A 214,874-nucleotide genomic window follows, 5' to 3' on the forward strand; every position below is an offset into this window, starting at 1 on the left:
TATAAACCAAACTTTGTATAAAGATGTTTCTCAAAACGATAAATAAAAGAATTATTTGGTCTACCATTTTACTATACAAGTAGCCTAGGTAGTGCCATTCAATACAATGCATCTATTCACTGCATCTAAAATTGCATATTGTGTTCAGGAAAAATGTAATAAATGATGTGTAATAATCTAATATTTCATAAGAATATTAATATATGATTTCCCTATTCATTTGTTGTGTCTCCCAAAATGGCTGATAAACATGATTCAAGTCCTGACAGTGGTCAAAAGTCTATTCCTGGGTCCAAGAAGGTTATTACAACATGATATACTAGAATCACAAACTTAAAAATAAACCACTCTAGTACTTTTTGCCTAGTTAAAGACTGTTTGAAGAAAATTAACTTAAATGTCTGAATTTCATGATCAGCCACCTTTCACGCTTGCTGTTATTTATGAGAAAAAAGCAGAATGGTTGCCTTGGTAGTTTAACTAGAGGCCTATAATATAAACATTTAACTATATTACATGTACAGGTGTGCACAAGTTTGCTGATATGCAGGTATCATAGAAAGAGTCTTGAAATTATCCATTTCCTCTAATGTTCTTTGCACTTCACCAATGGTACAATGATATGAGCGGAGGCGAGAAATGGCAATGCAATCAAATGTTTATTTTATTTGTTTCTAATCTAAATTTAGTTTGACAGATTTTAGGCTAAACTTGTAAGTTGGTCCTGTTTGTGACATCCAATGGGAGGCTTGGGAGACCGGAGATCTTGCAGAAACTTTGCAGACACGTGTAGCGGACCTTGTAGTCCTGACAGTTCCATCCACTCACCGGCATATTCACACACTCAAAGCCCTGTAGTGGATCATATCTACAGAATCAAAGTATATGCCTATCAATCATTTCAAAATTACTATAATATATAATAATTATTTTATTATAAACTTGGTTAAACTTACATTTGAAAGTTGCTTCCAGGCAGTACAGGGGTCCCACTAACGGTTGTGACCTCAATGGCGATGGGCTGAGCGCAGGCCTGTAGTGGGTATGCTATCAGGGTTAATGACAGAGTCTCATAGTCTCCCACTCCTCCGGGATTATCTCGGTCAAACCAGGGTGTCCTACATTCTAATAGAGGATGACCAGTTGAGTGGATATCTTTCATGACCAACAAAAGATCAGTTCATTGAATTCTATTGTGTAAATGTAACTTACTTGAACACCATTCCTCTGGGCAGGTGAAGCGCACCTTATAATCAACACAAAGCCCTCCTCCTTGGTTTGCGTTTACACAAGAAAACCCAGTTATTGGATTAAATCTTCAGAAAATACAAAAGAGCTTTAGAACATGTGAAAAAACAATTTTTTAATACAGTTTCAGTTCAGATTCTTTGATAGACTCACACTTGAAAGACATTTCCTGTTTGAGATGCTGGCAGGCCAGAGATGGTTTGAGCCTCTATTCCGAGTGGTTTCGGACAAATGTACCCAGGATACAAACTGAGAATGTCAGTCAAGAGTTCAGAATCCCCTCCATTTGTATTAGGATTGTCAGAATCGAACCATCTGGTTACACACTCTGATGAACAGAGAGAATGGTTATGCAAAAAAAAAATAAAGCCTGTACAAATGTGTGTACTGATACACACACACACTACACCAAATCCAGAAGAGTTGGGACACTTTGCAAAAACAAACCAAAAATTAAAAAAAACTTTAACTGACAAATGTACCTGTTCTCTCTGAACAACTTAATGATATTCCATTTTACAAGATGTCCCAACTTTTCTGGATTTGTGTGTGTGTGTGTGTGTGTGTACAGAGAGGCCATATACGTTATAATACATACCGGAACACAAAAACTCATTGGACATGTGAAACGGACCCTGTAGTCTTGACACCCTCCAATCTTTTGTGCGTTCACACAAGCAAAGCCCTGTGTTGGATCATATCTGCAAAAAAAAAATGCATCGGTTAACATCATTGAAAGACTTGCTTCTAGGACGGTGTTTTTTCTGAAGCACTCACTCTTGCATGTACAATTTAACATGCAGTTTCTATAAATCAGGTTTTTAAGATACTTGGCAGTAGCTTCGTTTCCCTTTCCATCCATAGAAAAATTAGGCAATTGTATATGCAAGAGTTTCAGAAAATGCACAGTCCTACAAGCAAGTGCTACAACTGCGACCAAGTGTTAAATCTGTATTTCTCTGAATTTAAATGTGCATACAGGGCAATGAGCTTACATTCTCTAAAAATCTGCTCTAAAGACTACAAGCAGTTGGAGTGACAAGGACTAGACTGATCAAGAGAATTGCAATAGATATCCAGTACATAAGTAGTGCAAAAATATTTGGTGGGATAAGGCCATTGTGTCTACTGTAGAGCTCACATTAAAAATACATCCATGTCATTGTTCTAATCTCAAAGAATTTTAGCATAGAGTGTGACATTGTTGGTCGTACACTTGAAAACCATTTTCAGTTGGCAGTACAGGGGTCCCACTAACGGTTGTGACCTCAATGGCGATGGGCTGAGCGCAGGCCTGTAGTGGGTATGCTATCAGGGTTAATGACAGAGTCTCATAGTCTCCCACTCCTCCGGGATTATCTCGGTCAAACCAGGGTGTCCTACATTCTAATAGAGGATGACCAGTTGAGCAGATATCATTCATTCCCCAAAAAATATATCATTGAATTTGTAAAAAAAAAAAAAAAAAAAAAAAAAGACCCAGGTCAGCGGTCGTGTTTGTGTGTAAATGTCACTTACTTGAACACCATTCCTCTGGGCAGGTGAAGCGCACCTTGTAATCAGCACAAAGCCCTCCTCCTTGGTTTGCGTTTACACAAGAAAACCCAGTTGTTGGATTGTATCTTCAGAAAAACAGAATAAACCTTAACATGCATTGTAAAGCTGCAAATAAGATAATTTGTTTCTTGAATTAAACCTCACACTTGAAAGACGTTTCCTGTTTGAGATGCTGGTGTGCCGGAGATAGTCTGGGCCTCTATGCCGATTGGATTTGGGCATATTTCTCCAGGATACATATTGAGAAGGTCAACCAACAGCTCATAATCTCCATTTCCACTTGGGTTATCACGGTCAAACCACTTGCTTATACAACCTGATAAATACCAAACAAAAGAGATTGTTTTAATTTAAAAAAAAGGGCAAATTAAAGTAGACCATAGTGAGTGTAAGAGTCTTTTAGAATTTCAATATGCTGACAGACAGAGCATGCAAGATTTAGTCTTTTTTTTTAAATAGGAAAATGACACCTACTCTGATTGGAGAGTGTGATAATTGTACCTGTAAATAAGGAGAGAGATTATTATTATTATTTTCTTCTTCTTATAGCAGTAACACTTTTAATTGGTTTTACCAGTATTTTCCTTCATAAATCAAACGTACTTGTAGCCAGAAGCACCCAGGTTGCAAATACCTGGAAAATAAAAATATTATAATATTGAATGTATAATTTAATATATAATATTGAATGTATAATATATAACATAATTTAATATAAAAGCAAAAGGAGTGGCATACCTTGCTGCTCATTCTTCTGACCTTTCAGTAGGGAATCTAACAGCAAAACTTAAGAAAAAAATAAGGAAAGACAAATCATTACAGTGTCTGGAATTGTATTATAATGATAATGTTAGCAAGGTGCAGTCTAGACAGAAGACTATCAGGAATAAAGTTCAAATGTAGATATTAATACACATCCAACAGGTAATACATACACACAAACATTGAGTGAAGGTGAGGAACTAAAATATACAAGGTAATGAACTAAATGATGAACAGCTGTGATGATGATTAGTGTCCATAGAAACTGATGAATAGCGGGAAACTCAAACAAAGGAACACGTGTGTGACTCATGAAAATCAACAAAAGTCCATGAAAATGAATCTAAGAATAAACAACTGAATAAGTGTTACAAATGATCATAATATTTATAATGGCATTGCTAAAAGTCTAGATTTTAAAAAAGCTTAATAAATGATTTGACACCATTTCTATTTGAATTTCTTATTCAGTTAGCCTATTGAATACAACCACAAAAAAGGGAGATAATTAAAAAATATATACAGTATAAATAAACTTACCTAGTCTTACTTGATGATTGTGCTAGTGAGAATATCTCTTGTGATATGCCACAATATTTTATCATCTATCACTTCACGCAGGAGCAGTTAAGTATCTACACAACATTATCTGTGCTCTCCTTTTCTCTGATGAAATTCTTTCTCTTCATTCATCTCCAGCACTCCGCCCATCTCTGTCTAACCCATCTCATGTGGCAAATGCTGTTCACATACAAGAATTGTCCAATTGGTCCTGAACAGAGGTAATGTATAGTTTTGTATAAGATTTAATCTTTTGTTCCTCACTTTAAAACAGCTATGTAAGATTGTCAAAAGTGAAATTTCATCTTGCTACATGCATTAGAAAGAGACAATACAGCAATTGTAATCCTTTACAATATATTTTACACAATAAAACACATCAAAATGGGAAGCTTTAAGCTATTCATTTAAAGGGATAGTTCACCCAAAAATGAAAATACTGTCAGTATTTACTCACCCTCATGTTGTTCCAACCCCGTAAGACCTTCGTTCATCTTCGGAACACAAATTAAGATATTTTTGATGAAATCTGAGAGCTGGATCACTCCTTCATAGGCTCCTTAAGGGATTGACACTTGTTCCACGAAAAGTTCATCGTTAAAATAGTCCAAGTGACTGCAGTGGCTCAATCCTACGTTTATCAAATGTCTAAAATACTTTTTGTGCGCAAAGAACCCCCAAAATAACGACTTTATTTCAACTATTCATTTCCTTCTCTATGGGCCTCGAGTCAGTTCACTAGTATAATAGCGTAAGCTTCTGTTGTTGTACGTCACACGCATCACACACATGACCAGCGTCGGCCAATAGTGAGCCTACGAGTGATGTAGTACTACGCAATCACACAACTATGCTAACTGATTAGAGGCCCACAGAGAAGGAAATGAATAGTTGAAATAAAGTCGTTATTTTGGGGGTTCTTTGTGCACAAAAAGTATTCTCGTCGCTTGATAAACTTAAGATTGAGCCACTGTAGTAACTTGGACTATTTTAACAATGTCTTTAGTAACTTTTCCGGGGTGGCAAGTTTCAATCCCTGAAGAAGCCTATAAAGGAGTGATCCAACTCTCAGATTTAATCAAAAATATCTTAATTTGTGTTCCGAAGATGAACGAAGGTCTTACGGGGTTGGAACAACATGAGGGTGAGTAAATACTGACAGCATTTTCATTTTTGGGTGAACTATCCATTTAACCTCATTAAAAAAGCCAATCAATTCTGCACCTGAGTCCTCGCTCCTTTCACCACCCCCACACCTGACAGGGAGGTGTTGCTGAAATTTATATACAACCCCAAATCAGAAAAAGTTGGGACATTTTGTAAAATGCAATAAAATCAAGAAGCTATTATTTGTTCATTCTTTTTAACCTTTTTTTAACTGACAAAAGTACAAAGAAAGGTTTTCCAATGTTTTCACTGACCAATATAATTGTATTTTGTAAATATGAACAAATTTTGATTTTGATGGCTGCAACACACCCCAAAAAAGTTGGGACAGAGACATGTTTACCACTGTGTCACATCACCTTTCCTTTTAATTACACTTTTTAATCATTTGGGAGTTGAGGATACTAATTGTTGGAGTTTTGCTAGTGGAATATTTGCCCAATCTTGTCTGATACAAGACAGCTGCTCAACAGTCTGTGGTCATCGTTGCCTGATTCTCCTTTTCATGATGGGTCATACATATTCCATAAGAGACATATCTGGACTGTAGTAAGGCAGGCAGGCACATCCCTTCTATGGTGCAGAGTGTCTAGAAACCACTCAGTTGTAGCACGTGCAGAATGAGGCCTGGCATTGTCTTGCTTCCCAGGAAAGATGTCATCTTGATGGCAGTTTATGTCTCTGTACAATCCAAATATATGCCTCCATGTCAATGGTACCTTCACAATAATGCAAGTTACCCATACCGTTTGCAATGATGCACCTCAATACCAGCACAGATGTTTGCTTTTGCACCTGTCGCTGGTGAAAGTCTGGTTGGTCCCTTTCGTCTTTGGGACTGAGAACTTGATGTCCATTTTCTCCCAAAAACAAGCTGAAACATGGACTCATCTGATCACAGCACACATTTCCACTGTCTTCTAGACAATCTGAGATGAGCTCAGGCCCAGAGAACTCACCAGCATCTCCACATAGAACTGATGTAAAGCTTTCTCCTTGCATAACAGAGATTCAATTGGCATTTCTTGATGCAGCGTCAGACTGTGTTCAGTGAAAATGGTTTTCCAAATTACTCCTGAGCACACGTGTCTGTATTTAACAGAGTAGCACGTGCATTCAACAGAGGTCTACTGCCTTACCCAACACAGACTGAGATTTCTCTGGACTCCCTGAATCTTGTGAGAATATTTTGTATGGAAGATGATGAAAGGCATAAATGCTTTGCAATCTTGCATTGAGAAATGTGATTTAATTGTTTGACAATTCTCTCAAGATATTTGGCACGAAGTGATGAGCCATGACCCATCTTTGCTTAAAAAGACTGAGAAGCACTTTTACAACCAAACATGATACCCTCAACTATTACCAATTCACCAATTCTGCTCATTGTGGACTGTTTCAAAATAGTTGGATAATCTAATTTGGATAATCTTTTCACTTTTATTTGGTCTCTGTCCCAACTTTTTTGGGGTGTGTTGCAGCCATCAAAATCAAAATATGTTTATATTTACAAAATACAATTATGTTGGTCAGTGAAAACATTGGAAAAAGTTTCTTTGTACTTTTGTCAGCTAATAAAAGGTTAAATAGAATGAACAAATCACAGATTCTTGATTTTATTGCATTTTACAAAATGTCCCAACTTTTTCTGATTTGGGGTTGTATATCTTTAGTATTACAGGGAAGTCAAGTTTCAAATATAATTCAATAGTATAAGTGTTGGGGCTTAATGTAACACTATCTAGTAAATAATGATAAATTCCATTTGAAATTTGTGTTGGCTACTGTATACAGGCCATGAAAAGTCCTTGTTGAGGCCTGATTGCCTAATCCTAACCCCATAAGTAAAGATAATGCTGGGGGAAAATAATCTGACAGGGGTCAGAATTAACCACAACATCGAATATGATGCTTCTATGTCACGTCTATAGTTAAAGGGTATACTTTTTTATTACCAATTCTTTAATGTGTAATATAGGTGTTTGTGCAATCTGCAAAGTTACAAAGCACAAAGTCCACGTCAACATTAATTAAAAATATATTTTTTAATAGAATATTACAGTATTATTATAAATGATTTATCTGTGCACATAATTTTTAAGTCATGTGCCCACATTATATTTAATCAAAATAACGTCTTATCGACCTGCAGGTAATAAAGTAAGAAATAGTTTTCTTCGACGTTACTACATAACGTGGACAAAAGAAAGAATTACCACTATGAAACATCCTGAACAAGTCATGTTTGCGAAGTTGTTTTGGGTCGATCTGCTTGATCTTCTTTACTGTCATTATCAGACTCCAGCTCGAACTGATATAGTAGTTGACGTCATTACATTCTGTAACTACAGCAGTATTACAGTGCCTCAGGCAGGCAGCCTTCAGAGCTGATACTCACCGGTACTCATGCTGCACCTTGGTGTTGATGCTATGGAGAACGCCATCAGCATAAACGGTGTCTGAAGCACTTCTAAAGTATATTCATTGGCAGACGGCAGTCTGTGGCGTTACATGCAGAGCAAGCCCCTGTGAGTATAAAATGGTGCCCGCGTTACACATCATCAGCTTTATTGTCTTCAGGAGCCGCTTTGTCTGTGTGTGTGAAGATTTTGTTTGTCATTGCTTGCCAAAAAGGTGCAATGTCAGCTCTCACTTGACTCTTTTCTTGATGGAAGAAAGTCAAGCATCTGCACTTTGTGGTTCAAGCCCTGCATCTACTATGCTGATAGTAGAGGTAGATCATTTTGCTCAAGTCACATAGGATACGCCCTTGGGGTTGACTCTGGCCTAGTCATGGCATAGTTGGTGTTGTGTTCCCAGTGTTTGTGTTGTCAACACAAAGGCAGAGCGTCAAAGTTCCACTTAAAAAGGGAATGTCTCAGGTTGCAAATGCAAACTGGTTCCCTGAGAAGCTGAATGAGACACTGCATTTTGCATTCCCCTTAGCATCATCATCAAGAGGCAGCATCTCGGGTTGCATAAGCTACATGAGACATTATGTTAAAGTCCCCCTATAGTCAATAATTGTATTCCTTAAAACTCTTCTTTGATCACTAAAATGACAAATTAAAAGTTTTTTCTTGGGAAAAAAAATCATCATGCCTTGACGTAGCTTGAATGTAACTCTACACCCTTCTATAAATATGCAAATTACCCCGCCTCCACTCACTCAAGCTCATAGAACAACTCACAGTTGACGTGATTGGTTGCAAGGTAGTTTGTGATGTCAGAAACACCAGAGATGTATTTGACATCTCTCAAACCGTGTCTTTGGTTTACTGCAGTTAAGGAGAAAATACTCCGCAAAGGTGTTGACTTATGAATTTGCACATGGTTTGTCTTAAAGCATTTCAAAAACACCACATAGACATATAAAAAACATTAAAAGCTTGACTTTCACCACAGGGAGTCTTTAAGAGGTGTTACATTTCCAACACATGCTCTAAGCGGTAGACCAATCACAACGGACCGGGGCCGGCAGGCCAATCATGGGTATGGCAGACAGCACTTTTTGGAAGGCAGGTTTTAAAGAAACTAAAACGGAGCGTTCAGATTGAAAACAGGTTCCGCAACAATGTAATTGATAAGAAAAAAGTTTAAATCATGTAAAGCTATTCTAGTACAACCCCAGAAACCTGTGTAGAGTGAGTGCGCAGGTTTCGTTTAAAGGGGTGGTTGATTGCGATTTCACTTTTTTCATTTTAAATAGTGTGTAATGTTGCTGTTGGTGCATGAACTGTATCTGCAAAGTTGCTGCACTGAAAGTTCAACGTAAGCAGAGATTCGTCTTTTAAAAATCAGGAAGTTTAATGCCTACAAAAACGACTCGAATGGGAATACAACGAGATACTCCCGGGTTTTATACGTAACTAACCCATAATCAACCCTCCTTCCGGAATATGCAAAAAAGGGGGCATGGCCATATTTCTGCTGCTTTGTCGAAGAGGAAGAGTTATAGTGGAGAGCAGTAGCCATGATGTCGAAAGTGTGTTATTTTCACCCAGCTGTCAGGTCTTCTGTGTTCGGGCTTCCTACGTACGCTGTAGTTTGTCAACAATGGCTACAATTTATGTTTGATTATGTTCCTGAAAATTACAATCGTAATTTAGCTCTCTGTGCTGCGCATTTTACGGAAGACAGCTTCCAGAATCTCCACGAATTCAATGGCGAATTCAACTGTTACTAAAACATGAAGCAGTTCCAACTTTAAAACCAGAGGCAGCAGTTGATGGGCCACAACCTGTAAGTAAGTCTTAATAATTTTAAATGTATTTGCATGTATAATTTCAGACGTAATGTTTTAGTTTTATCAAGGACGTAAACAAATGGCAGCGCTGGCTTTAGTAGCCACTTGCGTGTACAAACATTTTGGACCTGAATTTGTAATTATGTACTAATTTTGTATATTTTCCATGTATACTTTATGACGTAATTTTTCGATTTGATCAAGAACGTAAACAAATGCCAACGCTGTTTGTTTATAGTAACCAGTTAGTTCGATGCTACTTTGTGTAAGACAAACGTGTACACCTAAAGCAAACGATACACTGAGTAAACTAAGTTTTGTGAATAGATAAACGGTTGTTCATTATATCGATAAAACAATAACTTTAAAAAACGGTATTACTCTGTGATTTATTCAGTTATATTAGATGTTTAATCAGGAGAAAACCATATCTCAAAAGCTATAAGCAGCAGTGACATTTTCAAGTAACAGCGTATCGAAATTTTTATATAATAATAGTAGAATAGAAAAGAATATAATAATAATAATAATAATAATAATAATAAAATGTACCATTCAGAAACGTTTTGTAACAGCCGTGTTTGGGGAGGTTCTGCTTGACTCTCTTCATTGCCTCTTTCTGGGTCTGATTCTGGCTCAAACTAATACGGCAGTAGGCTATTGACATTATTTACATTTGACGGAGCACATGCAGCTTTCGACTGTAAAGGTAATGGGGTTGAAGTTTCCGGACTACGTGCACAACGCAGTTTAGCCAATTACAACACACCGGCCCAACTGACCAATCTGAGCCCATTGCCTGTTTCTGAGGGAGTGGTTTCATAGAATCAGGAAGTCAACCGGTCGTTCAAATGACAGAGAAAGCGGCTTACAATAAAGGTGAAATTTATGAAAACTAAGGCTTTAAAAAAAAAAAAAACCCCACCCACTTAGACATGTTATATTGCACCCCATAAACGCAATCATGCAAAGAAAAAAAGCAGTAAACCACCCCTTTAATGCATTACCATGTTAGTAAGAACAGTGAGAACATCAGAGAGATGTTTGCATTAGAATTTTTACTTATCTTTCAAACAATTACTACAGTCATAAGAGTTGAATTGACATAAAAAAAATTAAAACATTTTTTTTTTAAAGAGGCTATTGGTTCCAGCCTGCCAAACACTAAACTCGCACAGTCACGTGTATTAGGGGCCGTTATTATATACCCCTTACCTCTGCAATCTTGCTTTCCTATCGGATTTCAATATCAAAATTCAAACACAAAAGCACAAATTTGAGTGGTGCAGTAGGCATTGCAAATTAGCAAAAGAAACACCACCAGCCTGTGTGATCATGCTTTAAAGCCATTTTAGGCTCAGAAATCAGTGATGACAAAAGACAGAATCAAATAATAATAATAAAAGTGAAGCAACTTTAATTAAGCAGTAATACTTTTTTTGTTTAAAGAAAATGAACAAACAAGCCATAATCATATAAAATGGTGAAAAAGACACACCTTTAGGTGACCTTTGACCCCTGTCTGGCCCATGTGGGCGAGCATGCTCATTAGAGCTCCAAGTCACAGCACTTATAAAAGAGGGGTTTCACTAGGCCGTATTTCATTTGAGACCTTTCATTCTGCTTCCTCTCTCTGTTCTCCATTTTAGACCTCCTCATTTTGCAATGCAATGAGAGCAGCCAGAAAAAAAATCACTTCCTGTACACTCTGATTGAGATAATGAACCTGAACTGTACCCCATAGATGTAGCAGTTCTCCATTAACCCTCCAGAGGATCTGGAAGATGACATACACATTTCCTTCTTTGATCAATGCACATTGTATAAGAATCATAAAGAATATGAATGTGATGGCAGAAGACTCCTAAATCGTTTTTACAAATCTATCATGAAAAATAATATGTCAGTGAGGTTGTTAACAGCAAAATTGTGAGAAATAGAAAAAACATTTAAACTGCTGCAAAGTGATTTTCTGTAACATTTGAGATCCACTACATGATTTGTAATCATTTTAGCCCTGCTATTATTATTTTTTTAAATCACTATTTAGAGATATCACATCCATTTTTTTATCTAGAATTTACCAAGATTAACTTCAGTCTCAATACTTTGGCTTGAGGGATTGTAATCAGTAAAAAGCATTTTATTTTATTTTAAAGCTGTGGCTTTTATTACTTACAACAAACAAGACCCATCCAGAGAAGTAAATATTACATGATACTAAAATGGTTATGTGCTTGTTTTGTTGCCTTTGTCTGAATTTAGCACCATATGTTTTTTCATTTATTACCAGACATAACAATGTTACCAAACATGGAAGGTATATCATGTGAAATATATACAGTCTACACCATATATATGATCTCCCAATTTGTATTTTTTTTAGCAACAATCTTCACCTGAGATGCATCATGATGTAATCTGTGCTGTAACCTCACAGAGACCCGTTCCTCATTGTATCTAACTAAGCATGCTCGCCCCCACCGGCTCTAATACAGAGTAAAAGAAGGCAACGGAGTCTTCAAGTATTAACACAGCTCGGGCACTAAACCTCAGACACGCAATATTAGAGCCTAGAATTCACTGCTAGGAAAACAAATGAGCAGGTTATTGTTAGCTTGCATTTCCCTCCACAAATATAATATATATATATAGATTAATATGCTTATAAATAAAAATTCAGTGCTGTAAAAACATCTCCGATTCCATAGGATCTGACCCACCATAGAAGGCTCATCATGTTTATTTTTTAAAACCTTTTGTCGTCTTTTTCTCATGGCTAAAAAGCTACTGTTCGGAGTATGTAAACTGAGCTTCTGTGTTAATAAGTCCTTCATTGAGCATAAAACACGGAAAAATTGAAGACTTGTTAATATCATACATTTTTCTTTCTCTCTTTTTTTGGTTTAAGAATCCTTTCATGTGTTTGTTTGTTTTTTTGGTTGCGGTGAAGCACCAAGAAACATGTATCAGTGTGTGTCTCTTAAAGTGTGACTAGTTTGTCCAGTAAGCATCTGAGAAATGCAAGTTTCTCAGTGTGAATGTGGATGAGGGTTGTTTTTCTGTAGTCTCTGGTTTTGTTTTAGTACTGCGTCTATGTTAGGCAGCGCTCCACGTTGATGCCCTCCTCTGCGTGGACCTGCAAGTCGATGGGTCGCGCTGGCTGTTCTCCCGGTCGAGCGTTCATGAGCGAGAGGTTCTTCACGCAGCCTGTGATACCCGAGGAATACTTCCCACCGGTCAATGCTTTCATGTCTGGAGCCCCACCTACAGTCCAAATGCAAACAATCTTACTTCAGATTCAAATGTTTATGAATTTCTTTTACAAGAAAAAGACATTTCTATATGTCATCTGTCGGGGGCATCAGAAAGTAAGCCATGTTTTCACATATTGGTGAGACATACTGTAAGAGCCAAGCTGCCCCAAAAGTATTATATGGTTGTTGTGTGAATAAATCTGGAAGTAAATATTCTATAAACTATATTATATTCTGTAATAGGTGAGAAACTTTGCAAATTCCGGTTCCTGTATGTTTAGCAGAAAGTCTCATATAAATACCTATTAAATAACATTTTTGGCAATATTTGTGTTTCCTTGTTGAAAAGGATGTTTAAGTAGAAAGCTAATTTGTGATTGAAAAATATAATTTTTGCCTGTGGTTTAGTGTATTGACTTAATTTTTGTAATAAATCCTAATGTCTTCTACAGAGAGCATAGTGGTACAACAATACCTGGTTTATATTTAAATGTGATGTATTCCTGTGATGTCAAAGCTGAATTTTCAGCATCATTACTCCAGTCTTAAGTGTCACATGATCCTTCAGAAATCATCCTCAAGGAACAATTCTTACTATTGAAAACAGTGTTTGCTGCTTAATATTTTTGTGGAAACAATGATTTTTTTCAGGATTCTTTGAAGAACAGGAAGCATTTATTTTGAAATGGAAATCTTTGGTATCATTATAAATATACTTGCAGCAACCTTGCTGAATAAAAATACTAATTTCTTTAAAAAAACTTTACAAATGGTAGTGTATTTATATAATTTCTTATATATATATATATATATATACACACACACATATATGTACCGGTACATATTTTACTACGTGTTTTTTTTTCTCCTTTTTTTTCAGAATTACATCTGTGTACTCTATAGACTACATGGCTGACATTGTGGAGCTTAATAGACACAAATAATTGCACACATTTTCATCACATTACTCTTCTCAGCAGGCTACAAGTAAACAAATATATTTGTTATATTATCCTTACCCAAGTATATGTTGCCTTTGGTGTTCACCATGATGCTTTTGCCTTGAGATTGTCCACTTTGGACAGATCCTCCATCGATTTGGAGGTAGCCATGCTTACCCGTTCTGTTCAAGACACGTAAAGAACACTCACAATTATCTTTCTTATAAACTTTTATAGTTTCTATTATGGTTTGGAGCGGTAAGGAGCATTACCGAACTGCAGTGATCATGTGCCAGTGTCCATCGTTGACAGGCTTTCTGGAGAGAATCTGAGCCTCTCCGCTGCCCAGCTGGTAACTATCCAAGAAACAAGGGCACATCATGACCAGCTAAAATGGACTGATCTAGATCAGTAAGCAACTGAAACTTAGTTGTAGTCGAAACCCATTAACAAAAGTCTTGAGATCTTGTGTTTTTGTTTTCTTTTTTATCAGATCAAACATCAGGTAATTATTCTGTCATCATATCATATTAGACTACACATTATCCCATGTGGTTTATTAGTGTGCAAATGTTCTCATTTACTTACCTAAACGCAAGATGTCCATTTTGTAAACCAATACTTATAAAGTCCTTCCCCTTTCCTTGATGTCCTAGCTCCTAGAAAGTATTTTCAGTGAAATATTCAAGTCAGTCTCTGAGTCACTGGGAAGGAATATATATGTAAACCACATACCAAAATGACACAATGTTGTGTGTTAGAAATAAATGGGTGTGGATCTCTGTTTCAGCAACTGAATTACTTCTATACTACAGCTACCAAGACATTTCATTTAAAAACATTAATCCCACTGTAATAATAATAAAACCGATATACACAACCGTTCAAAAGTTTGGGGTCAATACGATTTTTTTATGTTTTTGAAAGTCTTATGCTTACGCTCACCAAGGCTGCAATTATTTAATAAAAAATACAGTAAAATGGTAATATTGTGAAATATTATTATAATATAAATAACTATATTTTAAAATATACTATAAATCCTGTGATGTCAATGCTGAATTTTGGTGAATCACTACTCGTCTTCAGTGTCACATGATCCTTCAGAAATCATTCTAATATGCGGATTTAGTATAATATTAGAATTAATAGTATAATTAATATTAGTATAATTTGTGTATATTTTAAAAATTGTTATCAATGTTGAAAACTGTTAAAACTGCTAAATATTTTTGTGGCAACCATGATACATTTTGGAAAGATCAAAAGAACAGCATTTATTCGAAATAGAAATCTTTTGTAACATTATAAATCTGTGCCCAAACTTTTGAACGGTAGTGTATACTGATGAAAATGTCTCAACAAATAACATTTCTCTTATGTTTAATATTAGTGATTCATTACCAAAAAAATAAACACAGAGTACAACAAAAATTAATTCAGAACATCTTAATTTCCATAACAAGGTCTACAAGGTTTGGAAAATTATTAACTTTAAATGGTACTTTCACATATGGTACACTTTTGTGTCCAATGAGCTTTTAAAAGCACAAATTCAATGTTTGTTGTTATTGTTGTGAGAACTGTAAGACATTTAAGAAAGGTAAACTACTAGCTAATTTTAAACACATCAAATGTATAACAATTTGCTGAAATTCAATCCATTTCAGGAAAAGGTTAATTAATAACTAATCTTAATTAATCAAACATTTTATTAAATATAGCTAAAATATCAGTTTTGAGATTAACAGTCAAAAACTAGATCCTATTTTGTACCTTATTTGTTAAAAGTGCCAAATGAATGCGATAAACTGTTGCAGTAACAGTTGTGTTGACTGAGCAGGTGGAAAAGCAAGTGACAAACATAAGGCTAATTATGAGAATACAAATTTGAAATAACACATGCAGAAGTAAGATTTCATTTTTGACTCGTTCATAATGACTGAGTGTGTCATTTACAAATTAATTCACAGTTAACAGACAGTAATTAACCACGTTATGTAACAAATACTGAGATCTCTAGTATGATTGAGCTCTTGAGCAACTGTGCCAGCAAGTAGTGCACTGTGAGTGACTTAGAGAAAAAAAGCATCTGCTAAATCAAAGGTAAATATAACAAGGGATGTTGTCTAAATGTATAAATGTTGGTGTACAAGTGCTGTAAAGGTCAAAGCTATATTGCATTGCAGCTAAAATTATAATATTTTCTGAGATAATGATACGTCCATGCTAATGCAGACATACTTTTGTGTCTGACTGCTTGTGAAGAGTGGATACCTTTATACTAGCATGCTTCGTAGGGAGGCTTAGAGCGCCTGCAGGCTCCTGAGGAGGATGAAGGTGAGTTAGCCAGGCAAACATGCAGTGCAGCCATTAAAATGTGCTTTAGAGGTGAGGGACAAAAGCATATTCCAAACCAGCTCCAAGCAAACTCATTTTAGTCAAATGAGGCTGAATATGAAATTTAAATATTTAACATTTAGACCCTGCCTATGCATGGTCTAAAATTTTATGTAAAAATGGGAGCCTTTTTATCAAATTGAATATATATATATATATATATATATATATATATATATATATATATATATATATATATATATATATATATATATATATATAATGCTATTTCATGGCCACTAAAAAATATTTTTAGCCAGTAAATGTTATCCATTTTGGACCCTGAGTGCATGTGTCCTAAGATCCAGTAGGGGGCTCGTGTGTACAAACATACCACTCCCTGCCACAGGATGAGGCCGTCTTCAGACACAGTGTTGATCTCTAACTCAATGGTCTCAGGAGAGTCAGGAGCACTGAAACAAATCAAACAGTCAATAGTGCTGGACAGCATTATAAAAAAAACACCCCAAAAAAACAAATACTCATCTTTAGCAAAACAAAACTATCCTTTCAGGAATGTTCCGGGTTCAAAAGTTTTGGTCACACTTTAGTTTAGGGTCCAATTCTTACTATTAACTACGACTTTGGAAACGTTTAATTTTACAGTACGTTAACTTACGTGTACTTACGGTGTACTTAACTAAGAAAGTACTGGGTAATAACGCTTAATTTTACAGTTCGTTAAATTACGTGTACTTACCTAAGAAAGTACTGGGTAATATAAGGTAAGTACATAGGTTAAGGTTAAGTTTAGGGGTAGGTTCAGGGTTAGTACCTAGTTATTACCCAGTTATTGTAATTACTATAAGTACATAGTATGTACATGGGGAACAGGACTGTAAAATGAAGCATTACCCGACTTTTGCCTCAATAAACTCCTAATTACTGCTTATGAATAGTTAGTAAAGTCGTTTTTAAGTTAAGTATTGGGTAAGATTATAGGATGTAGAATATGGCCATGCAGAATAAGGCATTAATATGTGCTTTATAAGTACCAAACAGCCAATATCCTAGTAATATGCCTGCTAATAAGCAACTAGTCAGTAGTTAGAAATGGACACTAAACTAAAGTGTTACCAAAGTTTCCTATGGTAAAAACTGCTGAACTTGACAGCATTCATTTAAATGCCTAATTAAGTCAGTTAAAATGAACATTGAACACAGTTATTATTAGTTTCACATATGAAGTGCCCTCACCTTCGTGGGAACATGGGCTTTGGAAGGGCCAGATATCCATTACTATGGAAATATGCAGAATATTCTATGGGAGAGTCTGCAAAGGAGAAACCAAAAAATAAATCTCAAACTGCAAAGAGGTGCCAACACTCTGGATTATACTACCACCATGTGGGGCTTCACCAAATAGCAGAATAAGCAGACAATGAACAGAACTGACCCCTGACAAAATTAAAGGGTGTAGTAAGCGATTTCTGAGAAACACTGTCGATATTTGAAATCAACTCAAACAAACAAACCCCTCCTTTCATTGCTCACCCCCAAAATGCACGAACACGCAATGCAATAGTGGGTGAAAGCGGGGAGGGTTGACAAATGATTGTCAAGGAAGGACAAAAATGAGCATACAGTACACAAAAGTACATACAAGAAAAGGTTGTCTGTTAATTGCCAGCAGTACACCAGCTCCAGACTGTCCTGTTAATATAGCGAACATTACAACAGCATATCTCAGTTCTGTGAAACAAAGCAAAACCAATGTTACTCACTTACAGTATAGAGCAGAAACAAAGCAACCTTTGTATCCGTTTTCAGGCCTTCCCACGTAGGTCTCTCCAGCGCGGAAAGCTTTTCTAATATTAACGCTGGTCTTAAAGCTCTTGCCTGATCATAACCCTCCTTTTCCCAGTGATATTCCTCTGACCTTTTCTTTTTTGTAATGTCTCTCAGCCATCTTCAAAATCACTCTCTCTCCCCCCTATCATGAGTGGACACGCCCCCTACTGCGGATTAGCTACAAGTGTGTTGTGGTGCTTGGCCTGATCTCAGAAATCACTTACTGTACCTTTAAATCTGATGAATTAATATTTATCTTTATAAGTTATATATGCATGATCCCAAATAACAGGCTTGTTGCATTGTGAGAAAAATACAAATATGTGCATCAAGAGCAATTCATAAAAAAACCCAGATAAAATCCAACATACATTTAATTTATCTCCCTGAGATAAATAAAAATGAATGCAAATACACACTACTGTTGAAGTAACATTCACAGTTGAGAACAACACTGAGCATTCCTCAAAAAGCATTCTCTCGAACCACGTAATAACCCTCGAGCAGTTGAGTGCTCAATAAGTGCTTCATGCTCAATGTTTCTGGACGTATACTCACCTGTCTAGTTAGCTCAAGTGTTTAAAAGACTGATATTCAATGGTTAGTAACTAAAACATGTGTTTGTTCACAGTGTGAGGACATTTTGTTTACAGACACTGCCGTAGGTGAAAGTGCCAGTGCGGAAAAGATGTTGGTTGTTGTTTTTCAAAGAGAAACAAGGATTTAATGAGAAAGAGATGACAAATTGAAACTGCAGCGAGAGGCTGAGAGACTGACCAGACAAGACGCCTCAGGAGATGCTAAAGGGGAATTCTATGTATATGTTTGCTTTAAGAAAATGTTGCACCGTTGCAACCGTCACAATTGTAACATTACCCACAGCAACTGCACCAAAAAGTACCATAAGCATTTTACAACGAAGACACAGAATTCCCCCTCAACATTACATTTAAAACTTCACAGAGGACACAGTAACCAATTAACAGAGTAACCAAAAGTAGTAACAGAGTAACCAAAGTGCAGAGTGCAGATGAGACCATTCATTTTGATAGTACATTATTATTTCAGGGATCTATTTACAAGGCATCAGTATCAGTAAGCTTTCATACATTTTTCCTATTTTCTTGCTTTCGAGCACTAACAGAAAAGTCAAGCACCTATTAGATATTAATTACATCATTAAATCATTATACATACACTACTGTACAAATATTTGGGGTCAGTAAAATTGTATACTTTTCTGTTTTTGTAAGAATAATTTTTATGCTCATCAAGACCACATTTATTTGATCAGAAATAAAGTAAAATACAGTTTAAAATAACTATTAATTAATAAATAATTTTCAGCAGCCATTACCCCAGTCTTCAGTGTCACATAATCCTTCAGAAAACATTTTTTACCCATTGGCAAATACTTTAAAGAATACACCTCAGTTATTTTAGATATATGCTTAAAACGTGTAAAATAAACTTAATTCAAGATATCATTTGTAAAACCTTGTTTTAAGGTAGTTTTTAGTTACTTTTATCAGGATCATTTTAATAAGGATTTAAATCAACAACAATGAAGAATAAAAAAATACATTTAATCAAGATGAATACATTTATCCGAAAGGTGCTTGACTTTGCTTCTGATGGGCCTAATGAAAGCTCTGTAAACAGACCCCTAAAATGCTTCACTTCCTGTATTGCTTGTTTTTTCCCCCATTGTAGCCATTTGTTGTTGTTGTTTTATTGGTGGTGTTAGATGGGCTGAGGAGGCCCTGAAGAGGACGCTCTCCCCTGGTTAGTGACGAGCGTGTCAGGCAGATTGCAGTCATACTGTACCATTTCCCCCACTACCCTCCAAATTCCACAGCGCCTCGGTGAAGCTGGACTCCTGCCCTGTGTGTGTGGGATATAGCCATGAGAGTGCAAGGGTGAGATACATTCACACGTGGCCATTCACCGGCCAATACGCTACTGCTGGATGACGTACGGCAGCCTGACTGATGGCGATACGGTGCGTTACGGAGAACGGACAATTATTTCCCTATGGTGCCTTGATGAGTCACTCACAGCTGTGCTTCAGTCGAATGCTATGAAACTACAGAGAAATGTCTTTACTCCCACAGAGGAAATGAATTCTGGTAAATGACAAATGAGGCAGACGGGGTGTAAAGAGACCGAATAAGAATATCAGTAAGAATAATAAAGAAATTTAGAATCACATTGCACATATATTGGCGTTGGTTAGCTGCATGTTTATCTCATCTTAAACGAGAAAAACTTTAAAATGATTTCCATTAACTGAGAAAAGCTGAAATAAGATGTGTGAAATAAAATAAGTTTAAGCTGAAGTACTAAATTAACTAAAAGTAAAATAAATTGAAGTATTAAAAAACTAATAGAAATACAAAAGCACATAGAAAAATTGCTAAAACTCAAACAATACTATAATAGTATATAAATAATACTAAAATAACACTGGTACGGGAGACTTGGGTCCGAATATTTTTTGTGAATTCCCAAAACTAACATTTTGACATTATCATATTTTTGCTCATACAGCTATCTGTTCTATGAATCTTTTTTTCTTCATGGCAATAACAGTGGAAATGTGCATTAGCATTTATTGTGCCCAAGACTAAGATTTGTAAAATAAAAGCGTACATTGACAAATATAATAACTAGCACCAATCTCCTCATAATATGTTCTTAATTATAAAGTTTACTGCATAGAATGAGCTGACAATTATGTACAATATAATAGGAAAATAAAGGCAAATAGTGTACAATATACCTACATTTGCAGCAATGCAGTTGCTAATCGAAAGGCAAAGATCATATGCAAAATGATTTTGCAAAACAATGTGTTAAATATCTAGCAGTTTTGAACTGACCTTTCTCACAGTGTCGGCCTGTGTAGCCGGCCAGACACACACAGTGGTTATTCACACAGCTGCCACCATTATTGCACTGCAAAGAATCTCGACAGGTGTCCCTCACTATTTCACAACGGTCACCTGAAGAACACCAAAATATGGAGGAAAAAAAGGAATACAATCTGGATTAAATAATTCTTTGAAATAAAATTAATAATGAGGATTTTTAGAGCCTTAGCAAGCTTAATCATGCAGGATGTCTTTGAACCCATTAAAACATCCTGCAAGTTTCATAGCTTAAAATTGAATCAAGGTCCAAAAAAAAGCTAATTTTGATATTGGGTGACATGTGATGTGACACTGGCCCACTGGCATTCAGTTGCTTAATGGCTGACATTTGCCTATACTGGATGTGAGCATTGCATCACATCGTGTCAAAAGCAAATAAAAACCATTACAATCACTGAACGCAAAACGCATCCAGTTTAAATGGCTCGTTTTCTTCTCTGTACAAACTTCATAAGGATACCTGGATTTAACAGCGTCACGGATCACGCTGGAGGATTATATGTTTGTTCGGAGCATTTCGTTTTGTGAATGAGGCACAGTGTAATGGAGAGTTCGCAAAGAAACCTTTGTTTTTAGCAGCCAACTGTATTGCCGACTGTTTATTTACAGTACCAATTGTTTACATATACATTGCAATACCGTACTTTAACTGTAATGTGCAATTACTTTCCATTGCACTTTTACTCGGATAGCTTCTGTCCAACTTAATTTGCACTACTTTAAATCCATTGTTATAATGCTCATTTAGCCTTACTTATTACATATATCTATCTGAAAATCCTGTTTATAGTAATAACCATCTGTTTATTATGCTCACATTCTGTATATTATCACATTCTATATATATCACATTAGTATACTAAGCTCACATTCTGTTTATAGTAATAGCCATCTGTATATATATTCATAGTACACATTCACCTGTAAACTCTGTTTATAGTAATAATCATCTGTATATTATGTTCATTGTACATATCTGTACAAATTCTGTTTATAGTAATAGCCATCTGTATATAATATTCAGTACATATCTAGCTATATTTATTCAGTACATATCCATGTACTGCACTTACGGAACCATTGTATATCCTGCACTTGCTGCTATTGCTCTTCTGGTTAGACCCAAACTGCATTTCGTTGCCTTGTACCTGTACTTGTGTAATGACAATAAAGTTGAATCTAATCTAATCTAATCTAATCTAATTGGATATGACAGCAGTTACATCGCAAACCGTTAAGTAAATGATTTCATAATGCTTTGTCTGTAAAGGGTGGTTTTATATGGATTTCAATTTTTGAAAGAAGTCTCTTATACTCACCTCTTTTATTTGATTAAAAAATACAACAACAAAAAAACTGTAAAATTGTTGAAATATTATTAAAATTTAAAACAACTGTTTTCTATTTGAATATATTTTAAAATGTAATTTATTCCTATGTTGGAAAAGCTGAACTTACAGCATCATTATTACAGTGTCACATCACATTTCTTTGTGCGAAACAACTTTATTAATATTGTACGTAAATTTCAAGGAACATTTTAAAATAGTTTTTAAAAATCCATTTCTGATCCCTTTAAAATATATAAAAAAATACATTAAAATGTAAAAATAGGTACACAAACTATTATAATATTATATTATGTAAAGCCTCTCTACTAAGATCTCTACTTGAAAGTTGGTTGAGTAACTCACCCTCGTGTCCTTCAGGGCAGAGGCACTGGTACTCGTACTCAGCACTGGCCATACATGTGCCTCCGTGCAGACAAGGCCTGCGGTCACATGGGCTGCCATCTTCACACTGGCTGATGGCACTGCTCTCAGTGAAGCTGTATGAGAGATCCACCTTCTTTCCATTAATGAAGACCTGTAAAGAAAAACAAAGCCAAAAGAAACTATTTCACTTCCAAACATGAGTGTGGGCTGTAATGCAAACTACATTTCAATGCAATACATTCTCACCTCTCCTATGCATCCATCAAACAGCATGCTAACATTTGCAGGTTTGGGCAAGATGTCCATGCTGGGCACTCCTCCCAGATACATGGGTGTGTGGATATTAAGACCTTGGGCCTTCCCTGGAGAGGACCTCGTGATCTCTCGTGCATGGTCCACCTTCAAGGAGCCGTCTTTATTGAGCCGTTCGGCCACCACACGATGCCACTGACCCAGAGACACGGGGTCTTGACTGCGCAGAACAGCTTGACCTGAGAGCACGGAAATGAAAATGTATTTAGCTTGAACTGGAGGGTATCAAGGCATTACATGCAGCGTCTAGGTTTTGATATAGCCCAATTAATTTTTCCAAGGATTAAAGGCACAAACATTCTGGTGTTTCTTTTGTAACAACTTTACATTAGATTAACTATTATCTAACCTAAACCTAGCATGACAAGTAGGAAGTTTGAAATGCATCAAATAGCCTATCTGTATCCTCCTCTTAAAATGGTGATTTTGGCCTGTCCCTTATCAGAGGTCTTTGATCCTCTTGAATGTATCTAATATTTAACATATTAACAATTATCCTACCAATGACCTAATTGTGACAAATCGAATTAATAAATTCATATATAAATAATAAATGTATAGACAGACGGACGGACCGACCTATCCATCTATCTAGATAGATAGATAAAAGACAGACAGATAGATAAACGAAAATGTATTATTTATATAATATTTAGTTTGGCCTCTGGAGGGTGATGATCACCATTTTCCAAAAATCAAGCACATCCTGTAATTGACCATGACAAAGAAAGAAAAATCATTATTTTTTGCAACGAATATATCATGATTTGATTATCAGATCTCTCACCTGTACCAAGTTCATATCGGAACTCGACATGTCCATCAACCATAGATAACGTCACAAAGTCCTCCACTTTCACCTTTTTTCCTCCACTAAAGAACATCAACCCATCAAAATCCATGGGCTTAAACTCCATCTCGATGCGGAGGTCATTATGAATATTAGTGAGAGGAGGATATGCGATGTATGATACGTCTCCATCAAACAATGGTGTCGTTACCAGAGTACCTGCGATTGTCAAGAAGAGGGTAAGTGAGAACCACAGTTGACCTTAAAGTGCTCAGGGAACTTTAAATGTGAATGATATTGAGCTTTACCATCCATGCACTTTACTCCAGACTTGCCCAAGTGACAACGGCAGTCATAGCCCAAACCACTGGGTCGGTTAATGCAGGTGGCATCTGGTCCACAGGCCTCTGTTGCGGTTAACAGCAGTTTTATGCAAATTTTTGGATATCACATTAAAAATGGATGGAAACAACATTATGCACATAAATTCTTAAAATCTGCATTTTGAGGCAGACGATTTTAATCTGATAAGAAGACATTGCACCCCATGTCAAATGTTAATTTGTTTATTCTGAAATGCCCGAGTCAAAGTCTGTCTTCAAAATGGTTATATATAATCACTTCCCAGGACTGTCTCGCATGATGGCGTACCCAAACACCAGCACTCAGAACGCAGGATAACAGACAGCGTTTATTACATTTTGTCTGCGTACTCTGAGGCAAAGTCATTTATAGTGTATAAAGTGGCTTAGTTAGCAGCCTAATCAGTGGCTTCCACTGCGGATTGCAGCAACTTACAGATATTTTGTGCCAATTTCTCAGGAAGTGATGATTTTTGTTCTCTTGAACATGGGATGGAAACAGTGCTTTATTCGCAAATGTTTTATGTGATATTTAAATTTTGCCCACAAGTTAAATTCACAACTTTAGATAGAAACTTAACTTATGAAGCTAAGGAGGAGTGATGCTGATCCTGCTTTTAAAAACTCTGACCTGTGTGGCAGTGCGAGGAGGAATGATGCTGGCAGTTGCTCCCTGTGAATCCTCTCTGGCAACTGCATTTGTAGAGACTGGCTACAGAATCCGCACACACTCCACCATTCTGAAACACACATTATTTTAGGTAATCGGTTTTCACAGGCCATTTGACTTTATTCATTCACTTAAAATCACTGTGGTTTGTGCCTACCTAGAAAAGTGACATAAGTCCTAAGGACTAGCATCACATGATACTTGATATTTTGTTTCTTCAGCAATAAAATTCACATATTTTTGTGACTTACGCAAGTGTCCAAATACTGGGGTCACTGTGCATGCTGATTCAAAGAATAATTTTGTTTGTAGTGGATTACCTGACATGGGCGGTCCTTGCATGTGGGACAATTCGAAACTCCAGTGGAACTTTTATCAAGGTCCTTGAAAATGACCTCATCACCTTGGATTATCAGCTGCTTGATACAGCCTTTAAAGAAAGACAAAAACTCAGTGAAAGAAGGCTATTTATATGAAAGCTACTACTGATTCATTCCTATGAAATTCATATGGCACAGAACAACATAAGGGTTTTCTCACCAACAAACCCTGTCTTGAGGTCTGCAGTTTTAGCAAGCATGCTATAATTTGGATAACCGCCAACAAAAAGCTCCTCATTCAGATCCAGGCCCTTGAATTTACCCTGCTCGGACACACAACATGTTTCCCATTTGTGTAACTGCCATGATACAACCACAAAACAGCATATTAATTAGGGATATGGAGAGAGGAATATGCACCTGTGAGGTTCCATTTATAGGAGCTTCTCCATCCACAACAAGAGAGCCCTGAGTCTGATTCCTATAGAGCTGCACTGTGTGAAACTCGCCCAGTTTAATAGCAGTAGGGTAACGAATAGTTGCCATCCCAGAGCCCACATCAAACCTGTGGAAGAAAAACATGCACATTTGGAACATCAAATCAAAAAGCCAACGTTATATCCAGTTTTAGAAGCTACATTTTCTCTGAGATTGGTATGGTATTGAAAGGTAACGCACCTGAATTCAGGGCGGCCGCCCACCAACCCAAAAGATATGAAGTCAGCTCCTGTGGTCTTCTTTTGTCCATTATAAATGATCATACCTGGACATGAAAGGAAAAGATAAGTCCAATGCAGCATTCACCCTACCTAACCATGGAGCTTGTCAAATCACAGAGCCCTTTTTTAAGCTGAAAATAAAGCAGCATGCTGAGGGAAAAGCTGCTGCCATGTTCAGCATCTCACACTGCCAACGCAAGCCACATGCATGGGCACATGCCATGACTCTGCCCTGTCTCCGTCACATGGGGTAGTATAGACCAGTGGCTCTCAACTGATAAGTTGCAAACCAAAAATTGTTACTGTACTGTGCTGGATCACTGCTTGAGCTACAAAAGCAAAACCTTTTGAGAACCACTGGTATAGATCGAGGGCATTAGTCAGCATTCAAAAAGAACCATCGATGAGCTTGCCGAAACATAAGCTCCGGGTTTATTTCATGTAGGGTTGCACAATATATTGTTACCATATTAATTATCGGCAGATATTAGCAATTTTATATTTTTATTGATAGGGCAGCACAATTTGGGGGAAAACTAGAAGTCAAAATTTTGTGATTATATATATCAATATAGCTATAAAGAATTATTTATTATTATTATAGTGACCGAGGTGGCCGTGCCACCCCCATAATTAATTTGCAGCCTTTGTGTACCCCAGGAATTTGATAATCCCACTATGCGATTACAGTTGTATTTCTATTAATCGTTCAGCCCCTATTTATTGGTATCTGTCGATATTGTATATTTAATTGTACATGCTCAGTTTTGCATTAAGATTACCTTTTGCCATCATTTAATGCTCTCTTTAAACACATTAATAATTATTAATATAATAACACTGTTAAAAGTAATCTTTAACAAATCTCAAAATAAATGGTATTTTTTAAAACTGTACATTAGAATGTTGTGATGCCTAAATTCTCTTGTAGAATCCAAAATGATTTATTTTTCCGGGATTTTTAAACTTCAAAAACCCCAACTTTGCACACATGTTGTATACTGTAACTGTTACTAAAAGGTAAAACAGCTTCAGTCGGTCTAACGTTCCTGCATCATGCTGCAACCAACTCAATGAGAAGCAGAAGTGCCTTTATGGACATCATATCTATTGTCATGCCTGCATATGTTTATTAGGGGCATTCTAAGGGCTCAATGAGAGTATGCTGAGCTGCACTTCTGCATGGCATTATTAAATCTTGCAGCATGTGCACTTAGACACTCTCAAGCAAGCAGACTCACCGGCATACAAAATGAGCCCTTCATACCAAAGAGAGATGAAGGAGGGTAAAGAACAAAAAGAATATTTGAGTTTACATACAAGGACTGAACATTTTAGAAACAGTGTGCCCTTCATATAGTACATGTAACACTGCTCATAACCTTTAAAGAGAAAGTTATTTAAAAAAAAAAAAATTCTCATGATTTTCCAAATATGATTTCCTTTCTTCGGTGGAACAAACAATTAGACATTTTGAAGAATCTTTAAGCAGGTGATTTCCATACAAATGAAAAAGACCAGCTGGAAGAATCTTCAAAATATATATATTTTTCTGTCTCAAAGATGAAACAAAGTCATGGAACAAGTTTGGAACAACATGAAGGTGAATAAATAATATAATTTTATTCTGTTTTATTTCTATGTTCAACACTTCAACATAAAAAAACATTTTTTTTTTAAGTAATGACAGCAAAATTTAATCTGTGTATATTTAAAACAGCTTTGGTGCAGTAAAATAGTTTTGAGAGACCTTACCATCAACATTGTCCGGCCTGAAGGTAATTTTGATGCTGAATGCTTTGTAGGAGTTTTTGATGGTGGGCAGTGTGAGGTACGAGAGAGGCTCCTGGGTAAAGTAGGGCATTACTCTTTCTGGAAGACCACATGAACACAGACTGAATGTTAGAGAGACAAGCAGTAGAACATTTCAGAAAATCTTCAGTGGAATAACTCACTCATGAAAAACATGTCTTGGTTGTGAATTTTTCCAAATATTCAATCTACAAGACACTACAAGCATTCCGAAAGCAACATTTCGTAAGTCACTTTGGATAAAAAATATCTGCTAAACGACACTTACTCAGGTGTGCATTTCTGTGAAGATGTTTAAGCAAACCTATACTTTTCTATAATCCAACCATACAGGTGAAATCATTGCTGTCATCACAAAACTACAATTACAGACAATCAGTATTGCCACTTAAGACCTACACTGGGGGAAAAAAAGATATGTAACTGCAGATAGAACAGACTTATATTATATGTAACCAACCATGAACATTGAGTCTGGTGAAGGCCTCAACTTTCCCCTGCTTATTAGCAGCTGTACACACATACGTTCCTGCATCTGAGTGTGTGACACCAGGGACTGTCAGGACATGTCCATCCTGTCTGCACTTAGAGGGTAACTCATTCTCCACCTGTAAGATGAGGACAAAGAATCGCTTTCTGAAGTCAACAGAACCATATTTAGAACTTTAAACAGGACTGACTATTATGCTGCTGTGTGAACATATGAGTTTAGGGTCAAGAATTAGGTCGAGTTTAGCCATGAAACATAAGGGTTACCTTTGACCATATGATGGTTGGGACTGGGTATCCAGATGCGATGCAGGGCAAGACTGCATCAGAGCCAACTGTCACTTCCTTTGCCTCAGGCTGTGCAGCAATCTGAGGCAAGGCTACAAAAGTGCACGTTTCAGGAATCAGGGTTCAGTTACATCCAAAACATTGTGCACTGCAATATGAGACTCCATTTGTAGGTGACCCTGAGCTTGATGTCTTTTTTTAAGGTGTTACACAATACAAATGAAAACCAATGGCAAAAGAAACATCATAAATATCCTGGATATAATAATGTACTCACACTGGATATTAAGGACCACATGGGAATGCTCTGAGCCAACATTATTAGTGGCAGTGCAGCGGTACTGTCCTGAATCCGATTCGGTCACTTGATCAATCCTCAGGATGTTCCCCCTTACTTCCACGTGATCAGGAAGCGAGCCTCCCACTTTACTCCAGCGCACTGTGGGCTCGGGGTCACCGATCGCATGGCACTCAAACTCCACGGAGTTGCCCACCATCACCGTCTGTACTGACGTGCGCACGTTGATCTTCACTTTGGGTAGAGCTGTGAAGACAAAAAGCACAGTCAGTGGGTTTTTAAAGTCTAGTTAACCAAAGATTTGGAAACATATTGTATTTTGGGTGTCATAAGGGACCTTGAATGGTGAGTTTAGCACTGTCCTGAGCCTGTCCAAACAGACTTGTAGCTCTGCAGGTGTAGATTCCCTCATTGCTTTGCTCAAGGTTCTCGATTCTGCACACATAAAAACAAAGATTATGAATAAAGGATACACAGCATAATAATTTAAAGCATTAGGGGCACACATATGTATTTTATTGTGAGAACTATCCCATATCATATCTTCAAGTCTCATTTCAAAGATCTTGACTTTCTTCACTGTACCAACAATTAAATATAAAATTATTCAGCAATGTCATAATTTTAACATGATCAGTTGAACATATATATAATTGCTAAACAATTTCTTATAGTACACATTTTTAATTATAAATTTATTTTAATTATTAAAAAAGTCAACTTGTGCACAACCGTGTTACCACATAATTTTACCCAATAACAAGAATAGTATATGCTGTGTGGATAAAAGTAAATACTTTTTATTATTTTTTTACACAATTTGTAGTGTTAAATGTATTCATGTAAGAAAAAAAATATATATTTTATATAAAATATACAGAATTTTTGGGAAGTTATGGGAAATATAAAGTACAGTTCAAACGTTTGAGGGCAGTCATTTCAAAAGTGACAATAAAGACTGAATTTTTTTTTTAAATGCAGTTCTTTTGTTCTCTCTATTCATCAAAGTATCCTGATTTTTTTCTATCACAGTTTTCACAAACATACACAGCAGCACAACATTCATAACAATAAGATGTGTTTCTTGCACATAAAAACAGCATATTTATATAATTAAAATTATTTCTGAAGGGTCATGTGACACTGAAGAAGACTACTGAATCATATCCTATTTTACTTTACATCTGCACCCTTGTTTCCCATTCTGGTGGTTTTTCAATCTGAATTTTAATGTTAAAGGGTTAGTTTGCCCAAAAATGAATCCCATAATTTACTCACCCTCAGGTTATCCTAGGTGTATATGACTTTCAGCCAAACACAATCGGAGTACACCTAGAATAGCTTGAGGGTGAGAAAATTATGGGATAACTTTCCTTTTGGGGTGAACTATCCCTTTAAATGCTTGATAGTCAATGTTTATATCAGATAATGTCACCTCAGCACTCCATCTTTAATGTGATGATTTGGCGGAAGAACTCCTCCCTCCTTCAGCCACTCAATCTCAATCTGAGACCCTCCTTTAGCAGCACAGGTTAACTCCACAGCACTGCCCAGAGCCTTCACTTCCACCTGTGGGGACACTTTCACCGACAGGGGTGCTGCAGGACACAGGGGTCAGAGGTCAAGCTGAATGCCAGTGACAATTCATCTGATGACCACTTTGTGAGATTGAGAGAATGCATGATGCATGCATGTTACTGAAATGACAATACTCACATCGGACAGAGACTTTGGCCAGCACTTCACTCTTGCCAACCTTGTTGCTGGCCACACACTTGTATGTCCCAGCATCGTTCTCCTTGGCCAGGTTGATCTGGAGGTCTCCTCCTTGCAGCTGAGCAGTAGAAGGCAAGCTGCCGTTGACCTTAGTCCACTCATAACGCAGGGGTGGGGTGCCATGGGCCAGGCACTGCAGTCGGACTACTTCACCCACTCGCACTGACACGTCATCGGGCAAGGAGGTGGCATAGGGTGGGGCTGCTCCGACCAAAGAAATGTCAGTTAGAGAATGTTGGATAATTACAGCTGGCTCATGTTAGAGAGCTTTACAAGAACAGGAAAAACATGCTTCACACTTGTATGAGGAATTTGGACAGCAGCTAAAATGTAAGAAAAGAAAAAAAAGTGTTATGCATTCTAGTATAAATATCTAAACTAAAGCAAAATAAAGCAAAATAAATTAACTTGTGTAACTAAAAAAATTAATTACAAGTACTGTACTTTAAAGTAAAATGTGTAAAAAAAGTTTTTTTTTTGTTTTTTTTTGTTGAGGATTTTAGTGTATTTCCCCAACTGGGATCAAGTTTAAATCTCACATGAGGTAAGGTTTATGCTTAAAACAGTAAAAAAAAAGTTTGCCCATTAAAAATGATAATAAATTAATTCAAAATATATTATAATAAATGTATAAATATCTTAAGAAATGTTCAAATTATGTACATTTATCATGTTTAGATTTGTTTTTCTGGCAAACAAGACCAAAATAATGAATAAGAATATTATTTATTGTAATGTGCCACACAGCGATAGGTGCCCTGGTTTTTGGCCTGGGCATTGGTAATGACATGACAGAATTGTCGGGACCAATCTTTACATTATCTACAGGACAATCAAACAAACAAAAAAAGTGATGATGAATATCTAAATGTTTGACATGGTCTCCAAATTTGTTCATAAAGGATGCATGATATGTTTTTCAATATTTATTCTTTGAAGTCTAAATACAGTATGCGATTTTGCTTTAAGTACATGTATTTGGATTGAGGGATATTTTTATTTGAAAACAAAGCATGATATTATTAATATTAAGTGTAAAATAATAATGTTTGTATATGTGCATCAAGTGAACAAGGAATAAAAATGATCATCTCTATAAAATAATAAAGCTCACTGTCGACTTCCAGCATGATGGTGACTTCACTGGTGCCCATGTGGTTAGTGGCATTACAGACATATTGACCAGAGTCCTGACGGCCCACATTAGGTAAGACCAGGCTGTTGTCGACTATCTTGTGTCTCCAAGGCAGAGAAGACCGTACTTTAGACCATGTGATTGTTGGCTTTGGGAATCCTTTAGGTAAGATACAAGAGCTTTAAGGCACACTCTTTAATTTAGATATATGAATGGGTTTCAACCATCACAACTGTCAAATGCTGCCTACGGCTGCACCTACCATGGGCATCACAATGAAGTGTGGCTGTTGACCCTTCTACCACAACTGTCAAAGGCTCACGGACGCTGGCACGGGGAACGGTTGGCACCTGAGGTCCTCCTTCTACAAACACCTCTACACGAGTCTCAGTCGTGCCCTGGTTATTCTGTGCTGTGCACACATATGTGCCACTGTCTTCTGGCCGTGCAACTAAGACCTGAACATAGAATGAAACTCTCTGCTTAAAATACAGAGGCAAATGATTCTGTAAACAACAACGGCTTGACTACAAACAGCGCATAACCTGCATGACAGCACTGGTATCGGCAGGCACAGGGCTGCTCAGCATCGTCCTGCGGTTGTTGTCCAATCTGTGCCATCTCACAGAGGGTCTTGGCTCTCCAGCGGACTGGCATTCGAGATTGATGGAATCACCGACCCTCACTCGCACCGGTCCTGCAGGGGTCACTACAGCCTTAGGAGATTCTAAGAATGAAATCACACAAAAGTATAAGAGAATGGAGTACAAAAGTAAAAGTCATCCTTGCCCGATGACGTGTCAGTGCGAGTGGGTGAAGTAGTCCGACTGCAACAAAAGTATCTGAACAGAAATATTCAGAAAATGGTGCGCACCAAATTAAATAGCAATAATGCTTGTTTCCAAACTGGTTTTCCAAAAACCTCTAGTGACCTTCCAACCATCTTATCTTTTGAAAATTGCATTAAATGTTGGTATACCTCTGACAATGAGCGACACAATGCTGTGAGTCATTCCGAACAAGTTGCTGGCCACACAGCGATAGGTTCCCTGGTTTTTGGCCTGGGCATTGGTAATGGTCATGACAGAATTGTCGGGACCAACCTTCACGTTATCTAATGAAAAAAAAAAAAGCAAAATCATTAATATTCAGGTATCATCTTTTTAATTACACTGACATAACTGAATCGCAGCAGTGTACCTGACAGAGGCTGGTTGTTGGTGGGTTTCCACTCCAAGCGCACCGGCTGGGCTCCGCTGTGAACCCTGCACCTGAAGCTCGCTGACCCGCCCTGCTTCACTGCTGCGCTATGTGGCTCAATGGAGATAATGGGGCTCTGGAGGCCTAGTCCAAAATCACACCACAAAAAACAGTGAGCACATATTGCACACAGCATCGGGTCCAGGGTTAGAAATGAAACTGGACTTGGGTTAAAAATGTGGGGGGGGGACGACTGCCTGTTGTACGTTGTGCAGTCTTCTGATTTGTTTAGTTATGCTTTTAGTGCTTCAGTAGTGACCTCTTCCTGTCATATTAGTTCTGCATTCACTGTTGAATGTGTAGCAAATAAAGTCATATTTGATGAACACGAATCAGCCTTAAAAATACAGAATGTAAAGAAAGCACTCCCAACAATAACTATATCAATATACATACAGTAGCTGTATAATCTAAAATAGGCAACAGCCAATTACTTATAATTATTTATCTCTGATTGTGTATTGTGTTATGATATCTTATGCATTATATCAGATAATTATAAATTTGATGTTGATTTGGTTTTAAAAGTAACAGAACTTAAAAATTTAATTTAATTAAAAAATTGAGTTGATTGATTTGGCATAACATTCCCTCATAAATGTAAAACAAAAAACTGAAATTAATTTCTGACAGTCACTGGGACACATTAAGACAAGAAGGCTTGAAAAATAAGTTATCTTTTGACACAATTCACGGCAAACCAAAATACCGGGATAGGCAACACAGTTAAGGTGACATTATGAAACAGTCTCTGCCTAAATAATAGCGTTTGATTAATGCTGTTCTCGATGGACATTGACACACTCCTGTTTGTCATAAATGAAGAGGACTTACGGGAGGAGCTGGAGGTCACAGACACAGATACAGAAGCCTGGCGAGGGGATGGGCCGCCCTCCACCTGACAGATATATTCACCAGTGTCATCTGCAGAGGCCTGCAGGATCTGCAGCTGAGTCCCCAGCACCTTGCAAGCACACATATGGTTCATATATTAAGCATGTGGCTCAGAAATCTAATGACGCATATACTTATGAGATCACGTAAATCAAATATGCTTGATAATGGACGGAGATAAACCTGATGATTGGATGACAGCAGTCCACCGGCCCTTCTCCATTTGACAGATGCAGGAGAGGTTCCTAGAACGATGCAGTTGAGATCCAGAGTCTCTCCCTCCATTACTGAAGCAATAGAGGGTTGGATGGTGACTCCAGAGGGGATGATTTCACCTGATCAATGCGAGAGGACAATATTAAAATAATATCCTATAAAAAACGTTAGTGTAAAATTAGTTTGATGGTTTGCCTCACCTCTTTTAACAAAGACCTCAATAAAAGCTTCTGAGGAACCAACAGTGTTGGTTCCAACACAGAGATATGTGCCTGCATCAGATGACCTGACATTGGGTACGACGAGAGTGCCGATGTCAGTGCGCTCCATACGGGCCTGAGGAGGATATGCATATATGGATATTTCAGGACCATTTTAGAAATTATTACTGCAATGCAAATTTTTTTCTGTGTAAAGTTGCTTTGAAATAATGTACATTGTAAAAAGTGTTAAATATAAAAAATTGAGAAGATTTATTATGTGAACTTCAACAAAGCGTGATTGTAGTACAATAGTAGCGGAATAAACATCAAAATCAACAACAGAAGACAAGTTTTATATTCATTACTTACCTTGCTTTGGTAAGATTCACATTACACTAAATAATACAGTTTAAATACATTAATATATTTCCTGCAAATACACTTAAAAAATTGTTTTATTGTTTAGCATTTTAGTAATTTACATGATTTTTGTTATGAGGCTATCACCGTGTCCAGACCAAGACTAGCGGCAAACTGAACGTGCGAAAAAATTAAAAAGGGAACGTAGTCTGAACGTAGCCAATCAGAACAGTTCTCTCAGGTTCACGTAACGTGCTGCAGCTGAAAATAGCAAAACACAAACCTTGTACTTTCATGACTTCAGTGATAATTCACTATACAATATTTTTCATGGAATTGTTTTATTTTTAACAAATAGTTTTACCATTTACAGTGTATAGTATCCGATTCTTCCACAATCAGTCTCACATCCTCCATGTTTGATGATTAAAGTCACCATGAAATCAATTCTTTTTTTTTCATGGAAAATTGCAGTATTTATTAAAATTTAAATGATTTATACGTGCTCATCATTACTTTTCTTAAAATGCATGTACCCTCGTAAACTTTAATCAAAATAGCTGCCCCTCGCTCTTCACTGATCATGTGTTTTTCGGCACGAGTGTGGGACAAGCTCACATGAGATCACAGCAATAGCAAACCACAAAGATCAAATCAATTCCCGATGGACACAATCAAGTCCCGCCCTAAATTTTAACTTGGATATACTGTCATGCTGCGTCCCAATTCGCATACTATCTATCCTAAATAGTATTCGAAATTAGAATTAGTGTGTCCCAAATCTTAGTATTTTGAAATGAGCATTCCAAATATCCCCGGATGGTCAACTTTTTCCGTTTGGAATCCGAAGAGCAGATCCATGCCCACAACCCATTGCACGATGGACGAGGATTCGATCAGAACTACAAACACGAATAAAAAGTGTTAAAAAACTACAAACATGATGGATGTGCAAGTCCGGCGATTAAAAAGAGGTTTAGATAAAGGGGTTTGAGTAATTAATAATCAGTATCTAACCAGACGAAAAGATGTTATCCACATTATATTTTATCTGCAACAACATTGTGAACTTTTGAAAATAAATGTTTGGTCATTAACTTTTAAATGCATCATTATGCAGATCTGTCAGATCAACGTACTACTGGATTTCTCTCCGAAACGGTAGGATATTAAATTAAATTGAATGTGAAGGAAGTGACGAAGTAGTATGTTCCAAAGCTTACCTACTGTTCTGCTACACACTCACAAGTATGTACTTTTTCTTCACAAAAACAGTACATACTATTAGGGCACAGTATGAGTAGGCGAATTGGGATGCAGCAGTAGTCACAATAGGGAAAAGAGACTTCCATTGCATGTCGACTTTAATGTACAGGAGGAGAACTATTCTTATCCAAAGAGGTTCCATTGTGGGCAGGGCTACCCGGCATGACACCGCAGAAACAAGTCAAACGCCTGGAAAAATATAATGGTACTGTTTGCGGTGGCTTACAAAACATACAGGTAAACTCTTGGTTGAAGCTTGGCGCATCTGGCTAAGGCACGGTGTAATATTTCACGCCTCATAACATTGTTATTAATTATGGGTGTTACATTTATGGTGCTACAGGTCTATATTAGCAGATGATTGAACCGCCATTACCTGTAATTGATTAATGGCGTTGGTGAGGCTGATTATTTCACAAAACGAGACACATAGTAACAGTGGACAGTTAATGCAGCTAGTGGCTACACAACATCTACATACTTATCGAGAACTGCAAATCAATCTTAAAAAGTAAACATATTAACACTTTCTCAGTTTTATAAGGATGTATCCACCTTATTTTTAATGTAAGAGCGGGTGTGAAACATTTCGGCAGTCATCCGCTTCCAGCTTTACAAAAACAGTCTGTTATACTGTATAAAGAGCTCGCAAAATGAAAACGTGTGCTAGATACCAGAACCAGAAGATTGGGCTCTTATGCTTCTAGTTATCTCAGAAGTCTTGCATATTCAAAGAAAATAGCTTACTTTAGCATTGCAAAATAAAGGTGGATATATGATTCAGATTCATAAATGTGTATAGCTTACGGCAAAGAAACCCTAAAACTGTAAGTTACATCTGTAAACTACACGACTGTATTCATAGGGGAGGGGGTGATGTTTTTTATCCAGGAGCAAAGCCGCTTAACTCTGATCTAGTGAAGCATGGCAGCAGTAGAGCTGGGATGGGGCAGGCTTGGTTGAATGAGTGTCTGAAACCATTCACAAATTTTCAAAGCGGCCCACTTGCTAGAGCACACAGAATTTCTGCATGGCCGCACGGAAGACCTGAGCACACCCTGGGAAAAGCTGACACAATGCAGCAATGCTCTTAGGCAGAACAAACCAGCCCACAAAGACACAAGGTACGCAAGACACCAAAGCCCTCCAGCGGCATTGGACAGGTCTCATATCTCGAATAACCCAAATCTAACGGAGCAAAAGCATGTACAGTGAGGTTCAAAGGAATGGGTCCGATTGAGATATTGCTTCTGTGTGGATTTTTATTTCGCAATTTTTCCAATTTAAATACATTTTTATCAGGATAACAATTTGAGTGAAAAGTTTAATTGTAAAATTTAAATGATTGTCACTATTTGGTTTGTCCTGTCTTTGCTTTAATGACAGCACCACTTGTTTTCCTTCTACATCACAATGTGTTTATTTCCAGGTTCAGACTTTGAATTTTGAATCAATGTAGACTTTTGTACCACACTGCATATGCTGTACGCTTCGAGAACTATAACCGGCATATTCAGTTAACTGTAAGACTAAGACAAACTAAGATCTGTTTGTACTAACAGAAGTAATCTGTAATGATTATTTCTTTGCTAAAAATCTAATGGATGTCACATGAATAAATAAATGATCATGCAGTTAGTTCACAGATTTTGGTGAGGGTGAGTGAAGCGAGACAGGTGGGATGGGACGCGTGAGACAGACATCAGACAGATGGACAGACCTGTAGCTCCTCAATACGTCTCTGTAACACATCGAGACTGTTGCTTTTAAACTGATGGAAACCGTGAGAAGGAATTGCCTGAACAAACACCAAGACACAGGATGAAACAGAAAGAAAAACTCAAAGGAAGGAAAAAACAAGGCAAAATATGACCAATGTCACAACCCTAAAAATCGTAATTGAGTAATAGGATAAATGACAACAGGAGGAATCTGTTTCTCACCTGTGGCGACAGTGAACCACCTCTCTTCTTCCATGCGAGGGCAGGGGTGGGACTGCCAACGGCCCTGCAGTACAACCGTAAAGTCTCACCCTCGTGAATTTCCACCCGCGTGGGGCTCACTTGCACGTGGGGCAGACCGTGAGGTTGACTTGTACCTGAAACATAAGTTAAAAAGTAGAGAAGGACTCACTCACCATATTCGTGAACTTGTTACTCGGTAAATCTTGAAATATTCCTGTGTAGGACATTTACTTTGAACATGTAGAACTCCTCGGGCTGTGTGCTCGCCATGCGTGTTTAGGGCCTTGCAGATGTACTCGCCCTCATCCGAGCGATCCACAGATGGGATGGTCAGTAGCCCGTTACGAACGACAGCTTTTGAGCTGATTTGTTTCCCGGGACCTCCTGAAAAAAAAAGATATTATAAGACAGATTTCATCCATATATATATATATGGATAGAGAGAGAGAGAGAGAGAGAGAGAGAGAGAGAGAGAGAGAGAGAGAGAGAGAGTTATTTGAAGGAATAGTTGATGTGATGCGTGTATACAACAAACTATTTTAAAGAAGGACATATTCTTCAAATCAACATCCTTGCTGGACAACATTCTAAATGATCAATCTGATTTTAGGGATTAGGAAAAGAAAAACAAATTATTTAAGGCTTCTTCTCAAACATTCAGTCTCCTTGTGAAAAAGAAGTGTGCTTAATTGCATTGACTGTGTACTTAGTGTATTTTAAGTCTTAAAAGTATTTTTTTTCTTTTATTAAACTCCAGATAATATAATGAAATAAAAGGCCACTTAAGTGTACTGAAAGAGAGTACACTGTCATGGCTAACATTGTTTCTTAACACGTTGGTAGACTGATAGTTCACCCGAAAATGCAATTCTGTCAGTATTTACTCACCCTCATGTTGATGCAACCCCGTAAAACCTTCATCCATCTTCGGAACACGAATTAAGATATTTTTGATGAAATCTGAGAGCTGGATTACTCCTCCATACTAGTCCATAGACTTCTTGAGGGATTGAAACTTGCCAGCCCCGAAAAGTTATTAAAGACATCGTTAAAATAGTCCAAGTGACCACAGTGGCTCAATCTTAAGTTTATCAAGCGACGGGTATACTTTTTTTGCGCAAAAATAACGACTTTATTTCAACTATTCATTTCCTTCTCTGTGGGCCTCGAGTCAGTTAATGTAGTGTAATAGCGTAGTGCTTTTTGTTGTACGTCACACGTAGGCTCACTATTGGCCGACGCTGGTCATGTGTGTGACGTACAACACAGAAGCACTACGCTGTTAAACTACGTCAACTGACTCGAGGCCCACAGAGAAGGAAATGAATATTTGAAATAAAGTAATTATTTTTGTTGTTTTTTTGCACTCAAAAAGTATTTTCGTCGCTTGATAAACTTAAGATTGAGCCACTGTAGTCACTTGGACTATTTTAACGATGTCTTTAATAGCTTTTCGGGGCCGGCAAGTTTCAATCCCTTAGAAGCCTATGGAGGAGTGACCCAGCTCTCAGATTTCATCAAAAATATCTTAATTTGTGTTCCGAAGATGAACGAAGGGTTGTAACAACATGAGGTTGAGTAATTACTGATAGAATTTTCATTTTTGTACTTGGGAAGGTACAAAATGCAGCAACAACTTTTATGCAGCAACTACTCCAGCTTTTACCATTAGTCAACACATCAAAATAAGGGTAGTTTAAAGCATGACAAAAGATGGTAAACAAATGATTTTATTTTGATATTAGAAATTGTGCTTTTTAAAGGGATAGTTCACCATCCCTTTTAAAAGCACAATTTCTAATATAAAAATAAAATCATTTGTTTACCATCTTTTGTCATGCTTTAAACTACACTTATTTTGATGTGTTGACTAATACACTAAAAGGCATATGTAAAGTACCTGATTATAATTTTAACTGTTGTGTTAGTAAATATAATTAAAGTTAATGTTTAATTTGCAACTTCATCATAATGTGCAATTACACATTTATTTAAATAAATGTGTCCATATAAATTATAAAGGATATTTCAGTTACCATAAATGCTTGCAAGCAAATCCAGCAGTATATTTACACACAAAAGATGTACATGAGTGGGACAAAAGCACTTGTAAGTTTAACTAAACTATTTCCATTTAATTGCAAATAACATGCAATGTTATTGATGGCTGAGGACTGGGACAAAGTGTCCAGAAACATTGCATTCATTTCACACCTAAGTATAAAAAGTGTTTTAACTACATAATAAATTATCTTTGTTAAAGTTGATTTCTTTTTCACTTCTTTGGGATTTTGCAGGAATGTTGTTTCAGGACCAACATAAGATGTCAAGCATGTTCTACTTGACATAACCATGGTGACCACGTATTAATATATGCATTCGTGTTCTCAAAAGTAGATTGGCTCACCTATCCATTCCACAGCAGGGGTGGGGTTGCCGGTCACCGAGCAGCGGAACTCTGCCTGCTCGCCCTGTCGGACTGTCAGCACAGGTGGATTGACTGTGGCCACCGGCTTGGACCCTTCAGTTGCTACAGTGAGGTAGAAACCAGTTAATCATAGACAGGAGTACCATTCATTACCTGTTCAGAACAGACCTCACCCTCTCTCAATGTCGGAAGTGGTCAAGAACATTTTCAGTGGAATGGATTTTTCATTCATGGTCTAAATGGTTTGGAATGTCATGCTAATTAATTGATTTTTTATTTATTTTTGGTCTTTATTATGAGCACTAAAATACAAAAAAGCCAAATGGGTGAAATGTGAGAAAAGAGTTTACATTTACAGTAAGAAAGGTCTGTTTGTGAGAGTGTTCATGAAGTGATAGTGGTGTGACAGCGAATGCAGCATGTGTCTGGCTGCCAGAGCTGATGGTCAAGTCATGTCTGTTGGCAGCCAGCCTGAGGAGATGAGAAGTGGCAAACAGGGCTTGGCAGGGCGAGGCCCTCACTGCTGTCTGTGCCAACTTGGTTGGATGCCAAGCCCTCAAACTACATGGATTCCAGGGCAACAGAGCAAAAGAAAGCTTTCTTTCACCAACTAGGGCGGACTACTGGTCTGTGTAAGCTCTGTGTTAAACTCCGTCTGCTTCTCAGTGACTGAACAGTGCTCATTTAGCTGTCCTGGCATTTAGAGTGTTGGTTTTTTCCATGATGGGCTCCTGGATGGAGTTCCTATTTAAGTCCATAACTCAAAAGACTACTTTTAATTCTATGCATTTTGAGATCTACATACTCACCCATCTATACCGTATGTCTACATATTTATCCACCTACCAACCAACCATCTAGCGAGCTAGCTGTCTGTCTACTGCATCCATCTACCCAACCATCTGTCGGTCTACACATTTACCCATCCATCCATCTACCCAGCCATCTGTCTGCTCATCTATGTTTTGACCCAACCACATAGCGGTCTACCTACCCATCTACTCCTCTATCTAGCCAGCTGTCTACACATCTGCACAGTTATCTATCTACCCACTCAACTATCCCACAGAACTTTCATATCTACCAACCCAGCTATCTATTTTTCAACATCAGTCTGCACCATCCATCTACTTTATCCATCCATACATCTAGCCATCTTCCCACTTATCTATCAATCTACTCATCTATCTACCCACCTCTCAGTCCCCCCAAACATTATTTGTCCCCCCAAACATTTAGCTGTCTATCCACCTATCTGCTCACGTGTCTACCAACCCACATCTCGGTCTACACATCTAGCCATCTACTTATCTTCCCACTCATCTCATTTAGCTATCTTCCCTCCCAACTATATCAGTAACTGTATTTGTCTCTACATACCCCCCCCCCCCCCATCTATTTATATTTATATATACACAGACATCTTCAATATCCACCTACCTGTACCCCCTCAACCATCAACCATTTCTCTACCAATCCATCCATCCACCATCCACCCATGTGCTCATATATCCTGTCCATCATATCCATCTATTGATCTACCCACTCATCTACTCATTCATCTTCACTCTCAACTGTATCCGTCTATACATACCCCCATCTATTTATCCATTTACTCATTTATCTACAATATCCACCTATCTGTAACCCCTCAACCATTTCTCTACCAATCCATCTATCCACACGTGCTCATATATCCCGTTTACCATATCCATCCATTTATCTACCCACCCTCTAATCCATTACTTATCAAAAATTATGTAAATGCATACTACAGTGAACCCCTCTTTTAAAGAATGTCTATACAATTGCATAAATTGCTCTTAACACGACATTGAGAGAGCCAAGTTCAGTGCACTGGAAGTGTATGCACGGCTGATGATAATTATAAATGAGTCACAGTATGATCTTGAAGAACAATGGATGTTGTTTTATATCCGATAAACCTCAACATAGTCTTGCATATCAAAAGCATGATACTGGGCTGATGAAATGTGTTGGGAACCCCTCTCTGTTAGGCAACAAGTGTGATGTTTGGTGGTTTGGTCACATATAACATGCACTTTGAAGAACAACCTAACCAATCTGATACTGAACTGGTCTTGACTACCAAGACATCTCTGTGTTTGACTTTAATTACTAATAAAATAAGAATGATACAAGACACACTTCAGCAACAGAGAGAAGTCCCCATTTGTGAAAGCATGCAGCTTCTCTGTTTCAATGGACCCATACGGTCCATGAAAGCTTAGCCAGATCAAGTAATGCTCAAAGTACAACTCAACCTGTATATGGGGAAAATGTGTCCATGAACAGGATTAATATTTCAAATAACAAAAAATTGGTGGTTGCAAAGCTTTTTTTATGACATACTAGCACTGTGCTTGTAATTTGAAGGTTGTACCAGGGCACTTCTTGAGATGGTAAAAGCATGCAGGCTGTGAAGATTGCATGCGTAAAAAACGGGTCCCTCCAGGCCTGGAGGGAGAGAACCATGTGGACTTACGCGTTCTATGTCCTTCAAACATCTCATAGGCTGTGAAAAACATCTGTGACTGAGAAGCCTCTGTGAATGATGGACAGGTAGATACTGTCAAGTGAGACTCCAGAAGGTTTTGTGAGAGTGGCGCACTGGTGATCCCAAGCATTTCAATGTGATTTAAAGCATATGCCACTCAACTCAAAAACTTCTCAGAAGCTGCAAAACTTGTGTGCAACATTTCTTTTGTATTTTATTGTGTTGCACTGGTGCCGTGAAATTATACTTTAATGGGTGTGGTGACTATATTATTTCTGAACTGAGTCTCTAGATAAGCTTGTTGAAACTTACATATATTTCCATGGAAATAAAACAAGTTTTAACAGGCAGCTTTAACAATGCCTCTCAAAATACCTGAGGTTGATATCATTGATGCTAATTACACCAGTATTTGTTATATCTAAAAACATTTCAAAACAGAATAAAAATAATGTCTCAGATATGATAATAATTTTACCTTTTATATCTGGACTTTTGACTGATATATTCAGTACATAAAGCTTATTTGTAAAAGGAAGCTTCTCATTGGCTTTTTTAGTAATGCAAATTAAGTTATTTCCAAATAAACCATCATGCTCCAGTATCATAGGTTTACAGCACCTGTTACAGTAAGTGAGATTACAGTCAATGGTGGAAAAGTTGATAAATAATTGCTGTAAAATGCCAAACAATAGTTCACCCCATTAAGAATAATAGTTCACCCCATTAAGAATAAGTTCACCCCATTAAGAATGAATGAGGACACTGAGTTTTACTAATGAAAAATCAATGCACATTTAGAAGACATTTAGAAGACATTTTAAACTGAGTGTAAGGTAAGCACTCTCTGTATAATTAAAAGAATAGTAAAGGAAACAACATTTAGACAAAATCAAAGCATGCAGGTTAGTATTAGAACATATTACATGTAAAAGCTTTAGCTCGGCATAAACACTAACTTATATATTTTTTTTTTTTTTTTTTTAAATACAGCTTGTGATTGATAGAAGCCTACCTTAGGATTTTATTTTCAGTTTCATTCCATAAAGCGATTGTGTTTTACCTGTTATTCTTTTAATATGTTCACCATTTAGAGAATAATTTGTACATACATTTCACAGTTTAGACAAATAAAATACAATGGAATCATAATGTTAAAAAAAAAATAATCTTTTCTCAAGACACACTACCATTTCAAAAATTTACAAAATTAAATATTGCTTTAAGGAAATAATGCATATATATATATATATATATATATATATATATATATATATGCTTAATTAAATATATGCTATATGCTTAGTTAAAAAGAAATAAAGAAAAGTTTATTCTAGTGAAAAAGCACCATTCTAGTGTACAACATAGATAAGAACAAAAACAATGCAAAAACACAAAAGCATGAAACAAATGTTTGTAGTCTGTTATTTCATACACATACAACCTTGAAGTCAACATCAAACATCCTTTCAGCCATATCACTCGCTGTGTTTGTAAATGTAAGCCGTTATTTATTTTACAGTAGTTTGTCAAACCAGTCAAAATAAATATGTTCTAAACAATATCACTGTTGGCAACATTTGGAAGGCATTATCTATGCAATGTCTTTATTTTATACTACTACTAAATATAACTGAAGAGTTTAGAACAGTACAAAACCTGTCTGAATTTGTAATGCTGAAACATAATATAAAAAACACTGCCTAAACCACTGGCAGTTTCCAATTCATAAGAGAAAAAAAAAAGAAGAAGCAATTTGAGATGGAAAATATGACACTCATGGATAAAATCAACATTCAAACTACTGCACTATTAATAGCACCATTTTCAAATACAAATTTGAAAAACATTTCCATTACAAAATAGAGATGGAATCACATCTTGGAGTCGGGAACGGGATTGCACTTGCAGTCCTTTTGGCTGGGTCCCAGTTTCTACAATTATAACACCTCCCTACCTCATATACCACTATCCCCAAAAGACCACCTCAGGAGGGAAATGACAGTAAACATGCTCGGAAATTTAGACAAAAATCCTCCGCTAGTGAGAAGACTGACAAAGAACCACCACCATGACAACACACAATTACACCAGCAGCTGATTTCAATGACCACTACTAAGAACACTACGCATGAACAAGATGCATATGCTTGTCTAGGCTTTATTCATCAAACACAAGAAAAATGAATTTCTGTGCAAATTGTACATAAATCCATTTTAATGTATTTTAGTATTCAAATCAATGTGACAATGTGTGTAAAATATTTTACAAAAAAAGGATTTTACAAATTTGTTCTTATGTTTCATGAATAATAGCAATGTACAAATTAGCATTTCTATGTAAATCATTTTAACGTAAAATGTAGCAGTGAATTTCATACAACAATTTACATTTAAATAGATTAATGAATAATTAACAAAATTAGTTCTGCTCATCTTTTGTTTTACAATAGCACAATATTCTAAATTGAAAAAGTTTATATCAAACGTTTAATATGACTAAACTTGCCGTCAGTCTTCAGGGGAGTCACTACAGGTGATCTGTTTGCTTTAATATGTGCGTCACATAACAAAAAAAGCATTATGGGAATTTATGAGTTGTCCTAATTAAAAAAGAAAATAGGAGAGCAAAGTTTCCAATATTCATAAGTCAAAAAGGCTTAAAAATCTACATTTTGCTCAAGAAATTAGCTTGCAACAGCCATGATGGGGAAAAAAAGAAATGAATTTGTATTGAGAAAAAGAAATGATTTCAGGTGCTGGATTAGTCTTGATTGACAGTATTTTCTTTGAGTACAAAATTGTATATATCTGAGTTTAGCTATTCTTAACCATTCACAAGCTGTATCATTTTGTCTGGCGTAAAGATTTTACATTGGCCACAAGAAAAGCCATTAAAGTTGGTGTAAGTGGAAACAGAAATTTTTTGATTAACGCAATAATTTAAACACAAAAAAGGGTTAGCCATGCTGTTGTCCATAAGACGAAGCAGAATTTGGCACAAACAACACAATGGACAAAAAAATAGGGCAAAGAGATAAGCAAAGAGACATGCAACTTGAGAAACACTGAAAAACTAGAAGGCAGGGAGGTTTAGAGGATGATGTGCCAATCACAAACCTGGGACAAAGAGGCGAGCTGTGCCCTCATCCATGCCTAACATATTGGAGCCTGTGCAAACATAGTCGCCTGCGTCCTCAGGCTGCACGTTCTGAATGGTCAGGATTCCATTGAAATCCATGGCTCGGTTAGGCAGCTTGACGTTGCCTTTGCGGGTCCAAACCAGGGTGTACGCTGGCAGCTATGATAGAAGCACATGTCCGCAAATATTTTCACTTACAGTCATTCATACTTACAGCCAAATATTGCTCTCTCTCTCTCTCTCTCTCTCTCTCTCTCTCTCTCTCTCTCTCTCTGTCCATCTGTTTTAGAAGTCAGGAAGGGTGAGGTTATGTCTGTAATGGATGTGTGTGCAGAAGACATTCATACCTTGCTTTTAGCTGCGCAGATGAAGATCACTGTCGATCCCACCGTCACACTCTGTGCTTTGGGCTCCTCGATAAAGACTTCAATAGGTTTGGATGGTAAGGCTGGTGAGGGAAAAGGGGTTCGACAATCAAGAGATAAGATTGTTTTTTTTCTCTCTCTTTTTACCAATGGTGAACACAAAAAGCCAAAAATAAAAAATCTTTATAAATTCAAATTATTAAATAAGAAAATGTTTTGATTGGCTAAAACCATGGAGCCACAAACAGGGCCTAAAATGAACAATCGGTAAGTGCCAAATGTGCATAAAAATCAGCGCTGGCGAGTATATGAAACTGTGTCAATCGCTAGTTGGCCGCCGGTAACCTTTTTTATGAATTCTAACAATGCAAAACTGTTAGAACATGAACATGGACAGATGTGAATGACAGTTGGCGGGCCAGCTCTTCTTGTGTTTGAACAGACATACTCAAACAAAATTATGTCAATCTTGGCAAGTATCCTTAGTCAGCTGTCTTAACCTAAAGAGTTGAGAAATAAAACACGTGTAACAGTATACTGGATCAGTGCAATAGCTCTTAAAATGACAGCCTAATATTCCTGATGCTGTCTATTTTTAATGTTAATCACACAACAAAAGACAAAGAAAAATCACTCATTGGTCTTGACTGAGTAACTTAATTTATGCTACATGGCTGGTTGGACATTATTTTACAGTATGTGCACTTACGTGTTCTTAACTAAGAACGAACTGCAAATATAAGGTAATAACTATAATATGTACATAGTATGTAAATGGGGAACAGGACGGTAAAATGAACTGCTACCAAAATTATAATTTTTAATACAAAATATATATATATATATATTTTAATTAAATCACCGGCTATTGTTAGGTCTTAAAAATTTAGTTTTATGCCCTGGTTACAAATAATGCATACATACTTGGCAACTCACATTATCACAAATTACAAATTACAAAAATGTTCTTGGACAATCACAACTTGATTTTTGTTGTACCTAAATGCATCTTGAGAGTAAAACAAAAGCAACTTTTAAAAACCCAATTTCAAAATGTATTTTGTGCTGTCATGTGTTAAATCAGTTTAGAGTGAAAGACTTGTATAACTGACATAGAGTTGTGTTTTATGGTGATAAAAAACAACTTACTTGTAACAACAATCTCAGCTTTGCTCCTATTGGAGCTGCGCTGGTCTCGGCAGGAGCAGATGTAAACCGCAGCATCACTGGGCTGCACACTGGGGAAATGCAGCTCCTCTCCTGCAGGGTGGAATGAAAAGGTTTCCCATCATTATAAACTCGTACTATCAGTTGTGTTACATACACGCCAGTTCAACTATTTAGGTTAAAAATTAATACTTTTATTCAGCAAGTAAGTATTCAATTGATCAATAATAACAGTAAAGATTTTAACATTTTTGTATTTCAAATAAATGCTGTTCTTTTGAACTTTTCATTCATTAAATAATTCTGTTTTCAAAACGTATAATAGTAATGTATGTAATAGTATGTAATGTAATAGAAATGTTTCTTGTGTAGAAGATCAGTAGATTAGAATGATTTCTGAAGGATCATGTGACACTGAAGACTGGAGTAATGATGCTGAAAATTCAGCTTTGCCATCACAGGAATGAATTACATTTTAAAAACATATAAAAATAGAACAGAGTTATTTTAAATTGTAATAATATTTCATAATATTACTGTTTTTTTCCTGTATGTTTGATCATATAAATGCAGCATTAGTAAGCAAAATATTTTTTTCAAAAACAATCTTTACAACCCCAAACTTTCAAATGGTAACGCAAGCCTTAAAACACGGAAGTATTTATTAATCAATTATTTTCATTATATGTATTTTATAGTGAGATGGGTTGCAATTATGGCATTTCCTTTTCCACCAAGGATGTATACAATATGTAACAGAGCATTTGATCTTGTTTTTGGTGCTTGGTTGATCTAGGGCAGTGTTTCTCAACCCTGGTCCTGGAGGACCCCCAACACAGCACATTTTCAAAGTCTCCTCTTTCTGACACGACCATTTTAATTCCTGGAGTTTCTTCTGATGAGTCGACAAGTTGAATCAGGGGTCCTTCAGGAGCAGGGCTGAGAAATACTGCTCTAGGCTACTCATTTGTGACATCTGGAGATATATACTGATATACTAATGATTTGAACACGCTTCCTGCTTCGAGTAATCCGGGCAGTACCTTGTCTGCGTCTCTCCGCTGTGCTGGAGATTGGGCGTCCATCCTCACGGGACCAGTAGAAATAGTGTGGTGGATATCCAGACACCTGGCACCTGAGAGTGACTGGGATTCCCTGTGTCACCTGAACCCTTTCTGGATAAACCTTCACCACTAGAGATGCAGCAGCTGATAACAGACAAACACACTTTACTGGAATCTGTCCAACAGAAATGCAGTATCACAAATGCAGTGCGTCAACTGTTTGTGTAGAGACCCCATGAAATCAATCACGAGTGTTGTTATTTATGTGTTGACGTATTGCCAATTTAAACAGGAAGTTGGGAAAGACAGGGCTCATGCCTTTCCTTTAATTGCCAATTAGCCACAATTTGCTACTGGTTTCCAAAGTGTTTTTTGGGAGGGATTTTACTCAAATTTTATTAGTACACTGCCAATATAGATGACCTCAAACACTATCAACGGCAAAACACTATCAATGCCAAAATGAATCAGCAGAGGTCGGGTGGTACAGCAATCACATAGTATAAGTTGGAGTACTCGTAGAATTCGTAATTACAACTTCTAAACTTCGAATTTTCTAAGGATGTAAACTTTTTTTACAAGTCGGAATCACATAATTACGGTAATTCCAATATGGCTTGAATGCACCTTGAATGTCACAAACTTCCAATTTTGATTTCATAGGGTCGTAATTGTTACTGTGATAATAAATTAACAGATACCACTACGGCAGGGGATTCTTGCTTGTGGATTTCCAACATAACCAGGCGCACATCTATGAAGAAAACGAGTGTCACATCAAAAATTGTGATGACAATAATAGACATGCCTAATTGATTTGTTATACTACAGGGAGTGTGAGCATACCGTTCACAATACTGGCCATTGTAGCCGGGCTGACAGGCAGTGCACTGGTAGTCTCCGTTACCCAGACTCTCACAGGAGCGTGAGAACCTACACATAAAGTCACTATTAAAAGCCTTCCTGCAAATAAGGGTTAATATTGTGAAAAGAAGAGCTGGCAGAATCTGGTAAGGTTTCCAGGTGTATGTTAAGACTAACTGGTTGTCAGGGTCAGTGCCAGGGCAGGCACATGGTTGGCAGTCCTCAGGGGTTCTAGCAGTCGGATCTCCAAAGAAGCCGTCAGCACACTGTTCACAGAGCTCACCCTTGGTGTTGTGTTGACAGCTCTAAGAATCAAAAAGATAACACACAAGTGGTATATGGACTACTTTTATGAAGGTGAGAAAAAGATACATTTATTTATTTAGATTATTAAGTTTATATATATATATTTATATACATACACACTTTTTTGATAATGTTTTATATTTTTTGATCAATTGTAATTACATTATTTTCAAAAATATAATTAAATACATTAATAAATAGTATTTATTTATGAATTATTTATTTAAAGTATATTTATATTTTATTTCATTATATATATATATATATATATGATATTCAGAATAGAATATTTATATAAAGAAATGTATAGGCATAATGTACTATACGGTTCAAGGTGACTACAAAGGCTTCATTTATTTAGGATGCAATTTAATTATTTTGTTTAAATATGCATTTAATTGATGAGGGTGAGTAAATGCAATTTATATTTAATAGTTTAAATATGTATACAAAATAATATACACACACTTTTTAGATGATACTTTTGGATAAAAATAAAATTAATTTGTTTAAATAATATGTAATTATGTAATATGTATACACACACACACACATATACATAAACATATATATATATATATATATATATATATATATATATATATATATATATATATATATACATAAATATATATATATATCCTCTAGGTATGAGGTATACAAGCTAGGTATATATAAGCTCTAGGTATGGTGAAAGGTATGTGATGATGTGGGCTATTTTAATTCCAAAGGCCAAGGGAATTTTATCAGGATGATAATCCTGATATCCTGGATCCATGAAATAACTGGCCTTTAAAAATAAAAATCTGCCGCCTCTATGGGAATTTAACATAGGGGTGTCCTGACTTATGCCTCCAGTAATTTAAGGAATTTAACATTTATTTATTTACGATACATTATTAATTCACTGTACTATTCTAAAGTTGACTATAAAGGGAGAGCAACACTGGTTTGTATGCTTTTATGCATCCCTGAAATTATATGCATCCCTCTTCTAAAAAAGAACTGCATGCTGGTAAAGATTCATACCGTGCAGATGCCATTCTCTGGGTGACAGGATTCCGAATGGCCGTTACAGTCACACGGCTCACAGTGGCCAAGGTACAAACCCCCTCCTGTGCGAGTGTATCCAGGGGCGCAGTCCTACAGAACATGAAGACAATGGAACAGATGTCTAGATTGAGTAATACTGTCATCATCACAGTAGCATGGAAGCGAGCCTTTGCTACCATTCATCCGGTTGGACACAAAGCAAAGCTTTGATTGTTCATACCTGGCATGACAGACCACTGTAACCAGGAGAACACTGGCACTGCTCCACCTCCAAAGCCTGAGCCAGGCCAGTGTAGTCAGGCACAGCGATATCCATGCGGACCCCTGAGATACTGGATGAGCGCATCTCTGTGTGATACGAAGCACGGATCAGGATGTCATCGAGGTCCGCGAGCACCATCATCAGGTGTTCCCGGGTGGCCGGCATGCCATCGGGACGCTGCCAGTGTTCCTACAGAGAAGAAATCATCATGCTGAACCACATATCTTCCTTAAATTCAATACAAATGACAATATGATGAAAAATTTGGAAAAACAGAAATAAAATGGGTGAGAATGGGTTCTCACTTCTCTGAAAACTATCTCAAAGTCCTGTGACACTCTGGCACCTTGCCCCCTTCTCCATGTTTGCCGTGCCACCAGTGTGATATCATTACCCTGTGGAAATATTGAGGAACAACAGTGTTCAAACATTTCGTTTATGGAACGAATCGTTGGAATATGTCATACATGCAACGTCTGCTATAATACTCACAATAATCTGAACGTCAGCATCTTCTATTGGAGAACCTCGAGGTCCAGGCACATAGGAGATGGTATATTTCAGCTTTCCACCATATGCACCAACCTACATTAGAATAAAAAACATTCAATTAGAAAGTTTCCATAATGTTAATTATAATGAAAGTAACCATAATGTTATTGCAAAAAGCATAAAAAACTACAGTAGTAAACATGGGAATGTCACTGATGAATCATATCAAACATTTCAAAGGTAATCTTCAGATTGCTTTCCATTTTTTTTATAACTTTGTTGTTTTTTTTAGTGCTTTTATGTGGATGATCAAAAAACAAATATATTTTTTTACTTCCAAATACATTTTTTTTATTTATAAAAAATAAATGATTTTTTCCTGACCAGCAACAACTGCAACAAGTGACAGAAAAAGTGAAATGTAATTTTCCTGTGCATTACACAATATATTCTGAAAAGCAGAGACTGTGTTATGTCAAACAGCGGTTTCATTTTCAGTGTGGACAGGCAAAATGCTTTCTGCTGGAAACTTGTCACATCATGACACATTCAAAACCAATATCAATATTCACAAAGGTTTTTTTAATATTAAAAAAAAGGCTAGCAAAACAGCATTACACAAATTAGCATCTCAGATATGAACCTCTACCCTTAAATCCACAGCAGCACTTCTTTCTGTCAGCATGACAGTAACACTCTAGACATGACGTGATTATAGATACACCAGGTGGGTTGGTTTAGATTAAGTGATGTTTCGGCTTGCCCATCTATCCCACCTTTGGCTCAGGTAGTGATTCATTAATGTCTAAGGCAGATCAGACAACCTGGGGGATCAGTGGTGGGCGGGCCTGAACCCATCCATGCGTTTACCTTATCCCCTTTGAACTGGTCCGGGAGCTGCCAGAAGTGCACGTCATCTGGGTGCAAGCTGAACCGACTGTAGACCAAAACATACTGGAGCACAGGCGGAAGGAAATACATAATAGCGTGGACGAAGGAAAGACAGAAATGCAGCACATAAGCAAAGTACAGAGGAAAGCATGAGAGAAAAGAAATCTATTCCTGTCAGTCACTGACTAACTGCAACTACAACATCTTCATAAAAATGAATACTATATGGCGGATAGAATTCAGAGTTTGGTTTACCATTTTATACAGAAATATGTGTATTTTGTATAGTGTGCACTACAAGCTACATCTACAGGAAAAAGCCATCCTTTAAAGCCCCAAACCTTGACTAGCGTTTGCAACTGATAAGTAGATGGTGTAAAACATTTGGGGTCAGTAAGACTTTTTTTCATGTTTAAGAAAAGTCTCTTATTTTAACCAAGGCTGCATTTATTTAATCAAAATACAGTAAAAACAGTTATATTGTGAAATATTGCAATTTAAAATAACGGTTTTCTATTTTAACTTATTTTAAAATGTAATTTATTCCTGTGATAGCTAAACTGAATGATTACTTTCAGCATCATTACTCCAGGCTTCAGTGTCACAGAAATCATTATATTATGCTCAAGAAACATTTATTATAATTACCAATGTTGAAAACAGTTGCTGCATATTTTAATAGAAAGTTCAAAAGTTTATTGAAAAAAAATACATCTTTTATAGCATTAGAAAACTTTTCTTCAATTTAATGCATCCTTGCTCAACAAAAGTATTAATTTCCTTCAAAAATGTAATTTAAAAAAATTCTTACTGACCCCAAATGTTTGAATGGTAGTGTATACTGTATATTCAAATTGGCCTGGACTCAAGATTCCCCAAAAAACACACCACTTTCCCATGATTCCCAACCTTGTTAGAGGGGCCAGGTCGTGGACCTCTAGGGAGACCAACAGTGTTTTTTCCCAGTGCCACCTGCTGGGAAGGCAACATCCAGACCAAAAATCAAACAACAGAACTACAATAAAAGAAAGTGTTTTAGTAGTGTAAACTAGGAAAGTGATAAGCTACTAGAATGACAAGTTTACTTTTTTTATTTATTTTTATTTTAAAGGGATAGTTAACCCAAAATGAAACTTCTGTCACCCTTATATCATCCCAAACCTATGAGTTTTGTTTTTTGTCTATATAATGCAATTCAATGGGGTCCACTGTTGTTTTGGACCCTACTGACTTTCATTGAATGGACAAAATCAGTTGGAACATCCCTACAAATACTGTATATTTAACTTTTTTTTACTAATATTTTGTGTTCCAAAGTAGTCAGTCAGTCATACTGGTTTTGATCGACATGAGGGTGACATAATATTTATTTTTGGTTGAGCTAACCTTTAAGACCATGTGAAATGTTAAAAAGCAGCACATGTAAAGGCCAAATCTAAAACTAGTCACTATCCAATTAGTCTGACGTTGAATTAGTCAACTCACCCCTGAGTGAGAGCATACAGTACCTGAGTGGAGTCGGGGTGGGAGGAAGGGCCTGGGTCGTTTGAGTGAGAGTCAGAGGCCTTTAAAGAGGAAGTTAAGCCAGAATGGAAAGGAGGGTCACGCACACTTGAGCGAGATAGCAAACTCTGGCCCTCAAATGAAGAATGGGAAGTTTGAGAGGATGAAGAAAAAGGGAAGGGAGACTGCCCGTCTGAGAAATTAGTAATGATTGCCCAGATTTCATCATCAAGTTTGCGTACTTCATCAGCGGGGTGCTAGTGAGAATAAGGCAATGGATGGAACAGGAAATATAGTGACTTGAAGGGTTTGTACAGACAGACAGCAAATATTAGAATTAGTGTGTTTGCAACTCAATCCATTCAGTCAGAGAGAAAAAAAAAGAAAAAGAAAAAAAAAATAGACAAAAGTTAGAGCTACAGGTGTGCTCAAGTATTACCACTTGCGCTCACTTATTCCTCATAATGTGACCCTGGATCACAAAACCAGTCTTAAGTAGCACGAGTATATTTGTGGGAATAGCCAACAATACATAGTATGGGTCAAGATTATCAATTTTTCCTTTATGCCAAAAATCATTAGGATATTAAGTAAAGATCATGTTCCATGAAGATATTTTGTAAATTTCCTACCGTAAATGTATAAAACATTTATTTTTGTGGTTGAATGCAGCACAATTGTGAACATAAATGGACGACTTTAAAGGCGATTTTCTCAATGTTTCGATTTTTTTGCACCCTCAGATTCTCAAATAGTTGTATCTCGGCCAAATATTGTCCTATCCTAACAAACCATATATCAATGGAAAGCTTATTTATTCAGCTTTCATGTGATGTATTAATCTCAATTTCAAAAAAATGACCCATGTGACTGGTTTTGTCATCCAGGGTCACGCGAACAAGTCAGTTATTTTGGACAAAGTATGAAATGAATATGTAAAATGCAAAGTTGTTCTTTGAGAAAATATCTTGGGCGGATGCTAAAGTACATCATTATTATAGCAACCAATTAACACTACCATTCAAAAGTTTGGGGTCAGTAATTTTTTTTAATGTTTTTTGAAAGAAGTGTATTATGCTCTCCAAGACTACATTTATTTATTTCATGATGTAATTAATTCCTGTTTTTAATGCTGAATGTTCAGCAGTTATTACTCCAGTCTTCAGTATCACATGATCCTTTAGAAATCATTCTAATATGCGGATTTGGTGCTCAAGAAACATTTATTATTATTAACATCAATGCTGAAAACAGTTGTTCCGTCTCATTTTGTAGAAACAATCTATATATATTTTAATAATAATGACCTTTGAAGCAATATAATTGACTTAACTGTGAATTTAATGCATCTTTGTTGAATAAAAGATTAAATTCCTCAAAGAAATTAAAATTCTTACTGACCCCAATTTTTTTTTTTTTTTTTGAAAAAATGAATGAAAAAATTAACCAGATTGGGTGAATGTAAACGAAGCAAAGAGAGAGAGAGCGGAGAGACATATGTGCCAAAACTTTAATGAGTTGAGAGGAAAGAATGGGACATGCAGCCAAACAGATGATTAAATGCATGCAGGGAAATGCTCAGGATGTCAGTATAAGAATCAGGATACCACGTATGCTCTCACCTGAAGTGTTCATTCTGTTTGAGTGGTGTTACCCATAAACAGAAAAACATTTTCAAAATTAAATTTGATTAATGCCATCTTTTTTCCTCAAATTTCTTTCCATCACTTTACATCGTGTCAGATATCTACAGGTGGAGTTAATACATGGAGGCATTAGTTTACTGAAAGTGTCAAGGATGTTTCTGTTGACCTTTGTTGATTCTTCTGAAAGCTCAGCAAATCTGTCAGTTTTCCAACGTTAAACTTTCAGTTTATTAAATTATTAATTGAAGGATTAATAGGAGTTCACACTTTCAGATTAAATTTAGTACATGTTGCTAAATAAATATCCATAAGTTATGTGAAACGAGAGGGTGCAACACTGTTAAAGTGCCTATTGGATTCAGGTCAATGGTGAGATCTAACAATAAAAGTTGAATAATAGTTCTAATACCTCAACGTCTCTTTTGGACCTCGAGAGGTCTTTACCCATATCGTTCATTAGATGCCATACAGCGACGTCCTTTCTCAGCTGTTCCTTTATCCACGAGGAGTGTCTCTAGTTTTGTGAACAAATCAATCTCTGTAATCTCAATACAAAAGCTAAAATAGTAGCTAATAGCTAAAAACTACAAAGAACTAGTTGCTCTTCATCTAACATCTCTGTATGACTTGTATTTTAAAACAGCTAAAAGACTATACAACCAACAAAAAAACTAAACACCATTGACCACTTTCGTTTTTGAGTCATTTCTTTTTTAAGCTGTGGTCACATTAAACTGAGCATGCAACATTTCTTCAGACACCGCAATGAACAGGCTATGATGCCATATCTCTTCTTCATTCAGTGCTTTATAAATCCTCAAAAACTGTGAGTGCAGTAAAGTGTGTTACTAGGTGTAAATTGAGCTTAAGTATGACAAAAAATTAAGTCAAAATGTATCTACCATAAAATCCCATGCACTTCAAAACATGGTCAAGACAAAATAAATCATAACACGAGTACGTAAGTTAAATATTCTGAAAAGATCAATGCACAGATGACCCAATCAAGCATCATTCTAATTCTAGAAATATTTGCCAAATCAAAATATCAGACACACACACTCAATAAACATGGTCACACACTGAACCTGCAAGGATTACCTTCTGTGCTCGTCTAGTCCGAGCAGAGTTAGACTTCTAAAAAAGCAAGTAGGTTCAGAAACACTTAATTCGGTGCATTACATCCAAAATAAAAAAATAATCAAAAGGTAAAAGACACATGAGTCAGATTAAGCCTACCCAAACTCAATATGTTGATACTAGTACGTAATATAGCTCTAATGTACACTCCAACTTCTATAAAAGTGTTTATAAGCTGCAGAAGAGCTGCCCTTGGTACATTCAGGAAGAAAAGGTCTTTGCAGCGTGCATTTGCAGAATGAATTCAGTATTCAAAGTGGGAGAAGATACTTCAAGAGATCATGTAGGAAGACACAAAGACTTGTAAGAACGATAAAATACATATTGCTCCCAAACTCTACCTTGTCTCCTTGATAGGCTTTGGGTAACTGCCAGTAGTGGGGCTCCTGTCCAAGATAGTTAAAGTTAGTGTAGGAGAGTTGTGTTCCTTCTGTGGACAGCTCTACGGAGAAGCCACTGTCAATACGGTTGGTGTTCTGGCGGTTTACAAGAGCAAAACCTTGGTAGTTTCCAGGGGAAAATACAGTGGAAACCTTGAGAAAAAAGGCAGAAAATTAACATTTGCCCACACAAACTGATGAAAAGCACTGGTCTAACTCATCAGATCTCTTACCACATCTCTATAGTGATTGGAGCTGGAGCACTGCTGGGTGACGCCCATGCAAAAGCACGACAGACAGCCATCTTTGTTAGCAGGATTGAGGTGGAAGGTCCCTTGCTTGCAGGTGGAACATGTTGAACCCTCAACATTCATCTGAGTACAAACAAGTATGTTTTAAATTTGAGTTATCAATGTAATGCAAACATTAAAAAAAAAATCTTACCTTGCAGCGACAGATTCCCGTTGCACTACATCCTTCGCTACCACTTTTGTCACAGCGGTAACAATCTACAAACAGATTTTGTTCTAAATTCACATTTAATTTATAAAATTTGGTTACTATAATTTTTATTTAGGATTCATATTCAATTTATTATTTTAATTTTAAGAATAATTGTTACAGTTTATTATCTTTGCCAGACTTACCACCATCAGTGTTGCCTGGCGTACATCTTTGACCAAGTTGGGGATTGCCAGTATATCCAGGAGCACATCTGAGGAAAATCAGACAACACCTTGGAAAAGCGGTTCTGAATGTCATGCAGTAAAAATAAAACCACATTTAGAATTAAAGAGACATGACAGGACCTGCCATGAAAATTAAGAGCGATTTATGACCTGTGAGACACAGCTCTTTGAGAATATGATTAATGCATAGAGCTTCTTCAAACACTGTCTGGATATTTTTCAGACATACTAATAATCATGCTAACCTAAAGACGCTTTGATTTTGTATATAGATAATTGGTTCATGAGTAAAATAATTACCAAACAGGAAAATCCAGTTTAAAAACAAATTAAAATTAATGCTAATGATGAGTTAAAATGAACATTTCCTATTTCGTTGATGAAGTGTTACTGGAGCTTTACCAATGGGGCTGTTGGGGTACATAAGACAGAAAAAGGGTTGGAAAACAATGATTTAATCTACAAAAAAACATCAAGAAAAGAGTTTAGCAAACAACCAACGTAGATACTTAACACGACATGAAATATCTGTGCAAGTACAATCAGTTATTGATTGCTAGATTCACATTTGGCTCACCACAAGGACAACAAAAGAGCAAACCCCTGACATTAGTATCTTTTAATGGACACCACAAGAGACATATTAGATCACATAACATAGGATCCATTGCATAATACCCATAATTTCAAGTTTAAGAGGTAGATAAATTAAAGCCAAGAATGGGGTCAACATCCAACAGATGTTGAATCCTTCTCTCTTTGAAACAATACTTTGCTGAACAGAGAAGAGCTGAAGTAAATAAAGCCAAAGAAAATCAGAAGGATTGAATCAAAGTGTTGAAGCGAGTAAAACCACCTTATCCCCAAGCTTGTGAAAGCCGAGGAACTTGACAAAAAGTCTTACCTGATAACTCGAGGTTCCAAGGTTGTCCAGACTAATACACTTATACTTAAATACATCTTATAAATATATACTGCTGCATATACATCACTTTTGCCATATTTGAGATAATTGAGGTTCTATGTTAATGGAGTTGACAAACTTTACAAGACAAGATATGAGTAGGCAGCATGGATAAAAGAAGATGAATGCATATAAAATTGTATAAAATACTCAACATAATGGCTGAACACTAAGTACACAAAACAGTATAAACATAACAACCAAGATAGAACATCATAAATACTCTTTAATGTCTGAAGCCATTTGTCGGTTGATTGGCCTGAGATAACAGCACTGGCTCAAATTGTGAATTGGGAACAGGGCTAACAGTTTGGTTTGGCTGACCAATAGCAAAGGAGGGGAAACTTGGATGAAAACATTATTTCTACAATTCTACTGAAAAAAAAACACATCAGGAATGAGTCAGTTCATTAAACTAAAGTTCAACATACTTGGTGTACAAGAATTATGAGGATATGAGGCATTTCTGCATCACAATTTGTATTCAAAACTCAAGCCCCTTTACTTGAACAACAGCATTCAATAAGTTGTCAATACTCTAATGGGGGCTAAAAGAGAGGAAAAGGAAAAAAAACAGGATCAATATAATGTAAACTGGTGCAATGATCCATATAATATCTAGTAATCGGGAATGATTTTGACGGGAATTGCCAGCCTTCCAAGAACAATATGAAAGTTCCCGTCTTGTTTTAGCCAGGGTCTTCTTAATGTTTTTTGTTCCCTGTTGTTTTTCATGAAGATGTCCAAAATATTAATGGATTTAGACAAGTTCCTCTGAGTTGATCTTCTTGGAGTAGTCAGTTGTACTTTGGGTTTAGGGACATGTAATATCCTCTTGTCAGACGGTTGACTAGTAGTTGCTGCATAGGTAAACTCTTCAGGTTGGCTGGACCTTAAGTCTGATGCACCTTTTGCTTCATGAGAAGGAACATCTAACTGATTTTGCTTGGATGATCTAGTTTTGGAATGTCTTCTCTTTGTTTGGACATTGTGAGAAGGTTTCTTGATGTCTGATGCTTTTTTGGACTGAGTTACTACCAAATGATTTCTTTGCGTTTTTATAGATTTAGAAGATTTTTTTGAAGGAATATGGACCTCTTTTTGTGGTTTGCTTGAAGACTTCGCTGATTCTTTTAATTGAGGGATTTTTGTATGAGATGGAGGAGGAATCTGAAATATAGTTGCAGATCCTTTTTCTCCTTGTGCCCGTGTTGGTAAATGGGATAGTTGACTAGGTTTCCTTGTCAACACAGTTCTCTGAGGCTCTGTAGATTTAGCATTTACTTTTGAACCACTTTTGTGGTGTATTTGAGAAGTTCTATTTTGTCCATTGCTCCTTGCCTGTGAGATAAGAGAACCTTTATTTAGTGCCTTTCTTCTCTGTTGCCTTTCATTGGAGGTAACTAAGGTTGAAAGCCTTTCATTCCACGACGTAGTAACAGAACGGTTGGCTATACCTTTGGGAACTGTTGCTCTCCTAGAAGATTTGCAATTATTATTGTTGTCTGCCCTTGATGTGAAACTGGTTTCAATGTCTTTTCTTGTTGATATTGGTTGAATCCTTTTAGTTAAGTACTTTGCTTGCTTAGTTGAACTTTCATTGATCTGGGAAAGTCTATCTTGTACAAATGTAGTTGTTGAAATGGTACGAGGAGTTGGTATGGTTTTCTGAATTACTGTTCTCCTCTGAAATCTGCTAGTAGACATACTAGTTATCCAAGCTGTATTGTAGGCTGGAATCCGGGTGGTAGCAACCACAGCAGTTTCTCTACGATCCTGTGGTGGGCGTGCAACGTGGCGTGCTTGTTTCACATTGTCAAGCTCTTGTGCTAGGGCAGTGAAGCCATCAATCAGTATTTCAAATTTGTGCTCTAGTTTACTTAGTCTTTTTTCAATGTCTGTGTGTTTGTTGGACAGCTCATTGATTCTGTCTTTCCTGTCAGTCAGAGACAAAACTCTGGCTATCGTCTCCAGTTGAGAGCTAAAGTGACTATGTTGCTTCCTCATGTTCTCGAGGCTGTCTTTCATGTCCAGAGTGTTGCTTTCAAGCATACTCAAGCGCTGGTTGAAACGATTCGTATGCGTCCTCAACAGCAGCTGGAAACTCTTCTGTCGCGCCTCAGGACTTGCCATGTAACGCGGGGCCCCATAAGTCCTAGGGTGACTTAAACTATGTATGGTTGTTGACAGCAAAAATCTTGATGTACTTCCAAGCCCTGAAAAGTCATTATCTTCTCTATCAAGTTTTTTGTCAACATTATGGTCAGTTGTATCCAGAACTTGCTTTTTCCCAGGGTTGAGGTAGAAAGCATCATCACATGCAGTGGGGAAGAAATCTTTCGAACCTTCAAGGTAGAAGTCTCCGCAGTTGGAAATGCTGAGAGCCATGATGAGACAGGGTACGTTGGTACCAAATTTTTTGAAAAATGGAAGCCATTTGTTTTTTTATCCCAGACACCCAAAAGCTTTTGCACTCTGAGCAGGTGACAGGACTCCACAATTCATATCATCAACTTGTTTATGCTTCAGTACGGGAAGCATAAACCACCCTAGAGACCCACTAATATCTAGAAGAAGAGTTTGAAATAAGAAAAAGTTGCTCAAAATGTAGTGAGAGCTTTACAAAGAAGCACTGAAGCAAAAAAAGGATGCAACTCCTTTTTAAAGTGACATTTGCTACTAATTGCTTCAACACCTTACTCTCACAGGAAAGAAGTGACATTTTTATAACTTGAAAACGCTGCAGACTTCAGACAAACGTACATGGATTTTTCAAGCACCACAGCTTCAACTAATAAGCTCCCCCAAAAAATAGTCACTTCAGACTGACACATTGGTATGGGTGGCACTGATTCAAGGCTTGCTTCTCCCATACCAACGGACAAATGCCATTCAATCACAAATGGTTGAAGAGATAATGGAAAGCAACAAACACATGCTTTCTGGCAATAGATAAAGAGATACCGATCACCTCCATCACCAGTTTGGCCAGCCCAGCATTACTAGCATACTGAATGGGAGGTGTACCCTCTCATTGGACCAAAGAAACTTACCTTTCACACCGTCTTCCAGTATAACCAGCAGGACATTCACATATGGGCTGTCCATCTGAGTCCAAGTAACAAGATGAAGGCCTTCAGTAGAAGAAGAGTATTAGATTAAAATCATAATTATGAATTATGGGTTTTGTCTGAAGGGTGACCACTTTATATTAATATCGTTGATAAAGTTAATAGAAAAAGGCAAACTCACTGGTTACTGGAGTGTCCTAGACAAGGACAGGGTCTACATGCCTGTGGATCACCAGTCTTTGGATTTCCATAGAATCCAGGTTGGCAATTTTCACAATGGTGCCCAACTGTGTTATGCAGGCAATTCTAAAACAAAAAGGAAAAGGGTGATGAAACACTCCAGACTAAGCATGGGTCAACTAGTTAGGATGACTAGATTATATATATATATATATATATATATGCGTGTAATTTAGATTTGTTAGTCAATTAATAAGGAAGACTAATTTATGACTTTTTTTATGTACATTTTTGGGTTTTGATTTTATTCATTATAGTCGACTAGTAGATCGCTCATCCAATGACCAACTAATAAATTATTGAGTGACTAGTTTGTGGAGTTTTTTTTTTTAAACAATTTCGCTGTTTCGATTTTATTCATGATAGTCTAACAGTCATCCGACAACTAATTAATTACTGAGAATGACAAGATTTGAGTTTTAAATTTTTAAAAAAATCATTTTAGCTTTGATTTTATTTTTCCACAGTGGTCAACTAGTCAACCATTCATCCAATAACCAAATAGACTATTAGTAATGTTGACTGGTTTATGTAGATTTTTTTTTTTGTATTTTGATTTTATTTATGATAGTTAACTAGTTCGTTATTGAGTTTTACTAGTTTATGGAGTTAATTTTTCTTTTGTATACCATATTCTTAAGTCTGATGCACCTCTTGCTTCATGAGAAGGAACATCTAACAGATTTTTTCTTTGATAACATTTTTCACATTTGGTTGACTAGTTGACGTGTCATCCATTGACCAGTCCAACTGTGGTCGGGTGACCCCAAATCCAACCTAGTTTATAAGGCTTCTAGTTACAACTGATTAGTCAGCTAAAGCAAAAAAAAAACGAATTTAGTTTTTTTGCACAAATCTTCATACTTCATCCAGGAAAAGCATCATTGTTGCAAGGGAAAGGTTAACTCACCAGGCAATATCCAGTCTCTGAGTCACAGCCACTGGCATGCCCATTGCAGTCACACTTCTCACAGGTGCCAAGATAAAGCCCAGGTGTGCGGGTGTAGCCGGTATCACAGTCCTGCAAACAATGGGTGAGTCAGAGGTGAATGGGTTCAAAGGCGTCTATGCTGAAGCTATGAATCTATAGCACAGAGCTTTAGAGCTAAAATGTTCCATAAGTTGCTAAGAACTTCCCTTCAGGGATCAAGAGAAATAATAGAGGGATGTTATTACCTTGACAGGTAATATTTCCGAAATTATGCCGGGGGGGGGGGGGGGGGGGATGTTTGCATTAACTTAGGCAGGAACAAGTTCACACAGACTGAATGTTACTATTTAAAGTCATAATATACCTGGCAAGAAGGTCCTGCGTATCCTTGAGGGCAGGCACACTCCTCCACCTCCAGAGCCCTCTCGTTTCCTGTTGAGTGGGGCACTGCAATGTCCATTTGGATATTGGAGATACTAAAGAGAGGAGAAATGAAGATAATTTTACATTTTCCCGTTATATAACCTATATATTTTACCGTGCTATTTTACCTATATCCTGTTCACAAAATCAGTTAAGCGAATAAGCCTAATAAGATAACGTGATGCCATCCAGTATATAAAAAGGACAACAAAAGTCAATGTATAAGAAATGAGCAAATAAAAAGATAAAAATTACCTGCTCTCAGCCATATTGTCTGCATAAGTGGCTCTGATCATAAAGACGCTGATATCTGCCAGAGCCATCAGCAAGTGCTCTCTTGTACAAGGCTGTCCATCCGCCCGCCTCCATGCAGACTGTGATGATCAAAGGCAATTAGAATTCATATGGCAAATCAAGCTAGATCAAGTTTTACCTTATTCTATATTTGTACATTTTTTAATATTTAATATTATTCATTTAAAAAGCTAAAATTGTTTCAAATATAAATAAATGTATTAAGATTGGAGTTAATGATTAATTTATTTGAAATACAAAACATTTTTATAAATATAAAAAAAAAGAATTATTAGTATTATTTATAGTAGTATTATATTTTTTTTAAATATAGCTGCAAATGATCCAATTTGTATTTATAAAGTCATTAATATAAAAAATAATAATAAATTTGGCAAACACCCAATAAAGAGAAGAAAAAACATATATATACACATATATAACACACCTCTCTTAATGGCACAGTGATGGTGGCTGGTACTCTAGGAAGTGGTACGGTCTGAGAATAATGCTCCAGGAAGATACCGTTGCCTTGGAGAACTACATCTGGTTTTCCATTAATCACTAGCGAGCGAGCCTGCGGCTCATAACGCCGCCTATACTGTAGCTCTCCACCATATGCTGTGACCTTTGAACAGGAAAGAAAACATGTTTTGAAAAACAGCACATTGACGTGCTATTTTACTTGACAAAGGTCAAAGTGTAAACATGCCATTATATCGCATGGGATGTTCTCACCTTGTCCCCTCTGAAATTCTGAGGCAGGACCCAGTAATAGATTTCTTTAGGGATACTGGTGAAGGATCGGTAGACCACCTCTGCGCTGGCTCTCTGGGTGATACCCTCAGAGATGGTCTTAGTGTTGGCTGCATTGGAAAGGGTGAAGAGCTGGCCGTTGACACCACCTCGCACCTTCAGATAAACCAACAATAAATATAAATTATATATTAGTGGTGGGCCATTATCGGCGTTAACGTGCTGCGTTAACGTGAGACACTTATTGGGCGATGAAAAAAATTTTTTCATCGCCGTTAATCTAATCTCAAAGTTGGGTTGGGAGGTGAGTCTATACTACGCAAGCTATGATGACTTTCACCTTGATATTTTAGCGCAGATGTATACCTAGCCGAATTGCACTGTAGGGGGCATTTAATACCAATATTGAAACGTCTGTTTATCCATACTCCCTTAATAAAGGAGTCCAGACATTAGAAAAATATTACTCTATGCGTTTTATATTTAATATGAGTGAAATACACATCCGTAACAGACGTGACACAAAAAAACTTTAACTTTCAGGTGGCAAAAGTACAAAAAGCAATACCCACCGGATGAAGAAGGGTTGGCTCTCCACAGAACATAAAATATTCATTTTGTCTTATTTTTTGTGTACGCATTTATGAGGGAAAAACAATGTTACGTGACAGTTCCCTGTCACGGACATGACCGTTCTGAAAGCGGCACTGAAAGACTGCTTTAAAACGTTCACAGAGGCATCAAACATAAAGCACAAAATTTCGTTTTTGCTCGTCTTGGGAGTCATAAATGAACCGAAACAGCGTATAAGGAAGGCCTACTTGCCTCACGAGTACAGTGGGTGGCGTGAGGTGCGAATGTATAATGTAGAGAATAGTTACGAAAATGGAGAGAAAATATAATTCGGGCGCATTAAAAAGAAAAGAACGAGATAGTCTTTGTGTTTTATTTAACATAAGCTTACTTGGCTCAACAAGTGACACATTATTACATATGCATTCATCAGATATTTTATGTTTTTTTTTTTAACTGTTTTAATTTTAAAATGACTTGGTAGCAGAGGGCCCCATGATGAAGCTCCGCCCCACTGTACTGAGAGTCTAGCTCCACCCCTGCCCATCTCACAAACTACCTGCGAGGTTATTTATTTGGGTAGCACACATATTCTGAATGCCTTCGACAGAATTCAAATGAGCCATTTTAATCTAGATTAATTCCAAGATTACAGTGAGATTAATCTAGATTAAAAAAATGAATCTATGACCACCACTAATATATATATATATATATATATATATATATATATATATACACACACTGTATATATAAACCTTTAAATATCCAGTGTAAATCACTTACGAATATTTAACCATCACAAGATTAGAGGATGTGGTTACCTGATCTCTGGTCCAGGTTGAACTGGCACACTGTTTTGTCACTCCCATACAAAAACACTGCAAGCAACCTTCAGGATTATCGGCCGCCAAATGAAAAGTGCCAATCTTACACTCGTCGCAAAGAGCACCAACCACATTGGCCTGCAATACAGAAGATCAAGCAGTGTTTGAACATTCAGACATTTATATTCTACAAAATCACATGGTTATAAACTATCATTCCAAAGTTTGGGCCTGAGCAAGGCAGCATTAAATGGATCAAGAGTGATAGTAAAGACATTTATCATTTTAATTTAAGACTTCCATTTTAAATAAATGCTGTTCTTTTTAACTTTTATTCATCAAAGAATTCTGATTAAAATTATCAGGTTTCCAGATTAAGGAGCTGTTTTCAACATTGATAATAATAAGAAATGTTTCTTGAGCACCAAATCAGCATATTAGAATGATTTGTGAAGGACCGTGTGACACTGAAGACTAGTAATGATGCTGCAAATTCAGCTTTACCATCACAGGAGTAAATTTAATTTTAAAATATATTAAAATAGCAAAACAGTTGTTGTAAATTGTAATAATATTATATGCTTACTGTATTTTTGATCAAATAAATGCAGCCTTGGTGAGCATAAGAGACATTGCAAACTTCTGAACTATGGTGAATAAAAAGAAGAGATGAAAACTGTAATGCAATTTATTACCAATACCTTGCAATAGCATGGTTTGCTGATGGGATTGATAGTTCCTCTGTTATCGCACTTGGAAATCGCTGAACAGGGATAAGAACACCATATGGTTGACAATAACACCTGGAATGCTTTGAACATCCTGGTCACAAACAGCTGGCGTTCCAGCATTCAGTACACCGAGTGTTAATCATTATCTAAAGCTTTGCTTGACCTTCAGGGTAAAATGAGGCACAAATTCCAAGAAAAGAAATAGCTTAAGGCAAAAAAATGAAACCTTACCAATCTCATAAATAAATCATATTACAACCACAATTGTAAACAAAAATTAAGGGAAAATGCTTACGGCTAGCAGCAGGGACACATTTGCCGTTGGGCTGCAGAGGGTTGCCGGCGTATCCTGGAGCACATCTGTGGAGAGAGAAAAAAACACAGATGATGAAATATTATACATGCACCCAGCACCACAAAATGTAGTGTGAGGACAACATATACTGTATATGGAAAAGTACTGCTCCCTTACTTCTCACAACGTCGCCCTGTGTAACCGGGTCTGCAGGCGTCACATGTTGCCTGGTTGTCATGGTTCAGGAAGCAAGTATCAGAAAACCTTTGAACACATCAAGTTGTTTTGTCATAATAATAATAATAATAATTATTATTATTATTATTATTATTATTATTATTATTATATACTGAACAAAATAAACGCAACACTTTTGTTATTGCCCCCCATTTTTCATGAGCTGAACTCAAAGATCTAAGACTTTCTCTATGTACACAAAAGGCCTATTTCTCTCAAATATTGTTCGCAAATATGCCTATACCGGTGTTATTCAGCACGTCTCCTTTGCCGAGATAATCCATCCACCTCACAGGTGTGGCATATCAAGATGCTGATTAGACAGCATGATTATTGCATAGGTGTGCCTTAGGCTGGCCACAATAAAAGGCCACTCTAAAATGTGCTGTTTTACTGTTTTGAGGGGGGGGGGGGGGAATGTTGGTCCACTCCTCCTCTGGTTGTGCAAAGTTGCTGGATATTGGCTGGACCTGGAACACGCTGTCGTATATGCCGTTCCAGAGCACCCCAAACATGCTCAATGAGTGTGACATGTCAAGTGAGTATGCTGGCCATGCAAGAACTGGGATGTTTTCAGCTTCCAGGAATTTTGTACAGATCCTTGCAACATGAGGTGATGGTCGTGGATGAATGGCACAACAAGTGGCCTCAGGATCTCGTCACGGTATCTCTGTGCATTCAAAATTCCATCAATAAAATACACCTGTGTTCATTGGCCATAACATACGCCTGCCCATACCATAACCCCACCGCCACCATGTGCCACTCGATCCGCAACGTTGACATCAGCAAACCACTTACCCACACGACACCATACATGCCATTTGCCATCTGCCCTGTACAGTGAAAACCGGGATTCATCCATGAAAAGAACACCTCTCCAAAGTCCCATCAAATATGAACATTTGCCCACTCAAGTCGGTTACGACACCGAAATGCAGTCAGGTCGAGACCCTGATGAGGACCATGATCATGCAGATGAGCTTCCCTGAGAGTTTCTGAAGGTTTGTGCAGAAATTCTTTGGTTATGCAAACTGATTGTTGCAGCAGCTGTACGGGTGGCTGGTGTCAGACGATCTTGGAGGTGAAGATGCTGGATGTGGAGGTCCTCGGCTGGTGTGGTTACACGTGGTCTGTGGTGTGAGGCCGGTTGGATGTACTGCCAAATTCTCTGAAACGCCTTTGGAGACATCTTATAGTAGAGAAATGAACATTCAATTTACGGGCAACAGCTCTGGTGGACATCCCTGCAGTCAGCATGCCAATTGCACGCTCCCTCAAAACTTGCGACATCTGTGGCCATGCTGTGTGATAAAACTGCACATTTTAGAGTGGCCTTTTATTGTGGCGAGCCTAAGGCACACCTGTGCAATAATCATGCCGTCTAATCAGCATCTTGATATCCCACACCTGTGAGGTGGATGCACTATCTCGGCGACGGTTCAGTACTCACTAACACAGATTTAGACAGATTTGTGAACAATATTTGAGAGAAATAGGCCTTTTGTGTACATAGAAAAAGTTTTAGATCTTTGAATATATATATATATATATATATGCACACAAGTTTGATATCTTTACCGTCGAGATGTCTCTGTATATGGACAAGGGCAGGGTTTGCAGTCATCATATCGTCCTCGACTTGGGTCACCAAAGTAGCCTGGCTTGCATTTGTCACACTGAGGTCCTTCTGTGTTATGCTGACAACTCTATCACATGACATGTCCACTTTAGTGAGAGGCCCACATTAATATACTAATTCATGCATTAGTTATTTAAATATGTATCAATATTTATGAAAATAAACACCTATCCTTACCAGGCAGTGTCCACTAATAGGGTCACAGGCACCGGCATGCCCATTACAGTTACAGCCAGCACAGATGCCCAGGTAGGGTCCAGGGGCCCGCTCGAATCCAGGGGAGCAGGACTCACAAGATAGGCCTGAATACCCGGCAGGACATCTATGTGGGATCAATAATTTGGAAAAACTAACGCTTTCACACAGACTGGGCTCAACAATAAGGACTGCCCGATGGCCCGGGGCCAGCATGAAATATGCTCGGGACAACTGACGGAATTGTCACTTGCCCAATCAGGCAGTGCTTGATCGTCATGAAAATGTATCATTTGCATGTTCTGGTCAATTTAAATATTCAAGCGATTTTTAACCATTCTAATTCAAGCGCAAGACAATGCAAAAGAGAACTTAATTCAGAACTCGTGCACCGTTTTCTGTAAATTGACTTCTCTTTCTCGTCTTCTTGCGCTTGAACGGAAAAATACACACAACAAAGTATGTCAAAATGCCATCTTGGAGAGTATTCACATAAACACTGTCGGTTATTTCTTAACTGAACATAAACAGACGAGAAAGAAAACGCATGTGTAACAGTATATTGGATCCGTGCATTCGGTATTAAAGGGACAATATCCTAATATTTCTGATGTTGTCTGTGTCATTTGCGTTAATCAAAGACTATGAGAAAATCATTCACTGATCTTGACTGAATAACTTTTGTAGCTTTAACAAGGATTAATCTATATTTAATTTATACAGTGAAGACTATGCAGTGTTATGCAGTATAATTATTCATTTTCTGTGCCTTAATACTGTTAGACTTATCTGAAAACTGTAAAGCACTGTTTAATTTGTATCTTTGTTCAGTTGTATTTATTTGAGCTGTTGCTTGTTTATTTGTTCTCATTTAAATACTGAAGGCTCACTTGTATTCAGTAATGTTTTAACTTTATATTAGTTAGGCTAATAGTTTTTGTTGGGGTATTGAAATTTTAATCAATCAAGAATTGTGAAATTTCACCGGTATATAATATTTTGGTGGCTTATTTATTAGAATACAATGTTACAAGGGCCAAAACAACAAGAAAACTTAAGAACATTTCTCTAAAATAAGAACATTTGGGGCACTGAAACCCACCCTTAGTGCTGCGCATGGCAATAGCACTGTCCTTTTTCTTCACTGAATATACGAAATTACAAACAGAGAAAATATTTCAGAGGTTTTAACCAATAACAGTTTTCAGTGTTCTTCATGGGAACGTAGGACTGCGAGAGGTGATTCGAGAGGAGCTTTATATTTTCTGACAGGCCTGTAATCCAATCTGTTGATTTAAAGGCACACTAACCTGCACTCCTCGACGTCTCTTGGGTTCTCCTGCAAGCTGAACTCCTTGGTGGTGGTATCCATGCTGATGTCACTCAGCCCGACACTGGCCATGCGGTTGTCATAAATGGTGCGAATGTGGATGCTCTCCAGATTGGCCAAGGTCATCAAGAGGTCATCACGAGTTACTGCTCGTCCAGAGGAGTGCTGCCAGTTTTCCTAACATAACATTATTTTTGAGAAATAATATGTGAGAATCATTTGAAGGGGTGGATTTAATAATAAACTGCTGCTTAAATGAATATGTAATGAGTGATTATAATCAAGGTATTAATCAATATTCTTCCTTCTAAATATCAAATGAGTTGAATTACTTCTCTAGGCTTGTGAGATTTTACTTTGTTATAGAAGTTACCAGTGTGATTACTAAATTGTTCTTTTCATGTATTATCTAATGTCTGTATTTGATATGAATGCAGTAATAGTGCCTGCTCATTTAGCCTAGCTTCCAAAAATAAAATCTGGAAAGATGTTTTGTTTGAGAAAGGTCTTCAACATGTGTCAATACATGCATCTGTTTTAGGGTACTCTGACAACTATGGTCACATGGATCAATGAAGTCTATAGTTAAAGGGACCATCTCTGTGTTAAAGCCTTAAAACATTTAAAAATAAAAATTATACACACCACAGGTCAAATGTTTGGGGTCAATAAATTGTTTTATTTATTTTTTTAAGCAAGAAAGTAATTTGAACAGAAGTGAGATTAAAAACATGTATACAATTACAAAAAAGTATACCGGTATTTCATAAATGCTGTTCTTTTGATCTTTCTTTTCACCAAAGAATCATGAAAAAGTGAATCATGGATTACACATAAATATTAGGCAGCATAACTGTTTTCAATATTGATAATAAGAGGACATGTTTCTTGAGCACCAAATCAGCATATTAGGCTGATTTCTGAAGTATTATGTGCCACTGAAGACTGGAGAAATGATGCTGAAAATTCAACTTTGTCCATAACAGGAATAAATTACAGTTTTAAAGTGTATTAAAATATAAAACCGATATTTTAAATTGTAATCAAATTTTACCATTTTTACTTTTGATAAAATAAATACAGCCTTGGTTAACATAAAAGATGTCTTTCAAAAAACAACAACAAAAAAAACTCTGAACGGTAGTGTGTATATATTTAATAAAAATGTATTTTAATACACATTTAAGCATTTCACATATGCGGCTCACCTCTGTAAACTTGACCTCTCTGTGGTTGATTGTGTCAGGTAAAGTGGGGTTGCCTCGACGGTAAATAAATTTCTGCCCGTTGCCACTCAGCAAAACATCAGGTTTCTCCTTTGGTTCTGATCCACCTCGCTGCAGTGAGTAACTCACCTTAAACTTCAGATAACCTCCATACGAGTCAACCTGTACAGCACAGACACAGTGTCCAAAATACAAATATGCTGAGGTGCTTCTTTGCATGTTTTACACATCTTTTACACCTATGACAATTTAAGCTACAACAAGTAGCTTAGGTATTAATATACTTGATTATTTGAAATCTTAATATTTATAGCGAAAGTGAAAGGACAGACAGCAAATGATAGGGAGAATGTTAAAGGAATGGGATTGGAAAAAACAGAGATATTGTTTGATGATTATGTTTTATTTGCGTCCTTTTTTAGATTTGCTCAGGAGAGTATTATGGAGGAGAGAAAAACCTTGTTGCCAAGGAACTGTCGAGGAAGAGACCAATAAGAGTCTTGATCGAGGAATCGGCGAGACAGATCCACTAGCTGGAACTCCTCACTCTCTGGATTGATCAACATCTGAGTGGAGGAGAGAGGTGGTGGAGTACCAGGACGACTAGGAAATGACACATTGACTCCTGTGGATGAAAAGAGAGATAGTCAGATACCGACTTAGAAAGGCAGTGAACCATATTTTAATCCCACTGTACTATTTGTTACTTTAACCCTATAAAGACATATTTATAAATATAGCATGACATCTGATATTTATATATAGTTTATGTAAGCAGCCTGCTATACTGTTTTAAACATCTCATTGATTTGCATTACAGGGCATCCGAATTCTCTCTTACTTTTTGGCCATATAAATATCATCAACTGCACCAAATTACATATTTTTGCTCAGTTTGGCCTCTGAATAAAAATGATGTATATTTTCCTCCTCGAGTGTAAGCTTTATATTCTCCTATCATACTATGAGCCAAAAAGCCCAATGTACAAAATTTTTAGACGGATCAAATAAATGCTTCATTAAAAAAAATATATATTTTCCAGACTATTATTTCATATGTCAGGCTTTACAGGGTGAATTAAAATGATCATGTGTGTTACACATAAAATCCCCCCCAAAAAATTGACGCATCCATTTCAATTATATTCTCCAATTGTAAAACAACAAACAAATGCAAAAAAGCTAGATTTGAATCATCCGAGTACCTTTGAAGTCCTCCTCCTCTGTGAAGCGCAGTCCGATTTGGTTACGGTAGCGACCGGTGCTCTGACAGTTCTTTGTGATGCCAAAACAGAAGCATGGCATGCAGTGACCGCCCACGCTAAAGTGTCCATCGCGGCAATTACCTGCTAACACGTACAGAGAGGATGACACAACTGGACAAGTACGACATGGAAGACAAAGGATGGAAAGACCACCACCGTCAGGATTGAGAAGCCTCACAGTCATGCAACATGCAGCCAAATAACAGCAGGATAACCTGTCTCTCACAAATGAAAGGATGAAATGACATGTCTCTTCAGAAAAGCAAGCATTAGATGAGAACAAACATATAATACACAGTAATCCAAAGACGTTTACAATGCACCATATGGACCTGGTGCATTACCTGGGTTTGGTCTCTGAGAGAGGCTGAGGACCCCATCAGGAATGGCAAACACTAGGCCTTTAGCATTGATGGCCTCACAGGTGTACGCCCCCTGGTCACCTTCCTTCACATCACGGATGGTAAGTGTTCCTTGCCCATTCTCACTGGTCATTGTGATCCTGTCAATAGAATAATGTTTAAATTAGGGCTGTCTCAAGACCCCTGCATTCAGTTCCATTCCACTGTGCTCTGTCCAACTTGTCTTGAACGAAAGAATGTGCCCTATGTGAATGGTTCCTTATGTATTCCAAATTATTTTTAATTTAAATGTCAATATAATATGCTTAATATTTAATCACTAAATTAACACATTCTATTAGCCGTCCTAGTTTAAATTCTTGCATATTCATGCTTATGACTCCTACTCAGATTGTAACTCATTTTAAAGGATTTTAATATAGTTTTATATATTTAAAAAAATTGTCTGACGACCCCCCCCCCCCCTTCCCTCCATTTGTCAATTATTAATAACGTATTAGTGTTTTTTATGTATTATTCAAATGTTACCGCTTATTTGTATGTAATAAGTTGGGATATTGTTAAAGTAATACTCTTGCAAAACTGTGGCAAATGGGTTTGCTATCTGTAGACTTGTTAGTCCGTTGATTGAACAAACCTACTAGCCACGAAAAGCAATCATACACAGGGAGAGCACATGCTGAGGAGTAAATTTAATATGTCTCTCTTTGTAGATATTAATAATGTCTAATCATTATTTAGAAAAATAATAATTTAAAGTAGCAGCATCAAAAGAATATTTTGAATAGAGACAGGTCACAAGCCTTTTAAAAAAAGAACGATTGTGGGGATTTATTGATATACAGAGAAATGACAGGAAGCGAAGTGGGAGAGAGGGGGATGGGATCGGGAAAGATCAACGAGCCGAAACTCGAACTCTGGTCGCTGCCCATGAGGCTGTTGGCTCTGACAACACAAGTATATTTTGTCAAAAAGCCAACAGTCTGTTTCATATTGCATACATGACTCAATCGCACAACTGAAACACGGAGTGTGGCCTTCTGTTTTCATTTAGACAAGTGCTGAAGTTATTAATTTACCTATTTAAAGAGTTCAGCAAAGATAACTTTGGGAATTTAGTAGAAATGGATGAAAACCACAAATATTCTTCAATTTCATTTATTCAGTCTTTAAGAGAATCAGGACCATATGACTAGCATAGATTGTGGCCATCTTGATCATTTCAGAGATCCACGATTCGTATTACTGTACATCCTAACCTACCTGCTGTTGGCTGGTATGTGTCCCCAATTAAGACGCCATGTAATGATGGGAATGGGCACACCAATGGCAGAACAAGTAAAGGTCACAGTGTCCCCCCGTGCTGCTGTTATGGACTCTTCCGGGGGGTTGGTCACAGTGGGAGGTGCTTAAGTCCAAAAAGAGCGAACATTTAATCATTTAACAGTACAATCAACTTCAATCCACACATAATTGTATTATGTGAATGGTAAAATAGTAAATAAACATGTGGACACAAGAAACCACAGACGCCCGCATCAAGTCTTTGATTCTAAATTGGCAGCCAGTTAGAGCACAAGTTTTATTGGCAGATTCATTCAGTGAGATTAGCCAACCAGAGCCGGAGGCACTGCTGGCAGAAACAATACCAAAGCCGCCTGTTAAATAAGCTATCGGCAAAAGATATATGGGAGATGAGATGTATGTGTTATTGAAAAGCTGTATGAGTGTGGCAAAACAAGCCGCTAAAAATTAATGGTTTGCAGACCATAAATACAAAATTGTAATGGATTTAAAGGAAGCAATAGTGTTAGTAAGTCAAAGTGAAGATGACAGTGAAAGAAAAGTTAGGACAGAAGAGTGATATGTTATGACAACCAATGTTTACTTGTTAAAGATTAATTGAACTGTAATGCCTTACCACAACCATATTCATCAGAGCGGTCGGGACAATCCGGCTCCTCGTCGCACTGGTAACTGGCAGGAATGCATGTGCGGTCAGACAAACACACAAACTGCTCCGGGGCACATGTGTCCCCTGGACTTTTAGTGGCTGAAGAAACAAGAAAAAAATTATTAATTATTAAAGAGTCATAAAGTGTGTAATTTCTGTGCCTCTAGTGGCAACATACAGAACTGCAAAAATAACACTAGTTTTCAAACAGGTTTCCAGACCACTTCCCCAGTCTATGGATAGAAGCTGAGGTCTGACTTACGACAGTTCATCTCATCTGAGTTGTCTTGACAGTCATTATCCCCATCACAACGCCACAGTTTCAGGGCACAGCGGCCGTTCTGACACTTAAACTCATTGGGTTCACAAGGAGATGGAGTTCCTGTGAAATAAATAAAATTAGATAATAAATGCAGAGATTAGACTGGTTATAAATAAGCAGTTTCATATCTGTGGTAAATGAAAGGTTTGTCCTACCACACTTGAACTCGTCGCTGCCGTCAGCGCAGTCCGTTTCGCCATCACATATATAATCCTGTGAGATACACTGTCCGTTCTGGCAGGCGGCCTGGTCTGCACGACAAGGTCCCATGCCAGGTGGGGGTCTGGTTTTGGGAGGTGTAGGTGCAGTAGGACGTACAGGAACAACACCTTTGAAAATAAATGATAGAATTAGGGCAATCAATTACAAACTCAACATTAAATACATGCTAATAGCTTAAAGAAAAGCCCCTAAAATAAGATAATTCTGAGCCCTTATGGTTTCAGACGTCTAAAGCATTGAATATGCATTACAAAAAAAAGTACTAAATTAAAGTTGAATTGACAGAATAGCATAGCATAACAAAGCATAAAACAATTAAATTGTATGCATGAAATCCAAATAGATTTTGATCTTTAGAATAGATATTAGTCATTTCAAAATTAACAAAGCAATGCCACTCAAGGCAAATGAAGAGGGTTCATCAAGCAATCTCACTCACCACAGTTCATTTCATCACTCAAGTCATTGCAGTCAGGCCGTTTGTCACACACAAAATCCAGAGGGATACACTCCAGCCCATCCTGACAGCTGAACTCATCAGACAAGCATTCCTTGGGACCGGGCCTCACTGAGGTGGTAGAGACAGACATAAACACTGCAGTGACATACTGTATGTAATGTAATGAAATGCAGTGATTCAAGAAAACTGTACATGATGCTTTGTTGAAAGATGTTTCAACATTTCAATGCCAGCCTATCACAGCCTCGTCATGCTGGACTTGCTATTGCAAGAATATACAAAAGGGCTTTGTTAACACAGGCATCAAAATCAGACTTTAAAAAAAAAAAAATTGTCTGAATAGAATGATTTGTTTTGGTAATGTATCTAAGTCTTAAAGGGCAGGTCAGATTTCATAGTTTGTTTGTTTTCTTCATTATTTAGGACACATTTCACTTATGGTATGAGGAAGTTGCAGAATGTGGACAGTCAGTCCTGAAGATCGGATTTGAAAACCAAATCAGATTTATATGCAGTGTGAACATAGCCAAAGTACTTCTGTACAATGTTCATTCTGGCTTTTCTATTCAGTCTTGAATTCTCTTATCCGGTCCCTTAATTTGAAAGTAAAAAATTATGGAAAGCTTGGACTGAAAAAACTTAATTCCATCACATATGAACAAAACTAGATACTGCAAACACAAACGGGTAGCATTGCCTGAAAATGAAAATCCAAGGTAGGTGCATTCCTGATATCAGCATCACTTCAATCATTGACAAGCCATGCAAAGCCTTTTGTTTTTCTTTTGGTCTTCATCAGACTGCACACATGCATAAAGGTTTCATTCTTCATCCAGCCCCTACATAATCTGAGAATTCCTTGCAGTTTTCATAAGTGAACAAGACTGGACTGTGTTCTAATGCGCTACAGTCTCCATGCAGAAGACCTGGTTCGAGGACAAACCTGGCACATCGATGGGCTCCACAGGAGGGAGAGTACCAGCTATAAACCAGACACAAATATTATCTATACTACATTCTGTTGAATGATGACTAGTTCCAAACAGAACTGCAAGAATGGATAGTTAAACAGACTGTAAAGTGTAAAAGACAGGGGTGTAAAAATGCACTATTGGATCTGACAATTGAAAGTTGCACAATGCATTATTTATCAAATTGATTAATAGTATTACTATTATTAAGCAGTTGTTGTAGTTGATAATAATGTAATTTCTTATTCTACAATTTATAAACATCCAAATGATCTCTGTCAATATCATAATTATTGTTATTAATAAAAAATATTATTATTAGACGTAGTAATAATAATGAATTGTGTTAGTTTTATTCCACATTTATAAGTCTGCAAAATATCTCTGACAATTGGAATTTTAATCCATTAATTATCTTATTTATTTGATCAAAATCATCATTATTAATACAAGTTACATTCTTATTATTAATTATAACATAAACATGCAAAATATGCCAAAATTATTATTATCATTGTTGTTAATAAGATGTATAATAAGTATAATTATTGTTATCCAAAATATAAAATAAACATCTCAAATATATGTCAATATCATTATTATCAAAAAATGTAAAATGAATAATATCAATATAATTTGTTGTTTGTTATGGTTTGTTTATAAATGTTTTTGACAATATTCTAATAATGAAAATAGCCCCTCAAGCTAAATTTGAGTCTGCAGCCTCTTTTGTTTTTACTTTAAATGAAATCATACCAAAATGATCAAATCCAACTAAATCGTAACCAAATTTCTGTTATCATGATTTATTGCACCATTTAGTAAGGAATCATAATCTAATCGTTTTTAGAAAAGTATTGAACAAACCTTCTCCAAGCCGTCTGAACTGGAAGCCAATTACTGAGGTATCGTAGGAAGCAATGGTGCCCTCTTTAACCACAGAGAACAGGACACCTCTGATCTGCGTTTCATTAGAGTTGTTATCTGAGCCGACGTCCAGCTCCACAAACACATCATTGTCGATTTTCCTGCGAAATGTACGCAGAGCACACTTAATCAAAACAACAAACAAACCACTTAAACCAACATAAGATAGTGAGCTGGTATCTCAGGCTGGTCTGTTTGATGTTTTTACAGAGGGGTCGGGCACCCGCTTGACCAGCTTGTTTAAGATGCATTTCAGCAGGGTGATCAGAAGTCCCATAACAAACATAAAATTAGTGTTTGATTACATGAATGTCCTAATGTCCTAAGTAAACTGACTATCCTTCTACATGAGAATATGCAAAAGAGTGTTTGAAACTGGAAATTGCGTTTACTTGATGAGAACCACATTGACGGTCTGCTGTCCTGGTATCCTGTTGTAGTCAGACTCGAGCTGTGGAGGAAATAAACGCCATTAAATCACCACATGCTGGCCTTGCCTTACAAAGTACTTCAGTTTAACTGAAAGTTAAATACTGATGTAAACATTAACACAGTACAGACAAGAATCAGAGGAAAGGCATGGGATCAATAATATGACCCAACAACACCCATGTGGAGCGCACACCCTTAATAATTATTGTGTAAATTCCTTTGGTAGTATTTCTTAAGATCACAGTCCTTGAGTAGTTGCACGTACCGTATCAACAACAGCAGATGATATCTCTTGGAAAGCAGGAGAGTAGATGTCGTCAAGTTCAGGTCCATACTGGAATGAGTTTGTGAAGTTCACCAGTGCCCGATAGTAAACTAGAAACGAGAATGCAGTGGTCAGACTCACAATAACAGTGACAGACAATTATTATTATAGTAAATTACATCCATATAAAGAAATTTGCTATTGTAATTTGGCTCTATAAAAGTAGCTGACGACATTTCACTTGAGAAACACAAATATAAAAACTATGCATATTATCATCAATATTATTGTCAGTGTACTTTAATAATTATCATTTTCTCTGATTATATTATAGATTATAGATTAAGAATTATTTATAAATGATCAATATTAATTTAATTTCTTTAAACTTTTATTAGACACCAGTTAGTTCTAAGAATGCACTGATATTATAATTTCCTTCAGTAAGTTGATAATTCAACTAAATGTATTGATCATAAAAGTCCAATGTTAAAATTTAGCAAATGAAAAAAAAAAAAAAAAAAAAAAAACTAAACTCAATCATGTTAAATTATACAAGTTAATTTAGGTATCACAACATTATAATGTACAGTATAAAATTTAGTAAAGAATGCACATAACAGTGTTATTAAAGTATTGGTGTTTTTTTTTTTAAATGAACTTTAAGAGACTTAGATGACAGCAAATGTAAAAAAAAAAATAGAGGAAATATACTCTACATATACTATCATACACATACATAAAAAAATAAAATTCTGATACCAGCCGATAACCGATGATCAATATATAGTACAGATATATCTTGCTTGTGTGACATTCGAGGAGACCAGAAAGAACAGCCTAAACAAACTAAGTATAGTATAGTATAGTATGTATAGTATAATATTCTTTATGTATGATATAGATAAATTCGGTCATAAAAAGTTCAAATAATCTTTGAGAAAAACAGCATTACAACATCTATTCAGGAAATGTTTCAGCATCGGCGGCTCCAACTCCAAAAGTTGCCGTTCAATACCAAAAACAAATACATGCTATTAGCTTAAGCACAGAGTCTAAACATTAACCTTTAAAAAGCTCCAGCCTTTTTACTGCCCTCCCGGCAGCTCGTCTGGGTGGGTTTATCCGATTTCAGTTTGTCAAACTGAGTTGAAAAGAAGGGAAGTCAATATTTGAGCTCTTTCTTGCAGTTAGCTGCCACTCGCAAAAATAGTTCTCCAGCAGGGTCATGTTTAATGCGTCTGCCAAATGGACACACAGCTTATACACACAAGTCACACACATCCCAAACAGACTCTTTCGACCTTTTACTCTTTCTAATGTATTTATAGATTCATTCCAATTGACATTATAATCACAGACATTAATTAACTTGCTTTTCACAGAAACCAGACACCTGCAGTCACCGTCCGGTCAAATGTATTTGCCATGAACACAGTTTATTGAAAATTCGCACTTCGTGCTATCACGATTTAGAAAAGTGGCCCAGAGAGCTTAATCTTTTCTATTTGTGCAAAACACTGACACATGGTCGCCTGCTTCATTAGAGGCATCCTCCATTTCTGCAGAAGAGAAGTCTTATTACCGAAAAAAAAAAAAAGTCAGGTCATTAAAGGACAGCGAGAGAGATGAAAACAAAAGTAAGAGTGTCAGAAGGTCTTGACTGACTGCCTTTGTCTGTATTTTCTGTAATGTCACCATGGCCGGACTATTACAGCCTGGACAGAGGAAAGGAAACATCAAAAGGTCCCGTCAAAGTGTTGGCACAGACCCGTGATTAATCGAATCACTTGTGTGGGCACACTGTAAAAGCATCAGCCTCTCTCTTTCGAGAGCACAGACTGCCCAGCGCCCATAATCTCGTCTCAGTTGCTCTCGCTAATAAGGCTGCAACTTAGAAAACCACACTCTCGCTTTGGAACAGAGCAAAAGCCCATTCAGTCTTTCCATTTAGGAAATCCCCTGTGGAACGCCAACGAGTGCACTGAAACTGCATTCGGACAAGGGAAAGGACAGTGTAATGAAAGCCTTCCAAATGCTTAATTCATAAACTCTTCTCGCTATACAACAGCATAACTTTGGCAGCTTTGTGGACCGAGTCCTCAGCGGGACACACGGAGGACTGTGCGGAAGACAAAGAGCCGATTGAGCCAATGTGGCCTGTCTGGCCTTTAAAGCATGAGTCTTTCAACTTGACCTTCACTCCTCTCACTCCTTCTCCCAAGAAGCCTTCACTCGAAGTAGTCTTCTGGTCTTATTTTGCGACTCTGGAATGCACTTGGACAGAGATTCGCTGATTTTTCACCAGTCTATTCCCAGACACAAACCATCCAAATGTCAAATGTACATTTGCGAGAGGAAAACCTCCATCCATCACAATGCCACAAAGCCAGCTGGCAGGGCATCTTTTTGTCGTTCTGGTGCTAAACAGAGTTTAACACCCTCAAGCATGGAAGTGCATAACCCGTTTAGCTTGTGTTTACAGCTCGGAGATCTACAAGCAAATGGTGAATGCATAAATTAGAGCGTAAAACTGAAAATTCATGTGGGGGAGAAACATACAGAAAAAAAGAAAAAACCTGAAAATTGTCAGAGAAATGGTTCTCAAACTTTGAGACACAATATTAAAATTCTGTATTTTATTTCTTTTTGATAATGGCAAAGATGCATGTTTTCAAAAAAAAAAATTAATTCATTAAAGTTAAAATTATATATTAAATGAATTAACCACAAATCATTTTGTGATTCCAGAAGTTTCAAGAACTATAAATAGTTACCGAGGGGGACAACAATAAATATATAATTTAAATATCATTTCAGCCTTTAAAGATTAGAGTTAGGTATTTAAATCAATAAATTATTATTCATATATCAAAATAATCTAAGTCATCCTGTGGCCCCTTTGAAGACCCTCGGGACTTTATGCAGAGATCAATAATTCTCTTAAAATATCATAAATTTCACCTTTTTATGACAGGGTTATGCTTTGTGGTGCGACTCCTCAAAATGCAATTCAATATTTAGTAATGATATTTATACAATTTTGTTATTAATATTATTGATAAACATTGTCAAAATTCTTTATATAACAGAATTAATGAATTAATCATGATTTGTAAAAATGTTTTTAACTTTTATAAAAATATATATTTATAAATAATGATTAAGATGTCACCTTGAATAACACACGTTATTATTTATCTTGAAAATGGCATGCATGTTTTTCCAAAAACCAAATGAAACCAGCATGAACACAGAGTACATTTATAAGAATTCGACACACGCTAGATTCTTTTTAAACATTTAGCATAAACACTCAGACGTCACTGACCCAGAAAACTCAAAGCACTTGGAAAGAATCAATAAAGCAAAACAGGGTGTTACAAACATATAAAAAATTTTTTTTAAAAAAAAGAGACAACCTTTATATACATAAGGTTAAAATGGTTGCATTGTTAGGGAATCAACCATATCAAAGATAATGTCGGGTAATTGAAGAGTTCAGCTAAGAACACGACTATTGTACTCACGTTGCTCAGTGCTCAAGATGTCCCCAGAGGACCGAAACATGGACAAAGAACAGAGGCATTGGGGTCAAAGGGTCAAAGGAAAATTATTGTGCAAACCGTGAATGGAATAAGAGGAAAGAGGCAGGATGTGTGTGGAGGAGATTTTATTTCAAGGACGGTGGGGAAACAATAGAGACAAAAACAGAGGAAGAACAGCAGATTTGACCATATTCGTTCTCAGTGTTGTGATAAGTGTAAACCAGAACATTAGATGGATATGAAGTGCTATGATACATCCAAGATTTAATAAGTATGAGATCCAGTAGAAGCAGCCCAGCTGCAGAAGACACGGTTTAATTGATGCATGTTTTCTATTTTGAATGGCAGATTTTGATTTGTGCGCGTTTAAGAGTCACATTCCTCTGGCACAGCAGAGCATTGTCAGTGAACCACTGAGCCAGACAGATGTTGATCATATGCAGCGTCACCTCTATGAAGACACAGATCGTCGCTAGAATTCCCTCAGCCTGCTTTAAATCCCAGCTACAATTATCATGGTGGGATCTCATTAAGTCATTGTAGTTTGCAGGATATCCTCAACTCCAGCCAAGATCCAAACTTCCACGGTCTAGTTTTAACTCTTTTCTTTCACAAATACACCAGTTGAAAAGATATATTCTGGGCTACCAGTGGGACGGGCACATCCTGTTTGCTCTCATATTCTTGAAGACTTGGCAAAGATAATTGGTCTCGACGTCAGAATTTGATTAATCACTTCTCGTTTCCACTGTAGAATATTTAGTTATTTACTCACCCTCATGACAATTTTTAATAGTTTAATTACATTCTTCTATTATATATATATATATATATCCGGCAATTATTACACTACAAGGCCTACAAGGAAACAATGCAAAAGTATTTCAAGGCAAGCTGGAAATATCATTGATCTCAAAACAAGCACAAGTAAATACCATCACATTCTCACAAACTTTCTATGAGAATATAAAAGAACATCCATCTGAGTGATCGTGGACATGTGGTTGAGAGATAGTTTTGGTAATTGCTATGATTATGTATTGCTGTTCATTCCATCCCACGCTAAGTGGTGTTAATGAGGTATCCACAAATTCAAAGCCGTCCTGCATCAAAATCAAAGTGCCGAGTTGAAAGAAGCGACACTATTAGAACTGTCCTTTTATGTACTGAACTGAACTGCTACTGACAATTTCACACTACAAAGCCTTCAGTGTGCCTTCACAGAGAGACAAAGCGAGCACTCTTTCTTCCTTTAAAGATAAAACAAGCACGAACACACTTTATTCTTTCTCTTTGTCCGTCTCTCTCTCGCTACTGTATCTTCCATTAAGTTCTTTTGATCACTTGAACAATTAACATTATTTATTTAGTTTAGCCACTCGAACCAAAGCTGTGCATTACTTTATAACTCCCAAAAGATGGATTATTACTTTGATTATGAACACTTCCAGACCTTCTGCAGGAAAGCCCTGAAGTACAATAAAAAAAGCTTAGCTGTGGTGAAACCCAAAGATGTTTCCATTAGCAGTAAAATGATCTCATTTACTGTAGGTCAACTATTGCAATCATCATAACTTCTGAATTGAATCTTTCTACATGTATTACAGATGTGGCAGATTATTAGCCAGCAATGGGTTAGAACCTCAATGACTTTCAAATACTGTCTGTGTCTTTGTGAGTCTCATATTTTAAGGACATTTGTGACTGCAAATTTGTCCAGTGAGAGAAATAAAGCAATGTTTCCTATGGAGGAGGACAAGATTTTCCAAGGCAACGCATATGTTGCTGCCATAACAATGAGTGGCAGTATCTAAGGGATGAAAGCTGTTCATGAGAATGGCTATTTAGGAAATTCTGTTCAGTAAACTTGGTTCTCAACTGGCTTCAGAACCCAGATTTTACATTAAAGAATAAGTGGTAAGCCAATACTACTGATAATATTATTAAACTAATTAGTTATTAATTTTTTTTTTAAAATAAAAAAATAAACCTGAGCTCACATCATTGCCTATACAAAGGTGACACTTGTGGATGTGGCTTCATTTTGCTCAGTAAATATTATACTTAAAACAAAATAAAAAGTAAAATGGAATTAAATACTATATGAACATAACATAAATGTGCATGTATGTATATATGTATGTATATGTATATATATATATATATATATATATATATATATATATATATATATATATATATATATATATATATACACATACACACACATATACATACATATACATATATACACATACACACACACACATTAGTCAACATTTGAAGTGGATCAAAAAAGTTAATCAAAGTTGTTCTAAGACAAGAACGGGTATTGTTCAAAAAGTTTATAGACACATATCACATAGACACTCTATCACACACACTTATATATATGTGAAATCAATCAATATACATAGAACATTTTATTGCTCTCCATGATGATCCTATCAGAACAGACCAGTGACTCTTATTAGGTCAGGACCACATTTTGTTCATTTTCTCAATTTTTGCTCTTTTCTCTTTCTGACAGAATGTATATGGCCTCCTCTGAGAAGGTGAGATCTCAACAACATGGAAACCAAAATAACCGCAGCTGCCCATCCACGTCTCCTAATGCTGCTGTATAACTATCATCTTTACGGGCCTGACACACAACATTACATCAACTGCACGACCAGGACAGGAAGGAATGGAAACCTGGGTGGCCTTTTTTTCTGGAAGGTTTTAGGACCCTATACACTTCTGCATCTTTCATCAGATGTTTTGACATCGGTTCACTTTTGCAGAGCCCAAGAGTCATGCACAAGTGGCCCTCAATCTTTGTGTGCAAGGAACCATTTTACTTTTCAGTAATAAAATGAAAAATGATCCTTCAGTAAAATGATAAACATGCAGAATACGTTCAAAGGATAAAATCAACAAAAATAAAGTTTAGTTTAAAAAGTTTTTAAAACATATAACATTTATATAGCATTTATAAAAATGTATTGGTGGCATGCATGTTAAAAATAAATAAATAAATATTCAAATAGAAATAATGTTTAGGTTAATATATTATTATATATGTCAACACAGCAGAGTAAGCCAGAGCTTTCAAAGAAAACATTTACATGAATTGAGAAACAGATGTAAAATGAAATCTAGTTAATATCTATGATTTCATCTTGCCAGAAACCCTCAGATTATGTTTATGGGTAGATGACTTAAATTAACAAGTTGGTCCTTCGAGCTTCTCACCTAGCCAGCACTGTACTCAAACACAAATTCCATGTGGAGGTGTTGAAATATGCATTCTCGTGGCCACATTTCAAAATTATCTCCTGGCCAGTCTCTGAAAGCAACTGTCTGTATGCTATGGTAACCTTGGTCTCCTCAGCTCCTGTGTTCAGGGTCTGTATGAGGGTCTGTGAAACTGAGGTTCTGTTGAGCCAAAAGAGTGTGAGGAGACATCCCATGTCTTCATCAGGCTTTATCAGACAAACAAATAAACAGAAATAAATATAGCGGCTCAGATTAAAGAGTCTTCTTGTATGCTAAGGGGGTTTGTGACTGATAAAGAAAAGATGCCGGATAGAATTTCTTTGGGCTGCTTATCCAGTGCTTGACACAATCATGCGTTTTGAAAAGATCACATTTTTGTAATTTGACAAATGCCTTACTACAGGGACAGTTCCTCAAGTATAACCTGGGGTTAAGTGTCTTGCTCACGGGTAGATTGTTGACAGACCTCAAAAATTCTATAGTTCATAAATCACCCCTTCTGCGGTTTAAACCAACAACCTTTGGGTTACCAGCACAGAATTACTGACCACTAAGCTACAACCACTTCCATTGACCACATCAAAAGGCCTAGAATTATCCTTAGGAAAGAAAAAATACATATATACACACACACACACATATATATATATATATATATCTCACAGAGAGCAATGACATTCAAATGGAAAGCAAAAAGAGTCTATGCTCAAGTCTCTCTCCCTCTCCCTGTTGAACATCTTTGAATGAGATAATGAAAGATACACATTTGAAGGTCTATTCTTCAGAGCATAGCACACTTATATTTAAAAAAATAATCAACACGATCATGATAACCTTGCTCATGACAGAACATTCTCTCAGTCCCAAAATTCACAGTAAAGACCACTTAGGCTTACGTATAAAACTATTTCAAGTGCAGACACCAAATGTGAAAGTATGGATGGAAAATGCATCAGAAAAACAGGATGCAGCCTAAAAGGTGCAACAGTTGCAGGATATGAACTCTCATCATTGATAGGGAAGGAAAGGTGGTTACACAGACCTTTGTAAAAGAGTGCACAGGTTGGACATCCACAAATACTCCACTCCGGGAAGTCAAATGTTCTTTCCCAAGTGCTGTCAGGCACGGATCTATAAATGGCTTTAGAGAATAAACTTCCCCCTTTAGAAGGGGGATTACCACTGGCTGACTCATAGTCTCAGCCTATCCAGCCTTAAAACATTGTGTGGCAGATATTTTTGTTAAAAGATGTTTATTTGTTATGAATCTACCAATTCCACTGTGATCAGAAAAATGCCTAGATAAATGAAAGCATCCTGACTTCAAACCAACCTCATGTGGCGTGCTGAACCGCAAATATTATTAGTGGGTCATCAGATCAACATGCTCCAGTTCAATCTTAGAGGGATGGTAACTCTACTAAACTTGCTTCTAAATTTACCAAGCTCCATGTTTGCTTTAAGAATTTCAAGACTGGAGTCACTTCATAACCTGGGGTCTCAGAGAGGTGATGTTTAAGAGTTGACTCATTCAGTAGATCTGGCACCTCTAGTTGACACCGTCACTCTCTGGAAGTCCATCTTCTGAATACGCTAAAGCTACAACAGAAATATCCCTTCCTAATCCGTGTGGAGGTGTCCACACAGTGCTATTTTGGGAGTATAGCTCAGGTGTCGGACTGCAGAGCTCTTACCAAAACAATCATTCCACCATGATGTCATGCAATACAATGGCCCAGACTGCCTCCAAAAGGACAGACGCAAAAGTTGTTCCAAAGATAGAATAGTTTGGAGGGGGAAAATGCAGCCAGTCTGACCCTGGGGCTGAGACACTTTCAGCATGTTTTATCTAAATTACGCAAGGTCTATTTTCAAAATGAGGCTGGATGCCACACAACACAAGAAATGAAACTAATGAAAGTAGTGGTAATCAAAAGTCTGAGATGAATTGTTAAAGAATTGTTCCTTAAGTTATATTATTAGCATAATAGTCTGAGTGGAAAGTATCTTATGTTTACCATGGCTAAATTTATTTGATTAAAAATAAAGTAAAATCAGAGAAATTGTGAAATATTATTACAATTTCAAAAAACTTTTCTTTTTGAATATATTTCAAAATGTAATTTATTCCTGTGATGGGAAAGCTGAATTTTTACCATCATTACTCCAGTTTTCAGTGTCACATGATCCTTCAGAAATAATTCTTATATGCTGATTTGCTGCTCAAGAAACAGTCATTATTCTTATCAATGCTAAAAACAGTTGAGGTGCTATATTTTTGTGGGGTTTTCTATGCTAAATAATTTCAAATCGATATTTGTAGCAATGACTTTACTGTCACTTTTTGAATTATTTAATGCATCCTAACTGGATAAACGTATGAATTAATTGTATTTAATCTGACTGATCCCAAACGTTTGAATGATAGTGTAATCTTTTGTCATGTTAAATTTTACAGACTCTTAAATTATATATAAATTGTATATTTCCAGGTTTATATTCGATTTTGAATCAAATATTTCAATGTGGTCTTAGACATTTGGACCCTAATATATGAAATATAACTACACAGAACTTCTGTAAAAATGTGACAAAAGAATACCATTTACGTACACATAAATAAAACTCAAAGAGAAGAAAAATGAGTTACATGTTACCAGATCATGAAAGGCGAGAATTAAACATGCGACGTGAGGAAATCACTCCATGACTGGCGCGATTTGTTATACTGACTTTCATGTGTACCACTATGTTTACACCTCTGCATCTCATCTAATGAAAAGAGAAATGAATACTGTTTGGATCTCTGGCACAAATCTGAGGCCCTTGTTGTGATGACGATGCCGTCTCATCACTGTGAGCAAAGGCTGGTGACAGGATGTGACTCAGACACTATTCAGCACACGCAACAACTCTATATAACGCCTCAGAAGATGATTAAAACGCATTCAACTTTTACAGCAAGATCTGTTGAGGCATCTCTTTTATCACACTGATATGAAATGTGTGACTATTGTCATGTTGTAAATTAATACTTCTCCAGAAAAAAAAAGAAAAAAATTCTCACTTGTCATAAGCGTGCCTGGATCAACCGTACTCGGCTCAGGAGTGCTTCCATCCTCTTCTCCACTGATATCTGAAAGAAAAAAATAGAAGAAATTAGTTTTTTTTTTAGTTAAACACAAAAATACTCAGAAAAATGACCTGTTAGAATGGTGAATCATGGCAAAACACTTCAAACTTCTACAGAATGCTAGCCTGCATTCTACGTAAGCTAAGCATTCTGAACTTGTTAATCAGTGAGGTCAACTAGTTTTAGATGTTTTTTGAATATATAATAACATTCAAAAAATTGGGGTTGATAAGATTTTTTGTTTGTTTGTGTGTGTGTGTGTGTGTGTGTGTGTGTGTGTGTGTGTGTGTGTGTGTGTGTGTGTGTGTGTGTGTGTGTGTGTGTGTGTGTGTGTGTGTGTGTGTGTGTCTCCGATTACCTCACGCAGACAAGCACTAAGGTGTTCAAAACTGTTCTGCCTTTTATGTTTAAACTAGAGTCGGACAATGATGGAGTCTGCAGAAGAGACATCATGTAGAATGCAACAGGACGTTTTTGAATGGTAAGTTGATTAATTTATGTTGCTGTTTTTAGAGTTAACTATCTTCATGTCTTTGATTAGCATATTCTGTCATGATAATCTATAAAATCGGTCGTGTGGGAACGGTTGTAAGATGCATACAGAGTGACATTGGAGTGAAATGACTATTGCATTTGTGTTACACTGTATTGCATGTGAAAAGACGGATGCGACAGCTTGAGCAGACTCACAGATGTGCTCTACTACAACAACTCTCCCTCTTCTCAACATGCGTGTTCCCGGGGGCAGGGTTTATGTAAATTGTAGGGTTGGTGATGTCACTAACCCGGGAGGAATGTTGTGTAGTCCCTACTAGCCAATTGTTGTAGTCCGTAAAATAAAATAAATCGTAAAACGATTTATTTAAAAGAAAATATCTTCCTTTGCTTTGAACTTTGACCATTGTAACTTTGGAGAAGTTGTTTATGCTCAAACAGCAACATTACAGACTAACTAAAATTAGGAAAGTGAAATCATAATCAACCACCCCTTTAATGTGTCCTTGTTAAACAAAAAATAGTTTATTTTTAAATAATTCTAGAAAAAAAAAATATGCGTTTATGCAATTTTATACTTTGTTTTGGTTAAAAGGAGTCGGGCATAATGAACATTTCTATTCCTTTATTATAGGTACTCAGCAATAGCATCCAGAGGGTCTCACCTCCTGAAGGATCATAGTACTCTTCATCATCCACAAATCCTGCCGGCCGCTTGTTTTCCTCCTCTAAATCCTCTGGCAAGGGCACCTCATCCAACACTCTAGAACTCTGAGCCACCTGTAGTTAAAACAAATGAAACCACAATTTATGGGATTGAAATGAGCATCTCCAAACACAATCCGAGGTATAAAAGAACTACAGAAGAGAGCTGCAAACACAATGCCTTCTGTCTCGACTGAAGGAAGAAGAGATATGTCATATCTTTGTGCTGTGAATGCAAAAAAAATGCATATCTTACCCATCACAGAGACATGAAATGAATGTAAACAGCTGCCCTAAAAAGTATTTAGACGCTGCAGTCTCACTCACGGTACACTTCCAACATAAAATTGTTGGACAAAGATCTAGGTGATCACCTTTTACCTCCATGGTAACACCCTAACCCATTAACACAGGGCTGGCAGTCAGGAAATACTTTATCATGCAGAGATTAATGTCAAACCCATGAGGTCATAAAAAATTAAATAAATTAATTAATCAAATCACAGACATAACTAGTCTTTGAAAAAAGCACATTTAAAACCTCTTGTAATTATTATAAAACTACATGTTACACAGCAAAAGAGGACATCAGGATTTCACAAATTTACATCTGATTTATAATGTTACAAAAGATTTCTATTTCAAATAAATTATGGTTTAAACTTTCTAACTATCAGAGAATCCTGAAAATGTATCAAATGAAGAATGTTCTGAAAAAACGTCTGTTGATACTGCTCCAATGGTTACGTATGGTAACACATCCACTTGATGTATGTATTATAATAATAAGAAATATTTCTTCTTTTTTTACCAAATTAGCATGTTAGAATAATTTCTCAAATTCAGCTTTGACAAGACAGGAATAAAATAATTGTATTAATGTATTCAAAAAATAAAACCGTTATTTTATATTAATCCATGTGACTCCGGTGGTTTAACCTCAATTTTGTGAAGCGACGTGAGTGCTTTGTTTGCGCAAAATAAACCTCCATCATTTATCGATTCTTTACAAAATATTAATCTCCAACTCATGTTCAGAAGAGCACCACGACGCAGTGCATGCGTGATGTGTTGATGCAAGACAAGTGCAGATGTTGATGCGTGAAAGCGCACTGGAGATTAATATTTTGTAAATAAAGTGGTAAATTATGCTTTTTTGCACAAACAAAGCACTCATGTCGCTTCGTAAAATTGAGGTTAAGCCACTTTAGATGCATGTATTGTCATATTTGACATAGCATGTGTTCTCTACCTTTCTGGGGCTTGAAAGTGGTAGTTGCATAGGCTGTCAAATTCAATGGAGGGATAGAAAGCTCCCAAAAGATGTTCCGAAGATGAACGAAAGACTTACGGGTTGGGAAATGACATGAATGTGATTAATTAATGACAATTTTCATTTTTGGGTGAACTATGCCTTAGTTTAATGTAATAAAAAGAAAGTATGAATAATCAAACTGATGAACTCAAGACAAAACATACAACATAATAAACATGAGAGAAACATTATACATTGCTTCTTCGGAAACATTTTGCGCATTTGGCAGAAACTCCAAACCAGCAGCAGTGTCTTCTGCTTATAATAATTCTGCAGTAATAAAAGCTTTGATGATTTTATTCAATCGTCCCTTCTGCACCGCAGTTCTCATCTTCACTTTTGTATACGTGTTTGGCAAGATGCCACATTTGGCATTTTCGGTCTTCATAGCCCGCCAGTTCCCATTTCCCTGCATCTCCATCATGGCCACAGTTCCCATTTAAATGGCTCCCGCAAATAAATAACTTGATCTCCCCCCCAAATCCTTTCTCCCCTGACTGAACAATCTAAAACAACAATCCTGGAGCATTTTCAAAAGGAAAGCGCTGACTGGCAAAATTCTTTCAATTGAAGCTGCTCAGCGAACCTTTGGTGATCACTGCCTGCTTCCCTGTCCCTTGGGATGGAGTACTCCCAAAACGAGACATTCTGTCATTGTTGTCATCCATAAATGTAGCATATTTCTGGTGAGAAGAATTAGTAAATGGGTATGTGTTAATTTAATTCTCCAGATATGACAGAACTTAGCTAAAAGGAAAAATACATTACAGTATGATGATTATAATGACTATTGTTATAGGGTATCAAGGTAAAAACAATAGGTAACTTTTACTCACATTTACTCATACCCATATGCTCTTTTTCGTACCAGGGGCTGTCAACCTCCAAAAGGAAAGAAAGCACAATAAAAACATGCTAAAGGTAGCCCATACAACTTGTGTGCTATTTTCCAGTCTTCTGAAGCCATATGACAGCTTTGTGGGAGGATTAGAAAGAAATTGTAATTCATTAAAATATTACTTGACAGTCATGATCACCATTTACTCATTGTATGGAAATGTCATGTCAAACAGGTTTCAAAAGACATGAAGGCGAGTAAATGACAACAGACTTTTCAAACTCTCTTAGAAGGCTTAAGTTCACCTAGCCAAAGGAAATGACAGCACCGGCAAACATACACATATTGCATTCCACTGTTAAAGGAATCTCACTGTTTACTTTCCAACTATGCCATTCACAATGCCAAGAGTTTGTTCCTCAGGAAAGGTAAAGAAACAGACAAAAAGCAACATCAGATCGCATAGTTCTGCAAGAAAAGTTTGAGCCTGGAGGAAAGCCTGGTTTACCCAGCTGCAGTTTACAAGGTAAGACACCAAATACACCATATCTATGCCCATGAACAAATGATAAGCAAAGAGACAAGGGCGATACAAATGGAATGAGATGGTCATGACCAGCTTGCTTGGAATTCCACTCTTCTGCTAATAAGTGACTCACACTCTACCTCCAAAGTGTAATAATGATGACTAGAAAGGACAGATGTGCACTGCTGAAGTGCACTGGAGGCTTATCCACTCCCACACACACCCCTCTCTGGCATTTCCAACCCCCAACCAGACCCATGTCCAATTTCCAAGGCCTTATAAGCACAGCGTGAGAAAAGGATGTTAGTACTTTAGTTTTGTTCACATTGGAGTGCAGCTGTGTAACGGATGCTACCGCAAATTACTCAAAAGACTAAACTCCACAATTATTTTACAATAAATATGCAACATGTTCGGAATACTGTTTGAGATTATTTACATACATACACACATACACACAGACACACACACACACACACACAGAATTAACGGCACAGAATTATGTGGTCAAAATTAACGGCACCCCTGGTAAATATGATCAAAAATGGCTGTAAAAAATAAATCTGATGGTTTTGCAAACAAATTGCAAAAATCTAACCTTTCAATTAAGTAGAAGAATTGTGGGGAAGGTTGTATTTCATAATTTCAAAATTATGAAATATTTCATCATTTCACATTATGAAATAAATGTTTTTCTACAAAACACGTTGGCCACAATTATCGGCACCCTTTTATTAAATACTTTTTGCAATCTCCTTTTGCCAAGATAACAGCTTAGTTTTGTCCTATAATGCCTGATGAGTTTGGAGAACAGCTGACAAGAGATCAGAGACAATTCCTCCATACAGAAACTCCAGATCCTCCAGATTCCCAGATAACATGTATTTGTACACACACACACACACATATATATATATATATATATATATATATATATATATATATATATATATATATATATATATATATATATATACACACACACACGTACATACTGTACATACACGCATATAAATAAAATACAACTCTTGACTACTGTACTGATTACTTGATTATGGTACAGTATTCAGTACAGTGGCAATGAAAATTTAATTGAAACTATAAAGTCCTGACTGCTCATTATCTAAAATTCAATGATACTAATGGAATGCAATACTTCAGAATGGCAATAAATAACTAGTTGAAACCTACACTTGCCACACTGTATTACATAAGGAATTAATGGACGTAATGGGGATGACGGTTTTTATAAACACACAAATGGAATGTAAACTGTAGAGCAGTAAGTAGGTGAAAGCTTGAGATATGCACTTTATACCCTCATCTGAGTCAGAACACCACAGCACAGCTTAACACAGGCAGAACGGAGGGCAAACCTCCATAAAACAACTCACTGTATATTATAGGGCCAGAAGTGCAAACTTCCATTACCCTTCTCTTATCATATAATTGCACTTCCTTGCTTGATATGGTACTGCTTTTAGCCATGTCAAAGCAGAACCGAAAGGTATAAGTGAATAGTTCTGATTCTCCGTTCTAAGACCTAGTCAGGAACCTAATTTTAAGGATCTGAATTCGTGCTTCTGACGCTCAGTTTCAAAAAGCTCAGATACATTTTTTTAGCCAAATTATAAAGTAGCATTGCCCTTCATGGATAATGTAATCGAATTATGTGAGTTCAGCAACAAAAACTAAAAATGGTGGACAAAAAAAGACAATTATAAACTTATTTTTCATCAAAGAGTTCTGTATTACTAAAAATGGACTTTTACAAATATTTAAGTGCTAATGTTTGTAGTTAACAGTTAACTCTTGTGAAAACCTCTTAAAAATAAAAAATAAAAATTGTTTGAAAATTGAATAATTTTTACTTTTAAGTTGCATTTGTTTGATTCTTTGTTCATTCGTACTCGTTCATATTAAAGATGAAATCTTTTTAAACGTGCTATATAAGAAAAAGAAAAAAATAGGCAAAATTATTATGATTATTCTTTTATAGTTCTTTCTATGATTAATTCTTACAAACATTATTCTTGCATTGATCTATTTATGCTTTTTGTCTATTGCATCTTTTAATAGCATATACTCATAGTTATACTCATATTCATGTGTTCTATTCAAACTAGAAATTTAGTTTACTAAATTTACTTTGTGCTATTTGTTTTTCCATTTCTGCTCAGTGTGGTATCCCGTCTAATATGTGTGGTATATTGTTTAGTTTCACATGAAATGGTTATCTTACTTGGAATTAAGGTGCATCTGTCCTTGCATAAGACATGATGGAAATACTTATTTGGCCATTCCTGCTTCTTCACACAGAAAGCAGTTTTGCTTTGAAAAATGTATCTTTTAAAAGTTGAACTTAACTTGAGAGACACATTTTTAGAACGTAAAGAGACGCTGCAAAAGACACGAGATATAACGGTTATATACATGTCCGTCTAGCTCTAAAGTAGCGCAGTGGAATGGAAAAACGTGATTTTCCAGAACACGATGAGAGTTTATTAATTATGAAAACGATTATTTATTTTTGCTAATTATTATTTTATTTCAGTAAGTTTTTCAGGTGTTAGTTTTGTTTAGTTTTAGATTTTCATTCATGTGAAAATTTCTATTTTACTTCAGTTTACGAAAATGCTTTTTGACCAATAGTTTTAGATTCAGTTTTCGTTTACAAAAATAACCTTGGTTCCAAATCAGTCACTTACATGAAAGTTATTGGTTAGCAGTGGAAGCACAGCAACTAACTATGTTTTGGAACAATGCTAGGATTAATGATGAGGGAGTTGGAGTGAAATTCATTTTCCACACCTATTATACCCAGCGGCTATAGAAAACATGAATCTAACACCCAAGGGATGACAACAGGAAAGATTTATGCAAGTGAAAGACAATAGCAAAAGACATACAGGTAGAGACGGAGATTCCTCTGAGAGTTTAACCTCTCGGAGAAGGAGAATGCAAGGTGATGACAAGCTGCCAATTTTGACACTAAACCTCAGCTTGAGCACCTTGAGGGTAAACACCATGATGAGAGATACCCTTCAACTACACAAAGCACTTTGGACAGGATTTGACACCAACTACTCTCAACAAACACATGCCCCATTCACTTTAACCATAGCATACTCGCTGGATGAGGCACATTCTTAAACAAGTTGTTACAGTCTTCAACATAGGCTTAGGGGGAGAAAAGGATGGTCAAAAGGCCGACAAGCATACTTCTGGCAACTAGAACCCTTGCCCCAAGACATGCATGCATTCCCACATGGACACAAAGCAAGCATTTGGGATTGAGCGGGACTCCCACAGACATTCCAATGCATACTGGGCAAGATTTGAGATACATGCTCTCAAATGTGACCAGCGCAGCTGTTTACCATGCTGAAATGGAAGCTGTGAGTTTCGCTCTGCCACTGTTTAGACAATCAGGTTTCTCTGCTATTCATCTTTTCCACTCTCTGGACATGCTTTCCCAGTGAGACGCTCTCCTGCTTTACTTCACTATTCGCTATTGAGTGGCTCCATCTCCAGGAGCACGTCTGAGCAGTCATCCAACTTACACTGATCTCCACATACTGCAGGCTGACCTGTGTGGGCTTGCATGGTAGATTTGGCTTAATGAAAAGGAAATGAGGTGACCAAGACAAAATTAGGCACAGTTTTAAAAAGTCTCAAGTGATCTGATCACATTTGGTCGACATTGCTTTTAACATTTGGTAATAAAGCTCTTGTTTTAGTACAATGGATGAGCAGGTGAGACAGGTGAGCAAGCAGCCCTGCCAAGGATTCATTCAGACTGATTACACTTAATTACACTTTAAATGCAATGTGGTCACATGGGTTTTCAAATAATGTCAAATGTGGCTTGAGTGAATCAATCATAAAATGTCTTAGAAACCTGTAAAAACATGGAATCTTAAACATGCTTGCGTGACACAGGAGAACAAACTTCATTGGTTCTTGTGTATCAAACAGGACATTTAAGCTACTTTTTAAGCTTACTTCACCTTTTTGAATCATGAAAGTTTTTCGGTTACAGACTCGGAGGGCCAGCAATCTCTCAGGTTTCATTAAAATATATCTTGATATGTGCTTCAAAGATAAATGAAAGTCTTATGGGTTTAGAACGACATGAGGTTGAGTAATTGATTCCAAAATTTTCATTTATGGGAACTAACCCTTTAACCATTCAGTTACATTGGCATGAATTAATACTGTCCAAACCACAAGCAGTCTGCTGCTCTCTGGGTATGCTCTGTGACTTTTCACCCTACAAACCTTATTTATTACAGATTTCACGGTCTTTACTTGCCCTCAACTTCTACAATTGAGGGCCACATGTGTTTTTCACCTTTTCACAAATTTTTCCAAAAATGTTTCCTGAAATTCTCAAAGAATGTTTTGAAAAAACGGCTTTTGATACTGCTCCAATGGTTACGTATGGTAACACATCCACTTGATGACTGAAGAACAAATACAAATTGCAAGTGGGTGCTATGAAAGCTTCATCTGACTGTGTACAGTAGGAAAGTAGAGCAGCATTGAAAAATACATCTTGAGGTAACTTCAGCCGCCATCTGGAAGTTTTACTCACACTGCTGGAATCCCGCAATTGAAGGATCAGGGTTTCCCATTCAAGGATAGGAGTCACTTTTGTTAACGGTAACTGACTCAACAAGTTAGTGAAACTAATCTTAAATGTCAAAGCCCAACGTTTGGAAACGTCATTCTAAATGAGTGTGTGTGTGCACGTTGTCAAGCTGCACGTACCTAATTTCCGAAGCAAACCTCCCCTGGAAAGTGCCATGCAAGATGTGTTTGGTTAAACAACATTTGATTCACTGTTATGGAAAGTATGATTCTATCCAACAAAGGAAAACCTCCTAGTCCTAAGAGACAGTGTTTGTTTTTATGTATAATTGTGCCCATTTCAACAATATCAACTGTAATGTATTTTAAGTGCAGAAATGGTGCATTTCAAACAGGCAGCAAGCAGGTCAGACAGAGCCAAGTGCTCAAATGACATGGTCATGAAATAAGAGCCTATGTGTCTCTTCAAACTAGATCTAAAGCCAAAAGGCAGGACAGGCTATATCCAACACTAATAATGGCAAAATCATAGGAGGGGCCTGTGCTTGACAGCATGACTCAAACAGTTTGTTGACATGACGCCATATTACCGAAAATCAAGGGAGTGGGCACAGTCAATTAAATATTAACACACTGTGTCAAGTCAGTCTGATTGCATCCACTAACTCAGTTTTAATCAAGGGAACTAATACCATCTTAATTGCCAAAATGATGCATGTGGGTGGGCCGAATATGTGAACGCATTCCAGTGGAAGCAGCTTCCGCTACTTGTGGGGGCTCAGATGGCACCTACAGAAGAACAACTCTCGCCTCAATTATCACCCCAGCAGGGAAACCAACAGAGCTCCTGCGCATCCAGACCACCTATGCACTAAAGTCCCTACGTTTCAATATTGCCTCACACTACACTTTCACCACACTTCAATTTACACCATTAGAACAATCCAGAGGATCTACAGTCCCTCCACAGTTTCGACCTGAAATGTGTTTCTGACAGCACCCTTTTTTATAGACCTTCACACAATTATGTCAGAGGATGAAACACAGGCCGTAAAAAAAATTGGGGTGGAGAACTCTTACAATAGCTTGTGTCATAAATGGTTTCAGTAAAAGATTTTAGAAAGAGAAAGAGAGATTGGTTAAATCAATGCAAAATATGTTATCCGAACAACATTATCTAAGTTGATTTGGCAAAAGAAAAAGGTTGTAATAAATCATGAAAATAATGTCAGTAAGATTTGCATTCTTAAATTCATTAGATTTCTATTTCAAATAAATGTTCTTTTGAACTTTGAGTTCATAAGGTAAGCATAAGAGACTCTTCAAAAACTAAAAAATATTTTAAAGGTCCCGTTCTTCATGTTTTTTTGAAGCTTTGATTGTGTTTACAGTGTGCAATATAACGTGTTCATGTTTCGCGTGTAAAAAAACACAGTATTTTTCACACAATTTACTTATCTGTATACCTCTGTTTTCACTGTCCAAAAAACGGGTGGATGACTTCCCTGTTCTATGAAGTCCCTCCTTCAGAAATACGTAACGAGTTCTGATTGTGCCAGCGGTTCCTGTGTTGTGATTCGACAGGAGCTTATCGCACGTTGCCCGGAAAGGTCACGCCTCTTACAGGTGCAATTTCGTACATATGACTAGTGTAGCATAATAGCTTCGCAATGAATAGTAAACAAACATGGCTTTACTACAGTAAGTAAAGTTACATAAACATAGAGCAATGATTCACGTTGCTGCAGCTAAACGACCATGTGGTTAAACAGTAAACATTAGATATAATCAACACGTAATTTAAACTGATCATTATAAACACCAACAATCGATGGTGTCTGATTGAATTACTAAACTTATTTAAAAGGTTTGTTGGATTAGTTTCAATTCCCATCTAGTTAACAAAGCTAAACAGCGTTGCACTTTGTGTAATTAGTTACAGAAACGGTTAAACGCACCAACTTAAATATTAAAATACACTTACCGGTTGTGGTCCATTAACAACGCCTTCTCCAGACAAAGAGGGAACTGCTCCATCTTTCAAGAACAATCTTTGTGCGAATCTGGCATTAAACTGATTGAGATCTAGGAAGCTGTCCTCGGCAAAATGTGCTGCACATAGTTTTAAATTAGGACTATATTTTTCAGGAACCGAGCTAAACATATTTTTAAACATAATTTTAACGATTGATCTCGAAGCACAGCGTCCCTGGGAAGGCCAAACAAAGGTGAATTGACTCCGGCATGAAAATAACAGCGTCTCGACGAAATGGCAACAAACACAGTCTACAAACGATACTCTTCCTCTTCTCCGTGAGAGCTCAACAAGACAACGCCCCCTTTTTTGTGTATTCCTGTGGGTGGAGATTAGTCAAAAAAACGTTCTAATGACGTCATTAAAAAAGGAAGTAGAGGGATGTAGTCCAAACCGAGCGTTCGCTGTAGTCTTTGAAAGGGGCATCTCGCTAGGCATTGAACTTTGAGCTTTATAATTTTACAGGTATTATTTATGCTCTAACAGCAACATTACACACCAACTAAAGTTTGAAAAATGGAATCGCGAAGAACGGGACCTTTAATAACACCAATTTTTTTGAATGGTGCAAATCATTCAGATAATCCATCAGAGGTCCTTTAATCAAAAATAATTACACCTGGTCCAATTATGCAGTTGATGCAAAAAGCAGTACATCATGAGTGTGATATCCGAATATGCAGTATTTATGAGGCGAAGAATATCTGGATTACCTACTACATCTACTAAGATTTCTAAGGATAAGACCTGTGGACACTTTTGTATCTCATAAGGCCATGGGAGCTGAGGAGCCACCAGATTGGTACAATTTAAACAATAGTCAACAGTAAACTCGAATGAAAAACTGCTAAGGTGTGCAGGTTTTAATTGTATTCAGTAAACAGCATTAAAGTATGGTATTTCCGATGGAACTGCAGTCTTTGCTCTTTATCTAAAAGATCATCCATGAAGCAATATCTAAGAAAGAGAAATTAGGTTTAGAAATAACAAAAGAAACCAACCTACACTATTTCACAAAGTTATTTTCATAAGTTTAAGCAGGGCCGCAGCAAGCAAATGAAATTGTGTTTCAATTTCACCATCTAGATTTCATTCTTGCACTTTTTTCAGATAAATGACAAACAAATATAAAATGAACTACTGAAGACCACAGACTTCCATTTACATCATGTTACAACTTTTACATTCCGATTGAATAAAGTAAACCACAATCTATCTATATAATTTCATAAAAGTCTGTGGTAGGGATTTAATCTTTATGGCCTATTTTTTGTTGATAACAAATAAACATAAACATGGCAGAGCAATTTAAAAGTCTAAAAATACAGCAGTGTTTCCGGTAATAAGAGCATGGTGAGCTGCACTTTGGAGACCGAGAGCAGCTCTTGTTCCCGCAGACGACAGCTGAGTGTGGAGGTGCTGAGGCCAGTGGCAGCGCGCGAGGGAAAAGCTGTTTATTTATAACAGGAAGGGCCTCTGTACTGCAGCTAGCTGTCATTTAAGAAGAACTTCCTTTCTTGTCTTGGTGACACTGTCCTCTTTCCAAAGGAAGCTTGGCGTAGTGACTGCTTTGAAGAATGATGCCACAAGGCTCCAGAGAAGTGAGACACAGAATAGACAATCAAACAGAATAATGTTAACCGCAGCAGTGGACATGTCAAGGATATGTCAAGATGAGAGTGGAAAGGTTTATGAGAATTTGACAGCAAGATAACAACAGTGAGCCAGTTCAGGAGAATGTTTCACAGAACTTTGGACAAATAAAGTTTAAAGGGGTAGTGTGTAATTGCGGTCAAACAGCTTTCCCTGAAAACTCCCCGTCACTATTGGTCAGACAAACAGAAAGCCATGCCCCAAACTCACGCAATGGGTTGACCCAAAGTTGCAATAATTTTGTATTTTGCTGAAGAAATTAGTCATTGGAATAACATGAGGATGAGTAAATGGCGACAGAATTTTCACTTTTGGATGACTGTCCAAATAGGATAGTACAAGTAGTAAATGAGTGCACTCAACATATGATTATGTTTAACAAACAACAGAAAAATTGAATTCATATGTTGAGAATGAACATCCAAGCCTTGCTCACCGCATGTAGGGCAAATGATATGAAGGAAATTGTGGCAGATTTTTGATGACTCATGGAGCTCTGGTTTCCCACAAAGCCAACATTGGTGACAAACATCCGTTCCTTATTCTCATGGCTGTTGGAGCTAATCTGGCACCACCTGTTGTCTTGGCTGTAGACCACACTGTGCTGTGGTACGCCAGGTCAAAGACAATTTAATAAGAGCTGCCTTATTAAATGCCGCATGCTGACATTCATCACTAGATTTGGAAGTGTAACGTAGTCTTTCAGTGAAGTTTTTTAATGATAGTTTACCCAAAACTATACTTTACTCACCCTCATGTTGTTCCAAACCTGTATGACACCTTTCTTTCAAGGAACAGAAAAGAAGATATTCTGAAGAATGTTTCAGCTGTTTTTTGTTTTTCAAACAATGAATGTCAATGGGGCCCATATCTTGAAATATCTAGAAATATCTTCTAGTAAGGCTAGATATCCATGTCTGACACAGTATTTTACATTGAACATTCAGAATACAATAAGGAAGAAATATTTTGCAACCTAAGTTTGAGATGTCTGACCAAAACAAAACAACATTCTTCTGTGATAATCATGCCCGTCTGCCAAGAGTGGTTTAAAGTTGAATTACCGCTAGCAGTCTGTTCTCAAGGTCATAAGTCCCGGTTCTATTCAACACAGCTATGTCATAATTAACTCGGATTTGGCCGCGGACCTTTGTGAGAGGCTATGACAACAGTTCAGGCATATAATCTATGGACTATGGACAATGTTGTTTAGAAACCTGATATGGTGACTTAATTCTTAAGCTAGTTATTACAACAAAAGGGCCTTTTTTGGGTGGGTGGGGGGTTAATAAACAGTGAGTGACTTTACTTCAAGTTTCCGACTTTTCAAAACAAAGAGAGGTTAAAACTGCTACTTTTAAAAAGATATTTGTTAACAAAATCTAGATGATCCTCAACGCACATTTTGGGGTCAGTGAACATGTGTTTGTGCCAATCAGTTTGGCTACTGAAAAGTAAAAACCAGCTGTTTTCTTTCACTGATAATTGTATGATTATGACAAATAAAGTGGCAGCAGAAATCTCGTGTTCCTCAAAACAAACAACAGATGTTGTCTTAAAATGAACACACCAAGACTCTCAGTTGTTTAATATAAAAATATAAAACATAAGAAATAAAATACAATAAAGGTGACAAAGGGGTTTCGAGCTACCCAAAAAAATTATAATAATATTTTATGGATGATTTAAAAATAAATACATTTTAATTCACATCATAATCAATTTAGGTGAACTATCCCTTAAAGAATCACAATAACATGAACTGACTGTGATCCTACAATCAGTTGCCTTGAAAGCGAGTGGCAAGCTGAAAATCAGAGGGTGTGTACTTTGAAATCTGCGATCCTGAGATATAGAAATGAGCTGTAATTACAACAAGCCTGATCAAAAGTTCCCTAAATGCAGTTTGCACATGATTTGCCTTATGTCTTGAAAGAACATTCAGGAGAATCAAAGAGGAAGTTTGTCTGATCAAAGGGAACTCTTCCTGGTCTCAAAGCACTGCTGCAGGCTTAAAAGTCTTGCTTTGGCCCACACTTGGAATATAAAGCCCCAGTGAGGTAGCTTGATTGAGTATTAATAAAACTTCCTCTGGCAGGTAACACACAGGGACCAGAAGATGCTACAGCTCCACTGACCTCTTTCGCACCCAGACTGAAAGGTGGGTGGGTGGATGGAGGTGACATTCCTCTAAGAGGTAAAAATACCACTCGAGGCCAAGTAGCTGCCGGTGAAATTACATCCTACGATCAAGCCCCTTGTCAAAACGGCTGTGAGCAGGATGAAGGACTACTGGGACAGAAAACAAGCCAACTAGGAATCTAATGTGCTTGAGTTTAATGCACAACACCTGTGTTTTTAAATAGCAAGTCACCCATTATCAGTTAAATGTTGATCAAGGTTCACTCAACATAGAAATGACTAAAAGCATGATGATGGAAATTATATAGAAATTTACAAATTTGTAAATTCATGCATCCATTTTTGTAAATTCATCACCCATCATGCAGTGACTTAAGGTCAGCATTTTTGACTATTATATATAGAAGTTAAAGCCAATTACTGCAAAAGTATACTAAAACAACACTTTTCAATCTGCATGTAATGCTATGTTAATATCATTTTAACATTTAATGTTATTGCTGAATGTTTTTAATTTGCTAAGAAGAATCAACTCATTAGAATTATACATTCGTTGCACTGTGTTTTTTATTCACTTAAAAAAATTTGTTCACAAGAGTCAGACTAGACTCATCGCTCTACACATATTGTAATGTAGATTCAGTAACAGTAATGCAAAATCACTGAATAAATACTGCTGGCAAAAGGAGGAGTATTTTAGCACCATGTTTAGAATGCACATGCAACGAGTCAATCCAACCCTATTTCTATTATGCATTTTTAATTCAGTTTTTCTTACATGCTAATGAATCATTATCCATGTCACCATATACACTCTAGCTGTAAGAGCAACACAGTGAACGAATGAACGATTTAAAAAAAAAAGTCATTTCATTCTCAGGATGTGTTAAAATAGATCATCTGACAAATATAAATATATATATATATATATATATATATATATATATATAACATAACATTTAAGGCAGTCAAAAAATAAAAAATGGGAGCATATTCGTTTATATTTATATATGATTCAATTTAAACAAAACAAAGTCCTGAACATTTCTCTGTATGTTGTGTTTCTCGTACAATGATGGATACATTTTTATGAGAGGACACTTAGTGGAAGCCATGACTTCATACACAAATGTCCTGAAAGGCTCTTTTGTTAGGCCTCATGGCTAGAGCCTCAGCATCATGATTGAAGGTTCCTGACATCTCCGCTCAATACTGTACATTTAGCAGCCAGAACTGCACTGTAGTTGGGGTTATTTCAGGCCACACAGCAGTAAACAAGTTAGAAAAGAGCGATTTTACTAGCATTTCTGTGGTCAAGGTGTTCTGGGAACAGCCGTCATTGCTCAGCAGTTTAGACCACAGCATCAGTATAAACTCTGAGGGTGAGATTCAGTTAAACAGGTCACTGTTTTACCAAAAACTCCACGGAGAGCATCCTTACATATGTCATATAATGCCACTTTCACTGACTTTTACTTTGAATGTTCCATGCTGGTGGAATGACTTGGCTAACTCAACCCGCGCTGCTGAGTCTTTAGCCATTTTCAAGAAACGACTGAAGATGCATCTTTTTCGTCAACACTTATACTATAGTGCTGTTGAATGCTTGAATCTGATTGGTTGACGAACCTTCTAAGGTGTGCAGTTATTTTCAGGGAAACACACGGCTAAAGTAGTTCCAGGCAGGTCTTGACTGCATTACAGTTCCAAATTCAGTTATTTCAGTTATTTACTTACAGCCTACAACAACAAAAGAACTAAACCCCACAAAGACACTGACCTAGCAAATAAATATAGTAAACGATAGGATAAAAGAGCTAATTATATCCAGTTTTTTTTGCCACAAAATTATGTTTTATTTATTATTTACTATGGAAAAACAAACACTCCCTTTCTCATGCTCTCTTCCACTCAAACGCACACAATCAGTACGGACACGTCACTCGAAATTTAACTATTATGATTATTCAAATTTAACAATGGTTTTCTATTTTAATATATTTTCAAATGTAATGTATTCCTTTGAAAACTGGAGTAACGATACTGAAAATTCATCTTTGTCATCAGTGTCATATGATCCTGCAGAAATCATTCAAATATGCTGATTTGGTGCTCAAGAAACTTTTCTTATTATCAATGTAAAAAAAAAAAGTTGTACCGTTTGATAATTTTGTTGAAACTGTGCTACACTTGTTTCATGATTCTTTGATGAAGTTCAAAAGAACAGCATTTGATTAAAATATTTTTTTTTACAATGCAGAAGTCTTTACTGATACTTTTGATCAAGTTAATGCACTCGTTGAAAACAAATAATAATTTATTACCTCGTACTTTTGAAGGGTAGTGTATTTGAACATTCCTGCAGCCAATTATTTCGCTTCTGCATGTGAGAGGGGATCAGGTGCCCACATTGTCTGCTCGAAATACTTGTCCTCTGATTGGCTCATTCTAGCACCATTCTCCGTTTTAAATCCTTGGGTTTAGCCTCCCCTTGTCACCCACTGACAAAGGATCAAGGAGTTGGCCAGTCAGAATCTGCAGGATTATCTCTAAACTGGCTGGGTCAGAATTCAGGAGAATCTTGAGGCCCCAGAAACAGTTCCACCAAATGTGAGAAGAAAGTAAAGTATCTTCTCCTCATTTAAACCAAATCTATTGTTTAAGTAAGGATGAATCAATGCTTCCAAAGGGGTCCGAGACCACAATGACGATGCAACTCGAAATTGAAAGCCTGTGTATTGCTATATTATATATATATATATATATATATATATATATATATATATATATATATATATATATATATATATATATATATATATATATATATATATATATATATATATATATATATATATATAAAATTATTATAATTATTATTTCAGAATCATGCAATTTAGACATAAAGAGGATTCAATTTCATTTGGGCCAAAAGTACAGAGCCGTTTTTTTGTTTCCAACAAGCTTTACCAGCTTTCAGCTTAAACGGCTTCAAAGTCTAATATACTGTACAAGAATGGAGGATACTGAAGAATGTAAAATATAGTACAAGTAAAGAATAAGGTTGGGAGAAACAGCCACCAATGGGTGAGTCTACTAATTAGTGCACATAACGCATACACATTTTGGAACATCCGCAACAGCCTAAATTCTTGAAAGTTAATTGAGACAAACCAAACTATGCTATAACAAAATTCCTAACTAGTTGTCATATGTCCACCATGCCTCTGATTGATCTTTGACAACCAATAAAAAAAAAACTGTTAACATCAAAAAAGCTGTGTAACAGTTACAAGGTAAACCCACCTTTTGGCCCTTTTGTGTCTTCCAGTCATTTATTCTTACTGGTTGAGTTAAGAAAACTTTACCACAAAGGTGTCCAAACAATTGTCTCTTTAAAACTCACTAGAGCGTGTCACACCATATGTTTCCCATTTCAAAATCCATTCAGCAGCTATAACAGCTGTGTTCTGCATGTACTTCAGAATTATGACTGACAAAATAAACATACTTCAAGACAGTTTAGTCCTCCTTGTATGAACCCTGCAGATATAAAAAAAGCATACCACATCAACAAATACATCCATTCTCCAAAATTAGACACAGCAATCAGATCAGTTCTAAATTTAAAGTGATGAGATGACAATGGATTAGGGTTTTGATTATGATTATGAATGAAAAGCTGGAAAAGCTGCAAGGCTGGAGATAAACTGGCCCAGTCGCAATACTTGTCCAAATTAAACTACCTGTGGTTTGAAATGTTTTAACAATGATTTGAATGGCAACATCCTGACTTAAGCGTTTCTTGAACTTTATCCAATGATGGCCAATGTTTCCAAAAATCAGTAATGGCTTGAAAGAAGTAGAACGATCAAGTAAAGACGGTCTAAATTCATTATTCAGTATGTCTAAATTTCATAATTTAGTACGTCTAAATTCATTATACCACTTCAGCTACCTTAAAAAGACAGATGTATTAGTTCTGATTTTACATAGGCAAACTTAGTACAGCATATCCAATCTTTTCCCAGAGGATACAAAGCCATTTGAAAATATCATCCATGCTAATCTAAAGTGTGCTTATATTAGCCAGTTCAAAATACTGTGTAATGCGACAGTCTGTTCTTAACACTCATGAGTCAGTGTGTGACAATGATAAATTTAATATACATAGCCTTCAGAAAGTAAAAAAATCTGTTTGTCTTGCTAAACTCACTCTTAAATCAACTTAAACTAGCTGAAGTTTTTGCCGACATCGTGTATGAATTATTATGAAAAACATTTCTGACAAGAATCACATCAATCACACATATTCTGTATCTTTCTCACGCATTTTAATATTTAAGATTGAACAGACAGCTGAAGACCAAACAGCCTCTACAGAATATGTTAGGTTTAGGTAACCACTCTATCATTGAATTATTTTCTGACAAAGATTAGTAACACCTAGATGGTAACTCTAATGCTGCATAAACTCTCAAAGAGCACATTTGTTGCTATCAAGGGGAAAATGTGAAGAGGATAAGGGAAATATTGAAAGAGTCTGGCAGAAAGAGGGTTACTTGAGCACAAAGATTTAAAAAAATTATTAAAAACATTGGAAGTCTCTTCATGGTCTCCTCCATTACTCTAAACATACAAAAATTGTCAGTAATAGATGACTGAATGTTTGTTTGGTTAATGGCATCTGCTTTGGGAGCTTTCAAAGAGGCATTGGAGAACAAATCTGTTCACTGAGACTCTTAATGAATAGTTTTTTTCATTTCCCATATTACGTTCGATAAATGCCTTTAGGAAACTGAAACGTGCAACAAACAATATCAGCATCTGAAATCGCTAACAATGATATTTAGATGGTAGATGTACTGACACCACAGTGTATACTCCGGATAACAACTCTATTGTCCATGATGGCTGCTTAAGGAAGGAATTCCCCCAGACCGCACCATGCCTGTTTGATCTTGTGCAATGAAAAACCTGATAAAACTCCCAGACTAAAATTAAACAACTTCTTCAGCCTTCCTTCCTAAATCGTCCAAAATAAACAATCACTTAATAATAAAGTCTGAAACAATAACAAAGCACAAAACCAGCCTCTTCTGTTAACTAAACAGGCAGAGAATTACAAGGTTATTAGCAACATGTTTATTGTATGCTGAGCCAACTAGGCAAGAGGAATCTCTAGGTAACAGGAAACAGTTTGAACATACAAACCAGAAGCTACTGAAAGACCTCTGCCCTCCCAGTTAAGAAATATGCCAGCCTTTTTAAATTCTCACAGTAACAGCAGCCATACCTCCAGCTCAACATCTGTATGCCAGGGGAGTCATCTCACATAAAGGAAAGTGAAGGGCCTTACCTGCCCATTCATTGGAAACAGATGGGAAGCATTTCATTTCCTTCCGGCTAATTACAGGCACACAAAAATCAAGATGTCCATGAGAAAAGGCTCCCAACAGATTGCACGGGAACTCTCATAGAGGGCACATTACAAATAAGTTTTACAAGTAGGTGATTGATTCAGCAACATAAAATGCCACTGAACAGTTCATAGTGGCATGATCAATCAATCAGTATGATGAAAATCAATTTAACCACCAAACTGGTGTAATGATTCCAAGGCAAAGGCATGTTCTCCAGCCACAACTTCAATTAAATTAAAAACCCATTTATTCCCATAATAAAAGGTGTAATATTTAGATAATAGATCATGAAGACCATATTTTTTTTATTTGTAATAATGTGCACCTATGAATCATGCACACTATGAAAGAATGATTGAATGAAGCATTTATATACCTCTTTCATTTGTACATCCAAAGAGTACATACAATCATTTCAGGTGTCTCTCTTTAACCACTGTCTGTCATTCATTCATTAGGGAATGTGCATTAAAGTCATTCAGGTCAATTTTTCAATAACAATTTTTCATGTTGACAAAGTCAGCCATCAGTGCGCTTTCTGTTCTTTGCCTCTTGCCAAATAAAATGTGTAATTATGATCAATCTCATTCTGTCCCATTATGTCAAAAAAACAAAGGCTAGTAATTATAGTGTTATCACAATACCAAAATTATGACTTTGATACGATAACTGACTAAAATATCTCGATGCCAATACTGAATCGATACGGAAAAAAAATAAAAAGACAGTAGAAGTAATTGATTGAATTTAAATAAGAAATTAAATCAAGTGAAAAAAAAACAGTTTCACTATAAATTAACTATACACTGATTCTTAATAAATATATTAAAGCTATTCAGTCAAGCAGCGAGTGATTTTCTCTTTTCTTTTTATGTTTGATTAACATTAATGACACAGACAGCAACAGATTTATTAGGCTGTTGTCACTTTAAGAGCTGCACTAATACAAAACATTGGATATTAGCGCTGCACGATTTGGGGAAAATGTCATATTGCGATTATTGAGGTCAATATTGCAATTGCGATAGAATAAATGGTTTTATGACTCAAATTGCTTGTTTCTAAAGCAAAATGCACACACACAGATTAGTGATAATGCTGCAATGTGTATTTCTCAACTCAAACTAGCAACAACTAAATGATTAATAAGACCTATAATGATCATTGATCAATTAGCCATTGATGTCTGGATAAAAATGACCCCGACAGTTTTTAACAGCCCTAATTTCTTTATTTCATTTAAAATCGCAGCATGATATAATGGCATTGGCTTGACATCACGATTGCGATATGATTAATCGTGCGGTGCAGCACTAATTGGAAAACATCAGATTTCTTTCCTAACTGTTTACGTTCACTTTAGTCATACAGACTATCTTTGCCTCGTCAGAACGTAGACATTTTTAACCATTCAAGCACAATAATCCGCAAATGTGAACTGAATTTGTGATCGCATGCTATGTGAAAGGCGGCGTTCTGTGCGCGTTCTTCAGGTCTGAGCCCAGCAGTGTGAATAGCACATAGAATTATTTTTGGAGGCTAACTCCACTTAACCCTTTTTAACATCAAACACGTCACGCACTTTATTTTCTCATGCATGCATGTTTCTTTGTCGCTCTAAGATGTCATAACTTCAATCCGTCTGCGCGGATATATTTCACTCCTGCAGCAGGGAGACGAAGCAGAGTTCTGCGCACACACGTCCTGACTCCTGCTGTCACACGTCGATGCAAGTTAAGAAATATGGTTCTTATTATAATGCCATCATTCTTAAGTACCGGTACTAATAAAATGTGGAATCGTCCCATTTTTAATAGCAGGGTCTAGTGATACCTTTCTTAGTATCAGTATATCATGAAACACTACTAGTAATTAAGACTGTACCCATTCTTCTGTTCCTAATCTCCAGACTGCAGGTTTTCCCCACAAAAGAACAAAGTGCATTAAACTTGTGCCTACATGGAGCTCTTGAACCCGTGCCAAGGAATTTGACAGTGAGTCTCTCCTCTGTGCCAGATCTCAAAAGTAGGGTGCTCCTGACACTACACTTTGTGCCCATGTCAAGACCACAATAGAGGCCTGCAGGTAACCCCAAGGCCTTGAGTTTTTCTAGCGGCTAGAAATCTGCTCCACAGCACCAGGACTTCTAGTTAGTCATCAATCACCACTGGAAGGTCTGTTTAATTATCTGGTTTAAATGATAATTGCTTTTGCTGGCTCTAAGTTAAAGGTAGTTATAAAGTCCAGGGTAATTAAGAACCTCTGGTTTCTGGAAACGCAATGTTTATTGTTTGGACATCTACATTATATTTCCATGTTCCACAATATTTTTTTCTGCTTTGGAAACTTTGAAGAATTAAAGTTAGTAAATTGGAATTCTCTTAATTTTAGTCAAATATAAAGTTTAGTCCTTAACTAAAATGTTGATTATAATAGCCTAATATTTAGGGATGGCCCGATACCATTTTTTTTCAAACCGATACGAGTACGAGTATTTACATTTGTGTACTTGCCGATATCGAGTACCGATACCGATATTTCTACCGCAAAAGTAACTATACAGTAGGCTCCCAGAAAAGAAGACAGAAGACTATTTTAGAACACAGGTTAGAAGACTGTTTTTATTTTCTTCTCTGCTTGTTTTAACAAGTCTAAAAATAAATAATAATGAGTAAAATAAATGTATTAACACACAAACCACTGTTAATTTAACATAAAAGCAAGCAGTTACTGCGTGCATGGTCTGACATGACTGAATGCGCCCAAAGTGCGCTCCCTTAATAGTCTAATTCCTAAAAAGCTGACAGTTCATCGCGATCTCACACATCTGTTATTATCAATGAAGCTGACTGCACAATGAATCTTTCATAATATCCACACTTTGTTTGTTATAATTAGAGGATTTGCCAGCATACAGAATTCAGCACTGAACAAAAAAGTTTTGAGCAGTGAGGGGAGTCTATCTTAAATGCTTCTGATTAGCCATTGCGTTCAAGAAATCAACACACATGTCTGTGATTGGCTACATCGCTCAACGCTGCAAACATGTTATGAATAGAAACTCTGGCCTGTAAATCGTTTCTATTTTGTTTTAGTTGTTCTTCTTGCTTTTCTGCAACAGATGAATGAAAATCTATTAGTTTTAATATGTTGTATTCATAGATATTTCTAGTTTGCGGGAGTCCCGCGAATCGTTTTATTCTCCCGGAACCCGCAAACACCGAGTGAGTGCATTACCGCCCGCGCCCGCGCTCGCGCTCGGCCATCAGATCTAGTGCCGCGCCGCACTCTTTTGCGTTGGGAGTGCACGTCCCTATGCCTCAGTTCACCTCGACAAAGCACCCGCGGCGGCCAGTTTCGTTTCGCAAAATGTACGTGGTATCGGGGCGTGGTATCGGCGAATTTTTATGAGTACGAGTACGAGTATATGAGGACAGTATCGACCCGATCCCCGATGCCAGTATCGGTATCGGGCCATCCCTACTAATATTAAAGGGATAGTTCACCCAAAAATGAAAATTCTGTCAGTATTTACTCACCCTCGTGTTGTTCCAACCCCGTAAGACCTTTGTTCATCTTCGGAACACGAATTAAGATATTTTTTATGAAATCTGAGAGTTGGATCACTCCTCCATACTAGTCCATAGACTTCTTGAGGGATTGAACTTGCCGGCCTCGAAAAGTCATTAAAGACATCGTTAAAATAGTCCAAGTGACTACAGTGGCTCAATCTTAGGTTTATCAAACGACGAGAACACTTTTTGTTTGTATTATTTATGTTTGTTTTTGCGCACAAAAAGTATTCTCGTCGCTTGATAAACTTAATGTTGAGCCACTGTAGTCAGTTGGACTATTTTAACGATGTCTAATAACTTTTCGAGGCCGGCAAGTTTCAATCCCTGAAGAAGCCTATGGACTAGTATGAAGGAGTGATCATGTCTCAGATTTCATCAAAAATATCTTAATTCATGTTCCGAAGATGAATGAAGGTCTTACGGGGTTGGAACATGAGGGTGAGTAAATACTGACAGAATTTTCATTTTTGGGTGAACTATCCCTTTAATGCTAGAAAGCCTATGCAATTGGCAAGTGCTATTTTTTTAAATATTTTATTTTATTTCATGATTAAAATTCATCTTGACCTAAAGGCCAGGATAGTCCGGTTGAGGGGGCAAAGTAGAAGTAAATATAACAAAAATCAATGATCTGCTCTTTTACACAAACTCTTTTTATAAATATTCTCAGCATTTATTGGAAGGAGATGACTGTCACTGTAAGAGTGAAATTGCAGTTTAAGCCGGGGACACACTTAACGAGTAGCTGAAACATTCTAAGACTGAACTGAACACACTTACAGACTGTTTCCAACGACTTGAGTAGATTTTAACAGCGACTGTGAACAGCGTTTGAACGCAACTGTCTCTGACCCCACGTGTTTGGGCATGATCAGTCGTATCAAATTACATTCTTAATCGGCCTTACAGTCGTTAAGTGTGTCTCCGGCTTCAGGTCATCATGTGTGGATGGAGGGAAAATTGCACTAGGCCAGTTTAGTCTGAAAACCACAAACATTCAATTTCAAACCAAGAACATGCATGTATAATAAAGACTGCATAATACCCGTACTGTTATTGAAGATATGCATGTCCACGAGACACGGATCATTAATGAGGAGTCAAACAAAAAAAATGTGTCTGGGTTCTAACACTATCATTATAATACATAATGATCAATTCATGCACACGTAATGAACTTGCAAGGGCTATAATTCTAACAAAACACAAACGTGCAAACAATATTGAAATCATTTTTAGTATACCTTTAAAATGGTGTCTAGAAAGCAGTTAATGGGCATGACCAGGGTTTGACTTGCAGGGGAATGCGGGGGAAAAGCTTCCCTTCTGTAAAACCACCCTTACCATTCCCATTAGATTAACAGTGTTGTGTATTATGTAAAACGTATGTACTATATAAATTCAATTTTAAAATCCTCTATATGATAATTTATGAACTATAAATAACAACGATTGACCAATCAGAACACAACATTGTAATGCGGTGTGCACAGTCAATCAAGTTTTTGCCATTTTTCACGCTTGTTCAAAATGGCCAGGAGAACGGTTCAAACTGATCTTTTGACGTTCTTTAAAATGAAGAGAACAGAAGGTAATATTCCTTTGATTAGTGATTAAGGACATTCCCCTGACATATTAGAAAAATAACAAACATAGCTAAAGTAAAATTCGACCTCTGGCCACAAAAGAGGCCAAACTGATGCACTGTGGTAATTTAATTCTGCATTTAACCACACAGGATTCACATTCCTCCTATATCAGACAATAGCTCAGGTTTCTTTCCCACTGTTCATGCCAGCATACAATACACATGTGAGTAGGTCAAAAACACTGTAAATAATGATCGTATAGGAGTTCAAAGTGGTTGTAATGGATATAGGAAGGGATAGATAAATCAGAACATTTTTGAGGTTCAAATAAAGAAATAAAGTGAGCAAATGCAAACGGTCAGCTACTCCCTTGCCGTTGGATAAGAGCACATAGCTGAAGGCCTGTGGTATCGGCACCAATCATAACATCCCTTGAGTAAACACAGTGGTCTGCTTTAACAGGTTTCAGAGTGGGATTGTACTTTTTCCATTAGAGGACTTGGAACCATCAGAGGCAAAGTTCCTACATGGAAAACATTGCAGCAAAGCACTGAAACTTCTGGTCATGGAAATATAAATGCGAGATCTGAAGTTTATGAGAAGTTTGCAGTGTGGGATGTGGTTTTGGCACCATCAAGAGCAGGTGGCTCTCAAGTAATTTCATTATTCCAGTTTAAACATGTTTGCTCTTATAGCTTGGTACCAGGTATGCCTGATACGAATCTGAGTGCTAATGCAAACGCAAGGATTGCTTGAACAAACTGCCTCACACTTGTACTTGCACCTGACATTATATGGATACATCTTCATTTATCTTCTTTAACATTGGAACTCTGTTTATAAAAGCAGTACAGAATTAAATCAGAACAGTGATATTATTGTGAAGGGAAATATGCCATGGGGTCAAAAAGTTCATTAGTGAAACAACAAATAAATTTGATTGAAGTTGAATTTAAAAATTAACATTTCTCAATTCAAAATTAATAATAAAAAGAATAATGGAAGAAATATTATTTTTCTGAGTTATACAGCTTGATTTGAGAATGTTTTAGAGAGCATACTGTGCTTTAATGAAAGCAAAAAATTATATTTTACAGGGACCTATATATAGTAACGAAACCTAATTTTACAAATCAATGTTAATATATAAAATATAAGTTGAAAAAGATGAATAAATAAATAGATTACTCTCAACTCAACTCTATTTATAGAGCACTTTCAACACCACAAGTGGAACCAAAGTGCTGTACAGAAAAAGATCAAATAAAAACAAAAACATAATTACAATGCAAACATATGGCATACACAGCTTACAAAGCATTTTGAAATGTGATTAATTAATTAATTATTATCATAGATTCTAAGATTGCTTCTGTGTCCCTATAGTACAGGAAAGACTCACAGGAAAGCCTCAGTAAACTTTGCTATTGGGAAAGGGCTTTTGCCTCTCATAGATAGTTTAGAACTAAGTTCCCTGGCAGGATGATGAGTCAGCAACTTTGCAAAAGAGATTCACTGAAATCAGTGTTACTGCCACATTTGGCTGTGCAGATATCCTCTACTGGAAGAGTGAAGATTTCCTCTCTTATCACAGAGCACACATTGAAGGGAACCAGGGACTGTAAAGTCCTTCACAGAGGACTTGTGTCAAATGTCAATTGCCAATCTGCCAAAATAAACACAATGAAATATTAATGGCAAGTATTTGGTCAGGTGAGATTTAATCTTTTTATAGCCACACCCTCACCCGCAAGCCAACGCAAGAATTACCTCACATCTCGACTCTCTCATCTGAATGACAAAAAGAAGCACTGCTTGCCAACAGCCAAGAGCCAGAAGTGCCCGGCTCCTGTAGAGGAGCTGTTGACATGCTAATGTACATCAGCCTCCTGGGTGGCTCAACTAGTTTTATCTGTAGCCTCTCCGGTTGAACCCAGTGAGCAGAGTGGTGAAGAGAAGATGGCAGATATGCTGAATAGAGGCCCAAATACTCAAAGGAGCCAATAGCAGCACAGCAAAACATGACAGACCCTGGCACCCACTTCAAAAGGAAGTACATCACCAACAGCACACTCAATCTCTGTATCCACAGTACACTAGGTCAATGGCTCTTGTTAAAATGTCACTTAGACGCACATTTACTCTTTTGTTTTGGTTTAACACTGCAAAGCAAGTCTTTGTTATGTCTGGTTTTTGGTGAACATAAAAGACCACAAAGATGAGATTTAGCTTTTTGGCTCTTTTCTTGTAAATTGATAAAAGGAACGTTAACAAAATCAAGTGCTCCATCGTCTATCTTCTCGTTTTTATTTTCCTTTCGCAGTGACATATACTGTGACCTGAGGGCACTGAAATTCTTTTTTCTTTCTCAACATGATCTCAGTGGTGTAATAACAGCCTGGGAGAACCAGTGTCCTATGGGGGTTGCAGGAGGCTCGGAAAAAGTAGCTCCTTTCTTTCTGGGGCAGGCCGAGGCTTGTCGTAGATTAATGGAAGAAGAGGTCTCTGCTGAGTACTTCATTCACACGCTGTTTTCACAAGACACTCTTTACAACTTACAGCAAACACTGACAAAAGTCATCTGTATTGAGTGATATGGAAATGTTGACACATAGGGATGCTATACTGATGAAACAGAAGACCAGTGCACTTATACTTATTGCAGATATAATGTAGGCATACTGTAGCCTTTTTCCTCAAAAGGCTACAAAAAAAGGGATGGAGCAATATTAGAATGCTGGACGCAGTAAATGTATTATTTTCATGTTATTGCTGATAGCGGATAAACAGCTGATAATACAATTATATACTATTTTGTCAAAAGAAATGTAGAAAAAAAACGTACTACTTATTTGTTTCATATGCAACAAGTGAATTCAATTCAATTCAAGTCATACTTGACACTACCACGGAAACGAATCCGAGCGCTGATGACACGTTGGATTCGAGGTGTGAATAAATTCTAACCATTTCATTCTTAACGAACGTACAGTTGGAAAATGGAATAAAACTCGAGCGTTTGAGCAACCGAATACACATCTCCAACCAATATTGCTCCGTGACGTGTCATCTGTCGCTTTGGCCAGGTGGTATTTACAGCATGGGGGCGGGACGCTTTAGATTCTCGAGAGCATTTGATTGGACAAAGATGTGATGAGAAGCTGAAGTCCATGGTGATGTCATAAATCTGTGATCCATTTTAGCGGAAGTGAAGGACTAAGTTTTGAATGCTTATATCTCCTAAATGCGAATTTTGTCATTGTTTTGGAATAACAAAGCTTGTTCATAACTTTAAGGTTAACATACATTTACATTACATTTAAAAAAATCTCTAATATATTGTGCAGCCTTAGAAAAAAAACTCCATAAATAGTTATACTGCACAGAACATCTTTTTCTACTTTTGGTCAATAACATACTGATATTTTTAGTACAGCAAATTATGCATAACAATACATGAGTCATGTTCTAGGCAATAAAGAGACACATTCAGGTTGTTCCCATACAAGTCTAAAAAATGTCAAAATTTTCCAGAGAGACAGACAAATATAAAGCCTTTCAGGGGTCTGAGACACTATTATACACTTCATCACAAACAATACTATGTAATTATGTAATGACCACAGGATTTTAGATCAATTCACTTGATCACAATGCAGTGCAATTTATGAGTATGCATATTCTCTGGAATCGGAATCCCTGATCTTGGTGTTGCTATAGCACCATCCTCATTTCTGAAGGTGACCGCTTTCCGACAACCAAGTCCTCTAACAAGTTGTGCACTGAAACGGCAGTAATATATCAAGCACTTCTTGTTGTGACACTATTGGTTGTGACCCTATTGGTTTTGACAAAGTATGGGAAAGTGGGACAAAACTGATCAAGAAAAGAACTTAAATTTGCATTTATGGATATAGGTGGTCAGAATAAGGGCGCCTCTTATGAAGCATCAAGCCGTACAATGAGCACTCATGTCTGCACTTGCAAGGGTTACAATACCAGCTGAACTGCAGCTGTGTTTGGAGTCTGCCTCCTGCTCTATCACAGACAGCTGGCGACTGAAAGCTGAAGATTCCCACAGTGATGTATCAAAAGTTACCTGCAGACGAAGCGGAACGGGTTTTTTGGGGGGTGGGGTGCAAGCAGATCACAGATATGGGTGGGAACATTCCTTGGCAAATTGAATTCAAAGGAGCAAAATTTTGATTGTACTTTTTAAAATGAAACACTAATTTATAATACAAAACTATACAAAAAAAGAGGGATTTCTAAATCTCAAGTTGATACATCAGCACATAGAAATGCTGTTCTAACCACTTTGACCCCAATCCAAACTGAAGTCACACTTCACAACAGAATAAATAACAGCAGCACCAGATGTGCCAATAAGTTTACATTCAGCAACTTCAAAAAATTATCCATACCATTTACGACAAGAGCCAAAAGAGGACATCAACCAAACTAAGTGACTGAAAATGAAATTAAAGTTGTGATGAAAAGATAGTGACAGACCATGTTTACCGTATTGTGATGTACATCCGAGTTTAACATCATCATCATCATCATCATCATCATCAAAAAAAAAAAAGTAAGGTGGGAGCCTGGTTCTACCGATCGGTTGTTTATTGATTTTTGAAATGTGGCAGTTGTCCTAAAAAAAGAATGTGAGCTTGCAGATGATTGTGTAAGGAAGGGGTTTAAGCGGATTATTAAACATATGCTTGAATGAATAGTTCGCAATAAGAACAATAACATGCATTTACAAAATGAATGATTGAATTTCTTTTCATTTCATATCGACTTTAAACACAGATGCAAAGCAATGGAAGTAGCTACCACAAGTTTATGGGTTCCATTCACAAGAAATGCATGCACTAATAATAAACATGTAAAACAAACCACTTTGGATTAAAGCTTCTGTCAAATGCATAAATGTAAATCTAAAGATGTGTTCACACTTGTAGTTCGGTTCTTTTGATCTGGACCAAAAAAAGAAAATAATACATTTAGTCCTAGTTCGCTTAGCGTTCACACTGTCATTTTTAAGACCTAACCTAAAGATAAAAAAATTAATAATAATAATTTTGCGACGGAACTTACCGAACATCCAAACCAATGCTGTGTGCTAGGCTAAATGTGCTCGTTATATGCATTCGTATGATGGCATTGCGACCTGCTGAAAACTCGTGAAGTGTTTATTAAAGTCAAAACAACACCAGGAATTCCTCTGTTTCACACAAACAAAGATCTGCTGCAAGGACACAGCGTTTCTGACGCCATGTATGAATCTGTTGCGTTCATATTTCAGTCGAACTGCACCAGAGTTCGCTTGGAAGCGGACCGAGACCCAACTTTTCAGGGGTCTTTGCTTGTTTGGTCCGCACCAGGGTTCGGAGGGCAGCGTTCACACTGAACTGTTCAAATGAACCGCAAAAACAGAGCAATTCCACCAGAGTTTGTTTTAATCGAACAAAACCTCCCGAGTGTAAACACAACCTAAGAGCCCTGGGAGATCTCAGATTATACTAGCATATATTTTTCTAAATTGACATACATACCATTTCAAAGTGTGCGATTTTACTGCAATTCATTTAAGTACCAAGCATTTGCTGTATGTAAAAGACCATAATAGGTTGACAAGCAGCTCACAAACAAGATATATAAAAGCACACTCTGAGACCATTAATAATCTTCTGTCCTCAAAATCTCATTGAACACGAGCCCAGTTATCCCAGCGGTGTGCACTAGATGCCTCTGTGCTTACTTGGAAGACTGTCTGGGTGTTAAATTGACTGGGATGGCTGGACTATATCTAGATATTACATAAGATACAGTAAACGTGGGCATACATGGGAGGCCAAGACGGTGAAAGCGTGTAACTACAGTCTGGAGCAGTTAACTGAATATATCAATACATATATATAACTGAATATATCCAGAACTACTTTAAAACCGTACCTTGATGAAGTCAGAGTCTCTAATAAGAGAACCATCTCAAAATAAAATAGCACATTGAAATGCTGGATATCACGAGACAAACTCGAACACTTAAAAGTCTTTGTAGACTCGAAAACAGGGCTAACAATAGCAATCTGCCTTTAAAAGGGATAGCTAGCACAAAAATTAAAGATTCTGTCATTATTTATTTATTTCCCTCATGTAGTTTTCAACAACAAAAAAAGGATACTTTGAAGAATGTTTCAACTGTTTTTGTCCATATAATACGAGTCAGTGGAGTCCAAAAACACTGAAATACTTTTGTGTTCCACAGAATAAAAAAAGCCATACATGTTTGGAACGAGATAAGTGAGTAAATTCTGACAGAATCTTTATTTTGGGTGAACCATCTCTTTAAATCAAGGATTTGGTGTTAAGTAGAACTTACAATAAACACTGTTTCAATAACAAAAACCTGATTTGCTTGAGTGAACTGAAACTTTGTTAATCGATAACTGCAGGTCTACAGCTCTCAAAAGAGTTTCCTACTTTTTTTCTTCATCTCAAGAAGTGTCAAACTAGCTAAAACCAAAAGGAATGACAGTGGGCGTGAACCCACTTGCAACTCTTTATCATCACACAAAACTTCAACGACCTCACAAATAGCCAGTTTAACCCAAAAATGACATGCGTCAATAAATAGCAAAGGATCATCTCTCAATTACCAGGCCATTGATAGTTAACAGCAGGGAGGGAGCACTTGATTGTGTCAGTAAACTAAAAGGTAATAAAGTACTTTTATTGGGGTTTTGTCAGTGCTGATTGATACTTATGACCCTGAAATTCCAGTAGGACACCAGGGATGCCGGTGGCAACTGAAGCCCAGAGTGTTCAACTGAACTCTTTGTCAAATCTTAGGCAAGCTTGTAATGGAAAAAACACATGGCGTTAATTCCATTTAATTCAATTATACTGCAACTGACACAGTGGTCCCTGAAACAAAGCAGCAAAGATATCAAATTACCAAAAGCAATGGGCCCCTGCTACACATCAGTAAACAGAGAGGCTCATGTTCACCAGTGTCTGAATGATAAGAGAGGGATTATACATGGTATGCAGGATGAACGCAAGCCGATTTAAAGAATCTGAAGTTATACATGAAAAGACTTTCCGTTAGCATGTGATCCAGAGGATTTTTGAAGGATGCAACATTAAAGGTGTTCCAAGACATCACTAATTTCAGCTAACTAATTAAACTGACTCCAAAACGTACAGGAGGGGTGGTGGTTTTTGTTCAACGAAAGGTCATTTTCTTATGCTTTACAAGAACCAAATGATCAATAGCAATTTTACCTCAACTTAATGCAAAATAGAGCAGCATACCCTAAAAACTGACTATGTGGTGTTAAGGTAATTTCACACGATAGATTCCATTTCCAACAGATCGATTCAGTCAGTAACTCTCCATAAGCAATAAAGTCTAAATGAACCTACCAGCAGGCTGGAAGTGGTACAGTATTACAGGTACCAAGAAATTTGAGATGAAGGTATTTGTTTTCACATTAAATTATTATCTCATAGCCAATGATTTGATTGGCTACTTTGCCTCATTCATCCACTTTTAATTGTAATATATTTTATCCAACAGTTCCTGAATATTACTCCTGTAATCCCTAATTTACTGCACAAAGTCATAATGAAAAGACAGTTTTCACCAAGGTGCCAATTTCTGTGTGAGTGCACAGCACAAACATTGCGTCAATAAGCAAGTCTATGTAGAAGTTGTGCTTTTATGTGATGTATGAAGAGTATATATGATAAAATGAATGCAGTGAAAGTGCTCTAAATCAATGAGTCTCAAATGATAAATAAAGTTGATCAAGTAGCTATACAGACACGCAAGACGCCAGTGAGACCAACTATGAATAGCTCGTTTCTATGGATAAAATTAGACCAGGACTAGAACACACACGCTACACTTGAGTCGAGCTTTAGATATCCGTATAAAACATCAGTTAAACTCAACATAACTTGCACATGATACAATTCGCAGCCTACTAAATGCTGCAAAAGAATGGAGTTAGAAAAAAGCGGATTATATTACAACGCAAAGTTTAGCTAAGGAACTTTTTGCGTGCATTTCCATTGATACAGTTACAGTTACACAAAAGCAGCACAGAGTGTTATATTAATTATATAAAAATGCAGATGAATCACTTACATTACACAGATGCGACGTAAATATCAAAGGGATAATAAAAAGAGTGAGTTTATGGGCACGTATCCGCGTCCCCATTTCTGCCAACCCACGACTCCAAACACGCCGCTGGGAAAATCAAGGTCCGTCACTTGAAGCCACTGGGAAATGTATTCGCAAAACTTTCAAGCGTTTCTTTTACAGCAAGGCCGCCGTCGCTTCTCCGTCCCACGCTTGGTGGGACTTCATTTGCCAAAAAAAAGGAAAGAAAAAAACCCTTTTGCTGTTGAGAGCTTGTGAGATACAACCAAAAGAAACTGATGGTTCACTTGTGAATCCGTTTCGTTCTCTTGGTCCCACTTTCCAATTGGCAAGCAGACAGTTCACTGCGCAGCCTAGCGGATCACTTAAGCGCGATCATGTTGAACTTCTGACGATGGCTTTGTTTCAAATCCTAGTAAGCTGCCTAAGCTAGACAGCATAGTGAGCTCTTCTCAGCTGAGGCGGAAAACGACCCGGAACGTCCCAGAACTATGACGCAAATGGTGTCTAGGTAGGCAGCTTAATTACTAGGATTTGAGCCACAGCCTATAGCGCCTGGTATAAAAGAAGGGATGGAATTCCAGGAGCGGGATCTTACAGCTGGACTACGCCTCTACTAACGGGAGCTACATGTGATACAAACCACATTGTTATTCTTATTTTAATAAAATAAGAAATACACAACATATTATGTAGCCTACTGTGACTTTACCAGATGTTTTTAATACGCAAATAAGCTCATTTTAGTCTATAATACTGTAATTGTATCTACTATAAAATATTTAATAACGCAAAATATTTAATAAAACACTGTACCTCGTGCCTATTTGTCTTTTTGCTTATGATACCAAGTGTGAACGGGTGAAGTGGGGGGAATTTTATAAAATAAAATAGTTATTTTCAGAGATTTTTAGCTATATGTTATTGTGTGAAGGGATGTCATGGCATCACATTTTTAAAACAATACCAAAGACAAATTATTAGACAGTGTCCCTTGTATTCACTATTATTTATAAGCAAAACCTTAATTTACAGCTCTACATCTATGAATCATGAGATAGTGTATTTGCAATATGCGCAAAATCACTTCAGGTTTTTGAAAGATGAAGAAAGAAATTTTAGGGAAGTTGATCCAAAATGACAATGTTGATTACAATATAGCTTACAGTTTGCCTACAGTCCTTTACAAGCAAATTTCTAGGCGTTGTTTATGCCTGCGCCTCGTGCAGACGCCCTCTCTTCCGCGGAGATTGTCACATCCTCTGCGCTTCCTGTCTGGGCTGGAAGCTGCGCTCACTAAGGGTGGCTGCCCGGAGTGTGATGAAATGGCGCTCTCCACCCTGCGGTCTCGTCTGGCTACCTTCGCCCACGCCGACCCCCTGCCTCCCGCTCCACCTTTTCCTCTGATCAAGCAGCGCAAGAAGAAACGCCGTGTACAGAGGATGCCAGAGCGGTTGAACACGAGCGAGCACACGCCGGCCCAGTCTCCACGTGCCTCACTCTCTCCCAGAGAAACAATCTTTGCCGGTCCTATTTACTCAGGCAGACCAGAGCCCCTTTCAGCAAGCGGCCGGTCTCATCTCTTTTGGTGGATCAGATGAAGAAGATGAAAAGGATGACAGCGTTTGTCTCTTTGCATCCGAATGCGAGGAATGGGCGGACTCCTTGACTGACCCCGCGCCCTCAACACAAGCCAGCGCGAACGACTTGAGAACCAGCTTTGATGCAGAGCTTCTCCGCGTGCTAACTAAGGCCGTTGAAGACCTCGGGTTCGAGTGGTCTTTGCCTGAGGAGCCCACGCGCAGCAGGCTGGACGAATAGACTCTTCTAGAAGACTCCCTTCTTTCCAGAAGTGCACGACGAGCTAACAAAGTCGTGGAAAGCACCGCATTCAGCTCGTGTAAAGCCTTCCTTCTCCTCAACGCTCTCGACCGTCGACGGTGCTGTGGAAAAAGGGTACGAAGCGATTCCTCCTCTCGACAAACCTGGCTCTGCGAGCCACCAAATCAACCGCCCAGCTCTGCTTCGGGCCGCCATAAGAGGGCACCGCCTCCTCAGCTAGCGAAGCCAGCACCGCCGGTCTCCCAGCCCCGCCCAGCGGATGAAGTCCGCCACCGCTCTCGCTCAACGAAGCGACAGCAGTTCACAGAGCGACGGGGACCCTGACCCAAGATTGTGTTGGACCCGAAGCCTTGGAAGCCTTCCTAGCCACGGTGACAGGAAGGAAAAGAGAACGTTTGAGTCCCACCGAAGTCGGACCAACCTCCAAAAAGCTTTTCACCCAACCCCCAGTCCCCTCTTTAGTTATGGCGACTGAGAACGTCAATATTAAAACATTCAACCCCTATCTATGCGGGCCAAGGCCTGGGAAGCCATCCCTGGAATATCAAAATTGGTGTTGAACATAATAAAACGTGGCTACTCAATACAGTTTCCTCGCAGACCCCCGTGCTTTCTAGCTGTGGTCGAGACATTGGTGAGAAGCGACGCAGCTCACGTCCTTCGCACCGAAGTGTCAAAACTGTTAGTGAAAGGGGCTGTTGAGCCAGTCTTACTTTCTTACTCAGATGCTTACTTTCATATTCAGATAGCATCACATCACAGGCCGTTCTTGAGATTCGCCTTCGAGGGGCAGGCTTATCAGTACACAGTCCTACCATTCAGGTTATCCCTAGCACCTCGTACGTTTACGAAGTGCATGGACGCAGCTCTAGCCCCCAGAGACAACGGGAGTGTGAGTGTTAAACTACCTTGACAATTGGCTGGTTATAGCCCAATCGGAGGCGCAGTTAATAACTCACAGATCCTGGCTCCTCAGCCATCTAGAATGCCTAGGTCTCAGGATCAATGCTTCAAAAAGAGCACTGTCTCCCAGCCAGAGTACCTTTTTCTGGGAACAGTCATAAATTCTATACAGATGAAAGCGCGGCTGACGTCAGAGCGCGCGCTCACCATTCAGCGTCTAGCGGCATCATTCAGAGCAGGTGCTTAGGCTCCTCTCAAGAGATTTCAGAGGATGTTAAGCCTCATGGCCTCAGCATCATCTGTACTCCAGTTGGGTCTACTGTATATGTGTCCCCTTCAGCACTGATTAAAACCCCATGTACCAGCTCGCGTGTGTCGATCTGGCAACGTACGCATCAAAGTAAACCCACGGCTATGTCAGAGCCCTGGCTCCTTGGAAAGCAGCCCGACTGGTATCAGTCCAGCGTGAGTATGTGCGTGATTTCCAGGAGGAAAGTGATCTCGACAGATGCTTCCAACAGAGGTTGGGGGGCTCTATACGAGGGCAGGCCCATCTCCGGCCTTTAGTCGAGCCCGGAGAGGTGCCTACACATAAACTGTCTAGAGATGAGAGCAGTTGCTCTATCACTAAATGCTTTCCTCCTATACATAAAAGGTCACCACGTCTTGGTCCGGTCGGACAACATGTCAGTGGTTTCCTATATAAATCCACAAGGCGGTCTCTGGTCGAGCAACCTGCACACCATGGCCAAACACCTCTTGCTATGGGCTCAGCTCAACCTGCGCTCGCTAAGAGCGGCGCACGTGCCTGGCATTCTGAAGCAGGGTGTGGATATGCTATCCAGAGACGATGTCGTCCCAGGGGAATGGTCTATTCACCCGCAAATGGTTCAGATGATATGGAGCGTCTTTGGCGAGGCAGAGGTCGAACTCTTCACCTCAGAAGACCTCTTGCTAGCACTGGCATCAGTCAAGCGAGTGGGTGATTTGCAAGCACTCTCAGTGAGCGCTTCCTGCCTTGAATTCGGGCCCAATGACTCCAGAGTCATCCTGAAGCCAAGGCACGGGTATGTCCCTAAAGTGCTCTCAACTCGTATGTTAAAGTGCTTAAGGTGCTCCCGTTCAGAGCGCAGGTTATTTCGCTGTCAGCTCTACCTTCGTCAGAAGACGAAAGAGACACAAACCTACTCTGCCCTGTGAGGGCTCTCAGAGTCTATTTGGAGCGTTCAGCCCCCTTCAGGCAGTCAGAACAGCTCTTTGTGTGCTTTGGAGGCCCCATCAGAGGTTGTGCGGTTACGAAGCAGAGACTGTCAAACTGGATAATTGATGCTATCTCGCTGGCTTATGAGTCTAAGGGCCTCCGTTGTTCCATAGGCATCAAAGATCATTCCACGAGAGGAATCGGCTCGTAGTGGGCATGGTTGAGTGGAATACCAATTGAAGATATTTGTGCGGTGGCAGGCTGGGCCTCACACCGTCCATATTTATGAGTATTTATAATATGGAAGTGCCCGCTTTGCAAGTGAGGGTTCTTTCTGTATGAATAAAGTGTTAAGCACATTTTCACAATTATAAGGCCCAACGTCTGTGAACTGCAGTTCTATATACCATATAAGAAGGAAAATGGCCCTGTATAAGGCCCATTCCTATAATTTTCTATGTAAGGCTCTTTACTGATCTGGCCATATTAGGACTCTTAACTTTACTCATCCATGAGCCTTGGGCGCTTGGCCCTAGGCTATAGTATAGGGCGAATTCTTTAAGCATGCACAGGGTTTTGAAAGGGTTCCCATAGCATAAGCTAATTTACATAATACGAGAGAGCTCTCGAAAGGGAACGTCTCGGTTACTAACGTAACCTTGGTTCCCTGAGAGTAGGGAACGAGTCTTACGTAACTCGCCGTGCTACTCTGCTATGATCAGGGGATCGCTTCAGTCGATTTAACCTGAATTCTATGGCGAAATGGGCGCTTTTATTGCTTTAAGCCATGCCCATTATTGCATGTCCTGACGCGCGCGGGCATGAAGCGTCCTGACTGGTTCGCGAGAAATGCCATGGGGCTGCGTAATTTGCATAACGTAACTTTGCCCTACCTCATGGATATATAAGGAAGTACGCTGGCAACATGCAGATATGTTTCTGCTTTGGAGCCAAGAGGTCCTCTTCACTTCTGTAGCCTGTTTCTGAGTGTCTTCTTCGAGAATCTTCGAGACGAGCAGCTTTCAAGTCTGTGTTGGTGTGACGGCATTATCCAGCGAGTTTCACATTCCTGCCTGCTGATCTGTGCAGTGGTCTGCAACAGCATGTGTGTTTCTCCCTGGGGGCTTCAGCACAGCTGCTAAGCTTCCTCTCACAAAAAGAGCTTGCACTTGGCAAGTCTTTTTAAAGATGTCTCGCCCGTGTACTTCTAGGTGCAGTCGTTTTGTTTTGTTGTCTGATAGGCACGAGCGCTGCCTTGCGTGTTTGGGTTTAGACCACGCTAAGTCAGCGTTCGCGGATGAATCATGTTCTCATTGTGGGAACATGACCATCGAGATGTTGCAGTCAAGACGCCGTGACCTCACTAGATGTAGAGTCCCCTCAGCCACACCCCAATCTATCCCCTCCAAGAGAGGTGATACTTTGGCTGGTGGCCAGGGTGACCTGAGGGTTACGGTGTGGAATAAATCCCAGACGATGCCTCCTCGGCCCACACCCCCGTCTTGTGCATGATGAAACGATGTTGATTGCCGCATCGCAAGGTGGGCTGGAGTCTTCTGGGGATGAAGATTCGGCTGTGCTGCTACCTTCGTGTGTGCCAGCATTGCCTGAGTCCGACCCAGAATTGACAGCCATGCTTTCCCGGGCAGCCGTGAGCATCGGATTAGAGTGGAACCCTCCGCCCTGTCCTGAGTGCTCGCGGTTGGACGATTGGTTCTTGGGGCTGTACGCACTGACACCTGTCAGTGCATCCCCCCAGTTCCTTTCTTCCCGGAGGTGCATAAGGAGGTCACAAGATCATGGAAGTCCCTGTTGTCGTCCCGTGATCGCTCGGCGACCTACTCCGCCTTCTCTACCCTTGACGGGGCCGCGGCTAATGGGTAGACTGGGATTCCCCCTGTTGAACGATCTGTTGCGATGCAACTGTGTTCTCAGAGTGCTTCAACGTGGCATGGCTATCCTAAGCACCCCTCCAAAGACAGTAGGTTTTCGTCTACCCTGGTGCTGAAATCATACAGAGTTGCGGAGCAAGCTGCCGCCTCACTGCATGCCATGGCCATCCTCCAGGTTTACCAGGCCAGGATCCTCAGGGACATGCACGAGGGTAGAGCTAAACAAAGGCTCTTCGATGAGCTGTGTGCCGCCATCGCTCTCGCTCTCCGGGCAATGAAGGTGGCCGCACGGTCCCTTGGCCAGGTGATGTCCACAGGTGTGGTCCAGGAAATAAATCTTTGGCCCAACCTGGCCGATATGCGATAGTTCGAGCGAAACCATTTTATGTCAATCATGCTTGCACACTGGCTCCGAAACTTTCGTTCGTCATAAAAAAATTCGGATCAGGTTTGATTTTCTGCGTTTTTCGCATCCGGAGCAAGCAGTTTGAATGGTGTTTTGACAATTCAGAGCCACCGAATCACGAATTTGAAAAAACGGCTATGAACATTTCGGACTCAGTGTGCAACGAGCCTTCTGAACATGTGTCTTCAGACCCATGCCACCTTGCTCCCCATGGGGTTGAAAGATTCCACCCTGCGGGCTGGATACCCCAGTGTTCTCCATATCCATCCCGCTCGCAGGTCAAATGTGTATTCCTTTAAGTCCTCCCTTCGGGCAGGCATTGTTTGCATATTTCTACTGATATATGCTTCCCAGTGTACCTTGGTATTCCTGTGTTAAGTGGGAGTCCTTCATCCTTGCTAGTCTCATGACAGGGAGCTCAGACTTACGCAGGGCACTGGAAGACAGCCGAGGCGGCGTGATTAGACTGGGAACCCCATTCGTTGTCACGACGTAACTCGCAGTGACTATGAAAGGGAACGTCTCGGTTAAGTACAGTATGTAACACTTGTTCCCTGAGTAGGGAAAGGAGACGTTACATCTCCCTGCCACTTCCACTGTACCGCTGGGAAATGCCTGAGTTTAGTCTCGTCTCCTCAGCAGGAAAACATATCTGAATGTTACCAGCGTACTTCCTTATATATCCACGAGGTAGGGCAGAGTTACGCTATGCAAATTCCGCAGACCCATGGCATTTCTTTGCCATTGGCTCGTTTTGTAATACTCGAAGTTGATAGGCTTTCTAAGCGAAAACCCCATTCATCGTCACGACATAACGTCTCCGTTCCCTACTCAGGGAACGAGGGTTACATATGTAACCGAGACGTTCCCTACTATCAGGGAACCGAGGTTACATTACTAAACGAGACATTGTCTGGCCACATAAGCAATAGATTCATTTGGTCCAGTAACCTATAATGAAAAGGAGTTTCCCTCAGAAATAAAAAGACTGATCACTTGTCATCTCTTTCTGTTCAGCCATTCAGAATTTTCTCCAGCCAATATAACAAGGACATCTGCACAGGATCTATTTACGTGCACGGTCACATCCATAACTGGGACAAAATAAAGCAGCTGCTTTCAATTTAGACTTCATCTACCCAGCTGGATTCCCTCTAGCAACTCCAAAACAACACTGTAAACTATAATTATGAAGAAAGCTGCCAAGATGCATCACTGTATCTGTGGAAAATTTCTAAATGCAGATGTATGCATGTTTCTTTTGACACAAAATGGATTATGTCACATTGTCAAATTGAGAAAGTAGCTGGTTGTCATCAAATGATTCATTTACATTCCTTTTTCATTAGCTTTGAACCCCTCACAACCATGTTGCAAAAATGACAAGTTGAAAGGGAAAATTATGCCTGAAATGAACACATGAACGATATTGAATAATAATCTTGAAAACTGGTAAAAAAAAAAAACTTAAATAAAAATCTTTAAATTAAAATAACAATTAGATGTAGCAAAAAAATTATCAGGTGTATTTATTTTTGTCTAAGCAACTGTCTCCACCTGCTGGAGGTTACAAGGAACTGTTCTGAAGTACACGCTTATCAAAATAATATTTCAGAACAGACTGGAAAACAATGAAAAGTGGTTTCTTATTGAGGCGGATATAAATGGTGTCTTTCCCATTGCAGGTAATGTCTAAATTAATTATACATTATGGTATGTCATACAAAATATTACGTGCAAGATTAAGAATAATTAGCGACAAAGGATGCATGCTTTTTATTATAATGCATGCAACTTTTGCTATTCTAAGATGTTAGTATGTGCCGAGAAAATTAAAAAAAATAAACTTAAGTTTGGAGATTAACATGTTTAGGGAACCCTTTCAGTCAGTAAGTCGGGTTAAGCAGATTTTCAGGAAAGTCAACTTTCCAGTTTTACATAAAGGAAGAAAAGAAACACATGGACCGAAGAAAAAAAATAGACCAAAGAGGAGTAAAGTGTGCTCCATGCATGGATCCAAACAAGACTGACACTTGTGTTTTTGACATTTAATGCCAATATGTCATGTGTTCAGACTAATCTTAGTTTTACTGTAGGCCTATGGTCATGAAAAAAAAAAAAGAAAAGAAAAAAAAGAAGGTTGAAGTGTGTTATGAAGTGTCATGTCATAGTCATACCAGTCACACTGACACCAACTGCTTGTTGACAGTAAAAACAAAAGGATGCAGAAAGAAAGGACAAACTTACATGAATATATCTAAGTTGAATTTCCAGCAGGCTGTAAAGTGTTTTGTCTATCTACACATGATATATAACGTGTGTATTTACAGTGAGTACCCTATTTATTTAACACTATTTTCAGTATAGCTCCACCCATCACAGCACAGACAGTAGGCTATTTTTCCAACATTAAACAACGTACAACTTACAATTAAAAAAATCTCATTGATTAATAACACGAAAAGAAATCAATCAAGTATTTTATTTTATAAAGTTTAAATTAGTTTTATTAAAAAATTTTGAATGGGCGAATGAATTACGGTTACCTTCTGAATAATCATTATCCAATGAGACTTGCGTATGCAAATCTTTCCAGTACAGGTGCGCTACCTCAACGGGAAGTGAACTTGTTTTTTAAAAAACCTGTAAGGAATTTTCAAGTAGGTTACACTTGGAGGCTCTTTTTAACCCGCGTCTAAACATTATGCTATTTGTTCGCTTCAGATGTAAGACGCTTTGTCCAACTTGGAAATTCTTGCATGGATAAAAATATCGCTGAATACTGCTTGTCGGAGCATTAAGTTCTATAGATAAATGAAACTACCAAAGAGACGATGGAGATAGATTCGGTGAGAGTTGAGTCGAGTGTGTGGATCGGTAATAAGCGCCACAGGGCTCTCCTGAGCGGATGGTACTTCAGCTGGACTGAGATCGACAAGAGGAATCGGGAGAAGAAAACAAGTACGGCATTTATTATCCTTCTAAACACACCTGAGTCCAATAACGCGTTCTAGCTAGACAGCTCACAGTTTTTGGACAGTTGTTTGTTATTTAAAAAAAGATAGATATACAAATGTAAACATGTGTTTATGTTTCTAAATTGGTTTTAAAAGCTAGTAAGTGTACTACTCAAGGTCATAGTATGATCTTAGGGAGTGACAAAATTACATGACATAGCTATAAAGTAGCTGTAAATCATTCTTGTGTGTAGATGAGTAACTGCATAATATTTACAGTATATGCATAATGTATCAATATTATTTGATTAAAGGCAGAGTCGGTAATTTTTCTTTACTAATTATAAACTTTTTTATGCAATGAAATTAATAGCACTTTTGAGAAATGTCATTAAATTGATGTCTAACATAATCTAGATGGATTGAAAGCTGCTTTGAAACAATCTACATTGTTAAAAGCGCTATATAAATTAGGATTACTTGACTTGAATTGAAGGAATAATCCATAAACATATCAGTCTATGCTCAAAGCTCAGTTTATGCATGAAAATAATGTTTAAAAGTCCTTCCTTACTGGCAATTTGTCTTTGTCTGCATTCTGATGACCTCAAAAGAAGTTGAAAAGCACCATCCAAGCTTGACAAACCCTGTACAACTAAATGTCTGCACAAAAAGCCTGAGGAATGGTGGAATCTTTCTTGATAATATGACACACATGTACATCACATATTCAAGAGCGTCGTTTTTAGTTTCAGTGCCGGTGTCAGAAGTGATTGGGGTGAAGGAGGGTCGAGTTGAGATCCAAACCCAGAAGAAAGTAGAGGACACTGACCTTGATTTTACATGTAAGTTTCTGAAAGTAATTTATCTTCTCTTTTTTTTGCACAGGGATCAAATACAACGAAATTAGACTAAACCTTGTTTTTGTCTTTTTCTTATCACAAGTGTTCTATGTTAAGCGCAACAGCAGAGGTAACGGACATGGACTGTCATGGAATCTGGGCAGGACCCAGTTCTGCTGTCCTAGCCGGGGTGTCCGGGATCAATGGATCACTCAACTCCAAACCGCAATCAAAACCCACAGTGTGTACAGCTGAAAATAATGCCCTTTCTCATTCAGACTCATTATTCTCTAATGACTCATTAACATCTCTCCCTTCATCTACTTCTCGTCTATCAGGCCCCTCACGTCCTCACAGGTTGTTGGTCTTCATTAATCCTTTCGGAGGAAAGAAGAGGGGGAAACAGATCTTTCACTCTCTTGTGGCCCCTCTGTTTGAGCTGGCTGGCATCAGCTCTCATGTTGTGGGTGAGATACTGAGACTTTATCTGTACCGTTCAATAACTGAACAGTTATCAAGTGTCCCCCCATTTGGTCTCTGATACTGCCAGCACGTCAGGTAGTGCAGTTCTCAAGTGACATCGCAGATCTTTATCGAGACTTGGGAAGAGGACTGAGTTGATTAGCAAAGTTAAATAGTAAGACGAATGGAATCTTGTGACAAAATAGCATATCCTACTACACACTAACACACACATAAATTACATACACACTACTATTAAAAACGTTAGGGTCAGTAAGCAGAATTAATTATTTTATTTACCATGGGAACATTAAATTGATCAAAAGTGACAGTAAGGACATTTATAATGTTACAAAATATTTAATTTACAGTACCTGTCAAAAGTTTGGAAAGATCAACGTTTTTATAAATCTCTTATGCTCACCAAGGCTGCATTTATTTAATCAAAAATACAGTGAAAACAGTAATATTGTGAAATATTATTACAAATGTAAAGAACTGTTTTTTAATTATTATTTTAATATATTTTAAAATGTAATTTATTCCTGTGATGGTAAAGCTGATTTTAGCATCATCACTCCAGTCTTCTTTGTCATCACATAAATAAATTACTTTTAAATAACATTAAAATAGAAAACAATTATTTTAATTTTCTAGTAATATTTAACAAAATTACAGTTTTTACTGTATTTTTGGTCAAATAAATGCAGCCTTGGTGAGCAGAAGAGTGTACTTTAAAAACATTTTTGAAATATAGGCTAATGTTTCCAAAATTTACGGTTACTGTAAATGCTGTTGTCTTCTATTTATCGAAGAATCCTGAAAAATGGATCACAATTTCCACAAAAATATTAAATAGCACAACCTTTTTTCGATGCTGATAATAATAAGAAAAGTTTCTTGAGGTCCAAAATCAGCATATTAGAATTTCTGAAGGATCATGTGACATATTTATTTCATCCATCTGACAAACTAAAATGTTGCAAACAAAATTTCAGAAACAAGCTGTTATCGCAGCTTAGTTTTAATAACTTACTGTTTTGAATTGCTTTATGTACTGAAAACTTCATAACTCTTTTATTTAAAAAAAATCAAGGAAAGGTTTTTACCTTATAAGACTCCTTCAAAAAAATATAGACTTAGAATATAAAATCCTTACTTAAAAAAAACTCTGGGGGATGTTTCTTGTTTTTAGTGACTGAACGAGCAAATCAGGCCAGAGACTACATCCTGAAGAAAGACTTAACAGGGTTTGATGGGTAAGTTATTTAAAATAATAACAATCAAATAATTTAAAGATTAAACAGTTTGCAGTAACAATGGTGTCATTGTAATAATTCATGTCACATGAGCCCTGTCCTCTGTATTTTTTTGATCAAGCAGAAGTGTTGCCTAAATACCTAAAGGGTCATCTTAGAAATATTCGTAACTATATTCTGAGCAAGCCCACTGATAATACTCTAAATTAAGGTTTTAGGGAATTAAAGGGATAGTTCACCCAAAAATGAAAATTAGCCCATGATTTACTCACCCTGAAGCCATCCTAGGTGTATATGACATTCTTCTTTCAGACGAATACAATCAGAGTTAAATTAAAAAATGTCCTGGCTCTTCCAAGCTTGATAATGGCTGTATGTCTTTGGAAGTCCATCAAAGCACATCTTTTCATGATAAAAGTGCTCCACGCGTCTCCGGGGGTTAATAAAGGCCTTCTGAAGTGAAGCGATGCGTTTGTGTAAGAAAAATATCTATTTTTAAAACTTTATTGACTAAAATAACTAGCTTTCGGCAGACGGGCGTACGCATCGATTTACCCCCCGGAGACGTGTGGAGCACTTTTATCATGAAAAGATGTGCTTTGATGGACTTCCAAAGACATACAGCTATTCACTTTCATTATTAAGTTTGGAAGAGCCAGAATTTTTTATAATATAACTCCGATTGTATTCGTCTGAAAGAAGAATGGCATGTACACCTAGGATGATTTGAGGTTGAGTAAATCATGGGCTAATTTTCATTTTTGGGTGAACTATCCCTTTAAGCTCTTGCGTATTTCCAGTCAAATAGTTTTTCCCGTTCAGAGTGATATGTGTGGGTGGAGACGGAATGTTCAGCGAACTGCTGCACGGTGTGATTGGACGAACCCAGCAGGAGGCGGGAGTTTCAGAACATGACCCAACTGTAATGCTGCAGCCATGTGACCTCCACATTGGCATAATTCCAGCAGGTGAATGTTTGCATGGTGCCGTGACTGATATTAGTGTGGAAAAGGGCGTCTGTTGTGCACTGTTCATAGCACTGATGTGTCATTCAGATGCATAGTGAAGATAGTGAGAGGGGTGTTAGTTTACCTCCCTGTGTTTACTTTTCTCCACAGGCTCTACAGATTGTGTGTGTTTCGCTACCGTGGGCATAAATGACCCTGTGACATCGACGCTGCACATCATCATTGGTAAACTTCATTTTTTAAGAGCAATAAACAATAAAAAAGTCAGCCAAAATTCATAAACACTGTAATGCTGTCATGAGTACTAATGGCACTGTGTCACCCAATTAAACCGACGCAAAAGCATATGCAAATTGTATTATATACTAATAGAGGAAGAATATAAAAATAATGTTCCTCTTGCCAATGGTAACACGTGTGCCTGAAGGTTACTATTTACTAGGTTACTAGGTATTTGTTTATTTCTTGAGATTTTTTTTATCTTAAAAACAAACCTCAATTAAAAAGATTTGCCCTTGTGCAACACAGTATACAATAGAATAGAAATAATATAAAATGTGAATGATGATGAATAGCATAACTGGAAATTTTTCCTTTTTTTCACTCACCAGGAGACTCTCAGCCTTTGGATGTGTGTTCTGTCCATTATCAAAACACACTGGTACGTTATTCTGTCTCTATGGTGGGCTATGGTTTCTACGGCGATGTTTTGGCAGAGAGCGAGAGGCACCGCTGGATGGGCCCTCTCAGATATGATTATTCAGGTATGGACGGCAAGTGTCAACTGTCTTTAAAAGTAATGTTTAGACTGGATACTGATAGGTCAACACTGCGCATTCTCTAGTTGTTTGCCTTAAAGAAATAGTTCACCCAAAGATAAAAATTATCCCATAATTAACTCACCCTCAAGCCATATTAGGAGGATATGACTTTATTCTTTTAGCCAAACACAATCAGAGTTATATTAAATAATATCCTGGCTCTTTCCATCTTCGTAATGGCATTGAATAGTGCCCGAGTTTTTGAAGCCCAAATAGCGCATCCATCCATCATAAAAGTAATCCATACGGCTCTAGTGGCTTTATAAATTCTGAAGCGATGGGCTTTTGTACGAAAAATATCCATATTTAAAACTGGCGTATACGCATTCACGAAAGAGTTATGTGGTTTCAAGTAAGACCCGTCTATTCTCACCTGAGCTTACATCATATGTCCTATGTCATAGGACACTAACGACACGTCTAGTGCCACCAACTGTCCAAAGTTTCATTCATATTTAGTCTAATAACTTTATAACCATAAGGGCTAGAAACGATGATTCTATTGCACCCCATGACGTAATTTTCCGTTAGGAAAATTTTTCCGCCATTTTGAATTCTCCAAAAAAATTACTTTTTCGAACTCCTCCTAGGCCGATGCTCCGATTTCCACGAAAATTGATCTAGATCCTTTCCAGACCATGGCGACAAAAAGTTATGGAATTCATGTCGATTCATCAAACCATTCTCTAAAACTAATTTTACCTAGCGCTTGCGAAAACAAACGTAAGCCTGTATCTCCTCGACGCTTTATCGTATTCAGACCTTGGTACATGTCATCACAAGCATGACCTGAGGCTACATGCAGTGTTCCGGCGCAGCTGACGGTGGAAAATCATAAAAGTGGTATCGTTTGATTCAGGACGTCATGCCGAGTCGACTGATATCCAATTTTTCTATATCGACTGTTTTAGGCCTCGGCCATTTTGAATTTTGTACCAAAATGCTGTATTTTCTGAACGCATGAACGTATCGTTACGAAACTCGGTATTTGTCATCAGTTTGATGCCCTGAAGGAGCCTGAGAAGTTTTGAACCAGCGCCACCTAGTGGTCATATTAAATGTTCAAATGCATATAACTCTGTGTGTGGTTGACTGATTTTCACGGGATTCATCTCCTTGGGTTCCTGAATCCTTGCCGAGTCCAACGATACCACCCATGCTAGGTTTTGCCTTACGGTTTGTGTAGTGTTATGATTTAGCGCTTAAAAAACATTTGCCAATATCTTCGAAACAGTTAGAAAGATCGAGATGAAACCACCGTCAGAAGTTTGGAAACATTGGTCGTTGACTACATGCTAATGTCCAAATGTCCAAATATTAATAGTAAGTGGCATAAAAATGCAAACAAAGTCAGGTGTGGGTAATTTTTTATGTGTTCTCCTAACTTCTCCTAGACCATTCATCTGATTTTCACCAAAATCAAATCATATCATCTCCAGACCGTGCCGACTAAAACTTATGGATTTTGTGATGATAGGCAAAACCGTTATACTACAGCATTAAATTTGAGGCATGCTGCCAAAATGACTATTCGGGCTTTATCTCTGCAATGCCTTCACATTTTGACACCAAACTTTATATGTGTCATTGTCACCTCGCTCTGACCACATCACATCGATTTCGTAACTGCGATAAACCATTAAATCATGTTTACTGTATATATGATTTTTTAGCCATTTGCCCAAAATTCTCTTAAAATGTCTTTAATTGCTTCTTGCTGCAGTTGGTCTGACACTCCCAGCCATGTTGGCATCTATATTTATGTTTGTTCTTCTTGTAGGTTGTATGGTGTACATGTGTAACAGGAGCTATCCGGGACTAGTGCAATATCTCCCTGCTGATTCCCATATCTCCAGCCCACGGGACAAAACTCAATGCCTCTCAGGGTAAATATTTTTATTTGTCTTTTTACCTGAAAATCACATTAGGAGCATCTTATTTGAAAATATTGACTTAAATGAGCATTTTTAGCAACAGGTTGAACAACAGTGCAAAATCCCTGTAGGAACCAGAAGGATATGACTATATGTGCATGAACAGAAAGAAATCCCTCGTGACTGATACAGCTACACTAGTTGGTAGAGTTTGTACTATGTGTGGATGTGTTGAGTGGATCCATGAGTAGACTCGGTTGGGTCCTTGGTGTTCTGATTAGTGTGGCCTCATCTTTCGGGAATTATGTGTTATTAGCAGTTACCTCATTAAAATAACACATTGCCTAGAATTCCTCAGTGTTTTTCTGAATTGGAGGTCCTTCCTCAGGGCTGTTACCATGACCACTCAGGCAGTAGGATTTCTAGTGGAAGAAGAGTAGCTGGTGAATTGCTAGTAGCTTGTCTCAAAGGAAAAGCAAAGACTGCTGAATTTCAGGGTTATTTCAAAACAAATGTCAAAGTACCACACTCTGTGTTATGCCATAGACACAATGCACAAAATTAAGACTCTCCGAGCTCCTAATGAGGGTAAAATTGGATTTTGTGAATACTAAATTGAACTGCCATTGAGAATGGCAATGATCGAGGATAAATGTTACCAGGTATTATCAAAGTCCCTTTAAGACAAGTCATTTCACTCTGCGGCCATCTTTGAAACTCCTCTTGGGCATGCAAGTGAACCTCCTATCTCTTTGAATGGGGAAACATCAAATTCTCCAAAACTGTTCACCATGCTTATGATTAAATTTCCTATTTGAAATCACCAATGAAATCTGACGACAACTGCCTCATATATTTTGTTTTTAAATGCTCGAATCATGACAAAAAAACCCTGCATTTTTCCGTCTGAACCAAGCTAATGCGCATGCGCAGTCCTAACCGCGCATCTCAGAACACTGACTGTTTCTATAGGAATCGAAGCTTCTAATGGCAGCTGCAGTGACACGATGACTTTACCGATCTGCGATTGGCTCTTTTCTTTAGAAGGCGGAGCTTATTGCACAATATTGCGCATTGCACTTTCTCCCATTTATAGCAATACGAGTGCACCATATGTCTTGATAACCAATCACATTACAGCCTTGACGTCATTGAATTTTTGTCAGAGTTGTGCAACAGTCAATCACCGTTTGCGCATACCATAGAAATGAATGAGAATTGCCGTAAACTGAATCTTATCTGTCGCAAAATTGTCTGTGACTCAAGTTGTTCCAAACCTGTATGAATTTCTTTCTTCTGTTGAACACAAACAAAGATATTTTGAAGAATATGGGTAACCAAACCGTTGATGGGCCCTATGGACTTACATAGTATAGCGGTAGAAAATACTATGGAATCAATGGGGCCCATTAACTGACATTTTTCAAAATATCTTCTTTTGTGTTCAGCAGAAGAAGGAAATTCCTGTTTAGAACAACTTGAGGGTGAGTAAATGATGACTTCATTTTCAATTTTGGGTGAACTATCCCTTCAAAACAGCTTTGGATCCCAGAAATGTTTTAAAAGCATGTTTGTGTGTGTATGTGCAGGTGCCGTGTGTGTTCAGAGAGCAAAGAGAGGCTGTTCCCCCACTTTGGCAGCTCCAGTTCCCTCTATAGCACTAATGTGAGCCAGTGCAACAGTGATTTAGAGGGTAAGACCATCTGCTGCCTGTTTGTAGACTGATTGTCTGTGTCATCTCATTAGAGACCCTATTACTGAGATCACACTGTGCTGTGTGTCTCTATGGGATTTATATGTTGTACGTCTCTATTTGACCGTTGTCATGTTAGTACCAAAGTGTGCATTGCTATTCCTACAAAGCCATTATGCACTTGTGATGTAGACTATTGAGAAAAAAATCTTTAATCTTTTATCACTGTTTCAGGTGAGTGGGTGACTATTGAAGGCAGGTTCAAGTGTGTCTCTCTCACCTGTATGTCAAGCTCATGTCCACGGAGCCCAAAGGGTCTTTCGCCGTCTGCTCACCTGGCTGATGGGACGGCAGACCTCATCATGGTCCGAGAAACTAACCCTCTTGGCTTTCTCACATACCTTCACAGGCACACAACCAAACAGGATCAGGTAAAACCAAATAACATTAAAGTAAATAAACTCTCAGATCAGTCAGAAAAATCCTATTTGAAACAACTATCATTTCAGTTTGACCTGCCCTTTGTTGAAGTTCATCGTGTCAAGGCTGTTCGGTTTTCTCTACCCCCTGGAGAAGTAGAAGAAGAAGAGGAATATGAGGAAGAGGCTGATCGAGAAATTCAGACCTCTGCTGAAAGAGAACTGGAGAATCCTGAGAAACTGTGCAGTGGTAACATTGTAGGTCACTCACAGCAGCATCTCGCAGGGTGGAAGGAAAGAGGAAGTGAGACAAGTAGATTAAAGAGACAAGGCTTTGTATGTGGGCCTTGCTGTACTAAACCTCGCTCGGTATCAGTGTGGAACTGTGATGGAGAAATTCTGCCTCACACCGAGATCTCATGCAGGTACGTTGTTGTGTGATTAAGCAAGAGGGAAATTCACATGGAAGAACTGTATAATGATCATACACTAACCTTTTAAAGGTTTGGGGTCTGTAAGATTTTTATTTTTAAAGAAATTAATACTTTTATTCAGCAAGGATCGATTTATTTGATCAAAAGTGACAGTAAAGACACTTATATTATTACAAAAAAAATTATATTCCACATAGATGCTGTTCGTTTGAACTCCAGAAAATGATTAATCACAGTATCCACAAAACTATTAAGCAGCACAACCTTTTTTTAACATGGTAATAATAAGAAATGCTTCTTGAGCATTAAATCGGCAAATTTAATGGTTTCTGAAGGAGCATGTGACTGGAGTAATGATGATGAAAATTCAGCTTTGCCATCACAGGAATAAATTATACTTTAAAATATATTAAAATAGAAAACAGTTTTTTTATCATAACAATATTTTTTCATAATATTCCTTTTTTTTTACTGTATTTTTGATCAAATAAATGCAGCAAAAGAGACTTCTTTCAAAAACAACAAAATCTATTACTTCTGGCTGATGTAAGCAAATCATAGTGAATGATGATGATATCAAGTGGAAGTTTAGGAGTTTCAAACCAAAAACTCTGTTGTCTGAAGGAAATCTTCTCATCTGAATGATTCCTAATGTCACTCTTTCCACAGAGTTCACGGCCAGCTGGTGCGTCTCTTTGCCAGGGGCATCGAGGATTCAACAATGCAATGAAACCTGTAAGAGCTGAAAAGAGATGTGATCATCGTAACATATGACCTTTTTATAGCACTCTTTATGAGGACTTAATTGCAAAGAAGATGAAATATAATGTAAATATGTATGATGGGTGAGAGGATGTGCAGAGTCTTAAAATGTGAAAGTATTAGACGTACAGCTCATTCCACATTAGCAAGATATTTCAGCTGTTCCTATATTTTCATGGAAATGTGAAGAATAATGATTAACATATGTAGATGGATCAGTTTCAGATCTGTCACAATGTTGTTCATTTCATTGATTTTATTGTTGTTGTTTTTTTGCAGAGCAAAAAAGTATGTATGCAATATTTTAGTGTAATCTCAACTGACATTAACAACATTAAACTTTGCGTCAGGGTTATTTAATCCAGCACATGAGTGATACCACTGGTTTGTCCTTTCGGTGAAGGCACTACATTTTCTGTGTAAGGCTTGCACATTGACAGCCACAAACAGTGCTTGACATTTTTTTAAGGGAGTGGACCCATTCCAGACAACATTCTCACAGCTCGACTGGAATGTGCATATACTGGATGTCAATGGGTTCAAAGTTCAAAATCACTAGTTAATATATGTGCTTGTTCTAATAAAGTGTCATGAATGTATACAAAACAATCGTCTTTGCTATCCTTGGAGTTCTCTTTCACAACTAAATTAAATTATTCTTATCATCAAACAAATGAAAAGCCTCATAATACTGTAGTGGATGGAAATAATGCGTGCTTACATAAATTTGTGATAACAGATACTGACTTAGTTGGGTTTATAACAAACAACTTAAGATAATATAGTCAAACTAAGTATTTTTTTATAAATAGCAACATGAATGCATTACCATGCCTAAACTGTTAGAGTGGGGGAAATAATTATTTGATCCCCTGCTGATTTTGTAAGTTCACCCGCTTACAAAGAAATGAAGGGTCTATAATTTTTATGGTAGGTTTATTTTAACAGATAGAGACACATTCTATGTGTCGCGAGGCACACAGAAAAGGAAATGAATAGTTGAAAAAAGTCGTTATTTTAGTTTTTTTGCACACAAAAAATATTCTCGTCGTTTGATAAACTTAAGATTGAGCCACTGTAGTCACATGGACTATTTTAACGATCTCTTAAAAACTTTTCGGGGCCTGCAAGTTCAATCCCCGAAGAAGCCTATGGAGGAGTGATCCAGCTCTCAGATTTCATCAAAAATATCTTAATTCGTGTTCCGAAGATGAACGAAGGTCTTACGGGGTTGGAACAACACGAGGGTGAGTAAATACTGACAGAATTTTCATTTTTGGGTGAACTAACCGTTTAAAATCACCAACAATTAGGGCTTTATCTGCAGCCAGTACTAACTCTGATAGAAAGTGGTGCCCTGGTGGAATGTATAGAGTAGCCAGCACAAATCTCAAACGCGATTTATCATTTGCACTAGATATTGTTACATTAAGCACCAACACTTCAAAATAATTATATTCGAAACTAGACTTCTTAGTAATGCTGAAAACATTACTATAAATTACAGCAACACCTCCCCCTTTTCCTTTCAGACGAGGTTCATGTTTATAATCTTAGCGAGTGGATTCATTCAAAGTAATGTAATTGTTTGGTCAAAAGCCAGGTTTTGTCAAACACAGCACAACTAGGTTATGGTCTGTAATCATATCATTAACAATAAGTGCTTTTGATGTAAGGGATCGAATATTCATCAACCCAAGCTTTATCAATTGTTCATTTGTATTATATCTGTTTTTTTATTTGTTGAACATCAATTAAATTTTTACCCTTAGATGGCCTTGGAGGTTTTTTGTATTTCCTAATTCGGTGAACAGACACAGTCTCTATATGATGATATCTAGGTGAAAGAGTCTCTATTTGATGAGATTTATCTGACCTCAGTGATGTGAGACAGCTAGCAGACGGTCGGTCTTCCTGACCTGAGCCCCAATTCATGTTTGAGGTTGAATTGGGGCTCTGAAATTGGTCTGAGATCCTTCGGCCGTGATTAAAACATATTCTAAGGCATTGTCTGGAGGTTGTCTGGTTATTGCTGCGCACCAGGTTAGTGGAACACTAAAGACCCTATTACCAAGTGATAGTGTTCAAAAAGGAACTAGACATCGTTCGACTCAGTGTGAGACTCTTACGCGGGGTTAGATTGCGGTCAGATAACTATAATTCTTAGGCATTTTATGGGGTCAGAATAGCCACTCTAGGCGTCAACCAACACAGTCTGCAGAGGTGAACTCACCTGAGAATAATTTTGCAGGTGTCAGGGACACTTGGTTAAACTTAAGTCAGGCGCGTAGGGGAAAAATCTACCACAAAGATCACATTCCCTTTTAAATAAGTGTTTTTCTTGAATTAGTTATACATTTAATTTCATTGACGGTTAGATTTTATCAATCTAATAGCAATGACCAATGCTATCTCACAACCAATTTGTACGAATTCGTACGAGTGAATAAAAGGTGGCTTATTTGTCTAAACCAACGTGATGGTTAGGTTTAGGCGCGGGGTAAGGGGTAGGTCATTCGTTAGAAGACATACGAATTTGGAAACTCGTACAATATGTAAGATTAAGCAAAAATCTTACTAATTTGTACGAGTGAGGTCGTATGAATTTGTACAAATTAGCCACCTCATAAAATTCGTACGAATTGCCTTGAGCAACGACTTAACTAGCAATAGACTGCAATTAGTAAACTTGTGAAATCAGAATCCCAACTGTAAGACTGGAAAAACTGGAAGGACTTTAAGAGAGGGCCACTCTCTTAAGAAAACAAAGGATATTAACATTTGAACTCCCCCTCATGCACTATTGAGACGAAGGTCTCGCCTCCCTCATCCTAATCTACATTTCTCTCCCCCATTCTTCATCCTGGCAGAGATCTCCCAAACTCACACAAGAATCTAAATGGTTTAATGTGAATGATTATCATCGAGTTTTATACATGTTTGGTATTATTTGAAATGTCTCGGTGCGACTGGTACAAATGTCTCATTCCCTCATTCCTCTCATTCCAAAGAAAGAAAACCAAAAGGTAATAAAGTTCTTAGGAAGTTTAGAAATATCTTCCACACTGGAGGGTGTGTCTTTGAGTTAACACCTTCTGACCATTTGACTGAATGCTAATTTTCCACTGCTAGCAAATGGTGACTTACAGGTCAATTTCCACTGTGGATGATGTTTAGATTTGAAATTAGGCATCTGGGTATATAATGAAACGCAGCGAGAGCTCGGGGCCTTTCTGTATCTCAGATCAGCCCGTGAATGCTGAGGGACGCCGAGACTCAGCATTCATGTATGTCTTTGTCGGGTAAACATTTTTCCTCTTTGTTCTAGAGCATTTGATGTTTTGCATTGACTATGAAATTGTAATGATACATTTACCTGACATATTAAATTGTGATATTTGATTATTCTAATTGGCTTTGACATTATTTTCATTCAAGAGTTTAAAAGAATAGTAAAACATTCGCTCACATGTATTGATACACAGATATCATTAAAACCCTTTTCATTTATGGAGTCAGATGAAATAACGAGATAATACATATGAGAAATGTATTGCATTTAACCAAAAATCCCTTTGCCATGAGAAAAGACGGAACACGCGTGCGTGAGACCTTCACCGCTAATTCGAATACCGCCATTGGATCGAATTAGACGGTCTTACACAACCCTCTCATCAAATATCTGCTTCTATCGACCGATAAAGGAGAGGTTGATGGGCAGAAAAGATCTACTGCAACATCACTGTTCAAATATTGATAAACTACAGGTTATTCAAAATAACCTTGTGATGAGATTTAAACCCAGTAATCCTGGTTAATTAATAATGACTCATCTTAAGTGTAAGGGATCAGCCTGGTGGAGAAGGAGCTTGAAAATCTACCACTAAATGATCAATGACAAGACTGTATCTGAGCTGCAAAATTACTAGTTACATCTTATGCAGTAAATTCTCAGAACTGAAGTACATTCCACACTGCTTGGTCATCATTTTGGCAATCGTGGCTTTTTCTGGCTGCACCGGTACAACCAGATCTAAGAGTTAAAGGTCTCTGCAATGTTTGAAAATGAAAACTGAAATAAAAACAAAATAAAAATGACATGATAATTTCTATGCAAAGACATCAAAAAAGCAGAAAAGCATAACCATCTTCTTCCAAATCTCCCATAAACTGCTCCCACATGATAACAATGCAACGGGAACTATCCTATAAGCTTTGCATTTCTCATATATTGCCTTTTAGCCTAAAGGAGGAATTCCAGATGAGCATAATGCCTACACCCAATCTCCAATTTATGTATGAGCCTCTGCTGAATGACACAGACATATTCATCTTTCACCTAGATAGATACACATATAGCCTACATAAACAAGCACAATCATGACATCACTCAGAAATAACAATACAAAACAGAGCACTATTCATAGTTTTCAGTCATGTGATTGGTGTGGAGACCTGGAGGGCCAAACATCCACAGAACTACACAGAACAAGCCTGCATGTCCTCTATGTCAACAAAATTGTGGCCTATATATAGAATGTATAGTATTTCAATGATTAAAAACAGCAGGACATTCTGAAACACTTAAACTGCCTTAATGTACTAAAACATTGAGATTAAAAGATCAAATTCAGTGCATAATTTATTGTTGACAGGTGAGCCCAGAATATGAACACAATGCGCTAAATGGTCAAGCTTTTTCTTCAAAATAGTTTTCTAAGGAAAAAACGATAAACAGCACATCACGTTTATTTTCTGGGTTCATTTGCTTGCCTGTACAAAGTATGCATTTTCAATAAGGTGTATGAATTTGGTCTTTTAATATAATTTTCTTACTTCATTAGTAGCTATTTAGCACAAAAAAGAGGAAGGAAGTTGTTGTACATTTACAGTAAGACAGACAAAAACACTTCCTATTGAATCACAGCATTTAGTACTGACTGTGCACCTGGTGTTAATGTCAAAATATACACAAAACTTGTGTCCTGAAGTGTGCATAGAAACATGTACTGTAACTGATACAAAATAACTTTGTGTAATTGATATTGATAATTGATGGGCCATCTAGACTGAAATAGTAAAGACAAAATGATAATTAAAAATGAATCCATTTTTATTTACACCTTTCATATATTCAAACATAAACTCAGTGATTATGTAATGAATCACGTTCCCAAATAATAAAAGAACTCAGTAAGAGTGATCTGGAGAAATGTGTAGTTATTATACTGCTGAAATGATAGGCAGCAATTTTCTTTGGTAATTGCACGTCTGTGGAAAATACTTTATTACAACTGGACTGGACAGTAAAATAAAAATAATAAAAAATATATATACACACACACTTTGTTTTATAAATTGTATACAATTTTATTTGTTTAATATTGTGCACATGGACTGTGCAGTACCGCCTTATGAGCTGGCCTGTTGACCCTTAAAAATATTTATTTTTCGCAGAAATATTGCTAATCTTTATTTTATGTTAACACATTGCCTGGTAGCCACCAGTCATCAAAAACGCAGAGAAAGATATAAGCTATTGTTTGAACTGAAGTAGCATGTTCATTTATGATTTTACGATCGTAATTGGTGTTTTGGTGGAAACTATGGGAACTCTGGTAAATATTTAAAGGAGAAAAAGGTTGAAAAGCAAACACAAAAGTTTGAAATCTAATGAGAACTCCAGCTCAAAAGACCGGATTAAACCTGCTGGTTAAACAGCACTAACTCTCACGCCACGTAATAGAAGTACGCTATCAGTGAAAGCATGTTAACTGTATTTACAGATCTTCAACGAACAACCTTCATTTTCTCTGTTTATTTTTTACAACCCTCTCGAACAGAAAAATGAAGTCGCCTGCCTCCTTTTGGTGAACGTGGGAAATTACATGTTTTGTTTCAAATGCTGACCTCAATCACAACACATGAAAGATAAATTAATTATTTAATAATGGCACTCTAAAATACAGTACCTGTCAAAGTTTGGAAAACATTACTGTTGTTAATGTTTTTGAAATAAGTCTCTTATGCTCATCAAGCCTGCATTTATTTAATCAAAAATAAAGAAAAACAGCAATATTGTGAAATATTATTACAATTTAAAATAATGGTTTTCTATCTTAATATACTTTAATATATAATGTATTTATTTCATTAGCCATTGCCGGTCTTCAGTCACATGATCCTTCAGAAATCATTCTAATATGCCGATGTATTACCAATGTTGGAAACAGTTGTGCTGCTTTAATATTTTTTAACCTGTGATACTTTTTTTCAGTATCACAATAAAAAATAACAGTATTTATTTTAAAAAAAAGTCTTTTGTAACAATAACACACTACTGTTCAAAAGTTTGGTCAGTATATTTCTTTCTTTCTTTTTTTTTTTTTTAAAGAACTTAATACTTTTATTCAACAAGGATGTTAAATTGATAATGATTTTTATTGTTAGAGAATGTTTCTATTTGGAACAAATGAATTAATCCTGAATAAAGTATCACAGGTTATAAAAAAATATTAAGCAACACAACTGTTTCCAACATTGATAATAAATCAGCATATTAAAATGATTTATGAAGGATCCTGTGACACAGAAAACTGGAGTAATGGCTGATGAAAATTCATCTTTGCATCACAGAAATAAATTATATTTTAAAGTATATTAAAATAGAAAAACACTTTTTTAAACTAATAATATTTCACAATCTTACTGTTTTTCTCTATTTTTGATCAAATAAATGCAAGCTTGTGAGCACAAGAGATTTCTTTTCAATAATATTAAAAATAGTAATATTTCAAACTTTTGACCCGTACTGTATATACAACACAGACCAACAAAACTGTATCCATAATTTACACTGAAATACCCTAATAACTATTGCTATAGTAATACAATGATGCATGAATAAAGAGTTCAAGTTTTCAGAAGATTTGTTTTGGTGCTTTGGGCTCAATCTCAAGATATCACTATTTTATTGTAATAACTGCAGTAACTAGTTCAGAATTCTTCAATTACTCAACTGGAGGTCCACAGAACTACAACCCTAATAGAGTACACCTGAACAAGCTAATCCAGTCTTCAGGATTACCTGAACATTACAGATGCGTTTGATCAGAGTTGGATTAATACTGAAAAACCCTTAACCATGTTATTATGGTGGAAACCATGTTGTCCAGTGTGTACACGTTTATATGCACAATGTATATTTTTAAAGTTGGTTTTGAAAAAACACCACCAAAAAAAGTGATCAGGGAGTGTGTATTTTTTTCCAAATCAAACATTTGAAACCTCCAATCTAGAGATTCAAAAAATAAATCTGTGTATTCAAAATCTAGAAAGAACAATGGTGTAAAGGTGAAGACGATGAAACAGAGAGTTACATGTATTCATTTTTAGAGCATGATTTCCCCCAAAAGACCCCGGCAACCAAGTAATGCAAGTCACATGATGCTGCTCCACATACGGACGGCTTTAAGTTCAAAGACACGAGAGAAGGACCTGAAACCAATGCTGCCTTGTGACAATTTAGTACAGCTGAACAAAACCCACATCCCCTGCAGCATGTGCAAATGATTTGGATCACACAAACATCACGTATCGTTGGCAAGGCCCGCCTCTCATTGGCCTTAACACTAGCAATGTTTCAAAATATTACATTTTCCATTTCTTTAAAAATAAATAAAACCTACACCAATTAAAAGCAGCAGTAAACCTCAATCAGGCAATAAAATGCATCAAGTAAACAATGTTGCTGCCGGAATGTTCACTCTCCAATGCTCCATGATCTCCACTCTGTCTTCCCTGAGCATCCTGACCGCAGTCTGATCACTATGTCTTTGGGAGCTTATGGATATGAACTATCCAGTGCATCTGCTCAGGCCTACAGTGAGCTTGGCAGCGTGAGCTGCTGCGGCTGGCCTCCCTCTTGGGTCTTATAGGAGTGAACGTCCTTGCTCCTCGGTTGAAGTGTGAGGTCAACTGAAAGCCCACTGCTGGTGATGGTCTGTTGGATTGCAGGGGCTCATTAATATCTTGTCTCCCTTCTTATGGAGGCACTTTCCAGAGGACGGATTCTTCAGTAGTTGCTCCTAAAATAAGCATAAGATGTAAAAAAAAATAATAATAACGTGAAGAGGTGAAAGTAAACGAAGCACAGCAATTCGAATTTTGTAGCAAAGTCCGCTCTCTGGTCAAAATGAACATTGAGAAAGACTTGCTAGCAGTAATGGGAGATGAAAGTATAGAACTCTTGGTAACACTTTACAATAAGGTTTCATTAGTTAACTAATTTAGTTCAACTAAGAATGAACAATACTTCCACAGCATTTATTAATCAATGTTATTTTCAACATTTATTAATACATTATTCAAATCAAATGTTGTATCTGTTCACATTAATGCATTGTAAACTAACATGAACAAACAATGAATGACTATTTTTATTAACTAACATTAACAAAGATTTCAAAAAATCTGTAACAAATTTGTTCATTGTTAGTTCATACATTAATATTAACAAATTAGACCTTATTGTAAAAGGTTACCGAGCTGAGCTCTATCAATTAGCAACTAGCTGATATCTACACCTAACCAAACATGAATGCCCAGTGATGATCGCATAAATATCGGCTTGCATTATAATGACTAATTAAAATTTATCTAATTATTATTGTTGTTGTTATTAATAATAACAATAATAATAACAATAAACAATATAAAATTACATTACTGTCCAAATACCTGCGACCAGAAGTGAAAATTGTATTATTTGTTTTTACATCAGGAGTTATGAAAATTTAACAAATTCTGTATTTAGTTTGCTAAATTCGTTAGTTTTAATGACAGCATTATTTAATTTTTCATTTTAATAATATAATTATATTTAACACATACAGTACAAAAGTTTTGGGTCTGTAAGATTTATAAATGTTGAATCTCTTATCCTTACCAAAAAAAGCATTTATTTGATCAAAAATACAGGCAAAACAGTAATATTATGAACAATTATTGCGATTCAACAATTTATTCTAAAATATAATTTATTTATTCCAGCATCATCGATTTCTGAAGGATCATGTGACACTGAAATAATCAAATGTGCTGATTTGGGTCTCAAGAAACATTTCTCATCATTAATGTTGTAAACAGTTGTGTGGGTTACATTTTTTTTTAAAACCGTGATCAATTTTATTAGGATTCTTTGAACAGAGTTTAAAATAAAAGCAAAATGAACTGAAAATGAACAAAATGAATTGAAGCTTGGAATATATATATATATATATATATATATATATATATATATATATATATATATATATATCTTTTTTTTTCTCTTCGCAAGCTTCAATTTTTATTTAGTTAAGTGTAGATGTCAGCTAGTTAGTGAACTGCAAAAAAAACTGCAACGAACATCCCCAAACCAAGACAGTAAGCAAAAGAGGAAGGAAACAGAAACTCACTATGACAGTGATAACAAAGAAATACCAATTGAGTAATTCATTTCTGTTCTGAGAGGACACTTACTTCTGTGAACACCCACTCTTGTTCAGGAGCCAAAGTACTGCCTTTGCCCTTCAGTGTACAGAGTTCGATCTTCACTGGCTCTGGGTAAGGAGACGCTTGCAGACAGAGCTGCTTTCCTATGTTATGCCTCAGCTCTTTATGTGATGTATATTCAAAGTACTGAAAACAAACACATCATGATGAACATCTGTTCTGTTCAGATCAAGAAATCAGTCAAAATTACTCTTATTATAACAATTGTCACTTTTGTTTTACAAGCACCTCTACTACTCATTATATCAATGTGAATGACACAGCAATGGTACTATACCTGATTACCGCCCATGTTGTGGCATATATACATAATAACAGGCTTTCCCCCATTGTTACTTTCTCCTACATCCAGACATTGCTGTGCTCCCATATTCTTGAGCTACACAGACAAAAAAACAAACATCAAATTAAAATAAATGTTTGGACTCAGACTGGTTTAAAATGGTTATCGCTGTGTTCTAAAAAAAGACTTACAGCTCCAAACTTGGTGGGGGTAAGATCAGGGACAAAGGCTTCTGGGTAGACATTGGTAAGATACCAAGAAAAGTTCTTGCATTGTAAGTCCTCTCTGAGTTTCAGACGGCCAGATATATCACCAAAATTTTTCTACAGTGACACAGGAAACGATTTGGTCATTGCTCATGCATAAATCTACAGTATAAGATAGATGCATAACCCACAAACACAAGTACAGAATAGAATCCTCTGAAAGCGAAAGGAGCTCTTACATCATTGGCCATTTTAGCAGCGCTTTGGCTGCGTCGATAGAAAATCAGCTTGTAGTCGTCCATCCACACCTCAGCCAAGCGCACCTGGTTACGTGTAATGACCTCTGTACCTTTGGGAAAGGTGTGAGGACTCTTGGTGCGGAACACATGACCCACGACAGAGCAGGGGATTATCTCTAACTGTCCGCCACACTGCCACACCTGACAGCACAGAACACACATATACAGCTTGCTCTTCAACACTGACTTCAGCTGAATAATGACACTATCGGCTTTTTAGACTTTTGCTTTACAGCAGAGTTGAATTCTGTTTGCATCAATGAATCACCATTTTCCTGTTTATCACTATGAAATTGCTTTGAAACTATTTGTATTGACTTGACTTGTTTTAACATTATATTAGTCATTAATATGGCTGCAGGTGAATTATAAAGAGCATGAACTCACCCTGAAGGACATCTCAACATTTTCTCCACCCCATATCTCCATTTTGTCATCGTAGGTCCCAATTTTCTCAAAGTAGGCCTTAGATATAGAGAACAAACCACCAGCAAATGTTGGAGTTCTGAAAGGAAGAACAGGACAAATAAAATGAAGAGGACGTGTAGCTGGAGAGCCAATGTCAAGTCCTGTTACTTTTTTTTTTTTTTCACAGTTCAGAAAAACCCCTGGTTTGCAAATAAAATAAAAAAAATTAAATGCATTTGTTTACAGTATTTATTGTTTCATTAAAGAAAATTTAGTCATTTCCAGTTATCCATCCATTCATCACTTGAGCTGAAAGTCGCAACTCGTTTTGTTTTTCTCAACAAATTTTTCTATATAAACCTAATAAAATAAAATAAAAAAACGCAAAATTTTAAAAACTAAAACATGCAGAAATGCGTAAATTTGTGTTAATATGCATGATTTAGCAAGATAATGTGCCATAATAGAGGATAACAACTTAATTGGATATTACAGTGTTTATGTGTTATAAATAATCATACTCTTTTGAAAGTTATAACCACACACAGGTAAGTATTATAATGTACCGTATTATAACGGTTACTATTGTAACTGTTACTAGTATTCATGAAATGACACATGGTTTTCTTAAGGCACTATGCATGCATTATAATACCTTAAGAATAACCTTATAAAGCATTATAAATACAGGTTTCATAGTGTTACCAAAGTTTGCCATGCAGATGCAAACTCCTCCAACTTTTCTAAAATAATACAGTAACTAAATATTATAAGACAAAAGCATTTAATATTAATTTCTCGGTTTTAAATACCAATGATTATTTTGAATTAATTTCACCAGCTAGTTGAATAAAAAGATGCTAAAAGGAACCTGATGTAAATACAAGACATCAATGCACTTGTTCAAGATGAACACATTGCCTGATCTTATGAATAGTAAACTATATGATAGTATATAAGATATGTTAAGTTAGCTGAGGAGACATGCAGCCTAATCTCAGTAATCCATTATAAGACATGTTCATAGTAAACTGAGTGAAAGGGGTATTCATTTGATACTCAAATGAAACTTGATACAACCATCCAAGTAATCTCATTCATAAAAATCGTATTGACAAGAAGAACATGATCTAGCCTGAAGAACATGAGATGACATGAACATATGAAGCATTTCCTTAACACATCACACTGCATATGCAAATGTCCAACGGTGTAACATTGTGTTTTGACAGAGCATTTTGTCGAAATTACATGCGATAGATGCGTCTATACATGGCACCCCATTAGATTACTTCAGAAATTATTTAACCAATAGTAAAACATCACGTCATTATACATTATATACACAAAATAAATTAGTAGTATTTTTGCTTATATCAGACAAATTAAACTTTGTTCAATATTTTAACTTCTTAATTTGTTTGGCAAGTACTAATAAAACAAATACAACCTATCAAAATCACACAAAAAAACCTTCTGGGTGATACAAGAGCCCTTCTGATCACCCTGTCCGGTTTAATTTGTGACAATGACTGACTGCATTTAAACGTTTTTGTTAATAGAAGAAAAAGCAAACACACCTCTCTTGGGAAAGGTAAATGTTGATATGTCAATCACTACAAAATGAATATGTAAATTCGCAGCCATTCTTGGAAACTGTCGATCTAAGAAAGGAAAAAAAAAAACATTCATGACTCACTTTACTGGGTAGGTCTCATCCTTGCGTTTAGCATTCTCGTAATCTGGAATGGCCTCCCAGCCAAACGTGAGACTCCAGTCAAAGTTTCCTCTGTTATGGGCACGGGCAGAGGCCACAGGCTTGTGGAACTGGAAGGTGTTTAAATCAATGGTTGTGATTTCAGGGCTCACCACAGCAGTGGGCTCCTCAACAATGCGAGCAAGGAGAGGCTCAAGCCAGCCATGGAAACATTCACCTTTCATTAACAAAAACAGGACAATAGAGAAGTTGCTTAAGGGTTTGTAAATGTGCTACTCAAGCATATATTCTAATATGATCCGTCACATATTTCAACCCTTTCATTGATTGTATTCAAGGTAAAATTGGAAAAAATTAAGCATCAGGTGTAACATGAGTTGCTGCTAGGCTTCAATGGGGCAAACAATGGCTTCACACACTAGCTCTTTGTCATAGCGCATTACTTTGCAAATGACATGAGTTCCAGAAGAAAGAAAAGCATCATGGGAGTAGCCGTTTTAAGCTCATGCCTGTGCACCTAAAAAGCAGGTTCCTGAAAGACTACTTTGCACCATGACGCAAAAAAAAATATTAAAGAGACTGGTGGATGTTAATGACGTGTGACCAGAAACTGGAAAGTCGTGTTAGACAATGGAATTGGGCATGGCAAATCATGAAGAGTGATGAAATACATACAGTGAGCATCCAGGAAGGTGAGGATTTCTCCTTCAGCTTTGCTGGCTCCGAGAAGCCTCGCTGTGATCAGACCCTTCCTCTCCTGCTGACGCACTACCTTCACAATCTTCAGTGACTTCACATACTGATCCAGCTTATCATGGAGGTGTTCTACAAGATCATACGATATCAAATGTGGAAAGACATTAGTGTAATCTTGGTTATTTTTGTTTCTTCTGTATGAAAAAAAAATCAGCTTTGCTAGCACAGGAATACATATTTTTTATTTTTATATATATATATATTAAAATAGAAAATTGTAATAATTCAGAATATCACTGCACCCTTTGTGAGAATAAGAGACTTATTTTCAAAAACCTTTAAAACACTAACCAACCCCAAACTTTTGAACAGTAGTATACGAGTTCAAGGTTACTGATTGTGTTAAAAAAATGCACAAGTAAGCTGAAACTTTAATTGTCATCTGTTCAATGTGACATTTTTCTGTTTAAAAATAGATATGAAAAAGCTTGCTGTGCCGACGATGAAACGATATTTCCTGTGGTGAGACTTCAAGCGAACTGACACACTTCCTTTATCTTATCACTTGCATTACTTACAATGTAAGGCCCTTAAGGTCATGATGGTACATAAAAAAATTAAAATAAGTAACAGATAATGTACAGTAAGATATTGTACAGACAACTTCTACTTGGCACATAAATCATTTATATTTATATTACAAATAAATCAATTATCATTAAAAGTTTTACTATGGACTAGTTAGCTACTAATTTTCTTTAGATTCTCCTACAGTTTTGCATTCTTAAACTGGTTCCCTTTTCTCTAACTGGTGATATTTTCTTATCCACCTGCTGAAGCAGGTTCACAGGTGACATTCCATAATATTTCATTTTTATCTAATGTTTGCCATCAGCACAAGAACAAAGATTAACACTACTCCTAGGAGTGTTTAATTTTTACAGCAGGAGCTGATAAAGCCGGCCCACCTGCAGTGCTAGCGTCATCCACCATTATGATTTCTTTAAGGAAGATTGCCGGGGAGGTGTGCAGCACGCTGTACACGGTGCGCAGAAGTGTTGACCATGCCTCGTTATGAAACACAATGATCACACTCGTGGTGGGAAGAGGAGGACAGCGGCGAAACTTTCGCTCGACACACCTGTAAGCGACACATGAAAAAAAAAAATACATTTATGAATGAAATAAAAAATAAAAATATTTTTATATTATACACACATTATGCAATATATATATATATATACACCTGGAAGAATTTTTTAAACATTGCATTTATCAGTAATATGAAAATGAGGACGGTTTAAGAGAAAACCTCATAACAGTCAACCTATTTTTAAGAATAATGCAACAGGTGAAGATGTGATTCGAAAACTGCATAAGCAGCAGAACAGTACTCTAATCGAAAATGAGTGTTTGGGCAGCATTTATACGGCTTTAGCTCCAGGCCTTAAATCAACAGGAGTCTGCACCTTCAAGTTTCTGTGTAAACAGATTAAATGCGTCAACGTTAATTAAAAGGCACATAAAATGCCAGCAAACATCACACACGTCATGGGTGCTGCCTAATTTTAATCTACAGTATGAAGGGAATCATTATTATGTCGGATTGGATGGTGAATTGAATGAATTGTTTGTATTTTACATTTTCTCATGGTGTCAAACAATGAGCCCATTCTTACTCGGGCGGACGGGTGTCTTCTCCAAGACTGCGGTGCAAGGAGATTCGGTCACTGGCAAACTGGTTAAAGCAGTGTCTGGTCATGCCCTCCTGCTTTTCCTTCTCTTCTTCCGTAGACATACTGGCCTTCTGGAAGGCTGCGCCATCGGCTCCCGGGGCCTCAGGGTCCAGAGGAGGTCTCTCCATGCACGGTTTGAGTTCCGCCTGAGTGTAGAAGCCAGGGGGGCAATTTCGGTCCTGGGTGGGCTGCATTACCACTGACGGGGGCTGCGGGGCTCCAATTTGGAAGCCGAAATTATTGACCGCTTCGCGGACCATTTCGTAAACCTTCTCCTTTTTGTTGGAGAGATCTTGCAACCAGGGGTCCTGAAGTGAACCGCCGCCAACATCCCTCTGGATCACCACCAGAATTACCATGAAAAGCGTGCCGCCCAGAACTGCAAGCTTTAGGGGGGAGAAACGACGTCTCAGACGCATTCTGTTGGTTGATCTCAGACACCAACCTGTGGGAAAAAAGACCAAATACCACTTATGAAGGAAAAGCAATCATCACTTAACTGTAGAAAAAAGAAAGAAAAAAAAGTCAACATTATAATGTCAAATAAGGTCCATAATGTCAACTTAATTCATTTACAGCAACTTTTAATTTGCAAAGAACGCCTGCACTCCAGGCTCTCACATGGCACACAGCAACAGAGCAAACAAACCTCACCTGACAACAAACACCCTTCTGCACCTGATCCTTCCTTCGCTCTGCTTGATCCACGTGGCAGCAGGTGGCTCACTGTACACTCCCACCACACTTAATGGGTGGCGTTTGAAGCTTTGCATAAATACACTTCCCACCAGTGACCAGTCCCCATCTAACTTAACATGATATAAAAAGAAGTTCTGGATCTCACCTACTGTTTGGAAAAGACTTCAAGGGTCATCTTGAGGACTGACACATTTAAAGCACTATTATTCTTTACTATTAACATCAAGTCATTATATTCAAGCATAGAATGTGATGACAATGAAACGTATGGTGTTAAATGAATCAGTAACCGCAGTGCCCATGGCACCAGTCTATTTAAAAACATCTACATCACAAAATCCCAAGACAGGCAATAGCCAACAGAGACAGGCCAACTTCTGCTATTCTTCTACGTGGGTGTTCAGACTTCCCTAATCACTCAAACTAAAACGGGTTCTCCTGCATTAATACCGAATTCTGAGCTTAAGGTAAAGGCGTGAATTGCTGTTATGACATAACAAACAGCATTTTTCCTTAGTGAGAAGTTTGACTATTTCACAAAACCCCAAGCACTTCCTTAAAGTTTTATAGAATAAGGCCTCGCAACAACATGACAACTAAACGAAACGTATCTGAATAGATATAAGGAAGTGAGTCAAGCATAGTCAAGATAATGGTTAAAATATTTACACTACGATACCGATTTTAATCATTCAAAACCTTGTTTAAAAAAATGACGATAATTTACGACAAACGAGTTTTTGTATTAGAAAAAAAGCAATATATATATAGCCTACTCTTACAAATAAAGATGAAACTTGCTCGTGTCAAGGAGGAGAGGAAGATAACGCTGAAGTTAGATCTAGTTGCCAACAGACGTGATAGAACACGTCGAAACAAATAAAGCACTTATTTACTTAATACATCACATAAATCTTAAAAGTTTACCTGTAATAAAATCAGTCAGTCATGTGCTTCTCAAGAGGAAGAACATTTAAATAGAGAAATAAATACGCGTTCCCTCGTCTACTGCTCCACCATTTGTTTTAGCTGTGTGGGTCGATACGGATGTTGTTACTCTGTAACTTCGAGTTTTAGAGGTACTGGGTTAACTAAGCGCGCGACAGTTTCACGCGACCAGCAACACTGGCCTCCCGGCTTCCCTTTGAACGCAACAGGTGCCATTCGTTCAAATGATTGGGAGTCATCTGGGTCCTAAAGCCGGAGTCTTCCTTCTGGCGCTGGACTGAATCTTTTGAATGTGTTCGTGTTCACCAAAAAGATTCATTCAGTGACACTTTCTACGGGTTATCAAATGATTCGTTAAAACACAAAGTAATTTTTTGTGTCATTTAAAAAAATGTGAAGCATCATACGTTAGGCTACTAAGAATTGTATGCCTGCAGTGACCCACGCAAGTTTGCTTTTTGATATTTTTCCATTTTTTCTTTCCCCCTCTGTCAGCAGATCCTCCTTGGTGAAAGAGATTCATCAATCAGTTTACAAGTCACTCAGTGGCCGAATTTCGTTCAGTGAAGGAGGTGATTTGTTCAGAAAGTGCCAAATGCTCCATCACAGGCCGCACTGGAATGAAGGCTGCACTGTAAAACACTTAGCTAGGCTATTTATATAAATTCATGATTTGTTAGGCTATCACAACTATTTATCTTTTGTCAAATCAACTTAAGATAATTAATGTGGTTCAGATAACATAATATTTGTAGTGTCTGTTGATTAAACCAATCTCCTTCATTGTATTAAATCAAAATTCTAATTGACGCAAAAATTCAAGGCAGTTTGGTTACCTTCCTTTTTAAGTTAAACCAACAAAATGTTTTTTACAGGGTGGAGATTCATCAGTAGCCTACCTTGATTCCGTCATTCTTTGAACCACTGAAAAAATGTTCTTACTTGAAGATGAATGAGTCAGTGAACGAGAATGATTCACTTAAGAGATTCGTTCAAAGACACCGATTCGTTCGCCAGATCACTTGACGGAACACTAGATTTTACCTTAATGCAATTTTTTTAAAAATCTAATTTAGATTTTATCTTAATGCTTTTTTTTTCCTTCGGTAAAACATGTAGACCTGTCAGTGCTTTGCACTTTTATACAGATCTAAAATTAGATGACGTCGAATAGCTTAATTAAGGCTCAGGAAAGGATGTGGTAAGTTAACAAACTATACCTCAACATATATAAATTATTAACTATGGGAGGCAATTAAATTCAATGCCTCTTGAGTTGCGTACGTGTAACCGAATACAGATTTATTCAGACATTTGAGAAAGGCACAGACCAAGAGGAAATTGGGTCGGTACTTCAGTTGGGGAGAATCGTCATTACAAACTATCGACTGACATGAGACTGCCACTGCAACTTGAAGAAAAGACACCAAGCTACTCAGCTGAGCACGGACAAAGAGAAGAGCCATTAACACAACAATCACTAGAGCCACTCACACAACAATGGCCTGTCTGTCTATCTGTTAGCTTCGTTTTGAGGTATTAAATTCGCTTCATGTACAGTATAAAGGTTAAAAAGGAAAGGAAACCTATTTAGCAAGTTAGTGGCACATTTCCAAATAGTGTACACAATTATAGGCCTATAATTATTTATCTAACATAAAATTTACTATGTGTAAAAACATAACTTAAATCTTGTGAAATCATATTAATTGTTGTAACAACAATATTTAAATCATTTTAATTATCACTCACTTAATATTTAGTCTCTTATTTAGTCTAGATTTTGCATGTAACACTTATCAAGATTTTATTATTAAAAATTTAGATCAGACTGCTGGCTGACAGTCGCCTTTGCTTCTGAAGGTTAAGCGCTCACTTACCACTTGTTAAATGGAGTATTTCAGGCTCTACACCATATTTGTGGAAAGTGCCTAATATTTCTCCTTTTTGTCTAGTTTATGACTGTGGCGTTTATGCCAACTCTGCAACTCTGGTGGACTTGACCTTCATTGAAATAAAAATGAGAAGTTATAAATGACAAATTGCACAAACTAGTGTTGGGTGGATAAGGTATTGATACATTATTCTTTAATAAAACACCTAATATATAGATTTGCCACCTTTTCAATGAAAAATATCCTGAAAGGTCCATGTACCACAAACATATTTGAACTAAAAAACACATGTGCTTCTAAGTCTATGACAAGGTCAGTTAAACATACATGTACATTCATATTTGAAATGCATTTAAGTGTGGGGAGGGATGTTTCTTGCAACACAATTATAAAGTCAATTATGCACTATACCGTGGGAATGGTACAAAAATACTCTGCAGCAGTGCTAACTATGCATTTGACCAGTAATTGCATAATTTTAAAGAATGTTGACAAATGTGCAAGCATTATGATGATGAAATGCTGAAATGGATGGGTGCTGCTGAACACTGTAAAACTAAAAACTTTGCAGTCCAGACACTTTTGTCGGCAACCACTAACTCATATTTACAAGGGTCTTAAGGAGACTGTATCTTTGCTGACCATACTGTGCTGGAATTATATGAGGTCTTGGTCATATTTGGGTTAATTTTTTTCCATTCATTTCTACAGGAATGAATTAAGACCTGATCTGAAATGTGTTACACATTTATAAATCTCAATGAGAGGGAAATGACATCTGTTAACAAATGAACACAGAAATGTGAAAAATGTAATCTGATTAGCACTTAATCTGGCAACAATCGATTTTAAATTCACTTTATAAACCTCACAGTGAGCTATTATGCCCTTTATAGTTGAGACACGCACATTCACACACAAACAATAAAGTAAATTAACATGACTAAGCAAATTTGTCCAACACCATTCTTGTCCTTCATTTAAGTAACCTCATTTGTACACAAATACTAAAAGGGAAAAACAGGTAGATCACTCAATTAATCATACAAACTGTAAATACAAGTCACTGTAATTAGGATTCCTGTCCCTTAGGTCTTCAAAGAAGAGAGACATTTTTTGCTTTAGTGTTTATAATGGAGTACGGCCGGTAGTGACAAGAGGCCAAAAAAGGAAATCCAGACAATTGAATAACACTTGTTCAGACATTTCAAACAGTTTCCAGACGTGTTTAGTGTTCCTATTTCAAATGTTTTGTTCTTTGGTCAGTTTCTTCTTGCTTCTTGATGCTTGCATATATAATCATTTTTTTATTTACATGTGTTAAAACCTGTCAAAATAAATAATTCATATTTTGGTATTGAAGAAGTCTTTCCCACAAAATAAAAATGAAAACCAAGCTTTCTTCAAAGTCATCTCCATCTAAGGCAAAAGTTCTTCATTAAATTTTTCAGGTAGAGCGTACCTCATTATTCCCAATAGATGCATATATAAATACCACACATGCCCACCAATGCTCGTGAGCGAGAGAGCTTATGAGTGGTTATATTTGGATCTGCTCAAATCCCATTCAGAGCATTTTGTTGTCCTTACTGCATTTCAGTGCATTGAGAGGCATTTGGTCAGTGTTAACTGCAGGCAGGACCACTGTTGAGGAAGTAAGTGGTCATATCTCCTTTCCCCTTCACTTTCACCAGTCCACGACACTCCAGCTGATAGCCCTTACTTTCTAGTACATGGTACAAGTCAGTGGTCACCTGTAGAAATAAGGAACATTTAATTATTCAGTGAATGCAATTCTAATTAGCCAAAAATGAAAGGTGAAGTGTATAATTTCAGCAGCACCAAAGGGAATTGCAAAAATAATACTAGTTTTCGAACAACCAATCCAACTGCCTGCCATTGGTCGATAAACAGAGAGCCCCGCGCCAAACTCAGGCCATTGTTTGAACCAATGTACAATGCCAGGCTGGTTGGGATGCCAAACAAAAATAGTAATGTTTTGAAACCACCACAGAGCCACAGTTTTTACACTTTTCAGGGAAATCAACCAACAAAGCCTTGCTTACTTATAGTTAATTCTACACATTTAACTGGTATAGTTAGTATTTCAATTTTCAAATTTTATTTGAAATTCATTTTCAAAAGTAACTAAGTAGCTAAAAACTACAAAATCACACAAAACTCCTGCAATGCTGAACTGCAGTAACATGAAGATAGAGGGCAGCACCATCTTTATGAATGCAATCTTGAACATAGCCATGATCCATTCTGACTTTAAATGATGTAAATGAATGGGGGATTCTCGGTTATGTTTTGCCAAAAATAGTCTTGTATAAGCAAAGAGTTTATTATGTTGTGATTACCTGGATATGATCGGGAACACCTGTGCTGTCCATTCGACTGGCCACATTCACAGTGTTACCCCATATGTCATACTGAGGCTTTCTGGCTCCAATCACACCAGCAACCACTGGCCCCATGTTCAAACCTGTGGAAAAAATACATTTGTCATTTTCTGCTCTTACATACAGTAGTAGGTCTGGGCCTCTGAGAACCTGCAGGACAAATTTCAATATTGTATATGGTGTCTTCAGAACATTATTTGCAGGTGTCCACGGTAAAGAATTACTTGCCTATCTTCATCTGAAAGTTGTTGAATGAGTGTTCGTTGATGTACTTCATCTGTTCTCGTAGCCTCATGGCATAGTCAGCCAGAGCTAGAATGTGTGAGCGTCCCTCTTTGTCGTACGTGGAGTCGTTCAATCCAGATGCTGCCATGTAAGTACTACCGATAGTTTTGATCTTCTCCAATTGCTTATATTTCTCTTCAGAAATGATCTATTACAGTAAAGAACATACAGAATAAGATTTCTAAAAGCTATTTTATTAGGCTGGCAGCCATGTTGAGATCACATGACCAGATCGATTGTCTTGGTACCCTAATTATAATTCTGTTTAGTCATAGAATAAATTAATCATGCATGACAAATACTTGTAATTCATACAATGGCATTGGTAACTGAAAACGTTAGCTTTAGTGTGGCACATTTGCTTCCACACCATTAGGTGTCAGAATAAAGCCCAAGAGTACTGTAAAATCAAAGAGTTTCTGAAATCATAAAACGATACTTCCGTTTCCGTTTCAACCCTTTTACCTCATCAAAGTCAGCGATGATCTCATTGAGCAGTCTTAGGCATTCCACACCCTCATTGTTGGCCTCCAGTTCAGTGTAGAACTCCGAGAAGTTGCTGATAGAAGCAAACATAACAGCCACACATTCACATGACTGATAGTAAAGCTCATCGTTTCGACGTTCTCGCGCGAGGAAGTGGGCAGCCACATCTTTGGGCAGGATGTTGTGAAGAAGACGGCGGTTGTAGGCCTGCAGCTCCTCCATCTCCTCTTTCTCTTCAGTGGCCTGGTGAAGAATGACAACAGATAAATCCCCGATTATGGGATCCAACTACTGGAAATGTATTTTCGCTAAGTGATCAATTCAGAGACAGACTACAATGGACACACCTGTAGCTTCCACAGGAAATCAAGGCGTGCAGTGGACTCGACCTGCTGTGCGTGCAGATAGAGAGCCAGCACAAATACAGTGAGGACGACTGGAATCGACACCCTCAGAGACACTTTAGTCACCGTTTCCTGGCTATGTGGGAAAAGAACAACACAAATAGATTAGAGTTTGCCAGAGACTGAGCAAAGAACAAGACAAAGAGTATTAGGTCATGTCTATTTAATTATAGATTAGTGTTGTAGATCATACTATAGTAATCTATACTGTACACCTCGTAATTTACATATTCAAGTTTTTACAATTATGCTTTAATGCGCCGTTCACACCAAGGACTATCACTAAAACAATAACCATAAAGATATAGTTAAATTATTCTAAATATAAAAAGAATAGCAGAGTTCACACCACAACTATAACGATAACGGAACAGATAAACGTTTTTAGTTGGAATCACTTTCAGAATGTTTTTTTTCCAGTTGATGAATGATAAAAATATTGACAGCCAATCAGAATCCATGCTGCTTTAAAGAGCTTAAGCATTTAAAGTGGCAGATGACAAAACCGCAGCGCGCGCCTATAATAAACACAACATTCTCGTCCGCTGATGTGGACACAATCTAGTTATATTTAAAGTAATCATTATCGGTGTGAACAGACCTTTACACTATATTTAGGGTATACATTTACATTTTAGCAGTTCTTGTTTCTCTGGGAATCAAACCTATAATGTTGCCACGGCTAGCACCATGCTCTACTGTTTGAGCTTCAGGAAAGCCCAATATAAATAGGTTTAAAACATACTGAATGAATGGAGACAAATACACACTACATGCAAACATTGGAATCTAATAACTCATATTCTAAACCTCCTTCTGTCTTTGAACCATCTCTCTTATAATCATGGAAAAATAAAGCATGACATTAACTCACCAATAATTTGTTTCATTGAAAGAATACCTGCGTAAGAGAGATTAAATTCCATTAGTGACCAACATGACCCACTCAACATATGCCCCTACTAATGATAAATGAGCATAAACTCACAGAAAAATAATGCTACTATATGGGTAATTCGCAATAAATGGTACCATTTGTCCCCATATATAATGAAAGGGCTAGTTCACAGATGAAAAAATAAGATTACGTCGGTACTTTGTACTGATGATACTGCTGAAACGCTTGTAGTTGTGTGTGTGTGTGTGTGTGTTTAGCATTGACTTAATGTTACTGACTTACAATACCGACACATCTACTCTATATGTTAGCAGAGAATATCGGTGGTGGGAAAAAAAACTCACAGTGCATTGGCGGTGACCAGTAGGTCGGCGTTGTCCAGGAGACTGACTAGGGGCCACTCCACTAGCAGCAGAAAGCAGAACTGGATGAAGAGCATGAGGACCAGCTTGCCTATACTGCTGATGTGCAGGTACACAGAGCAGCACAGCAGAGTCAGCAGCACACTGTATGTGAAATACTGGGAGCACAGGAGCACAACCAGTCAAGACCATCATACTGTTACCATGACAACAAGGGCAAATCAAGTTATCAACACAATTTTTCACTCAGTCTCAGTGAGCGAGAGAGTATCTGAACAAAGTAGGGAGACATCATATATGTCCACACTGACCTCGGGTAAAGGACATGCTGAAGGCTGTTCGGGACACAGGAAGAAAGGGTCCCCTGCCGGCCCAGTCAGATTATACAGCAAACACAGTGTGACTGAATCAGAAATATTCAGCTGTCCAGCCATACATTCCAGCAGATCCTCCAGGTCACAGGCAAACTGAAAATATAGAGGAAAAAATAAATAAATTAGAAGTACAAAGCTTAACTGAAAAGGTATAGAATATATATTTTTAATTAAACATTAAGTATTTTCCAGTCGGTAATCAGGCTCCAATGTGTGCTAATTCAGAATTTAATTAATTTTAACAATATTTAATAATAATAAATATTTCATATATAATTAATAAATAATCCGTACCTATCTGACCAGATTATGACTGGAAAAATGCTGTCATGCTGTCCTCCTATTGAGAACTGAAGTAATTGAAATAAATGTACTACTACTATCTTTACTATCTCTACTACTTCTGCCTCTGCTACTACTATCTCTACAATTACTACTTCTATTACTATTAATTCTACTACTATTACCTCAACTGCTGCTACTACTACTTATATTACTATTACTACTACTTTTACTTCTATTACTACTTTTACTACTTCTACTAATTCTACTACTAATAATAATAATAATAATAATATTAATAATTGCATAACTTAATAAATCAAAGTTAAATTAAATTGATTCCAGAGTTTAAAATCTTATTGAATGAGTGCTGGTATTAGTGTTGAATTATACTGACAAACAGAAAAAGCGAACACATTTTTTTTCAGGCAGCAACAGACTGATGAGAATCCTACCATATTAACAAAGGCGGAAATGAAGAGAAGCAGAATCGTAAAGACTCCAACGAGTGTGCTGTTGATTCGGGATTGAACGATCCTCTTTGACACTGTCTGCAAGCTAACTGGAAAAAGCTGAAATAAGACACAGTAACAAGAGAGACAAAGAGGCAAAAAGCTTTGAATAAATCAGAAAGCACCTTCATTTTTAAAAGAGTCATTAATTGCACATTAATTTGAACTGAAATTGCAGCCTTGTACAAATGTGAAGGATGGAGTTAGGTAGTGACTGACCTTAGCGCAGGAATAAATGGCACATATAAAGAGGACATGGGCGAGAATAATAAAGATGCTGATGAACATGCCCAGCATTAATGGTGTACTGCAAGAAAAAATCCACAACATCATTCAAACATAGAGCAAATAAAGATCTCAACATTAATTCAAATTCCTTATTATAATTAATATTAATAATTCAACACCACTCACTGTGGAAATATGATGATTTGTATAGAAACAATGAAGCAGAAGACAAGGAGAGTACAGGCCACATAACCACCAAAACGATCATCCACCTTTTTTGAATACTAAAAGCAGAAAAGGTGTTACTGTTCGATGTTCAGACATTTATTCAGTACTCTGAGGTTGTAAATGTTGTTTAAGTACTGGACATTTATTCAGTACTCTGAGGTTGTAAATGTTGTTTAAGTACTGGACATTTATTCAGTACTCTGAGGTTGTAAATGTTGTTTAAGTACTGGACATTTATTCAGTACTCTGAGGTTGTAAATGTTGTTTTAGTACTGGACAGTGTTAAATATATGTTTTACAGGCTGTCTATTGACCTTTTTCTCCAAGAAAGGTGTTTGGAATGTTAGCAGGAACTTCTTGACGTGGTCTTTCCGCAGCTGGTTGATGCTGCGAGCATCAATGGCACGACCTAAAAACTCATCGACCTCGTCCTCTGGATTTAGAGCCTCTTGGGCACAGCGGCTGGGAAAAGAACATAAAGATGACAGCAAAAAAATTACATTAAATGTAAAGCATTAGGGTACTGTAAAAATAAAATCCATAAGGGGATGGCATAAAATTTGCTTTCCTGAAGTGAAACCTGGCCTAGAATATTTATTTTATGTTGGCTCTATCCTTGAGCGACTCACAGATTGTGAAAACAGCCTGTGAAATCTAACCCATAAGCCCCCGCAGAGCCAGAGAGAATGGATTTGTGTCATAATAAAACCAGAACTCACTTATCTTTGCTGGAGGCTTCATCTATGCCCTGAAAACAGACAGGTAGATTAGTTACAGTGGGCAGTAAAAACACAGTGGAAGTAGAAAAACACATTGTGAGTTTCATCTCAGACAGCTCTGAAGCCAACCCCACAGAGCCAATGCCACTTTAATTAACACTCAGAGACTTCGAATTACATTCAGAGTCAGAGACTGAGAGTTTGACAGCAAAAAGGGGTGATCAGGTTCTTGTTTTCCAGTAAAAATATCACTCTTAAAATGAGACCAAAATTTCCTTGTTGAGAAGCAAATCTATGATAATATACTGTATTGTTGTTTTAGTTTAAAGTATAATCTGAATATATTAACATATGGTGTGTTTAATTTACAGTATGTGTTGTATACATTTTATTTTAAGGAATATAATTTTAAATAATTTTAATTGAAGTTACTCCAGTGGCAGATTTTTATTTTTGTTTACATGGAACCGCATTAATTCAACATACACCTTTGCTTTAAATAATTCTGCATTAGGGATATTTAGATATTCTTACACAAAAAAAAGGTAAATTTAGTTGAGAAGCAAAACTAAGATAATAAATTGTATTTTAGTTTATAGTACGCTATATTTTGAATGTCATTCTACATTATATACAAACAAATAAACAAAATTTCATTCATGATGTATTACAATTTTGCCTTAAGTTAATTTGTTTTAAGGATGTTTAGATATTTGTACTGTTTATTTTCTTCTTCACAAAAATACAGATTTTCTAAATTATTCCTCATGAACACTTACTTGATAAGCCAGTAGTAAGCTAAGCTTGATAATACTGATTAAAAAATGCTGTATGTCACAGCATTTTTTTATATATTAAACTATTGGAACACCAATTAATTCTTCACATGTAATTTCAAAATGTTTATATTGTGCATTAGATTTAATTTTTCCCCCTCACTAATTAATATGGTCTGACACAATATTTATTTGTCATGCTATTACTGTCCCTGGTTTTTTCTTTGTGACACTGATGAAAACCAGAAAAGTCATCGCCTGGAAAAGGGAAAAATCAATTCACACATAGACTGTGCCAAGCTCAGGAGAAAATGGCTTCAATTATGACTTGTTGCTACATTCATAAAGAAGTGCAGGGTAGATCAGTCAGCATGAGCCGTCAGAGGCGGAGTGAGGGTGGATGGAGCAGTGCTCACCATCTGTCTGAAAACTTTGGAATCTTTAGTCCTGGAGAAAGATCTGTCAGGAACCCACCGCGGCATCAGACCGTCTGAAGAGTTGGCTCTAGCGCGCTGCATCTTAGCCATCAAGGCTTTTTCCTCTTTCTGCAAGGGAAATTTGGCACAAAGGCACATACACAGGAAATGAAATAGTACTCCAGCAAACTCGGATAAATAGAAATTTGATTGATCCCCAAAGGGAAATTCAGTCATTTGTATCATGGCATAACAAAACACAGCCCCCCACCAACAAATATGATGCAATCGAGATCCCCTGTTCAAGAATTTGCCGGGACTAGGGGTTAGCAAGGAGTTTGTTTGTATAATAGGGCTGCGCTGGTCAACTTTAAAACGGCCCCATCTCGGCGCCTGCGTAACAATGGCGGTTGTATGACAAAACCCATTTTTATGTATGTGAATGCTGTTTTATGTGAATATCACGACAAGAGTGAAGCACAAAGCTTTGTTTACAAAAGAAATAATAGGTTAGCAATTAAATATTACATCGCAACCATGGAAATGTGCCGAATGAGAGAGGTACATAAGCCCATAAAGCCCATTTGTAATCTGTTTTGCGATCTGCTCAGCCGATTTTCTACGAATATAACAATATTACATGAGTTATTCCATGAGACATGGAATCTTTTTCCCAATTCTTCACTCACGTCTCACCCATTTTCGTAGGGGATTGTAAACATTTCTTCCTATCGTTCACTTTTAATTACTATATTCGCATTCTTTACTGTGGTAAAGTAAAACGCAAAAATTTAGTTTGGCTTTCTCTGGCAGCAAGACATCAAATATAGCCTAAATGCCTTGCACCTGCAGGAGATCAAATTTGCACTTCAGACCTTTTACAACAAGTGTTCTTTGCTTTGGAACGTCGGGAGAAGACATGAAGATTTTAGACAATTAGAGATTGTCTCTGCCCAGCACGTGTCCCATAGCGGTATATATGACAATGCCTTTATATTTTTGGGGAAATATAAAACGTATTTTTTTTTCATTTATTATTGAACTTTCTTATATTATTTATGTTACTATGATTTACTGATATTTATTTAAATGTTTCACTGATGGAAGTGATAAAATAAACACCCACGTTTGTTACGAAGCGGATGTTTGAGCCTCATTTATTTATTTAGTTTTAGATTTCAAAATGTATTTAGGTCTATTTTATACTGTATATATTATACACGCATCCCAACCACTGAACCACTGCTGGTCCATTACCACTGCGGTGGTAAAAAAAAACTGCCACTACCAGTCAAAATAATGTCCAAATTTGCATGTTACTGACCCGTTTCTGACTGCAGCCCAACACCAAAAATGTCTCAATGTTGTTGTTATTCAAGTATGCATTTCTCTCCCCTCCATAACCTGGTTCCACTTCATAGTCACCATTTAAATACTGCAGTGTGGCTTTGGTGATGTGGATCCGACTGAAAAAATTCACAATGTAAGAATTTTAGGGCAGTAACTGCTTAACACAAATCTCTATTTTCTTTACAGCCAACTTTAAATATGAAACTTATTAATACTGATCACATTTTTCAGGGTGGTGTTCATTTTTACCCTGCTTGGCCTCCCGCCTCCATCTGGTTAGCCAGCGTGACATCATTGGACCAGACATCAAACTGCCATTTGCGCAGACCAAGCACCCCACAGTGCACGCGGCCGCTATGTATGCCCACGCGCATGTTCACGTTCACTCCTGTGACCTCTCGCACCAATCTGCACATGTAGCAATATACATGTTTATTAATCAAAAAACGTGTTGAGGAAGAGAGATCGAAATAGAAAATGATGTTAAGACAAACTTACGATATGGCCTCAATCATGTCCACTCCCATCTCAACACAGCAGTGCGCATGATCTGCCCTCGGCTCCGGAAGTCCAGACACACAGTAATAACAATCTCCCAAGATCTTGATCCGCAGACAGTGGTTTTCCTAAGAATTCAGACATAACACAGCAGATTTATCCAGTTATTATAGTAGAAATCCTCACTAATAGGATGCTATGATGTTAGCATCCTTGTGGGTGGCTCACAGAGTTTTGATTCTCTGAAACATTCTCTGAAAGTATCATTATTTTATGGCGAGATGCTTCAGGTAAACATATCTTATTAAAAGTATTTTTTAGATCTTTTAATTGGAAAATCAGACCAAAAAAATGTCTGGGGAGTTTTATTAAGCACCAGGTAAAAAATGTAAGTTGCTTACAAGAACAGTAACACTAAAAATGAATTAATGTTGTCTACTTACCCAAGCCAATTTATCAAAGCGAGCAAAAAGCTCATTAAGGGTCATCACCAGCTCCTGGGCCGTGCACTGAGACGCCAAACTGGTGAAGCCCTCAATGTCCGCAAACAGGATACTGTTGAGAGGACAGACAGAAGATAAAGACAGACAGAGAAATTGAGATCAATAATCACAGAGCACCTTGTCTGGGTCACTGAAGTTGGGCTAAGCGAGAAAAAACATTGATTCAGTTCACTTTCTGAATGGAGGTTGGCCACTCTCAATACTTCAGTCTATCCTTCAATTAGAAAAGCAGGAATTGGCTGGTGTCCTTAAAGCCCTCATAGCCATGAGAAGGATAGTCGGTCATCAACTACAATTTAAGACATGACAGAATAGACACACTGTATGGACAAAATTATCGTGCAACAATAGATGGCACTGTTGCCTTCATAAATGGCTGATAAAATTCACAACATTTGGAAAACAGGATTCCTACACTGCTCGTGACATTTAGCATTTTCACACATCCAAGTTATCCTAGCACAGATGCTTCAAGCTGGCTTGGATTATACAGGACAACATGTTCATCAAGCCCTGAATTCCACACGCTCCAGATATGTAACTGCTTTACTTAAGTGGCTGGCTGTCATTTGACGCAGCTTTATGTTAATTGATTGTGTAACTTCTGGTATATCATAAGTTGCTGTATCCCAACTTGACCCTCGGAGAAAAAGGGGGAGAAAAAAACCGAACAAAAGTCATGTCTCAAGGACAGCGAGTTTGCTAATCTGCATTTAAGCATTTAACATAGCTTCAGCCTTTGGAAAGATAACCTTAAGCGGTATCAGTGTCTAATGTGTCTGTGTTTTATCCACGCTTGTCACCTGCTTTAATCACGTGGGTGCTGAGTGTTATAACAGTGTCGGTTTCTCATTCAGAAGGTGTGAGGACAACATTGGCATCATTACTGGTCTTGGCATTTGTGTACCTGACGTTGTCGTGTTTCTGTATGTAGATCTTGTGGAACATCATATCCTCTTTCTTGGCGTTGATGTCTGCCTTCATCTCCATGGCAACGTGTCTTGGCAACACGGAGAGAAGCAGGCGCTCCTGGATCAGGTTTGAGATGACACCAGTGAGCATGTGTATAAGTACATATATACATATATATAGATATCGGTATTGACCAAAGAAATGCATACTTTTCCCCCCAAATTCCCTTATTGAAAAGTGTTTTTTCTCTTGAAAATTTAGATTTTTTTATTATTGATCAGATATAGAGATGTCTGTCTATGTGTATGGTTGATTGTGCTGTGCTTTACTTTTCTCACAAGGATTTCCTGTGCTAAGGCCTAAAGCACAGCATGCTAACAGCATGCTTCATGCACATTCATGAGGTTAACAAGTGTGGCCGGGTAGGTGTGTTTGTGTACTCGAGTGCTTGCCAACCTGCTGCTGGTTCTCTCTCTGAAGGTGTATTCTGGCTTGGATGTATCCTCTGGTCTCCTTGAAGGCCTGTCTCTGAGACACCTCAGCTGGGTAGTGTGTGCAGATGCCAATGATGTTGGTGCACAGGAGAATCACTGCATTGGCACATAGCTACGCAGAGAAAGAAAGAGAATAGCAATGAAATTATGAATTTTGGACAAACACGGATGTGGAAAAAACATCAGACTGTTCCTGTTTGCGATACAATGATAGATATTTAAAGCTCACTCCTTTCAACATGGGTCTCGGTTTGTTTTAAAGCAGGGCAGAGACATGCTGATTTTGATGTCACAAAAAATGGCTCATTAATATTAACCAGGTCATTTACTTATTAGAGAGCTTTTACAGCTTGGTTAAAATAAAGCTGCGCCTTCATGGTGGCAGCCATCATGATTGACTGACTGACAGAAACATTTAAAATAAAGAATAAAGAATACTAAATCAATGTTTGTAATAATGTTCATATATATATATATATATATATATATATATATATATATATTATTACAAATATCTAAAAATGCATATATAGATAATAAATAATCTATGCCCCACACAACTAATTGGGGAAACAAACAGACATAGACACTCATTCAGCCAATAGTGATTATGAATCTTTTCCAGTCTAAAAGGAAGATCAAGAAGGATGATGTCTTTCTATTTCAACCATGTCTGACTACATACAGTATCATGACAATGTTTTGCCTTATTGAATGGGAAAAAGGTGGCTCTTGTCATGTAAAGTGCTAAATATTCTAACTCATTCTACTCATCACACCTGTGAAACACATGACCTCTGAGGATCTAGCTACCATTTCCTATGATAATTATCACATTATTAATGAACATAGAACAGAGAGACCACAATGCATCGGCCATGAGCTCCACAGAGGTGGGGTGGGGTATCTCTGACTGTCTTACAGCAGTATTTACTGCCTTGTACTACACTCATACTGAACAACCCAAAATTTCAGGGATTTTAGAGTGAGGAAATGGGAACTTCAATGTGTGGAATCAGTCTGTATCAAAAAGACATATTGAATGAATCAAGTTGCTTCACAACACGGAATGCTTTGAAAATGCTTGGAAATCCATATCTCTGAGGATGTGATTAAAAGTGAAACAAAACAAAAAAAAACGTTTTTGTCCTGAAATAAAAGTCAAAACATGTCCTCCCTTGTCCTTCAGCTGCAATCAGTTCAATGTGTTTATCGGAGGGAAAAAATAAATATTAATTCTTGTGAGCCAATCCCAGTTTTTACTTAAACTGCTTATTATTTTTTATTCTTATTCAATTCATTAGCAGTTCATATATATTTTACAAGCAATTAAAACAAACGCAACACAGTTACAGAGCACACAGAAATGCGGTCATTAGGTCCAAGAACAGCTGAATACCAATTAAATGTAATAGTGTAGTAAGGAGTTGGGCCTGCTTTGTGCAGTAATATAAAAAGCATCCAGCAATCAGCTTTGTGTTTTAGGTATTTTATCTCTACATCAGTACAAGTATCTGTGGTTTAGATGGCATGTGGCCAAACCTGTGTTTAAAGAGAACATAAGATGGTCTGCAGTCTTACTGCTAATGGTTTCTGAGAACAGTTATATGGACAACATTTTAATCAGTTAATCTCACAAAAACATATCAAGGTCGCATAATCAAGCCTATTTTAAGATCTTTAAGTTTAAGCACATTTCTCCCCTAAATTCCCAGTACTGTAACGCGTCAGCTTTACTTTCCAGACTGGTTGACTCTTGCTTTGTCAATACAAGATCTTGACCAACAATTTACCAATAACATCACAACATTTATTTCCATCAAGAGGTGCATCAATTTTTGGTCAAGATCTTGTTTCATTACAGCAATGCAAGAGTCCAGCACTTTGTGAAGTATACTCCAGCACATCCCAAAGACTTTAAATAAATGTAATGTTTGGACTCAGAGGTGCCAATTCATGTGTGAAAATGATTCTTCATGCTCCCAACCATTCTTTCATAATTTGAGCCTGATTCATCTTGACATTGTCATCCTGGAATATGGCCATGATGTGTTTTCATACATGGTTGTTTAAGAAATGAAAAGCTACACATCAGTTAGGTAGAAGAACTGTTTCCAAAAATATAACATGCTAGAAACATAATAATCCCTGCAATAATGATCCAATCACAGACTCTTAAGTATTTACCTTTTTTAATCTAAACAGTGACATATATAAGTTGCCTAAATCATCCTGTTGATGTGGAATTCATTTTCTAGGCCCACTAGACCCTTCTTGAGCTAGACCCTTTACTTCTGGCTATATGATACTGATGTCTCCATGTAGACAATGCTCCACAGATAGTGCCTCTTCCTGTTCTCCTTGCATAGAAATGTTATCGGGTGTACATGGTCATAACATTAAATGAAATATTGAATATAACTGGGAACACACAAGGTCAAAAAGTGGTTATCACGCGTAAGAGTACAGTTCTACTATCGACAACCCATGCAAACACATCTAGTCAATTTTCCACCAGTCAGAAACATTCAGTTTGGCTGAGAGAATTTGTTAAGGCCTATTTCTCTGCAAAAAAACATTTTCTTCTTTGCCGAAGAGGAACGGTCTTTATTTATCCACTTGACAAGAAATGGCACAGCAGAGCTTCAGAAAAATAGCTCCACTCCCTCTTTCAATTGCCCCTAGAGTCAATGTACAAACATCTTCAGATTTTATAGTTCAGGAAGAAAAGACAGACTGATCAGGCATCCATATAAGCAGATGACGTTATCGGTTTGCATGATTTTAGCAATAAGGTGGGCTGTGTGGTCCATCTGCAAAAGTTTTCCAAAACTAAAAAGGCTGTTCCATTCAAGGGACACTTACTAACGGCAATAGTCCAAGACACTAAGCTGATTAGACACGGAAAATATGGGGATGTGGCCGCCGACACAACAGATTGCCAGTTCTCCAACTGTGGTCAGAAAAAGCATGCAAACAGATGTGCAGAAAGTAATAAACTAGGCAAGTAATAGTTCACCAACTTATTCAAAAAGAGTAAAACTCTTTTTTATTCAAAAAGTGTAAAACTCTTTTTGATTCAAAAAGTGTAAAACTCTTTTTGATTCAAAAAGTGTATCTGATTCTTGTTAGAGTCATTTCTCACTTCATGAGGATCCATATGAAATAGAAACGTAGGCACTTATCAGACCGGTATCAGTGTGCTGGCAGACTGCATTTCTCCATTGCAGGGCCTTTTGTTCACAGGTCAATAGACTTTCTCAGTTTCATTTTCTGCATACGAACATGAGAAATTCTAAAAATTAGATGTTTTTTGTAGACACAAAGATTGTGTGTGTCGATTACCCTAATGGTGGAAGTTTCATTTTCAAATGGGATTGTGTGTAAGCTCTCAGTGAGTAATTATTATTAAATCTTGTTTTTTTTATTAAATGCATATTGTTCATTAATTTAAAAGAAAAAGATGAAAAGAAAAGCATAGGCTGAAAGTACTTTAAAAACCCTGTAAGTGCTGTAAGATTTGTGAATAAACATAATATAAATTTCAAATACACGACTGTTCAAAAGTTTGAGGTAGGTAAGATTTTTGTATGTTTTTGAAAGAAGTCTCTCATGCTCAACAAGGCTTTATTTATTTGATAAAAGAAATACAGTAAAAACAGCCATTTACTCCTGTGATGGCAAAGCTGAATTTTTATAGGATCATTGCTCCAGTCTTCATTGTCACAACCTTTAGAAATGATTTTAATTAGCTGATTTGCTGCTGAAGAAACATTTCTTATTATCAACGTTAAAAACAGTTGAGCTGCTTAATACTTTTGTGGAAACTGATCAATTTTTTCTTGCTGAATAAAAGTATAAATCTCTTTTTTTTATTACCACAAATAGTATTATATGTATTTTGAATAGTAGTATATGTATCATGCTCATAATTTAATTTATTAATTTTAATTTAAGTAATTGGGTATCAGTTATTCATTTTTTATGTTAAAATACTCCACTACTCCTACAAAATTACAAAATGCCAATCCATAAAACGTGCCAGTTTACCATGAACGTCATGGTTGCTTTCGATCAGAAGCACTATCAGAAGTTAGCATTAGTCTGCTAATGCTTTTGTACTGATACATGACAAAGCCCACCTGCCTGCTTTATTCTGTGATCTCCAATATGCAGCAACCCCCCTCAGTTCATCTGAATTATTTCATCTATATCGCGCTGACTGGGAGTGGATCATATCAGTGAAATTTAAAAAAGCGGTTGACATTTCAACTGACAGATCTGACAGAAGAAATGTCACATGCTTTTACCTCACAGCAAAACTGATTAAATGAAACTGTCAGATCACTCACTGAACGTGTGTGTGTGTGTGTGTGTGTGTGTGTGTGTGTGTGTGTGTGTGTGTGTGTGTGTGTGTGTGTGTGTGTATAAGACAACAAGGAGCCACACAGTGCGCAGTCAGTCTCTCAGTGTTAGGGGACTGTGTGTTTAGAAATGTCAGAGAATAAAGACACTGCTGTTTTATTTAATCGTCATATTAAAGCTGACCTGAACTGAAACAGACTGAACCTTTTGTAACAGTGTGGGGGCACAACGAGCCAACTAAGGCACAACTATGCCTTCCCAAATCTTTTGTATTCATTATATGAACATGTGAAACCATTTCTTCCTCTCATGCGAGGACTTTTCAGCTTGGGAGTAAGAATTTGTATACAGTACACAACATTTTTGCATCCAAAACATACCACTCATAATGTTGCTGACACACATTGTATGGAGCAGGGCTGGTGTGGGAAGAGTGAGGGATGATGGGATTTTATTCAGAGAAACTCTTTAACAGGGACTCTTTAACTGCCTTCCTCTTTAACAGGGACTTTCCTTCCAAAGAGACTAAACATTGGCTTATAAGGTGATACACTGCTTGCAACAGAATTTAACAGTGCCACAAAGGTAGCTAACATGAAGGAGAAAAGACTGAGAAACAGAAAGAAATACAGACTAACAAAATAATTATTGGCACACTGCGTGTGATCAAGAGAAGCTCTTGCCATCTCCCCAGAAAGATGAGGAAATATATCACAGACTCTGAAGTCATTACATGTTTCATGACTATGATATAATGATGGTGTTTAAGATTTAAATGTGCCGTGGGGTCACATGACTCAAGACTAGAGCAGAAATCCATCCAGATGTTGTTGCTGTCTTGGCAACCACGAGTTGAAAACATCAAGTTATATAGGGAGTGGTGTCACTTCCAGACGATTAACTTTGTCAAACATGACTTGTGCTGGGGTGGATTTATTCTCCGTTCACTTTGTCACTTTCTTGGAACAAATTAAGTATTGAAGAAAAACAGAGAAGGATTTTTTATTATTATTATAATGTTTTAGTTTAAAATGTTACATATTGTTTTCAATAACTGAACATTTCCATTTGAAGGAAAGAAGGAAGGTAGGCATAAAAAAAGAAATGAAATGAAAAGGAAAGGAAAGGAAAGGAAAGGAAAGGAAAGGAAAGGAAAGGAAAGGAAAGGAAAGGAAAGGAAAGAGAATGGGACTTTGACACTAAGCTAAGTCATAGTTTGGGCCAAACAAAAGTTGGTCTCAGCTGAGCAGTGAAGCCATTTAGTGAACTTTGAGAAAAATGGCAACAAACACAATGTGCTCAGCAGATCTGGATCAAGGCCATGCAATAGATAAAGAAAGAACACTTATGAATTTATATTTTAAAATAATGTGGCATATCTCTCAGAGACAAAGGGAGATTTTCAAAACAAAGCTTGACGCTAATGGCCCTCTTCATCAACCATCTTTTTTATTAGGATAATTTGGAAAACAATCACTGGGAGATTTCAATGTTTTCCTGACTTATTTTTTTCCGGGAACCCCACCCATACAGCATCTCAGTCCTGGCACAATACCAGAGACCATCCTCGGGGAAGAACATTTTGTTGCTGTGATTATTTAGCTTTATTGAACTTTTTGTTGCTGTGAGCTCCAGCGTCCTGAAACCCCTCAAGCTAGGACCACTCAACACACTAACTACCACTAGCTCCCTCAGAGATAGAAACACTGATTGCCAGCACTTGACCTGCTACTATCCCATGTCAGCACTAAGGCCTGTTTCACACAAGACACATATGCACACCTTCCACTTTGCTTACACGTCCAGTGTGAAATGGGTGTAACACTAAAATGTTGCATAGAAGTTTTATAGTTGTTGCATAGAAGGGGCAGAGAGCTGGCGGCTTTATTTTCATGTATTCTTTAATTTGTTACATTTATATAGCCCTTTCTGGGTACTAAAGGTGCTTTACATATGGAAGGGGAATCTCCTCAACAACCATCAATGTGCAGCCAGCTAGGGAGGCACCCATACCATTTTTTCAGAACCAATCCGATACCAAAAATTCTTAGTATCAGCGATTTTTTTAATCAAGTACAATTTCTATAACTCTGTGTGTTGAACTGATACTCACTCTTTTGTGTGTTAAACACACGCTACTTAATACAGACAACTTCATTATAAAGAAAAACAACAAATCAAAAAAATATATGATCATAATCTATGACAAAAATGCGAGTGCACAATCACTTTATAAAATCTGAACATTTAGTGAAAAAAAAAAACATTATTTAGTGGGGAACAAATAAGAGACAATAAGTATAGTACTAAATCTGGTCAAACATTACATATTGCTCTTTATATTGTTTTAAAATACATTCATGAAAAACAAGATAAAAAAAAATGAAAAAGATAAAAAAAAATTGTAGGCTATACTATAAAATTAAGACATTTTTTAAATGTATTGCGCAGCTGTTTAATGAGGCAACAACATAGGATAGATAGGACAGAACAAGAAAGGCTTTTAATATTCTTTCATTGCACAAAAGTAGGCTATTATGATATGAAAGGCTCCAATACCGAGCGCAGAATGATGCTTTTGAAGCAAGTCACAGCGCGCAGTTCTTCTGAGGCCGCATTGAAAAGTTTAAAGCGCTAAGGAAAAACATATTGATGCGTAGTGTATTATACAGTATCCATCTATGCAATCGTTTATTCAGCCTTTTCTTTAAACAGTTTTAAATTTCAGTTGCTGTGCGAGTGAAGAACAATTATAGTGTTCTCTACTCCTGTGTTGTGATCTTACAGACACACCCGGTTGAAAGTAACATGATTTAGGTACAGCAATACAGTCCAGCAAGATAAAGTCATTTTATGCAAAACCATATAACTTTATCTACAGATCAAGTATAATAATAGTAACATCTTGGAGAGTTTCATCATGTTGACTTTCGTAAACCGAACGCGAAGCACTGTTTGAATGCTGAATGGAGAATGTCTGACAGCAGTAGCGGAGGGAAAAGTTTACGTGAAACTTGAATTTAACGACTTAAATATTAACTTCTACTACACATTATACTATAGAATGGCTTCTGAACACTTATAATATAGTGCATGAAAACTTTATGGTGCTTTATAATGTTTTTGTGTCTTTTGTGGGACTTAACAATAACAGAATAGTATACGCACATCACAATATCGGATTTGGATCGGCCTCGTCTAACCGATAACCGATACCCGATACCCGATCCGACAAAGAATGGCAGTATCGGAGCCGTACCGATACTGAGTATCGGATCGGTGCATCCCTATGTGCAGCATCCACCTGGATGATGCGACGACAGCCATATTGTGCCAGAACGCCCACCACACACCAGCTTATTAGTGGAGAGGAGAGAGAGTAATGAAGCCAATCAGTATATGTATATGCCGGGTTTAAACCCCTACTCTTTTTCCAAAGGACATCCTTTTCCATCATCATCTTCCTCTCCATATGCTTTATCCTGATACAGTCTGATAATGAATATATGGCACAAAACATAAAATGTGATGAGGGTACTCTGACTCCCAAAAGAACATGCTGGTTCTTGAAAAAACTCAAACCTAAAATAAGTCATTTTAAATACTACAACATTATAAAAGCAAGAAAAATGGTTCCTCATTTTAAGATTTGCAAAAGATACATTTAACGGTTTTATTAAATAATGTGCATACCAGATTACATTTTAAGCCATTATTCACTGAAATTATTGTCTGACTGCTTTGGTCACCATTGACTTTCATTGTATGGAAAAGAGCTGCTTGGACACAGTTGCTATACCATAAGGATAAACTCTGTCAATCCTGATCTCAGGAGCCATTGCACAAAGCAAACAAACAAGATCAGAAGGATTGAGAGCAGGAGGAGTGGTGGAGAACGAGTGAGTATAAAAAAAAGAGAGGAGGAAGAACATCTAAATGAATAGATAAGCAGGCAAAACAGTCAGTTTCTGGGAAGTCGCCGTTGAGCGAAAGCTCTGGTTTCGCTGGGCTGTTACATAATAAAGCCAAAGCCCTATTCGCTCTGGAACTTGGCCCAGAAACGTAATATTATATACACAAGTATACACGCAGAACCTTATGATAGGATTTAGTTACAGTTCCATAGAGGACTATATTGACAATTTAATCATGATGTTTATTTGAAGGGAATGTCGGACGCAGATGAAGTGTTTGCAGCATGAATGACAAAGCTTTTAAGTTTTAAGGTGGTCTGTGAACTGCCATATCAAGAAAATTCCTGGAAGGAGTAACTCATAAAAAACATCTTTGACCTCGAATGAACTTGTCATAACTAAGGTCTCATCCCTACATCACAGACTACATTTAAAAGCAGGCATATGAAACCCAACTTTACGACAGAGCATTTTAAACTATGATTTATGTCAAATAAATTGTAGTTCATGAGGATTTAAAGTCCACTCATAAACACGAGGAAAAAACATATGATGTGCAAGCAAAATGAGGTTAAGGTCAAAGCTTTTTTTCCCCATTTAAAACAAATGTAGGCAGGAATATGAAGCCAGTCTTTTCCTCTATGTTCTACTATGGGATGGTTTATTTCTTTATCATTCATAACAGTTTGAGGCCCCGGGTCCCTGATAAATTACCATGTCAGCCTGAAGAAAAAAGCAAATTTACAAATAGGCCACAGAGTCAGTCATCTGATTCTAGACTATGAAAAAAGCCCTCAGCAGTGCAAAAGATGCATTTGCCTTTTATATTGCAATAATTATCTCATCAAAACAAACAGCTGCGAATTAGACATATCCAGCAATAGTTCAATAGGCTTGATGCCTTTGGGCTAAGGACATATGACAGCTGTATACAAATGAATGATCAAAAACAGAAAGCCAAGGGAAAACAAACAAACCAACAAATTAGCACTGACCTAAAAAGCTTCAGAGTGTGAGACTGAAATCTGGAGTTTTTACCTGTTTGTTCTAATGGTTAAAGGGATAGTTTTAACCAAAACAATCTGTCATTATTTACTCACCCTCATGTTATTTTGTTTGGTGGAACACAAAGAATCTTTGAAGAATTAGCTTGTGCCATATAATATAACAGTTCATAGTGGCCTGGGGCTGTCAAACAGAAAACTATCAGTACACCTTCTAATCTTATAATGTGATGCGTACAGTTATTTTTAGCCATCAAAATGATTGATTTTAATTTGTGTTTTATTTTAGACAAATAGTACATAATATTGGCGTAATATTGGCCATAACATAAAAATAAATGGTTGGTTTACACTACTGTTCAAATGTTTTGGTTCAGTTATAGCCTATGGCCTATTTAAAAAAGAAATCTGAAAGAAATTAATACTTTTATTCAGCAAGTAGGGATGGGCATTCGATTAAATTTTCTTAGTCGATCGTCGGGAGAATTAACGATCGACTATCGATTAATCATTAATATTTTTTTATTCAAATTCATTATTTATTTAACTTTTTATAAATTAAAAAGGCAATGAAAATACAAAAATACAGCGTGTTTTTCCTCGATTAGATCTTTATTACAAGATGATCAACTTGTGGCAGTAAAACTGGACGTTCGGTTAGGCTAAACTTGAAGATATATATGCGCTGTGGTGCTCGAAGCAACGGAACCTGCAGCTGCGAGTTGGCGTTCTTAAACAGAGACCCTTGTTTGTTCCAAAATAATAAATAATAATAAAAAATCATGTTAAACAATAACTTAACCAAAAACATAATAATACTTAGATCTGACAGGTTTTGTCAAAATGTAACTCAAAACTATCCAAGAACGAAGTCGAGAAAGAGGGTGAGAGAGATTACTGTAACAATCAATTAGGCTAGGCTACTTAACAAAGCCTCATAAAAAATAACTAGTAACTCACATACAACTTCTACACCAGTCTACTGATTTTTTTTGAGAAAGATAAGCATGTTGATGACATGATCTGAGGTCAGACGCGACCGCAACCTGACCGTCAAGCCTCGTTTACACTTTCGCCTGGCTCTGCAGCGCGAGTCTCCGCAAACTGCGCGCGCACCTCCCAAACAGACGAGGCGTTTATACTCGACGCGCTCGCCTGTGAAACACCGAATACCGCAATGACGTCATTTTTGCCGCGCTAACCTTCGCGCTCGTGCGGACGCCTCGAGTGTAAACAAGGCTTCAGTCCAGCCGCTGAAAACACCTGCTCTGAGGAGACTGACGTTGCCGGGATGCACAGGTACCTCCGCGCTAACTTGACCAGCCCGGGGAACACGTTCACTTTCCGCAGCAGCATTAGTTTAATGATAATCGATAACAAATTAACGTGATCGACGAAATTCTTAATGATCAATAATCGATCGTCGATTAAACATGCCCATCCCTATCAGCAAGTATACAATAAATGGATCAAAAGTGATAGTTAAGGCATTTACAATGTTACAAAAAAAATTCCTTCAAATAAATGCTGTTCTTTTGAACTTTCTATATATTATAAAAAATCATCACATAATGTATCAGTTTTCACAAAAAAATATTAAGCAGCTGCCAAACAACTGTTTTGAACATTGATAATACTAAGAAAGAAATATATTTCTTTTGAAAAGAATTTCTTATGATTACCAAGTGACACTGAAGACTGTAGAAATGGCAATTCAAGGTATAGCATGGATTCATTCAGAAGCCTGTAGTTTCTGTCATTGTATAGCAAGAGCTTCATACTGTTTTTTTGTTTGTTTTTTTTAGATCTACTTTTATCTTTCAGAAAAGATAACAGCATAAGAGTTTGGAACACCATAAGAATGAGTAAATCATTTCAATTCCTATTTCATTTTGGGTTAACGGATGACAAAAACATAAATGAAAAAGATATAAAAGTTGCCCGTCGATGTTACTCCAATGTTACTGAAGTCCATAAAATAAATGTGTTCCTCCTTTTTTATTCTGAGCCCTGTATTAATGTGCTCCAGGACTACACTGAGCCTGTCTGTCACAAGCACACAAGGTCAGACAAGCACAGTGATACACGTGCCAGGCACGTGACAAACACCTTCTCCTCCTCCTGCCTGGCATGAACATTATGCTTTGTTTACATAAATACAAAGAGAAAATGTGTTTAAGAAAAAGTTCTCACAGGAAACCGCTATGTTCCTGAGAAACTTCAAAGCACCATGTCAGGAATTTTTTTTCATTATGATGAACTTGGAAAGGGTAGAGTGGCACTGGGTAGTGCTCGACAAATTTATGTTGAACAGCAAACAGAGCATTTCTTCACACAAATACACAGGTAATGGCATGACAGTGATGGCGTCCTAATCTAAGGATTATACTGTAGACATTAAGCTCTCAGCAGTCCAAGTCACAGAATTTAAGTCAAATGCCGAGGCGAATCAAGCAATTTCCTACAAGCAACTGGGCCAAATGAAATGCCATACTGCTCTAAAATCTACTTAAACCTTTCAGCGTCCTCAATTCTCCAATGCACAGCAAAAGCACACAGGTCACCACAACATCCTGAATCCCAAAAAAGATGGCCCTTAAATCGCACAAAACATCAACTGGTCCCTGTGCAATGAAACATACACTGAAAGAGAGAGACCCAAAGGTACAAAGGTGTAAAACAGAGGAGACAGAGAACAGTGGAAATCAATAGTTTCCTCAGACGAAAAAGACAAGAATGAGAAAACGCATCAATACTTGAATAATCTGATGATTAGATTTAGATATGTCAAGGGGGCATGTTTATAAGTGTGAAAATAAACCTGATTAAAATATCAACCTCCATCACCAAAATATAAAAGCATTTACTCTCTGTCGTTAGAAACCTGTATGACTTACTTTCTTTCGTGGAACACAAAAGAAGAGATTCTGACAACTAGGCTGCTCCTTTCCATAAAATTTCAACTAAAAAAAGAAAGAAAACCACCATAAAAGTAGTCCATACAACTTGTGCACTATTTCACAATCCATATGATAGCTTTGGATGAGAAAAAGACTGAAATTTATGTCATCGTGAACTACTTTTATGTTGTTTTTTTTAATTCCTTTATATTTGCCTCTGGCCTACAGTGAGAAGAAAACGCAATGACCTTAGCTGTAGAGCATAACACACAGAGTTTTGATTCAAATTTTATGTGGGTAAACCCTGCTGAAATGTTATGACTAACCATATTATTCGCAGCCTAATTAATTTTTTCTAACCCAGAGTGAAACACTAGAGAAATAAACAAGGAGGGAAAAGCACCACAGCCTGTTTTTCATGATAATTAAGGTTTACCACCATTAGTGGAATCCTAATACATGAGCAGTCACTTATGAGCCTAATACAATTTGGCAGTCACAGTGCTAAAACCCAGTATTTGCTTTGAGTGAGAAAGCCCCGGTCATTAGGAAACAATAGAGTCTGTTATTACAGGCCTTTGTGTGGCCTATGTTTGAAAAGTTATTATTAGACATGCTATTATTATCACCTTTATAAACACACTCATATCATGTTCAACATTGTACTTATCATTAAATCCTAATTTATGACACCTACTCCTGTGCCGATTAGTCAGGCACGGTGGTCCACCACTCAGGGCAGAGCAAGCGCTAATCTTGAGGTTGACCCGAGGTCAGCCAGAAGTTTTGATTGATTGCTCAGCAGGCAAAACAGCTGTTGGCGCTACAATTTTGAGACACATGTTGTTTGCGCTTTCTAAAATGAAATTTGGAGATTGGAGATGAGAATCATATCATGTCGTTCTAAACCTGTATGACTTATTTTCTTTAGGGAAAGACACTTTGAAGAATGCTGCAACTGTTTTTTGTCCATACAATGAAAGTCAATGGGTTTTAAATAACATTGGACCTTATTGACTTTTATTGTGTAGACAAGAAAAAAAACTGAGACATCAAAATATTGTGTGCTCCACAGCAGAAAGAAATGTATATGGGTTTGGAATGAAAAAAAATGTTTCACTGCAAAACAACTGCTGCAAGTACTAAAAATTACAAAATACAGCTAAATAATGATATTGTTATTGAGCCAAAAAACAATTTCAAGTGCTTCTAATAAAGCTGCTTTTGAAAATGCCTCCAAAAATTATTCCAAAGCATTTTTTAAATGAGGCAGGTTCGGAACAAAAACTGAAGACTATACAATTATTATATCAAACAAGGTACCAATAACTAGTGAGCCAAAATCATTCAAAACTCTTTAAATACTGCAATCTGATTAGTGACATTTTTTTCACCACTCTGAAACTACATGCCTATAAACCAGCATGACATCACCACTGAGCTCATGGGAATATCTACATGCCTGCATTCTTCATAAAATAATGCATTGTTCATAAGACTTCATGGCACTCATAGTGTAGTTATCTGTATCATGGCTGCAGTAGAATGGCCATCAGCGCATCTCAAATCTACTCATCGTATTCTACAAACAGGTTTTTCCCCTTGAGATAGCTACAGTACATGCTCTGGGAATCTGGCCAAAACGTCGATCTTTGCTGTTCACATTATAACAGGTACGCTAAATAAAGTTGATTTCTGCTTCGATGAAACTTTTAGAACAATTTCAGAGAGTATAGTGTCGAAATGTATTCATTTCTCATCACTATGAATTTCCCTGGAATGTTTTCAGGAATCAATAGAAAGTGAGTGTGTGAGTGGTTGAGTGTGTGAGTGGTTGAGTGTGTGAGTGTGTGAGTGTGTGAGTGTGTGAGTGTGTGAGTGTGTGAGTGTGTGTGTGTGTGAGTGTGTGTGTTTGTGTGAGTGTGTGTCTGTGTGTGTGTCTGTGTGTGTGTCTGTGTGTGTGTCTGTGTGTGTGTCTGTGTGTGTGTCTGTGTGTGTGTCTGTGTGTGTGTCTGTGTGTGTGTCTGTGTGTGTGTCTGTGTGTGTGTCTGTGTGTGTGTCTGTGTGTGTGTCTGTGTGTGTGTCTGTGTCTGTGTGTCTGTGTCTGTGTGTCTGTGTCTGTGTGTCTGTGTCTGTGTGTCTGTGTCTGTGTGTCTGTGTCTGTGTGTCTGTGTGTCTGTGTCTGTGTCTGTGTGTCTGTGTGTGTGTCTGTGTGTGTGTGTGTGTGTGTGTCTGTGTGTGTGTGTGTCTGTGTGTGTGTGTCTCTGTGTGTGTGTGTCTCTGTGTGTGTGTGTCTCTGTGTGTGTGTGTCTCTGTGTGTGTGTGTCTCTGTGTGTGTGTGTCTCTGTGTGTGTGTGTCTCTGTGTGTGTGTGTCTCTGTGTGTGTGTCTCTGTGTGTGTGTGTCTGTGTGTGTGTGTCTGTGTGTGTGTGTGTGTGTGTGTGTGTGTGTCTGTGTGTGTGTGTCTGTGTGTGTGTGTGTGTGTGTGTGTGTGTGTGTGTGTGTGTGTGTGTGTGTCTGTGTGTGTGTGTCTGTGTGTGTGTGTCTGTGTGTGTGTGTCTGTGTGTCCGGATATGCACCAGTTAATTTAGCTACTAAACACAAACGTGTAACCAGGTCTCAGGCTAAAAATAACATGTTCAGCTTGGTGTCTCTGAAAAAGGTGTTACATTTATGTCTTTAATTTGCTGGTCTCTTCATGAGCCTAGTTCAACCCCACGGGATGATGTTGGAACAAAAGGCACATAACAGGTGCTCTCAAACTTTGGACTCAGTGCCAGTGAAAACACAGAGTCTACAGTTTCTCCATATGACAAACAAAAAACATGCCTGTCAATAAGCAGTCAGTTGACCATACATTTTTTCCATTTGAACGACAGGCTTTACATTACATTTTTATCCATAAACAGCTGTAAGTGGGCGGTTGTCCATAAAAGCCCATTCACACCAAGGACAATAACTATAATGGTAAAGATATAATTCAAAAAATCTTTCTAAATATAAAATAATAGCAGAGTTCACCTAACTATAAAGACAACTGCATAGAGAAACAATATTTGGAATCACTTTCAGAATTATATTTTCCAGCTGATGAACGATAAAAACACTAACAGAGCAATCAAGTGTGAACATACCCTAAAATAACACATTTTGTCTTTGTAATATAAAAATTACAAAGACAAATTTTAACATTTGGAACAATGTTGAATCATTCACCGTAAGACCAGGATTATGAGATAGATATACAAGATTTGAATAATTTTTTCACCATGCCTAGTTTATTTTAAAAGGCCTTGTGCACTGTAAAAAAAAATCCTGTGAAATTTATGGTAAAAAACTGGCAATAATGTTTCCAGTTTTCAAGGATGCCTGTATATTTTACAACTTATAACTGTATATTTTATTAAGTGATATAATGTTAATACTTTACCAAAATAGGCCTTTTTCCCTTAAAATGTACTTATAACCACCACAATAATGCAGGTGGCAAAATAAAAGGCCACATGATGAATCACAGTTTATCATAAGCGGTCTGTTCATAAAACATAGTCAGTACTCGTATAGACAGTGCAAAGGGTAATACACACAAAACACCATCAGGGTAACACATATGACACTTAGGGTGAGTTCACACTTATAGTTTGGTTTACTTGGTTTGTTTGGAATAAAAAATATTTAGTGTGCATTTTTATCACCGAACCTAAAGGCATAGGGATATATTTTTGCTTTTATGACGTATTGCCTATTTTGAGATGGAACTAACAGAACATTCAAAACAATGCTGTATGCTGGGATAAATGCGCTCGTTGTATGTGCGTAGCCTATATATGATGGTACTTTGACCTGCTGAGAACTCATGAAGAGCTTTTAAAATGTGTAAAGGCATCAAAACAGCGGCAGGAAGTCCTCCGTCTCACACACACACAAAAGATCTGCTGCGAGGAAACACGGTTTTGATGCCTGTACCGAACTGTGATGACAACATGATGACTATAATGAGAAAATCTCTTAATCTCTAAATCTCTTTGGTCCGTCCGTGTTGCGTTCATATTTCATTCCAACCGCACCAGGGACCCATCTTTTCAGCGGTCTCGGCCCACTTGTTTGGTGCGCACCAGGGTTTGGATGGCAGCGTTCACACTTATTCAAATTAATCACTAACAGCGCAATCAAGTGAACACACCCTAAAATAACACATTAAATATTAACTAAATAACACAAAATGTAACAAAACATACAAATGTACATTATTTATAAAATATTTTGTTTCTTCTTATTATTCTTATTAGTACTGTAATCATATGTGATGTTTAATTCAGGGACTTCTTGGAATGTGTTTTACTGTTGTTGTTTTTTTACCGTAAATGATATGGTAATTCATAGTTTTTACTTGCAAAAACCCCCACAAATTTGACAGTATTTTACAATAAAATTACATAATGTGATGTTAAACCATTTACAAATTTTCACCGTATGTTAAGCTAACCAATTAACATGTTTTTACTGTATCAATTTTACAAATCTTTTTTTTTTTTTTACAGTGTGGTGTGACAAAATAAACGTTTTTAAAGTACAAAATATTCTGTATAATCTCTCATTTAATATGTGGTCATAAAAACTGAATTAAACAAACAAACTATAATTGACAAAATACCATTGTAAACAGTTTTGGATGGACTACAGCACGTCACAACGCAGGATTTCCGAAAGTATTTCATGTCAATTACCCCGATCACACAACAAAATGTATCTAATACCTTCCCTCCCTGTCACAAGTCCAGAACTTTAAGAGAGCAGCAGTATGGAGCTTTTCACCCACACAGCGGCATGTCATGCACATAAAGCCTCTGTGGCTTCCACAACTGAGGGCTATCTCATGAGCCCTGTTGTGAAAAGGGAATTCATGACTACAAGTGAGAGAGAGAGAGTGCGAGAGCAATCGAAAGAAAGGCCTGGGGTGGCTGTCTTTTTTCAGCCACGCGCGTCAGTCCGACGCTATTTCATACTGTCGAACGACAGCCATTCCTGTCACCACATTCCAGCCCACACCACCCCATCAGTGTGTATCTTCACAAAGACAGCTATTGTCCCGCTGGTGATCGCCCACTGACCCGCTCTATCTGCACTGCACCGCTGGTCATCTCGGAGGGACACGCAGCACAGCCAGAAGGAGTGCAGGGGTGTGAGAGGGATAATGGGGGACAGAGAGAATGGAAGAAGGGAGAGAGATAAAGGGAATGAACAGTAGATGAGCTTTCTGAGGTACAGCTGCATTTCTCAGATTAGCCCGTTTGGCCACAGGATGAAGAAGAAAAGCTAGTCCCCTACTAGTCATCCAGGATTGATAATTTATACCAAATTGTTTTAGTTTATATTTTTAGAGCTAGTACTTTAAAGAGGATGAATTTAGAGACACAACTTCTCAGAGAGGGTTTTATCATGTCAAGTTTTAGTGTGCATTACTTTCAACAGGACAACACCATTTAACGCTCCACTTGTGTAAAAAATCCTGTGTATTCAATCACACATTTATTGTTGAACTTCAAAAACACCTACTGTTATCCCATTATTTGACATAATCCAAAAAGTTTTTTTTAGTGATGACTAATAATTGAAGATATTTAGCATATTTGTTTTAGTTGTTCAATATTTCACGAAAACCTCAATTTTATGAAGCGACGCGAGTGCTTTGTTTGCACAACAATATACCACTTTATTTACTAAATATTATTCACCAAAATGCATTCACGAGTAGAAAGTGGTAGTTGCATAGGATGTCAATGGAGGGAAAGAAAGTACTCAGATTTTATTAAAAAGATCTTCATTTGTGTTCCGAAAATGAACGAATGTCTTACATGTTTGGAACAACATGAGGGTGAGTAATTAATGACAGAATTTACATTTTTCGGTGAACTGACCCGTTAATAAATTCTGTTCTTCAAAAGAACTCTAAAATAGAAAGCATCTCTCTAAAATAGGAAACTTTTGTAACATGATTATAAATGTCTTTACTATCACTTTTGATCAATTTAATGCATCCTTGCTGAAATAAAGTATTCATTTAAAAAACATCTTCCTGACCCCAAACTTTTGAATGGTAGAGTATTTTATATGGGATAAACAAACTGTTCGGTCACTCTGAATTTGCAAATTACAAGAGAACTTAACTCCTTCCATTCTCAACCGAAGACTTTACTTACCAATGCACTCTAAAACAAAAGATCATGGAGAAAACATGGACGGATGGCATACCTCGCTTGCTCCCTGTAAGAGAGCATTTACATAAGGCACTAATCAGCCACACAACCAGTGGACTTTTGTCCTGCATTGATTGCCCATAGGGTTGGAACCTATCCCAAATGTCTATGACGAGAATCTACAAGTACATGCTCTGGGGCACGGCCTGAGTCAATCAGCAGCCATTATCCCAATCCATTTCTATCATGCTGAGTGCCAAGTGGAGAGCCTACAGCACAGCTGTCTAAGGAGCAAACACACAAAAGCCCAAGCTCACTGAACCAGCATTAACAGTGTCAGCACTAGATCACATCGAACATGGGGGATATTGCAGTTTAGCCACTGCATAGAAACATGATTGCATGCTAAATGCATCATATTAAGAGCAGTTAAGGACAAAGCAAAATTTGAAAGGGATCATGAGAATTTTGGTAACTAGGATCCATCTACATTGCAGTCTGAAACTCATGCCTGGAATTCCTTTAGAAGTACTGAAACAATCACAGTTTCAAACAATAACCAATTATCCACTGAACTCTGTGACTCCTTAAAGATTTGCCTTCAATTGATCGGTCACTGGCATTACTAGAGTTGAAACGTGGTGTACATAATGTGCAACTTTTTTCTTAAAAAAAGTTATGGTACAAATAGATGCATAAAAAAAAATATCCCATGCTGGGAATTTCCTTGTGGGTTAAAGGAATAATTCATATTATTCCTATCAAATGAATATTCTGCCATTATTAACTCACCCTTATGTCGTTTCAAACTCATATGCTGTTATATTTTTCTGTGGAACATTTTTTAGAATTTCTTAATTAATTATTTAAACTGCTCTTTTTGACATTTCAGTGATCAGTGATCATCTTTCTGTCAAGCTCAAAAAGGACAAGAACATTTTGTTTAATTAAATGATCATATAATTCTCACCTCTCTCATCACACATTTGCATACAAAATTATACAATTATTTAGCAGGAACATAGAAAAGAAAAAGGCATTTTAGTGTTGTTAACAAAAGAAAATCTGACTATGCCAAAGACGTTTACTTCCAATGGTAAAAAATTTAATAAATAATAATAATAATAAACGAATTAAATAATTGTTTGGCTTTGCAGACCCGTCACAATTTCTTTATTATTTGTATTTTTTTATACAAATCTATTTTTTTCTTTGGCATAGTCAACAAGAAGGGCAAGATTAAATATAAAAAATAATTAATTAATTGATTTTTAATGAATAATAATCAAATAATTGAAATTTTCTGTTCTTTATTTAGTTGTTATCGTATAGCTTCAGAAGACTGGGAATATAATGCCTGGAGCAGTATATGGAATATACTAGCTGTTTTTTATGGTGTTCCACAGAAGATAATAACAGCATACAGGTTTGGAACAACATGATGGATGAGTAAATAATGACATCATTTTAATATTTGTGTGAAATAATCCTTTAAAATCATTTTAAATGTTTGAGAAGTACACAAATACCTGTTTAGAAAGGAAGTAATCCTCAAGGTTGAGTCTCCAAGCCATAATAATATGAATGGTGGACAGCACAGCTCCAGTGATCACAGCCGCCCTCATTCGCACCGGCAACAGCGTGTAGATGATGTAGATGAAGAACACCGTCCACCAAATCCCTTCAGACGAGCTGGGTGGATCCACCATCAACAAACCAAACACCTGCACCACCACTAACACCCCCATGACCAAGTAGCTCACGATCCACATGTAGTCCTGGTGGAAGCAGTTTCTGTTACACACCACCATCAAGGCTAAGAAAAGGCCCATGGCTACGGAGAGCACCGAGGCAAACGCCACATCTGGTGGACCTTGGACGCAGTGGAACACCAGCATAACCCCACAAACCACAACCAGGACCCCCATCAGCATCGTAAGAGAGCTCTGGTTGAGCCTGAAGAAGTACCGTTGATACAGTCGCTCGAGCTTGGCTGATTTGAACTTCTTGGACTGAAAAACGTCAGCCAGACACAAAAAGCAACCCTTTCGTTCCTCCCCGCCGTCATCTGGGTCCTCACCATCTTTCTTTTTCTTTGTCTCAGCATCTTCAAACGCCAGGTCCACGGCTCTCAGACCCACATCACCCTTCCTGCCATAATGGTCTTCCTGCCAAACGCAGCGTGTGCTGAAGTTGCTGCTGGTTGCGCCCCCTGCTGCACGGGAGTAGTGTTGTGACGGGGGCTCTATGGATGTGGAGTCCCGTAGACAGCTCATGTAGCGCGGGTTGCACAAGGATGAGCCCCTTTTACGCCTCGATTTCCTGCCATTGCGCTCGCCCCACGCCGTCTTATGATTGTCCACTCTTGCAGCTTTAAAGCCATTGACCCAAGACATTCTGACAGCACAAAAAAAGTCCATAAGAAGAACAGAATACTTGCTTAAATAAATAAATATTATTTTATTTTTAATTATTAATTTATCATGTAATATCAGCATCAAAGGCTATATTCATGTCAAAAATAATAATACAAATAAAAGTATAGATTTAAACTTATCACAAGACTACGAAATCAACTAAGCGAAATCTTTCATATTTTCATTTTAATAAAGTCTAAATAAAATAGTCCTATAATTGTTGCTCATTTCACTTTGGATTCTTTTTAAACAATACTGTAGGAATTTCCATGCTTTTCCTACTAAATTCCAACATAACCACAATTTATATTTGTCAACAAAATTTTGCATTTTAAGTATAAGCCTCAAAAAGGTTTTTAGGATCATAAGAAGCAAATTCAGTCAACTGTGTTTAAACTTTTAACTGGTAGCTTATTTACACAGTGAACATTGCCAAATAGTTAAGCGAGGTCGACTTACCTGTGTGGCTTCCCCTTTGTCTGGTGGCACTGCTCCCTTTAGCAAGGCACTGCATTTACTCTAGTGTAGAGAGATGATTTTACCAGCATTTTTCTGAGCTCAGGGTTTGTCAAGTTCCGGGACACCCACTTAAGAACAGGGTCAACAGAAAATCCTTGTATAGAGCCAGGATCTCTGCGTCTCTCAGCCACCTGAGTCTGTTGATTCAACACAAATAGAGCAGATGCAGCATGAGCAGAGAGTCAAAAAAACGAAGAAAAAAGCACATGAAAATCCTCTCTGAGATTATCAGTCTGATTACCGCTAATAGGTTTCGATAATAGCTGCTGCTGAATTTGTTGTTGACATTAATAAATGTTTATGCCTCAATAGGTTAGTAAAGAGTATTGATTTCAAGCTGTAATTAACCTACTATTTCTCAGAAAGGTTAATTCACGTGAAAGCAAATAAAAAGAGCTGAACATGAAAGAGGAAATACTGTATTGTTAGAATTGACAGATGCTAAAACTGTCCAATCAATTGCACAGTAAATCTATGAGTGCATAAGGGGAAAGGAACATCACAAATACAAACGTTTGAAAGGACCTAGGTTAATCCGACTGTCCAATTGCACAGACTTTTAAAGCTAACCACAAAAACAGTGCGTTGTAAGACGGAGATTTTCCCAAAATATACACACAGGCCAGCCGCCAGTTTCAAGCTTGCTGTCTGACAACAAAGGACTTACTGCCCGTTTGCCATCATAGGTCAACGCTCTGTAATTCAGATGAAATTGTCCATGCTTCCCTAAATTTGCTCAGATGAGTCACCACTTTACCTCATGTCAGGAGCATTAGTGACTTCAAAAGATTTTTTGAACAACTGTCTGGAAATTAAATAAGACGTAACCAACTCCAATTCAGCTTTGAAATACAGATTTTAACCACAATGACATCAAGCCAGAATGATCCAATACTAAAATAAATATTAAAAATATATATATATATATATTTTTTTTTATAAATACTGCAATTTTTGTAACACTGAAGATTAAAATGTGATACATTTTTTTACAGCTTGTCAATTCTAAACCCACAATCTTTATTTGTTGAATAAAAAACTTCAACATGACAAAAATACACGTTACAATTCAACTGCCCTTTACGAGCTTGAAAGGCAAAACGTGTATTATTGATCAAAATCAAACACAGCTATCTAAACAAAATTATAGTGATCTGTGGGAAACTTGGGCTGGTTTTTCCTTCATGGATCCCACTCTAGAGACATTGTGGCTTCACATTCTATTGCAAGCACTAATTTAACTTGGCAGGAAGATTCTACCATTCATTCAGTACAGTACAGACATGAGAGAGAAAAAACGTAAGGGATGACAACAATTTCAAACCTTTAACTTTGCTGCAATAAAACGAAACAATTATCCCGATGACAAGAGATCGACCCTTTACTTTAACACCTTAAACTGTACACACAAAAACACTTAGAGAAAAACAAATAAAAAGTCATAGTGCATATTATCCAACTTTCCCAGAGTCTTTACCTTAAAAGCAAGACCATGAGAGTCTAAAGGCACAACACTCAAAAATAGACTATAAAATATTATGACTTACATATGCAATGGCATGATTTAGACACACCACGTTTAAATGTTGCTACAGTTGCTAAATGAGTAATCACCATAAACAAATTCTGGTTGTCTGGTTTCCATTATAGAGCCCTTTTGCAGTGGGTTGCAGCTGCTGAATGCAAACTCAACATACATACCTGATCGTGAACAGCTTGATCTTGAGAGACAAACGCAGCTAACGTTACAAAACCAGGATTTCTGTCCTTACACTGCTGTTAATAATTCGCTTTCATCACCGACCACAGCAACTGTAACATGTTGCCTTAGGTGCTTACGACGCGGACGCTGCTGCTGCTGCTAACAAGCCATACAACACACTGCAAAACAAGCACACATTTCAAGAGTAAGGGAAAGCACGTCCGTAGGGCAAGCAGCACTCACCGAAAGCCCCCATTAATCAGCAGCGCAGTGTCCTTCAGTAGCGAAATCACGGAGTGGAACTGTCGCTTGTCCGACAGCGTGTGAGTGTGCGTGTACGGGGAGTGACTGGGCGATGGTTACATTCTCACGCACGCTTCTGATACAGTCACGTTGGTCTTCATGCTTCTTCACGCGCTGCTACTATCCACTGAAGTCGGGAGTCCCCCTAGAGGTGCAGACTCTCTCTCTCTCTCTCTCTCTCTCTCTCTCTCTCTCTCTCTCTCTCTCTCTCTCTCTCTCTCTCTGTGTGTGTGTGTGTGTGTGTGTGTGTGTGTGTGTGTGTGTGTGTGTGTGTGTGTGTGTGTGTGTGTGTGTGTGTGTGAGGGGGTTGGTTTTACCTACATTGTGGGGAGCAAATGTCCCCACATAGATAGTAAAACCTAGCCTAAGTAAAACCAGAAATTTCTGACATTGTGGTGACCAGCTACACGATGACACGGTAAATAGATATTAAAACATAAAAAGGTTTCGAATTGGGGTAGGAATTTTGTTAGATACAAAATATTAGCTCAGTATAAAGACAATAACATTTAATGGAAAGACCCCAACTATGAAAAACACTGCCGGGGTTACACTTGCAGGATTGAATTGAGAATGGCTTTTACATTTAAGTATAATTCATTGATGTAGCAATTACAATACAATCGGGATTTAAGAAATTAGAATTAAAATGAACCGAAATTAGGAAGAAAATAACCTATAAAATATATATTCATATTAAAGCCTATTCATATTATTTTATTCAAGTGAAAGAACTGTACACTCTTAAAACGGATGTGTTAAAAACAACACAACCTGTGTTATATCTTAACACAACTGTGTGTCTAGTTAAGGACAACACATTTTGTGTTACTTTTAACTCAACCCGTGTGTTATTTATACTTAAATTTAAAAAAAGTCTTGAAAGTCTTAATATTGACTGATCATATATATTCCCACATTCTCTCTCTCTCTCTCTCTCTCTCTCTCTCTCTCTATATATATATATATATATATATATATAGGTCCTTCTCAAAAAATTAGCATATTGTGATAAAGTTCATTATTTTCCAGAATGTAATGATAAAAATTAAACTTTCATATATTTTAGATTCATTGCACATCAACTGAAATATTTCAGGTCTTTTATTGTTTTAATACTGATGATTTTGGCATACAGCTCATGAAAACCCAAAATTCCTATCTCAAAAAATTAGCATATCATGAAAAGGGTCTCTAAACGAGCTATTAACCTAATCATCTGAATCAACTAATTAACTCTAAACACCTGCAAAAGATCCCTGAGGCTTTTAAAAACTCCCAGCCTGTTTCATTATTCAAATCCGCAATCATGGGTAAGACTGCCGACCTGACTGCTGTCCAGAAGGCGATCATTGACACCCTCAAGCAAGAGGGTAAGACACAGAAAGAAATTTCGGAACAAATAGGCTGTTCCCAGAGTGCTGTATCAAGGCACCTCAGTGGGAAGTCTGTGGGAAGGAAAAAGTGTGGCAAAAAACGCTGCACAACGAGAAGAGGTGACCGGACCCTGAGGAAGATTGTGGAGAAGGACCGATTCCAGACCTTGGAGGACCTGCGGAAGCAGTGGACTGAGTCTGGAGTAGAAACATCCAGAGCCACCGTGCACAGGCGTGTGCAGGAAATGGGCTACAGGTGCCGCATTCTCCTCGTCAAGCCACTTTTGAACCAGAAACGGCGGCAGAAGCGCCTGACCTGGGCTACAGATAAGCAGCACTTGAGTACCCACAGTTAGTGATGGTCTGGGGTGCCATGTCAGCTGCTGGTGTTGGTCCACTGTGTTTTATCAAGGGCAGGGTCAATGCAGCTAGCTATCAGGAGATTTTGGAGCACTTCATGCTTCCATCTGCTGAAAAGCTTTATGGAGATGAAGATTTCATTTTTCAGCACAACCTGGCACCTGCTCACAGTGCCAAAACCACTGGTAAATGGTTTACTGACCATGGTATTACTGTGCTCAATTGGCCTGCCAACTCTCCTGACCTGAACCCCATAGAGAATCTGTGGGATATTGTGAAGAGAAAGTTGAGAGACGCAAGACCCAACACTCTGGATGAGCTTAAGGCCGCTATCGAAGCATCCTGGGCCTCCATAACACCTCAGCAGTGCCACAGGCTGATTGCCTCCATGCCACGCCGCAATTTCTTTCTGTGTCTTACACTCTTGCTTGAGGGTGTCAATGATGGCCTTCTGGACAGCAGTCAGGTCGGCAGTCTTACCCATGATTGCGGTTTTGAGTAATGAAACAGGCTGGGAATTTTTAAAAGCCTCAGGAATCTTTTGCAGTTGTTTAGAGTTAATTAGTTGATTCAGATGATTAGGTTAATAGCTCGTTTAGAGAACCTTTTCATGATATGGTAATTTTTTGAGATAGGAATTTTGGGTTTTCATTTGCTGTATGCCAAATCATCAGTAATAAAACAATAAAAGACCTGAAATATTTTAGTTGGTGTGCAATAAATCTAAAATATATGAAAGTTTAATTTTTATCATTACATTATGGAAAATAATGAACTTTATCACAATATGCTAATTTTTTGAGAAGGACCTGTATATATATATAAATATACTTAATTTCCCCATGTTTTGCTTTGAATCTATTGTCAACAGGTTTCTGATTTAGGTTAAGGTTTAGAGGCAGGGCCAGTAAAAAAAAAAAAAAGCTTGTAAGCTGTGTTTGTGTGTACTAAAGGTGAAAGAACATCATGCATCATACACAGGAACATGACAATGTTTCACACATTCACCCTGCTGACACTAAAGATCTTATTGTTCTGTGTTGTGTAAACACACACTACTAGCCACAGGGTTGGACAAACTTGACTGGTTCGAACAAACAAAAAAGGGGGAATAAATAAACAAATATTGTCTTTATCAAAATATTTGTTTACAAACATAATTTTAACTAAAATATTTATAAATAAATATGCAGACAACAAGAGTTCAACAAATGGAAACCCATTCAATACTGTTCAAAAGTTAATGGGGGAAGCCCAGTGTGTGCAGAGCTGTTATGTTTAAAGAGGCTAAACTATAATAGTTTTGATTTGTTTAACATATTTCTGCTCACATAATTTTCACTCTTGTTTTTCTGGTATTATTCTAAAATGTGGAAAATACTAATAATTCAGAATGAGAGGTGTGTCCTATCTGTTGACCTGTAGTGTATGTTTTTCATCAGAATAATTACATGACAGAACATAACAAACAGGCTTCTGGCTTCATACCTTTTAAAGTGGTTGTTCTGGAAAATGTTTTCTTTCTATTTTGCTTATTGGAGTTCCATTGTGCGGCTTGCCTGAGGATTCTACACTTTTGATAAAAAAAAATGTGCTCCTGTCTTTCTCTATCTGTGCGTGTGCGTGTGTGTGTGTGTGCGCGCGCGCGTGCGTGCGTGCGTGTGTGTGTGTGTGTGTGTGCGTGTGTGTGTGTCTGTGTGTGTGTCTGTGTGTGCGTGCATGCATGTGTGTGTGTGTGTGTGTGTGTGTGTGTGTGTGTGTGTGTGTGTGTGTGTGTGTGTGTGTGTGTGTGTGTGTGTTTGTGTGTTTGTGGACAGTGGCCCCACTATGCAAATAAAGCGTTATTTGTTCTTCTTACAGAACACATAACCTTTGAGTGCAATTTGGTCTCCTTTTCGGATCTGTGACAAGTGCTGTCTGTCGCCATGCTTTAGGGTTTGTTTCTGTTTTTACTTTATAGTGTGTGTTATTTTAGATATGTCTATATCGCAATACTGGTTTCCATCACAAAAGGCAAGGCACCACCTTTTCTGGAGGGTCTGAACATCCCACAATCACATAACCAAAATGGGAAAAATACCATATTACTGTAGCCTACTATACATATCAGTCTGTAAATAATAAAAATATAATATATAATATATATATAATATAATATAAATACAAGTAAAATATTACAAATTACTATTTGTGGATGCAATCTCTACAACATGAATTTTTTTTTATCTCAAATGACTGGAAAAGGCATGGAAATTCACAGGTCAAAAAATACCTTTTTTTCCCAGTGTTCTATGAACAAGCACAAAATGATGAGACAGACCATTATAATTAGTCCAAAATATGTCAGACTGGAGACTTAATTGTTTTTCTAATACTTCTAATATAAGCAAACATATGACAAAAATATCCACAAAGCATTCGCCTCTGCATGTTTGAGTGCGCAAACTCTGTAAACTTAATGTCCCTTTAAATAAACATTTCCACCCATAACACGAAAGTGTCTACCGCCCAGATCAATAACGGCCCACACAAACACACTCTTTAACTTTCAAATAAACCCTTATCCCACTTTTTCAGCAAGAAGAAAATATTTAAGGATATGAACTTTGGAGTTATAGTTGGGCTGTGGCTACCAACTCCTTAAAGGCATAGTTCACGAAAATGAAAATTGTCATAATTTACTCACCCTCAAGTTGTTTCAACAAACCTGTATGAATTTCGTTCTTCTACTGAACACAAAAGGTGATATTTTGAAGAATATGGGTAACCAAACAGTTGACGGACCCCATTGACTTCCATTGTATTTTTAACTCAACTATTTGGTTACCCATATTCTTCAAAATATCTTCTTTTGTGTTCAGCAGAAGAAAGAAATTCATACAGGTTTAAAACAGGGTGAGTAAATTATGTCAAAATTTTCCTTTTTGAGTGAACTATCCCATTAAATAGTTCCCTTTCGTACAGTCACTCCGAGTTACGTCAGTGACTGACAAATGGTGGTTTCGCTTAGAAGCCTATCACCTTCGAGTTCTACAAAACAAGCCAAAGGCAAAACAATGCCATGGGTCTACGGAATTTGCATAGCGCAACTCCGCCCCACAACGTGGGTATAAAAGGAGGAGCGCAGCAATCTCACATTATGTTTTTGCTTCGGAGCCACGAGTTCTCTTCACTCTGCAAGCCTTTCTCTGAGATCTTCATCGACGAGACGAGTGACTCTTCAGTGGTGTTAGTGTTACGGCGTGTTTCAGCGAGATCACATTACCTGCTGCTGGTCTGTGCAGTGATCTGCCATCAGTGTGTGTTCTCCTTGGGCACTTCAACACTCTGTCGAGCTTTACTCTCCTCTCCTAAAAGAGCTTACACATGGCACGTCTTTTTAAAGATGTCTCGCCCGTCTGCTTCTGGGTGCTGTAGACACTTTTTGCTGTCTGATGGGCACAATCGCTGCCTGGCGTGTTTGAGCTGAGATCACGCTCAGGCAGCGTTTGTGGATGACTCATGTTCTCATTGCGGGAACATGACCATCGCAGTGTTGCAGTCTAGACTCAATGACCTCTGTAATAGAGGTAGAGTCCCCTCTGCCACACCCCAATCTATCCCCTCCGTGAGAGGCGATACTTTGGCTGGTGGCCAGGGTGACCTGAGGGTTACGGTGTGAAACAAAGCCCAGATGATTCCTCCTCAGGCCACATCCCCATCTTGTGCACTACAACCCGCGAGCGTGCAGGATGTGCAGGATGAGATCGTGGGCCGTTCTTCGGATGATGAGACGATGTCTATCGCCGCATGACAAGGTGGGCTGGAGTCTTCCGGGTGTTGGAGACTCGGCTGTGCTGCCGCCTTCAGGTGTGCCAGCGTTGCCCGAGTCTGATCTGGAATTGAAAGCCATGCTTTCCCAGGAATGGAACCCTCCACCCTGTCCCGAGCGCTCGCGGCTTGACGATTGTTTTTTGGGGGCGGTGAGTGATGACACCTGTATTGACGGGTATTCCCGGGGTATTCCCGGAAGTGCCCCAGTCCCCTGTCAGAAGGAGGTCGCCGCGGAACATTCGTGACTCCTCTGTCAGGACACGGCATAGGACCATGCCCCCACACTGGGACGCTCCGACCTCCCACGTCTGGGCCGGTCATTCCACCTCGCTGCCCCATCGAGGGTACGTCTGTGGTTCACTTGACCCCGCTGGTTCAGTTTTTGGGAGCCTGATTAGAGCTTCCTAACCTGTCCCGCTGGATCACGAGAACCATTCAATTGCACGGCCTCATGGGTGGCAATGCCCCTGTAATGCGTGCGGAGGTCGCCACCCTACTGTTGAAGGGTGCGATCGAGATGAAGTCCGGCTTCTACAGACCCTACTTCATTGTACCCAAGAAAACCGGTGGGTTACGGCCAATCCTGGACCTGCACATCTTGAACCAAACTGAACTGAACCGATCTGAACGAGCGCGCGCAGTCACTGCTGAGTTGCCTGAGAGAAATCGTGGGCAAGAGTGCGGTTCCACTGAAGTTATTTCAGAGGCTCCTGGGGCATATGAGACCGCTTCAGCACTGGCTTCGCGATCGAGTCCCAAGATGGGCATGCTTACCAGACACGCTCCGAGTACCAGTTACTTGGGCCTGCCGTCAAACCTTAACCCTTTGGTCGAACATCTTCTTTGTACGGGCCGGAGTGCCCTTAGAACAAGTGTCCAGACATGTTGTTGTCTGAACAGATGCCTCGGGGTGCCATGTGCGGGGTGCCATGGGCTGGGGTGCCATGTGCAATGGACATGCTGCCGCGGACTCCTGGACAGGACCCCAGCGCCTTTGGCATGTCAATTGCCTCGAGTGTCTGGCAGTACGTTTGGCTCTGCACTGCTTTCGAGCGTTGCTCAAGGACCAACACGTACTAGTCCGTTCAAACAACACAGCGACAGTAGCGTACATCAACCGACAAGGTGGTCTACACTCCTGCAGTATGTCGCAACTTGCCCGTCCTCTCCTCCTATGGAGTCAGAAGCATCTGAGGTCATTTCGAGCCATTCACATCCCAGGAGAGCTGAATCGTGCAGCCGATGAGCTCTCACGGTTTCAGCCACTTGCTGGGGAATGAAGACTCCATCCCCAGATGGTTCTGCTGATTTGGTTACAGTCTGGCGACGTACAGGTAGATCTGTTTGCCTCCCCAGACACTTGCCACTGCCGCTGGTTTTATTCCCTGACCCCAAGGGGACAACAGGTCCTGTGCAAGATCAGGGAGTAGAGGAGCAGGTCCTCTTGGTTGTCAGGTTCCTTAGGGGGGTGAGGAGACTAAATCCTCCTCTCTCTCCTCTTATAACCTCTTGGGACCTCGCAGTGGTCCTATGTGTCCTGCAGAGAGCTCCCATTTCAGCCATTGTGATCAGTGGAGCTTAAATTCCTGTTTATGAAGACCGCGCTCCTGGTCGCTTTGGCCTCCATCAAGAGGATAGGGGACCTGCAGGCATTTTTGGTTGACGAAGCGTGCCTGGAATTCGGGCTGGCTATCTCTAACGTGATCCTGTGACCCCGGCCTTGATACTTGCCCAAGGTTCCCACCACTCCTGTCAGGGATCAGGTGTTGAACCTGCAAGCGCTGCCCTCGGAGGAGGCAGACCCAGCCTTGGCACTGCTCTGTCCAGTACGCGCGCTCCGTGCTTACGTAGACAGGACGCAGTGTTTCAAGACCTCAGACAAGCTCTCTGTCTGTTTTGGTGGGAAGCTGAAGGGAAAGGCTCTCTCCAAGCAAAGGTTGTCACACTTTATCGGTGTCATCGCTTGCTGCGCCATTCCACTCCATGGACTGTATACGTGCACTATTTCACTCAGATGAATCCTTCTTAGACCCTGAGTTCCTCCTGCACTGTTGATGCTGTCAACAGATTGTATGCTCGGTCGGTCAGCCCTTGTGATTGGCTAGGTGCTTCCATGTGCATGGTTCCCCGTTGGACAACCCCCACGTGTGTATTTCCCCGGTAAGTCACCTCCGAGCATGTGTCTTTCGCTTGCCTCGAGGTTGAAACATTCCACCCTGCAGTCCTCCCTGTGTTACATATTCCTCCTTGGATATGCTACCCAGTGTACCGTGGTATTCCTGCGTTAAGCCTAGCCCTTCGTCCATGCTACTCTCACGACAGGGAGCTCAGATTTGCGCAGGGCACTGGAAGATAGCCACTGTGGCGTGATAGAATTGGGACCCCCATTCGTCAGTCACTGACGTAACTCGGAGTGGAACGAAAGGGAACGTCTTGGTTATGTATGTTCCCTGAGGAGGGAATGGAGACGTTACGTCCCCCTGCCACAAGGCTCTTCAGCATAACATAATGCGAGATTGCCGCGCTCCTCCTTTTATACCCACACAGTGGGGCTGAGTTGCGCTTTTCAAATTCCGCAGATCCATGGCATTGTTTTGCCATTGGCTCGTTTTGTAAAACTTGAAGGTGATAGGCTTCTAAGCGAAACCCCCATTCGTCAGTCACTGACGTAACGTCTCCGTTCCCTTCTCAGGGAACGAAGGTTACATATGTAACCGAGATGTTTCCCTGCACATGCATTCATAGTCCATACTCTCAGCACACAGCCCTTTACTGTGCTTTATTTTTCTGTTCCTCTGACTCATCGTTCCAACACATATACCTTCTACAACCTTCTGTTGTGACTTGGTTCTGTCTGAAGCTTTAATTTCCTGTCTTAAATCTTCAGCAGCCCCAAGCAAAGCATGAAATTGGAGGTCAGAGGAAAAATTACTCGTCTTCCTTCAGGTTCCATCCATGACAAAACATTGATTCCTCATCAGCTTTAGAACAGAAGTCTTATTCCAATGTTGTTGCTCTTTGTTGCATCAATGGTCAAGTTGACATTTAATGGATTTGTCCTACAGTAACCAAACATCATATCTCATGCCTCCTCTCATCCATTTACAATGCTATTAAATAAATAGTCAATGTTTGTCTTTTAATGGTGATTCAATTTTTCCAATAATTAATGCCACAATGTGATTGCATACTATAACATCTTCATTTAACAATGTTTAATATGTAAGATGATATAAATTGGTGTTCTTTTAGGCAAATACAACAAAGGAATTGCAGTTGTAGCAGAAGATTGAAAAAATATTTTTCTAAGTAAAAAGATTTTCCAAAGCTGTCCATGTTTCTGCACAAAGAGAGAAAGAGAGGGGAAAAAAGACAAAGTTCTAAATAAATTAAAATAAAACTCTAACCCTAACCCTGAAAAGAGAAAACTTGTCTACTAAATTTTAGAACATAATATTTTATTTTTATTTTATAACTATTTATTGCAACCAACAGACAAAATATTTTTGTTTGCCTAATACTGCCATCTAGGGTTTGTGAAAAGAATTGAAATAACTTCCTCGTACAGATGTAGTAAATATGAAAACTATGCCACTTGTCCGTTTATATACCAAGTTCAACCTGGGCTAGGCCTATATGTTTCATTTTGTTTTCAATTTAGGCTATATGGTACTTCTTGGATAATCATATTTTCACTGCTAAAATAATGCGGTTGTTTTTAAGATATTATCTTTGACATATAAAGCATTGGGTATGGCGACTATTATTTAGCGGATCTTTTAAGACTTTATGAAACATTTAGATGCCTCAGATCTTCTATGTATTGTGGGCTGTTCCAAGATCCAGATATAAAAGGTGACAGAGCTTTTGCAGTGGAAGTTCCAATGTAGCCTGCCAATGGATATTAGATCTGCGGAATCTGTGTCTGTTTTTAAGTCTCTTAAAGCTACTTAATACAAAACTTAGCCTACTTAGTAAAAACTTATTTAGAATAACTTGTATTACTTTGTGAAGTCTTTTTGTGTGTTTTGGATCCTTTGGTTTATGTAGCCTATTTTGTGGTTGTTTTATTATGTATGCAGGGTATTTTTTGTAAAGCTCTCAATGTCTTTTTATTTGATTGTATATTTTATAAAGCCCTTCATGTCTTTTTACCTTTTGTAAAGCACTTTGTACTTTAAGTAGCTTTCATCATTATCATTATTATGTTGTACATAGATAGATTTGATTGATTCATTTGCTTAATGATTTGATTAATTGTTTGCAAATGATTAATTTATCATTCACTCATTAATTTTTCAACAGGTTTCATGAAGCCTGTCTTTAGCAAGGACTAGCAAAATGAGAGTATTGCATTCGTACTGTTTCACAATGTTCACCAGAGGGCAGCATTAAGAAAATTTTGCCTTGTGGTGTCATGAAAAATCCATTCTAGCATACCCTGATTTCATAAATTGGTATTTTCCATAATACAATAGCTCTAAGTGCTCATAATTCTCAGCTATGATGTTTTAAGAATATGATGACACTAAATAGCCTATTACATATGGAAAAATATAGTTTTAGTGATAACCAGTCATTGTTCTACACTGTAAAAAAAAAAATCTTTTGAAGTTGCAAATAAAACAAAGATTATTAGACAAGAAAATTCGATTTCAGTTTTTATACTTCATAATTATATTAAAGATCTATTATATTATATTCAAATGGTTACTTATCGTTTCTTTGTAATTATTTGTGCTCGGAAAATAAGTAATATTTACTTTGTGTATTGTTATCTAATCAACTGACATATATCACGTTTTGGGTTTTGTTCCTTGTTCCTGTTTCATGTGTCATGTTATCATCCCTTGTTCAAGTTATGTGATTCTGCCATGTGTTCCCTTGTCTGATATGTCCTGTTGTCATTGGTTCATTGTTCACAGGTGTCCCTTGTCTAGTCGTTAGTCTTGTGTCTTTAAGCCATCATGTTTGCCCTGTGTCTTTGTCTAGTATCAATTGTTTCATGTAGGCTAACTACTGTTGGTAGGACTGTGCTTATGCTCTCCTCATGCCCGCCACTTGCTTCCAGTGGACTAAATTATTAGCTACATCATAGGTCCCCTCCGAGAATTAGGACATTTAATTTAAAAGTGCTCTAAGTGATGTAGAGGGCCAAAACATTTTTTTTGTCACATACAGCAAACATCTCCTCAGTATCCGCTAGCTGCCTGTCCCCTGAACAAACTGTAAAAAAAAACGCGGTCTCTGCCGACACCCCAGGCTCCACAAACTGCAACAAAAACAAACTGGGCTGACTCACACCACGACACATAGGCCTAGTCCTAACAAACTGTTCCAGCCAATAACGGACAAGAAGGGTTTGGGGGATTAGTGCGCGGATGAGGAGGAGGGAGAGTTTGTATGACAATACTTCAAAAGTCAACAAGAAGTGACTTCACCCGACATCGCTTAGAGCACCTTTAAAGGAAGTTAAACTAGGCTATAATATTTAACTAGTATGAATCCATTTAACATTTGCAGTGTACTGTAGTCTTATTTAAAGTAGCCTATATGTAGCCTAGCCTCTTTGTATTGTAACTTATTTTGTTTAAGGTCTTCGGGGTCTGTTGGACCCCAAATGACTTTTGCTCAAATTAAAAAAAATGTTCTCTTTGTCCAAATGGTTTGAAACTTTCTACGGCTCTCAACACTTTCTAGATCTACAACAATTTTTTTTTTTTTTTTTTAATGATATCTGTTTTTATGTTGGCGTGACAAAAATTGTCACACTCGTGGTCTTCGGGGTCTATTGGACCCCGCAATCAAAATAGACAAAATAACATCATCAAAATCAGAAACAACGTAGAACACATAGACAGAAATGACAGAAATAAAGTGGCACACTTCCAACAATGCAAAAAACATCCACAATCCAAAATTATCATGCTCACCACAGGCGCACACACACACACAAACACACACATAAAGAGGAATACATTTATACAGGAATACATACAGACTATAAAACTGTTCTCTTATCATTTGTAAAATAAAATAATCTAAAATGCAGAACCACCAGAAAAATAAATTGGTAACACTTAGACGCATTGAAAATGTGCGCGCACACACACACACACACACACACACACACACACACACACACACACACACACACACACACACACACACACACACACACACACACACACACACACACACACACACACACACACACACACACACACAAACACACACACACAGAAATACATTTGTAAGGCTATAAAAAGTCTTATAATTTGTCAAATAAAATCATACAAAATGAAGAACCACCTCAAAAATAAATTGGTGACACTGTACACATAAAAATAAAAATAAAATGTACACACACACACACCCTGTGTTTGCTCAAACCCTGTCTGCAGGTTTGGCACTTCACTGTTGTTGTTGTTTTTGTGTGTGCTGTATTTTTTCAGTACAAAAAATGCAAAATTTTGACAAATTATTTTATTTTTGTTATAATTGTGATTTTATAATATTTAGATATGAATCCAACTGAATCCAACTTTAGAAACTAAATCTTTCAGTAATTCAAATAGCAAATAGCATATAATGGAGCTCTATAGCCATCTAGTGGTTAAAGTGATTTGTTACAAATTTTAACCTGTATTTTCCAAAAAATGGGCAAAAATCTTACATTAAACCTTGTAAAATTATCCATGGTATCCCCAGGAATGGAAGTTAGAAATCTGGGTCTTTTATTAAGTTTATTTAACATAAAATGCTGTTTTTTTGTAAAAATCCTATTTAATTAAATATTTATTTATTTATTTATAGAAATTTTTTAAAAATCATAAATTCTACAAAAACTGCACAAATGTTGAGTTAAAACATTAATGAACCGAGTAAAATTATATTTGTTAAAAAAAATATATTGTTCGGTTACAAAATTAAATGTTGTTGTCTGGGGTCCAATAGACCCCGAAGACCACGAGTGTGACTTTTTTTTGAAGACCATCAGAGAGTTAAAATTATCAAAATGTAAATAATGAATCAATAGCTAGGCTACATAATCAATTCTTTTTTCAAAACGTGTTTTTGTCTTACCCTGAAACACTATGGTAAGCCTATTTTAGACCTGTGTTGGGATGGTTTTTTGCGGGAATTTGCCCCAAACGTCTATTATCCAAAAATAGAGAAACGTTTCTCCCTCTACATTGATGTGTATGGTGTAGTCTAGTGCTGATTGGTAAAGGTTAGTTGTCTCAACTAGCAGAATGGTTGACATGTAGGCAGCACCCTAATTCTCGAACCTCCGGGGTATCACCCGTTTAAAAAACACAGAAAAGAGTCTGCTGACATAAGGAAAACGCTACACAGTTCCTAATAAAACGGGAATCAACACTGGCTTGGCTTTTCGGAGACTGGGGTATTTGAAATGTTGTAAAGCCATGGACATGACGTTTTTATTACTTAACAGGTGAGTAAGTGTTTTATTGAACGTAAATTGCCATATGTAGCCTAGCTCTCTAACAGACTTTACTGTAAAGCATTATTGTGAAGGCTCACATTCATCCGCACAGTCACGCAGACCCAATTAGCATTAAAATTATAGTAGCTACTTTCTATAGGCCTAAGCGTTAGGCCTACTTAAGAATCCACACAAAAAAAACATGGTGTTAAATTTACTAGCAATTTCTGAGTGAAAATTGTTTCCTAAAGCTTTTCAAGTAAATCCTAATTCACATTTTTTTCAGAGAAGGCTGCAGGTGAGTTTTTGGTCTTACGTGTAGGCTACATCTGAAAGTTGGTGTAAGAGGAAAAATGTCTGAGCGTGAGAGAGACAGCTTGCAAAAGTCTTTTGTCTTTTTGACATTGATATAACCTGCTTCAAAAGTCAGTAGTTCAATCTAAAATAGAAAGCACTGCAAGTCCTGTTCCCATGCAAAGTGCCAGATCAGTGAAAAACGAGAGGAGCTACAGTATCCTTGTGCCCGCACAACCAAAGATATTGACTCTCTCTGTCACTAAAGCATCATGGGAAGCAGTCTTAGTTCTTGTGTAGCTAACATAACATGCCGAGACAACAGCAGAAAACTTCAGTGTGACATGCTACTCCATCTAACATATTCTAATTCTTGTATAATTATTCTACATGCAGTTTTATGACCTCATATCAATTGAGAGACTTCAAAGAATATTTGTTCTTTTAAAATGCATTTGAAAACAGGAATTTACATCAACTTAATTGGTGTATATAATATGCATAATTTGTATATAAATGGTGCCCAAGAAAAAAAGGTGGTTTTCTCTTTTTTTTTGTTTTGTGGTTCAAACGAAAAAAAAAACTATCAAAACGTAGGCTACACGGACCCACTTAAAATTATACATTTTTACCTTAAATGTTGACGTTAGGAAAAGTGTATGTCTATGTTAAGATAGATAGATAGATAGATAGATAGATAGATAGATAGATAGATAGATAGATAGATAGATAGATAGATAGATAGATAGATAGATAGATAGATAGATAGATAGATAGATTGATTGTAGAAAAGGCTCCAAAGTTATGTTAGTGTTGCTATTATTTAGTATAGTTGACCATATTAGGCTTTATGTTTCACGTTTACTTCCATTTATTCAGTGCTTGTAACGGTAGCCAAAGCGCGCGCTATTTTGTATACTATCTGACGTCACACAGTATGCAGTACGATAGAGATAGTCAGTCAGTCGGTCAGATTGTAGATGTGATCTGCACCTTTCTTGAGAGTGTGCGTAAATGAGAAGAGTAAGTCAGGGCTCTCAAGTTTTATCAAAAGTTTAGAGTGAGATTTAGGGGAGGAGCCACCCAAATATTTGCAGCATTCGACCCAACCAAATTCGCTTCAATTTTTGCTAGCAGTTCAATTTTGCCTATTGTTCATAATTGACCAGCACAAATGGAAATTATAACAATTGTAAATCTGATAAAAAGACAAATTCATCCAAATAAAATAAATAGTTACATTTAAAAAATACAAATTTATTGAAAAATAAAAATAAATTTGACCCCAAACAAGCCAACTGCACATCAGTGCTCAATGTACATAACATTGTGTCATAACAACTTGCCCTGAGCATGTATGTCAAGACCCAAACGGTCACCTTTACAGGGGTCATCGGATGCCCATTTTCCACAAGTTGGTATGATTCTTTTGGGTCTTCATGTAAAGTTTGTAACATACTTTGGTTAAAATTTCTCAATGGTTGTGTAAAACAACACCATTTTTACCTCTTAAAAAACAGCTCTGTTCACAATGACCCGTTTCGGTGCATGTCTCTTTAAATGATAATGAGCAACAACTTTTTGGCTTTTTGAGGATAAAAAAAAACGTGAATGGATTTTTTTTCATTGCATGGTGATTATGTCCACACACTGCAAAGACACATTTATTTGCAAATACCATAAGTGTATTTTGCATCCGATGATCCCTTTAAAAGCAGTTGGAGAGTTTTTGAATGCATCAAAAATAATTTAGCACGAATTTGGCTATACTCCTAAACATCAGCTCTCACTCTCACTCACAGGCAAGAGATATCGTCCAGGAATCGTAAAATCAAAATGCTAAAAAAAAATAAAAACATAAATGAAGATGTCCGCAAACCGCATTCATCAGATCGTGCTCTTTCAACTTCCACTCCGTGTGTGCGCGTGTCTAGTAACGAACGAGCTTGCAGCAGGAACACATAATTTACCCGGAAACAACTAATTCTAATTTCTGATTGGCTGGTAGCTAGCATTTAACTCTGTATAACTCGAGACAGATGCTATGAACTCGGCAGAGAACTTCCCTCCGTTTGCCCGCGCCTCGTCCATTAATTGTGTAGCGGGACAAGTTCCCTTACTCCTCAGCGTGAGAAATACAAGGTGTGGCGTGTGAGCGGGTTGAAATGCGTGTGTCTCACGCCCAATGCGTGAGACTTGAGAGCCCTGGTAAGTACATCTGTGATATTGTATTATTTGTCAAACTAGTTGTTATTTCTGTTATTTGATGCATTCAAAAACTCTCCAACTGCTTTTAAAGGGGTCATCGGATGCAAAATACACTTTTATATGGTATTTGCAAATAAATTTGTCTTTGCAGTGTGTGGACATAATCACCATGCAATGAAAAAAATCCATTCACGTTTTTTTTTATCCTCAAAAAGCCAAAAAGTTGTTGCTCATTATCATTTAAAGAGACATGCACCGAAACGTGTCATTGTGAACAGAGCTGTTTTTTAATGCGACCGTGGTGCTATCCGCGTTCGTACATTTCACGTTCGAGCTTCGGGCCGGTTTCACCAGCTGTGCGTAAGTTACAACTTAGCCTAGTTTTGACGTAAATGGGAACTAAGTTACAATTTACGAACTACTAAATATTTTTACGTTGCACCATTAAACTTAGTTTAAACTTAACTCTACGTTCCAACTAAATATTTACGGCAGCCTCCGATCAGGAGTAACGTTAACGTTTGGGATAAAATATCAGACAGACTAAACTGCATCAATAAGCTCTTCTCTTACCTGACAGACTTAAATTCTTTAGACATATATGATAATGCTGACATTTACACTCGCTTACATTTTAAGAGAGAGAACATTATGTGAAAAGATAACTTTTTTAGCGGCTCTTTAACACCAACCCGTCCTAAACAGCGCCCCTGTGTGCATCAGTCCATGTTGTGCATGTCAAAATATCAGTCATCCCAGCAAACAAATTTAGGTTCTGGGAACGTTAGTTTTTGGTTCCCAGAACGTTCCTAGAACTTTCCCTTAACGTTAGGGGAACTTTCCCGGAACGTTTTCCTTACGTTATATAAATGGAACCTAAAAATAACCTACATGGAACGTTCCTATAACGTTCTTGTTTGGTTCCCAAAAAAATAACCTCATGGGACCATTCGGGAACGTTAGGGGAACGTTCTGTGTTTGCTGGGATAATCCATAAATGTACTAATATCTTATGTTTTTTTGTATCAATATTTATTTATTGATGCTTATTTCATTTCAAATACAGTTTCTGAATGTTATTTACATATAAAAAACACTTAAGTTCATTCAACACAACTTCTGCTCACGTATTTGAAGGCTGCTACTGGTTCATCGAGGCTAAACGTCATAATATGCGACTACGCATTACTTTACGTAGAGCTTACGACCTACTAGCTATGTTCTGCCTTACGAACAAATGGTGCAACGGAATATAGTACAGTGTTAGTTACAAACTAGCTAGTAGTTACTAAGCCTCTAGTGTGGACTTTACGTTCCAATTTAAGAAAGAACTTACGAACGGCCGGTGCAACCCTACCCTGATTTAGTACATCGGGTTAAAGATATGTAATATCGTGTTTAGATGCGTTTATACTTTCATATTTGTTGTTAGGATTGCTCAGTACTTTTGTAGTTGAGTAAAATAAGAAGCTATAAAGTGTATCATAGATGACAGTAGGCCTAAGTGCTGTCTATGTTAGTGGGGATTTAACAGAAAATCTGAGGATCCTAAGTGTTTGAATCTTTTCATTATGCTTACAGTATTAAAGTTTAAGAGATATCCTGTATAGTTATATTCTGATTTTTGTTTATTTTATGTTTAGTAATGTATATTAGTGCTTAGAGAGGAATGAGTGTATGCATATGTTTCATTTATTCATTTGTATTTGTTTCTCTCTTTATAGAAACCACACTCTCACTAGAGCTTAGATTCTCTGCCCGAGCCCGGGCCCGGCCGATATTTCCCGCCACTATGCTCGGGTCGGGTCGGGCCCATGATCAAGCACGTCACGTGTCACGCGCAGCGTCTCCTCCACTCGCACGCTGTGCTGTAACGTTAGGCCTATTGTGTAGCTTAAGTGCAACATGGAGCTTGAAGAAGTAAAGAAAAAAAATAAAACAGGAGAATTTTTGAGCAAGTATGAAGGAAAGTCGGAGGTATGGAAATATTTTAAACTAGTCGTGGGCAGTGACAACATATGTGCTGGCTTTGTTAAGTGCAAGTGCGGCGCGCTGCTAGAGAGTCTGTAGGCCTACGTGTTGTAGCCATTAAATAAGCACATTTAGTTTCATATTTATTGAAATATTATAATGTTTTTTTTTCCATCTATGTTGATTATGAAAGTGAACAGAGTAGATAGGAGGATGCGCAATATCAGGAGACATGGAGTGGTTCAGGCATGATTTTGAACACTTCATTATGTTTTGTTTTGTAGAAAGCCTTTCTTTAAAGTGAATTTCGTTTTGTATAAATTGTATCTTAATTTTAATAAATTTTTCATCAACCAATTGCCTGGATTTAATAAATAAGCAGCAAATATAGCAGACAATAATCATGATATGGAGGCGCCGCCGAGCCGCGGTCACCATAGCACGTGAACTAAAGCCATCTCATCATAAATTAAATCAATTCTGCACGCTTGTCACCGAATTTACAAATTCACATCTTGCTTGTTGCACGCACACATATGTCGAAGTAACTATATTAATAATAATGAATCTTTAAGAATATTTGATTGAATGCTGAATGTTGTGCTTGTTCAATTTAATAAAATTAAAACTTTCATTGTGATAATTAAAATAATTTAATATTAAGTGGCGAATTTTTGCACATTTATTAATAGTATTTATACAATATATATATATAAAATTGCGCAGCTCCCCCCTGTCAATGGTCTAGCACCCATTCAGCACCTGCGTTAAAAAATTATCTGGCATCGCCCCTGGTTATAACGGCCCACGTATTAAAAATGATCGGGTTTAAATCGGGCTTGGGCTCATAATTACAGTTAATGTGTCGGGCCGGGCTCGGACACAACGTACACGGGCTCGGGTCGGGTCGGGCTTGATTTTATGGGCCCGATCTAAGCTCTAACTCTCACATACTCTCACACACACTATCAGAACTACATAAGAAAGAGGAATAAACAAACAGCAGAAGAACTATCTCTCCGTTCTTTATTTCATACTCTGGAATGGCCTTAAAGGGTTAGTTCACCCAAAAATGAAAATGATATGATTAATGACTCACCCTCATGTCGCTCCAAGCCCGTAAGACCTCCGTTCATCTTCAGAACACAGTTTAAGATATTTTAGATTTAGTCCGAGAGCTTTCTGTCCCTCCATTGAAAATGTATGAACGGTATAATCTCTTTGTCCAGAAAGGAAATAAAGACATCATCAAAGTAGTCCATGTGCCATCAGGGGGTTAGTTAGAATGTTTTGAAGCATCGAAAATACATTTTGGTCCAAAAATAACAAAAACTACGACTTTATTCAGCATTGTATTGTCTTCCGGTTCTGTTGGGGATCCGCGTTCAGTGACGCTGCTGACGTAAGACGCTGCTGACGTGTGTCTGGTGCGCCCGAGCTTCGTTTACAGTCTGAGGGAGACGCACGCTGGAAACAAAACAATCTTCGCAAACATGTCTAAGGATTTCCACACAGAGGAAGACTTTCATTTTTTTGCCCAGCCATATTTATTTGAACCTGAATACACGGACCCACCAGATAAACGTCAGCAGCGTCTTACGTCATCAGCGTCACTGCGGACTCGTGAACGCGGATCCCCAACAGAACCGGAAGACAATACAATGCTGAATAAAGTCGTAGTTTTTGTTATTTTTGGACCAAAATGTATTTTCGATGCTTCAAAACATTCTAACTAACCCACTGATGGTACATGGACTACTTTGATGATGTCTTTATTTCCTTTCTGGACAAGGACAGTATACCGTTCATACATTTTCAATGGAGGGACAGAAAGCTCTCGGACTAAATCTAAAATATCTTAAACTGTGTTCTGAAGATGAACGGAGGTCTTACGGGCTTGGGACGACATGAGGGTGAGTCATTAATGAAATCATTTTCATTTTTGGGTGAACTAACCCTTTAAGTGTTGTTCTGGCCGACACACCTGAGTGAACTTGGTGATAAACCAAGAACTAGCACATAGACTGAGCGTCTACCTATTATCTTCACTACATAGATAGATAGATTGTATTAGAGTTAGATTATATTAGAGTTTTATCTCTATGAGTCTTAAAGGACAATGTGAAAAGTGCTGTTCCATTATTTATGAGGAATAGGGTAATCTAATCCTTCCTTTCACCAGTGCATTTTGAATGCTGTCAATGAATTTACACAAGTCTGTTTCAAACCTGTAACATTAAAAATGAATGTTACCTATGGCCGTTCATTCGGAAAAGAATGAATGTGCGTTCATGATGCTAGCAATGGATTACTGTTTTTTAAAAGCAAGCGAGCGAGAGACTTGCATGTGATGCGCAGACATGAGATCGGCTACGTACCGACACAAGCTTTTGAGTAGCAAGGTTTTTTTTATAGCTCATTTTTATTTATAATTCCACCCCTGTTATACAGGCTTGACACCCCTGTTGCCACCATATTTATAAATCAGATAATATTTTTCAAGTATATTTTATGTTAATAGCCTACACGTTGAAGGCCAAGGAGACCCGCACCAAACTCCTCTCAAACAGAAATCGCCGATTTAGAATCCCCTCCCCCTCACAATGGTTTCACCCATCTATGGTTTCACCCATCAACAGCACCGCAGCAACCCCCGCGAAATTTCACCAGTCACGCCACCAGGGCAGCGCCTCGGAGAAGAGAGGCTGATAAGCAGTGAGTAGACTCTAAACTATAGAGGTAAGTTTGACACCAATTAGAAAAAAGTCCATAGCAGACAGTTAACCCTGCAACAACCATATTGTTACGTTATTTACATCCGCAATACTTGGTTGTCTCATCGAATTTTTCTATGATCGTCAGGTAACATAAGGGTCTAACGTTAGTCTAGCTCTTTGTGTGCGTTTAAACTACTGCTGTGCCAAAATTGGCATGCATGGTCGACATGCCAAATTAAACTGAGATATGTTGGCCTAAGCGGTGTCATAAGCTGGTGATGCACAAGCACTGCACCTGCACGTTTGATTTAAGTTACATAGACACCTGTTCCCTTGCGAGAGGTCTCTCCTATTGCGTAAGTAGCTTACGCTATGGGAAAACTCCTTTTCTCGCGAATATTGAAGTCTTTATGTAAAACGCATTGCAGCTGCACAGCTGACAGCAATGAATGAAGGAAGCTCGGTCATTGGCTGTGCTGCGGCAACTTGCTCGAACCAATGACGGGGCGACT

The 214,874-nt window shown here is 37.6% G+C and overlaps 5 protein-coding genes across 14 annotated transcripts; 1 reads left to right on the plus strand and 4 right to left on the minus strand.

The window, feature by feature from the left end:
* Window positions 1–678: 678 nt before the first annotated feature.
* LOC143726076 (mucin-5AC) lies at window positions 679–4,186 on the minus strand. The gene is made up of 13 exons (XM_077219063.1): window positions 4,108–4,186; window positions 3,544–3,591; window positions 3,409–3,439; window positions 3,280–3,306; window positions 2,950–3,121; window positions 2,767–2,870; window positions 2,463–2,634; window positions 1,833–1,949; window positions 1,731–1,747; window positions 1,402–1,576; window positions 1,213–1,316; window positions 957–1,125; window positions 679–868 (listed from the first exon to the last, which is right to left on the minus strand). The coding sequence occupies exons 2-13, from the start codon at window positions 3,553–3,555 to the stop codon at window positions 706–708; spliced, it is 1,263 nt and encodes a 420-aa protein (XP_077075178.1). The 5' UTR covers window positions 3,556–3,591; window positions 4,108–4,186; the 3' UTR covers window positions 679–705.
* Window positions 4,187–10,935: 6,749 nt separating this feature from the next.
* hspg2 (heparan sulfate proteoglycan 2) lies at window positions 10,936–121,871 on the minus strand. 9 transcript variants are annotated; one of them, XM_077218757.1, is made up of 88 exons: window positions 121,527–121,871; window positions 89,640–89,754; window positions 88,414–88,482; window positions 78,538–78,647; window positions 78,233–78,291; window positions 77,781–77,941; window positions 76,886–76,924; window positions 75,922–76,050; window positions 75,416–75,589; window positions 75,201–75,320; window positions 74,906–75,037; window positions 74,248–74,392; window positions 72,967–73,124; window positions 72,563–72,733; window positions 71,816–71,982; window positions 71,340–71,519; window positions 70,112–70,308; window positions 68,784–68,928; window positions 68,546–68,673; window positions 66,905–66,991; window positions 66,728–66,792; window positions 66,403–66,464; window positions 65,699–65,839; window positions 64,284–64,457; window positions 63,994–64,173; window positions 63,507–63,625; window positions 63,193–63,304; window positions 62,808–62,918; window positions 61,839–61,963; window positions 61,640–61,720; window positions 57,581–57,648; window positions 57,378–57,442; window positions 57,167–57,307; window positions 56,895–57,086; window positions 56,515–56,550; window positions 53,773–54,024; window positions 53,174–53,239; window positions 52,244–52,327; window positions 51,374–51,466; window positions 51,187–51,276; window positions 50,840–51,070; window positions 50,596–50,709; window positions 49,438–49,565; window positions 49,243–49,329; window positions 49,098–49,150; window positions 48,376–48,540; window positions 47,315–47,425; window positions 46,148–46,248; window positions 45,779–45,959; window positions 42,647–42,706; window positions 40,120–40,242; window positions 37,944–38,096; window positions 37,692–37,846; window positions 37,469–37,546; window positions 34,120–34,255; window positions 33,887–34,038; window positions 33,644–33,773; window positions 32,750–32,893; window positions 32,529–32,663; window positions 32,095–32,276; window positions 31,812–32,007; window positions 31,529–31,708; window positions 30,355–30,615; window positions 30,074–30,236; window positions 28,976–29,073; window positions 28,618–28,884; window positions 28,320–28,432; window positions 28,024–28,171; window positions 27,507–27,623; window positions 26,993–27,010; window positions 25,711–25,795; window positions 25,453–25,597; window positions 25,253–25,355; window positions 25,033–25,142; window positions 24,674–24,782; window positions 23,989–24,087; window positions 23,678–23,899; window positions 22,825–23,069; window positions 22,558–22,729; window positions 20,813–20,935; window positions 19,758–19,814; window positions 17,337–17,412; window positions 16,474–16,552; window positions 16,017–16,064; window positions 14,328–14,398; window positions 14,012–14,095; window positions 13,818–13,921; window positions 10,936–12,808 (listed from the first exon to the last, which is right to left on the minus strand). In XM_077218757.1, exons 1-88 carry the CDS (start codon window positions 121,599–121,601, stop codon window positions 12,636–12,638), a joined length of 11,103 nt encoding a protein of 3,700 aa, XP_077074872.1. In that variant the 5' UTR covers window positions 121,602–121,871; the 3' UTR covers window positions 10,936–12,635. The 9 variants fall into 9 exon arrangements, with proteins under 9 accessions (XP_077074872.1, XP_077074873.1, XP_077074874.1 ...); XM_077218758.1 differs by lacking the exons at window positions 52,244–52,327; window positions 53,174–53,239; window positions 53,773–54,024; window positions 56,515–56,550 and having other exon boundaries at window positions 15,984–16,064; XM_077218759.1 differs by lacking the exons at window positions 52,244–52,327; window positions 53,174–53,239; window positions 53,773–54,024; window positions 56,515–56,550; window positions 76,886–76,924 and having other exon boundaries at window positions 15,984–16,064; window positions 121,527–121,733.
* Window positions 121,872–130,357: 8,486 nt separating this feature from the next.
* LOC143725950 (ceramide kinase) lies at window positions 130,358–140,885 on the plus strand. The gene is made up of 13 exons (XM_077218848.1): window positions 130,358–130,749; window positions 131,495–131,590; window positions 131,691–131,828; window positions 131,926–132,054; window positions 133,245–133,308; window positions 134,131–134,276; window positions 134,427–134,501; window positions 134,888–135,040; window positions 136,878–136,983; window positions 138,561–138,664; window positions 138,899–139,095; window positions 139,174–139,508; window positions 140,187–140,885. The coding sequence occupies exons 1-13, from the start codon at window positions 130,623–130,625 to the stop codon at window positions 140,245–140,247; spliced, it is 1,731 nt and encodes a 576-aa protein (XP_077074963.1). The 5' UTR covers window positions 130,358–130,622; the 3' UTR covers window positions 140,248–140,885.
* Window positions 140,886–147,518: 6,633 nt separating this feature from the next.
* Window positions 147,519–157,105, minus strand: galnt6 (UDP-N-acetyl-alpha-D-galactosamine:polypeptide N-acetylgalactosaminyltransferase 6 (GalNAc-T6)). 2 transcript variants are annotated; one of them, XM_077218447.1, is made up of 12 exons: window positions 156,806–157,067; window positions 155,834–155,988; window positions 155,123–155,624; window positions 154,412–154,584; window positions 153,423–153,572; window positions 152,730–152,964; window positions 151,010–151,127; window positions 150,563–150,763; window positions 150,309–150,440; window positions 150,112–150,213; window positions 149,802–149,960; window positions 147,519–148,366 (listed from the first exon to the last, which is right to left on the minus strand). In XM_077218447.1, exons 3-12 carry the CDS (start codon window positions 155,596–155,598, stop codon window positions 148,253–148,255), a joined length of 1,860 nt encoding a protein of 619 aa, XP_077074562.1. In that variant the 5' UTR covers window positions 155,599–155,624; window positions 155,834–155,988; window positions 156,806–157,067; the 3' UTR covers window positions 147,519–148,252. The 2 variants fall into 2 exon arrangements, with proteins under 2 accessions (XP_077074562.1, XP_077074561.1); XM_077218446.1 differs by lacking the exon at window positions 155,834–155,988 and having other exon boundaries at window positions 156,806–157,105.
* Window positions 157,106–158,883: 1,778 nt separating this feature from the next.
* On the minus strand, window positions 158,884–194,326 carry adcy6b (adenylate cyclase 6b). The gene is made up of 23 exons (XM_077218938.1): window positions 194,114–194,326; window positions 192,109–192,305; window positions 190,762–191,629; window positions 170,816–170,965; window positions 170,355–170,476; window positions 169,388–169,499; window positions 168,945–169,072; window positions 168,696–168,854; window positions 168,421–168,562; window positions 167,097–167,225; window positions 165,905–165,933; window positions 165,500–165,647; window positions 165,144–165,241; window positions 164,949–165,036; window positions 164,673–164,789; window positions 163,873–164,028; window positions 163,544–163,719; window positions 163,176–163,202; window positions 162,245–162,377; window positions 161,877–162,140; window positions 161,355–161,559; window positions 161,085–161,209; window positions 158,884–160,475 (listed from the first exon to the last, which is right to left on the minus strand). The coding sequence occupies exons 3-23, from the start codon at window positions 191,626–191,628 to the stop codon at window positions 160,347–160,349; spliced, it is 3,504 nt and encodes a 1,167-aa protein (XP_077075053.1). The 5' UTR covers window position 191,629; window positions 192,109–192,305; window positions 194,114–194,326; the 3' UTR covers window positions 158,884–160,346.
* Between the last annotated feature and the right edge of the window lie 20,548 nt (window positions 194,327–214,874).

Source organism: Siphateles boraxobius, unplaced genomic scaffold (assembly GCF_051911475.1).
Source record: "Siphateles boraxobius isolate OS27281-9 unplaced genomic scaffold, OSU_SipBor_1 77, whole genome shotgun sequence".
Taxonomy (NCBI): domain Eukaryota; kingdom Metazoa; phylum Chordata; class Actinopteri; order Cypriniformes; family Leuciscidae; genus Siphateles; species Siphateles boraxobius.

What these genes read in the sequence shown, in the direction of transcription:
- LOC143726076 (XM_077219063.1), bottom strand. An exon ending in ACAGGAAACGTCTTTCAAGT is followed by an intron (nt 2,871 to 2,949) that starts GTGAGGTTTAAT and finishes GTTTTTCTGAAG; the next exon opens with ATACAATCCAACAACTGGGT. An exon ending in CCTGGAAGCAACTTTCAAAT is followed by an intron (nt 869 to 956) that starts GTAAGTTTAACC and finishes TTGATTCTGTAG; the next exon opens with ATATGATCCACTACAGGGCT.
- hspg2 (XM_077218757.1), bottom strand. Translation starts at nt 121,601, where the DNA reads ATGGGGACGCGGATACGTGCCCATAAACTCACTCTTTTTATTATCCCT. An exon ending in TTACGTCGCATCTGTGTAAT is followed by an intron (nt 89,755 to 121,526) that starts GTAAGTGATTCA and finishes TTTTAACTACAG; the next exon opens with GTGGCTCAGAGTTCTAGAGT. An exon ending in TCACTGTGCCATTAAGAGAG is followed by an intron (nt 63,626 to 63,993) that starts GTGTGTTATATA and finishes TGATCATCACAG; the next exon opens with TCTGCATGGAGGCGGGCGGA.
- LOC143725950 (XM_077218848.1), top strand. Translation starts at nt 130,623, where the DNA reads ATGGAGATAGATTCGGTGAGAGTTGAGTCGAGTGTGTGGATCGGTAAT. An exon ending in CATCAGCTCTCATGTTGTGG is followed by an intron (nt 132,055 to 133,244) that starts GTGAGATACTGA and finishes TCTTGTTTTTAG; the next exon opens with TGACTGAACGAGCAAATCAG. An exon ending in GACTTAACAGGGTTTGATGG is followed by an intron (nt 133,309 to 134,130) that starts GTAAGTTATTTA and finishes TTTCCCGTTCAG; the next exon opens with AGTGATATGTGTGGGTGGAG.
- galnt6 (XM_077218446.1), bottom strand. Translation starts at nt 155,598, where the DNA reads ATGCGTCTGAGACGTCGTTTCTCCCCCCTAAAGCTTGCAGTTCTGGGC. An exon ending in GGATGACGCTAGCACTGCAG is followed by an intron (nt 153,573 to 154,411) that starts GTGGGCCGGCTT and finishes ATGATCTTGTAG; the next exon opens with AACACCTCCATGATAAGCTG. An exon ending in GATGAGACCTACCCAGTAAA is followed by an intron (nt 151,128 to 152,729) that starts GTGAGTCATGAA and finishes TCTTCCTTTCAG; the next exon opens with AACTCCAACATTTGCTGGTG.
- adcy6b (XM_077218938.1), bottom strand. Translation starts at nt 191,628, where the DNA reads ATGTCTTGGGTCAATGGCTTTAAAGCTGCAAGAGTGGACAATCATAAG. An exon ending in CAAATCATCATATTTCCACA is followed by an intron (nt 165,037 to 165,143) that starts GTGAGTGGTGTT and finishes TTTTTCTTGCAG; the next exon opens with TACACCATTAATGCTGGGCA. An exon ending in TTTCCGCCTTTGTTAATATG is followed by an intron (nt 164,029 to 164,672) that starts GTAGGATTCTCA and finishes CTATATTTTCAG; the next exon opens with TTTGCCTGTGACCTGGAGGA.